General features: G+C 44.8%; 2 protein-coding genes and 1 non-coding gene across 4 annotated transcripts; all 3 read right to left on the bottom strand.

Annotated features, from left to right (window-relative positions):
• Positions 1–58,876: 58,876 nt before the first annotated feature.
• Positions 58,877–185,447, bottom strand: LOC132386030 (E3 ubiquitin-protein ligase TTC3-like). Its single transcript, XM_059958314.1, has 14 exons — positions 185,367–185,447; positions 183,798–183,849; positions 182,645–182,807; positions 83,487–83,574; positions 83,345–83,401; positions 77,945–78,068; positions 71,391–71,473; positions 69,039–69,133; positions 67,870–67,932; positions 67,225–67,279; positions 66,610–66,775; positions 62,951–62,987; positions 62,603–62,774; positions 58,877–59,047 (listed from the first exon to the last, which is right to left on the bottom strand). Exons 1-14 carry the CDS (start codon positions 185,445–185,447, stop codon positions 58,877–58,879), a joined length of 1,407 nt encoding a protein of 468 aa, XP_059814297.1.
• A 34,412-nt stretch (positions 185,448–219,859) lies between these two features.
• On the bottom strand, positions 219,860–224,529 carry LOC132386027 (heat shock cognate 71 kDa protein). Of its 2 annotated transcripts, XM_059958310.1 has the most exons (9): positions 224,400–224,529; positions 223,350–223,559; positions 223,063–223,268; positions 222,827–222,979; positions 222,022–222,577; positions 221,735–221,937; positions 221,382–221,580; positions 220,957–221,189; positions 219,861–220,729 (listed from the first exon to the last, which is right to left on the bottom strand). In XM_059958310.1, the coding sequence occupies exons 2-9, from the start codon at positions 223,552–223,554 to the stop codon at positions 220,553–220,555; spliced, it is 1,932 nt and encodes a 643-aa protein (XP_059814293.1). In that variant the 5' UTR covers positions 223,555–223,559; positions 224,400–224,529; the 3' UTR covers positions 219,861–220,552. The 2 variants fall into 2 exon arrangements, with proteins under 2 accessions (XP_059814292.1, XP_059814293.1); XM_059958309.1 differs by having other exon boundaries at positions 219,860–220,729; positions 223,063–223,559.
• LOC132386031 (small nucleolar RNA SNORD14) lies at positions 221,260–221,347 on the bottom strand. Its single transcript, XR_009509394.1, has one exon. It is a non-coding gene; the product is annotated as a small nucleolar RNA SNORD14 (small nucleolar RNA).
• Positions 224,530–288,358: the final 63,829 nt, after the last annotated feature.

Here is a 288,358-nt window from a genome sequence, read left to right on the forward strand (position 1 = left end):
CTATGTTGTGGCCATTAGAGAGACTTGGATGGTTCAGGAGCAGGAATGGTTACTTAAGTGTGTCAGACTAAAGATGTTTCAGAAAGGACAGGGGGGAGGCAAAAATGGTGGGGTGTAGCACTGTTGATCAGAGACAGTGTCACGCTGCAGAAAAGGAGAAAATCATGGAGGGGTTGTCTACAGAATCTCTGTGGGTGGAAGTTAAAAACAGGAAGGGGTCAATAACTCTACTCGGTGCTGTTTATAAACCACCCAATAGAAACGAGGTTATCGAGGAGCAGATCAGGAAACAGATTCTGGGAAGGTGTAACAATAACAGTGTTGTCATTGTGGGAGATTTCAATTTCCCAAACATTGATGAGCAAGAAATTTAGATTGGGTTGAATTTGTTACATGTGTTCCAGAAGGTTTCCTGACACAATGTGTAGATAAACCTACAAGAGGAGAGGATTCTCTTGATCTGGTATTGATCAGGTGTCAGATCGCTCAGAAGGAGAGCATTTTGGAGATGGTGATCACAGTTCTATCTCCTTTACCATAGTTTTGGAGAGTGAAAGGAACAGACAAGTTAGGAAAGCATTTATTGGAGAAAGAGGAAATATGAAACTCTTGGGCAGGAACTTGGAAGCTTAAATTGGGAGCAGATGTTCACAGAGAAATGCACGGCAGAAATGTGGCAAATGTTCAGGGGATAATTGCATGGGTTCTGCATAGGCATGTTCCAGCGAGATAAGGAAAGGATGGTAGGATACAGGAACCGAGGTGTACAAAGGCTGTTGAAAATCTAGTCAAGAAGAAAAGAAAAGCTCACAAAAGATTCAGTGAGCTAGGTAATGTTAGAGATCTAGAAGATTATGGCTAAAGGAAGGAGTTTAAGAATGAAACTAGGAGAGCCAGAAGGGGCTATGAGAAAGCCTTGGTGGACAGGATTAAGGAAAACCCCAAGGCATTCTACAAGTATGTGAAGAGCCTGATAAGACGTGAGAAATTAAGACCAATCAAGTGTGACAGTTGAAAACTGTGTATGGAACCTCAGGAGATGGCAGAGATACTTAATGAATACTTTGCTTCAGTATTCACTATGGACAAGGGCCTTGGCGATTGTAGGAATGACTTACAGTGGATTGAAAAGCTTGAGCATATATACATTAAGAAAGTGGATGTGCTGGAGCTTTTGGAATGCATCAAGTTGAATAAGTTACCGGGACCAAATGAGATGTACCCCAGGCTACCATGAGAGGCTAGGGAGGAGATTACTGAGCCTCTGGTGATGATCTTTGCATCCCGAGGATTGGAGGGTTGCAGATGTTGTTCCCTTATTTAAGAAAGGGAGAAGTGATAGCCCAGGAAATAACGGTCTAGTGAGTCTCACTTCAGTGCTTGGTAAGTTAATGGAAAAGATCCTGAGAGGCAGGATTTACGAAGATTTAGAGAGGCTTAATATGATTAGGAATTGTCAACATGCCTTTGTCAAAGGCATGTCGTGCCTTATGAGTCTGATTGAATTTTTTGAGGATGTGACTATACACATTGAAGAAGGTAGATCCGTAGATGTAAATTGATTTCAGCAAGGCATTTGATAAGGTACCCCATGCAATGCTTACTGAGAAAGAAAGGAGCACAAGATCCAAGGGGACCTTGCTTTGTGGACTCAGAACTGGCCTGCTCATAGACGGCAAGGAGTGGTTGTAGATAGGTCATATTCTGCATAGAGGGCTGTGGTCAGTGGTTTGCCTCAGGCATCTTGTTCTGGGACTGCTACTCTTTGTGATTTTTATAAATGTCCTGGATGAGGAAATGCAAAGATGGGTTAGTAAATTTGCTGATGACACAAAGATTGGAGGTGTTGTGAATAGTATGAAGAGCTGTCAGGTTTTATAGTGGGACATTGATTAGGATGTAAAACTGGCTTGAGAAGTGGCAGATGGAGTTCAACACAGATAAGTGTGAAGTGGTTCATTTTTGTAGGTCAAATACGATGGCAGAATATAGTATAAGTGTAAGACTCTTGGCAATGTGGAGGATCAGAGGGATCTTGGGGTCCGAGTCCATAGGACGCTCAAAGCAGCTGCACAGGTTGACTCTGTGGTTAAGAATGCATACGGTGCATTGGCCTTCATCAATCGTGGAATTGAATTTAGGAGCTGAGAGGTAACGTTGCAGCTATAAAGGACGCTGGTCAGACCCCACTTGGAGTAGTGTGCTCAGTTCAGGTCGCCTCACTACAGGAAGGATGTGGAAACCATAGAAAGGGTGCAGAGGAGATTTACAAGGATGCTGCCTGGATTGGGAAGCATGCCTTATGAGAATAGGTTGAGTGAACTCGGTCTTTTCTCCTTGGAGTGGCAGAGGATGAGAGGTGACCTGATAGAGGTGTGTAAGATGATGAGAGGCACTGATTGTGTGTAAAGTCAGAGGCTTTTTCCCGGGGCTGAAGGTTTTTTACGCAAAGAGTGGTGAGTGCACGGAATGGGCTACCAGTAATGGTGGTGGAGGTGGATACAATAGGGCCTTTTAAGAGACTCCTTGACACGTACATGGAGCTCAGAAAAATAGAGGGCTACAGGTAACCTTAGGTAATTTCTAAGTAAGTACATGTTTGGCACAGCTTTGTGGGCCAAGGGGCCTGTATTGTGCTGTAGAGAATTTCATGGGAAGAAACAGATCAGATAGCTTCAACCTGTTTTTTTTAACTGCAAAAGATTTCCCTTTCTCTGCAACTATCTTAAGCATGTAACCCACTTAACCCATAGAATTAAAAGATTCCTATGTGTAGTGACAGTCTAGACTGAAAATTCCACTTCATATATAAAATGCTAAACCAGTGGTCCCAAACCACTGGGCCGCGGACCGGTACCGGGCCCTAAAGCATGTGCTACCGGGCCACGAGGGAACAATATGGTTTGGTTTATATGAAACATGTCAGCTTTCCTCATTCCCTGTCTCGCCCACTGTTGAACTTGAATGCATGCGAGGTCATCAGACGGTCATTAACCTACAACTACCCAATGAGTAAAAAACAAACATCACTTGACAGTTTCTTTGGAGGAGGTGGTAGGGACATAAAAGGCCTAATGATGACGATAACACAGAGACAGCTGAGGCCAAGACTGCAAAACAAAATAAAGCTCCCTTCAACAGAAAATATAATGAGTCGTACATAAAATATGGCTTTAATGCGACCAGTGACTCACACGCTCCAAGCACTCTGTGTATGATATCAGGAGACAAGCTGTCTAATGATGCAATGAAGCCCTCAAAAATGCTTCAGCACCTTTAGTCCAAGTACCCTGCACTTAACAACAAACCCACTGAGTTTTCTGAGCAGAAAAGATGTGAGCAAGCGGGACAGAAGCAAGAGCTGAGAGCCACCACCTCCACAAATACAAATACTTTATTGTTACCAATTGGTACTAGAGCGTACAATCATCACAGGGATATTTGTTTTTGCGCTTCGTGCTCCCTGAAGTACAAAAGAAAATGGTGGGCCTAAAGCCCCTCCACTTCAATCTGACCAGCAGCCCAACTCTTTCCCCATGCTTCCTCGGCAATTTGTGCATCTTTCCAGATTTCCATCGATGCAGTGTGTTGTTGGCAGCTCTATGGGTTGGTGGACACGTCCCACGGGGATCAATCGGCGGGTCGCATCATTGGGCGCTCCAGGTCGGGCCGAGTGATGGGGGGAGGTTCTACTGCCATGTCCAACTGTCGAGGGCCCGGGCTGTCGATCGGGTCAGGCCCCAAAGCCGACACTTAATCCCAGAGGGCCGGGCTGCCGGCTGAAACAAGTCTGTGAACTGAGTCACGGTTACGGAGGCCTCCGCTCCAGCCGAGCCCCAGGCTCGATTTCCGAGGTCGGCGACGGAGGCCTCACCTACGGTGGTCACTCCGGGGAAGTGTCTGGGGTATCTTGAGGTCTCCGACATCACTTCTGTGTGCTCGTTTGCTTCGGAGAGGTGCTGGTCGGAATAGGCCACGTCTCCAGGCGCTCTGACACGGTAGCAGGCCGCGGATCTCTGGGAACGCGCTGGACCTCGGACCAGGGCTCGACAATTGGGTCCAGGTACGGTCTGGAGTTGAAGCAATTCTGTGCGAGTCGATGATCTCCAGCTGGGTCAGTAACTTCGCCAGGGTGTTGTTGATCTTGCTAGATGTAGCAGATTGGAGGTTTAGAAAGGTTTCTCGGGTATAGGACAGTGTAGAGGGCAGTTTGCTCAGCAAAGCACGCGCAGAGTTTCCAGTTACCGGCGCCATCTTAAAGTTATTTATTTGTTTTTGCTGCTCTGAGAGCATCGTATTTAGTGGCTAGCCATATTGCTAAGGCTAAAGAACCTTTCACTGTGTGAAGAATTGATTCTGTGTGCTGCCAAGGACATGTGCCATGAACTGTTGGGAGAAACTAACAAGATGGCACAGGTTTCTCTTTCAGCTACCACAGTTTCAAGGACAATCGATGACATAGCGGAGGACACCGAAGCACAGCTGCTGGAACGGCTTAACAAGTCACCATGTGACGTGGAGTGGATAGCAAAACCCACTTATCTGTGTGACATCTTCGACCTGCTCAATGAACTCAATTTGTCACTTCAGGAGTGTTGTGATGGAAAATAACTGGTTCTTTGAGTCTCAACAGTAGAGGCCTGGACACACACAGTTTTAATAATAAGGAATTTATTTACAGGGGGAAGTTGGGTCAACACAAGCAACTACAATACACAGGAAGCGGTGTGGGGACAGGGTACAGAGAGGCAGAGAGGTTCTGGATGATGGCCTTTCCCAGTTATGGTACAGCCCAGCTGTCTCGGGAGGTGATCCAGATGACCAATCTGCTCGAGATTCTGGCCAACGAGATGGCAGTGGCACTGCAACATACGGAGGATGCCCTGACCCGAATGGCAGCAGAACTGACAGCTGTCAGGATGGTCGCCCTGCAGAACCGAAGGGCACTCGACTACCTACTGGCTGCTGATGGTGGAACGTGTGCAGTGGTTGGTAAGGAATGCTGTACCTTTATCCCTGATGAGTCCAGCAACATCACTCACTTGGCCGCTCACATTCGGGACTCGGTGACTAAAATTCAAAAATCAAGGGACCAGCTCCTCCAGCACAACACCTCATGGGGCAATTGGTGGCACTCTGTACTGACTGTTACAGATGATCTTGGAGGGGGGGAAATAACAATTGGCTCCCACTTAGCCGCCCCGACGACAATAGTGGTTCGCACGATGCCGAAGGTGAATTTGCCCGTTTGTTTCAAGTGATTGTCCTTTTAAAACATTGATCCCAAGGATACATTCCGGGGAGGAGGCAATAAGGAACTGTACATGTCTGGGGGAATGGCTGCCTATGGTTAGGCGAAGTGTGACCTCCCTAGCGGGTAAAAGGGAGCCCCCCCCAATCCCTCTGTCTGCATGTCCATACCCCTCCATAAGGCAGGATTGCCTGGGATAATGGTGTGCTGGGCACCTGTGTTGACAAGCGCCATCCACCTCTGTGTGTTTCCCTTTCCCCAATGTACTGTGACGGGTATATGTGGCAGGTCCCCCAGGGGGAAAGGGCAAGAGAGCAAATGCACCGGGGGCCCTGGCCTTCATCCTATGGGAGGGGGGAAGAGGGCTGCCACGCCGGGGGTGAGGCACTTTGCTGGTGGAGGTGGGACATTTCCTGCCTGAGTCCTGCTTTGAGGGCCTTCAAGACAGTTTCGGGCAGGGGAGGCGCGGAGGGTGGCTCAGTGTGGGCATGGTCTGGCCTGGTGGTCTTTTTGTAAGTAGTCTTCCCCCTGCAATGCTCCTTCCACAGGGCATATAGGTTGGGGGTGGTAACGCCATCTATCTGGTTACGATCCACCCTTGCACGCAGCAGGTCCGTGTACAGCTGCCTGCGTGTATATCTGAGAGGGATAGTGTCTAGGGCCCTCATCTCCATCATGCGGACCTGCGTAGATGCCCCCCCTCTGCGTATATTCTAATCCCTCCAGGAGGGTGATGGCATCCCATATGGTCCTACCGCTAGCTGGTGCCATGAGGGGCAGGATTACCGACTTCAGATCGGGGCACGCGGTAGTGACCAAGTATCCCACTAGGGCACCGGTCACGCGTGTGTTTTCAAGGAAGTTACGGTCGCAGGCACCTTGATAGATGCCATTGACCAGTGCCCATTCCCTGATAACCCGGGTGTCCTCACTGACCGTACCCCATTGCGGGCACCCGTGTAGATCCCACTCCAGAAGTGTGGGATAGCGAGCTCGTACCGCGGTCACTACCCGATCCCACAGGGTTGTGCCGTCGCGGATTTCTGCTTGTGGCACCTGCAGCGCATTGTTTATGCTCTGCTGGTCAGAGAGGCTTCCCAGGGCGTTTGCCTCCTGATGGGGGAGGCTGAGGTTGGGCCCCCCTCGTCCCACAGCTGGAGCAGCCAGGTGGCCAGGTGCTCGGTACTGATCCGCCAGTTGGGTCAGCTCCTTGGGGGAGAAGTACCGGGTCTCCGTGGTCTTGGAATGACTAGGGGAAGGTCCAGGGTCTCCCCCTCAGTCCCTTCCTTCCTGCGGTGAACCTGGTGCCACGTGGTGACGGGTCGGGCATGTTGGAGCTCGGGTGAGAAGCGGGGTGGGTGGTTGTGGGACCTTGGTTCCTCGGGCACCCCCTCATCGTCCCCATCCCCCAGCCATGCGTCCAGCTTGTCGCCACACTGGACGAAGGCTCGAATCTTTAATGGGTTTGGCTGCCAGCCAGACCGATGGGCTGCCCTGGCCTGCTGAAGTTTTATGAGGCGACAGGCAAGTTCAGTTCCCCGAACTTCAAGGTCATCGGCTCGGGCCTGGGCAGCCTGTGCTGCTTCCTTCAGCGTGCAACAACGCTGACCGAGGTCTTCAATTTCCCTGTCCTTCTGACCACACAAGTGCTGCAGGTGATCAGTAATTCCAACCTGGCGTCTCAGCAGGGACGCAAACAACCAGAAGGCAGCCCTTTGACTCCCCTTGGCTTTGGGGAACCCTGATTCCTTCAGGAGGGAGACCACATGATGGCCCTGCTTCACTCCACTGGGCTCTAACTGCTCAGACCAGTCCCCTGGTTTTCCATGGTCTGCCAGCATGCTGGCCAGACTCTCAAATCCTTCCCTTTCATCAGCCCGCCCGGGGATCTTATCCTGGGAACCTGCACTGGCTTTCTTTCCCCTTATTCCAGAACATTATCCCCTGTGCTTGTGTCCAGCCAAAACCTATGAGACCCTGCTCGCAGCGCCAAATGTTGTGATGGAAATAACTGGTTCTTTGTCTCAACAGTAGAGGCCTGGACACTCACAGTTTTAATAATAAAGAATTTATTTACAAGGGAAGTCGGGTCAACACAAGCAACTACAATACACAGGAAGCGGTGTGGGGACAGGGTACAGTCACACGAACAAAGAACAAGGGAAAAGCACTACAACAGCTATCCTCCTTTGACCTTGAATAGCTACAGCTCCCTTACCAGGACAAACGATAAACCTTCCCAAACATAAATCAATGCATTTACCTCCAATGTGGTGGTCTGTAAGAGAGGGTGAGCCGGGGACAAGTCTCACCTTTTATAGCATGGGGCTGGGTGAGATAATCCAATTAAGGTGATCTATAATTTAGGTGTGCATTGATTAGTTGGGAGGGACCAAATGTTGATTGGCATGTGGTGTGTCCTCCGACCAGCCAGGTGGTATTGAGAAATATACCTGACATAATCATTATATATACCTGAAATATAATCACTATGTATTAGCTATTTACTATACTATATAATCACTTCTAGGTACTGAATATTAATATGTATTATTTTACTAGACACATTTTGCTATTTGTTGTTTTCACTAGATACTTTGTACTCTCTTAGCTGCATACCATGGCACTTACAGGACACCTTTTTAGTTAGCAGCACTATTAGCTGAAATGTACCCCACGTATTACACTCAGCCTTTGTTTAGTACGAGATAACGGTGGCAGACAGGATGCTGCGAGCAGGAATGTAAGGTGAGGGAGGTTGTCTGGAAAACATAATCTTGGCCACGTATAAGGCCCCAATGTGAACGGGTGAAATATAATGGTGGCGCACCGCGGGCTAGGCAAGAGCAATTGATTAATTCATATATAAATGATATGCAATTAAAACGATTGGGTATGCTGATGAAACCGAAATGTAACTGAGATAAGAAACTACTATAAAGAATGCTGTACACCGGAGCTCGGTGACAAGTTCATTAATTGCCTCAGCCTTTGTTTGCAAATAAAGGTTTTATTTTCTTGAAGAATTGTCTGTGTCTCCTGGTCATCTCAAGTAACCATGACATTGGCAGTGCATCTGTCATGTGGCTGGTATCTCTGGATACAAGGAGAGAATGACAACTGTCTTCAAGTTGGCAGATAAAGTGTCTGCTTTCAAAGCCAAACTGGAACTCAGGGGACAGCGAGTAGACAGGGGCATATTTGACATGTTCCTAACATTAGCTGGGATTTTGGGAGAGACTGAGGCTGCACCATCCTTCTCACAGCTGCTGCGCGATCACCTATCTTCACTATTGACTGAATTCGAGCGTTACTTCCCAACTGCAAACGATCCAGGACATGCGAAGGAATGGGTCCGTGACCCATTTGTGAATGTTCCCGATGAATCATTCATGTTAGCGCGGGAAGAAGATCAACTCCTCGAGCTTGCAAATGACGGTGGGCTGAGAAGTATGTTTGACATAGTATCTCTGCCGGCATTCCGGATCAAAGTCAAGGCTGAAATAGACACGAAAGCTCTGAAAACGTTGCTTCCATTTCCAACATCATACCTCTGTGAAGCAGGGTTTTCTGCAATGAATGCAACAAAAACTAAATTGCGGAATAGACTGGACATAAGGAACCCCCTTCGAGTATTGCTGTCTCCCATCAACCCACAATGTTGCAGGGAAACAAGCCCAGGGCTCCCACTGATTCAGCGATATTGGTGTGTTGCAATGATTTTATATGTTCATACGAGGAAAATATGCGCTGTGTGTTTAATATCCAAATGTTACTTAAAATGTAATGATGTTATTGACTTATAAGTGACGTATAATTGACTGATCACTATATTCATGTGAGCAAAATACGTGCTGTGTGTTTAATATTAAATTCATTAGATAAACCCTTTAGAAACAAAATTGAGTGTATTAGACACTTATAATTGACTTATCACGTATATTCCTGTCGTGATTAACACCCCCCATCAGCCGGTCCGCGGTGCATAAAAGGTTGGGGACCCCTGTGCTAAACCACAAAATAAAACAGCTAATCTCAGCTCTGTAAAATTTTTAAAAAAGCAAATGCCATGGAAGATTGAAATGTAATACCTTTACGCCAAAAATAACATTATTTAAGAGACAATAAAGCTATGTAAAGTTCTGTAAGTGCACACTGGAACCTGTGGCAAGAAAGAAAAAAATATCTTTGGTGCCCACATGAAAGCAATGAAGTTCCAATACAAGGAGGCGTAACTAAAGTGAAGTATAGGGGAAATAAGACCATAAGACATAGGAGCAGAATCAGGCCATCTGGCCCATCCAGTCTGCTCCACCATTCAATAATGGCTGATCCTTTTCCTATCTCCTCCTCAACCTCAGTTCCCGGCCTTCTCCCTGTAATTGATGCCGTCTCCAATCAAGAACCTATTAATCTCTACTTTAAATACACCCAACGACCTGGTCTCTACAGCTGCACGTGGCAACAAATTCCAAAAATTCACCACCCTCTGGCTAAAGAAATTTCTCCACATCCCTTAGAAAGGGTGGCCCTCTATCCTGAGGTTGCACCCTCTTGTCCTAGACTCTCTCACCATGGGAAACATCCTTTCCACATCTACTCTGTCTAGGTCTTTCAATATTTGACAGGTTTTAATGAGATCCCCGCTCATCCTTCTGAATTCCAGCAAGTACAAACCCTGTGCCATCAATTGTTCCTCATATGAGAACCTTTTCATACCCGGAATCAGAACCTCCTCTGGACCCTCTCCAATGCCAGCACATCATTTCTAAGATGAGGGGCCCAAAACTGTTCACAATACTCAAGGTGAGGTCTCACCAGTGTCTTATAAAGTTTCAGCATCACATCCTTGCTCTTGTATTCTAGACCATTTGAAATGAAGGCTAACATTGCATTTGCCTTCCTCACCACCGACTCAGCCTGCAAGTTAATCATCAGGGTGTTCTGCACAAAAACTGCCAAGTCCCTTTGTATCTCAGATTTTTGGATTTTCTCCCCATTTCAAAAATAGTCTGCACATACCAAAGTGCAGTTTCCAACATTGTATTTCATTTTTTTCTTGCCCACTTTCCTAATCTGTCCAAGTCCTTTTGCATCCTCAACACTACATCAATCTTCGTATCATCTGCAACTTGGAAACAAAGCCATCTACTGCATCACCTAAATCATTTACATACAGCATAAAAAGAAGTGGTCCCAACACCGACTCTGCAGACCCCTGCCAGATAATTTTTTTTTTACACAGAGTGGTAAGTGGGTGGAACACTGTGCCAGGGATGGTGGCAGAGACATTTAGGCACATTTAAGAAGCTCTTAGCCAAGCACATGGATGATAGAAAAATCAAGGGCTATGGCAGGGAAAAGGGTTAGATTGATCTTATGATAGATTAAAAAGTTGGCAGGGCTTCGTGAGCTGAAGGGCCTGTACTGCTCTGTGTTCTATAGAACAAAAGTAGAACACATCAAGAGATTTGCTACTTTGTCACACAATATAAAATGTCTTGTTTGCCTTGTTAATCTCTAGAATTCATATTGAGCAACACTGTAGATTTATTCATTGAAAAAGTCACAAAGTAGCTTTTCAGATTTTCTGCAAGTCTTGTTACTTGCCTTGGGTTAGTAAGCTTCACTTACATAAGCAATTTACAGACTGATAGTGAATGATTCCCAATGAAAACACATACATGTGACTCATGAGCTTATCTTTACTCATTTTAAATACATGTTACTAATAGAAAATGTTTTAAGTAATGAACATTTTTTAACCAATGAATAAAATAAAGATTGACCTGAAATAGGGCATCGACTAAATAGTTTAAAATATCATGAGATATCCTTTAATTTTCTGAATTTGAAATTTACCTTTTTTTCTTTTATTAATTTAAGCGCATGCAAATAGTTTTCCTGAGCATTTCTAAAATTAGATGCCATCAATGCCTCAGAAGCTTCTTTCAATTTGCATTTCAGCAAATTCTCTTCCACCTGCAACATAAAGAAACACATCAGTACCGTGGACTGATCTGGCCTAAGAATGAGATTATTACCTACGGTAAGATGGCGATAGTTAAGTAGCTTAAAGCTACCCATTTAATATCCACAGCTCTTTATCTCTTTTTTTTTAATCCAGTCTGTTAAATTTTTTTTGCTCTCTTACCTGCCTGCGAACACGCCTGTCCTATAATGGCCGCAAAGTTTCCTAAATCTGGGAAAAAGTCGTCTCTACGACTGCAGCTGTCTCTGGCTCTTCTGCCGGGATTATCTCCATTCTGAACAGCATCGACAAGACATTATATCTGAATATAAGTCTTCTTTCAGTTCTTTGGAGTCAAAATTGTATCAAATTAACGCCAGAGTGGAGGATCATGCCGAACGTCTATCTCATCTCAAATTAACTTCCGAAGATTTAAAACACAGCGTTCAACAGCTGGAAGCGGTCTGTTCCAATTTGACTGAGCAAAACACCAAGTTAACATCCAAAATAACTGATCATGACGTGCTTCATAAGGTTTTTCACCTGATATCGATGCAAACTGGACGTGGCCACGTCAGAGGGAAAATTGGATTTCAGGGGTCATCCTGTCCATATCGTTGAAGATCGTGTTCCTCAAGTTTTGAAGATCCGCACCGAGTATAAAGAAGTTATGAATGAGTTTTACAATCGTGGATTCAGACCCTCTCTGCATCACCCAGCCCATCTCCAAATAACTCTTAACACCAGGGACAAAAAAATGGCTTAACTCAGTTGCAGAGGCTCAGAAATTTATTGTACGGTCTCCCCGCCATTTTGACTTCATCAGACGCTGCCTGATTATTTTAAATAGCTGATGTACTTTTTTATTTTTCTTCTTTCTTGCTCTTTTTCTGCTTTCTTCTTAAATTGCTGTACTTTTTTTCATAGTTTCTCGCGGGTAGGCTATTCGGGATTATTATTTTGAATTAAATTTAATACTTTTTGATGGAATTGTTTCTCTTTATGTATAACTTTGATTTGTAGTGCATAAGTTCTCTAGTTTTTGTATTATTAGTTAAACAGAGCTTATGATAATGTTACGAAACTGGAAGTTGAGTTTTGGGGTGTCTTTTTTTCCGAACAGCTTGCTGCTTTGTCTTGGTAGCTATCTTGTTTTGAAATTTGAAGAGGTGGCAGGGTTCTCTAGTGCCAACATCATACATTGAATTTTTTTGTTATTCTTTGTTATTCAGGACATTTTTTGGTCCTGATTCTCTTGACTTATACTTTTGCCCCAGAGCTATTATCTGAATGTTTGATCTTGTTTATGCCTATTACCCTTTATGTTTTCTTAAATGACAATGTTTAGTCCGTTGAATTTTATAAGCTGGGATGTAAAGGGATTGAACCATCCTGTTAAAAGAAGAAAGGTGTTTGCAAGAAAATCATATTCCAAGCTTTGATAATACTTATCTTATGTCAAGGTAGGTCGGACAGCACTTCCATTCTTCCTTCCCAGCTAAAGCCAGGAGGGGCTCAATCCTTATTAAACAAAATGTTCCCTTTGAGCTCCACAATAAGGTATTTGATACAAATGGTTGTTTTATTATTGTCTCTGGGAAATTGTATAATACTAGGGTAGTCTTGGCTAACCTGTATGCTTCTAATTTGGATGATGTGAACTTTTTTGAATGTTTTTTCTCTTTATTGCCAGATTTGGATTTATATTCTCTTCATTTCATTTTAAATCTTTATTAATTATTATTGAAGATTAACAAAAAAAGATACATTGGAGACCACCAATGTATGTCGATGGAGTAGCAGTAATTTTGTGCTGCTCTTAGTTTTCTCTCTCTCCCCCAGTTTAAATTTGAATTTAAAATTTTTAATTGCTGATTCTTGAAGGGGAGTAATATGTCTATGTCTACGAGAAGTGGGAAAAATCTACATTAACCTACTGACAAAGGAAATGGAAAAGGAAAGTTGCCAAAGGAAAGATTTGATGAAATGCCATCATGGGCTGAAGATATCGTTTGGACCCTGAACTCAATTCAAGATCAGAACAGGGCAATTAAAGATAAACTGGAAAATAACAATGAAATGATGTTATTTCTGGGAAAACTTAAAGATGTGGAAACTCGTTACTAAACATAAAGAGGAATTGAAGTTAACTAAGCAAAAGCTGTCTGAAACTACAACCTGTTTGGAAAAATATCAAAATAAGAATATAGATCTGGAAACCAGGTCTCGCCGAAACAACATACAAATTGTGGGATTGCCAAGAAGGAGCTGAAAATGGAGACTTAATGGTTTACCTTGGTAAGCTCTTTCAAACTCTATTTCTGACTATTTTATCACAGCAGCCTGCTATTGAAACAGCACATAGGCTGTCTACTTCGAAATTTATAGACTCAACCAGACTAAGATTGATTTTGGTTTGTTTTCATCACTTTAAAATTAAAAATCAAATAATGCGACAGGCAAATAATGCAAGAGAGAGTTTTCAAATTCAACGAGTCTGTTTTTATGAAGATTATCCGAAAGAAGTAATGGAACAAAGATCAAGATTTGTTTTGGTAATGAAACAAGCATATGATAAAAAACCATTTCCCTCTTTGAATTACCCGACAAGAATGAAAGTTTTTCTTCCTAATTCTTCTCCACGTACTTTCTTCGACCCAAAAGCCACACTGGATTTTGTTCAGGCTATACCTGTCACTGCCATTGATGTTACTTCTGAATAAACTATCTGAAAAGCTGTTTGATTATCTGTATATTATTCACATTTCGAAAAGAACATATATGAAGATTTATGAAGGCTATTTGGATATTTCATTGAGAGATTAATAAAAGATAATAAGAAAACCTGCTTGTCATTACATCCTATTGGATTTTTTTTTGTAAAGAAGATCTACGGTTCAAGTTTGACTGTTTAAATGGCTAATTAGATATTTGACTGAGAAAAGAGGATAATATTTGGTTTTATGTTTCTTTTTGTTGTTTCTTAATTTACTAATTGGTAGTTTTTTTCTTACTAATAGGGTTTCTTTTTATATATATATCTGGGAGGGTATAGTTACTTATGATATTACTAATTAATATTTTTGTAAATTTAGTTTGCTTAAATATACTGTTAACCATTTTTGTCTGTTTTATTTTAGCATCTTATAACCAAATTTAAAGTTCTCTTAGAGATTTAAACTAAACTTAAGATGGCGCTGGTTTTTCTCTCTAAGAGATTGTATTATTTTCGTTCTTTTTTTGTTTAATATATGATGGAATGTAAACACTCTCCTTTGATGAAACATTACTATCTTTCTTGCAAGGACATTTTATTTTTTTCTGTACTGGCTGGGGGGAGGTACAGACTAGAGCGACAGAGCAGCCCACAGCTTTGTGTTCTATCTTAGTTCACTTGCCTTTTCTTCGGGCTTTTGGAAGGGTGGGTGGGTTTAGAGTTAGGAGTTTTTTCTCATTGGGTGGTTCCAGAGCATGTGTGTTTTCTATATGGCTGTATTCCTCATCACCGCCATCTTTGATAATCTCGTATTGGTATGTGTTCTGCACATGTGTAAAGTAAATTAGAATAAAATTATAGTATGGCAGTTAAACGGATTAATGTAATAAGATGGAATGTACACGGTTGGAATCATCCTATTAAACGAAAAAATTTGTAAAATTATTAATCAATTTCAACCTGATATAATTTTTGCTCAGGAGACACATATCAGGGTGGGAGATCAAAATAGGTTTTTTGGATGGTGGGATGGCTTACAGTCCCATGCTACTTCTCAGAGTAAAACTAAAGGCGTATTTATCTTTATTAAATGTAATATATTTACAATAGGATATTGAATCAGATTCTAATGGTAGATATTTAATTGTTGAAGAAGTGATTTGTTAAAGAAGTGTTTTGGTCAATTTGTATGTCTAATTTAGATGATCCTTCTTTTTATAAAACGTATTTGCTTTATTGCCAGATTTAAATGAATATATGTTGATAATGGGTGGGGATTTCAACTGTTGTTTAAACCTTATGATTGACAAGAGCTCAACTAATCATCAATTTCCAAATCTTTTCACATCAGTTATTAATGCCTTTTCGACTGATTTTGTGTTGATTGAATTATGGAGGCATTTACACCCTGATAACAGAGAATATTCCATTTTTTTGCGTCCATAAAAAATATTCGAGGATTGATATTATAATTGATCCCTGCCTTTTGTCTAATTTTAAAAACTATGAATATGATGGTATTGCTATATCTGATCATGTGCCATTGAGTTTGTCCTTTGAATTTGATGATGTCATTTTTGCCCGTCCACCATGGCGCATGTCTCAGACTTAACTGCAAAACTCTCAATATCAGTTTTATTGAAAGCCAGATAAAAGAAATTTTTCTTTTTAATGATATAGGAGGTATGTCCAAAGTAATTATATGGGATACATTCAAAGCATTTTTATGTGGTCAGATTATTTCTTATTCAGCTAAACTTAAAAAACAGACTAAAGCAGAATTAGATAAAATTTCAAAACAAATTAAAAGATTTCAAAAATATCTATGCGACTTCCCCTAATACTGATTTATTTTAAAAAAGGCTGGAACTTCAATCATAATATAACCTATTATTAACTCAGCCAATTGAAGGTTACCTGCTTAAATTAAAGAGCCAATTTTATATGTTTGGAGATAAAAATAATAAACTACTTGCATCTCAATTAAAATCAGCTGGAACCAAAAGGCAAATTTTGAAAATTCGTAGGAATGATGATACTCTGGCTCAGGAATATGAAGAAATTAATAAGATTTTTCAAGATTTTTATACTGAATATAAATCTCAATGTCCTGTAGATTCTTCTAAATTGAATGCTTTTTTACGAAAGATTGCTTTTCCTAACATTTCTGTTGAGGACCAAAAAACTCTTGATGCCCAAATTACTGAATCCGAAATTCATGAAGTTACTTTTTCAATGCAATCCGGTAAGGCTCCTGGGACTTGATGGTTATCCTGTAGAATTTTATAAAAAATTCGGGGAATTGCTTTCTCCATATATATTGGAGATGTTTAAAGATTCTTCATGAAAAGCAATTTACCCTCTACTTTTTATGAGGCTTTAATTTCTTTAATTTTTAGTGATATGTTTAATTTTTTATCTTTAAAGGATAAAGATCCTACTGATTGTGCCTCATACAGACCTATTTCATTATTGAATGTTGATTCTAAGATTCTCTCAAAGATAATGGCCAGTACAAACCATGGAAGGAGAGCGCCGTCTGCCATTTTAAGTCAGATTGCGACATCTTCCACCATTTTAAATTGTTGCCATTGACATTGTGTTGAGTGTTTAACATTGTATTTGGTTTAAATTTTTCTTAGTAAGTTTCACTCTGACCCTGCCCCCCCCCACCCTCCCCTTTCTGGTTAGCTGGTGGCGCAGTCAGATCAGCAACAGGCTAGAAAACGGAGGTTCCCGAGTTCAATTTAGGGACAGACTGCTACCATGCCGGGTTGATGTCGATCCAGTGACTCCCGTACCATCCGTGCCGGGTTGATGTCAAGCTCGCAACTCGACCTCGTAAAAAAAACATTGTCACCTCCAGTTTAAATTCCCACATGGAACATTCTGGAGGATTAAATACACAAACCCAGCACAGCCCCCACTTGTCCCATTTAGCCTGTCTCAGTACAGTGGAGTTTCGTACCCAGGGAATTCAGTGCCATTGTTCCATGGACCTCGGGAGCCGGCGCAGCTCGGGACCCACCACACACAATTTTTTTGTTCCATTAATGGGAAGCGATCGCGATTGAAAATAAAGTGGAAATAATAAAGCATTTGGAAAGAAGTGAAACACCACTGGTCACTGGAAAAGCGTTAGGCTACAGCCAGTCAACAATCGTAATAATTTTAAAGGATGAAGTGAGAATAATGGAGCATGTGAAAGGCCCTGCCCCGATGAAAGCTACAATTATTACTAAGCAATGCAGTGGTTTAATTATTGGAATACATATGTTTCTTAAGTGTTTTATATGCATAGAAAGGCAAAATATATACTATATACTAAGACAAACATTTGACTGACGCTAAATAATACCGGATGTACTTGTTCTGACTTACATACAAATCCAACTTAAAGACGGACTCATGAACGGAACTCGTACATAACCCGGGGACTGCCTGTATATATTCACCCTTTTCTAAAACTCCACAATGCATTGTATCTTTGGAAGCTGAAAAAGCATTTGATCGAGTCGAATGGAAATATTATTTAATGTTTTAGAAAAATTTGATTTTGATAGAAATTTTAATAATTGGATTAAAATGATATTTAAAGCTCCTATTGCTACTGTTGTCACTAATAATTATACGTCTCCCTTTTTCCAGCTATCACGGGGGACAAGACAAGGTTGTCCATTAAGTCTTTTGTTACTTAACTTAATATTAGAACCTAGAACCCCTGGCTATTGCTCTTCATGAAGCCAAAAATATTCATGTGATTTTTGTGAATGAGACTATGCAGAAGATCTCTCTTTATGATGGTGATTTATTGGTATATATATCTAACCCTGAAGAATCTAATCCTGCTTTGCTAAAATTATTTGACAAATTTGGAGATTTTTCAGGATATGAAATAAATTTTAGTAAAAGTAAATAACTCCCTTTAAATGAATCTCTCCTTTTTTTGTAATTTATTTTTTTATTGAAGTTCATTATCAAACAAACATTTCCATAAGATGTATTTCAGACATTGTACATATATATCATATAATCATTTATACCACAAATCTCCACAATTTATCTGAGGTATACACTTATAGAAAAATTGGAAAGAGAAAACAAGCAAAAGGAAAGAACTATGTACAAGTAGGGAGTGATCTTTTTTTTAACAACATATTCATTGATTTGTGAGAATAAAATCAGGCCTATGAGGCATTATGTAGTTAAACCATTTTTCCCAGTATGAATCAAATTGTTCCAGCTTATGGTTAACAGATGCTGTTATCTTCTCTATTTTGTAAATGTCCATTATAATTTCCATCCATGTATTTAAAGTTGGGCTCTCCTGTGATAACCATTTCCTAGGAAGAGTCTTTTTACCAGCCGCCAACAGTATATTCATTAAATATTTATCTCTTTTCAACCATTCTTGAGGTATATATCCAAAATATATGGTCTTACTCTCCAAGGGTATTTCACATTTAAAGATGTCTTGTAGTGCATTGTGTAATGGTGTGTAACAGGGCAATCCCAAAAAATATGATAATGATTTGCATTTTGATTTCCACAATTTTCCAGAAAACAGGGAGGTTACTATCATAATGGGATTTCTGAGAGGGTGTAAAAAAATATTTTATCAAGTTTTTCCATCCAAACTCCCTCCATTTCTGTGAACTGGTACACTCCATATTGTTGTCTATTCGTCCTCAGATATAATTATCCCTCCTTCCTTCTCCCATTTTGTTTTAATGTATGGAGTCAAATGTGTTTTAAGATTTGACAACCCCTTATACATGCTTGAAATGATTCTACCACCATTATCTGAATTATATGCTTTTCTAAAGAGCTCTATCAAGCATGTATTTGCCTTGATTACATTTTTAAGCATCTTATTAACATATTGTCGCATCTGTAAATACCAATAAAAATCCTGTTTTTCTGTTTCTCTTTAAGCATTTCAAAACTGAACAGTGTTCCTTCTTTCATTATGTTACAAAGAACTGTTATTCCTTTAGTGGTCCAGTCCTTAAATCTAGCATCCAATTTATTTGGTGTAAAATCAAAGTCATATGCACACCATTTAAGAATTGCAGTATCTCCCTCTAGATTATATTCTTTTATAGTAGTTTTCCATATTTTAAGAGTCAATTTCACAATAGTATTTATGTACCTTTGTAGGTTGTTATCAGCCAAAATTGCTTGTATGGGGATGGGAAGTACCCGCTCCTCAATGTTTTTCCATTGAGCGTCATATGATGGGTTACACCAACATATCACAGCTCTCAACTGTGCTGCAAAATAATAACCTTTAAGAGAAGGCAAGGCCCATCCCCCCTTTTCCTTTGCTGCAAAGTTTTGAGACGAACTCTAGGCCTTTTACCCTGCCAACTATACTTTGATAGCTTCTTGTACCATTCATTGAATTGATTTTGATTAATCTCTACCGGTAAGGTCTGAAAGAGATATAGCAGTCTGGACAGTATATTCATTTTAATAAACTCAGTCCTTGAACTGAGACTGAAAAAAGGAATCAGGAATCATCTTGCCACATCCTCCTAAATTTTTTTATATAAAGGCTGACAATTACATTCTGATAATTTTGCCAAATCTTTTGGCATAATGATGCCCAAATATTTGAAAGTCTTTGTGTGCCATTCCCAGGGGTATCGACTTTCAATTTCTCTTGGTGTGCTATAGTAATCTGAAAATAACTGAGTTTTATCTATGTTGATCTTGTAACCTGATAATTGACCATGTTGTTCAAAGGATTACATCAATTTAGATAATGAGTATGTTGGTTGCCCTAGATAGATCAAAATGTCATCCGCATAACAAGCCAATTTATGCTCTGTCCCTTTAATAGTAATTCCCCTGATATCTTCATTTTGTCTGATATATTGAACTAATGTTTCCAGATATAACGCAAAGAGTAGTGGTGACCATGCACAATCCTGTCTCGTGCACCTTTTTAGGGTAAGACTATTTGATAAATATCCATTGATTTTAATCCTAGCAGTAGGATTGTCATATAGTGTCTGTATAGTTTTAATAATTGTCTTGAAAACCAAATCTATGCAAAACTCTGTAAAGAAAATTCCGATTAACTGAATCAAATGCTTTTTCAGTGTCCACGCTTATCACTATTGCTTCGATTTTATTTATTTCTATATGATCCATAATGTGCAATGTCCTTCGTATATTGTCTTGAATCTGGTGTTGTCGTATAAAACCTGTCTGATCATTACGTATCAGTATAGGAAGAAACTCCTTTAATCGTTTGGCCTTGACGTAGGTAAATAATCTGTAATCTACATTAAGAAAGGATATTGGTCTAAATGACCTACATTCCATTTTATACTTGCCTTCTTTTGGTATTGCTGAGATTATCGCTTCCTTCCAACTGGCATTTGTGCCTTTTTTTAGAGCCCAGTTCGGTGTGGGGAGTAAAACAAGAATCAACTCATTTTTAAATTCTTTGTACCACTCTGCCATATACCCATCTGATCCTGGTGACTTGCTTAATTTAAGCCTACTAATTGCAGTGCAGTTATGTCAGCAGTCATCGTTCTATTTTGTTCTTCGCTTAAAGTGGGCAACTAGAGAATTCAAGAAGCTGTCAATTTGGGTTATACTTCCCCCTGGAACTTTGGAATATAGTTTTGTAAAACGTTTCAAAAGCTTCTTGAATTTCACTTAGCTTATTTTTTATTATTTTTGTTCTTGGGTCCATAATTGTATGAACTGTATTTTCTGCTATCTTTTTTTTCAGCCAGTATTTTCAGATTTTGATCCACTTCCATAATGTATTAAGTTTTTCCTGATTTATTTATTTAATTCCTAATTCTTTTAATTTCCCCTAATGTACCTTGTGCCAAATTCAATTTATGTTTTTTTCTCTAGTTCCTTCAGCCTATTTTGTAATTCCTCTAATGTTTTATTCCTTATTTTTTTCTTATATGAAGATATTGCTATAATTTTCCCTCTTAAGACAGCCTTCAGAGTATCCCATAAAATGGGAGGTGAAACCTCTCCATTATCATTAAATTCTAAGTAGAGACCAACTTCTTTTTTAATTTGTTCCTTAAAGTACGGATCATTGAGTAGACTTGAAGTTAGTTTCCAAATAGTATTCTTTGGTTGTAGGTCAAAATCAACAGATAAATATATAGGTGCATGGTCACTTACATCTATTGTCCCAATTCCACGGGTGTTTATTTTTGTCTTTGTCTTTTCCAAATGTTATGAAATAGTCTATTCTTGTATATACAGAATGTGGAGCAGAATAATGAGTGTAATCCCTTCTGTCAGGGAAAAGTTCCCTCCATATATCAATTAAACCAACATCCTCAAAAAGTGTATTAACTTTCTTATGTAAAGATTTTGTTTCATGGGTTTTTCTATTGGAAGAGTTTAACTTTGGTTGCAATTGTAAATTTAAGTCTCTCCCACATATCAGGAGACCTTCTGTTTCTGTTACCATCATAACCATACAACAATCACAGCACGGAAACAGGCCATCTCGGCCCTCCTAGTCCGTGCCGAACTCTTAATCTCACCTAGTCCCACCTACCCGCACTCCGCCCCTAACCCACCACTCCTTTTCTGTCCATATACCTATCCAATTTTACCTTAAATGACACAACTGAACTGGCCTCTACTACTTCTACAGGAAGCTCAATATCAGTAATTTTCTGAAAGAAACCAATATCACTTCCCGGGGGTGTGTATATATTCAACAGAATAACTGACCTGCTGTCTATATTCCCCCTTACCAGAATATATCTGGCCTATTTATCTCCCATTTCGAATACTTTTTCAAAATTTAGCTTACTTGAGATAAGAATAGCAACTCCTCTCCTATGTCCTGATTTATATGAGAAAAACAAATTAGTGAAGCCCATTCTCTTTAGTTTTTTACGCTCATTATCACTTAAATGAGTTTCCTGTAAATATACTACATGGGCTTGTTCTTTTTTCATATTGGATAAAATTCTTTTACGTTTAATTGGATTTAATAGCCCATTGACATTAAAAGAAATGAATTTTACCTTGTCCTTAGCCATCTGTATTTATCTGTCAATGTATTATTGAAATTAGAATAAAACTTAATCAATCTACTCCCTGAAAAATAAGAACCAAGAAACGCAAATAATAACAAAAATGGCAATGAACGTGTGATTCCAAGGCTGAGGTCTCTAGTAGATGACTCTGCGTTCAGCTACAGCAAATGTTTAGATGTGGGGGATAACCCCTCCTACTTGTGAGTTGAAGGACCCCACTGCAGTATTCATAAAAGTCAGTGAACAAATCCATTACACAGAAAAGATTTCCCTGTGTACTCCTCCTATATATATATATATATATATAGTTATGAATGTACCACAGCTCTGAGGGGCCGAAGGAGTGGGAGCAGCCCCCTCCTTCCGGAGAATCACAAGATCGCTATTGATTCGGGTCTCGGAAGTGAGAGACAATGCAACGGTTTTGGCCATTGTTCTTAGAGGCACCTGTGTGACGTGCATGTCCCGGCTACGTGACAGCTACCATGGATATGGACACCCTCGGGCAATGTGGGGGTGGAGATTGCATCACCCTACTTTGATGGACATCTACAACTCTGCAAGTAAAGATAAAGGAGGGCTGCAGGAGGCAGTACCCCAGCGACGCACCCGAAGGACACCCTCGCTCAGTGCTCCCGTGGCTGGGAGCCACTCAACGCCACGTGCGCTCCGTAACTCCTTTGCCTGGGGAGCGGGTGGCTGATAATACCGAGAAGGACTTCGAACTAACAACGGGGAAACAACGCTCCCCTGATTTAACGGAGTGGCTTCATAAAGACCCGGGCAAGTTTTTCCGTTTCTCCTCACTCTCTCTAAAACACGTGAAACCCAGCGATTCCCCGAAAGGCTAAAGTCTGAGTGACTTTTATATTTCCAACGGACAATATATTATCCCCTAGACAACAGTTGAGATTACTTCTTAATGATGATTATTACTATACCCGCGCTTTAGATTGAGTATTGACGACGTGCATTATCTGAATGTTTGTATTAACCTTACGTTTGTGTCCCTTTATAAATAAAAACGTTTGAAAATAGTGACATCAGACTTCAACGGACCTCACTATCTTTGCTGGTAAGTTATCCAGTTACGGGACACGTAACAACTTGGGATTCTCATCTCGGGATTTGACACCAAATTGGGAGGCCAGTGAATCGGGCTTGTAGTCCAAAACTTGAATCTGGTTACGCGGGTAGCCAGACGGGAAACCAGCAAAGATGGACGTGGGTGAATTTATGAAAAACCCGACTGGAGGGGGGGTGGCGCTAGAGGCGGCCACCAAATCAGACTTGTTAAATTTGGCGAAGGGATTGAACCTCGCAGAAGTGAGGTCGTCCATGAAAAAGCGGGAGGTGCGAAGGGCCATACATAACTCAGTATTACATTGGGAAGAATGTGTTTGAAGATGAGGTATTGGAAGATATCCCTGAAAAGGTACCATCAAGTGGGACGGTTCAGTTAGAGGTGGAGAAATTAAGGTTGGAACGTGAAATTAAGTTAAAAGAGCTGGAAGCGGCTGAGAGAGAAAAAGAAAGGGTTGAGAGAGAGAGAGAGAGAGAAAGGGAGAGGCAAAGACAGCATGAAATTCACCTAAAGGAGCTAGAAGCAGTCGAGAAAGAGAGAGAAAGGGCCGAGAAAGAGAGGGAACGGGCCGAGAAAGAGAAACAGAGGCAACATGACCGGGAAATTAAGAATATGAGGAACGAGCGAAGAGATCAAGGGTTAGACCAAGTGCAGCGGATTAATGTTAGTAGGGAGTTGAGACTGGTGCCCCCGTTCGAGGAGACAGATGTCGATAGTTATTTCTTGCTTTTTGAAAAGGTGGCAGTAAATCAGAAGTGGCCAAAAGAGCAGAGAGTGGCGTTGTTACAAAGTGTGTTAAAGGGGAATGCCCAACAAGCATATGCGGTGTTGTCCCTGGAGGAGGGAGAAGCGGAGAATTATGATGAGGTAAAGGAGGCCATTCTCCGGACTTACGAATTGGTACCTGAGGCCTATAGACAAAAGTTTAGAAATTTAAGGAAAGGGTGGAATCAAACGTATACCGAGCTAGCCCATGAGAAGGGGGTGCTCTTGGACCGTTGGTGCACTGCGGAAAGGCTGGACGAGAATTATGGGCGTCTCAGGGAGTTACTTTTGATTGAGGAATTTAAAAGTTGTGTTCCGGAGGAGATCTGGATGTATTTGAATGAGAAGCCAGATAAGTGAGGCGCGTGAGGAGGCCTGGGAAGGAGGGAAGATATAAGAAGAACACAGCCTTAAGAAGCGGGCAGCGGAGTGCGCCGGGAGCAGACTGTAGGGCTCGGGCTCAGGGGGCTTAGGCGGAAGAGGGCACAGTAGGCTTATCTTTTAGTTCTTGTTATTTTTCAGTTATTCGGGAAGTATGAGTGTGAGGGCAGCTTGTTGTTCTCAGTGTCGGATGTGGGAGGGTCCTGGAGTCTCCGAGCCTCCCGGACGTCCACATCTGCGCCAGGTGCGCCGAACTGCAGCTCCTGAGGGACCGAGTTAGGGAACTGGAGCTGCAGCTTGATGACCTTCGCAGGTGGTCACTCCGGGGCCACGAGAGGCAGAAAGGTGGGTCACGGTCAGGAAGGGGAAGAGGCAGGTACTAGAGAGTACCCCAGTGGCTGTACCCGCTTGACAATAAGTACTCATGTTTGAGTACTGTTGGGGGGGGGGGGGGTGGGGAACAGCCTACCTGGTGGAAGTGACAGTGGCCGGGCCTCCGGCACAAAGGATGCCCCTGTAGCTCAGAAGGGAAGGGATAGAAGAAAGAGGACCATAGTAATAAGGGACTCGATAGTCAGAGGTTCAGACAGGCGGTTCTGTGGAGGTGATCGGGAGTCCCGGATGGTAATTTGCCTCCCTGGTGCCAGGGTTCGAGACGTTTCTGATCACGTCCAAGACATCCTGAAGTCGGAGGGTGAGGAGCCAGAGGTCGGGGTGCATGTAGGTACCAATGACATAGGTAGGAAAGGGGAAGAGGTCCTGAAACGAGAGTACAGGGAGTTAGGAAGGCAGTTAAGAAGAAGGACCGCAAAGGTACTAATCTCGGGATTACTACCTGTGCCACGCGACAGTGACAGTAGGAATAGAATTAGGTGCAGGATGAATGCGTGGCTGTGGGATTGGAGCAGGGGGCAGGGATTCAAGTTTCCGGATCATTGGGACCTCTTCTGGGGCAGGAGTGACCTGTTCAAGAAGGACGGGTTACACTTGAATCCTGGGGGGACCAATATCCTAGCGGGGAGGTTTGCTAGGGCTACAGGGCGGACTTTAAACTAGTAAGATGGGGGGGGGGGGCGGGAGACTATTTGAGGAGACTATGGGAGAGGAGGATAGTTCACCAGTAGAGCAAGTAAATAGACAATGTATGAGGGAGAAAAGGCAGGTGATGGAGAAGGGATGCGCTCAGCCCGAAGATGTAGGGGAGAAGAAAGAAAAGGATAATAAATTTGAATGCATTGTTAGGGATGAAAAGAGAGGAGGAGGTGGAGAGTATCTTAAATGTATCTATTTTAATGCTAGGAGCATTGTAAGAAAGGTGGATGAGCTTAAAGCGTGGATTGATTCCTGGAATTATGACGTTGTAGCTATTAGTGAAACATGGTTGCAGGAAGGGTGTGATTGGCAACTAAATATTCCTGGATTTAGTTGCTTCAGGTGTGATAGAGTAGGAGGGGCCAGAGGAGGAGGTGTTGCATTGCTTGTCCAAGAAAATCTTATGGCGGTGCTTTGGAAGGATAGATTAGAGAGCTCCTCTAGGGAGGCTATTTGGGTGGAATTGAGGAATGGGAAGGGTGTAGTAACTGATAGGAGTGTATTATAGGCCACCTAATGGGGAGCGTGAGTTGGAAGAGCAAATGTATAAGGAGATAGCAGATATTTGTAGTAAACACAAGGTGGTGATTGTGGGAGATTTTAATTTTCCACACATATACTGGGAAGCTCATTCTGTAAAAGGGCTGGATGGTTTAGAGTTTGTGAAATGTGTGCAGGATAGTTTTTTGCAACAATACATAGAAGTACTGACTAGAGATGGGGCAGTGTTGGATCTCCTGTTAGGGAATGCGATAGGTCAGCTGACAGATGTACGTGTTGGGGAGCACTTCCGGTCCAGTGATCACAATAGCATTAGCTTCAATATAGGACAGGACCTAGAGTTGAGATTTTTGATTGGAGAAAGGCTACCTTTGAGGAGATGCGAAGGGATTTAGAGAGAGTGGATTGGGTCAAGTTGTTTTATGGGAAGGATGTAACAGAGAAATGGAGGTCATTTAAGGGTGAAATTATGAGGGTACAGAATCTTTATGTTCCTGTTAGGTTGAAAGAAAAGGTTAAAGGTTTGAAAGCACCATGGTTTTCAAGGGATATTAGAAATTTGGCTCAGAAAAAGAGGGATGTCTACAATAGATATAGGCAGCATGCAGTAAAGGAATTGCTCGAGGAATATAAAGAATGTAAAAGGAATCTTAAGAAAGAGATTAGAAAAGCTAAAAGAAGATACGAGGTTGGTTTGGCAAATAAGGTGAAAGTAAATCCGAAAGGTTTCTACAGTTATATTAAAAGCAAGAGGATAGTGAGGGATAAAATTGGCCCCTTAGAGAATCAGAGTGGTCAGCTATGTGTGGAGCCGAGGGAGATGGGAGAGATTTTGAATGATTTCTTCTCTTCGGTATTCACTAAGGAGAAGGATATTGAATTGTGTAAGGTGTGGGAAACAAATAAGTAAGTTATGGAACCTATGACAATTAAAGAGGTGGAAGTACTGGCGCTCTTAAGAAATTTAAAAGTGGATAAATCTCCGGGTCCTGACAGGATATTCCCCAGGACCTTGAGGGAAGTTTGTGTAGAAATAGCAGGAGCTCTGACGGAGATCTTTAAGATGTCATTAGAAACTGGGATTGTGCCGGAGGATTGGCGTATTGCTCATGTGGTTCCATTGTTTAAAAAGGGTTCTAGAAGTAAGCCTAGCAATTATAGACCTGTCAGTTTGACATCAGTGGTGGGTAAATTAATGGAAAGTATTCTTAGAGATGGTATTAATAATTATCTGGACAGACAGGATCTGATTAGGAGTAGCCAGGATGGATTTGTGCGTGGAAGGTCATGTTTGACAAACCTTATTGAATGTTTTGAAGAAGTTACGAGGAATGTTGACGAGGGTAAGGCAGTGGATGTAGTCTATATGGACCAGCAAAGCCTTTGACAAAGTTCCACATGGAAGGTTAGTTAAGAAGGTTCAGTCGTTAGGTATTAATACTGGAGTAATAAAATGGATTCAACAGTGGATAGATGGGAGATGCCAGAGAGTAGTGGTGGATAATTGTTTATCGGGATGGAACGCTGGCCTTTATAAATCAAAGCATTGAGTACAGAAGTTGGGATGTAATGTTAAAATTGTACAAGGCATTGGTAAGGCCAAATTTGGAATATTGTGTGCAGTTCTGGTCACTGAATTATAGGAAAGATATCAATAAATTAGAGAGAGTGCAGAGATGATTTACTAGGATGTTACCTGGGTTTCAGCACTTAAGTTACAGAGAAAGGTTGAACAAGTTAGGTCTCTATTCATTGGAGCGTAGAAGGTTGAGGGGGGATTTGATCGAGGTATTTAAAATTTTGAGAGGGATAGATAGAGTTGACATTAATAGGCTGTTTCCATTGAGAGTAGGGGAGATTCAAACGAGAGGACATGATTTGAGAGTTAGGGGGCAGAAGTTTAAGGGAAACACGAGGGGGTATTTCTTTACTCAGAGAGTGATAGCTGTGTGGAATGAGCTTCCTGTAGAAGTAGTAGAGGCCAGTTCAGTTGTGTCATTTAAGATAAAATTGGATAGATATATGGACAGGAAAGGAGTGGAGGGTTATGGGCTGAGTGCAGGTAGGTGGGACTAGGTGAGATTAAGAGTTCGGCATGGACTAGAGGGCCAAGATGGCCTGTTTCCATGCTGTGATTGTTATATAGTTAAGTCCATGTCAGAATTTGCCAGGTTTGCGGACAAATATGTCCTAACCCAGAAGACAAAGACTTCCTCGAATAAAGGTCCCCAGAAAGACCGTGAGAATGATCGAGAAAGTCCGATAAGGGAGGCAGAGGTCCCACCAGGAGCTAGCGGTAAGGTTAAGGGGGAAAGGCAAGACGGCCAGAGGTTTCCGGGTTTGACCTGTTTTAATTGTGGAAAGGAGGGGCACATTGCATCTCGATGCTTTGCTCCGAGAAAGGAGATAGGAAGAGGGAAAGCCGCAGTCCCTATCGGGTGTGCCATAGTAATCAGCAAATCAACCAGAGAGCCAAGGGTAGACAGAGTACGAGAGGGCTCTGGGAGTTGTCTGTCACACAGAACCGTGTCTGTGACGGTGGGAGACACACCAGTTCCCGTACGAATCTGGAGAGACACGGGAGCTGAACGGTCTCTGATTAGCAGTAAGGTACTAGAATTTGGCCGGAAAACGGGCATGGTAAAGGTGGAAGGAATAAATAAAAGGATAGAAATGGTGTCCTTATATAAGATCATTCTGGATTGTGAGCTGGTGTATGGATCAGTTGAAATAGAGGTGCTATCAGAATTCCCGAGAGCTGACGTGGACATGCTGCTGGGAAACGACTTAACAGGGGGTAAGGTTTGGTCAGCCATGCGGCCGACCTGCCGACCGAAGAGTGTGGTGGCCCCGTCCCTAGCGCCCAAGGACACTCTCGCCGGCGCGGTCACTCGCAGCCTGTCGAGAGAGAGAGCTGTGAACGAGAGCAGTTTAAATCTGGCCAGTTTTGATTTGGCCGAGACGTCTTTGCTGACCCTATGCCACGAGGGTTTAGAGGGTGGTAAGACGAAGAGTAGTAAAGTGAAAGAGGGTAAGGGAGAGGAGATAGATCTGCCTTTAGCGAAGAGAAAGGTCCTAAAGGTAGGAAATAAAGATGGGAAACAGATGAAACTGTTAAAAGGTCCAGAGTTGGACATGGATGATCTGTCTGGTTTGGCAGAATTGTTTGAAGAACTTGAGAGTTCTAAAGGTGTTCCCGATAATGAGGTGAGGGCAGTCCTAGATGGAAAGGGTACCCTTGCCTCGAAGGAATCTGCTGAAAGGGCCGAGGAGGTTGTTTCAGCTCGCAGGGTTGCGCCTTCCCCGGGTGGGAGCTGCCCAGAGAGTAACTGGGAGGATCAGGGGAAGTTAGAATTAAAAAGGTACGGGTGTTGAAAGCCTGGAAGAGGCCAATGTCCCGTTTGAGTGTGTCCGAGATGGGGATGCACGAGGTGCTGAACCTGGTAACGGAGCTCAGAAGAAGTCTGAGGTATCTGATTCAGTGGAATGGGGCGGCCGTCCTTGTGGGTCAGATAGACTTGGTTCAGTGGGAAAAGGGTTAACCTTGGTAACCGGGGAAGTGTGAGTTCCCCGGTGTTTGTACTCGAAGGAGTGTTCAAAGTTAACGCAGAATTTAAGAATGGGGGGATGAGGAATGTTACTGAAGGAAACGGAAAGTCTGTAGTTTCCAAATCGAAGGAAGAAATCTTAAACCTGGCAGATCGCTCGGGGGATAGCAGTGCCCCCCACTCTATTGTTATGCCAGGATGGGGTGTGAAGAGACCGCCTTCGACGTGCTACTTGAATGAAGAGTTTGAATCAAACACCAATAGCCTGAAGAGGACTGATAAAAGGGCCAGCCACCTGGGTAAAATCAAAGAATTGGGTGGAAATGGTCTAAGTTTGGGGCATGGTGTTGCTAAAATAACCCCGATGAACGAGGCTGGCAGGAGTTCACCACGAAAAATTACTCAAGTTCCCCACTGGGGGGGGGGGGGCTCGCCGAAAAAGAGGCGACAGTTAATGGAGATGCCATTGTTAAACAGTCAAGCAGGTTGAACGGGTTTGCGCCAAAGCCTGTGAATAATAAAGACAGCCCCTTTGGAGACCTGCCGGTTACGTAAAACAGCTGAAACGATCAGTGTTCGCATAAACTTTTGTAAAGGCACCTAAGCTAAGGACACACCTCCTTAGTTTTGTTGCGAAAAAAATAATAAATAGGTGGTTATTGAATTGAAGTCTGATGCTACAAGACTTTAGTACGGTACGTGATGTTAAGATATTAAAGAAAGGGACACTGTAATTGTTAACTATTTAGATACTGACTTGAATGTATAACGGTAGTATTCTGTGAAGAGAAAAAGCTTGGGTATTGTGTTAGATTAAAAATCCTGTAAGACACTGTACAACTCTGTTTTTGACCGCTGGTAAAAAACGCTGTTTTTAAAGGGGAGGTGTTATGAATGTACCACAGCTCTGAGGGGCCGAAGGAGTGGGAGCAGCCCCCTCCTTCCGGAGAATCGCAAGAGCACTATTGATTCGGGTCTCGGAAGTGAGAGACAATGCAACGGTTTTGGCCATTGTTCTTAGAGGCACCTGTGTGACGTGCGTGTCCCGGCTACATGACAGCTACCACGGATATGGACACCCTCGTGCAATGTGGGGGGTGGAGATTGCATCACCCTACTTTGATGGACATCTACAACTCTGCAAGTAAAGATAAAGGAGGGCTGCAGGAGGCAGTACCCCAGCGACGCACCCGAAGGACACCCTCGCTCAGTGCTCCCGTGGCTGGGAGCCACTCAATGCCACGTGTGCTCCGTAACTCCTTTGCCTGGGGAGCGGGTGGCTGATACTACCGAGAAGGACTTCGAACTAACAACGGGGAAACAACGCTCCCCTGATTTAACGGAGTGGCTTCATAAAGACCCGGGCAAGTTTTTCTGTTTCTCACTGATCCCTCTAAAACACGTGAAACCCAGCGATTCCCCGAAAGGCTAAAGTCTGCAGACTTCTGAGTGACTTCTATATTTCCAACGGACAATATATTATCCCCTAGACAACAGTTGAGATTACTTCTTAATGATGAACATTTACTATACCCGCGCTTTAGATTGAGTATTGACGTGCATTATCTGAATGTTTGTATTAACCTTACTTTTGTACCCCTTCATAAATGAAAACATTTGAAAATAGTGACATCAGACTTCAACTGACCTCACTGCTGGTAAGTTATCCAGTTACGGGATACGTAACAATATATGCAGACACACACACACCCCCACCCCCACCCCACACACACACACACACACACACACACACACACACACACACACTCTCACACACACAGACACACACACACCCCCACCCCACACACACACACACACACACACACACACACACCCCCACCCCCACCCCACACACACACACACACACACACACACACACACCCCCACCCCCACCCCACACACACACACACACACACACACACACACACACACACACACACACACACACACCCCCACCCCCACCCCACACACACACACACACACACACACACACACACACACACACAGACACAGACACACACACACACACACACACACACACACACACACACACACAGACACAGACACACACACACACACACACACACACACACACACACACACACACACACACACACACACACACACAGATGGAGAAAAAGGAGTAAGTGAGCGGGTAAAGAATAACAACTAAGTAATATAAAATCCACATTATAATAAGTATTTCTCGAGATAGGTATATCACCGTCTACTTTTGCTTCTGTTTAGCAATTTTTAATGTTAGCCAAACCTTATGGCTCTTCTGAAGGAGGTGAGGACTGTCTTTAGGAAACTCACGGTTTCTTCCTGATATATTTCTCTCAGCCTCATCCTGTCTCCTGCCTTCTCGATTCTCACACTATTTCCCAAGCGGAGCGAGACAATTCCTCAGTCAGGCTTTCCTTCACTTTGGTCAAGCTGACAGGCAACCCTCTGGCCTTCATGTCTGTAGTCGCCTTTTCCACTGTCTGGTACAACCGTGTCCCGTTGTCATAAAACACTCGAAGTTTAGCAGGGTACGGAGTTTGATATTTAATCTTTTTTTGCTTTAGTACTTGCTTTACTTCAGAGTATTCGTTGCGTTTCTGCAGGAGTACGGGGGGGGGGGTAATCTTGGTCTAAGTATATTAATTTATCGTCAAAAAACACTCTCTTCATACCCCAAGCCCTTCGTAGAATCTCCGCCTTGGTGCTATATCAAAGGAATTATAATTGAGCATGGCTTTCTATCCTGGGTAGGTTTTGGGACTAACGCGCGGTGGGCTCTCTCGACTTCCAGCTTCATAGCCAAGGGAATATCCAGCGCGTCCCGCAGTAACTTTCCGCCAAAATTCGTCATAGTTGAGCCCTCCACTCCTTCGGGGATGTTGTAGATTCTGATATTTTTCCGCCGTGATCTTTCCTCCAGATCTAGCAGTTTACCTTCTTGGTGATGTATTATTTTTATTGTCTTACTCAGTATCTGTTCCACATTTTGAACGCGATCTTCCACCTTCTCAATTCGAGGCTCTGCCACCGCTATTTTTTGATTAATGCTGGCGAGCTCTGCCTTAATATCATGGAGCTGCTGCTCTATTTCTTTCCAGAACTCGTTTATCTCTCTCAGGTTTTTGACGATATTCGCCATTTCGCCTGAACGAGGCCCAGTAGCCGCTCATTGCCCTCCTCTCGGACGCAGTGTCACTTTTTTTATTTCCATTTCTTTTCCCCATTCTTGCCCCTCTTTTCAGTTCAAATATTTTTCGAAAATTATTATATTTGACGGGTTAATGGGGCTTAATACGCATTTTTCCAGAGGAGCCAGTGACTTAAGCTGCCATTCTCGACGATGATGTCACCGAATCTATCTCTATATATGATAATATTCCTTTTAAAGTTACAGATTCTTTTAAGTATTTAGGAGTCATAATTACAAAAAAAATTTAAGTATCTTTATAAAGCCAATTTTCCTCCCTTAATGGACTCTATGAAGTATTCATTTAGTAGATGGAGCCCACCTACATTTTCACTAGTTGGTCATATTCATGTAGTTAAAATGATGATTTTACCAAAATTTTTATAATTATTTCAGAATATTCCTGTTTTTTTGACTAAGAAGTTTTTTTTGACCTGATGGATTCTATAATTCTAGCTTTTATTTGGGATAATGAAAGTCCAAGAATTAGTAAATGTCATTTACAAAAGTTGAAAAAGGACGGAGGTCTCGCTTTGCCTAATCTAAGAATGTATTATTGGGCTGTTAATTTGCGGTCTATGTCCTTTTGGTTATATTGGGGTGATAGGAATGATCAGCCATTTTGGGTAGACCTGGAACTGAGAGCTGTGAAACAGTTTTATTTAACTTCGTTATTAGGAGTTGCTCTACCTGTACAATTAGCTAAAGTTGCTAATTTAAACCTATATCCTGTAGTTAAGCAATCTTTGCAAATTTGGCTCCAGTTCCGCAACTTTTTTAATCTTAAAAAATTTAAACTTTGTAGTATAATTTATCGTAATTACTTTTTTAAACTTTCCTGGAGTGATCCAACTGTTTACATTGGAAAAATAAAGGTATAAATTCTTTTCTGGATTTATTTAAAGAAGGCAGATTGATGTCTTTTGAACAATTAGTCGATAAATATTCTCTCTCATATTCACGCTTTTCACAATATCTTCAATAGTTCCCATCATTTTTTACAAAAATATTTAAGTGATTTTCCTTACATATTGGAGGCTGACGTGTTAGATACTATTTTGAATATGAACCCTTCAATAAAAGGTTCTATTGGAAAAATTTATAATTTATTATTACAACAAGATTAGCATCCTTTACTTAAGATTAAACAGGATTGGGAGAAGGAACTCAATTTCTCTTTTATATGGGAGGGCTGAACGCTGATTAACTGGTTAACTCTTCTTCTATCTGCACTAGTCATTGACTGATTCAATTTAAAATTGTACATTGTTACCATTTGATGAAGGAGAGACTTTCTAAAATAGTTCCTATCGTTGACAAGTATTGTGATAGATGTAAAACTGAGATAACTACACTGACACATATCTTCTGGTCATGTTCTAAGTTAAAAGAGTTTTGGAAGTCAGTCTTTTCGACAACTTCTAAAGCACAGAATCAATTTACAACCTAATAAATTGACTGTGCTTTTTGGAATAATTCCTCAAAATATCCAGGGTATTTCTGTGTCTGACCAACATGTTATTGCGTTTGTTACATTGATAGCTAGGAGGGCCATCTTGTTGAAATGGATGGACGTATCACCTCCTACTTTGTCACGCAACACACACAAAATGCTGGTGGAACACAACAGGCCAGGCAGCATCTATAAGGAGAAGCACTGTTAACGTGTTGAGTCCTGACGAAGGGTCTCGGCCCGAAACATCGACAGTGCTTCTCCTTATAGATGCTGCCTGGCCTGCTGCGTTTCACCAGCATTTTGTGTGTGTTGTTTGAATTTCCAGCATCTGCAGATTTCCTCAGGCATGCCTACTTTGTCACAATGGTTCTCTCAAGTGATGCTGTGTCTCAGTTTGGAAACCTTTATCTGATTTTGAGAAGAGATGAGGCTGTGTTGCCCTTAAAGGCATTTGTTTAGCTTTATTACATTTTCGCTGTATGACGCATGGCTCCAGGGTTGAACCCCCAATGGGTTTCTTTTTTTTCTCATTTTTCTCAATTTTCTTTTAAATTCACAAAAATTTTCAATCTTTAAGATAATTTCCTTTTTTTGAGGCATTGTAAGTGTTGTTACTTTGATGTACCTGTGTTATTTTTCAATAATAATAATGAAAAGATTTGGAAAAAATACATTGTCAATATGCCATTATACACAATAAAGAATTAAATTAGCAAATAACTTATTAGTTGAATTTATCGAAATTATTTATTTAAACCTTGATTAAGTGATCCTACTTTTCTTCCTTGGAGGAATAAAGGGGTTTATTCCTTCATAGATCTGTTCCAAGATGGCTGACTGATGTCTTTTAAGAAATTAGCAACTAAATACTATCTCTCATATTCACACTTCCTGCAATATCTTCAGGTCAGACACTTCTCACAAAAATACTTAAGTAAATTTCCATATATAATTATGGTGAAGGATAGGACTGGGCCCAGGGTTGAGATTTTTGATTGGAGAAAGGCTAACTTTGAGGAGATGTGAAAGGATTTAGAAGGAGTGGATTGGGACAATTTGTTTTATGGGAAGGATGTAATAGAGAAATGGCAGTCATTTAAAGGTGATATTTCGAGGGTACAGAATCTTTATGTTCCTTTAGGTTGAAAGGAAAGGTTTAAAGGTTGAGAGAGCCATGGTTTTCAAGGGATATTGGAAACTTGGTTAGGAAAAAGAGAGATATCTACAATAAATATAGGCAGTATGGAGTAAATGAGGTGCTCGAGGAATATAAAGAATGTAAAAGGAATCTTAAGAAAGAAATTAGAAAAGCTAAAAGAAGATAAGAGGTTGCTTTGGCAAGTAAGGTGAAAATAAATTCAAAGGGTTTCTACAGTCATATTAATAGCAAAAAGATAGTGAGGGACAAAATTGGTCCCTTAGAGAATCAGAGTGGACAGCTAAGTGTGGAGCCGAGTGAGATGGGAGAGATTTTGAACAATTTCTTTTCTTTGGTATTCACTAAGGAGAAGGATATTGAATTGTGTAAGGTAGGGGATACGAGTAGGGAAGTTATGGAAACTATGACGATTAAAGAGGAGGAAGTACTGATGCTTTTAAGGAATATAAAAGTGGATAAATCTCCGGATCCTGACAGAATATTGACCTTGAGGGAGGTTAGTGTAGAAATAGCAGGGGCTCTGACAGAAATATTTTAAACGTCATTAGAAAGAGGGATGGTGCCGGAGGATTGGCATATTGCTCATGTGGTTCCACTGTTTAAAAACGGTTCTAAGAGTAAACCTAGCAATTATCAGTTTGACATCAGTGGTGGGTAAATTAATGGAAAGTATTCCTAGAGATGGTATATTTAATTATCTGGATAGACAGGGTCTTATTAGGAACAGTCAACATGGACTTGTGCGTGGAAGGTCATGTTTGACAAATCTTATTGTATTTTTTGAAGTGGTTACTAGGAAAGTTGACAAGGGTAAAGCAGTGGATGTTGTCTATATGGACTTCAGTAAGGCCTTTGACAAGGTTCCACACGGAAGGTTAGTTATGAAGGCTCAATCTTTAGGTGTTAATATTGAAGTAGTAAAATGGATTCAACAGTGGCTGGGTGGGAGATACCAGAGAATAGTGGTGGATAACTGTTTGTCAGATTGGAGGCTGGTGACTGGAGGAGTGCCTCAGGGATCTGTACTGGGTCCAATGTTGTTTGTCATATACATTAATGATCTGGATGATGGGGTGGTAAATTGGATTAGTAAGTATGCAGATGATACTAAGGTAGGTGGCATTGTGGATAATGAAATAGGTTTTCAAAGTTTGTAGAGAGATTTAGGCCAGTCAGAAGAGTGGGCTGAACGATGGCAGATGGAGTTTAATGCTGATAAGTGTGAGGTTCTACATTTTGGCAGGAATAATCCAAATAGAACATACAGGGTAAATGGTAGGGCATTGAAGAATGCAGTAGAACAGAGTGATCTAGGAATAACGGTGCATAGTTCCCTGAAGGTGGAATCTCATGTGGATACGATGGTGAAGAAAGCTTTTGGTATGCTGGCCTTTATAAATCAGAGCACTGAGTATAGGAGTTGGGATGTAATGTTAAAATTGTTCATGACATTGGTGAGGCTGAATTTGGAGTATTGTGTACAGTTCTGGTCACCGAATTATAGGAAAGATATCAACAAAATAGAGAGAGTACAGAGGAGATTTACTAGAATGATACCGGGATTTCAGCACCTAAGTTACAGGGAAAGGTTGAACAAGTTAGGTCTCTATTCTTTGGAGTGTAGAATGTTGAGGGGGGGACTTGATAGAGGTATTTAAAATTGTGAGGGGGATAGAGTTGACATGGATAGGCTTTTTTCATTGAGAGTAGGGGAGATTCAAACAAGAGGACATGAGAGTTAGGGGGCAAAAGCTTAAGGGTAACACGAGGGGTTATTTCTTTTATCAGAGAGTGGTAGCTGCGAGGAACGAGTTTCCAGTAGAAGTGGTAGAGGCAGGTTCGGTATTGTCATTTAAAGTAAAATTGGATAGGTATATGGACAGGAAAGGAATGGAGGGTTATGGGCTGAGTGCAGGTCGGTGGGACTAGGTGAGAGTAAGCGTTCGGCATGGACTAGAACGGCCGAGATGGCCTGTTTCCATACTGTAATTGTTATATGGTTATATGGCTTATATACAAGATTCTGATCTGTTAGATATTATTCTAAAAATGATTATTTAGTGAAGGGCTTTATTGGGAAAACTTATAATTTATTGTTACAACAGCACAATTACCTTTCACGTTAGATTAAGCAAGATTGGGAGAGAGAGCTTAACATGACCCTGATAACAGAAGATTGGTTGAGGATTTTGAAGTTGGTCAAGTCTTCTACAATTTGGCCAATCACTCTTTAATTCAATTTAAAATTGTACTTTGTTACTATCTGACAAAGGAGAGACTGTCAAAAATGTTTCCTAATGTTAATAGTCAGTGTGACAGATGTATAACTGAGACAGCCACATTCACACATACGTTTTGGTCATGTTCTGTATTGAAACATTTTTGGAAGTCTATTTTCTCTACAATTTCTAAAGCTTTAAAAATTAATTTACAACCTTATAAATTGACAAGTTTTATTTGGTAAAATCCCTCAATATATTCATGGTATTTCTCCATCAGACCAACATGTAATTGCAATTGTTACATTATTGGCCAGAAGGGCTATTTTGTTGAAATGGAAAGATGCTTCTGCTGAACAAATACGAGGAAATCTGCAGATGCTGGAAATCCAAGCAACACACACAAAATGCTGGTGGAACACAGCAGGCCAGGCAGCATCTATAGAAGCACTGTTGATGTTTCAGGCCGAGACCCTTTGTCAGGACTGAGGGTCTTGGCCTGAAACGTCAACAGTGCTTGACTGACAAAAGGTCTCAGCCCGAAACGTCGACAGTGTTTCTATAGATGCTGCCTGGCCTGCTGTGTTCCAACAGTATTTTGTGTGAGATGCTTCTGCTCCTACTCTGATACAATGGTTTTCTCAGGTGATGTTGTGTCTTAAGTTTGGAGAAAATCAGAATTCGAACTTTCGATCCTTCATTTGATTTTGAGAAAATGTGGGGTTCATTGGCCCGCTACTATCATCTGATTTGAATTTATTAAAATGGTTTCCTTCGATTTTTCTTTAAGTGGATTTGAATTGACGGATTGATATTTATTTTTGTAAGCTTGTATGACGTATAGCTCCGGGGGTTGTGCTCCCAATGGGATTTTTTGTTTTGTTTTTTTTTAGTTAGTAGGGGTTCTTTTATTCCTTCTTTTTCTTTCAAAGAAAAATTCTTAACATTTTATTTTTTCTTATTATTATTGATATATTGCTTAGCTTTGTTAATTATTTATTTGCTAATTTAGTTCCTTATTGTGTATGACATATTGACTTAATATATCTTTTTTTGTTAATCTTCAATAATAATAAAAAGATTTTAAAATGAAAAAATAATCAATTCTAGTACAAGTATGATGGACATGTGAAAAGAAGGAATAATCTCTCAGTAGGATGGAAAAAACACCTCACATCAGAGATACCATAGTTAGAAAGAAAGAATGAATAGACAAAGCAGATTTACAAGGTAGTCTAGGAACAGAGGACGATCGACCCAAAACTGGATCTAACCACCAATTAAAGTCACCACCCAATATGAGAATATAAATTCTTATATTATTTACAAAAATTTAAAAAAGATGGAGGTCTTGCTTTGCCTAATTTAAGAATGTATTATTGGGCTGTTAATATACATTATGTGTTTTTGGTTATATCAGGCTGATAGAGATGAACAGCGACCTTGAGCTGATTTGGAATAAAATGCTGTGAAACAGTTTCACTTACCCTCATTATTAGGAGCTTCTCTACCTGTACAACTGGCTAAAATTACTAATTTAAATTTATATCCTGTGATTAAGCAGTCATTACAAATTTGGTTCCAGTTTCATAATTTTTTTAATCTTAAAAAATATCTTATATTCACCCTCAGTTGGGACTCCTGAATGCATCATTTCTCTTGATGCAGAGAAAATGTTTGATCATGTGGAGTGGAATTACCTTTCCGCAGTTATAGAAAAATTTGATTCTGGACAAAGTTTATTTCTTGGATTAAATTGTTATACTCATGTCCCACCGCTTCTGTTTTGACTAACTCTCAGCAATCCCAGTTTAAGCAGCCCTTTTAAGTCCTTTACTTTTTGATTTGACTATAGAGCCATTGGCGATTGCGTTTCAAAGTTGTCCTGAATTGATGGGGATTTGGAGGGGAGGTATTGAGCATAAAGTTTCTTTTTATGCTGACGACTTTTTACTTTTTATATCAAATCCATCCATTTCCTTACTCCCAATATTCTTACTTCTTAATCAATTTAGCCAGCTTTTTGGTTACAAACTTAACTTACATAAGAGTGAACTCTTTCCAATTAACAGACAAGCACAAGCATTAGTATTTCATGACTTCAAAGCAGTTAATAATCAAGTTACTTACCTTGGTATTACACTAACAAGGAAGTTTAAGAATCTTTTTCGAGAAAATTTTGCTAATGTTTTAAATTCTACAAAACAGAGTTTGTCACAATGTTCACCCTTATCCATGTCTCTGGTAGGTCAGATTAATGTTATTAAAATGTATAAACTTCCTAAATTTTTATACTTATTTCAGTCTTTACCAATTTTTATTTCTAAAGCCTTTTTTAGCTCGTTAGATTCTATCATTTTGTCCTATCTATGGAAGCTTACCTTCAAAAACCTAAAAATGAAGGTGGCATGGCTTTGCCTAATTCCGTTCATATTATTATTATGTCCTGATGAAGGGTCTCGGCCCGAAACGTCGACAGCGCTTCTACCTATAGATGCTGCCTGGCCTGCTGTGTTCCACCAGCATTTTCTGTGTGTTGTTCCGTTCATATTATTGGGCAGCCAATATTCGCTAACTTTTTGGTCCTTCTTTCATAATCAGTCTGACTGCCCAAAATGGATGGTAATGAACTCTAGTATGGATCTCTCCATTTCTGCACTTCTTGGATCTGCACTTTCCTGTCACTTGCCTTGTTAATCCTCTTATTAGACATACTCTGAGAATATGGGTTCAGTTTAGAAAATTTAATGGCCTTCATGATTTCTCTCTCTCTAGTCCTATTTTACACAATCATCTTTTCCTACCTTCTATGCAAGACTCAACATTTCATGACTGGTATAGAAAGGGCATTCAGTGCTTTGAAGATCTTTTCATAGATAATCATTTTGCAACTTTTCAACAACTGTCTGTGAAGCTTAATCTACTTAATACTAATTTCTTTAGACACCTTCAAATTAGACATTTTATTAACCCTTTATTATCTAGTTTTCCTGAGATGCCCAAGAAAAATGTTGTGGACCAACAGGACAAACTTTGTATTAATCCTCTGGGTAAAGGCTTAACATCTTCTATTCGTGATAAGTTGTGAATTGAGGTGAGCCCCCTTTGATAAAATTAGAACTGTTTGGGAGCATGATTTAAATATTTCTTTATCTGATACAGTTTGGGATTCAATTCTTAACTCAGGTAATTCAACCACTTTATGTGCTCGCCACTGTCTTTTACAGTTCAAGGTTGTACATGGGGCTCACACGTCTAAACCTAAATTGGCGCGGTTTTATCCTGACATTAGTCCTGTTTGTGACAAGTGTAGTGGGGGGGGGGGGGATGCTTCTCTTATTCATATGTACTGGGCTTGACCAAGACTAGAGAAATTCTGGAGAGAAGATAATTTACTGTCTTCATCCCATATTCTTAACTGCCACTTAGAACCTAATCCTCTGATTGCCCTTTTTTGTACCTTCGGTGAGGCAGACATGCATTTGAGTCCGACTAAACGTCGAACACTATCTTTTGCCTCTCTTTTGGCTAGACATTTAGTTCTCCTTAAGGTGGAGGGATGTTGCCCCACCCACTCATGCTCAATGGTTTGATGATATTATGTCCTGTTCAGATTTAGAAAAAATCCATTATTCACTTCTCAATTCAGACATGAAGTTTCAAAAGGTGTGGGGGCCTTTACTTGAATACTTTCATAATTCCTCTTTAGATTAAGTTTATTCCTTTTTTTTGTACCATAATCCCTTATTTACAGCTTTTTTTTCCTGTAAGTTTTATGGCTACTTTTTCATGTTTTGGTAGTAGACATTACACACACACACACACACACACACACACACACACACATACATATATATATATATAGAGATAGGTATATATAATATACATATATATGTGTGTGTGTATGTGTGCGTGTGTGTGTTTGTAAGTGTGTTTGTGTGTGTGTGTATAATATTTTTTTTACAGCTCTGTGGGGTAGAACGCTCTGATTATTTTTTTACATATTGTAATGGTTGGTCTGGAGTTTGTAGTGGGACGGTGGGGAGGTTACTAACTTTGTATTACGTTATTTCCTTATTGTTATGAATTACATATTTGATACATCCACTTTACTCTAATAATCTTCATTTTGATGTTGGATTTTTGTTTGTAGTTGTTTTGTAGAAATGCATAAAAATAATTTTTAAAATGTGATTATTCATAGAACATTTCTGTTTAAGATTATTATTAACGGCACAAAAGGAATGATTCAAATAAGAAAGCTTAATGTCAAATACAAAGTCAGTTTGAAAACTAAAGTATTTTGAAAAATAAACACAAACATAAAAATTTAAATAAGCTTGTGGCAGCTCGCTCAAGTGGCAAGAGAACCGGCTCCAGCAGTCGTGGGCGAGTCATCAGCCAGTGGCAACCGAGAGGACTCCAAGTATGGGGCAGACTTCGGCCGGAAGCCAATGCAAAGAGCAGCGAATGCTGGGAGCAGGCACTTGAACGCATGGGATTGAAACAGTAAACAGTTCAACCAGACCCTGCTTGACTCAGTGTGTTGCTTTCACTCGTTGCGTATCAGCGCAACCACAAGCTTATATTTTATACAAGAAGCATTTTTTACAACTCCCCAATATTACAAAATCTTTTTCTCTCATCACTGCATTATCAAAACTTAACAAAAAGTAGAGTGTCGTATTACATACCGGGGCTAAAAAAGCCAGAGATATGTTGGTAACCTTAAAAAAATGCTATGATGAAAACAATTGAAACTGAAGCAATTTTCTATGCAACACCAGATCAAATTCAAATTTGATTTTATACACAAGGGAATGGCTAACATAAAGAGTCATAATTTTCAGGTGATTAGAGGAAAGTATGGGTGGGGAATGTCAGAGGTTTTTTTTAAAATGCAGAGAATGGTAAAACTGACAAAAATATCGATGAAAGAAAAATGGGGCAATATGTTGGAGGGAAGGGTTAGATTGACCTTAGAGTAGGTTAAAAGATCAGCATGACTTTGTGGGCGAATAGCCTGCACAGTTCTATATTCTGTGAACCATTGCAGGATAATTTGAGGTATTTAAGATAATCTTGTAAGCAATCAAAAACAGAAGTTTGACTGTCCTGTTCAATGAAGATGACAAAAGGGCTTTTGAGGATTTCCTAGACAATCAACTCTAAAAATCATAATCAAAAGCTGCCAGTTGTATTTGAAGAGATTGTAAATTATCAGTAAAACTCTCAAACCCATGATTACTCAGATAATTTAGTCTGCTTTTACATGCAATGACTGGTAAACAACTCTTTCTTGGAAAATAAAAAATATAACCTTTCTGTATTTACTTGTTTAGAAATACAGTTTTGAAATAGGCCCTTCCAGACCTTCAAGGCATGCTACCAGCAACCCTAGCCTAATTAAAAGACAATTTACAATAAGCAGTTAACTGAATAAACAGGGAGGTCAACCAGACACCTTAGAGACGCTGGGATTAAACTTTGATCTCCGATGCCCCCAGCTGTAACAGTGTCCTACTGTCTACTACATTAGTTACTACTGATTTCAGAAAAGACTGAAACAAGAAGTTTTTAGTTAATTACCACCTCTTGGTTTATACCAACACCCCACAGGCATACAAAGCAGCCCCCGCCCCGTCTTGGCCACTCTGACCACATATCTGTCATGTTAACACCAGCATATAAACCACTGCTTAAACATGTGAGAGCAGAGAAAAGGCAGATAAGGGTCTGGCCGAAAGGAGCAGCCTCAGCACTACAAGACTGTTTTCTGCACACAGACTGGGACATATTCAAGACAGCAGCCTCCTACGATTACCATATAGACATTGAGGAGTATGCGGAGGCAGTAATCAACTACACAGCCAAATGCACGGAGGATGTCACTGTGATGAAAACCTTCACCGCACGTGGTTATCAAAAGCCATGGATGACAACAGAGGTGTGTTCACTACTGAAGGCCCGTGACACAGCCTACAGATCAGGGGACAGGAGTGCACTTCGCTCAGCCAGGTCTGCACTTTCACAAGGAAAGCGAAAAGGGCCTATGCGGGCAAAATACATGGACACTTCTGTGACACAGGTGACAGCAGATGGATGTGGCAGGGAATTAAAGCTCTGACAGACTACAGGATCAGACAGAAAACTGATGACAGTGACGCCTCTCTTCCAGACAGGCTCAACAATTACTTTGCACGCTTCGAAGCATCAAACACTGCAGCAAGGGGGAGAGCCAGTCCCTTCTTACCATCTGACCAGCCGGCTCCAATCATTGATTCAGATCACACACGGAGGACCCTTGCCAGGATTAACCCACGAAAAGCAGGAGGTCCCAATAACATCACTGGACGTGTGCTCAAGGAATGTGCTGATGTAGTAGCAGATGTCCTGTCAGACATTTTCAACATCTCCCTTAGTCAAGCCATTGTCCCCAGATGCTTCAAAACCTCCACAATCATCCCTATAGCAAGGAAATCAGTTGTAGCCTGTCTGAATGATTACCGTCCTGTCGGCCTGACCCCCATAGTGATGAAATGTTTTGAACGGCTTGTTCAGCCTCATATCACAGCCAGCCTCCCCTCATCGCTGGATCCTCTACAACTTGCTTATCATCCAAATCGCTCTATGGAGGACGGAATATCCACCACACTGCACACAGTTCTCTCTCACTTGGATAACAAAGACACTTATGACAGAATCCTGTACATTGAATTCAGTTCAACGTTCAATACCATCATCCCACAGAGACTAGTGGAGAAACTGTGTCGCTGGATTCTGGATTCCTTGACAGAGAGACCACAGTCAATCCATGTTGGCAGGAACATCTCTGAGTCCATCACACTGAGCACTGGATCCACACAAGGCTGTGAGCTCAGCCCATTGCTGTTTACACTGCTAACACATGACTGTGCAGCCAGATTCAAGGGGAACCTGATCATTAAATTTGCTGATGATACCAGCAAAAATGATGAAACAATGTACAGGAAGGAGGTCAAACACCTAGACAGCTGGTGCAGTGACAACAACTTGATGCTTAATGTCACCAAAACCAAGGAGATGATCGTCGATTTCAGACGGTCTCAGCCTGAGCACACACCCCTCAGCATCAGCGGCTCCACAATGGAGAGAGTGGAAAACATCAAGTTCCTTGGGCTGCAGATCTCAGACACTGTCACCTGGACCAGGAACACCACTGGGATTGTGAAACGGGCCCAGCAGAGATTGCACTTTCTGAGGAAACTTAAACAAGCATCACTCCCCACTAACATCTTAACTACATTCTACAAAGGAGTGGTTGAGAGTGTGCCGACCTTTTGCATCACAACCTGGTACTCCAGCTGCAGTGCTACTGACAAAAAAGCCTTGCAGAGGGTGGTTAGGGGAGCAGAGAATGTTATTGGGGTCTCCCTACCTTCTGTCCAGACCTCTTTCAGAGTCGATGCCTCCAGAAAACACGGTACATCATTAAAGACCCCTCACACCCTCTCCATGAACTGTTTGTTCTTCTGCCATCAGGAAAACGTTACAGGAGCATCAAAACTAAAACCACAAGGTTACTAAACAGCTTCCTCCCACAAGCAGTCAGACTGCTAAATAGCTTCTCTACCTGACTCTGATTTGGACACTTTTAACTTGGTTTTAATCGACATGTGGCTGTTGAGTTTTACTATTTATTGTTGTGTTTATTATTTAATGTTACATTTGTTATGTTGTGATTGCACTTGCCCCTGCGAAACGCTGTGTCATTCTGCCCTGCAGAGCTGATGTGCGGTTAGAATGACAATAGAGATTTTGAATCTTGAAACTCAAATCTTTTCCAGAATCTGAAATGGAGAAATCAGGTGAAGCACTCATCAAGAACAGATTGTGTGATCTTAGGAACATTGATCTTCTGGTAAATTAGCAAAACAAGGCTGGTTACTATCCATCAAATCCCCAACAGGATGACAGACAAAATTAGTTCCCAACCTGGAACAATCATCACATATTTGAATCCGAGCATGACAAGGAAGAGATGACCTACTCACATCTAAACAGAAGACTAAACAATCCATTGCATTAGAATGTGTCGAACAAAAGTCAAATATCCTGCAATTCTAAACAATTTATCATACCGGAATGTCTGGAATGTTTTCATTTAGGCTGGCCAAATGATAGAATTTAAACTTTTCAGCTTTGCTTTGGTTAAACTATCACTTGCACTTATTTGCCACAAACTGTGGGTAAATAAAAATAATTGAAACTTTGTGGCCATTCTGGAAATGCACTATTTGACTTCTTTATTCACCAAATCGCTGATCCTCATCACAAAATCCCACCATCTAAATACTAAAGCACCGTAGCAGCAATAAATAAAGCATTTATCCATAGACCAGTTAGTCCTCTTCCAAGATCAATGGACCACCCAGATCTGAATGTTTCTAACACCTTATGCTGGATTTCATGCAGGTTGTTGTCTAGTCCTTTCTTTGCTTGGTTTGCTTTCTCGAGATAACACATGATCCAGGGTCAGAATATGATGCACAGTTATGACCATGTAACATAATAGGGTGCTGGAGATCAGGAATAAAATTGCTGGCACACATTTAAATAATGAAGTTACAGCAATCCAATTTCAGCAGATAATTTTGTCCTTTCAATATCATTTGGAGGAAAATTTATTGAGCAAACAATTAAAATTTTGAAATAAACACTGAGATAAAAGCGATAATTAAGGAGGAAAGCTTATTTTTTTGAAAGTTAAAGCCATCAATTGTTCCTTGAAATTTTGACATGAAAACTCAAGAAAATGAAACACGCTCCTAATGAAGGGGCTGGATCCTAGACTTCCTGACTAGGAGACCTCAGTCAGTCCGGATCAGGAACAGCATCTCCATCACACTGAGCACGGGGGCTCCCCAGGGCTGTGTGCTCAATCCACTGCTGTTCACTCTGCTGACCCACGACTGTGCTGCAACACACAGCTCAAACCACATCATCAAGTTCACCGATGACACGACCGTGATGGGTCTCGTCAGCAAGAACAACGAGTCAGATTACAGAGAGGAGGTGCAGCGGCTAACGGACTGGTGCAGAGCCAACAACCTGTCTCTGAATGTGAACAAAACAAAAGAGATGGTTGTTGATTTCAGGAGGGCACGGAGCGGTCACTCCCCGCTGAACATCGACGGCTCCTCGGTAGAGATTGTTAAGAGCACCAAATTTCTTGGTGTTCACCTGATGGAGAATCTCACCTGGTCCCTCAACACCAGCTCCATAGCAAAAAAAGCCCAGCAGCCTCTCTACTTTTTGCAGAGGCTGAGAAAAGTCCATCTCCCACCCCCCCATCCTCATCACGTTCTACAGGGGTTGAATTGAGAGCACCCTGAGCAGCTGCATCACTGCCCGGTTTAGAAATTGTACCATCTCGGATCACAAGACCCTGCAGCAGATAGTGAGGTCAGCTGAGAAGATCATCGCGGTCTCTTCCCGCCATCATGGACATTTACACTACACGCTGCATCTGCAAAGCAAACAGCATTATGAAGGACCCCATGCACCCCTCATACAAACTCTTTTCCCTCCTGCCATCCGGGAAAAGGCTCCAAAGCATTTGGGCTCTCACAACCAGACTATGTAACAGTTTCTTCCCTCAAGCCTCCTCAATACCTGAAGCCTGGACTGACACTTTGCCCTACTGTCCTGTTTATTATTTGTTGTAAATGCCTGCACTGTTTTGTGCACTTTATGCAGACCAGTGTAGGTCTGTAGTCTGGTGTAGCTTTCTCTGTGTTGTTTTTTTATTACATAGTTCAGTCTAATTTTTTGTACTGTAACACCATGTAACATGTAACACCATGGTCCAGAAAAAAGTTGTCTCATTTTTACTATGCACTGTACCAGTGGTTATGGTGGAAATGACAATAAAAGTGATTTGACTTGAAATAATTGGTATCCCTTCAAATTTTGATTAATTTCCTAATGATACATTTTTTATGTTGCCCCAGATAAAGTCAGGGTGTAGGCAGAGTTCCATTATAAATACATCTACAACATTCAAAGAGATATATGGAGAAGATCTTTCTAACACATTGTAAAATTGTCACTCATCAGAGTAACTGCAAGAATAAAATATTTGGATTTACTGCTGTAGTAAATTATTTCCAGCAGCTGGTGGTTCAAAATGCATCTCTGTAATAACTGTCAATTATTTACAATGCTTTTCAATCAACCACCACATTTATGATAGCACAGGAAGCAATGATTTGGCCCACCAAGTCCATGTACTTCTGGGTAATCCCATTTCCAGTGTTCAAAGTGGTGAGGGTTCCTGCCTCCACCTCTCACTCAGGTAAGTTACAAAATCATCCCTAGCCGCCCACAACTTCCACTCAGTAAGCTATGAAGCTTGGGCTTCGATCCTGGCCAGCACAGTGAGTGTGGGTGTCACGTACACAACCCTGTAGACTAGTGATCACCAATCTTGAGCCCAAGATCCCCTACTTCAGCCTTAGTAAAAGGCAAGATCGACCCCAGATCGATTAGTTACACGCATGTGCACCAGGGCAGAAAAGACTGGAAGTAAAACCCCACAACCCGTTAGTAGAAATAATGTATAAACACCAGGGGTGCCCACTCTTTTTTGCACCATAGACCAGTTTAATATTGACAATATTCTTGCAGACTGGCCGACGGGGGTGGGGGATGGTGTTAAAACACGACCGGAATACACCAATACTCGAAGCAGGTCCCTTATGTCCAGTCTATTCCGCAATTTAGTTTTCGTGGCTCTTGGCACTTAGCTTCTGTGCCGCTTGCTCATGTTTCTTCCACTGAAAAAACTCAACGGGTTTTTTAAGTTCAGAGTATTGGACTCAAGGTGCCGAAGCAGTTTTGAGGGCTTCATTGCCTCATTAGGCAGCTCCCAGCCCAAACTCCAGCCTCCCGCCTGCCCGCCCGCCACCAGACACCCTGTCCAGGTGCAGCTGGTCGTGGGTGGGGTGAGAGGATCTATCGGCCGTCAAAAGTTTGTTTCAGTAATCACAACGAGGTAGCTGCTCTGGTACTTATGGGATGCCTTTGGAGGTGGCGGAAGTTACGGAGAATTACACGTTGGACCTGGAGGCTGGTGGGGTGGTAGGTGAGAACAAGGGGAACCCTATCCCGAGTGGCAGGCAGATGGAATGAGGGCAGATGTGCGGGAAATGGCAGAGATGCGTCAACAGTATTCATATATTTATTTTACATTTTTTTCAGGATCTACTAGGAAAGTCTTAAACATCGACAAGTTGGCGACCACTACTGTAAAGTATCAGTAGCAATAGAACACACCTGGTCTGGTTTTGATGGTAAAACCACTATTTATTAGTGACTATGTCATATAGTAACTTAAAACAGGTAAACCAAGAGTTAACGGTGTTATGCATATACTGGCGTGTAAATAAAGTTTCTAAAGTCATTCAAGCTCAGGTGGCAAGAGTTACAGTCTTACAATGGTATGTAAGAAAGTTCAGTTCAATCCTCAGATTAATTAACGTGACATGTTTGTAATCCAAAGGCGTGTTGTGAGTAGTCAATTATGTTGATATTCTACAGATTTTATGACAGTAATACAAAATAACAATAGCAGTAGGTTTTATCCCCAAAGTTGTTCCACTCCACACACAAAATATCACCAACAGTGATCTTCAATGAATATCCTTTCAACACAAGTGGTACCACACCCGGATTCAGCTACGGGTCATCCCAAAGTGGTGGCCATAGGATACTCAAACAGAATCAATGTATTGATCATCACAAACAGTAGCTAATCACAAAGGGGACCATCTTCAAGGGAACCACCACCCAGGCAAGGGTCAATATACCAGTAGATTCCACAAGGTTACCCCAAACACACAACATGATTGACACTCATCCAGTTCCACAACATACGAAATAACAACAGTGATTTGCCACAGGGGTGCCTTTCTTCAGTGAACTACCCCACCCAGACAAAGGGTAAACACACATGTGGTGTTCATAGAGGTTTTCCCCTCACCAGAGAACCCACTGCTGTGGATTAACTGTTTTCTCCTTGCTAGGCTGCCTGGATGTCTGCAGTCCAGAGCTTTCACTGTGGTAGCAAGCTCAAAAGCCAGCAATCCTACTGAGTTTGCCACCACAGAGAAATCAAAAGATTGGTATTTCAATTTGTTACAGTGTCTGTTTCCTTACCTTTTTATATTTTGTACCATTTGGCAGAAATTCAGGTACTTGTGAGAATATAGACACCATAGGTTGTGTACAGACAGTCAAAAGTAATGGCTCACATTCATTTCAAAGCCAGTTAGGGATGGGTAACTAATGGCGAGAGTCTAACTGAATACAAGTTCAATAGTTATATTAATAATTAATTCTATAATAATTCAATACTAATTACTTCTAAGATAAAATGCAGCTTGGCTTTCACAATTACCAACAGGCATTCTAGTTTTTGGGAACACAGTCAACAATAATTTAAAATACTTTAAATTCTGATACCCACAACATGTCTGCTAATAATGTCAATTTTTAGAGTTTATTAAAAGGAAATTCTGCCTCCGAGATTATTCCAACTGGCTTTAATTTATGACAGTGGAGTTTAAAATGAGCTACTCTTTCAACTCTTCTCAGTTCCTCAAAATCAAAACCCCAGGAACTTGCAATGTCCTTCACTGTGTGATGCGTCTTTTCAGGCCCTCTCTGGCAAGTGTTTCAGTGTTGGTCATTGCCACAGAGCTCGAGCAAACTGGGCTCAATCTAATCGGCAGTGTGAAGTTCTTCCTGAGAACGTGTGGTTCTCCCACACTGTAATGGCAATCAGCTTAATTACCCACTGTAAAATGGGTGTAGGTGGGTGGCAGAACGGATGGGAATGTGGGATGATAGCTGGAAGAATGCCATGGCTCTGTGAGCTGGCATAAGGGTGGAACAATGTTAGTAGAATTAGAAGTGATGCCAATTCATCTTCTTCATTAAAGGGAAGTTTTATATTCTTACATATCAAAATTTAAAGTAATAATCGCATGGGATTAACTTTCCAGAAACTATACTCTCCATCTTTTAGCTTAATGTTCACTTTTTTTTATGTTGGTTGGTGTCAATGGTTTATTTTTCCAATGATATTGCAAGGACAAGATGATATCTGATCACATTCTCATAGGGAGAAACAGAGGGAGCAGAGATACTTGCTCTTCAATAAAGTACAGTACGGTTAAAAACTGTGAGTTTGTTGGAATGAAGAAATGAAAACCAATTCACTCTGGTCTTGCATTTATATGATCCACGTCTGCCTCCTCTCTTTCTAGATTTCCGTCTCAGTATTGGGAGATGGTTATCTGTACAGTCCCACAGATCAGGGATTCCCAACTTTTCTTTATACCATGGACCCCTACAATTAAGCGAGGGGGTCTGTGGACCCCAGGTTGGGAACCCTTGCACAGATATCTGATCATATCTCTTCCCACTCTGGTAGCATTTTGGACTCCATTCCCTTGCATTGTCTCAGGTTCTCTGTCTCCACTGTGCCTGCTCTAATGAAAAGACTTTCTATGCTTCCTCTTTTATCATGTTGATTATGTCAACAATGCTTCATTTATTTCTTGCACCTCTGCCCTCAGCTCCTCTCCTTCTGGCCAATCAAATCTTCCTCATGACAGGTCTCAACATTCAAGGAATCCATACTTCACAACTTCACGTTCAACAACATTCTACAATCTAACACATCATCCCATCCTTCCCTTCCATTTTCATCATCCCCAAAGAGCCATTATTTTTAATGACTTCTTAGGTCACTCTTCTATCTCCTCATGCCACCAGGTGGCAACAATTGCTCTTTTACCTTGCCAATTCCCACCTTCCAGAGTTCTGGATCATCTTCCAGTTGAAAGCAATTCACTGACACTCCTCTCAATTTAGTGTGCTTCGCTTGGTCTTCACAATATGGTCCCCTTTACCTTGAAAAAATCAAATACAGATTGTGGAGTGCCTTTGTTCAGTCCACAGGTATGACACTGAGTTCCCTTACCCTGGTCACTTTAATTCTCCATCAATTACTGTTCTGATCCACTTGCCTGTACTACTCCAACAGGCCTAATGCAGCCTTTAGGAACAGCGTACTCATTTCAGTTTCAGGTTCAACAATAGCTCTAACACATAGCGTTCCTTTATTTCCTCTTTTATCTTTCCCTTTAATCTACTTTGATAGATTTATAGAGCATGGAAACAGGTTCTTCAGCAAATTTTGCCCAGTGAGCTAGTCCCATCTGCCCATGATTGGCCCACAGTTCTCTAAACCTTCCTGTACTTATCCAAACTGCTTTCAAATGTTGTAAACCACTGTATTCATTAAAATTTCATTCCAGATGTCCCTTTGAAAACTCTCGCCTCTGATTTTAACCTTCTGCATTCAGCACTCCCGGTTCACACTACCCCTACATCAATCACAGGAAGCGGTCTTTCCAGTTCCCCACCAATCACTTTCCCAATGCTGATAATGGGTCATCAACCTGAGATGTTAATTTGGTTTTACTTACCACACATGCAACCTGATATCCTGAGCGTTTCCAGCACTTTATTCCAATTTCCAGCATCTACAATATTTTGACTTGCAGCACATTAGGTGAGACTGTCATTCTCTGCCACACTAATTGGCACACTGCAGTATCTGGACAGAGACCCATGCGGAGAGCCAACGCTCATGGCTGTGTCCTGCATTTGTAGGCATCCGTTCATTCTGCTGCATGCAGGGATATTTGAGCCTTTATTATAGTGGATTCTGAAAACTTATACTCTGGTTTTTACTGTACTATTTACTATTTATTGGTGTTCTAGACATACCTGTTAACTGAAGTAAGATTTAAACGTAATTGAAAATACATTCAGATTCTTGATCTTTCCATTCTACTGAGTGCTTTCTCATATTAAGCTTTAATCTAGATTCATAACACAAAGTACCCAAGACATCTTCAAGGAGCAGTGCCTCAGAAAGGCAGCATCCATTATTAAGGACCTCCAGCACCCAGGACATGCACTTTTCTCACTGTTACCATCAGGAAGGAGGTACAGAAGTCTGAAGGCATACACACAATGATTCAGGAACAGCTTCTTCCCCTCTGCCATCCAATTCCTGAATGGACATTGAACTCTTGGCCTCTACCTCACTTATTTAATGTATTGTATTTCCGTTTTTTGCACAATTTTTAAACTATTCAATATACTGTAATTGACTTATTTATTTATTATCACTATATTTTGAGTTTTTTTCTGTCATGTATATTGCATTGCATTGCAGCTAAGTTAACAAATTTCACATCACATGCCAGTGATAATAAACCTGATTTTGATCTGATCTGATCTCAACAAGAATTTAATGCACTGCATTCTACTCTGTTGTACAATTCTACCCTTTATGGGCCAATTCAATCCATTGGCTGAAGGAAGCTTGCGATAATGTCTGATAACAGAAGGAGATTGGAGATAGAATGTTTTTACAATTTGAGAATCACAATTTTTATGGAGTTTGAAATTATTGGTTTAATTTGTTTTTGCAGGGTATGCATGTAGCTGTCATGACTGACATTATTAATTGCTTATTCCCAATTTGCCACTGACAAAACTGGAATTGCGCAAGACAAGGCAGGGATGACAGATTTACTTCACGTAAGCACATTATGTAACTAGATAATAACAATCTCTTTCTTTTCTGAGGTTGCATTAGAATCTTTTTTTTAACCTTTAGATATATTTGATCACTTGACTCAGATATCACGGTGACATTCAAACTCAACTCTCAGGAAATAGACTAAGCTCTGAACATTTGTCCGTGTCTTGCCAAGTATAAAACATAAGTACTTAGGAAAAATTTTGCAGATATTTGTGCTAAGTATTACATCTTTAAACTGTTCCTACCTTTGAACTCATCTCTGATTTTTGTTCTTCCTCCTGTTCTGCGTTGTTGTAAGATACACGTTGTTTACACTCACTGCTTACTTGCTCAATCTCCCTGGCCATTACACTGTAATAAAATTTAAATGTGTCACTTTTGTTGCAAATCAAGCACACCATGACCAACAAGAGAAAATCTGCAGATGCTGGAGGAACTCAGCAGGCCGGGCAGCAACTACGGAAAAAAGTACAGTCAACAGTTTGGGCTGAGACCCTTCAGCAAGACTGGAGTGAAAAGCTGAGGAGTCGATTTAAAAGGTGTTGGGGGGGGGGGTGGGGGAGAGAGAGAGAAACACCAGCTGAGTGGTGAAACCTGAAGGGGGAAGGATGAAGTAAAGAGCTTAGAAGTTGAAAGAGACAGAAGGCCATGGAAGAAAGAGAAAGGGAGGAGCACCAGAGGGAGGCGATGGGTGGGCAAGGTGAGGGAGGGAAAAAGGGATGGGAAATAGTGAAAGAGGAGGGATGCAGGGCATTACCATAAGTTTGAGAAAACAATGTTCATGCCAACAGGTTGCAGGCCATCCAGACAGAATATAAGGTGTTGTTCCTCCAACATGAGGAGAACATATCGGAATGGGGATGGGACGTGGAATTAAAATGGATGGCCACTGGGAGATCCCACTTGTTCTGTCCTACGGAGCATGAAGCGGTCAGTGAAGATGATGCTCAGTGAAGCGGTCTTCCAATCTATATCAGACTATTAATATGATAAATATACTCAAAATTAAAGTGTTACAATGTAAGTCAGGGCATATTTCAACCAGAACAGAATGCAACACACACAGTTTTTCTACCACTTACATAAAATACAAACTTCAGTTCAAGTCGTTCAACTATATATGAATACAGCCAAATGAGACAGCGTTACTCCAGGGCCAAGATGCTAAAGCACAGTACCAACAGTCACACACGAGAACACACTCATAGAGTAGGAGTCCTGACCCCCCCCCCCCCCACGCAACTTGAGGCACAGTCCTCACACATACAAGCCAACAAGTCCATATAAAATGAGTAAACAACAATGCAGAATGGGCAAACCTCGCAACATCACTGTCGACCCACCCCAATGCCTGACAGGCAACACCACAGCTTTGAGGTGCAGTCCTCATGATATAGTTTAAGGGAACTTGGAGGTTCTCAGATTCCTGTAAACTATGGGTTGATTACTATGTCAATGGTACCAACTGTAAAGAATTTAAAGTCTTTGAATGGTTATTATATATAATTTTATTTTGGAATAATGTATATTTTGTTTATAAAAAAAATTTGTGAGTGACTGCATTGTGTTTGAATAATGTCTCAAAGCTGCTTCTTTGAAGAAAAGGGTTAAAGTTCATCCAGATCCACATATGATGTCTCCTGGCTTTTCACACCTTTTGGTCTTGACAAAAGGCAGTACCTGATGCAAATTAGACAGGGCATTCCTTTCTTAATTAAAACTTGATGGATGTGGGTTCAACTCAGCTGGAGTGTCTATCAAACTGATTGTTCTTTTGTATAGGTGGCCTTATAAACTATTACAATTCAAACATCAGGCAGTGAACTTGTTGAATCACCGGAGAGATGAGATCGTTTCTCCCCTGATGTCGGGACCAAATTCAGTCACCGGCTGAGCTCGAAGAAATAAACGAATGAAAGAGATAAGTAACAATCTTTTCACGCAGTCATTATTTGATCCTGCAAATTTGCATTAACACTCACATATACAAGTACACATAGAACACTGGTAAATATTATTGGTTCAAATTAGTTAGAGAAATAGGGGATTAAGCATTTGGGGATATGGTGAGCGAGCAGGTAAGTGGACATGAGGCTAGGTTTAGATCAGACATGTGATCTCCTGGACCAGTTTTCGATAGCCTGGATGGGTCAGAGAGGAATTTTCCAGATTTTTTCTTTTCAATTGGCAAATCATTTTTTTCTCCCCAGGGTGATCACATGGGTTTGGGCAGGATGAATAATAAAATAAAATGGGCGGCATGGTGCCCTGTTGGTTGGCACTGTGCCTTGAGGGATCCGGTGATAACTAGAGTTAAGATTGGATCAGCCATGATCTTGTTGAATGGCGGAGCAGGCTTGAGGGGCCGATTGGCCTACTCCTGCTCCTATCTCTTATGTTATATATTATGTTATATTAAACAAATTGAATGAAAGGGCATTGATGTAAAACAAAGGCTTTGTTTCACTCTCCATCAGTGGCTGACCTGCTGAGTATTTCCAGCAGTTTCTTCTTTTATATCTTCACAGCATCTCTTGTATTTTACTTCTAGAGAATGTTGCAACCAAATTTCACATTCCTGCAACTTATCCTCACTCGTTCACAACCCTATTCAATACGACAGGATCAGTGTTACCACGCGCGACCCTGGTTTAGGCCTGAGCATAAAAGAGCACGGGCAGTGAGGGGAGTGTGAAGATCCACCAGCGTTGCTACCTTTGAATAAGGTGTTGAACCAAGGTGCCTGTGCTCACAACTGGTTGTTATCCAAGGGAGTTATTTAAAACCATAAGACACAGGAGCAGAATTAGGCCACTTGGCTCATCAAGTCAATCCCATTCTCTTGCCTTCTCCTGTAACTCTTGATACCCTGACTAATCAAGAACCAGTCGACTTCCACTTAAAATACACTTAATGACTTGGCCTCCACAACTGTCTGCAGCAAAAAATTCCACAGATTCACCACCCTCTGGTTAAAAGCAGGAGTTAGCCCCCACTCTGGGTATTAATGAAAAACATTAGGTTGTGGCGACCCACTTCCTAGCGCTCTTGAACCGGCTCACAAATAGCCAGCGCGCTGGCATAAAGTCCAATCCCAAAAGAGCGCCAAGTCTGCTTCACCAGCAAGGGGAAAAGCCCGCGCGCAGGACGGGACTGTGAATACGTGCACCCTACAGCTTCTGTGATTACGTGCCCCCTACAACACCCGTGCCCGGGGAGGGGGGGATCAGGAAGGCTTTAAAGTGAGGCCGCAAAGTTCGAATAAAATCTTTTTGTAACTGCAGTTCATTGACTCCGTGTCATTATTTCAGCGCTGCGTGTAGCACGTTAGCTTGGTGTGTGACAGCTGACTGTTTCATGTACTAACTCAGCAGTCAGTTTACTTTGGGGACATGAAAAGCTCTGTACAAATTCATCCTTGGGTTGAAACCCAACCACTCAAGGCAGGAAAGACACATTTCACATCCCGGCTCCAGGTTCAGCCACCACATTACCAGACTGCTGTAATACAACTCCATGTCACTGACGAGCCACACTCGAGGATTCAAAACCAGTTTCTGACCCTCTGAATGGTCCATGAACACTACTTTGTCATTCCTTTTTCTCCTGCTCTACTTCTGTAATTTACAGTAATGTTTATGGTTATATATGGTTATAAGAAAACCAGAAACGTTGGCTGCATCCATCGGAAGAGAAACACTGTCCGAGTTCTCCCTAGCTGTGTCATCAGCGAACTTGATGATGTGGTTCGAGCTGTGTGTTGCAGCACAGTCATGGATCAGCAGAGTGAACAGCAGCAGACTGAGCACACAGCCCTGGGGAGCCCCCGTGCTCAGTGTGATGGTGTTGGAGATGTTGCTCCCAATCCGGACTGACTGAGGTCTCCCAGTCAGGAAGTCTAGGATCCAGTTGCAAAATGAGGTGTTTACACCCAGTAGGCTCAGCTTTCCAATTAGTTTCTGAGGGATGATTGTGTTGAATGCTGAACTGAAGTCTATGAACAGCATCTGAACATATGTGTCTTGATATGCCTCACGACGAGCCTCTCGAAGCACTTCAAGATGATGGATCAAAGTGCAACAGGAAGGTAGTCATTTAGGCACAAGACCAATTTAAGACTTCTTCGGCACTGGAGCAATGGTGGTGGACTTGAAGCACGTAGCAATCCCCTTTGAAAGAACTAATAATCATTCAACAAAACCTGCTGCAACAAGGTGATGGGTAAAGTGCAAAGGGTTAGCGAAGAAAATGAAAAACTGTGTGTGGGTAACATTGATTTCTTTGATAGTCAGTGGCATAAGCTGACATCACTACATCAGAATCACAGCACAGGCCCTTATGTTCAAAATACAAGTCTATGCCAACTAAAATGCCAATCTAAATTAGTCCTATTTACCTGTGAATCCACCATCTAAACCCTTCCCATTCAAAGTACGTTTATTTATCCAAGTGTTTATGCAGCATACACTTGGATGAAATCAGTCTTCCCCACAGACAGTCATGCATCAAAGAACCATGCAAACAACGCATCAAAGAAAAGCATATCACTACCCCTTTCCCCATACGGAAACAGCAACAAACACAGAGTATAAACACAAAATCCTATCCAAGTTGTTGGTGCACTTCCTCTGGCAACATATCATATGCAGACTACTCTCAGGGTGGAAAAAGCTGCCTCTCAATTCCCCATTAAATCTCTCCCCTCTCCCCTTACCTAAGCCCTCTAATCCTCTAATTAAACCCTGAAGAAAACTTTGTCATTTCCCCAGCCTGAGGAAAAAGCTTCTGCCACTGAAGTATCACAGGAGTCCCTACATGGAATGCTTTTGTGTTGGTCACAGCACTTTAATGATCTAGACAGCAACACCTTGTAAATACTATACATAGATTGTTTACCCAATCTCAAACCAAATTGCAGAATTAATTTTGAGACAAGAGACTGCAGATGGGGAAATGAGCACAGAAGGACACATTGCTGAGGAACTCCAGGAGTTTATTTTTTTGGTATGAATTTAGATGGAGCTTTTAAGCTCATGGTCTGTCACCCTCAAGGAACCATTGTGGGCTACTAAAGACTCTGATTTTGGAAACAGCAGAATTCAGGTGGCAGAGTGGGGCTGCTGCTAAGTGTCTTACAGAGACCTGGGTCCTTCACTGCCTCTGAATGGAGTGATCGTGGGCTTCCTTCCACATCCCAAAGACATGCAGTTCATTAGGTCTCTGAATTTCCCCAGTGTGCAGGTTTTTAAAAAAAAAGGATAAAAATAAGATTATAGTGTAAATATGTGGGCGATGACTGACATGGCTCGAATCCACAGGGTCTGTTTAAGTGCTCTCCTTCTCTGTGAGAACTGAATCTGCAGATTTCAGAACCAGAAGTTGACAAAGTGGTGTAATTTTGGTGCTCACCTGAATTATCAAGCAGAATGAATTTTATTCTGCAACTTTCTCCATTCAGTTGCAAGTTCAATGGAAGCTAGTTAGGCAGCTAAAAAGTCTAAGCTGATGTCTGAGGGACATGTATTAAAAAATGGAGGTTATCAATCGGAGCAATCGAAAAGTTATCACTGTCTCTCCAAACGAATAACCCTAAGAACCAGAGAATTGTTAAAACACATGAAACGTAAATGCCCTACCTTTGATAAGGTGATTGGTGTTCTTCAGAAGATACCGAGAGGGAGTTCAGATCCTTGCTAGAACCTGTGGGAGATGATGATGATGCAATTGTTCCAGGAGCAGAAACCTCTTTTCCAGAGTATGTAAATGGGTTGGGTGGAGCTTTTGTTCCAATGGCAGGGAAATCTTTCTCCTGACTGTCAGATTCCACAGAATTATGTGGAACTGTAAAATCCCTCTGGTCCTCTTTCAAGCTGGAGCCAGACTGAATCAGAAGTATGTCCACTGGATAACATCTTTGACCCATGACCTTGGTTCAATCCATCAAAACTAACATGTTCAGAGTCAGAGCTGCTAGCTTTGAAGTTCAACGATAAGAAAGGAATCTGCAAAATTATATCAAAAGTTATATGAAGCACATTTATCTTTAATTTGAAACCATTCATTATGGAATTGTTACGAATGATGAACAACTCTGATGGGCAGAAGGGTACAGAATCACCAATGCCCCCCGCCCCCTTTTGGAGAATCGCAAATCACTACTATTTCGATGCTGTTATCAAGGGAGATGAGACAGACACAGGAAAGCTGCCAAGACAGTTGTTATTGATAACAGCTCATACAAATTAATGAGAGAGAGGCACAGCTAAGGTGGAATGTCTCCAGCTAACAAAAGAGAACGGAACCATTGATTACTGCTATTGTCTTTTGAAGAAAGTTTGTGTACTTGGTACTGTTCTATTCACTGAAACCCTTCAGGGGGCACCCAGAGTGGGCTGGTTTGATGGGTTGCATCATCTCAACCTGATTGACCCTGTGAGTGGGGATAAAAGTAAGGTCTGGGGAACACCCCTCAGATGCACCAGGAGAGACGCTATGAGACCGGTGGTGGCTTGTGTGTGTGTCCACCCTTGCCTGGGTGACGAGTCAACCACGGAAGAACGGTCTAGCTAAAGGACGGAGGGATCATACGTGAATGGCCACAACAACAAGATCGTAAAGGAAAGTTGGCAAGTCAGTAGCTGTTACTGTTCTCTCTCTCTCTCCAACAATTGCAACACAGCGACCGACAACTACTGCAGCCTGCATGAACTGAACTGAACTTTATATTTCCATCAGACAATTCATTATCCCCTAGACAATGATAGAGCTTATTTCTTATTGATTATTATTATACCCACACTTTTAGGTTTAGTATTAATTATGTATATTATCTGTATATTTACATTGATGTTATTTTTGTATATTTTTGCTAATAAATACTGTTGAAAATAGTATCACCAGACTCCAACGGATACTTCTATCTTTGCTGGTAAGACACCCAGTTACGGGGTTCGTAACACAATTCTCATATGAAAACATATAACACACAGCAGCAACATTTGGCAACTTTGCTCAGCGAGTATATTCCACCATTCAATCATGCAGATTTATTTTCCTTCTCAACCATTCTCTTGCTTTCCCCGTGACCTTTGACACCCTTACTAATCGAGAACCTATCAATCTCTGCTTTAAACATAACCCAGTGACTTGGCCTCCACAGCAGTATGTGGAAATGTATTCCACAGATCCACCATTCTCTGGCCGAAGAAACTTTTCATCATCTCCATTCTAAAGGAATTTCCTTGTATTCTAAGGCCGTGTCCTCTGGTTCTAGACTTCCCCCACCATTGGAAACATCCTCTCCATTTCTCTCTATCTGGGTATCTAGGCCTGACGAAGGGTCTCAGCCCAAAACGTCGACAGTGCTTCTCCTTATAGATCCTGCCTGGCTTGCTGTGTTCCACCAGCATTTTGTGTGTGTTTTGTTTAATTAGGGGAAGGATGGTGTAAGGGGGAGAGAGGGGTAGAAGGTTCGAACTGTGACTGTATCCAAGCTGGCCTTGGCAGAAATAATAATAACTAACCAATAATGATTTTACATCTAATTGTATCTTAGTATGTGATCCAAACTATTCTAAAACTGTATTAACTCACATAATTATAATATTTCCTGTAATGATCAATGTTAAAAATTGTGTGGAACTATGTTCCATGGGTGGGCAGTGTCCGGACTGTCTCTTTAGGAGATCAGTCCGTAACTTCCCCCATAGCATGCTATGAATAAAAAGTGAACTTTGACGAAGTATCACCTTGTCTTATGTTTTTATTGAATTTGTGATACTTTGCATTATTGCATCACGTCGATCTGCCTTTGACATACTGGCCGGAACTATCAAATGTCTGAAGCGATTTGGAATAAAGACATTGCAAAACATTGTATTCTAAAATTATAATAGTTTCAGATCAGATTGGGACCACTTTACTCCAGCTAAAGATCTAGTTAAAATGTCTCAATTTAACCTAAACCTTGATTTGCTTGCATTTCCTTTTCCACCTAATCCAATGCTGAGGAACTTGATAGAGTTCCAGAGGTAGTGACCTACTGCAAACACAAGAGATTGTCCAGAAGCTGGGCATCCAGAGTGACACACACAAAATGCTGGAGGAACCCAGCAAGTCAGGCAGCATCTATGGAGATGTTTGGCTGTTTATCCTTTTCCATTGATGCTGTCTGACCTGCTGACCCGCATTTTGATGTGCTACTCTACAAACATTCATTAACTATCAATCCCTGGATGCAGACTTTGAAAAGGCAGCAAATTTCACACCTTTTCCTCAGTGAGACTTTGTTCATTTCCTCCCCCAGCATGAACATGCCATGAGGTACAGAGCTACAGGAATTTTACGTAACACTTTACTTACCTAACAATTCTTAGACATACATCAGAATGGTGAGTGCCCCAAAGGAAGTAGTTGGCTTGAAAATATTTGCAGCATCTGCAGTTCCTCACTCCCACCACCCCACCCCCCCCCCCCCCAAATTCTGCAGTTTTGCACTTTAAGCTGACCCTCACCAGGAAATTAGGCTTGCAATACAGGTAGTCTGAAACTACAGCCCTTCCCAAACACACAAGTTTAAATCCATCTGTGAACTGGAACAAGTTTTTAATATCAGTTTGCAGCTTTTCTAAGGTCAGTAGTCAGTGACCAAAGGTAAGTACAATAAGTCACAGCTGGCAATTCATTCACTGTTATAATTCAGTTGGTCACATTTTTCTTTAAAACCCACACTTTCTCATTGAACTACAAACTGACATGTCATTTGTATGACAAATACACTTATCTCAGGGAGTACCTGTAATGAATTGCTCAACTCAGGGTATTCATGTTTTAAATGGATGCCTCTCTATCCTGATGCAGTGTTCTCTTTTCCCAGAGACCCCCACCATGGGAACATCGTTTCCACATAACTTTCTATGCCGTTCAACATTTGAAAAGTTTCACTGATATTCCCCATCCTTCTAAATTCCAGCATACAGGCCCAGAGCCATCAAACATTCCTCGTATGTTAACCCTTTCATTCCCAGAATCATCCTTGTGAACCTCTTCTGGACCCTTCTGCAAGCACACTTTTCTTAGGTGAGGAGCCCAGATCTGTTCACATTACTCAAGGTGAGGCCTCATCAGTGCCTTATAAATCCTCAGATTCATATCCCAGCTCTTGTGTTCTGGACCTCTTCAAACAAATGCTAACATTGCATTTGCCTTCCTCACCACCGACTGTACCTGCAAGTTAACCTTTATCTATGCTACTTGTAATCTCCTTAAAGAATGCCAACAGGTTCGTCAGGCAAGATTTTCCCTTAAGGAAACCATGCTGACTCCGCCCTGTGTTACCAAGTACTCCATAACCTTATCCTTAATAATTGACTCCCAACAGCTTCCCAAGCACTGAGGTAAGGTTAACTGGTCTTTTGCTGCCTCCCTTCTTTCTTAAAGAGTGGAGTAGCATCACACATGGACTAGTAACCTAATTAAAAAGAATAGAATAAAACTTTATGACGAAGAACGGCTTTGATCGATCTAAATAGGACATTAAGAACACACTGTGAACTTACATCAAAATGGAGAGATTGATCATTCTGCTCCTGTTCTGCCTGTACATCATTATCTTTAGTGACATCCAACCAAATATCCACAACCTCTGCTTCATCTTCTCTGGATTCATCATTGCCTTCCTCGTCATCCTCCTCAACTGGAGAACTCTCAGAACCACTGCTTTCCTTCAAACTGTACATGAACACAGTAATCCCAACATTAGATTGAGAATCACTTTGATAAATTCTTGCCAACATTTCACCAAACAGAGAAACATCACTTTTTAACGTATACGTTTTTAAAGCTTTGGACATTAATGTTTGATTCCCTAAAATCAGAAACAACATTTAATTTTAAAAATATTTTACCTGGTGTTGTCACTCTTCTGATTCTCAATTTCTTTCTCTGAACAGAAATGAAAAATGCTGGGAGTTAGTACATACTTAATGCATTTAAATTTGTACTAAAACTTCAGATCTCAGAAATAGTACAATGACTTTGTTAGGGCATTTTTGGGGTTTGCACACATAGCAAGTGACTTCAGCCACAGATCAGTCTACATTATGCCTGCCGTGTCTCACTTGTCAAATAAAAAGACTGCCTCATACCTACCAGTACTCCTCTCCAGTGACTTTGTTCACCTAACAACATCTTTGCCCGATGTAATGCATTTTATAATCTCAACCAGTTTGTGTGTGACTGGAGATAACAATACACACCTAATCACAATAAAAACTTGTAAAAATTGTTTCTTAATTTTTCCTAAATAAACTGAAGCATTTCAGGGCTCACGGACCAAAATTGTTTCAGCAATAATATAAATTAAACATCAAAAATTAGGTTATGGAAAATAATAATGGGCAACAATGGAGGTAGAGAGGATCAGTAACTTTAAGTTCCTGGGTGTTATCATATCAGAAAATTTCTCCTAGGACTAGATGCAAGTGGCATTTCAAAAAAGGCATGGCAGCGCCTCTACTTTCTTTGAAGTTGCATCGATCTGGCCTGTCATCTAAAAGTTTGACAGACCTCTGCAGATGCACAGTAGAGTATCCTGACTGGTTGCATCGCGACCTGGTATGGAAACACCAATGCCCAGTTACAGAAAACCCTACAAAGAATGCTGGATACAACCCAGTCCACCACAGGAAAAGTCCTCTGCACTATTGAGCACATCTACAAAAAAAGCACTGCCACAAGAAACCAGCATCCAAGGCCATGCTCTCTTTCTACTGTTGCCGGTGTAGAGCAGAGGTACTGGAACCTGACGTCCCATAACTCCAGGTTCAGGAAGTTATTCCCTTCAACTATCAGACACCTGAACCAGCATGGATAACTTCACTCACAACACTGAACTGATCACAACCTATGGACTCATTTTCAAGGAATCGACAACTCATGTTCTGAGTTTTACTTAATTATTTGCTTGACATTATTATTAGTTTTTCTGAATTTGCACGGTTTATCTTTTGTACATGGTTAATTTTTCATTGTACTTTGTTCTACTATGAATGCCCACAAGAAAATGAATTTCAGAGTAGCGTGTGTACTTTGAAAACGAATTACTTTGAACTTTAGTTTTGTTGTTGAGTGGATGAAACTGAAACAGCAACCTTATTTAGATTTGGTGCAGACTATTACATTGGTGAGGACAACTTTGGTTTCATGTGCGGCTGAGGAGGGGAGAAAAGGATCAGCCATGATTAAATGGAGCAGCAGATTTGATGGGCCAAATGGCCTAATTCTGTTCCTGTGTCTTATGGTCATATGATTCTGATAAACATAGGAAGAAAAAATGAACTTCCAATATGTGAATAAGTTATTTATCTGAAATGTAGTCACTAATGTAATGTCGGAAATGCAGCTGGCAATGCCCCCGCAGCAAGTGCATACAAACAGTAAAGTAGTAATATCCCATTAATCTGCTGATCAAGGGAGAAAACACTTCCAGGACAGTACTCCCGTTCTTCTTTGAAGGGTCACAGAATTGTTTACATCAATCAGAGAGCAGAAAGTCCTATTTCATTTCACCCAAATGACACCTGTTCCTATCTTCATCTTAGTGTAGAACTTGATTACACTCAGTAGCACTTTATTGGGTATACCTGTACAGCTGCTCATTAATGTTGTTACGCCTGCAGCCCCTTCCTTTGTGAGAATCACAAGATCACTATTGATTTGGGTCAGGAGACCCAGGAAATGAGAGAGAGACGTGCAGAATGTCTCGTTCCCCAGCGATATAAAGCTACGGGACACGGCCATTGTCTCTTGAAGACGAACTTGTGTATTGCAATACTGTGCTACGTGGAAGCCCTCAGGCAAAGTGCGCTGGTTGAGGGAGGGATTGCATCACCCCAACCTGATTGACATCTGAGACCCTGTGAGTCAGGATAAAAGAGGGTCTGTGGGAACTGCCCCTCAGACGCACCAGAAGAAACGCTAGCGATCCCGTGATAGCAGAAGCCAGTGGGAGGAGGCCACGTGCGTTCAGTTCCATTTTTCCCCGGAAACCGGTGCCCTTACCATAGAAAAACGGCTTTTAGCTAACAACGGGGAAACCAATTCCCAAAAGACTCGGAGGATTGGCATCATCCAAGAACTGAGCAAGTTTAACCTGTCTCTCTCTCAAACCCAAAACGCTGCAGCTTGAATGAACTAACAGTGACTTTTATATTTCCATCGGACACTACATTATCCCCTAGACAACGATAGAGCTATTTCTTATTGATTATTATTATACCCGCACTTTTAGATTTAATATTGACAACGTATATTATCTGTATGTTTGCACTGATCTTATTTTGTGCCCCTTTATCAATAAGTACTGTTAAAAATAATACCATCAGACTTCAACGGACCTCTCTATCTTTGCTGGTAAGTGACCCAGTTACGGGGTTCGTAACAATGTAAATACCTAATCAGCCAAACATGTGGCAGCATCTCAACACATAAAAACATGCAGACCTGGTCAAGAGGTTCAGTTGCTGTCGAGACCAAACATCAGAATGGGGAACAAATGTGACTTTGACCATGGAATGATTGTTGGTGGCAGGTGAGGTGGTTTGAGTATCTCAGAAACTACTGATCTCCTGGGATTTTCATGCACAACAGTCTCTAGAGTTTACAGAGAATGGTGTAAAACTAAAAAACATCCAGTGAGCAGCAGTTCTGTGGTGAAAGCACCTTGTTAATGAGAGGTCAGAGGAGAATGGCCAGACTGGTTCAAGCTGACAGGAAGGTGACAAGTGACTCAAATAACCACCAGTTACAACAGTGGTGTGCAGAAGAGCATCTCTGAACGCACAACATGCTGAACCTTAATCTGATGGGCTACAGCAACAGAAGACCACAAACATGGCCTCGGGTACTTGCTATTTCAAATAAAGTTGCCACTGAGTATTTCAACATTTCAACCAGCAAAAACAGACCAAATCAAAGTTTATGATTCAGGTAAGAGATCTGCCAATCGTGCCCTATCAGACAATTTAAACCAAGGGCTCACACAACATCATATGCATTAGAAGGAACATCCTTACATCCTTAGTTGTACAATGAAAATTTTAGATATTTAATTATTTTAATAATGACACAATTTGACCAAATCCAATGAATTTTTAACATGAAAGAATATTACAATGAGTAAATTATATTAACACAAGATATTCTGTAGATGCTGAAAATGTTGAGTAACACATACAAAATGCTGGAAGAACCCAGGAGGTCAGGCAGCATCTATGCAGAGGAATAAGCAAATAATATTTAGAATTGAGACCCTTCATCGGGGCAAGTCAATATTAAACCTTTTCATCACAAAATCAATTCCTAATTCGAACATTAAAAATTCCTTCCCTGTAGTGATCAATACTCATTGCAGTGTAACCTTTGTTCTGAAAAAAAGTATCACCACTTCTCAGCTTCTCTGCAAATACATCGAGAAGATCAGGGGTTCCCAGCCTTTCTTATACCATGGGACTAGTACCATTAGGAATGAAGCCCATGAACCCCTGGTACAGGATTAGGGACTAACCTTTCGATGAAAGTACTTGCTCAGTTTGAATGAGTTCTCGCTGCTCTGTCAAACCTTTGACATTCATTCGTTTCCTCTGACATGCCTGAAGAGCCAGGGAATTGGCCTTCAGAGCACGTGTATACCATCCTTTACCACACAGAGCTGCCGCAAATAGATAATGCCCCTAAAGGGGAGGAGAAACATTTAGAATCAGAATCAGGTTTAATATCACTGGCATAATAAAATAATATCACTGGCATAATACATAATAAAATAAATGCAATACATAATAAACTACAGTAAGTATATATTAAAAAGTTAAATTAAATACGCAAGAAGAGCAGGAATAAAGTGAGGTAGTTTTCACAGGTTCTTTGCCCATTCAGAAATCTGATCATGGACGGGAAGCTGTTCCTGAAATATGTGTCTTCAGGCTCCTGTACCTTCTTCTCGATGGTAGCATTGTGAAGGCATTCCTGAGTGATGGATATCCTTAATGATGGAAGCCACCTTTTTGAGGCACCATCACTTGGAGACGTTCTCAATCTTGGGGAGGCTAGTACTCGTACTGGCACAGTTTACAACTTTCTGCAGCTTTTCCTCAGTAAGATTTAACTATCAAGTCTTACTCACCTCTATGGAATGAGGTTTCAGGACAGTGCATCGTTTTGCATCACTCCAGGCTTTTCTGCAAAACAGAAAGCAGCCCAATGTGAACTACATGCACAACACTGTATTAGTAATAATAAAAAATACTGAGATTAACTTTAATGATCTACATTTTGAGCCAGGATACCATGTTGTTACTCAACAAAATTAATCATCCAGCATTTTTGAATTCTCTGAACAAGAAAACTCCACAAAATAATTAGCGCTGGAATGTTTGGCGACACTTGCAGGCACATCCTTGGGTGTGTTATTTGTTAACGCAATCTGAATCGATCCCTTTCATGTACGTGGGAATAGTTCATTTCTTAATAAAGAGCAATTTAACAGCAGTTCAGTGTAAAGTCAGCCAAAGACTCACAAGATGAACCAAATGTTCTCAAAGAATATGATTAAATGCTTATTTCTGAACTTACTCTAGTCTATATGTTAAATCACATTGCTTACTCCTTTATTTTCAACCTACTATACAAAAACAACTTGACTTTGGAGATGCCCCCAATACAACTTCACAGCTTTCACACTTCAAAGAACAGTTTTTTCCAAAAGTTGTATCCAATCTGGAACTACATTTTAGTAAAGAAAGAATACTGACAAAGAGCACAGGCTTACTTGTATTGACACAGTTGCAAATAACAGTAAGATCTTTTCTCATATAGCAAATGGTTGAAGGCACTAGAAAGAAAGGTATGCTGATTAGTTTTAAGCACAACAATATTACACAAGCTTACAAAAATCTTAAATCATACCAGAATTTCCATACATTCAGTTAATACAATATTATAATGATGGATGCAAGGTAACAAATTTTAAATTAACTCTCTAGTAATATTCTAATAATAATCCAAAAGTTTACTTACAAAATAGTTTTAAGGATTTCAAATAAATAAACTATCACAGAATACTGTACACAAAAAGTTCTAACATAAGGAAATCTGCAGATGCTGGAAATTCAAACAACACACACAAAATGCTGGTGGAACACAGCTGGTGGAAGGGTCTCGGCCCGAAACGTCGACAGTGCTTCTCTTTACAGATGCTGCCTGGCCTGTTGTGTTCCAACAGCATTTTGTATGTGTTGTCACAAAAAGTTCATGCAGGATTGGGGGAAAAAATTAAACAAGACAAAGAGCTCAATAATTTGTGATATCTCATTTATTTTTGATAAGTTAGATGAATGTAAAAGGTTGAAACGCACTATGATCAACTCTTCCATGAACATTCAACATTCTACTTGATGAAATCACAACCCAGCAGTTCCTTCAGCGTGTGCACATTTGCAGAATTACCAATACTGAACCCAAAGGCTGGGAGACGAGAGATTCCTTTCTGCTGCATTTAAATTAGGAGGCAAAAGAGAGGCTCGGCTTTTACTTGCTGGAATCTAAGAGACTGAGGGACTTGCATGAGTGACAAGTAAATGAGTGGGTGAATCTTGAGGGAAAATCTACTACTTAAAGTCACCGTTTAAGTACAAGGCCTCATGTAAGAGAAAAATGAGATGATATTTATTTTCAGGTTATGTGTACTTGGATCTCTCCTTTTCAAAGGGAGCTGAAGGCAGCTTTGAATATTTATTATTTATGACAGGCAAATATCTTTTGTAAGCAGGGGATATTGCTCGTAGGTGATAATAGGTCACAACCATCATCAATTTGGTGGCAGAGGAGGATTGAAGGGTCTAGTGTGCTTTTCCTGCTGATACCACAACCGCTGAAATTATGTCGTCTCATTCACGAGTGCACCAAAACTTTCCACAGTCTCAGCATTGAAATTCTTACCATACACCAATGGCTTCATTCAAAGATTTTACTGCTGATTCATAATGCTGCTTTTTCAAATCTGCTCCCCAAAGTTCATGAAATACTTTTGCTTGCTGATTGTAAAAAGAAAATTAAAAATTAAAGGAACTTCAATTTGACAATTAATTTTCAAGCCCACATAGAAATTCACCACAGATGCTAAGCATCCACCCCACTTTATAGGATTCTGTGCAAATTTGGTCAGCTATCTCTACAACCACAACAGATACAGCCAGCATTACACTGCAACAAATCCAAATGTTTCTAGGAGTGAACATCACCAATAGCCTGTCCTTGGCCGGAGCACAGCCAAGAAAGCTCACCAGCACCTCTTCTTCCGCAGGAGGCCAAATAAATCTGGCATGTCCCCTTCAACCGTCACCAATTTTTACTCAATCACTAGAGTTTGAAAATCTGGCTGAGTGGTGCTACAACAACAATATCTCACTCAATGTCAGCAAGACCAAAGAGCTGATTATTGATTTCAGGGAAATCAGAAATCCATGAGCCAGTTGGTCCACTTCACGAGATCAGAAGTGGAGAGGATCAGCAACCAAGTTCCTCAGTGTTATAATTTCAATGGATCTGTCCTGGGCCCAGACCGCGTGCAATTATGAAGAAAGCACAAGAGCGCTTCTATTTCTTTAGAAGTTGCAAAGTTCCAGCATGAAGTCTAAAACACCCTCCTCACCAATGAGCACATCTACAGGAGCAATGTTGCAGGAAAGCAGCTTCCATCATCAGGGACTTCTACCACACAGCCCGTGCTCACTGCTGCCATCAGGAAGAAGGTAAAGGAGTCTCAGGACCCACACCACCAGGTTCAGGGACAGTTATTACCCCTCAACCATCAGGAAGGAGGTACAGGAGCCTCAGGACCCACACCACCAAGTTCAGGAACAGTTATTACCCCTCAGCCATCAGGATGGAGGTACAGGAGCCTCAGAACCCACACCACCAGGTTCAGGAACAGTTATTGCCCCTCAACCATCAGGAAGGAGGTACAGGAGCCTCGGGTCCCACACCACCAGGTTCAGGAAGTTATTGCCCCTCAACCATCAGGAAGGAGGTACAGGAGCCTCGGGTCCCACACCACCAGGTTCAGGAACAGTTATTACCCCTCAACCATCAGGAAGGAGGTACAGGAGCCTCATGCCCCACACCACCAGGTTCAAGAACTGTTATTACCCCTCAATTAGTGTGGATAACTTCTACTGTGTTTCTTGTATTTATTGTGACTACCCACAAGAAAATACATGTACTTTGACAATAAGTTTACTTTAAACTTTGACAGCATCCTCTCTGCTCGTGACAAGAAACTGCAGAGTTGTGGACACAGTTCAGCACGTCACAAAAACCAGCCTCCTCTCTGCCTACACTTCTCACTCCCTCAGTAAAGCAGCCAGCATAATCAAAATCCCCACTCATCACTTTCTTCCCCCTCCCACCAGGAAGAGGATACAAAAACATGAAAGCATATAGCAGCAGGCTCACAGACAGCTCCTAGTCACTGCTACAAACTACTGAATGCCCCCTAGTACCTGAGCTCACAGCCCACCTCATTTATGGCCTTGCACTTCACTGTCTACCTGCACTGCACTTTCTCTGTAACTATAACAGTTTTTAAACTACACTGTTTTCCCTTGTATTACCTCAATTCATTGCTGCAATACTTCACTGTACCTCAATAGATGTAACAATAATAAACCAATTTACCAAAGCATTTGTTCAAAATGGATACAGTGCTCCAAATACTGCCAAGAATATGTTGTGTAACTTTGTAGGTTTTTGATTTTCCTTCAAGCATGAAATAGGTTTAATTCCCATTTAGATAAGATAGAACTTGCAAGGGGAGAATCTTAACGTGAACTTGAGCCAAAACTGATTGAATTTGAAGCAATCAGTTCTGTCAAAATACATTCTGCACTTTCTTGAGCAAGTTCTTTTACGGATGGAATATATCTACTCACAAAATTGATCTTTACATTACAGATTATAACAGTAAAAATGTAATTAATATATCATATATTTTGATAATTACATCTCAAAAATAGGCCTGAATAATTAGCAAACAAGAGGAAATCTGCAAATATTGGAAATTCAAACAACACACACAAAATGCTGGTGGAACACAGCAGGCCAGGCAGCATCTGTAAGAAGCACTGTCGAAGTTTCAGGCCAAGACCCTTCGTTAGTCCTGACTAAGGGTCTCCGCCTGAAACATCAACACTGCTTCTCCTTATAGATACTGCCTGGCCTACTGTGTTCCACCAACATTTTATGTGTGTTGCCTGAATAATTACAATTGTTTAGACCAGCTGAATCTCATACCTGTTCTTCCTGAAGACACTGATCTTCAAATTGCTCAAACAAATCATTCTGGTCGATAGAATATTGTTTAATAAGGTTGAAATCTACAACAAAAAAAAAATAAAATAATTTTTCACATCAAGAACAAAAGAGGAAAAGGGCCTGAAGCAAAAGTTTGGGCACCCTGCATGGTCAGTACTTAGTAACACCGTATTTGGCAAGTATCACAGTTCGTAAATTCTTTCTGTAGCCAGCTAAGAGTCTTTCAATTCTTGTTTGGGGGATTTTCGCCCATTCTTCCTTGCAAAAGGTTTCTAATTCTGTGAGATTCTTGGGCCATCTTGCATGCACTGCTCTTGAGGTCTATCCACAGATTTTCGATGATGTTTAGGTCGGGGGTCTGTGAGGGCAATGGCAAAACCTTCAACTTGCGTCTCTTGAGGTCGTCCATTGTGGATTTTGAGGTGTGTTTAGGATAATTATCCTGTTGTAAAGGCCATCCTTTTATCCTCAGTTTTTTTATAGATGGTGTGATGTTTGCTTCCAGAATTCTACCAATGAAATGTTCCCTGTGCCACTGGCTGCAACACAAGCCCAAAGCATGATCGATCCACCCCCCATGCTTAACATTTGGAGAGGTGTTCTTTTCATGAAATTCTGCAACCTTTTTTCTCCAAACATACCTTTGTTCATTGCAGCCAAAAAGTTCTATTTTAACTTCATCAGTCCACAGGACTTGTTCCCAAAACGCATCAGGCTTGTTTAGATGTCACCTTGCAAAATGCTGATGCTGAATTTTGTGATAAGGACCCAGGAAAGGTTTTCTTCTGACGACTCTTCCATGAAGGTCATATTTGTGCAAGTGTCCCTGCACAGTAGAACAGTGCACCACCACTCCAGAGTCTGCTAAATCTTCCTGAAGGTCTTTTTCAGTCAAACGGGGGTTTTGATTTGCCTTTCTAGCAATCCTACAAGCAGTTCTCTCGGAAAGTTTTCTTGGTCTTCCAGCCCTCAACTTGACTTTCACCATTCCTGTCAACTGTCATTTCTTAATTACACAACAAACTGAGGAAATGGCTACCTGAAAATACCTTGCTATCTTCTTATAGCCTTCCTGTGGGCATCATTTATTTCAATTCTCAGAGAGCTAGGCAGCTGCTTAGAGGAGCCCATGGCTGCTGATTGTTGGGACAAGGTTTGAGGAGTTAGGGTATTTATAAAGCTTTGAAATTTGCATCACCTGGCCTTTCCTAACAATGATTGTGAACAAGCCATAGCCCTAGTAGTAAGCTAATTAAGGTCGGAGACCCTGGTAAAAGTTATCTGAGAGCTCAAATCTCTTGGGGTGCCCAAACTTTTACATGGTGCTCCTTTCCTATTTTTCACTCTAAAATTGTACAAACAAAAATAATACATTAATTTTGCTTAAAATATTGAAAAGAATGATTCATCTTTAACTTTATGACCTTTGGCGATCAGTTCATCTTCTACTCACTTAACTATTCACAGTAACAGAAATTTTGACAGGGGTGCCCAAACTTTTGCATGCCACTGTACCTGTCAAAATGGACCACTCATTCCAAACTTTGCTCAAGAAAAGTCTCAGCTTATCCACTTTCTCCTTAAATCAAGCCTTCCAGCCCCAGCAATATCCTTACAAATCCTTTCCACAGCCTCTCCCACTTTGTCCAGAACTGTACCGCACCCAATCTACAAGTTTATGATCAATGAGCAAGTAGCCTTGTACCAATGTTATTTTCATTACATTACATTACATTACAGTACAATGCAGGCCTTACAGCTAACAACGTTTTGCCAACCTTATAACCTAACCCTTCCCTTCTACATAGTCCTCCATTTTTCTATCATCCATGTACCTAAACTTCTGAAATGCCCCCAACATATATGACCACACACACCCACCACTCTCCATGTTCAAAAAAAACCTACCCAACATTCTTCCATTTGCCTAAAACTATGCAGGGAAAATGTCTCCGGCTGTCCACTTGTCCATTCTCAACCCCTTATCATCATGTATACAGTGCTGTACAAAAGTCCTAGGCACCCTAGATTTTTTGTATCAATTTTATTTTAGATGATTTTTAAACTTCTGCATTAGTGTGTTGAAAAGAACCAATTTTATATTCTCAAACATTGTTTTTTTTTAAAAATAGAAGTTTCAAGATGTGCTGTCCAAGTTCTTCTGAAGAAGCACATAGAAATGGGCAAGGTTGAGGAGTAGAAATGCATGGAAAGCCATGGAAGCTGCATACAGCGGATGAGTGATACATCAAACTGATGTCCCTTCTAAATCGGAAGAAATCGAGGGTAGCTATCAGCTCAGAACTCACAGAGGCCCAGTACACCCCTTTGAAGTCAAGACAAGTCTTGTCAGAAGTGGTCTTCATAGAAGAATTGCTGCCAAAAAGCCATTACTCCAAAGTGGAAACAAAGCCAAGAGACTCACCTACACACAAAACACAAGGACTGGGGTGTTGAACACCAAGTGCTCTGGACGGATGAGTCAAAATTTGCAATTTTTGGCTCAAACAGGAAGCAGTCCGCCAGTAGAAGAGCTGGAGAGCGCCTTTACTTCCTGAGAAAGCTGAAGAAGTTTGGTTTGTCCCCTAAAATACTCACTAATTTTTATAGATGCACCGTAGAAAGCATTCTTCTAGGGTGCATCACAACCTGGTATGGGTTGTCCTGTCCAAGGCCGGAAGAAGCTGCAGAAGATCGTGAACATAGTCCAGCACATCACACAAACCAATCTTCCATCCTTAGATTCACTTTACACCACACTCTGTCCGAGCAGTGCTGCCAGGATAATCAAGGACACGACCCACACAGCCAACACATTTTTGTCCCACTTTCCTCCAGGAGAAGGTTCAGGAGCTTGAAGGTTCGTACGGCCAGATTTGGGAACAGCTTCTTTCCAACCGTGATAAGACTGCTGAACGGATCCTGACCCGGATCTGGGCCGTACCTTCCAAATATCCGGACCTGACTTGCATTACCTTACTTCCCCTTTTCTATTTTCTAATTATGATTTATAATTTAAATCTTTATAATATTTACTTCGATTTGTACTTCAGGGAGCGCGGACTGCAGAAACAAATATAACTGTGATGATTGTACGCTCTAGTACCAATTGTTTGGTGACAATAAAGTATTTGTATTTGTATTGTTTAAATGGATGAGTTTCTGCAGCCAACAATGAAGCATAGCAGAGATTCCCTGCAGGTTTGGGCTGCATTTCTGCAAATGTGTTGATAATCTGGTCAGAATTAATGCTGAGTACAAGCTGAGTCTCATCCATCATGCAGTGCCATCAGGGAGGTGTCTGAATCTTCCCAACTCCCTCCATTCTGCAACAGAAAATAACCCCAAACACACAGCCAAGGTCAAGGTCTTCTGCAAAAAGAAGAAAAAGGAGTTCTGCAACAGATGGTATGGCCTCCACAGAGCCCTGACTACATGGCCTCTGTCACTTCAGCCCATTAAGGTTGTCTGGGATTACCTGGAGAGACAGAGCAAACAAGACAGCCAAGAACTGTGGCAACTTCTCCAAGATTCTTGGAACAACCTGCCAGCTACTCTTACAAAACTGCACAAGAGTACCGACAAGAATTGATTTCAGTTTTAAAGGCAAAAGCTGGTCACACGAAATACAGATTTGATTTAGATTTTTTACTGTTTACTGCTCTTTATAGTATTTTTTGCTATTTAGAAACTTTTCATTTCATTATCTTTGAAAGTATCTTTGCTTTACGTGTACCTAAGACATCTTCTTGATACTGTACCTCTTATCCAAACAGAAAAGCCCTAGCTCACTCAACCTATCCTCATAAGACCTGCTCTCTAGACCAGGCAGCATCTGGACACATCTCTACATACTTCATATAATGAGGCGACAAGTGAACACAATATTCCAACGCAGTCCAATCAGTACAACATGCTGGAGGAACTCAGCATGTCGGGCAGCATCCATGAAAACGAACAGTCAATGTTTCAGGCCGAGACCCTTTCCTCTCGACTGAAGAGGGGAGGGGGGAAGAGAAATAATAAAGAAGGTGGGGGGAGGGTGGAAAACCAATCAGAGGAAAAATCGTGGGGGAGGGGAGCAGGGAGGGGATAGGCAGGAGAGGTGAAGGAATGTAAGGGGAAAGCACTATGGGTAGTAGAAGGAGGTGGGTCCATGAGAGAGATGATAGGCAGCTGGAGGAGGAGGTAAGTGAAACTGCGATGGGGGAAGGGAGAGGGAGGGAATTACCTGTTGGAGAATTCAATGTCGAAGGGGCTGGAGTCTACCCCGAAGGTATATGAGGTGTTGTTCCTCCAACCTGAGTTTGGCCTCATCACGGCAGTAGAGGAAGCCATGTATGGACATATCTGAATGGGAATGTCCAGGAGAGTTGAAGTGGGTGGCAACCAGGAGATCCTGTCTGTTGTGGCAGACAGAGAGGAGGTGCTCGATGAAGCAGAGCCCCAATCTGCGTCAGGTCTCGCCGATGTACAGAAGGCTGCACCAGGAGTTCCAGATGCAATAGATTACCCCAACAAGTGAAGTGTTGCCTCACCTGGAAGGACTGTTTGGGGCCCTGAATGGAGGTAAGAGAGGAAGCGTAGGGACAGATGTAACACTTACACTTGCAGGAATAAGTGCCAGGTGGGAGATCTGTAGGGAGGGACGTGTGGACCAGGCAGTCGCAGAGGGAACAATCCCTGCAAAGAGGGGTAGAGAGGGAAAGATGTCCTTAATGGTGGGATCCTGTTGAAGGTGGCGGAAGTTGCAGAGGATAATATGTTGGATCTGGAGGCTGGTGGGGTGATAGGTGAGGACATTGGGAACACGATCCCTGTTGTGGTGACGGGAGGATGGGGTGAGGGCCGAAGTGCAGGAAATGGAGGAGATGTGGGTGAGGACATCATTGATGATGGCAGAAGAGAAACCATGATTCTTAAAGAAAGAGGAAATTTGGGATGTCCTGGAATGGGAAGCCTCATCCTTGGAGCAGATGCAGCTGAGACAGAGGAACTGGGAATAGTTCAATCAGGACTGCACTTTCCTGACAACTAACAGTTAATTCTGTTACAAATGCAGCAACAATGAATATCAAATGAGTCAGGGTTTATAAACAAACAACAATATTTATTAACCTCTACTCAAAACTTATAAAAGTAAACAAATAACTTAACTAGAAATTAACTGCTATACGGCAACTTAACAAACCACTGACCTTAGGAACAGTTCTTAAAGAGGTAATTTCGAACACAGTCTTAAAGTGATCATTTCAAAAGTCCAAGTAATTTACAATGTAAGTGAGAAGAGAGAAAGGCTTCCTGAAGTGAACATTTAAGCAGTTTTTTTGAAGAAATGACGTATCTGCCGATGTATAGTACAGCCAGGAAATACCTTCTCTGAGGTGATCACAAAGAAATAAATTTCTTAAAATAACTGACCTTTCGATGGAGTAGTCATCACACAAACCTCCCAACCTCTCAGGGATTAATTCAAACGTGTGTGCCACTATTCACGAATAAATCCTACATGTCAGTTATTGTGAAGATGAACAATATGTCATTTACTTTGCCCAAATCCTTTGGTTTCTGTGATGTTGTTGATGTCTTCACTCCCTCTCTCTCTCGACAGTAAAACTGAGTAATCAAAAACCTGCGGCAACTCTCTAACCACCTGGCAGCAAACTCAACGCAGCGAAATAAAAATATAACTACCCCATGCCATGGCGGGCTTTGTTTTAAGTACAGTTTGGAACATGCCATCACGTGACATAACATCACTCCACAACCACGAGACTATTACATCATCTAACTGTCCTGTGATCAAACTGTGGGAATGTAACAATTCAAATTATTAGCAATCCAAATGAAATATTTTTCAGCACAATTAATAATTTAATTAGTTCAGCACAATATTGTTGTGTTGCATTACTCTATGTTCTAACAATTCTAAGCACTGCAAAAATCCTCCTGGGTTTTAAAAAAAATCATCCCGTCTAGCAATGATTCCAAAAAGAAGCTTCGAATAGCGTTCAGTGAGACCCCCATCACTGCTCCCCTTCTTCTCTACGACTCTTCGATCATGCACTCCTCACTTGCTCTTCTTCCCCTCATCCCCACCTCTTCACCCTTCCTTTTCTGTCCTGATGGAGGGTCCTGGTCAGAAACATGGACTGTCCATTTGATGATGCCACCACCTGACATGCTCAGATCCTCCAGCTTTTTGTGTGTGTTGCCTGGAATTGTCGTATCTTCCTTGTAGTTTAACTTTCCTAAGTTTGCGAGTATTCATAATTGTTCAGTGAATTTTCCAGTAATTACTGTAAAGCTGCCTCAGTTCTTTTCCTGGGAACTTCTTTTTTCCCGTGGAAGGTGCCATATTACACAGATCTGATTAACTTATTGGTTAACTGTTACCAATCCAATTTTCTGTTTATCTCTAGAGTTTGCTCACGTAACAATAAAATGGCAGCAAGGAACAAGTTTTATGCCTTGTTTGCGCCTTTAGAAAAAGCATCAGAATCCAACCTTATGCAGCAACAAGCAATACTCACAGTGAAGCCCAGTTAATACGAGGACTGCAGCCACTTGTGTTTTATTTCCTACTGTCATCTTCCAGGCATCCCGAAAAATCGTTTGCTGCTTTATGACGTTCATTGCCTCTTCCAAAGTGGAACACTGAAAAGAAACCAACCTTAACTTTCAGAGCCATGTTCAGAGCCTCTACATGAACAAAAGAAACATTTTAGAAATGGTAAGCACACAAGTCATAAAAAAACAATTTTTTGTAAAGTTAGTGTAACCCCCTGGGTCGCCTCAGGCTGGCTCAGCTCGTTTCGTCTGGGGGAGCAGCCTTCGGCCCCGCCAAACTGGGTAATCAGCTGGTGTGGATGCTGTGTGATGTCCCCGCCTCGCCCAAAAACAGACAGTACACCATATGCGATTAAATGAGTACAATTTATAAAGGTTACTATAACTAAGTGATTAATAACGATACAGTATATATGAAGAGAAAATTAAAGAAAAGGCGCCAAACTTATCAAAGTCCAAACCACTTCGTGCACAACCTTTGGAGCTCAATTACTGAGGTCTTCTGGCCACCATTCGATCCCCTCCGAACTCCTCGACTCGCAGCTCAGGATCCTCCGAACTCCTCGACTCTCCAAACAGCTCAGGACCCTCCGAGTGGTCAACCAAGCACATCTAGCTTCATCCCCCCCCCTCCCCTCCTCGGAGAATCTCCCGGCCTCAGACCCCCCTTTGGGGTCCGATCCTCGCCCAACTTACAGTATTGCGTCCTCTCTCTCGACCCCCTCGCGCCGATCTGCCCAAAAGCCCATCAACAAAAGCTTACAGACTCAGAAGAAAGAACATTAATCCCCATTTGGTTTACAAAGGAATACCATTCTCGTTATCAGTAAATTAGCATTCCTGCTAGTTAACAAAAAGAAGAAACCCTCTTTACACTCTCCCTCCACCAAATAAAAGTCATGTCCTCATGACTACTAAATAACTCTCCACCTTTCCTGCCAACACACCATAACCCAAGCACAAACAGTGACATCTCCTCCCCACACAGTAACCCTCACGCCCTGTTCCTCAGGCGCTACTTAGGCCAACTATCTGGGAGTTCCCTAACCCTTCTGAGACCTCCGTACCCCCTCACCTAAACCCTTCAGGCTCGGACACAACTGGGGATACCTTGGGCCCACTACCAACTCCTCTCTCAACCTCTCACTCAGGCCCCACACTGCACACAGCTAACCCTCCTCGCTACACCTGACTCAATGGGAGAAGGGCCAAAAGTCTCTTCCTCAATCGAGGGAAAGTCAGCAAAAGGCAGCATGTACCACACATCCAGCACATCATCCATCGAATCTGTATTCTTCCTCATTCCGGTGATCGGTAGCTGCTGTTTGATCTTCTCCAAACGGAAACACGTGGCCTGCACTGCTCCCGCAGTCTCTTCAGCCTCCTGTTCAGTATTCACTGCACTTCTCTCCAGCTTTTTCTTCCTCATGACTTCTTCCAGATCAACTTTCAGGTTTTGCACTTCATTTGAACTGTCGATGGTCATCTTCAGGTTCCCTTCAAGCTTCCGCTTCTCTCTTCTGAGATTCGTCTGTAATTTCTTCACCTCTCTGGGTTCTCAGTTTGCTATTACCCTCAGTCAGACAACTTTCTTCATTCTCTCCAACTTGTAAGTCTTCCGAATGGTTCCAGATCACTTTCTCCAGTCTCTCCATCTTCATTTCAAACTTGGTTCCGTAGAGACAGTCACTCACGAGCTGCGACCTTCGCCAGCCCTGGCACGTGTCCCGAAAACACTTTAACTCTGTAGTTCTCAACTGCTCCTGCAACGACCTCACTTCATATTCTCCTGAGGCAAATCCAAATACCAAGAGATCATCCACATACACCAAAACTCCAAACGCCTCCACATCCCCTATGGTCTTCCACCTGCCCCGCAGGAAGGTTGCAAGGGCTCCAGATATGCCCTGTGGCATCTTTTCGGACCCGAAGACTCCTAGGGAATTTATAACGGCCGTCTTCTCCTTGTTGGCCCCACTCATCGGGATCTGGCAACATCCATTCCTCAGATCCAGCACCTTAAACCACTTCACACCACTCAGACAGGCCATCGCCTCTCTGGCCCTCAGGGCCATATTCTGGTCACTGACAGTGCGCCTCTTCAATGCAATATAATCCACACACACGCTGCCTACATCTCCCATGGCTGTAGGGGCCAGTCGCCGCAACCTCTCTCTCTCCGAGGTGTCTTCAGCAGTCAACTCCGCTCCCTTGTGGTATTTCGCAGCGTCCACTAAGAGGGTCTCACCCTCAGATACTTCCCCCAGGCCGTACCACCACTGGCTCTTGTTTGAATTCAGTATCAGCCCAATGCTGCTACACACGTCCGCACAAGCAGCTCGAAACCCTGGGTGCATCGACAATGCCTCCAAACAGCGCTCACCCGCCTCCTCCGGGCAGGCCCCCAAGCGCACCAGCAGGATATTGGTTCTCTCTAGAACAGAAACGCTGCCTGTCTCAACAGGGTCCGGACACATCAGCATTAACGATTCCTGAACCTCAGTCTCCTCCACATTTGCCTCCAAGAACTCCATTTTCACTGACCAACAACCGTCGTCTGGATAATCACCGGCACTGGTACCCCGAATCTCCAGTGTCCTCAATGTTGTCAAGGGTAAATGCTTCCAATAACGGTTATGAAACAAACTGTACAGCAACTTCACCGGCGCCCCGGTGCCGAGGATGGCTTTAACTTGACTTCCATCCATCTGTAACAACACCTGTGCGCTTGGTCCCTCTAAGCCTTCAGGAATAGAGTCTGTTCCTTTCGGGAGTTCCTTGGTACATTGCTGGGAACGTGCTCCCCCAGAGACCCCAAGCCGTTCCCCCACTGGGCCTCCTCTAAGTTTCCCGACACCTCTTGAATCAACGGAACAACTGATCCCCTTGGCACCACAGGCAATTTATCTGCCCCCCTAGGCAAAAAGGGATACCCTAACAACTTCCCACCAATCTCCTGCCACGGGTATGAAGCCCCCCAGCTGCGGCATTTGACTTCCAGTCGAATCACACGCATTTTCCCACACTTTCCCAGAACTGGCAGCTGTCACTTCACGGTAATTGCGCCTGACAGTTCTAACAAAGTCACCAGCCCGCCTACTCAAACTTTCAACCCGTCCCTGTCGCTTTTCCTCAGCCAAGTACTGCCACTCACCCAACAACTGAGGGGTCCGCTCCGCCCATGCTTCCGCCCCTTTAGGGCTGGACATTATTCCAATAACTAGGCGGAGCTCACCACTGCTGAAACATCCCAACCTGTCACTCCTCAATCTCCAAACAGTACGGACAACCCATGGTCCCACCACCATTTCGTCAGCACTAGTTGGAACTCGAAAGACCTCCAGGCTACCAAAAGCAGCCACCCCACCCAACACACACACAGCGATAACCAGCAATCGCACACCCACAAAGGCACACAAGCTCTTCGCCGCAGACATAATTTAAATAGGGTGATCACACAGCCTCCACAGAAATCAATCCCGGACGATGTAACCCACAATGTAACCCCCTGGGTCGCCTCAGGCTCGCTCAGCTCGTTTCGTCTAGGGGAGCAGCCTTCGGCCCCGCCAAACTGGGTAATCAGCTGGTGTGGATGCTGTGTGATGTCCCCGCCTCGCCCAAAAACAGACAGTACACCATATGCGATTAAATGAGTACAATTTATAAAGGTTACTATAACTAAGTGATTAATAACGATACAGTATATATGAAGAGAAAATTAAAGAAAAGGCGCCAAACTTATCAAAGTCCAAACCACTTCGTGCACAGCCGTTGGAGCTCAATTTCTGAAGTCTTCTGGCCACCATTCGATCCCCTCCGAACTCCTCGACTCGCAGCTCGGGACCACCCGAACTCTTCGGACTCTCCAAACCGCTCAGGACCCTCCGAGTGGTCAACCAAGCACATCTAGCTTCATTCCCCCCCCCCCCCCGGAGAATCTCCCGGCCTCGGATCCCCCTTTGGGGTCCGATCCTCGCCCAACTTACAGCATTGCGTCCTCTCTCTCGACCCCCTCGCGCCGATCTGCCCAAAAGCCCGTCAACAAAAGCTTACAGACTCAGAAGAAAGAACATTAATCCCCATTTGGTTTACAAAGGAATACCATTCTCGTTATCAGTAAATTAGCATTCCTGCTAGTTAACAAAAAGAAGAAACCCTCTTTACATTAGCCTCTGAATCAAAGAGCGTTCTCTATTCCACAGCACCCACGTTTTCCATTTTACAGGAAGAAATACCCACTCTAAATTGGAAGGCCATTTCATTGAGCACCTCTGCTTCATTTATCAAAAATCAGAATTTCCCAGTGACCAAACATTTTAATTCCAATTCCCAGTCCCATTCTGAAATGTCAGTCCATGGCCCCCTCATGTGCCATAATGATGCCATCCTCTCCTTACAGTAAAAAATTTTCCTTCCCCTCCCTACTCTAGTTTCTTGCCTCTTATCACCACCTATCACCTCCCACTGTGACCCGCCCCCTTCCCTTTCTTCCATGGTCCACTCTCCTCTCCTGTCAGATTCCTTCCTCTCCAGCCCTTTTCCTTTCCCACCCATCACCTCCCCCTGGTGTCCCTCCTCCTTCCCTTTCTCCCACGGTCCACTCTCCTCTCCTGTCAGATTCCTTCCTCTCCAGCCCTTTACCTTTCCCACCCATCACCTCCCCCTGGTGTCCCTCCTCCTTCCCTTTCTCCCACGGTCCACTCTCCTCTCCGATCAGATTCCTTCCTCTCCAGCCCTTTACCTCTCCCACCCATCACCTCCCCCTGGTGTCCCTCCTCCTTCCCTTTCTCCCACAGTCCACTCTTCTCTCCTGTCAGATTCCTTCCTCTCCAGCCCTTTACCTCTCCCACCATCACCTCCCGCTGGTGTCCCTCCTCCTTCCCTTTCTCCCACTGTCCACTCTCGTCTCCTATCAGATTCCTTCCTCTCCAGCCCTTTACCTTTCCCAACTATCACTTCCCCCTGGTGTCCCTCCTCCTTCCCTTTCTCCCACAGTCCACTCTCCTCTCCTATCAGATTCCTTCCTCTCCAGCCCTTTACCTCTCCCACCCATCACTTCCCCCTGGTGTCCCTCCTCCTTCCCTTTCTCCCACAGTCCACTCTCCTCTCCTATCAGATTCCTTCCTCTCCAGCCCTTTACCTTTCCCAACTATCACTTCCCCCTGGTGTCCCTCCTTCTTCCCTTTCTGCTCCATGCCTCCTGGAAAATGGGTTGAAAATAATAATTGATGTAAAGCGACATCTGGAGATTGTGGCCAGCCTGAAGGAGGGTATTAACCTGCCAACCAAATTTACTTGGGAGCCTTATTAAATAAGTAGGAGAACTCATGCTTAGAACAAGTTTAGACAAAGTTTGATTTTACCTGGACAAGGTTTTCATTAACAACACGAACAAACTGGATTAGCAGTGGTCGTTTCATCTGGAAAACGATTTGAAAATAAAGGATAAAACACCAATCAGAGCAGGAACAGGAAAAGAAATTTCGCCAGGCTTTAGATACTTACAACATAAAAAAGCAGGGCTCTATGTGCATTTTCCAAACGATTGATGATCTTCAGCGTTTTCAGATCAAGGCCCTGCAGCACACCATGACTGCAAGAAACAGAAGAAAATTATAACAATGTGCTACACACTTGCTGAACAGTTTATAACACAGTGACAAACACTGAGTAAACAATTTATAACACAGTGACAAACACTGAGTAAACAATTTATAACACAGTGACAAACACTGAGTAAACAATTTATAACACAGTGACAAGCACTCAGTAAATAAATCATAACACTGAAACAAACACTCGGCGAACAATTCATAACACGTTGACGTACACTCAGTGAACAATTTATTTACACGGTGACATACACCCAGTGAAAAATCTATAACACACAGACATACACTCAGTGAACAATCTATTACACAGTGACGTACACCCAGTGAACAATCTATAACACGGGGACGTACACTCGGTAAATAATTTATAAGACTGTGACGTACACTCGGTGAACAATCCATGACACATTGACGTACACTCGGTGAACAATCCATGACACGTTGACTTACACTCGGTGAACAATCCATGACAGGGGGACGTACACTCGGTGAACAATCCATGACACGGTGACGTACACTCAGTGAACAATCCATGACAGGGGGACGTACACTCGGTGAACAATCCATGACACGGTGACGTACACTCGGTGAACAATCCATGACAGGGGGACGTACACTCGGTGAACAATCCATGACACGGTGACGTACACTCGGTGAACAATCCATGACACGTTGACGTACACTCGGTGAACAATCCATGACACGGTGACGTACACTCGGTGAACAATCCATGACACGGTGACGTACACTCAATGAACAATCCATGACACGGTGACGTACACTCGGTGAACAATCCATGACACGGTGACGTACACTCGGTGAACAATCCATGACAGGGGGACGTACACTCGGTAAATAATTTATAAGATGGTGACGTACACTCAGTGAACAATCCATGACACGGTGACGCACACCCTGTAAACAATCTATAACACGGTGACGTACACCTGGTGAAAAGATTATAACACGGTGACGAACACTCAGTGAACAATTCATAACACAGGGACGTACACTCAGAGAACAATCTATAACACGGTGACATACACCCAGTGAAAAATCTATAACACAGACGTACACTCAGTGAACAATCTATAACACAGTGACGTACACCTGGTGAAAAGATTATAACACGGTGACGAACACCCAGTGAACAATCTATAACACGGGGACGTACACTCGGTAAATAATTTATAAGACTGTGACGTACACTCGGTGAACAATTCATGACACGGTGACGTACACTCGGTGAACAATCCATGACACGGTGACGTACACTCAGTGAACAATCCATGACAGGGGGACGTACACTCGGTAAATAATTTATAAGATGGTGACGTACACTCAGTGAACAATCCATGACACGGTGACGTACACCCTGTAAACAATCTATAACACGGTGACGTACACCTGGTGAAAAGATTATAACACGGTGACGAACACTCAGTGAACAATTCATAACACAGGGACGTACACTCAGAGAACAATCTATAACACGGTGACATACACCCAGTGAAAAATCTATACCACAGACGTACACTCAGTGAACAATTCATGACACGGTGACATACACTCAGTGAACAATTCATGACACGTTGACTTACACTCAATGAACAATTCATGACACGTTGACGTACACTCAGTGAACAATCCATGACACGTTGACTTACACTCGGTGAACAATGCATGACACGTTGACGTACACTCGGTGAACAATCCATGACACGGTGACGTACACTCAATGAACAATCCATGACACGGTGACGTACACTCGGTGAACAATGCATGACACGTTGACGTACACTCGGTGAACAATCCATGACACGGTGACGTACACTCAATGAACAATCCATGACACGGTGACGTACACCCAGTGAAAAATCCATGACACGGTGAGGTACACTCAATGAACAATCCATGACACGTTGACGTACACTCAGTGAACAATCCATGACACGGTGACGTACACTCAGTGAACAATCCATGACACGTTGACGTACATTCGGTGAACAATTCATGACACGTTGACGTACACTCAGTGAACAATCCATGACACGTTGACTTACACTCGGTGAACAATCCATGACACGGTGACGTACACTCGGTGAACAATCCATGACACGGTGACGTACACTCAGTGAACAATTCATGACACGTTGACTTACACTCAATGAACAATTCATGACACGGTGACGTACACTCGGTGAACAATCCATGACACGTTGACGTACACTCGGTGAACAATCCATGACACGGTGATGTACTCTCAGTAAACAATCTATAACACGGTGACGTACACTCAGTGAACAATTCATGACACAGTGACGTACACTCAATGAACAATTCATCACACGGTGATGTACACAGAGTAAACAATCTATAACACGGTGACGTACACTCGGTGAACAATCCATGACACGGTGACGTACACTCGGTGAACAATCCATGACACGTTGACGTACACTCGGTGAACAATCCATGACACGGTGATGTACTCTCAGTAAACAATCTATAACACGGTGACGTACACTCAGTGAACAATTCATGACACAGTGACGTACACTCAATGAACAATTCATCACACGGTGATGTACACAGAGTGAACAATCTATAACACGGTGACGTACACTCGGTGAACAATCCATGACACGGTGACGTACACTCGGTGAACAATCCATGACACGTTGACGTACACTCGGTGAACAATCCATGACACGTTGACGTACACTCGGTGAACAATCCATGACACGGTGACGTACACTCAGTGAACAATCCATGACACGGTGACGTACACTCGGTGAACAATCCATGACACGTTGACGTACACTCGGTGAACAATCCATGACACGGTGACGTACACTCAATGAACAATCCATGACACGGTGACGTACACTCAGTGAACAATTCATCACACGGTGATGTACACAGAGTGAACAATCTATAACACGCAGATGTACACTCGGTGAACAATCCATGACACGGTGACGTACACTCGGTGCACCATCCATGACACGGGGACGAACACTTGGTAAATAATTTATAAGACGGTGACGTACATTCAGCGAACAATTCATAACACGGGGACATACACTCAGGAAACAATTTATTTACACGTTGACGTACACTCGGTGAACAATTCATAACACGGGGACATACACTCAGAGAACAATTTATTTACACGTTGACGTACACTCGGTGAACAATTCATGACACGGTGACGTACACTCAGTGAACAATTCATGACACGTTGACTTACACTCAATGAACAATTCATGACACGTTGACGTACACTCAGTGAACAATCCATGACACGTTGACTTACACTCGGTGAACAATGCATGACACGTTGACGTACACTCGGTGAACAATCCATGACACGGTGACGTACACTCAATGAACAATCCATGACACGGTGACGTACACTCGGTGAACAATGCATGACACGTTGACGTACACTCGGTGAACAATCCATGACACGGTGACGTACACTCAATGAACAATCCATGACACGGTGACGTACACCCAGTGAAAAATCCATGACACGGTGAGGTACACTCAATGAACAATCCATGACACGTTGACGTACACTCAGTGAACAATCCATGACACGGTGACGTACACTCAGTGAACAATCCATGACACGTTGACGTACACTCGGTGAACAATTCATGACACGTTGACGTACACTCAGTGAACAATCCATGACACGTTGACTTACACTCGGTGAACAATCCATGACACGGTGACGTACACTCGGTGAACAATCCATGACACGGTGACGTACACTCAGTGAACAATTCATGACACGTTGACTTACACTCAATGAACAATTCATGACACGGTGACGTACACTCGGTGAACAATCCATGACACGTTGACGTACACTCGGTGAACAATCCATGACACGGTGATGTACTCTCAGTAAACAATCTATAACACGGTGACGTACACTCAGTGAACAATTCATGACACAGTGACGTACACTCAATGAACAATTCATCACACGGTGATGTACACAGAGTGAACAATCTATAACACGGTGACGTACACTCGGTGAACAATCCATGACACGGTGACGTACACTCGGTGAACAATCCATGACACATTGACGTACACTCGGTGAACAATCCATGACACGGTGATGTACTCTCAGTAAACAATCTATAACACGGTGACGTACACTCAGTGAACAATTCATGACACAGTGACGTACACTCAATGAACAATTCATCACACGGTGATGTACACAGAGTGAACAATCTATAACACGGTGACGTACACTCGGTGAACAATCCATGACACGGTGACGTACACTCGGTGAACAATCCATGACACGTTGACGTACACTCGGTGAACAATCCTTGACACGTTGACGTACACTCGGTGAACAATCCATGACACGGTGACGTACACTCAGTGAACAATCCATGACACGGTGACGTACACTCGGTGAACAATTCATGACACGTTGACTTACACTCAATGAACAATTCATGACACGGTGACGTACACTCGGTGAACAATCCATGACACGTTGACGTAAACTCGGTGAACAATCCATGACACGGTGATGTACTCTCAGTAAACAATCTATAACACGGTGACGTACACTCAGTGAACAATTCATGACACAGTGACGTACACTCAATGAACAATTCATCACACGGTGATGTACACAGAGTGAACAATCTATAACACGGTGACGTACACTCGGTGAACAATCCATGACACGGTGACGTACACTCGGTGAACAATCCATGACACGTTGACGTACACTCGGTGAACAATCCATGACACGGTGATGTACTCTCAGTAAACAATCTATAACACGGTGACGTACACTCAGTGAACAATTCATGACACAGTGACGTACACTCAATGAACAATTCATCACACGGTGATGTACACAGAGTGAACAATCTATAACACGGTGACGTACACTCGGTGAACAATCCATGACACGGTGACGTACACTCGGTGAACAATCCATGACACGTTGACGTACACTCGGTGAACAATCCTTGACACGTTGACGTACACTCGGTGAACAATCCATGACACGGTGACGTACACTCAGTGAACAATCCATGACACGGTGACGTACACTCGGTGAACAATTCATGACACAGTGACGTACACTCAATGAACAATTCATCACACGGTGATGTACACAGAGTGAACAATCTATAACACGGTGACGTACACTCAGTGAACAATCCATGACACGGTGACGTACACTCGGTGAACAATCCATGACACGTTGACGTACACTCGGTGAACAATCCATGACACGGTGATGTACTCTCAGTAAACAATCTATAACACGGTGACGTACACTCAGTGAACAATTCATGACACAGTGACGTACACTCAATGAACAATTCATCACACGGTGATGTACACAGAGTGAACAATCTATAACACGGTGACGTACACTCGGTGAACAATCCATGACACGGTGACGTACACTCGGTGAACAATCCATGACACGTTGACGTACACTCGGTGAACAATCCATGACACGTTGACGTACACTCGGTGAACAATCCATGACACGGTGACGTACACTCAGTGAACAATCCATGACACGGTGACGTACACTCGGTGAACAATCCATGACACGTTGACGTACACTCGGTGAACAATCCATGACACGGTGACGTACACTCAATGAACAATCCATGACACGGTGACGTACACTCAGTGAACAATTCATCACACGGTGATGTACACAGAGTGAACAATCTATAACACGCAGATGTACACTCGGTGAACAATCCATGACACGGTGACGTACACTCGGTGCACCATCCATGACACGGGGACGAACACTTGGTAAATAATTTATAAGACGGTGACGTACATTCAGCGAACAATTCATAACATGGGGACATACACTCAGGAAACAATTTATTTACACTTTGACGTACACTCGGTGAACAATTCATAACACGGGGACATACACTCAGAGAACAATTTATTTACACGTTGACGTACACTCGGTGAACAATTCATGACACGGTGACGTACACTCAGTGAACAATTCATGACACGTTGACTTACACTCAGTGAACAATTCATGACACGTTGACGTACACTCAGTGAACAATCCATGACACGTTGACTTACACTCGGTGAACAATGCATGACACGTTGACGTACACTCGGTGAACAATCCATGACACGGTGACGTACACTCAATGAACAATCCATGACACGGTGACGTACACTCGGTGAACAATGCATGACACGTTGACGTACACTCGGTGAACAATCCATGACACGGTGACGTACACTCAATGAACAATCCATGACACGGTGACGTACACCCAGTGAAAAATCCATGACACGGTGAGGTACACTCAATGAACAATCCATGACACGTTGACGTACACTCAGTGAACAATCCATGACACGGTGACGTACACTCAGTGAACAATCCATGACACGTTGACGTACACTCGGTGAACAATTCATGACACGTTGACGTAAACTCAGTGAACAATCCATGACACGTTGACTTACACTCGGTGAACAATCCATGACACGGTGACGTACACTCGGTGAACAATCCATGACACGGTGACGTACACTCAGTGAACAATTCATGACACGTTGACTTACACTCAATGAACAATTCATGACACGGTGACGTACACTCGGTGAACAATCCATGACACGTTGACGTACACTCGGTGAACAATCCATGACACGGTGATGTACTCTCAGTAAACAATCTATAACACGGTGACGTACACTCAGTGAACAATTCATGACACAGTGACGTACACTCAATGAACAATTCATCACACGGTGATGTACACAGAGTGAACAATCTATAACACGGTGACGTAAACTCGGTGAACAATCCATGACACGGTGACGTACACTCGGTGAACAATCCATGACACGTTGACGTACACTCGGTGAACAATCCATGACACGGTGATGTACTCTCAGTAAACAATCTATAACACGGTGACGTACACTCAGTGAACAATTCATGACACAGTGACGTACACTCAATGAACAATTCATCACACGGTGATGTACACAGAGTGAACAATCTATAACACGGTGACGTACACTCGGTGAACAATCCATGACACGGTGACGAACACTCGATTAACAATCCATGACACGTTGACGTACACTCGGTGAACAATCCTTGACACGTTGACGTACACTCGGTGAACAATCCATGACACGGTGACGTACACTCAGTGAACAATCCATGACACGGTGACGTACACTCGGTGAACAATCCATGACACGTTGACGTACACTCGGTGAACAATCCATGACACGGTGACGTACACTCAATGAACAATCCATGACACGGTGACGTACACTCAGTGAACAATTCATCACACGGTGATGTACACAGAGTGAACAATCTATAACACGCAGATGTACACTCGGTGAACAATCCATGACACGGTGACGTACACTCGGTGCACCATCCATGACACGGGGACGAACACTTGGTAAATAATTTATAAGACGGTGACGTACATTCAGCGAACAATTCATAACACGGGGACATACACTCAGGAAACAATTTATTTACACGTTGACGTACACTCGGTGAACAATTCATAACACGGGGACATACACTCAGAGAACAATTTATTTACACGTTGACGTACACTCGGTGAACAATTCATGACACGGTGACGTACACTCGGTGTACCATCCATGACAGGGGGACGTACACTCGGTAAATAATTTATAAGACTGTGACGTACACTCAGTGAACAATTCATCACACGGTGATGTACACAGAGTGAACAATCTATAACACGCAGATGTACACTCGGTGAACAATCCATGACACGGTGACGTACACTCGGTGCACCATCCATGACACGGGGACGAACACTTGGTAAATAATTTATAAGACGGTGACGTACATTCAGCGAACAATTCATAACACGGGGACATACACTCAGGAAACAATTTATTTACACTTTGACGTACACTCGGTGAACAATTCATAACACGGGGACATACACTCAGAGAACAATTTATTTACACGTTGACGTACACTCGGTGAACAATTCATGACACGGTGACGTACACTCAGTGAACAATTCATGACACGTTGACTTACACTCAGTGAACAATTCATGACACGTTGACGTACACTCAGTGAACAATCCATGACACGTTGACTTACACTCGGTGAACAATGCATGACACGTTGACGTACACTCGGTGAACAATCCATGACACGGTGACGTACACTCAATGAACAATCCATGACACGGTGACGTACACTCGGTGAACAATGCATGACACGTTGACGTACACTCGGTGAACAATCCATGACACGGTGACGTACACTCAATGAACAATCCATGACACGGTGACGTACACCCAGTGAAAAATCCATGACACGGTGAGGTACACTCAATGAACAATCCATGACACGTTGACGTACACTCAGTGAACAATCCATGACACGGTGACGTACACTCAGTGAACAATCCATGACACGTTGACGTACACTCGGTGAACAATTCATGACACGTTGACGTAAACTCAGTGAACAATCCATGACACGTTGACTTACACTCGGTGAACAATCCATGACACGGTGACGTACACTCGGTGAACAATCCATGACACGGTGACGTACACTCAGTGAACAATTCATGACACGTTGACTTACACTCAATGAACAATTCATGACACGGTGACGTACACTCGGTGAACAATCCATGACACGTTGACGTACACTCGGTGAACAATCCATGACACGGTGATGTACTCTCAGTAAACAATCTATAACACGGTGACGTACACTCAGTGAACAATTCATGACACAGTGACGTACACTCAATGAACAATTCATCACACGGTGATGTACACAGAGTGAACAATCTATAACACGGTGACGTAAACTCGGTGAACAATCCATGACACGGTGACGTACACTCGGTGAACAATCCATGACACGTTGACGTACACTCGGTGAACAATCCATGACACGGTGATGTACTCTCAGTAAACAATCTATAACACGGTGACGTACACTCAGTGAACAATTCATGACACAGTGACGTACACTCAATGAACAATTCATCACACGGTGATGTACACAGAGTGAACAATCTATAACACGGTGACGTACACTCGGTGAACAATCCATGACACGGTGACGAACACTCGATTAACAATCCATGACACGTTGACGTACACTCGGTGAACAATCCTTGACACGTTGACGTACACTCGGTGAACAATCCATGACACGGTGACGTACACTCAGTGAACAATCCATGACACGGTGACGTACACTCGGTGAACAATCCATGACACGTTGACGTACACTCGGTGAACAATCCATGACACGGTGACGTACACTCAATGAACAATCCATGACACAGTGACGTACACTCAGTGAACAATTCATCACACGGTGATGTACAGAGAGTGAACAATCTATAACACGCAGATGTACACTCGGTGAACAATCCATGACACGGTGACGTACACTCGGTGCACCATCCATGACACGGGGACGAACACTTGGTAAATAATTTATAAGACGGTGACGTACATTCAGCGAACAATTCATAACACGGGGACATACACTCAGGAAACAATTTATTTACACGTTGACGTACACTCGGTGAACAATTCATAACACGGGGACATACACTCAGAGAACAATTTATTTACACGTTGACGTACACTCGGTGAACAATTCATGACACGGTGACGTACACTCGGTGTACCATCCATGACAGGGGGACGTACACTCGGTAAATAATTTATAAGACTGTGACGTACACTCAGTGAACAATTCATGACACGTTGACGTACACTCGGTGAACAATTCATGACACGGTGACGTACACTCAGTGAACAATTCATGACACGTTGACGTACACTCAGTGAACAATCCATGACACGTTGACGTACACTCAATGAACAATCCATGACACGGTGACGTACACTCAGTGAACAATCCATGACACGGTGAGGTACAGTCAGTGAACAATCCATGACACGGTGAGGTACACTCAATGAACAATCCATGACACGTTGACGTACACTCAATGAACAATCCATGACACGGTGACGTACACTCGGTGAACAATGCATGACACGTTGACGTACACTCGGTGAACAATCCATGACACGTTGACGTACACTCGGTGAACAATCCATGACACGGTGACGTACACTCGGTGAACAATCCATGACACGGTGACGTACACTCGGTGAACAATCCATGACACGGTGACGTACACTCAATGAACAATCCATGACACGGTGACCTACACTCAGTGAACAATCCATGACACGGTGAGGTACACTCAATGAACAATCCATGACACGGTGAGGTACACTCGGTGAACAATCCATGACACGGTGAGGTACACTCGGTGAACAATCCATGACACGTTGACGTACACTCGGTGAACAATCCATGACACGGTGAGGTACACTCAATGAACAATCCATGACACGTTGACGTACACTCAGTGAACAATCCATGACACGGTGAGGTACACTCAATGAACAATCCATGACACGGTGAGGTACACTCGGTGAACAATCCATGACACGGTGAGGTACACTCGGTGAACAATCCATGACACGTTGACGTACACTCGGTGAACAATCCATGACACGGTGACGTACACTCAGTGAACAATCCATGACACGGTGACGTACACCCGGTGAACAATCCATGACACGGTGACGTACACTCAGTGAACAATTCATGACACGGTGACGTACACTCAGTGAACAATTCATGACACGTTGACTTACACTCAGTGAACAATCCATGACACAGTGACGTACACTCGGTGAACAATCCATGACAGGGGGACGTACACTCGGTGAACAATCCATGACACGGTGACGTACACTCAGTGAACAATTCATGCCACGTTGACTTACACTCAATGAACAATTCATGACACGTTGACGTACACTCGGTGAACAATCCATGACACGGTGATGTACTCTCAGTAAACAATCTATAACACGGTGACGTACACTCGGTGAACAATCCATGACACGGTGACGTACACTCAGTGAACAATTCATGCCACGTTGACTTACACTCAATGAACAATTCATGACACGGTGACGTACACTCGGTGAACAATCCATGACACGGTGATGTACTCTCAGTAAACAATCTATAACACGGTGACGTACACTCAGTGAACAATTCATGACACAGTGACGTACACTCAATGAACAATTCATCACACGGTGATGTACACAGAGTGAACAATCTATAACACGCAGATGTACACTCGGTGAACCATCCATGACACGGGGACGAACACTTGGTAAATAATTTATAAGACGGTGACGTACATTCAGCGAACAATTCATAACACGGGGACATACACTCAGAGAACAATTTATTTACACGTTGACGTACACTCGGTGAACAATTCATGACACGGTGACGTACACTCGGAGTACCATCCATGACAGGGGGACGTACACTCGGTAAATAATTTATAAGACTGTGACGTACACTCAGTGAACAATTCATGACACGTTGACGTACACTCGGTGAACAATTCATGACACGGTGACGTAGACTCAGTGAACAATTCATGACACGTTGACGTACACTCAGTGAACAATCCATGACACGGTGACGTACACTCGGTGAACAATCCATGACACGTTGACATACACTCAATGAACAATCCATGACACGGTGACGTACACTCAGTGAACAATTCATGACACGTTGACGTACACTCGGTGAACAATCCATGACACGGTGACGTACACTCAGTGAACAATCCATGACACGGTGACGTACACACAGTGAACAATGCATGACATGTTGACGTACACTCAATGAACAATCCATGACACGGTGACGTACACTCAGTGAACAATCCATGACACGGTGAGGTACACTCAATGAACAATCCATGACACGGTGACGTACACTCGGTGAACAATCCATGACACGTTGACGTACACTCGGTGAACAATCCATGACACGGTGACGTACACTCGGTGAACAATCCATGACACGTTGACGTACACTCGGTGAACAATCCATGACACGTTGACGTACACTCGGTGAACAATGCATGACACGTTGACGTACACTCAATGAACAATCCATGACACGGTGACGTACACTCAGTGAACAATCCATGACACGGTGAGGTACACTCAATGAACAATCCATGACACGGTGACGTACACTCGGTGAACAATCCATGACACGTTGACGTACACTCGGTGAACAATCCATGACACGGTGACGTACACTCGGTGAACAATCCATGACACGTTGACGTACACTCGGTGAACAATCCATGACACGTTGACGTACACTCGGTGAACAATCCATGACACGGTGACGTACACTCGGTGAACAATCCATGACACGTTGACGTACACTCGGTGAACAATTCATGACACGGTGACGTACACTCGGTGTACCATCCATGACAGGGGGACGTACACTCGGTAAATAATTTATAAGACTGTGAAGTACACTCAGTGAACAATTCATGACACGTTGACGTACACTCGGTGAACAATTCATGACACGGTGACGTACACTCAGTGAACAATCCATGACACGGTAACGTACACTCGGTGAAAAATCCATGACACGTTGACGTACACTCAATGAACAATTCATGACACAGTGACGTACACTCAATGAACAATTCATCACACGGTGATGTACACAGAGTGAACAATCTATAACACGGTGACGTACACTCGGTGAACAATCCATGACACGGTGACGAACACTCGATTAACAATCCATGACACGTTGACGTACACTCGGTGAACAATCCTTGACACGTTGACGTACACTCGGTGAACAATCCATGACACGGTGACGTACACTCAGTGAACAATCCATGACACGGTGACGTACACTCGGTGAACAATCCATGACACGTTGACGTACACTCGGTGAACAATCCATGACACGGTGACGTACACTCAATGAACAATCCATGACACGGTGACGTACACTCAGTGAACAATTCATCACACGGTGATGTACACAGAGTGAACAATCTATAACACGCAGATGTACACTCGGTGAACAATCCATGACACGGTGACGTACACTCGGTGCACCATCCATGACACGGGGACGAACACTTGGTAAATAATTTATAAGACGGTGACGTACATTCAGCGAACAATTCATAACACGGGGACATACACTCAGGAAACAATTTATTTACACGTTGACGTACACTCGGTGAACAATTCATAACACGGGGACATACACTCAGAGAACAATTTATTTACACGTTGACGTACACTCGGTGAACAATTCATGACACGGTGACGTACACTCGGTGTACCATCCATGACAGGGGGACGTACACTCGGTAAATAATTTATAAGACTGTGACGTACACTCAGTGAACAATTCATGACACGTTGACGTACACTCGGTGAACAATTCATGACACGGTGACGTACACTCAGTGAACAATTCATGACACGTTGACGTACACTCAGTGAACAATCCATGACACGTTGACGTACACTCAATGAACAATCCATGACACGGTGACGTACACTCAGTGAACAATCCATGACACGGTGAGGTACAGTCAGTGAACAATCCATGACACGGTGAGGTACACTCAATGAACAATCCATGACACGTTGACGTACACTCAATGAACAATCCATGACACGGTGACGTACACTCGGTGAACAATGCATGACACGTTGACGTACACTCGGTGAACAATCCATGACACGTTGACGTACACTCGGTGAACAATCCATGACACGGTGACGTACACTCGGTGAACAATCCATGACACGGTAACGTACACTCGGTGAACAATCCATGACACGGTGACGTACACTCAATGAACAATCCATGACACGGTGACCTACACTCAGTGAACAATCCATGACACGGTGAGGTACACTCAATGAACAATCCATGACACGGTGAGGTACACTCGGTGAACAATCCATGACACGGTGAGGTACACTCGGTGAACAATCCATGACACGTTGACGTACACTCGGTGAACAATCCATGACACGGTGAGGTACACTCAATGAACAATCCATGACACGTTGACGTACACTCAGTGAACAATCCATGACACGGTGAGGTACACTCAATGAACAATCCATGACACGGTGAGGTACACTCGGTGAACAATCCATGACACGGTGAGGTACACTCGGTGAACAATCCATGACACGTTGACGTACACTCGGTGAACAATCCATGACACGGTGACGTACACTCAGTGAACAATCCATGACACGGTGACGTACACCCGGTGAACAATCCATGACACGGTGACGTACACTCAGTGAACAATTCATGACACGGTGACGTACACTCAGTGAACAATTCATGACACGTTGACTTACACTCAGTGAACAATCCATGACACAGTGACGTACACTCGGTGAACAATCCATGACAGGGGGACGTACACTCGGTGAACAATCCATGACACGGTGACGTACACTCAGTGAACAATTCATGCCACGTTGACTTACACTCAATGAACAATTCATGACACGTTGACGTACACTCGGTGAACAATCCATGACACGGTGATGTACTCTCAGTAAACAATCTATAACACGGTGACGTACACTCGGTGAACAATCCATGACACGGTGACGTACACTCAGTGAACAATTCATGCCACGTTGACTTACACTCAATGAACAATTCATGACACGGTGACGTACACTCGGTGAACAATCCATGACACGGTGATGTACTCTCAGTAAACAATCTATAACACGGTGACGTACACTCAGTGAACAATTCATGACACAGTGACGTACACTCAATGAACAATTCATCACAGGGTGATGTACACAGAGTGAACAATCTATAACACGCAGATGTACACTCGGTGAACCATCCATGACACGGGAACGAACACTTGGTAAATAATTTATAAGACGGTGACGTACATTCAGCGAACAATTCATAACACGGGGACATACACTCAGAGAACAATTTATTTACACGTTGACGTACACTCGGTGAACAATTCATGACACGGTGACGTACACTCGGAGTACCATCCATGACAGGGGGACGTACACTCGGTAAATAATTTATAAGACTGTGACGTACACTCAGTGAACAATTCATGACACGTTGACGTACACTCGGTGAACAATTCATGACACGGTGACGTAGACTCAGTGAACAATTCATGACACGTTGACGTACACTCAGTGAACAATCCATGACACGGTGACGTACACTCGGTGAACAATCCATGACACGTTGACATACACTCAATGAACAATCCATGACACGGTGACGTACACTCAGTGAACAATTCATGACACGTTGACGTACACTCGGTGAACAATCCATGACACGGTGACGTACACTCAGTGAACAATCCATGACACGGTGACGTACACACAGTGAACAATGCATGACATGTTGACGTACACTCAATGAACAATCCATGACACGGTGACGTACACTCAGTGAACAATCCATGACACGGTGACGTACACTCAGTGAACAATTCATGACACGGTGACGTACACTCGGTGAACAATCCATGACACGTTGACGTACACTCGGTGAACAATCCATGACACGGTGACGTACACTCGGTGAACAATCCATGACACGTTGACGTACACTCGGTGAACAATTCATGACACGGTGACGTACACTCGGTGTACCATCCATGACAGGGGGACGTACACTCGGTAAATAATTTATAAGACTGTGAAGTACACTCAGTGAACAATTCATGACACGTTGACGTACACTCGGTGAACAATTCATGACACGGTGACGTACACTCAGTGAACAATCCATGACACGGTAACGTACACTCGGTGAAAAATCCATGACACGTTGACGTACACTCAATGAACAATCCATGACACGGTGACGTACACTCAGTGAACAATCCATGACACGGTGACGTACACTCAGTGAACAATCCATGACACGGTGACGTACACTCAGTGAACAATGCATGACACGTTGACGTACACTCAATGAACAATCCATGACACGGTGACGTACAATTGGTGAACAATCCATGACACGGTGAGGTACACTCGGTGAACAATCCATGACACGGTGAGGTACACTCAGTGAACAATGCATGACACGTTGACGTACACTCGGTGAACAATCCATGACACGTTGACATACACTCGGTGAACAATCCATGATACGGTGAGGTACACTCAGTGAACAATTCATGACACGGTGACGTACACTCAGTGAACAATTCATGACACGGTGACGTACACTCAGTGAACAATTCATGACACGGTGACGTACACTCAGTGAACAATTCATGACACGGTGACGTACACTCGGTGAACAATCCATGACACGGTGACGTACACTCGGTGAACAATCTATGACACGGTGACGTACACTCGGTGAACAATCGATAACACGGTGACATACACTCGGTGAACAATCTATAACACAGTGACGTACACTCGGTGAACAATGCATGACACGTTGACTTACACTCAGTGAACAATCCATGACACGGTGACGTACACTCGGTGAACAATCCATGACACGGTGACGTACACTCGGTGAACAATCCATGACACGGTGACGTACACTCGGTGAACAATCCATGACACGGTGACGTACACTCGGTGAACAATCCATGACACGGTGACGTACACTCGGTGAACAATCCATGACACGTTGACGTACACTCGGTGAACAATCCATGACACGGTGACGTACACTCGGTGTACCATCCATGACAGGGGGACGTACACTCGGTAAATAATTTATAAGACTGTGACGTACACTCAGTGAACAATTCATGACACGTTGACGTACACTCGGTGAACAATTCATGACACGGTGACGTACACTCAGTCAACAATTCATGACACGTTGACGTACACTCAGTGAACAATCCATGACACGGTGACGTACACTCGGTGAACAATCCATGACACGTTGACATACACTCAATGAACAATCCATGACACGGTGACGTACACTCAGTGAACAATTCATGACACGTTGACGTACACTCGGTGAACAATCCATGACACGGTGACGTACACTCAGTGAACAATCCATGACACGGTGACGTACACACAGTGAACAATGCATGACATGTTGACGTACACTCAATGAACAATCCATGACACGGTGACGTACACTCAGTGAACAATCCATGACACGGTGAGGTACACTCAATGAACAATCCATGACACGGTGACGTACACTCGGTGAACAATCCATGACACGTTGACGTACACTCGGTGAACAATCCATGACACGGTGACGTACACTCGGTGAACAATCCATGACACGTTGACGTACACTCGGTGAACAATCCATGACACGTTGACGTACACTCGGTGAACAATGCATGACACGTTGACGTACACTCAATGAACAATCCATGACACGGTGACGTACACTCAGTGAACAATCCATGACACGGTGAGGTACACTCAATGAACAATCCATGACACGGTGACGTACACTCGGTGAACAATCCATGACACGTTGACGTACACTCGGTGAACAATCCATGACACGGTGACGTACACTCGGTGAACAATCCATGACACGTTGACGTACACTCGGTGAACAATCCATGACACGTTGACGTACACTCGGTGAACAATCCATGACACGGTGACGTGCACTCGGTGAACAATCCATGACACGTTGACGTACACTCGGTGAACAATTCATGACACGGTGACGTACACTCGGTGTACCATCCATGACAGGGGGACGTACACTCGGTAAATAATTTATAAGACTGTGACGTACACTCAGTGAACAATTCATGACACGTTGACGTACACTCGGTGAACAATTCATGACACGGTGACGTACACTCAGTGAACAATCCATGACACGGTAACGTACACTCGGTGAACAATCCATGACACGTTGACGTACACTCAGTGAACAATCCATGACACGGTGACGTACACTCAGTGAACAATGCATGACACGTTGACGTACACTCAATGAACAATCCATGACACGGTGACGTACAATCGGTGAACAATCCATGACACGGTGAGGTACACTCGGTGAACAATCCATGACACGGTGAGGTACACTCAGTGAACAATGCATGACACGTTGACGTACACTCGGTGAACAATCCATGACACGTTGACGTACACTCGGTGAACAATCCATGATACGGTGAGGTACACTCGGTGAACAATTCATGACACGGTGACGTACACTCAGTGAACAATTCATGACACGGTGACGTACACTCAGTGAACAATTCATGACACGGTGACGTACACTCAGTGAACAATTCATGACACGGTGACGTACACTCAGTGAACAATTCATGACACGGTGACGTACACTCGGTGAACAATCCATGACACGGTGACGTACACTCAGTGAACAATCTATGACACGGTGACGTACATTCGGTGAACAATCGATAACACGGTGACATACACTCGGTGAACAATCTATAACACAGTGACGTACACTCGGTGAACAATGCATGACACGTTGACTTACACTCAGTGAACAATCCATGACACGGTGACGTACACTCGGTGAACAATCCATGACACGGTGACGTACACTCGGTGAACAATCCATGACACGGTGACGTACACTCGGTGAACAATCCATGACACGGTGACGTACACTCGGTGAACAATCCATGAAACGTTGACGTACACTCGGTGAACAATCCATGACACGGTGACGTACACTCGGTGAACAATCCATGACACGTTGACGTACACTCGGTGAACAATCCATGACACGGTGACGTACAGTCGGTGAACAATCCATGACAAGTTGGCGTACACTCGGTGAACAATCCATGACACGGTGACGTACACTCGGTGAACAATCCATGACACGGTGACGTACACTCGGTGAACAATCCATGACACGTTGACGTACACTCGGTGAACAATCCATGACACGGTGACGTACACTCGGTGAACAATCCATGACATGTTGACGTACACTCGGTGAACAATCCATGACACGGTGACGTACACTCGGTGAACAATTAATGACACGGTGACGTACACTCGGTGAACAATCCATGACACATTGACGTACACTCGGTGAACAATCCATGACACGGTGACGTACACTCGGTGAAAAATCCATGACACGTTGACGTACACTCGGTGAACAATCCAAGACACGGTGACGTACACTCGGTGAACAATCCATGACACGGTGACGTACACTCGGTGAACAATCCATGACACGGTGACGTACACTCGGTGAACAATTCATGACACGTTGACGTACACTCGGTGAACAATGCATGACACGTTGACGTACACTCGGTGAACAATTTATTTACACGTTGACGTACATTCAGTGAACAATTCATGACACGGTGACGTACACTCGGTGTACCATCCATGACAGGGGGACGTAAACTCGGTAAATAATTTATAAGACTGTGACGTACACTCAGGGAACAATTCATGACACGTTGACGTACACTCGGTGAACAATTCATGACACGGTGACGTACACTCAGTGAACAATTCATGACACGTTGACGTACACTCAGTGAACAATCCATGACACGGTGACGTACTCTCGGTGAACAATCCATGACACGTTGACGTACACTCAATGAACAATCCATGACACGGTGACGTACACTCAGTGAACAATCCATGACACGGTGACGTACACTCAGTGAACAATCCATGACACGGTGACGTACACTCAGTGAACAATCCATGACACGGTGAGCTACACTCGGTGAACAATCCATGACACGGTGACGTACACTCGGTGAACAATCCATGACACGGTGACGTACACTCGGTGAACAATCCATGACACGGTGACGTACACTCGGTGAACAATCCATGACACGGTGACGTACACTCGGTGAACAATCCATGACAGGGGGACGTACACCCGGTGAACAATCAATAACACGGGGACGTACACCCGGTGAACAATCTATAACACAGTGACGTACACCCGGTGAACAATCTATAACACAGTGACGTACACTCAATGAACAATCCATGACACGGTGAAGTACACTCGGTGAACAATGCATGACACGTTGACGTACACTCGGTGAACAATCCATGACACGTTGACGTACACTCGGTGAACAATCCATGACACGGTGACGTACACTCGGTGAACAATCCATGACACGGTGACATACACTCGGTGAACAATCCATGACACGGTGACGTACACTCGGTGAACAATCCATGACACGGTGACGTACACTCGGTGAACAATCCATGACACGTTGACGTACACTCGGTGAACAATCCATGACACGGTGACGTACACTCGGTGAACAATCCATGACACGGTGACGTACACTCGGTGAACAATCCATGACACCTTGACGTACACTCGGTGAACAATCCATGACACGGTGACGTACACTCGGTGAACAATCCATGACACGGTGACGTACACTCGGTGAACAATCCATGACACGGTGACGTACACTCGGTGAACAATTCATGACACGTTGACGTACACTCGGTGAACAATGCATGACACGTTGACGTACACTCGGTGAACAATGCATGACACGTTGACGTACACTCGGTGAACAATCCATGACACGGTGACGTACACTCGGTGAACAATCCATGGCACGGTGACGTACACTCGGTGAACAATCCATGACACGGTGACGTACACTCGGTGAACAATCCATGACACGGTGACGTACACTCGGTGAACAATCCATGACACGGTGACGTACACTCGGTGAACAATCCATGACACGTTGACGTACACTCGGTGAACAATCCATGACACGGTGACGTACACTCGGTGAACAATCCATGACACGGTGACGTACACTCGGTGAACAATGCATGACACGGTGAGGTACACTCGGTGAACAATGCATGACACGGTGAGGTACACTCAATGAACAATGCATGACACGGTGACGTACACTCGGTGAACAATGCATGACACGTTGACGTACACTCGGTGAACAATCCATGACACGTTGACGTACACTCGGTGAACAATCCATGACACGTTGACGTACACTCGGTGAACAATCCATGACACGGTGATGTACTCTCAGTAAACAATCTATAACACGGTGACGTACACTCAGTGAACAATTCATGACACAGTGACGTACACTCAATGAACAATTCATCACACGGTGATGTACACAGAGTGAACAATCTATAACACGGTGACGTACACTCGGTGAACAATCCATGACACGGTGACGTACACTCGGTGAACAATCCATGACACGTTGACGTACACTCGGTGAACAATCCATGACACGGTGATGTACTCTCAGTAAACAATCTATAACACGGTGACGTACACTCAGTGAACAATTCATGACACAGTGACGTACACTCAATGAACAATTCATCACACGGTGATGTACACAGAGTGAACAATCTATAACACGGTGACGTACACTCGGTGAACAATCCATGACACGGTGACGTACACTCGGTGAACAATCCATGACACGTTGACGTACACTCGGTGAACAATCCTTGACACGTTGACGTACACTCGGTGAACAATCCATGACACGGTGACGTACACTCAGTGAACAATCCATGACACGTTGACGTACACTCGGTGAACAATTCATGACACAGTGACGTACACTCAATGAACAATTCATCACACGGTGATGTACACAGAGTGAACAATCTATAACACGGTGACGTACACTCGGTGAACAATCCATGACACGGTGACGTACACTCGGTGAACAATCCATGACACGTTGACGTACACTCGGTGAACAATCCATGACACGGTGATGTACTCTCAGTAAACAATCTATAACACGGTGACGTACACTCAGTGAACAATTCATGACACAGTGACGTACACTCAATGAACAATTCATCACACGGTGATGTACACAGAGTGAACAATCTATAACACGGTGACGTACACTCGGTGAACAATCCATGACACGGTGACGTACACTCGGTGAACAATCCATGACACGTTGACGTACACTCGGTGAACAATCCATGACACGTTGACGTACACTCGGTGAACAATCCATGACACGGTGACGTACACTCAGTGAACAATCCATGACACGGTGACGTACACTCGGTGAACAATCCATGACACGTTGACGTACACTCGGTGAACAATCCATGACACGGTGACGTACACTCAATGAACAATCCATGACACGGTGACGTACACTCAGTGAACAATTCATCACACGGTGATGTACACAGAGTGAACAATCTATAACACGCAGATGTACACTCGGTGAACAATCCATGACACGGTGACGTACACTCGGTGCACCATCCATGACACGGGGACGAACACTTGGTAAATAATTTATAAGACGGTGACGTACATTCAGCGAACAATTCATAACACGGGGACATACACTCAGGAAACAATTTATTTACACTTTGACGTACACTCGGTGAACAATTCATAACACGGGGACATACACTCAGAGAACAATTTATTTACACGTTGACGTACACTCGGTGAACAATTCATGACACGGTGACGTACACTCAGTGAACAATTCATGACACGTTGACTTACACTCAGTGAACAATTCATGACACGTTGACGTACACTCAGTGAACAATCCATGACACGTTGACTTACACTCGGTGAACAATGCATGACACGTTGACGTACACTCGGTGAACAATCCATGACACGGTGACGTACACTCAATGAACAATCCATGACACGGTGACGTACACTCGGTGAACAATGCATGACACGTTGACGTACACTCGGTGAACAATCCATGACACGGTGACGTACACTCAATGAACAATCCATGACACGGTGACGTACACCCAGTGAAAAATCCATGACACGGTGAGGTACACTCAATGAACAATCCATGACACGTTGACGTACACTCAGTGAACAATCCATGACACGGTGACGTACACTCAGTGAACAATCCATGACACGTTGACGTACACTCGGTGAACAATTCATGACACGTTGACGTACACTCAGTGAACAATCCATGACACGTTGACTTACACTCGGTGAACAATCCATGACACGGTGACGTACACTCGGTGAACAATCCATGACACGGTGACGTACACTCAGTGAACAATTCATGACACGTTGACTTACACTCAATGAACAATTCATGACACGGTGACGTACACTCGGTGAACAATCCATGACACGTTGACGTACACTCGGTGAACAATCCATGACACGGTGATGTACTCTCAGTAAACAATCTATAACACGGTGACGTACACTCAGTGAACAATTCATGACACAGTGACGTACACTCAATGAACAATTCATCACACGGTGATGTACACAGAGTGAACAATCTATAACAGGGTGACGTAAACTCGGTGAACAATCCATGACACGGTGACGTACACTCGGTGAACAATCCATGACACGTTGACGTACACTCGGTGAACAATCCATGACACGGTGATGTACTCTCAGTAAACAATCTATAACACGGTGACGTACACTCAGTGAACAATTCATGACACAGTGACGTACACTCAATGAACAATTCATCACACGGTGATGTACACAGAGTGAACAATCTATAACACGGTGACGTACACTCGGTGAACAATCCATGACACGGTGACGAACACTCGATTAACAATCCATGACACGTTGACGTACACTCGGTGAACAATCCTTGACACGTTGACGTACACTCGGTGAACAATCCATGACACGGTGACGTACACTCAGTGAACAATCCATGACACGGTGACGTACACTCGGTGAACAATCCATGACACGTTGACGTACACTCGGTGAACAATCCATGACACGGTGACGTACACTCAATGAACAATCCATGACACGGTGACGTACACTCGGAGTACCATCCATGACAGGGGGACGTACACTCGGTAAATAATTTATAAGACTGTAACGTACACTCAGTGAACAATTCATGACACGTTGACGTACACTCGGTGAACAATTCATGACACGGTGACGTAGACTCAGTGAACAATTCATGACACGTTGACGTACACTCAGTGAACAATCCATGACACGGTGACGTACACTCGGTGAACAATCCATGACACGTTGACATACACTCAATGAACAATCCATGACACGGTGACGTACACTCAGTGAACAATTCATGACACGTTGACGTACACTCGGTGAACAATCCATGACACGGTGACGTACACTCAGTGAACAATCCATGACACGGTGACGTACACACAGTGAACAATGCATGACATGTTGACGTACACTCAATGAACAATCCATGACACGGTGACGTACACTCAGTGAACAATCCATGACACGGTGAGGTACACTCAATGAACAATCCATGACACGGTGACGTACACTCGGTGAACAATCCATGACACGTTGACGTACACTCGGTGAACAATCCATGACACGGTGACGTACACTCGGTGAACAATCCATGACACGTTGACGTACACTCGGTGAACAATCCATGACACGTTGACGTACACTCGGTGAACAATGCATGACACGTTGACGTACACTCAATGAACAATCCATGACACGGTGACGTACACTCAGTGAACAATCCATGACACGGTGAGGTACACTCAATGAACAATCCATGACACGGTGACGTACACTCGGTGAACAATCCATGACACGTTGACGTACACTCGGTGAACAATCCATGACACGGTGACGTACACTCGGTGAACAATCCATGACACGTTGACGTACACTCGGTGAACAATCCATGACACGTTGACGTACACTCGGTGAACAATCCATGACACGGTGACGTACACTCGGTGAACAATCCATGACACGTTGACGTACACTCGGTGAACAATTCATGACACGGTGACGTACACTCGGTGTACCATCCATGACAGGGGGACGTACACTCGGTAAATAATTTATAAGACTGTGAAGTACACTCAGTGAACAATTCATGACACGTTGACGTACACTCGGTGAACAATTCATGACACGGTGACGTACACTCAGTGAACAATCCATGACACGGTAACGTACACTCGGTGAAAAATCCATGACACGTTGACGTACACTCAATGAACAATTCATGACACAGTGACGTACACTCAATGAACAATTCATCACACGGTGATGTACACAGAGTGAACAATCTATAACACGGTGACGTACACTCGGTGAACAATCCATGACACGGTGACGAACACTCGATTAACAATCCATGACACGTTGACGTACACTCGGTGAACAATCCTTGACACGTTGACGTACACTCGGTGAACAATCCATGACACGGTGACGTACACTCAGTGAACAATCCATGACACGGTGACGTACACTCGGTGAACAATCCATGACACGTTGACGTACACTCGGTGAACAATCCATGACACGGTGACGTACACTCAATGAACAATCCATGACACGGTGACGTACACTCAGTGAACAATTCATCACACGGTGATGTACACAGAGTGAACAATCTATAACACGCAGATGTACACTCGGTGAACAATCCATGACACGGTGACGTACACTCGGTGCACCATCCATGACACGGGGACGAACACTTGGTAAATAATTTATAAGACGGTGACGTACATTCAGCGAACAATTCATAACACGGGGACATACACTCAGGAAACAATTTATTTACACGTTGACGTACACTCGGTGAACAATTCATAACACGGGGACATACACTCAGAGAACAATTTATTTACACGTTGACGTACACTCGGTGAACAATTCATGACACGGTGACGTACACTCGGTGTACCATCCATGACAGGGGGACGTACACTCGGTAAATAATTTATAAGACTGTGACGTACACTCAGTGAACAATTCATGACACGTTGACGTACACTCGGTGAACAATTCATGACACGGTGACGTACACTCAGTGAACAATTCATGACACGTTGACGTACACTCAGTGAACAATCCATGACACGTTGACGTACACTCAATGAACAATCCATGACACGGTGACGTACACTCAGTGAACAATCCATGACACGGTGAGGTACAGTCAGTGAACAATCCATGACACGGTGAGGTACACTCAATGAACAATCCATGACACGTTGACGTACACTCAATGAACAATCCATGACACGGTGACGTACACTCGGTGAACAATGCATGACACGTTGACGTACACTCGGTGAACAATCCATGACACGTTGACGTACACTCGGTGAACAATCCATGACACGGTGACGTACACTCGGTGAACAATCCATGACACGGTGACGTACACTCGGTGAACAATCCATGACACGGTGACGTACACTCAATGAACAATCCATGACACGGTGACCTACACTCAGTGAACAATCCATGACACGGTGAGGTACACTCAATGAACAATCCATGACACGGTGAGGTACACTCGGTGAACAATCCATGACACGGTGAGGTACACTCGGTGAACAATCCATGACACGTTGACGTACACTCGGTGAACAATCCATGACACGGTGAGGTACACTCAATGAACAATCCATGACACGTTGACGTACACTCAGTGAACAATCCATGACACGGTGAGGTACACTCAATGAACAATCCATGACACGGTGAGGTACACTCGGTGAACAATCCATGACACGGTGAGGTACACTCGGTGAACAATCCATGACACGTTGACGTACACTCGGTGAACAATCCATGACACGGTGACGTACACTCAGTGAACAATCCATGACACGGTGACGTACACCCGGTGAACAATCCATGACACGGTGACGTACACTCAGTGAACAATTCATGACACGTTGACGTACACTCAGTGAACAATTCATGACACGTTGACTTACACTCAGTGAACAATCCATGACACAGTGACGTACACTCGGTGAACAATCCATGACAGGGGGACGTACACTCGGTGAACAATCCATGACACGGTGACGTACACTCAGTGAACAATTCATGCCACGTTGACTTACACTCAATGAACAATTCATGACACGTTGACGTACACTCGGTGAACAATCCATGACACGGTGATGTACTCTCAGTAAACAATCTATAACACGGTGACGTACACTCGGTGAACAATCCATGACACGGTGACGTACACTCAGTGAACAATTCATGCCACGTTGACTTACACTCAATGAACAATTCATGACACGGTGACGTACACTCGGTGAACAATCCATGACACGGTGATGTACTCTCAGTAAACAATCTATAACACGGTGACGTACACTCAGTGAACAATTCATGACACAGTGACGTACACTCAATGAACAATTCATCACACGGTGATGTACACAGAGTGAACAATCTATAACACGCAGATGTACACTCGGTGAACCATCCATGACACGGGGACGAACACTTGGTAAATAATTTATAAGACGGTGACGTACATTCAGCGAACAATTCATAACACGGGGACATACACTCAGAGAACAATTTATTTACACGTTGACGTACACTCGGTGAACAATTCATGACACGGTGACGTACACTCGGAGTACCATCCATGACAGGGGGACGTACACTCGGTAAATAATTTATAAGACTGTGACGTACACTCAGTGAACAATTCATGACACGTTGACGTACACTCGGTGAACAATTCATGACACGGTGACGTAGACTCAGTGAACAATTCATGACACGTTGACGTACACTCAGTGAACAATCCATGACACGGTGACGTACACTCGGTGAACAATCCATGACACGTTGACATACACTCAATGAACAATCCATGACACGGTGACGTACACTCAGTGAACAATTCATGACACGTTGACGTACACTCGGTGAACAATCCATGACACGGTGACGTACACTCAGTGAACAATCCATGACACGGTGACGTACACACAGTGAACAATGCATGACATGTTGACGTACACTCAATGAACAATCCATGACACGGTGACGTACACTCAGTGAACAATCCATGACACGGTGAGGTACACTCAATGAACAATCCATGACACGGTGACGTACACTCGGTGAACAATCCATGACACGTTGACGTACACTCGGTGAACAATCCATGACACGGTGACGTACACTCGGTGAACAATCCATGACACGTTGACGTACACTCGGTGAACAATCCATGACACGTTGACGTACACTCGGTGAACAATGCATGACACGTTGACGTACACTCAATGAACAATCCATGACACGGTGACGTACACTCAGTGAACAATCCATGACACGGTGAGGTACACTCAATGAACAATCCATGACACGGTGACGTACACTCGGTGAACAATCCATGACACGTTGACGTACACTCGGTGAACAATCCATGACACGGTGACGTACACTCGGTGAACAATCCATGACACGTTGACGTACACTCGGTGAACAATCCATGACACGTTGACGTACACTCGGTGAACAATCCATGACACGGTGACGTACACTCGGTGAACAATCCATGACACGTTGACGTACACTCGGTGAACAATTCATGACACGGTGACGTACACTCGGTGTACCATCCATGACAGGGGGACGTACACTCGGTAAATAATTTATAAGACTGTGAAGTACACTCAGTGAACAATTCATGACACGTTGACGTACACTCGGTGAACAATTCATGACACGGTGACGTACACTCAGTGAACAATCCATGACACGGTAACGTACACTCGGTGAAAAATCCATGACACGTTGACGTACACTCAATGAACAATCCATGACACGGTGACGTACACTCAGTGAACAATCCATGACACGGTGACGTACACTCAGTGAACAATCCATGACACGGTGACGTACACTCAGTGAACAATGCATGACACGTTGACGTACACTCAATGAACAATCCATGACACGGTGACGTACAATCGGTGAACAATCCATGACACGGTGAGGTACACTCGGTGAACAATCCATGACACGGTGAGGTACACTCAGTGAACAATGCATGACACGTTGACGTACACTCGGTGAACAATCCATGACACGTTGACATACACTCGGTGAACAATCCATGATACGGTGAGGTACACTCAGTGAACAATTCATGACACGGTGACGTACACTCAGTGAACAATTCATGACACGGTGACGTACACTCAGTGAACAATTCATGACACGGTGACGTACACTCAGTGAACAATTCATGACACGGTGACGTACACTCGGTGAACAATCCATGACACGGTGACGTACACTCAGTGAACAATCTATGACACGGTGACGTACACTCGGTGAACAATCGATAACACGGTGACATACACTCGGTGAACAATCTATAACACAGTGACGTACACTCGGTGAACAATGCATGACACGTTGACTTACACTCAGTGAACAATCCATGACACGGTGACGTACACTCGGTGAACAATCCATGACACGGTGACGTACACTCGGTGAACAATCCATGACACGGTGACGTACACTCGGTGAACAATCCATGACACGGTGAGGTACACTCGGTGAACAATCCATGACACGGTGACGTACACTCGGTGAACAATCCATGACACGTTGACGTACACTCGGTGAACAATCCATGACACGGTGACGTACACTCGGTGTACCATCCATGACAGGGGGACGTACACTCGGTAAATAATTTATAAGACTGTGACGTACACTCAGTGAACAATTCATGACACGTTGACGTACACTCGGTGAACAATTCATGACACGGTGACGTACACTCAGTCAACAATTCATGACACGTTGACGTACACTCAGTGAACAATCCATGACACGGTGACGTACACTCGGTGAACAATCCATGACACGTTGACATACACTCAATGAACAATCCATGACACGGTGACGTACACTCAGTGAACAATTCATGACACGTTGACGTACACTCGGTGAACAATCCATGACACGGTGACGTACACTCAGTGAACAATCCATGACACGGTGACGTACACACAGTGAACAATGCATGACATGTTGACGTACACTCAATGAACAATCCATGAAACGGTGACGTACACTCAGTGAACAATCCATGACACGGTGAGGTACACTCAATGAACAATCCATGACACGGTGACGTACACTCGGTGAACAATCCATGACACGTTGACGTACACTCGGTGAACAATCCATGACACGGTGACGTACACTCGGTGAACAATCCATGACACGTTGACGTACACTCGGTGAACAATCCATGACACGTTGACGTACACTCGGTGAACAATGCATGACACGTTGACGTACACTCAATGAACAATCCATGACACGGTGACGTACACTCAGTGAACAATCCATGACACGGTGAGGTACACTCAATGAACAATCCATGACACGGTGACGTACACTCGGTGAACAATCCATGACACGTTGACGTACACTCGGTGAACAATCCATGACACGGTGACGTACACTCGGTGAACAATCCATGACACGTTGACGTACACTCGGTGAACAATCCATGACACGTTGACGTACACTCGGTGAACAATCCATGACACGGTGACGTGCACTCGGTGAACAATCCATGACACGTTGACGTACACTCGGTGAACAATTCATGACACGGTGACGTACACTCGGTGTACCATCCATGACAGGGGGACGTACACTCGGTAAATAATTTATAAGACTGTGACGTACACTCAGTGAACAATTCATGACACGTTGACGTACACTCGGTGAACAATTCATGACACGGTGACGTACACTCAGTGAACAATCCATGACACGGTAACGTACACTCGGTGAACAATCCATGACACGTTGACGTACACTCAGTGAACAATCCATGACACGGTGACGTACACTCAGTGAACAATGCATGACACGTTGACGTACACTCAATGAACAATCCATGACACGGTGACGTACAATCGGTGAACAATCCATGACACGGTGAGGTACACTCGGTGAACAATCCATGACACGGTGAGGTACACTCAGTGAACAATGCATGACACGTTGACGTACACTCGGTGAACAATCCATGACACGTTGACATACACTCGGTGAACAATCCATGATACGGTGAGGTACACTCAGTGAACAATTCATGACACGGTGACGTACACTCAGTGAACAATTCATGACACGGTGACGTACACTCAGTGAACAATTCATGACACGGTGACGTACACTCAGTGAACAATTCATGACACGGTGACGTACACTCGGTGAACAATCCATGACACGGTGACGTACACTCAGTGAACAATCTATGACACGGTGACGTACATTCGGTGAACAATCGATAGCACGGTGACATACACTCGGTGAACAATCTATAACACAGTGACGTACACTCGGTGAACAATGCATGACACGTTGACTTACACTCAGTGAACAATCCATGACACGGTGACGTACACTCGGTGAACAATCCATGACACGGTGACGTACACTCGGTGAACAATCCATGACACGGTGACGTACACTCGGTGAACAATCCATGACACGGTGACGTACACTCGGTGAACAATCCATGAAACGTTGACGTACACTCGGTGAACAATCCATGACACGGTGACGTACACTCGGTGAACAATCCATGACACGTTGACGTACACTCGGTGAACAATCCATGACACGGTGACGTACACTCGGTGAACAATCCATGACAAGTTGGCGTACACTCGGTGAACAATCCATGACACGGTGGCGTACACTCGGTGAACAATCCATGACACGGTGACGTACACTCGGTGAACAATCCATGACACGTTGACGTACACTCGGTGAACAATCCATGACACGGTGACGTACACTCGGTGAACAATCCATGACATGTTGACGTACACTCGGTGAACAATCCATGACACGGTGACGTACACTCGGTGAACAATTAATGACACGGTGACGTACACTCGGTGAACAATCCATGACACATTGACGTACACTCGGTGAACAATCCATGACACGGTGACGTACACTCGGTGAAAAATCCATGACACGTTGACGTACACTCGGTGAACAATCCAAGACACGGTGACGTACACTCGGTGAACAATCCATGACACGGTGACGTACACTCGGTGAACAATCCATGACACGGTGACGTACACTCGGTGAACAATTCATGACACGTTGACGTACACTCGGTGAACAATGCATGACACGTTGACGTACACTCGGTGAACAATTTATTTACACGTTGACGTACATTCAGTGAACAATTCATGACACGGTGACGTACACTCGGTGTACCATCCATGACAGGGGGACGTAAACTCGGTAAATAATTTATAAGACTGTGACGTACACTCAGGGAACAATTCATGACACGTTGACGTACACTCGGTGAACAATTCATGACACGGTGACGTACACTCAGTGAACAATTCATGACACGTTGACGTACACTCAGTGAACAATCCATGACACGGTGACGTACACTCGGTGAACAATCCATGACACGTTGACGTACACTCAATGAACAATCCATGACACGGTGACGTACACTCAGTGAACAATCCATGACACGGTGACGTACACTCAGTGAACAATCCATGACACGGTGACGTACACTCAGTGAACAATCCATGACACGGTGAGCTACACTCGGTGAACAATCCATGACACGGTGACGTACACTCGGTGAACAATCCATGACACGGTGACGTACACTCGGTGAACAATCCATGACACGGTGACGTACACTCGGTGAACAATCCATGACACGGTGACGTACACTCGGTGAACAATCCATGACAGGGGGACGTACACCCGGTGAACAATCAATAACACGGGGACGTACACCCGGTGAACAATCTATAACACAGTGACGTACACCCGGTGAACAATCTATAACACAGTGACGTACACTCAATGAACAATCCATGACACGGTGAAGTACACTCGGTGAACAATGCATGACACGTTGACGTACACTCGGTGAACAATCCATGACACATTGACGTACACTCGGTGAACAATCCATGACACGGTGACGTACACTCGGTGAACAATCCATGACACGGTGACGTACACTCGGTGAACAATCCATGACACCTTGACGTACACTCGGTGAACAATCCATGACACGGTGACGTACACTCGGTGAACAATCCATGACACGGTGACGTACACTCGGTGAACAATCCATGACACGGTGACGTACACTCGGTGAACAATTCATGACACGTTGACGTACACTCGGTGAACAATGCATGACACGTTGACGTACACTCGGTGAACAATGCATGACACGTTGACGTACACTCGGTGAACAATCCATGACACGGTGACGTACACTCGGTGAACAATCCATGGCACGGTGACGTACACTCGGTGAACAATCCATGACACGGTGACGTACACTCGGTGAACAATCCATGACACGGTGACGTACACTCGGTGAACAATCCATGACACGGTGACGTACACTCGGTGAACAATCCATGACACGTTGACGTACACTCGGTGAACAATCCATGACACGGTGACGTACACTCGGTGAACAATCCATGACACGGTGACGTACACTCGGTGAACAATGCATGACACGGTGAGGTACACTCGGTGAACAATGCATGACACGGTGAGGTACACTCAATGAACAATGCATGACACGGTGACGTACACTCGGTGAACAATGCATGACACGTTGACGTACACTCGGTGAACAATCCATGACACGTTGACGTACACTCGGTGAACAATCCATGACACGTTGACGTACACTCGGTGAACAATCCATGACACGGTGATGTACTCTCAGTAAACAATCTATAACACGGTGACGTACACTCAGTGAACAATTCATGACACAGTGACGTACACTCAATGAACAATTCATCACACGGTGATGTACACAGAGTGAACAATCTATAACACGGTGACGTACACTCGGTGAACAATCCATGACACGGTGACGTACACTCGGTGAACAATCCATGACACGTTGACGTACACTCGGTGAACAATCCATGACACGGTGATGTACTCTCAGTAAACAATCTATAACACGGTGACGTACACTCAGTGAACAATTCATGACACAGTGACGTACACTCAATGAACAATTCATCACACGGTGATGTACACAGAGTGAACAATCTATAACACGGTGACGTACACTCGGTGAACAATCCATGACACGGTGACGTACACTCGGTGAACAGTCCATGACACGTTGACGTACACTCGGTGAACAATCCTTGACACGTTGACGTACACTCGGTGAACAATCCATGACACGGTGACGTACACTCAGTGAACAATCCATGACACGGTGACGTACACTCGGTGAACAATTCATGACACAGTGACGTACACTCAATGAACAATTCATCACACGGTGATGTACACAGAGTGAACAATCTATAACACGGTGACGTACACTCGGTGAACAATCCATGACACGGTGACGTACACTCGGTGAACAATCCATGACACGTTGACGTACACTCGGTGAACAATCCATGACACGTTGACGTACACTCGGTGAACAATCCATGACACGGTGACGTACACTCGGTGAACAATCCATGACACGGTGACGTACACTCGGTGAACAATCCATGACACCTTGACGTACACTCGGTGAACAATCCATGACACGGTGACGTACACTCGGTGAACAATCCATGACACGGTGACGTACACTCGGTGAACAATCCATGACACGGTGACGTACACTCGGTGAACAATTCATGACACGTTGACGTACACTCGGTGAACAATGCATGACACGTTGACGTACACTCGGTGAACAATGCATGACACGTTGACGTACACTCGGTGAACAATCCATGACACGGTGACGTACACTCGGTGAACAATCCATGGCACGGTGACGTACACTCGGTGAACAATCCATGACACGGTGACGTACACTCGGTGAACAATCCATGACACGGTGACGTACACTCGGTGAACAATCCATGACACGGTGACGTACACTCGGTGAACAATCCATGACACGTTGACGTACACTCGGTGAACAATCCATGACACGTTGACGTACACTCGGTGAACAATCCATGACACGGTGATGTACTCTCAGTAAACAATCTACAACACGGTGACGTACACTCAGTGAACAATTCATGACACAGTGACGTACACTCAATGAACAATTCATCACACGGTGATGTACACAGAGTGAACAATCTATAACACGGTGACGTACACTCGGTGAACAATCCATGACACGGTGACGTACACTCGGTGAACAATCCATGACACGTTGACGTACACTCGGTGAACAATCCATGACACGTTGACGTACACTCGGTGAACAATCCATGACACGGTGACGTACACTCAGTGAACAATCCATGACACGGTGACGTACACTCGGTGAACAATCCATGACACGTTGACGTACACTCGGTGAACAATCCATGACACGGTGACGTACACTCAATGAACAATCCATGACACGGTGACGTACACTCAGTGAACAATTCATCACACGGTGATGTACACAGAGTGAACAATCTATAACACGCAGATGTACACTCGGTGAACAATCCATGACACGGTGACGTACACTCGGTGCACCATCCATGACACGGGGACGAACACTTGGTAAATAATTTATAAGACGGTGACGTACATTCAGCGAACAATTCATAACACGGGGACATACACTCAGGAAACAATTTATTTACACTTTGACGTACACTCGGTGAACAATTCATAACACGGGGACATACACTCAGAGAACAATTTATTTACACGTTGACGTACACTCGGTGAACAATTCATGACACGGTGACGTACACTCAGTGAACAATTCATGACACGTTGACTTACACTCAGTGAACAATTCATGACACGTTGACGTACACTCAGTGAACAATCCATGACACGTTGACTTACACTCGGTGAACAATGCATGACACGTTGACGTACACTCGGTGAACAATCCATGACACGGTGACGTACACTCAATGAACAATCCATGACACGGTGACGTACACTCGGTGAACAATGCATGACACGTTGACGTACACTCGGTGAACAATCCATGACACGGTGACGTACACTCAATGAACAATCCATGACACGGTGACGTACACCCAGTGAAAAATCCATGACACGGTGAGGTACACTCAATGAACAATCCATGACACGTTGACGTACACTCAGTGAACAATCCATGACACGGTGACGTACACTCAGTGAACAATCCATGACACGTTGACGTACACTCGGTGAACAATTCATGACACGTTGACGTACACTCAGTGAACAATCCATGACACGTTGACTTACACTCGGTGAACAATCCATGACACGGTGACGTACACTCGGTGAACAATCCATGACACGGTGACGTACACTCAGTGAACAATTCATGACACGTTGACTTACACTCAATGAACAATTCATGACACGGTGACGTACACTCGGTGAACAATCCATGACACGTTGACGTACACTCGGTGAACAATCCATGACACGGTGATGTACTCTCAGTAAACAATCTATAACACGGTGACGTACACTCAGTGAACAATTCATGACACAGTGACGTACACTCAATGAACAATTCATCACACGGTGATGTACACAGAGTGAACAATCTATAACACGGTGACGTAAACTCGGTGAACAATCCATGACACGGTGACGTACACTCGGTGAACAATCCATGACACGTTGACGTACACTCGGTGAACAATCCATGACACGGTGATGTACTCTCAGTAAACAATCTATAACACGGTGACGTACACTCAGTGAACAATTCATGACACAGTGACGTACACTCAATGAACAATTCATCACACGGTGATGTACACAGAGTGAACAATCTATAACACGGTGACGTACACTCGGTGAACAATCCATGACACGGTGACGAACACTCGATTAACAATCCATGACACGTTGACGTACACTCGGTGAACAATCCTTGACACGTTGACGTACACTCGGTGAACAATCCATGACACGGTGACGTACACTCAGTGAACAATCCATGACACGGTGACGTACACTCGGTGAACAATCCATGACACGTTGACGTACACTCGGTGAACAATCCATGACACGGTGACGTACACTCAATGAACAATCCATGACACGGTGACGTACACTCAGTGAACAATTCATCACACGGTGATGTACACAGAGTGAACAATCTATAACACGCAGATGTACACTCGGTGAACAATCCATGACACGGTGACGTACACTCGGTGCACCATCCATGACACGGGGACGAACACTTGGTAAATAATTTATAAGACGGTGACGTACATTCAGCGAACAATTCATAACACGGGGACATACACTCAGGAAACAATTTATTTACACGTTGACGTACACTCGGTGAACAATTCATAACACGGGGACATACACTCAGAGAACAATTTATTTACACGTTGACGTACACTCGGTGAACAATTCATGACACGGTGACGTACACTCGGTGTACCATCCATGACAGGGGGACGTACACTCGGTAAATAATTTATAAGACTGTGACGTACACTCAGTGAACAATTCATGACACGTTGACGTACACTCAGTGAACAATCCATGACACGTTGACTTACACTCGGTGAACAATCCATGACACGGTGACGTACACTCGGTGAACAATCCATGACACGGTGACGTACACTCAGTGAACAATTCATGACACGTTGACTTACACTCAATGAACAATTCATGACACGGTGACGTACACTCGGTGAACAATCCATGACACGTTGACGTACACTCGGTGAACAATCCATGACACGGTGATGTACTCTCAGTAAACAATCTATAACACGGTGACGTACACTCAGTGAACAATTCATGACACAGTGACGTACACTCAATGAACAATTCATCACACGGTGATGTACACAGAGTGAACAATCTATAACACGGTGACGTAAACTCGGTGAACAATCCATGACACGGTGACGTACACTCGGTGAACAATCCATGACACGTTGACGTACACTCGGTGAACAATCCATGACACGGTGATGTACTCTCAGTAAACAATCTATAACACGGTGACGTACACTCAGTGAACAATTCATGACACAGTGACGTACACTCAATGAACAATTCATCACACGGTGATGTACACAGAGTGAACAATCTATAACACGGTGACGTACACTCGGTGAACAATCCATGACACGGTGACGAACACTCGATTAACAATCCATGACACGTTGACGTACACTCGGTGAACAATCCTTGACACGTTGACGTACACTCGGTGAACAATCCATGACACGGTGACGTACACTCAGTGAACAATCCATGACACGGTGACGTACACTCGGTGAACAATCCATGACACGTTGACGTACACTCGGTGAACAATCCATGACACGGTGACGTACACTCAATGAACAATCCATGACACGGTGACGTACACTCAGTGAACAATTCATCACACGGTGATGTACACAGAGTGAACAATCTATAACACGCAGATGTACACTCGGTGAACAATCCATGACACGGTGACGTACACTCGGTGCACCATCCATGACACGGGGACGAACACTTGGTAAATAATTTATAAGACGGTGACGTACATTCAGCGAACAATTCATAACACGGGGACATACACTCAGGAAACAATTTATTTACACGTTGACGTACACTCGGTGAACAATTCATAACACGGGGACATACACTCAGAGAACAATTTATTTACACGTTGACGTACACTCGGTGAACAATTCATGACACGGTGACGTACACTCGGTGTACCATCCATGACAGGGGGACGTACACTCGGTAAATAATTTATAAGACTGTGACGTACACTCAGTGAACAATTCATGACACGTTGACGTACACTCGGTGAACAATTCATGACACGGTGACGTACACTCAGTGAACAATTCATGACACGTTGACGTACACTCAGTGAACAATCCATGACACGTTGACGTACACTCAATGAACAATCCATGACACGGTGACGTACACTCAGTGAACAATCCATGACACGGTGAGGTACAGTCAGTGAACAATCCATGACACGGTGAGGTACACTCAATGAACAATCCATGACACGTTGACGTACACTCAATGAACAATCCATGACACGGTGACGTACACTCGGTGAACAATGCATGACACGTTGACGTACACTCGGTGAACAATCCATGACACGTTGACGTACACTCGGTGAACAATCCATGACACGGTGACGTACACTCGGTGAACAATCCATGACACGGTGACGTACACTCGGTGAACAATCCATGACACGGTGACGTACACTCAATGAACAATCCATGACACGGTGACCTACACTCAGTGAACAATCCATGACACGGTGAGGTACACTCAATGAACAATCCATGACACGGTGAGGTACACTCGGTGAACAATCCATGACACGGTGAGGTACACTCGGTGAACAATCCATGACACGTTGACGTACACTCGGTGAACAATCCATGACACGGTGAGGTACACTCAATGAACAATCCATGACACGTTGACGTACACTCAGTGAACAATCCATGACACGGTGAGGTACACTCAATGAACAATCCATGACACGGTGAGGTACACTCGGTGAACAATCCATGACACGGTGAGGTACACTCGGTGAACAATCCATGACACGTTGACGTACACTCGGTGAACAATCCATGACACGGTGACGTACACTCAGTGAACAATCCATGACACGGTGACGTACACCCGGTGAACAATCCATGACACGGTGACGTACACTCAGTGAACAATTCATGACACGGTGACGTACACTCAGTGAACAATTCATGACACGTTGACTTACACTCAGTGAACAATCCATGACACAGTGACGTACACTCGGTGAACAATCCATGACAGGGGGACGTACACTCGGTGAACAATCCATGACACGGTGACGTACACTCAGTGAACAATTCATGCCACGTTGACTTACACTCAATGAACAATTCATGACACGTTGACGTACACTCGGTGAACAATCCATGACACGGTGATGTACTCTCAGTAAACAATCTATAACACGGTGACGTACACTCGGTGAACAATCCATGACACGGTGACGTACACTCAGTGAACAATTCATGCCACGTTGACTTACACTCAATGAACAATTCATGACACGGTGACGTACACTCGGTGAACAATCCATGACACGGTGATGTACTCTCAGTAAACAATCTATAACACGGTGACGTACACTCAGTGAACAATTCATGACACAGTGACGTACACTCAATGAACAATTCATCACACGGTGATGTACACAGAGTGAACAATCTATAACACGCAGATGTACACTCGGTGAACCATCCATGACACGGGGACGAACACTTGGTAAATAATTTATAAGACGGTGACGTACATTCAGCGAACAATTCATAACACGGGGACATACACTCAGAGAACAATTTATTTACACGTTGACGTACACTCGGTGAACAATTCATGACACGGTGACGTACACTCGGAGTACCATCCATGACAGGGGGACGTACACTCGGTAAATAATTTATAAGACTGTGACGTACACTCAGTGAACAATTCATGACACGTTGACGTACACTCGGTGAACAATTCATGACACGGTGACGTAGACTCAGTGAACAATTCATGACACGTTGACGTACACTCAGTGAACAATCCATGACACGGTGACGTACACTCGGTGAACAATCCATGACACGTTGACATACACTCAATGAACAATCCATGACACGGTGACGTACACTCAGTGAACAATTCATGACATTTTGACGTACACTCTGTGAACAATCCATGACACGGTGACGTACACTCAGTGAACAATCCATGACACGGTGACGTACACACAGTGAACAATGCATGACATGTTGACGTACACTCAATGAACAATCCATGACACGGTGACGTACACTCAGTGAACAATCCATGACACGGTGAGGTACACTCAATGAACAATCCATGACACGGTGACGTACACTCGGTGAACAATCCATGACACGTTGACGTACACTCGGTGAACAATCCATGACACGGTGACGTACACTCGGTGAACAATCCATGACACGTTGACGTACACTCGGTGAACAATCCATGACACGTTGACGTACACTCGGTGAACAATGCATGACACGTTGACGTACACTCGGTGAACAATCCATGACACGGTGACGTACACTCGGTGAACAATTCATGACACGTTGACGTACACCCGGTGAACAATCCATGACACGTTGACGTACACTCAATGAACAATCCATGACACGGTGACGTACACTCGGTGAACAATTCATGACACGGTGACGTACACTCGGTGAACAATTCATGACACGTTGACGTACACCCGGTGAACAATCCATGACACGTTGACGTACACTCAATGAACAATCCATGACACGGTGACGTACACTCAGTGAACAATCCATGACACGGTGAGGTACACTCAATGAACAATCCATGACACGGTGACGTACACTCGGTGAACAATCCATGACACGTTGACGTACACTCGGTGAACAATCCATGACACGGTGACGTACACTCGGTGAACAATCCATGACACGTTGACGTACACTCGGTGAACAATCCATGACACGTTGACGTACACTCGGTGAACAATCCATGACACGGTGACGTACACTCGGTGAACAATCCATGACACGTTGACGTACACTCGGTGAACAATTCATGACACGGTGACGTACACTCGGTGTACCATCCATGACAGGGGGACGTACACTCGGTAAATAATTTATAAGACTGTGAAGTACACTCAGTGAACAATTCATGACACGTTGACGTACACTCGGTGAACAATTCATGACACGGTGACGTACACTCAGTGAACAATCCATGACACGGTAACGTACACTCGGTGAAAAATCCATGACACGTTGACGTACACTCAATGAACAATCCATGACACGGTGACGTACACTCAGTGAACAATCCATGACACGGTGACGTACACTCAGTGAACAATCCATGACACGGTGACGTACACTCAGTGAACAATGCATGACACGTTGACGTACACTCAATGAACAATCCATGACACGGTGACGTACAATCGGTGAACAATCCATGACACGGTGAGGTACACTCGGTGAACAATCCATGACACGGTGAGGTACACTCAGTGAACAATGCATGACACGTTGACGTACACTCGGTGAACAATCCATGACACGTTGACATACACTCGGTGAACAATCCATGATACGGTGAGGTACACTCAGTGAACAATTCATGACACGGTGACGTACACTCAGTGAACAATTCATGACACGGTGACGTACACTCAGTGAACAATTCATGACACGGTGACGTACACTCAGTGAACAATTCATGACACGGTGACGTACACTCGGTGAACAATCCATGACACGGTGACGTACACTCAGTGAACAATCTATGACACGGTGACGTACACTCGGTGAACAATCGATAACACGGTGACATACACTCGGTGAACAATCTATAACACAGTGACGTACACTCGGTGAACAATGCATGACACGTTGACTTACACTCAGTGAACAATCCATGACACGGTGACGTACACTCGGTGAACAATCCATGACACGGTGACGTACACTCGGTGAACAATCCATGACACGGTGACGTACACTCGGTGAACAATCCATGACACGGTGACGTACACTCGGTGAACAATCCATGACACGGTGACGTACACTCGGTGAACAATCCATGACACGTTGACGTACACTCGGTGAACAATCCATGACACGGTGACGTACACTCGGTGTACCATCCATGACAGGGGGACGTACACTCGGTAAATAATTTATAAGATTGTGACGTACACTCAGTGAACAATTCATGACACGTTGACGTACACTCGGTGAACAATTCATGACACGGTGACGTACACTCAGTCAACAATTCATGACACGTTGACGTACACTCAGTGAACAATCCATGACACGGTGACGTACACTCGGTGAACAATCCATGACACGTTGACATACACTCAATGAACAATCCATGACACGGTGACGTACACTCAGTGAACAATTCATGACACGTTGACGTACACTCGGTGAACAATCCATGACACGGTGACGTACACTCAGTGAACAATCCATGACACGGTGACGTACACACAGTGAACAATGCATGACATGTTGACGTACACTCAATGAACAATCCATGACACGGTGACGTACACTCAGTGAACAATCCATGACACGGTGAGGTACACTCAATGAACAATCCATGACACGGTGACGTACACTCGGTGAACAATCCATGACACGTTGACGTACACTCGGTGAACAATCCATGACACGGTGACGTACACTCGGTGAACAATCCATGACACGTTGACGTACACTCGGTGAACAATCCATGACACGTTGACGTACACTCGGTGAACAATGCATGACACGTTGACGTACACTCAATGAACAATCCATGACACGGTGACGTACACTCAGTGAACAATCCATGACACGGTGAGGTACACTCAATGAACAATCCATGACACGGTGACGTACACTCGGTGAACAATCCATGACACGTTGACGTACACTCGGTGAACAATCCATGACACGGTGACGTACACTCGGTGAACAATCCATGACACGTTGACGTACACTCGGTGAACAATCCATGACACGTTGACGTACACTCGGTGAACAATCCATGACACGGTGACGTGCACTCGGTGAACAATCCATGACACGTTGACGTACACTCGGTGAACAATTCATGACACGGTGACGTACACTCGGTGTACCATCCATGACAGGGGGACGTACACTCGGTAAATAATTTATAAGACTGTGACGTACACTCAGTGAACAATTCATGACACGTTGACGTACACTCGGTGAACAATTCATGACACGGTGACGTACACTCAGTGAACAATCCATGACACGGTAACGTACACTCGGTGAACAATCCATGACACGTTGACGTACACTCAATGAACAATCCATGACACGGTGACGTACACTCAGTGAACAATCCATGACACGGTGACGTACACTCAGTGAACAATCCATGACACGGTGACGTACACTCAGTGAACAATGCATGACACGTTGACGTACACTCAATGAACAATCCATGACACGGTGACGTACAATCGGTGAACAATCCATGACACGGTGAGGTACACTCGGTGAACAATCCATGACACGGTGAGGTACACTCAGTGAACAATGCATGACACGTTGACGTACACTCGGTGAACAATCCATGACACGTTGACATACACTCGGTGAACAATCCATGATACGGTGAGGTACACTCAGTGAACAATTCATGACACGGTGACGTACACTCAGTGAACAATTCATGACACGGTGACGTACACTCAGTGAACAATTCATGACACGGTGACGTACACTCAGTGAACAATTCATGACACGGTGACGTACACTCGGTGAACAATCCATGACACGGTGACGTACACTCAGTGAACAATCTATGACACGGTGACGTACATTCGGTGAACAATCGATAACACGGTGACATACACTCGGTGAACAATCTATAACACAGTGACGTACACTCGGTGAACAATGCATGACACGTTGACTTACACTCAGTGAACAATCCATGACACGGTGACGTACACTCGGTGAACAATCCATGACACGGTGACGTACACTCGGTGAACAATCCATGACACGGTGACGTACACTCGGTGAACAATCCATGACACGGTGACGTACACTCGGTGAACAATCCATGACACGTTGACGTACACTCGGTGAACAATCCATGACACGGTGACGTACACTCGGTGTACAATCCATGACACGTTGACGTACACTCGGTGAACAATCCATGACACGGTGACGTACACTCGGTGAACAATCCATGACAAGTTGGCGTACACTCGGTGAACAATCCATGACACGGTGACGTACACTCGGTGAACAATCCATGACACGGTGACGTACACTCGGTGAACAATCCATGACACGTTGACGTACACTCGGTGAACAATCCATGACACGGTGACGTACACTCGGTGAACAATCCATGACATGTTGACGTACACTCGGTGAACAATCCATGACACGGTGACGTACACTCGGTGAACAATTAATGACACGGTGACGTACACTCGGTGAACAATCCATGACACATTGACGTACACTCGGTGAACAATCCATGACACGGTGACGTACACTCGGTGAAAAATCCATGACACGTTGACGTACACTCGGTGAACAATCCAAGACACGGTGACGTACACTCGGTGAACAATCCATGACACGGTGACGTACACTCGGTGAACAATCCATGACACGGTGACGTACACTCGGTGAACAATTCATGACACGTTGACGTACACTCGGTGAACAATGCATGACACGTTGACGTACACTCGGTGAACAATTTATTTACACGTTGACGTACATTCAGTGAACAATTCATGACACGGTGACGTACACTCGGTGTACCATCCATGACAGGGGGACGTAAACTCGGTAAATAATTTATAAGACTGTGACGTACACTCAGGGAACAATTCATGACACGTTGACGTACACTCGGTGAACAATTCATGACACGGTGACGTACACTCAGTGAACAATTCATGACACGTTGACGTACACTCAGTGAACAATCCATGACACGGTGACGTACACTCGGTGAACAATCCATGACACGTTGACGTACACTCAATGAACAATCCATGACACGGTGACGTACACTCAGTGAACAATCCATGACACGGTGACGTACACTCAGTGAACAATCCATGACACGGTGACGTACACTCAGTGAACAATCCATGACACGGTGAGCTACACTCGGTGAACAATCCATGACACGGTGACGTACACTCGGTGAACAATCCATGACACGGTGACGTACACTCGGTGAACAATCCATGACACGGTGACGTACACTCGGTGAACAATCCATGACACGGTGACGTACACTCGGTGAACAATCCATGACAGGGGGACGTACACCCGGTGAACAATCAATAACACGGGGACGTACACCCGGTGAACAATCTATAACACAGTGACGTACACCCGGTGAACAATCTATAACACAGTGACGTACACTCAATGAACAATCCATGACACGGTGAAGTACACTCGGTGAACAATGCATGACACGTTGACGTACACTCGGTGAACAATCCATGACACGGTGACGTACACTCGGTGAACAATCCATGACACGGTGACGTACACTCGGTGAACAATCCATGACACGGTGACATACACTCGGTGAACAATCCATGACACGGTGACGTACACTCGGTGAACAATCCATGACACGGTGACGTACACTCGGTGAACAATCCATGACACGTTGACGTACACTCGGTGAACAATCCATGACACGGTGACGTACACTCGGTGAACAATCCATGACACGGTGACGTACACTCGGTGAACAATCCATGACACCTTGACGTACACTCGGTGAACAATCCATGACACGGTGACGTACACTCGGTGAACAATCCATGACACGGTGACGTACACTCGGTGAACAATCCATGACACGGTGACGTACACTCGGTGAACAATTCATGACACGTTGACGTACACTCGGTGAACAATGCATGACACGTTGACGTACACTCGGTGAACAATGCATGACACGTTGACGTACACTCGGTGAACAATCCATGACACGGTGACGTACACTCGGTGAACAATCCATGGCACGGTGACGTACACTCGGTGAACAATCCATGACACGGTGACGTACACTCGGTGAACAATCCATGACACGGTGACGTACACTCGGTGAACAATCCATGACACGGTGACGTACACTCGGTGAACAATCCATGACACGTTGACGTACACTCGGTGAACAATCCATGACACGGTGACGTACACTCGGTGAACAATCCATGACACGGTGACGTACACTCGGTGAACAATGCATGACACGGTGAGGTACACTCGGTGAACAATGCATGACACGGTGAGGTACACTCAATGAACAATGCATGACACGGTGACGTACACTCGGTGAACAATGCATGACACGTTGACGTACACTCGGTGAACAATCCATGACACGTTGACGTACACTCGGTGAACAATCCATGACACGTTGACGTACACTCGGTGAACAATCCATGACACGGTGACGTACACTCGGTGAACAATCCATGACACGGTGACGTACACTCGGTGAACAATCCATGACACGTTGACGTACACTCGGTGAACAATCCATGACACGTTGACGTACACTCGGTGAACAATCCATGACACGGTGACGTACACTCGGTGAACAATCCATGACACCGTGACGTACACTCGGTGAACAATCCATGACACGGTGACGTTCACTCGGTGAACAATCCATGACACGGTGACGTACACTCGGTGAACAATCCATGACACGGTGACGTACACTCGGTGAACAATCCATGACACATTGACGTACACTCGATGAACAATCCATGACACATTGACGTACACTCGGTGAACAATCCATGACACATTGACGTACACTCGGTGAACAATCGATAACACGGTGACATACACTCAGTGAACAATCCATGACACGGTGACGTACACTCAGTGAACAATCCATGACACGGTGACGTACACTCAGTGAACAATCCATGACACGGTGACGTACACTCGGTGAACAATCCATGACACGGTGACGTACACTCGGTGAACAATCCATGACACGGTGACGTAAACTCGGTGAACCATCCATGACACGTTGACGTACACTCGGTGAACAATCCATGACACGTTGACGTACACTCAGTGAACAATCTATAACACGGTGACATACACCCAGTGAAAAATCTATAACACAGTGACGAACACTCAGTGAACAATCTATAACACAGTGACGTACACCCAGTGAACAATCTATAACACGGGGACGTACACTCGGTAATTAATTTATAAGACTGTGACGTACACTGAGTGAACAATCCATGACACGTTGACGTACACTCGGTGAACAATCCATGACACGTTGACGTACACCCGGTGAACAATTCATGACACGGTGACGTACATCCGGTGAACAATTCATGACACATTGACGTACACCCGGTGAACAATCCATGACACGGTGACGTACACTCGGTGAACAATCCATGACACGCTGACGTACACTCGGTGAACAATCCATGACACGTTGACGTACACTCGGTGAACAATCCATGACACGGTGACGTACACTCGGTGAACAATCCATGACACGTTGACGTACACTCGGTGAACAATCCATGACACGTTGACGTACACTCGGTGAACAATCCATGACACGGTGACGTACACTCGATGAACAATCCATGAGACGGTGACGTACACTCAGTGAACAATCCATGACACGTTGACGTACACTCGGTGAACAATCCATGACACGGTGACGTACACTCGGTGAACAATCCATGACACGGTGACGTACACTCGGTGAACAATCCATGACACGTTGACGTACACTCGGTGAACAATCCATGACACGGTGACGTACACTCGGTGAACAATCCATGACACGGTGACGTACACTCGGTGAACAATCCATGACACGTTGACGTACACTCGGTGAACAATCCATGACACGTTGACGTACACTCGGTGAACAATCCATGACACGTTGACGTACACTCGGTGAACAATCCAGGACACGGTGACGTACACTCGGTGAACAATCCACGACACGTTGACGTACACTCGGTGAACAATCCACGACACGGTGACGTACACTCGGTGAACAATCCACGACACGGTGCCGTACACTCGGTGAACAATCCACGACACGGTGCCGTACACTCGGTGAACAATCCATGACACGGTGACGTACACTCGGTGAACAATCCATGACACGGTGACGTACACTCGGTGAACAATCCATGACACGGTGACGTACACTCAGTGAACAATCTATAACACGGTGACGTACACTCAGTGAACAATCTATAACACAGTGACGAACACCCAGTGAACAATCTATAACACGGGGACGTACACTCGGTGAACAATTCATGACACGTTGACGTACACTCAGTGAACAATTCATGACACGTTGACGTACACTCAGTGAACAATCTATAACACGGTGACATACACCCAGTGAAAAATCTATAACACACAGACGTACACTCAGTGAACAATCTATAACACAGTGACGTACACCCAGTGAACAATCTATAACACGGGGACGTACACCCAGTGAACAATCTATAACACGGGGACGTACACTCGGTAATTAATTTATAAGACTGTGACGTACACTCAGTGAACAATTCATGACACGGTGACGTACACTCGGTGAACAATCCATGACACGGTGACGTACACTCGGTGAACAATCCATGACACGTTGACGTACACTCGGTGAACAATCCATGACACGGTGAGGTACACTCGGTGAACAATCCATGACACGTTGACGTACACTCGGTGAACAATCCATGACACGGTGACGTACACTCGGTGAACAATCCATGACACGTTGACGTACACTCGGTGAACAATCCATGACACGTTGACGTACACTCGGTGAACAATCCATGACACGGTGACGTACACTCGGTGAACAATCCATGACACGTTGACGTACACTCGGTGAACAATCCATGACACGGTGACGTACACTCGGTGAACAATCCATGACACTGTGACGTACACTCGGTGAACAATCCATGACACGGTGACGTACACTCGGTGAACAATCCATGACACGGTGACGTACACTCGGTGAACAATCCAAGACACGGTGACGTACACCCGGTGAACAATCTATAACACGGGGACGTACACCCGGTGAACAATCTATAACACAGAGACGTACACCCGGTGAACAATCTATAACACAGTGACGTACACTCGGTGAACAATCCATGACACGGGGACGTACACTCGGTGAACAATCCATGACACGTTGACGTACACTCAGTGAACAATCCATGACACGGTGACGTACACTCGGTGAACAATCCATGACACGGTGACGTACACTCGGTGAACAATCCATGACACGGTGACGTACACTCGGTGAACAATCCATGACACGTTGACGTACACTCGGTGAACAATCCATGACACGGTGACGTACACTCGGTGAACAATCCATGACACGGTGACGTACACTCGGTGAACAATCCATGACACGGTGACGTACACTCGGTGAACAATCCATGACACGGTGACGTACACTCGGTGAACAATCCATGACACGGTGACGTACACTCGGTGAACAATCCATGACACGGTGAGGTACACTCGGTGAAAAATCCATGACACGGTGACGTACACTCGGTGAACAATCCATGACACGGTGACGTACACTCGGTGAACAATCCATGACACGGTGACGTACACCCGGTGAACAATCCATGACACGGTGACGTACACCCGGTGAACAATCCATGACACGGTGACGTACACTCGGTGAACAATCCATGACACGGTGACGTACACTCGGTGAACAATCCATGACACGTTGACGTACACTCGGTGAACAATCCATGACACGGTGACGTACACTCGGTGAACAATCCATGACACGTTGACGTACACTCGGTGAACAATCCATGACACGGTGACGTACACTCGGTGAACAATCCATGACACGTTGACGTACACTCGGTGAACAATCCATGACACGTTGACGTACACTCGGTGAACAATCCATGACACGGTGACGTACACTCGGTGAACAATCCATGACACGGTGACGTACACTCGGTGAACAATCCATGACACGTTGCCGTACACTCGGTGAACAATCCATGACACGTTGACGTACACTCGGTGAACAATCCATGACACGTTGACGTACACTCGGTGAACAATCCATGACACGGTGACGTACACTCGGTGAACAATCCATGACACGGTGACGTACACTCGGTGAACAATCCATGACACGGTGACGTACACTCGGTGAACAATCCATGACACTGTGACGTACACTCGGTGAACAATCCATGACACGGTGACGTACACCCGGTGAACAAACTATACCACAGGGACGTACACCCGGTGAACAATCTATAACACAGTGACGTACACCCGGTGAACAATCTATAACACAGTGACGTACACTCGGTGAACAATCCATGACACGGGGACGTACACTCGGTGAACAATCCATGACACGTTGACGTACACTCCGTGAACAATCCATGACACGGTGACGTACACTCGGTGAACAATCCATGACACGGTGACGTACACTCGGTGAACAATCCATGACACGGTGACGTACACTCGGTGAACAATCCATGACACGGTGACGTACACTCGGTGAATAATCCATGACACGGTGACGTACACTCGGTGAACAATCCATGACACGGTGACGTACACTCGGTGAACAATCCATGACACGGTGACGTACTCTCGGTGAACAATCCATGACACGGTGACGTACACTCGGTGAACAATCCATGACACGGTGAGGTACACTCGGTGAAAAATCCATGACACGGTGACGTACACTCGGTGAACAATCCATGACACGTTGACGTACACTCGGTGAACAATCCATGACACGGTGACGTACACCCGGTGAACAATCCATGACACGGTGACGTACACCCGAACAATCCATGACACGGTGACGTACACCCGCTGAACAATTCATGACACGGTGACGTACACCCGGTGAACAATTCATGACACATTGACGTACACCCGGTGAACAATCCGTGACACGTTGACGTACACTCGGTGAACAATCCATGACACGTTGACGTACACTCGGTGAACAATCCATGACACGGTGACGTACACTCGGTGAACAATCCATGACACGTTGACGTACACTCGGTGAACAATCCATGACACGGTGACGTACACTCGGTGAACAATCCATGACACGTTGACTTACACTCGGTGAACAATCCATGACACGGTGACGTACACTCGGTGAGCAATCCATGACACGTTGACGTACACTCGGTGAACAATCCATGACACGTTGACGTACACTCGGTGAACAATCCATGACACGGTGACGTACACTCGGTGAACAATCCATGACACGGTGACGTACACTCGGTGAACAATCCATGACACGTTGACGTACACTCGGTGAACAATCCATGACACGTTGACGTACACTCGGTGAACAATCGATAAAACGGTGACGTACACTCAGTGAACAATCCATGACACGGTGACGTACACTCAGTGATCAATCCATGACACGTTGACGTACACTCGGTGAACAATCCATGACACGTTGAGGTACACTCGGTGAACAATCCATGACACGGTGACGTACACTCGGTGAACAATCCATGACACGGTGACGTACACTCGGTGAACAATCCATGACACGTTGACGTACACTCGGTGAACAATCCATGACACGGTGACGTACACTCGGTGAACAATCCATGACACGGTGACGTACACTCGGTGAACAATCCATGACACGGTGACGTACACTCGGTGAACAATCCATGACACGTTGACGTACACTCGGTGAACAATCCATGACACGGTGACGTACACTCGGTGAACAATCCATGACACGGTGACGTACACTCCGTGAACAATCCATGACACGGTGACGTACACTCAGTGAACAATTCATGACACGGTGACGTACACTCAGTGAACAATACATGACACGTTGACGTACACTCGGTGAACAATCTATGACACGGTGACGTACACTCGGTGAACAATCTATGACACGGTGACGTACACCCGGTGAACAATCCATGACACGTTGACGTACACTCGGTGAACAATCCATGACACGGTGACTTACACTCGGTGAACAATCCATGACACGATGACGTACACTCGGTGAACAATCCATGACACGGTGACGTACACTCAGTGAACAATCCATGACACGGTGACGTACACTCGTGAACAATCCATGACACGGTGACGTACACTCGGTGAACAATCCATGACACGTTGACGTACACTCGGTGAACAATCCATGACACGGTGACGTACGCTCGGTGAACAATCCATGACACGGTGACGTACACTCGGTGAACAATCCATGACACGGTGACGTACACTCGGTCAACAATCCATGACACGGTGAGGTACACTCGGTGAAAAATCCATGACACGGTGACGTACACTCGGTGAACAATCCATGACACGGTGACGTACACTCGGTGAACAATCCATGACACGGTGACGTACAGCCGGTGAACAATCCATGACACGGTGACGTACACCCGCTGAACAATCCATGACACGGTGACGTACACTCGGTGAACAATCCATGACACGGTGACGTACACTCGGTGAACAATCCATGACACGTTGACGTACACTCGGTGAACAATCCATGACACGGTGACGTACACTCGGTGAACAATCCATGACACGTTGACGTACACTCGGTGAACAATCCATGACACGGTGACGTACACTCGGTGAACAATCCATGACACGTTGACGTACACTCGGTGAACAATCCATGACACGTTGACGTACACTCGGTGAACAATCCATGACACGGTGACGTACACTCGGTGAACAATCCATGACACGGTGACGTACACTCGGTGAACAATCCATGACACGTTGACGTACACTCGGTGAACAATCCATGACACGTTGACGTACACTCGGTGAACAATCCATGACACGTTGACGTACACTCGGTGAACAATCCATGACACGGTGACGTACACTCGGTGAACAATCCATGACACGGTGACGTACACTCGGTGAACAATCCATGACACGGTGACGTACACTCGGTGAACAATCCATGACACTGTGACGTACACCCGGTGAACAATCCATGACACGGTGACGTACACCCGGTGAACAAACTATACCACGGGGACGTACACCCGGTGAACAATCTATAACACAGTGACGTACACCCGGTGAACAATCTATAACACAGTGACGTACACTCGGTGAACAATCCATGACACGGGGACGTACACTCGGTGAACAATCCATGACACGTTGACGTACACTCCGTGAACAATCCATGACACGGTGACGTACACTCGGTGAACAATCCATGACACGGTGACGTACACTCGGTGAACAATCCATGACACGGTGACGTACACTCGGTGAACAATCCATGACACGGTGACGTACACTCGGTGAACAATCCATGACACGTTGACGTACACTCGGTGAACAATCCATGACACGGTGACGTACACTCGGTGAACAATCCATGACACGGTGACGTACACTCGGTGAACAATCCATGACACGGTGACGTACACTCGGTGAACAATCCATGACACGGTGACGTACACTCGGTGAACAATCCATGACACGGTGACGTACACTCGGTGAACAATCCATGACACGGTGACGTACACTCGGTGAACAATCCATGACACGGTGAGGTACACTCGGTGAAAAATCCATGACACGGTGACGTACACTCGGTGAACAATCCATGACACGGTGACGTACACCCGGTGAACAATCCATGACACGGTGACGTACACCCGAACAATCCATGACACGGTGACGTACACCCGCTGAACAATTCATGACACGGTGACGTACACCCGGTGAACAATTCATGACACATTGACGTACACCCGGTGAACAATCCGTGACACGTTGACGTACACTCGGTGAACAATCCATGACACGTTGACGTACACTCGGTGAACAATCCATGACACGGTGACGTACACTCGGTGAACAATCCATGACACGTTGACGTACACTCGGTGAACAATCCATGACACGGTGACGTACACTCGGTGAACAATCCATGACACGTTGACTTACACTCGGTGAACAATCCATGACACGGTGACGTACACTCGGTGAGCAATCCATGACACGTTGACGTACACTCGGTGAACAATCCATGACACGTTGACGTACACTCGTGAACAATCCATGACACGGTGACGTACACTCGGTGAACAATCCATGACACGGTGACGTACACTCGGTGAACAATCCATGACACGTTGACGTACACTCGGTGAACAATCCATGACACGTTGACGTACACTCGGTGAACAATCGATAAAACGGTGACGTACACTCAGTGAACAATCCATGACACGGTGACGTACACTCAGTGAACAATCCATGACACGTTGACGTACACTCTGTGAACAATCCATGACACGTTGACGTACACTCGGTTGAACAATGCATGACACGTTGACGTACACTCAATGAACAATCCATGACACGGTGACGTACACTCAGTGAACAATCCATGACACGGTGAGGTACACTCAATGAACAATCCATGACACGGTGACGTACACTCGGTGAACAATCCATGACACGTTGACGTACACTCGGTGAACAATCCATGACACGGTGACGTACACTCGGTGAACAATCCATGACACGTTGACGTACACTCGGTGAACAATCCATGACACGTTGACGTACACTCGGTGAACAATCCATGACACGGTGACGTACACTCGGTGAACAATCCATGACACGTTGACGTACACTCGGTGAACAATTCATGACACGGTGACGTACACTCGGTGTACCATCCATGACAGGGGGACGTACACTCGGTAAATAATTTATAAGACTGTGAAGTACACTCAGTGAACAATTCATGACACGTTGACGTACACTCGGTGAACAATTCATGACACGGTGACGTACACTCAGTGAACAATCCATGACACGGTAACGTACACTCGGTGAAAAATCCATGACACGTTGACGTACACTCAATGAACAATCCATGACACGGTGACGTACACTCAGTGAACAATCCATGACACGGTGACGTACACTCAGTGAACAATCCATGACACGGTGACGTACACTCAGTGAACAATGCATGACACGTTGACGTACACTCAATGAACAATCCATGACACGGTGACGTACAATCGGTGAACAATCCATGACACGGTGAGGTACACTCAGTAAACAATGCATGACACGTTGACGTACACTCGGTGAACAATCATGACACGTTGACATACACTCGGTGAACAATCATGATACGGTGAGGTACACTCAGTGAACAATTCATGACACGGTGACGTACACTCAGTGAACAATTCATGACACGGTGACGTACACTCAGTGAACAATTCATGACACGGTGACGTACACTCAGTGAACAATTCATGACACGGTGACGTACACTCGGTGAACAATCCATGACACGGTGACGTACACTCAGTGAACAATCTATGACACGGTGACGTACACTCGGTGAACAATCGATAACACGGTGACATACACTCGGTGAACAATCTATAACACAGTGACGTACACTCGGTGAACAATGCATGACACGTTGACTTACACTCAGTGAACAATCCATGACACGGTGACGTACACTCGGTGAACAATCCATGACACGGTGACGTACACTCGGTGAACAATCCATGACACGGTGACGTACACTCGGTGAACAATCCATGACACGGTGACGTACACTCGGTGAACAATCCATGGACACGGTGACGTACACTCGGTGACAATCCATGACACGTTGACGTACACTCGGTGAACAATTCATGACACGGTGACGTACACTCGGTGTACCATCCATGACAGGGGGACGTACACTCGGTAAATAATTTATAAGACTGTGAAGTACACTCAGTGAACAATTCATGACACGTTGACGTACACTCGGTGAACAATTCATGACACGGTGACGTACACTCAGTGAACAATCCATGACACGGTAACGTACACTCGGTGAAAAATCCATGACACGTTGACGTACACTCAATGAACAATCCATGACACGGTGACGTACACTCAGTGAACAATCCATGACACGGTGACGTACACTCAGTGAACAATCCATGACACGGTGACGTACACTCAGTGAACAATGCATGACACGTTGACGTACACTCAATGAACAATCCATGACACGGTGACGTACACTCGGTGAACAATCCATGACACGGTGAGGTACACTCAGTAAACAATGCATGACACGTTGACGTACACTCGGTGAACAATCCATGACACGTTGACATACACTCGGTGAACAATCCATGATACGGTGAGGTACACTCAGTGAACAATTCATGACACGGTGACGTACACTCAGTGAACAATTCATGACACGGTGACGTACACTCAGTGAACAATTCATGACACGGTGACGTACACTCAGTGAACAATTCATGACACGGTGACGTACACTCGGTGAACAATCCATGACACGGTGACGTACACTCAGTGAACAATCTATGACACGGTGACGTACACTCGGTGAACAATCGATAACACGGTGACATACACTCGGTGAACAATCTATAACACAGTGACGTACACTCGGTGAACAATGCATGACACGTTGACTTACACTCAGTGAACAATCCATGACACGGTGACGTACACTCGGTGAACAATCCATGACACGGTGACGTACACTCGGTGAACAATCCATGACACGGTGACGTACACTCGGTGAACAATCCATGACACGGTGACGTACACTCGGTGAACAATCCATGACACGGTGACGTACACTCGGTGAACAATCCATGACACGTTGACGTACACTCAATGAACAATCCATGACACGGTGACGTACACTCAGTGAACAATCCATGACACGGTGAGGTACACTCAATGAACAATCCATGACACGGTGACGTACACTCGGTGAACAATCCATGACACGTTGACGTACACTCGGTGAACAATCCATGACACGGTGACGTACACTCGGTGAACAATCCATGACACGTTGACGTACACTCGGTGAACAATCCATGACACGTTGACGTACACTCGGTGAACAATCCATGACACGGTGACGTACACTCGGTGAACAATCCATGACACGTTGACGTACACTCGGTGAACAATTCATGACACGGTGACGTACACTCGGTGTACCATCCATGACAGGGGGACGTACACTCGGTAAATAATTTATAAGACTGTGAAGTACACTCAGTGAACAATTCATGACACGTTGACGTACACTCGGTGAACAATTCATGACACGGTGACGTACACTCAGTGAACAATCCATGACACGGTAACGTACACTCGGTGAAAAATCCATGACACGTTGACGTACACTCAATGAACAATCCATGACACGGTGACGTACACTCAGTGAACAATCCATGACACGGTGACGTACACTCAGTGAACAATCCATGACACGGTGACGTACACTCAGTGAACAATGCATGACACGTTGACGTACACTCAATGAACAATCCATGACACGGTGACGTACACTCGGTGAACAATCCATGACACGGTGAGGTACACTCAGTAAACAATGCATGACACGTTGACGTACACTCGGTGAACAATCCATGACACGTTGACATACACTCGGTGAACAATCCATGATACGGTGAGGTACACTCAGTGAACAATTCATGACACGGTGACGTACACTCAGTGAACAATTCATGACACGGTGACGTACACTCAGTGAACAATTCATGACACGGTGACATACACTCAGTGAACAATTCATGACACGGTGACGTACACTCGGTGAACAATCCATGACACGGTGACGTACACTCAGTGAACAATCTATGACACGGTGACGTACACTCGGTGAACAATCGATAACACGGTGACATACACTCGGTGAACAATCTATAACACAGTGACGTACACTCGGTGAACAATGCATGACACGTTGACTTACACTCAGTGAACAATCCATGACACGGTGACGTACACTCGGTGAACAATCCATGACACGGTGACGTACACTCGGTGAACAATCCATGACACGGTGACGTACACTCGGTGAACAATCCATGACACGGTGACGTACACTCGGTGAACAATCCATGACACGGTGACGTACACTCGGTGAACAATCCATGACACGTTGACGTACACTCGGTGAACAATTCATGACACGGTGACGTACACTCGGTGTACCATCCATGACAGGGGGACGTACACTCGGTAAATAATTTATAAGACTGTGAAGTACACTCAGTGAACAATTCATGACACGTTGACGTACACTCGGTGAACAATTCATGACACGGTGACGTACACTCAGTGAACAATCCATGACACGGTAACGTACACTCGGTGAAAAATCCATGACACGTTGACGTACACTCAATGAACAATCCATGACACGGTGACGTACACTCAGTGAACAATCCATGACACGGTGACGTACACTCAGTGAACAATCCATGACACGGTGACGTACACTCGGTGAACAATCCATGACACGGTGACGTACACTCGGTGAACAATCCATGACACGGTGACGTACACTCGGTGAACAATCCATGACACGTTGACGTACACTCAATGAACAATCCATGACACGGTGACGTACACTCAGTGAACAATCCATGACACGGTGAGGTACACTCAATGAACAATCCATGACACGGTGACGTACACTCGGTGAACAATCCATGACACGTTGACGTACACTCGGTGAACAATCCATGACACGGTGACGTACACTCGGTGAACAATCCATGACACGTTGACGTACACTCGGTGAACAATCCATGACACGTTGACGTACACTCGGTGAACAATCCATGACACGGTGACGTACACTCGGTGAACAATCCATGACACGTTGACGTACACTCGGTGAACAATTCATGACACGGTGACGTACACTCGGTGTACCATCCATGACAGGGGGACGTACACTCGGTAAATAATTTATAAGACTGTGAAGTACACTCAGTGAACAATTCATGACACGTTGACGTACACTCGGTGAACAATTCATGACACGGTGACGTACACTCAGTGAACAATCCATGACACGGTAACGTACACTCGGTGAAAAATCCATGACACGTTGACGTACACTCAATGAACAATCCATGACACGGTGACGTACACTCAGTGAACAATCCATGACACGGTGACGTACACTCAGTGAACAATCCATGACACGGTGACGTACACTCAGTGAACAATGCATGACACGTTGACGTACACTCAATGAACAATCCATGACACGGTGACGTACACTCGGTGAACAATCCATGACACGGTGAGGTACACTCAGTAAACAATGCATGACACGTTGACGTACACTCGGTGAACAATCCATGACACGTTGACATACACTCGGTGAACAATCCATGATACGGTGAGGTACACTCAGTGAACAATTCATGACACGGTGACGTACACTCAGTGAACAATTCATGACACGGTGACGTACACTCAGTGAACAATTCATGACACGGTGACGTACACTCAGTGAACAATTCATGACACGGTGACGTACACTCGGTGAACAATCCATGACACGGTGACGTACACTCAGTGAACAATCTATGACACGGTGACGTACACTCGGTGAACAATCGATAACACGGTGACATACACTCGGTGAACAATCTATAACACAGTGACGTACACTCGGTGAACAATGCATGACACGTTGACTTACACTCAGTGAACAATCCATGACACGGTGACGTACACTCGGTGAACAATCCATGACACGGTGACGTACACTCGGTGAACAATCCATGACACGGTGACGTACACTCGGTGAACAATCCATGACACGGTGACGTACACTCGGTGAACAATCCATGACACGGTGACGTACACTCGGTGAACAATCCATGACACGTTGACGTACACTCGGTGAACAATTCATGACACGGTGACGTACACTCGGTGTACCATCCATGACAGGGGGACGTACACTCGGTAAATAATTTATAAGACTGTGAAGTACACTCAGTGAACAATTCATGACACGTTGACGTACACTCGGTGAACAATTCATGACACGGTGACGTACACTCAGTGAACAATCCATGACACGGTAACGTACACTCGGTGAAAAATCCATGACACGTTGACGTACACTCAATGAACAATCCATGACACGGTGACGTACACTCAGTGAACAATCCATGACACGGTGACGTACACTCAGTGAACAATCCATGACACGGTGACGTACACTCAGTGAACAATGCATGACACGTTGACGTACACTCAATGAACAATCCATGACACGGTGACGTACACTCGGTGAACAATCCATGACACGGTGAGGTACACTCAGTAAACAATGCATGACACGTTGACGTACACTCGGTGAACAATCCATGACACGTTGACATACACTCGGTGAACAATCCATGATACGGTGAGGTACACTCAGTGAACAATTCATGACACGGTGACGTACACTCAGTGAACAATTCATGACACGGTGACGTACACTCAGTGAACAATTCATGACACGGTGACGTACACTCAGTGAACAATTCATGACACGGTGACGTACACTCGGTGAACAATCCATGACACGGTGACGTACACTCAGTGAACAATCTATGACACGGTGACGTACACTCGGTGAACAATCGATAACACGGTGACATACACTCGGTGAACAATCTATAACACAGTGACGTACACTCGGTGAACAATGCATGACACGTTGACTTACACTCAGTGAACAATCCATGACACGGTGACGTACACTCGGTGAACAATCCATGACACGGTGACGTACACTCGGTGAACAATCCATGACACGGTGACGTACACTCGGTGAACAATCCATGACACGGTGACGTACACTCGGTGAACAATCCATGACACGGTGACGTACACTCGGTGAACAATCCATGACACGTTGACGTACACTCGGTGAACAATCCATGACACGGTGACGTACACTCGGTGTACCATCCATGACAGGGGGACGTACACTCGGTAAATAATTTATAAGACTGTGACGTACACTCAGTGAACAATTCATGACACGTTGACGTACACTCGGTGAACAATTCATGACACGGTGACGTACACTCAGTCAACAATTCATGACACGTTGACGTACACTCAGTGAACAATCCATGACACGGTGACGTACACTCGGTGAACAATCCATGACACGTTGACATACACTCAATGAACAATCCATGACACGGTGACGTACACTCAGTGAACAATTCATGACACGTTGACGTACACTCGGTGAACAATCCATGACACGGTGACGTACACTCAGTGAACAATCCATGACACGGTGACGTACACACAGTGAACAATGCATGACATGTTGACGTACACTCAATGAACAATCCATGACACGGTGACGTACACTCAGTGAACAATCCATGACACGGTGAGGTACACTCAATGAACAATCCATGACACGGTGACGTACACTCGGTGAACAATCCATGACACGTTGACGTACACTCGGTGAACAATCCATGACACGGTGACGTACACTCGGTGAACAATCCATGACACGTTGACGTACACTCGGTGAACAATCCATGACACGTTGACGTACACTCGGTGAACAATGCATGACACGTTGACGTACACTCAATGAACAATCCATGACACGGTGACGTACACTCAGTGAACAATCCATGACACGGTGAGGTACACTCAATGAACAATCCATGACACGGTGACGTACACTCGGTGAACAATCCATGACACGTTGACGTACACTCGGTGAACAATCCATGACACGGTGACGTACACTCGGTGAACAATCCATGACACGTTGACGTACACTCGGTGAACAATCCATGACACGTTGACGTACACTCGGTGAACAATCCATGACACGGTGACGTGCACTCGGTGAACAATCCATGACACGTTGACGTACACTCGGTGAACAATTCATGACACGGTGACGTACACTCGGTGTACCATCCATGACAGGGGGACGTACACTCGGTAAATAATTTATAAGACTGTGACGTACACTCAGTGAACAATTCATGACACGTTGACGTACACTCGGTGAACAATTCATGACACGGTGACGTACACTCAGTGAACAATCCATGACACGGTAACGTACACTCGGTGAACAATCCATGACACGTTGACGTACACTCAATGAACAATCCATGACACGGTGACGTACACTCAGTGAACAATCCATGACACGGTGACGTACACTCAGTGAACAATCCATGACACGGTGACGTACACTCAGTGAACAATGCATGACACGTTGACGTACACTCAATGAACAATCCATGACACGGTGACGTACAATCGGTGAACAATCCATGACACGGTGAGGTACACTCGGTGAACAATCCATGACACGGTGAGGTACACTCAGTGAACAATGCATGACACGTTGACGTACACTCGGTGAACAATCCATGACACGTTGACATACACTCGGTGAACAATCCATGATACGGTGAGGTACACTCAGTGAACAATTCATGACACGGTGACGTACACTCAGTGAACAATTCATGACACGGTGACGTACACTCAGTGAACAATTCATGACACGGTGACGTACACTCAGTGAACAATTCATGACACGGTGACGTACACTCGGTGAACAATCCATGACACGGTGACGTACACTCAGTGAACAATCTATGACACGGTGACGTACATTCGGTGAACAATCGATAACACGGTGACATACACTCGGTGAACAATCTATAACACAGTGACGTACACTCGGTGAACAATGCATGACACGTTGACTTACACTCAGTGAACAATCCATGACACGGTGACGTACACTCGGTGAACAATCCATGACACGGTGACGTACACTCGGTGAACAATCCATGACACGGTGACGTACACTCGGTGAACAATCCATGACACGGTGACGTACACTCGGTGAACAATCCATGACACGTTGACGTACACTCGGTGAACAATCCATGACACGGTGACGTACACTCGGTGAACAATCCATGACACGTTGACGTACACTCGGTGAACAATCCATGACACGGTGACGTACACTCGGTGAACAATCCATGACATGTTGGCGTACACTCGGTGAACAATCCATGACACGGTGACGTACACTCGGTGAACAATCCATGACACGGTGATGTACACTCGGTGAACAATCCATGACACGTTGACGTACACTCGGTGAACAATCCATGACACGGTGACGTACACTCGGTGAACAATCCATGACATGTTGACGTACACTCGGTGAACAATCCATGACACGGTGACGTACACTCGGTGAACAATTAATGACACGGTGACGTACACTCGGTGAACAATCCATGACACATTGACGTACACTCGGTGAACAATCCATGACACGGTGACGCACACTCGGTGAAAAATCCATGACACGTTGACGTACACTCGGTGAACAATCCAAGACACGGTGACGTACACTCGGTGAACAATCCATGACACGGTGACGTACACTCGGTGAACAATCCATGACACGGTGACGTACACTCGCTGAACAATTCATGACACGTTGACGTACACTCGGTGAACAATGCATGACACGTTGACGTACACTCGGTGAACAATTTATTTACACGTTGACGTACATTCAGTGAACAATTCATGACACGGTGACGTACACTCGGTGTACCATCCATGACAGGGGGACGTAAACTCGGTAAATAATTTATAAGACTGTGACGTACACTCAGGGAACAATTCATGACACGTTGACGTACACTCGGTGAACAATTCATGACACGGTGACGTACACTCAGTGAACAATTCATGACACGTTGACGTACACTCAGTGAACAATCCATGACACGGTGACGTACACTCGGTGAACAATCCATGACACGTTGACGTACACTCAATGAACAATCCATGACACGGTGACGTACACTCAGTGAACAATCCATGACACGGTGACGTACACTCAGTGAACAATCCATGACACGGTGACGTACACTCAGTGAACAATCCATGACACGGTGAGCTACACTCGGTGAACAATCCATGACACGGTGACGTACACTCGGTGAACAATCCATGACACGGTGACGTACACTCGGTGAACAATCCATGACACGGTGACGTACACTCGGTGAACAATCCATGACACGGTGACGTACACTCGGTGAACAATCCATGACAGGGGTACGTACACCCGGTGAACAATCAATAACACGGGGACGTACACCCGGTGAACAATCTATAACACAGTGACGTACACCCGGTGAACAATCTATAACACAGTGACGTACACTCAATGAACAATCCATGACACGGTGAAGTACACTCGGTGAACAATGCATGACACGTTGACGTACACTCGGTGAACAATCCATGACACGTTGACGTACACTCGGTGAACAATCCATGACACGGTGACGTACACTCGGTGAACAATCCATGACACGGTGACATACACTCGGTGAACAATCCATGACACGGTGACGTACACTCGGTGAACAATCCATGACACGGTGACGTACACTCGGTGAACAATCCATGACACGTTGACGTACACTCGGTGAACAATCCATGACACGGTGACGTACACTCGGTGAACAATCCATGACACGGTGACGTACACTCGGTGAACAATCCATGACACCTTGACGTACACTCGGTGAACAATCCATGACACGGTGACGTACACTCGGTGAACAATCCATGACACGGTGACGTACACTCGGTGAACAATCCATGACACGGTGACGTACACTCGGTGAACAATTCATGACACGTTGACGTACACTCGGTGAACAATGCATGACACGTTGACGTACACTCGGTGAACAATGCATGACACGTTGACGTACACTCGGTGAACAATCCATGACACGGTGACGTACACTCGGTGAACAATCCATGGCACGGTGACGTACACTCGGTGAACAATCCATGACACGGTGACGTACACTCGGTGAACAATCCATGACACGGTGACGTACACTCGGTGAACAATCCATGACACGGTGACGTACACTCGGTGAACAATCCATGACACGTTGACGTACACTCGGTGAACAATCCATGACACGGTGACGTACACTCGGTGAACAATCCATGACACGGTGACGTACACTCGGTGAACAATGCATGACACGGTGAGGTACACTCGGTGAACAATGCATGACACGGTGAGGTACACTCAATGAACAATGCATGACACGGTGACGTACACTCGGTGAACAATGCATGACACGTTGACGTACACTCGGTGAACAATCCATGACACGTTGACGTACACTCGGTGAACAATCCATGACACGTTGACGTACACTCGGTGAACAATCCATGACACGGTGACGTACACTCGGTGAACAATCCATGACACGGTGACGTACACTCGGTGAACAATCCATGACACGTTGACGTACACTCGGTGAACAATCCATGACACGTTGACGTACACTCGGTGAACAATCCATGACACGGTGACGTACACTCGGTGAACAATCCATGACACCGTGAAGTACACTCGGTGAACAATCCATGACACGGTGACGTTCACTCGGTGAACAATCCATGACACGGTGACGTACACTCGGTGAACAATCCATGACACGGTGACGTACACTCGGTGAACAATCCATGACACATTGACGTACACTCGATGAACAATCCATGACACATTGACGTACACTCGGTGAACAATCCATGACACATTGACGTACACTCGGTGAACAATCGATAACACGGTGACATACACTCAGTGAACAATCCATGACACGGTGACGTACACTCAGTGAACAATCCATGACACGGTGACGTACACTCAGTGAACAATCCATGACACGGTGACGTACACTCGGTGAACAATCCATGACACGGTGACGTACACTCGGTGAACAATCCATGACACGGTGACGTAAACTCGGTGAACCATCCATGACACGTTGACGTACACTCGGTGAACAATCCATGACACGTTGACGTACACTCAGTGAACAATCTATAACACGGTGACATACACCCAGTGAAAAATCTATAACACAGTGACGAACACTCAGTGAACAATCTATAACACAGTGACGTACACCCAGTGAACAATCTATAACACGGGGACGTACACTCGGTAATTAATTTATAAGACTGTGACGTACACTGAGTGAACAATCCATGACACGTTGACGTACACTCGGTGAACAATCCATGACACGTTGACGTACACCCGGTGAACAATTCATGACACGGTGACGTACATCCGGTGAACAATTCATGACACATTGACGTACACCCGGTGAACAATCCATGATACGGTGACGTACACTCGGTGAACAATCCATGACACGCTGACGTACACTCGGTGAACAATCCATGACACGTTGACGTACACTCGGTGAACAATCCATGACACGGTGACGTACACTCGGTGAACAATCCATGACACGTTGACGTACACTCGGTGAACAATCCATGACACGTTGACGTACACTCGGTGAACAATCCATGACACGGTGACGTACACTCGATGAACAATCCATGAGACGGTGACGTACACTCGGTGAACAATCCATGACACGTTGACGTACACTCGGTGAACAATCCATGACACTGTGACGTACACTCGGTGAACAATCCATGACACGGTGACGTACACTCGGTGAACAATCCATGACACGTTGACGTACACTCGGTGAACAATCCATGACACGGTGACGTACACTCGGTGAACAATCCATGACACGGTGACGTACACTCGGTGAACAATCCATGACACGTTGACGTACACTCGGTGAACAATCCATGACACGTTGACGTACACTCGGTGAACAATCCATGACACGTTGACGTACACTCGGTGAACAATCCAGGACACGGTGACGTACACTCGGTGAACAATCCACGACACGTTGACGTACACTCGGTGAACAATCCACGACACGGTGACGTACACTCGGTGAACAATCCACGACACGGTGCCGTACACTTGGTGAACAATCCACGACACGGTGCCGTACACTCGGTGAACAATCCATGACACGGTGACGTACACTCGGTGAACAATCCATGACACGGTGACGTACACTCGGTGAACAATCCATGACACGGTGACGTACACTCGGTGAACAATCTATAACACGGTGACGTACACTCAGTGAACAATCTATAACACAGTGACGAACACCCAGTGAACAATCTATAACACGGGGACGTACACTCGGTGCACAATTCATGACACGTTGACGTACACTCAGTGAACAATTCATGACACGTTGACGTACACTCAGTGAACAATCTATAACACGGTGACATACACCCAGTGAAAAATCTATAACACACAGACGTACACTCAGTGAACAATCTATAACACAGTGACGTACACCCAGTGAACAATCTATAACACGGGGACGTACACCCAGTGAACAATCTATAACACGGGGACGTACACTCGGTAATTAATTTATAAGACTGTGACGTACACTCAGTGAACAATTCATGACACGGTGACGTACACTCGGTGAACAATCCATGACACGGTGACGTACACTCGGTGAACAATCCATGACACGTTGACGTACACTCGGTGAACAATCCATGACACGGTGAGGTACACTCGGTGAACAATCCATGACACGTTGACGTACACTCGGTGAACAATCCATGACACGGTGACGTACACTCGGTGAACAATCCATAACACGTTGACGTACACTCGGTGAACAATCCATGACACGTTGACGTACACTCGGTGAACAATCCATGACACGGTGACGTACACTCGGTGAACAATCCATGACACGTTGACGTACACTCGGTGAACAATCCATGACACGGTGACGTACACTCGGTGAACAATCCATGACACTGTGACGTACACTCGGTGAACAATCCATGACACGGTGACGTACACTCGGTGAACAATCCATGACACGGTGACGTACACTCGGTGAACAATCCAAGACACGGTGACGTACACCCGGTGAACAATCTATAACACGGGGACGTACACCCGGTGAACAATCTATAACACAGTGACGTACACCCGGTGAACAATCTATAACACAGTGACGTACACTCGGTGAACAATCCATGACACGGGGACGTACACTCGGTGAACAATCCATGACACGTTGACGTACACTCAGTGAACAATCCATGACACGGTGACGTACACTCGGTGAACAATCCATGACACGGTGACGTACACTCGGTGAACAATCCATGACACGGTGACGTACACTCGGTGAACAATCCATGACACGGTGACGTACACTCGGTGAACAATCCATGACACGTTGACGTACACTCGGTGAACAATCCATGACACGGTGACGTACACTCGGTGAACAATCCATGACACGGTGACGTACACTCGGTGAACAATCCATGACACGGTGACGTACACTCGGTGAACAATCCATGACACGGTGACGTACACTCGGTGAACAATCCATGACACGGTGACGTACACTCGGTAAACAATCCATGACACGGTGAGGTACACTCGGTGAAAAATCCATGACACGGTGACGTACACTCGGTGAACAATCCATGACACGGTGACGTACACCCGGTGAACAATCCATGACACGGTGACGTACACCCGGTGAACAATCCATGACACGGTGACGTACACCCGGTGAACAATCCATGACACGGTGACGTACACTCGGTGAACAATCCATGACACGGTGACGTACACTCGGTGAACAATCCATGACACGTTGACGTACACTCGGTGAACAATCCATGACACGGTGACGTACACTCGGTGAACAATCCATTACACGTTGACGTACACTCGGTGAACAATCCATGACACGGTGACGTACACTCGGTGAACAATCCATGACACGTTGACGTACACTCGGTGAACAATCCATGACACGTTGACGTACACTCGGTGAACAATCCATGACACGGTGACGTACACTCGGTGAACAATCCATGACACGGTGACGTACACTCGGTGAACAATCCATGACACGTTGCCGTACACTCGGTGAACAATCCATGACACGTTGACGTACACTCGGTGAACAATCCATGACACGTTGACGTACACTCGGTGAACAATCCATGACACGGTGACGTACACTCGGTGAACAATCCATGACACGGTGACGTACACTCGGTGAACAATCCATGACACGGTGACGTACACTCGGTGAACAATCCATGACACTGTGACGTACACTCGGTGAACAATCCATGACACGGTGACGTACACCCGGTGAACAAACTATACCACAGGGACGAACACCCGGTGAACAATCTATAACACAGTGACGTACACCCGGTGAACAATCTATAACACAGTGACGTACACTCGGTGAACAATCCATTACACGGGGACGTACACTCGGTGAACAATCCATGACACGTTGACGTACACTCCGTGAACAATCCATGACACGGTGACGTACACTCGGTGAACAATCCATGACACGGTGACGTACACTCGGTGAACAATCCATGACACGGTGACGTACACTCGGTGAACAATCCATGACACGGTGACGTACACTCGGTGAACAATCCATGACACGGTGACGTACACTCGGTGAACAATCCATGACACGGTGACGTACACTCGGTGAACAATCCATGACACGGTGACGTACTCTCGGTGAACAATCCATGACACGGTGACGTACACTCGGTGAACAATCCATGACACGGTGAGGTACACTCGGTGAAAAATCCATGACACGGTGACGTACACTCGGTGAACAATCCATGACACGTTGACGTACACTCGGTGAACAATCCATGACACGGTGACGTACACCCGGTGAACAATCCATGACACGGTGACGTACACCCGAACAATCCATGACACGGTGACGTACACCCGCTGAACAATTCATGACACGGTGACGTACACCCGGTGAACAATTCATGACACATTGACGTACACCCGGTGAACAATCCGTGACACGTTGACGTACACTCGGTGAACAATCCATGACACGTTGACGTACACTCGGTGAACAATCCATGACACGGTGACGTACACTCGGTGAACAATCCATGACACGTTGACGTACACTCGGTGAACAATCCATGACACGGTGACGTACACTCGGTGAACAATCCATGACACGTTGACTTACACTCGGTGAACAATCCATGACACGGTGACGTACACTCGGTGAGCAATCCATGACACGTTGACGTACACTCGGTGAACAATCCATGACACGTTGACGTACACTCGGTGAACAATCCATGACACGGTGACGTACACTCGGTGAACAATCCATGACACGGTGACGTACACTCGGTGAACAATCCATGACACGTTGACGTACACTCGGTGAACAATCCATGACACGTTGACGTACACTCGGTGAACAATCGATAAAACGGTGACGTACACTCAGTGAACAATCCATGACACGGTGACGTACACTCAGTGAACAATCCATGACACGTTGACGTACACTCGGTGAACAATCCATGACACGTTGAGGTACACTCGGTGAACAATCCATGACACGGTGACGTACACTCGGTGAACAATCCATGACACGGTGACGTACACTCGGTGAACAATCCATGACACGTTGACGTACACTCGGTGAACAATCCATGACACGGTGACGTACACTCGGTGAACAATCCATGACACGGTGACGTACACTCGGTGAACAATCCATGACACGGTGACGTACACTCGGTGAACAATCCATGACACGTTGACGTACACTCGGTGAACAATCCATGACACGGTGACGTACACTCGGTGAACAATCCATGACACGGTGACGTACACTCCGTGAACAATCCATGACACGGTGACGTACACTCAGTGAACAATTCATGACACGGTGACGTACACTCAGTGAACAATACATGACACGTTGACGTACACTCGGTGAACAATCTATGACACGGTGACGTACACTCGGTGAACAATCTATGACACGGTGACGTACACCCGGTGAACAATCCATGACACGTTGACGTACACTCGGTGAACAATCCATGACACGGTGACTTACACTCGGTGAACAATCCATGACACGATGACGTACACTCGGTGAACAATCCATGACACGGTGACGTACACTCAGTGAACAATCCATGACACGGTGACGTACACTCGTGAACAATCCATGACACGGTGACGTACACTCGGTGAACAATCCATGACACGTTGACGTACACTCGGTGAACAATCCATGACACGGTGACGTACGCTCGGTGAACAATCCATGACACGGTGACGTACACTCGGTGAACAATCCATGACACGGTGACGTACACTCGGTCAACAATCCATGACACGGTGAGGTACACTCGGTGAAAAATCCATGACACGGTGACGTACACTCGGTGAACAATCCATGACACGGTGACGTACACTCGGTGAACAATCCATGACACGGTGACGTACACTCGGTGAACAATCCATGACACGGTGACGTACACTCGGTGAACAATCCATGACACGGTGACGTACACTCGGTGAACAATCCATGACACTGTGACGTACACTCGGTGAACAATCCATGACACGGTGACGTACACCCGGTGAACAAACTATACCACGGGGACGTACACCCGGTGAACAATCTATAACACGGTGACGTACACCCGGTGAACAATCTATAACACAGTGACGTACACTCGGTGAACAATCCATGACACGGGGACGTACACTCGGTGAACAATCCATGACACGTTGACGTACACTCCGTGAACAATCCATGACACGGTGACGTACACTCGGTGAACAATCCATGACACGGTGACGTACACTCGGTGAACAATCCATGACACGGTGACGTACACTCGGTGAACAATCCATGACACGGTGACGTACACTCGGTGAACAATCCATGACACGTTGACGTACACTCGGTGAACAATCCATGACACGGTGACGTACACTCGGTGAACAATCCATGACACGGTGACGTACACTCGGTGAACAATCCATGACACGGTGACGTACACTCGGTGAACAATCCATGACACGGTGACGTACACTCGGTGAACAATCCATGACACGGTGACGTACACTCGGTGAACAATCCATGACACGGTGACGTACACTCGGTGAACAATCCATGACACGGTGACGTACACTCGGTGAACAATCCATGACACGGTGACGTACACTCGGTGAACAATCCATGACACGGTGACGTACACTCGGTGAACAATCCATGACACGGTGACGTACACTCGGTGAACAATCCATGACACGGTGACGTACACTCGGTGAACAATCCATGACACGGTGACGTACACTCAGTGAACAATCCATGACACGGTGACGTACACTCAGTGAACAATTCATGACACGGTGACGTACACTCAGTGAACAATACATGACACGTTGACGTACACTCGGTGAACAATCTATGACACGGTGACGTACACTCGGTGAACAATCTATGACACGGTGACGTACACCCGGTGAACAATCCATGACACGTTGACGTACACTCGGTGAACAATCCATGACACGGTGACTTACACTCGGTGAACAATCCATGTCACGATGACGTACACTCGGTGAACAATCCATGACACGGTGACGTAAACTCAGTGAACAATCCATGACACGGTGACGTACACTCGTGAACAATCCATGACACGGTGACGTACACTCGGTGAACAATCCATGACACGTTGACGTACACTCGGTGAACAATCCATGACACGGTGACGTACGCTCGGTGAACAATCCATGACACGGTGACGTACACTCGGTGAACAATCCATGACACGGTGACGTACACTCAGTGAACAATTCATGACACGGTGACGTACACTCAGTGAACTATACATGACACGTTGACGTACACTCGGTGAACAATCCATGACACGTTGACGTACACTCAGTGAACAATTCATGACACGGTGACGTACACTCAGTGAACAATACATGACACGTTGACGTACACTCGGTGAACAATCCATGACACGTTGACGTACACTAGGTGAACAATTCATGACACGGTGACGTACACTCGGTGAACAATCCATGACACGGTGACGTACACTCGGTGAACAATCCATGACACGGTGACCTACACTCGGTGAACAATCCATGACACGGTGACGTACACTCGGTGAACAATCCATGACACGGTGACGTACACTCGGTGAACAATCCATGACACGGTGACGTACACTCGGTGAACAATCCATGACACGGTGACGTACACTCGGTGAACAATCCATGACACGGTGACGTACACTCGGTGAACAATCCATGACACGGTGACGTACACTCAGTGAACAATCCATGACACGGTGACGTACACTCAGTGAACAATCCATGACACGGTGACTTACACTCGGTGAACAATCCATGTCACGATGACGTACACTCGGTGAACAATCCATGACACGGTGACGTACACTCAGTGAACAATCCATGACACGGTGACGTACACTCGTGAACAATCCATGACACGGTGACGTACACTCGGTGAACAATCCATGACACGTTGACGTACACTCGGTGAACAATCCATGACACGGTGACGTACGCTCGGTGAACAATCCATGACACGGTGACGTACACTCGGTGAACAATCCATGACACGGTGACGTACACTCAGTGAACAATTCATGACACGGTGACGTACACTCAGTGAACTATACATGACACGTTGACGTACACTCGGTGAACAATCCATTACACGTTGACGTACACTCAGTGAACAATTCATGACACGGTGACGTACACTCAGTGAACAATACATGACACGTTGACGTACACTCGGTGAACAATCCATGACACGTTGACGTACACTAGGTGAACAATTCATGACACGGTGACGTACACTCGGTGAACAATGCATGACACGTTGACGTACACTCGGTGAACAATCCATGACACGTTGACGTACACTCGGTGAACAATCCATGACACCGTGACGTACACTCGGTGAACAATCCATGACACGGTGACGTACACTCGGTGAATAATCCATGACACGTTGACGTACACTCGGTGAACAATCCATGACACGGTGACGTACACTCAGTGAACAATTCATGACACGGTGACGTACACTCAGTGAACAATTCATGACACGTTGACTTACACTCAGTGAACAATCCATGACACGGTGACGTACACTCAGTGAACAATTCATGACACGTTGACTTACACTCAATGAACAATTCATGACACGGTGACGTACACTCGGTGAACAATCCATGACACGGTGATGTACTCTCAGTAAACAATCTATAACACGGTGACGTACACTCAGTGAACAATTCATGACACAGTGACGTACACTCAATGAACAATTCATCACACGGTGATGTACACAGAGTGAACAATCTATAACACACAGATGTACACTCGGTGAACCATCCATGACACGGGGACGTACACTTGGTAAATAATTTATAAGACGGTGACGTACATTCAGCGAACAATTCATAACACGGGGACATACACTCAGAGAACAATTTATTTACACGTTGACGTACACTCGGTGAACAATTCATGACACGTTGACGTACACTCGGTGAACAATTCATGACACGGTGACGTACACTCAGTGAACAATTCATGACACGTTGACGTACACTCAGTGAACAATCCATGACACGTTGACGTACACTCGGTGAACAATCCATGACACGTTGACGTACACTCGGTGAACAATCCATGACACGGTGACGTACACCCGGTGAACAATCTATAACACGGGGACGTACACCCGGTGAACAATCTATAACACAGTGACGTACACCCGGTGAACAATCTATAACACAGTGACGTACACTCGGTGAACAATCCATGACACGGGGACGTACACTCGGTGAACAATCCATGACACGTTGACGTACACTCAGTGAACAATCCATGACACGGTGACGTACACCCGGTGAACAATCCATGACACGGTGACGTACACCCGGTGAACAATCCATGACACGGTGACGTACACCCGGTGAACAATCCATGACACGGTGACGTACACCCGGTGAACAATCCATGACACGGTGACGTACACCCGGTGAACAATCCATGACACGGTGACGTACACCCGGTGAACAATCCATGACACGTTGACGTACACCCGGTGAACAATCCATGACACGGTGACGTACACCCGGTGAACAATCCATGACACGTTGACGTACACCCGGTGAACAATCCATGACACGTTGACGTACACTCTGTGAACATTCCATGACACGGTGACGTACACTCGGTGAACAATCCATGACACGGTGACGTACACTCGGTGAACAATCCATGACACGGTGACGTACACTCGGTGAACAATCCATGACACGGTGACGTACACTCGGTGAACAATCCATGACACGGTGAGGGACACTCGGTGAAAAATCCATGACACGGTGACGTACACTCGGTGAACAATCCATGACACGTTGACGTACACTCGGTGAACAATCCATGACACAGTGACGTACACCCGGTGAACAATCCATGACACGGTGACGTACACCCGGAGAACAATCCATGACACGGTGACGTACACCCGGTGAACAATTCATGACACGGTGACGTACACCCGGTGAACAATTCATGACACATTGACGTACACCCGGTGAACAATCCATGACACGTTGACGTACACTCGGTGAACAATCCATGACACGTTGACGTACACTCGGTGAACAATCCATGACACGGTGACGTACACTCGGTGAACAATCCATGACACGTTGACGTACACTCGGTGAACAATCCATGACACGGTGACGTACACTCGGTGAACAATCCATGACACGTTGACTTACACTCGGTGAACAATCCATGACACGGTGACGTACACTCGGTGAACAATCCATGACACGTTGACGTACACTCGGTGAACAATCCATGACACGTTGACGTACACTCGGTGAACAATCCATGACACGGTGACGTACACTCAGTGAACAATCCATGACACGGTGACGTACACTCGGTGAACAATCCATGACACGGTGACGTACACTCGGTGAACAATCCATGACACGGTGAAGTACACTCGGTGAACAATCCATGACACGTTGACGTACACTCGGTGAACAATCCATGACACGTTGACGTACACTCGGTGAACAATCCATGACACGGTGACGTACACTCGGTGAACAATCCATGACACGTTGACGTACACTCGGTGAACAATCCATGACACGTTGACGTACACTCGGTGAACAATCGATAACACGGTGACATACACTCAGTGAACAATCCATGACACGGTGACGTACACTCAGTGAACAATCCATGACACGTTGACGTACACTCGGTGAACAATCCATGACACGTTGAGGTACACTCGGTGAACAATCCATGACACGGTGACGTACACTCGGTGAACAATCCATGACACGGTGACGTACACTCGGTGAACAATCCATGACACGTTGACGTACACTCGGTGAACAATCCATGACACGGTGACGTACACTCGGTGAACAATCCATGACACGGTGACGTACACTCGGTGAACAATCCATGACACGGTGACGTACACTCGGTGAACAATCCATGACACGGTGACGTACACTCGGTGAACAATCCATGACACGGTGACGTACACTCGGTGAACAATCCATGACACGGTGACGTACACTCGGTGAACAATCCATGACACGTTGACGTACACTCGGTGAACAATCCATGACACGGTGACGTACACTCGGTGAACAATCCATGACACGGTGACGTACACTCGGTGAACAATCCATGACACGGTGACGTACACTCGGTGAACAATTCATGACACGGTGACGTACACTCAGTGAACAATACATGACACGTTGACGTACACTCGGTGAACAATCTATGACACGGTGACGTACACTCGGTGAACAATCCATGACACGGTGACGTACACCCGGTGAACAATCCATGACACGTTGACGTACACTCGGTGAACAATCCATGACACGGTGACGTACACTCGGTGAACAATCCATGACACGGTGACGTACACTCGGTGAACAATCCATGACACGGTGACGTACACTCGGTGAACAATCCATGACACGGTGACGTACACTCGGTGAACAATCCATGACACGGTGACGTACACTCGGTGAACAATCCATGACACGTTGACGTACACTCGGTGAACAATCCATGACACGGTGACGTACACTCGGTGAACAATCCATGACACGGTGACGTACACTCGGTGAACAATCCATGACACGGTGACGTACACTCGGTGAACAATTCATGACACGGTGACGTACACTCAGTGAACAATACATGACACTTTGACGTACACTCGGTGAACAATCCATGACACGTTGACGTACACTCAGTGAACAATTCATGACACGGTGACGTACACTCAGTGAACAATACATGACACGTTGACGTACACTCGGTGAACAATCCATGACACGTTGACGTACACTCGGTGAACAATTCATGACACGGTGACGTACACTCGGTGAACAATGCATGACACGTTGACGTACACTCGGTGAACAATCCATGACACGTTGACGTACACTCGGTGAACAATCCATGACACCGTGACGTACACTCGGTGAACAATCCATGAGACGGTGACGTACACTCGGTGAACTATCCATGACACGTTGACTTACACTCGGTGAACAATCCATGACACGGTGAGGTACACTCAATGAACAATCCATGACACGGTGACGTACACTCAGTGAACAATCCATGACACGTTGACGTACACTCGGTGAACAATCCATGACACGGTGACGTACACTCAGTGAACAATCCATGACACGTTGACGTACACTCGGTGAACAATCCATGACACCGTGACGTACACTCGGTGAACAATCCATGACACGTTGACGTACACTCGGTGAACAATCCATGACACGGTGACGTACACTCAGTGAACAATCCATGACACGGTGACGTACACTCAGTGAACAATTCATGACACGGTGACGTACACTCAGAGAACAATTCATGACACGTTGACTTACACTCAGTGAACAATCCATGACACGGTGACGTACACTCAGTGAACAATTCATGACACGTTGACTTACACTCAATGATCAATTCATGACACGGTGACGTACACTCGGTGAACAATCCATGACACGGTGATGTACTCTCAGTAAACAATCTAAAACACGGTGACGTACACTCAGTGAACAATTCATGACACAGTGACGTACACTCAATGAACAATTCATGACACGGTGACGTACACTCGGTGTACCATCCATGACAGGGTGACGTACACTCGGTAAATAATTTATAAGACTGTGACGTACACTCAGTGAACAATTCATGACACGTTGACGTACACTCGGTGAACAATTCATGACACGGTGACGTACACTCAGTGAACAATTCATGACACGTTGACGTACACTCAGTGAACAATCCATGACACGGTGACGTACACTCGGTGAACAATCCATGACACGTTGACGTACACTCAATGAACAATCCATGACACGGTGACGTACACTCAGTGAACAATCCATGACACGGTGACGTACACTCAGTGAACAATTCATGACACGTTGACTTACACTCAATGAACAATTCATGACACGTTGACGTACACTCGGTGAACAATCCATGACACGGTGATGTACTCTCAGTAAACAATCTATAACACGGTGACGTACACTCAGTGAACAATTCATGACACAGTGACGTACACTCAATGAACAATTCATCACACGGTGATGTACACAGAGTGAACAATCTATAACACGGTGACATACACCCAGTGAACAATTCATGACACAGTGACGTACACTAAATGAACAATTCATCACACGGTGATGTACACAGAGTGAACAATCTATAACACGCAGATGTACACTCGGTGAACCATCCATGACACGGGGACGTACACTTGGTAAATAATTTATAAGACGGTGACGTACATTCAGCGAACAATTCATAACACGGGGACATACACTCAGAGAACAATTTATTTACACGTTGACGTACACTCGGTGAACAATTCATGACACGGTGACGTACACTCGGTGTACCATCCATGACAGGGGGACGTACACTCGGTAAATAATTTATAAGACTGTGACGTACACTCAGTGAACAATTCATGACACGTTGACGTACACTCGGTGAACAATTCATGACACGGTGACGTACACTCAGTGAACAATCCATGACACGGTGACGTACACTTGGTGAACAATACATGACACGGTGACGTACACTCGGTGAACAATCCATGACACGGTGACGTACACTCAGTGAACAATCTATAACACGGTGACGTACACCCAGTGAAAAATCTATAACATACAGACGTACACTCAGTGAACAATCTATAACACAGTGACGTACTCCCAGTGAACAATCTATAACACGGGGACGTACACCCAGTGAACAATCTATAACACGGGGACGTACACTCGGTAATTAATTTATAAGACTGTGACGTACACTCAGTGAACAATCCATGACACGTTGACGTACACTCGGTGAACAATCCATGACACGGTGACGTACACTCGGTGAACAATCCATGACGCGGTGACGTACACTCGGTGAACAATCCATGACACGGTGACGTACACCCAGTGAACAATCCATGACACGGTGACGTACACCCGGTGAACAATTCATGACACGGTGACGTACACTCAGTGAACAATCTATAACACAGTGACGTACACTCAATGAACAATCTATAACACAGTGACGTACACCCGGTGAACAATCTATAACACATTGACGTACACTCGGTGAACAATCCATGACACGTTGACGTACACTCGGTGAACAATCTATAACACAGTGACGTACACTCAATGAACAATCCATGACACGGGGACGTACACTCGGTGAACAATCTATAACACAGTGACGTACACTCGGTGAACAATCCATGACACGGTGACGTACACTCGGTGAACAATCCATGACACGGTGACGTACACTCGGTGAACAAACCATGACACGGTGACGTACACTCGGTGAACAATCCATGACACGGTGACGTACACTCAGTGAACAATCTATAACACAGTGACGTACACTCAATGAACAATCTATAACACAGTGACGTACACTCGGTGAACAATCCATGACACGGTGACGTACACTCGGTGAACAATCCATGACACGTTGACGTACACTCGGTGAACAATCCATGACACGGTGACGTACACCCGGTGAACAATCCATGACACGGTGACGTACACCCGGTGAACAATCCATGACACGGTGACGTACACCCGGTGAACAATTCATAACACGGTGACGTACACCCGGTGAACAATTCATGACACATTGAGGTACACCCGGTGAACAATCCATGACACGGTGACGTACACTCGGTGAACAATCCATGACACGGTGACGTACACTCGGTGAACAATCCATGACACGGTGAGGTACACTCTATGAACAATCCATGACACTGTGACGTACACTCAGTGAACAATCCATGACACGTTGACTTACACTCGGTGAACAATCCATGACACGGTGACGTACACTCAGTGAACAATCCATGACACGTTGACGTACACTCGGTGACAATCCATGACACCGTGACGTACACTCGGTGAACAATCCATGACACGTTGACGTACACTCGGTGAACAATCCATGACACGGTGACGTACACTCAGTGAACAATCCATGACACGGTGACGTACACTCAGTGAACAATTCATGACACGGTGACGTACACTCGGTGAACAATCCATGACACGTTGACGTACACTCGGTGAACAATCCATGACACGTTGACGTACACTCGGTGAACAATCGATAACACGGTGACGTACACTCAGTGAACAATCCATGACACGTTGACGTACACTCGGTGAACAATCCATGACACGTTGAGGTACACTCGGTGAACAATCCATGACACGGTGACGTACACTCGGTGAACAATCCATGACACGGTGACGTACACTCGGTGAACAATCCATGACACGTTGACGTACACTCGGTGAACAATCCATGACACGGTGACGTACACTCGGTGAACAATCCATGACTCGGTGACGTACACTCGGTGAACAATCCATGACACGGTGACGTACACTCGGTGAACAATCCATGACACGGTGACGTACACTCGATGAACAATCCATGACACGGTGACGTACACTCGGTGAACAATCCATGACACGTTGACGTACACTCGGTGAACAATCCATGACACGGTGACGTACACTCGGTGAACAATCCATGACACGGTGACGTACACTCCGTGAACAATCCATGACACGGTGACGTACACTCAGTGAACAATTCATGACACGGTGACGTACACTCAGTAAACAATACATGACACGTTGACGTACACTCGGTGAACAATCTATGACACGGTGACGTACACTCGGTGAACAATCTATGACACGGTGACGTACACCCGGTGAACAATCCATGACACGTTGACGTACACTCGGTGAACAATCCATGACACGGTGACGTACACTCGGTGAACAATCCATGACACGGTGACGTACACTCAGTGAACAATCCATGACACGGTGACGTACACTCGTGAACAATCCATGACACGGTGACGTACACTCGGTGAACAATCCATGACACGTTGACGTACACTCGGTGAACAATCCATGACACGGTGACGTACACTCGGTGAACAATCCATGACACGGTGACGTACACTCGCTGAACAATCCATGACACGGTGACGTACACTCGGTGAACAATTCATGACACGGTGACGTACACTCAGTGAACAATACATGACACGTTGACGTACACTCGGTGAACAATCCATGACACGTTGACGTACACTCAGTGAACAATTCATGACACGGTGACGTACACTCAGTGAACAATACATGACACGTTGACGTACACTCGGTGAACAATCCATGACAGGTTGACGTACACTCGGTGAACAATGCATGACACGTTGACGTACACTCGGTGAACAATCCATGACACGTTGACGCACACTCGGTGAACAATCCATGACACCGTGACGTACACTCGGTGAACAATCCATGACACGGTGACGTACACTCGGTGAACAATCCATGACACGTTGACGTACACTCGGTGAACAATCCATGACACGGTGAGGTACACTCTATGAACAATCCATGACACTGTGACGTACACTCAGTGAACAATCCATGACACGTTGACGTACACTCGGTGAACAATCCATGACACGCTGACGTACACTCAGTGAACAATCCATGACACGTTGACGTACACTCGGTGACAATCCATGACACCGTGACGTACACTCGGTGAACAATCCATGACACGTTGACGTACACTCGGTGAACAATCCATGACACGGTGACGTACACTCAGTGAACAATCCATGACACGGTGACGTACACTCAGTGAACAATTCATGACACGGTGACGTACACTCAGTGAACAATTCATGACACGTTGACTTACACTCAGTGAACAATCCATGACACGGTGACGTACACTCAGTGAACAATTCATGACACGTTGACTTACACTCAATGAACAATTCATGACACGGTGACGTACACTCGGTGAACAATGAATGACACGGTGACGTACACTCGGTGAACAATCCATGACACGGTCATGTACTCTCAGTAAACAATCTATAACACGGTGACGTACACTCAGTGAACAATTCATGACACAGTGACGTACACTCAATGAACAATTCATCACACGGTGATGTACACAGAGTGAACAATCTATAACACGCAGATGTACACTCGGTGAACCATCCATGACACGGGGACGTACACTTGGTAAATAATTTATAAGACGGTGACGTACATTCAGCGAACAATTCATAACACGGGGGCATACACTCAGAGAACAATTTATTTACACGTTGACGTACACTCGGTGAACAATTCATGACACGGTGAAGTACACTCGGTGTACCATCCATGACAGGGGGATGTACACTCGGTAAATAATTTATAAGACTGTGACGTACACTCAGTGAACAATTCATGACACGTTGACGTACACTCGGTGAACAATTCATGACACGGTGACGTACACTCAGTGAACAATTCATGACACGTTGACGTACACTCAGTGAACAATCCATGACACGTTGACGTACACTCGGTGAATAATCCATGACACGTTGACGTACACTCGGTGAACAATCCATGACTCGGTGACGTACACTCGGTGAACAATCCATGACACGGTGACGTACACTCGGTGAACAATCCATGACACGGTGACGTACACTCGGTGAACAATCCATGACACGGTGACGTACACCCGGTGAACAATCCATGACACGGTGACGTACACCCGGTGAACAATCCATGACACGGTGACGTACACCCGGTGAACAATCCATGACACGGTGACGTACACCCGGTGAACAATCCATGACACGGTGACGTACACCCGGTGAACAATCCATGACACGGTGACGTACACCCGGTGAACAATCCATGACACGGTGACGTACACCCGGTGAACAATCCATGAAACGGTGACGTACACCCGGTGAACAATCCATGACACGGTGACGTACACCCGGTGAACAATCCATGACACGTTGACGTACACCCGGTGAACAATCCATGACACGTTGACGTACACCCGGTGAACAATCCATGACACGTTGACGTACACTCGGTGAACAATCCATGACACGGTGACGTACACTCGGTGAACAATCCATGACACGGTGACGTACACTCGGTGAACAATCCATGACACGGTGACGTACACTCGGTGAACAATCCATGACACGGTGAGGTACACTCGGTGAAAAATCCATGACACGGTGACGTACACTCGGTGAACAATCCATGACACGTTGACGTACACCCGGTGAACAATCCATGACACGGTGACGTACACCCGGTGAAAAATCCATGACACGGTGACGTACACCCGGTGAACAATCCATGACACGGTGACGTACACCCGGTGAACAATTCATGACACGGTGACGTACACCCGGTGATCAATTCATGACACATTGACGTACACCCGGTGAACAATCCATGACACGTTGACGTACACTCGGTGAACAATCCATGACACGTTGACGTACACTCGGTGAACAATCCATGACACGGTGACGTACACTCGGTGAACAATCCATGACACGTTGACGTACACTCGGTGAACAATCCATGACACGGTGACGTACACTCGGTGAACAATCCATGACACATTGACTTACACTCGGTGAACAATCCATGACACGGTGACGTACACTCGGTGAACAATCCATGACACGTTGACGTACACTCGGTGAACAATCCATGACACGTTGACGTACACTCGGTGAACAATCCATGACACGGTGACGTACACTCGGTGAACAATCCATGACACGGTGACGTACACTCGGTGAACAATCCATGACACGTTGACGTACACAGTGAACAATCCATGACACGTTGACGTACACTCGGTGAACAATCGATAACACGGTGACATACACTCAGTGAACAATCCATGACACGGTGACGTACACTCAGTGAACAATCCATGACACGTTGACGTACACTCGGTGAACAATCCATGACACGTTGAGGTACACTCGGTGAACAATCCATGACACGGTGACGTACACTCGGTGAACAATCCATGACACGGTGAAGTACACTCGGTGAACAATCCATGACACGTTGACGTACACTCGGTGAACAATCCATGACGCGGTGACGTACACTCGGTGAAAAATCCATGACACGTTGACGTACACTCGGTGAACAATCCATGACACGTTGACGTACACTCGGTGAACAATCCATGACACGGTGACGTACACTCGGTGAAAAATCCATGACACGTTGACGTACACTCGGTGAACAATCCATGACACGGTGACGTACACCCGGTGATCAATTCATGACACATTGACGTACACTCGGTGAACAATCCATGACACGTTGACGTACACTCGGTGAACAATCCATGACACGTTGACGTACACTCGGTGAACAATCCATGACACGGTGACGTACACTCGGTGAACAATCCATGACACGTTGACGTACACTCGGTGAACAATCCATGACACGGTGACGTACACTCGGTGAACAATCCATGACACATTGACTTACACTCGGTGAACAATCCATGACACGGTGACGTACACTCGGTGAACAATCCATGACACGTTGACGTACACTCGGTGAACAATCCATGACACGTTGACGTACACTCGGTGAACAATCCATGACACGGTGACGTACACTCGGTGAACAATCCATGACACGGTGACGTACACTCGGTGAACAATCCATGACACGTTGACGTACACTCGGTGAACAATCCATGACACGTTGACGTACACTCGGTGAACAATCGATAACACGGTGACATACACTCAGTGAACAATCCATGACACGGTGACGTACACTCAGTGAACAATCCATGACACGTTGACGTACACTCGGTGAACAATCCATGACACGTTGAGGTACACTCGGTGAACAATCCATGACACGGTGACGTACACTCGGTGAACAATCCATGACACGGTGACGTACACTCGGTGAACAATCCATGACACGTTGACGTACACTCGGTGAACAATCCATGACACGGTGACGTACACTCGGTAAACAATCCATGACACTTTGACGTACACTCGGTGAACAATCCATGACACGGTGACGTACACTCGGTGAACAATCCATGACACGGTGACGTACACTCGGTGAACAATCCATGACACGGTGACGTACACTCGGTGAACAATCCATGACACGGTGACGTACACTCGGTGAACAATCCATGACACGGTGACGTACACTCGGTGAACAATCCATGACACGTTGACGTACACTCGGTGAACAATCCATGACACGGTGACGTACACTCGGTGAACAATCCATGACACGGTGACGTACACTCGGTGAACAATCCATGACACGGTGACGTACACTCGGTGAACAATTCATGACACGGTGACGTACACTCAGTGAACAATACATGACACGTTGACGTACACTCGGTGAACAATCTATGACACGGTGACGTACACTCGGTGAACAATCTATGACACGGTGACGTACACCCGGTGAACAATCCATGACACGGTGACGTACACTCGGTGAACAATCCATGACACGTTGACGTACACTCGGTGAACAATCCATGACACGGTGACGTACACTCGGTGAACAATCCATGACACGGTGACGTACACTCAGTGAACAATCCATGACACGGTGACGTACACTCGGTGAACAATCCATGACACGGTGACGTACACTCGGTGAACAATCCATGACACGTTGACGTACACTCGGTGAACAATCCATGACACGGTGACGTACACTCGGTGAACAATCCATGACACGGTGACGTACACTCGGTGAACAATCCATGACACGGTGACGTACACTCGGTGTACAATCCATGACACGGTGACGTACACTCAGTGAACAATACATGACACGTTGACGTACACTAGGTGAACAATCCATGACACGTTGACGTACACTCAGTGAACAATTCATGACACGGTGACGTACACTCAGTGAACAATACATGACACGTTGACGTACACTCGGTGAACAATCCATGACACGTTGACGTACACTCGGTGAACAATTCATGACACGGTGACGTACACTCGGTGAACAATGCATGACACGTTGACGTACACTCGGTGAACAATCCATGACACGTTGACGTACACTCGGTGAACAATCCATGACACGGTGACGTACACTCGGTGAACAATCCATGAGACGGTGACGTACACTCGGTGAACAATCCATGACACGTTGACTTACACTCGGTGAACAATCCATGACACGGTGAGGTACACTCAATGAACAATCCATGACACGGTGACGTACACTCAGTGAACAATCCATGACACGTTGACGTACACTCGGTGAACAATCCATGACACGGTGACGTACACTCAGTGAACAATCCATGACACGTTGACGTACACTCGGTGAACAATCCATGACACCGTGACGTACACTCGGTGAACAATCCATGACACGTTGACGTACACTCGGTGAACAATCCATGACACGGTGACGTACACTCAGAGAACAATCCATGACACGGTGACGTACACTCAGTGAACAATTCATGACACGGTGACGTACACTCAGTGAACAATTCATGACACGTTGACTTACACTCAGTGAACAATCCATGACATGGTGACGTACACTCAGTGAACAATTCATGACACGTTGACTTACACTCAATGAACAATTCATGACACGGTGACGTACACTCGGTGAACAATCCATGACACGGTGATGTACTCTCAGTAAACTATCTATAACACGGTGACGTACACTCAGTGAACAATCCATGACACGTTGACGTACACTCGGTGAACAATCCATGACACGGTGACGTACACTCGGTGAACAATCCATGACACGTTGACGTACACTCGGTGAACAATCCATGGTGACGTACACTCGGTGAACAATCCATGACACGTTGACTTACACTCGGTGAACAATCCATGACACGGTGACGTACACTCGGTGAACAATCCATGACACGTTGACGTACACTCGGTGAACAATCCATGACACGTTGACGTACACTCGGTGAACAATCCATGACACGGTGACGTACACTCGGTGAACAATCCATGACACGGTGACGTACACTCGGTGAACAATCCATGACACGTTGACGTACACTCGGTGAACAATCCATGACACGTTGACGTACACTCGGTGAACAATCGATAACACGGTGACATACACTCAGTGAACAATCCATGACACGGTGACGTACACTCAGTGAACAATCCATGACACGTTGACGTACACTCGGTGAACAATCCATGACACGTTGAGGTACACTCGGTGAACAATCCATGACACGGTGACGTACACTCGGTGAACAATCCATGACACGGTGACGTACACTCGGTGAACAATCCATGACACGTTGACGTACACTCGGTGAACAATCCATGACACGGTGACGTACACTCGGTGAACAATCCATGACACGTTGACGTACACTCGGTGAACAATCCATGACACGGTGACGTACACTCGGTGAACAATCCATGACACGGTGACGTACACTCGGTGAACAATCCATGACACGGTGACGTACACTCGGTGAACAATCCATGACACGGTGACGTACACTCGGTGAACAATCCATGACACGGTGACGTACACTCGGTGAACAATCCATGACACGTTGACGTACACTCGGTGAACAATCCATGACACGTTGACGTACACTCGGTGAACAATCCATGACACGGTGACGTACACTCGGTGAACAATCCATGACACGGTGACGTACACTCGGTGAACAATTCATGACACGGTGACGTACACTCAGTGAACAATACATAACACGTTGACGTACACTCGGTGAACAATCTATGACACGGTGACGTACACTCGGTGAACAATCTATGACACGGTGACGTACACCCGGTGAACAATCCATGACACGTTGACGTACACTCGGTGAACAATCCATGACACGGTGACGTACACTCGGTGAACAATCCATGACACGGTGACGTACACTAGGTGAACAATCCATGACACATTGACGTACACCCGGTGAACAATCCATGACATGTTGACGTACACTCGGTGAACAATCCATGACACGTTGACGTACACTCGCTGAACAATCCATGACACGGTGACGTACACTCGGTGAACAATCCATGACACGTTGACGTACACTCGGTGAACAATCCATGACACGGTGACGTACACTCGGTGAACAATCCATGACACGTTGACTTACACTCGGTGAACAATCCATGACACGGTGACGTACACTCGGTGAACAATCCATGACACGTTGACGTACACTCGGTGAACAATCCATGACACGTTGACGTACACTCGGTGAACAATCCATGACACGGTGACGTACACTCGGTGAACAATCCATGACACGTTGACGTACACTCGGTGAACAATCCATGACACGTTGACGTACACTCGGTGAACAATCGATAACACGGTGACATACACTCAGTGAACAATCCATGACACGGTGACGTACACTCAGTGAACAATCCATGACACGTTGACGTACACTCGGTGAACAATCCATGACACGTTGAGGTACACTCGGTGAACAATCCATGACACGGTGACGTACACTCGGTGAACAATCCATGACACGGTGACGTACACTCGGTGAACAATTCATGACACGTTGACGTACACTCGGTGAACAATCCATGACAAGGTGACGTACACTCGGTGAACAATCCATGACACGTTGACGTACACTCGGTGAACAATCCATGACACGGTGACGTACACTCGGTGAACAATCCATGACACGTTGACGTACACTCGGTGAACAATCCATGACACGGTGACGTACACTCGGTGAACAATCCATGACACGGTGACGTACACTCGGTGAACAATCCATGACACGGTGACGTACACTCGGTGAACAATCCATGACACGGTGACGTACACTCGGTGAACAATCCATGACACGGTGACGTACACTCGGTGAACAATCCATGACACGGTGACGTACACTCGGTGAACAATCCATGACACGGTGACGTACACTCGGTGAACAATCCATGACACGGTGACGTACACTCGGTGAACAATTCATGACACGGTGACGTACACTCAGTGAACAATACATGACACGGTGACGTACACTCAGTGAACAATCCATGACACGGTGACGTACACTCGGTGAACAATCCATGACACGGTGACGTACACTCGGTGAACAATCTATGACACGGTGACGTACACTCGGTGAACAATCTATGACACGGTGACGTACACTCGGTGAACAATCCGTGAAACGGTGACGTACACTCGGTGAACAATCCATGACACGGTGAGGTACACTCGGTGAACAATCCATGACACGTTGACGTACACTCGGTGAACAATCCATGACACGTTGACGTACACTCAGTGAACAATTCATGATACGGTGACGTACACTCAGTGAACAATACATGACACGCTGACGTACACTCGGTGAACAATCCATGACACGTTGACGTACACTTGGTGAACAATTCATGACACGGTGACATACACTCAGTGAACAATCCATGACACGGTGACGTACACTCAGTGAACAATTCATGACACGTTGACGTACACTCGGTGAACAATTCATGACACGGTGACATACACTCAGTGAACAATCCATGACACGGTGACGTACACTCAGTGAACAATTCATGACACGGTGACGTACACTCAGTGAACAATACATGACACGTTGACGTACACTCGGTGAACAATCCATGACACGTTGACGTACACTCGGTGAACAATCCATGACACGTTGACGTACACTCGGTGAACAATCCATGACACCGTGACGTACACTCAGTGAACAATCCATGTCACGTTGACGTACACTCGGTGAACAATCCATGACACGGTGACGTACACTCAGTGAACAATCCATGACACGTTGACGTACACTCGGTGAACAATCCATGACACCGTGACGTACACTCGGTGAACAATCCATGACACGTTGACGTACACTCGGTGAACAATCCATGACACGGTGACGTACACTCAGTGAACAATCCATGACACGGTGACGTACACTCAGTGAACAATTCATGACACGGTGACGTACACTCAGTGAACAATTCATGACACGTTGACTTACACTCAGTGAACAATCCATGACACGGTGACGTACACTCAGTGAACAATTCATGACACGTTGACTTACACTCAATGAACAATTCATGACACGGTGACGTACACTCGGTGAACAATCCATGACACGGTGATGTACTCTCAGTAAACAATCTATAACACGGTGACGTACACTCAGTGAACAATTCATGACACGTTGACGTACACTCGGTGAACAATCCATGACACGTTGAGGTACACTCGGTGAACAATCCATGACACGGTGACGTACACTCGGTGAACAATCCATGACACGGTGACGTACACTCGGTGAACAATTCATGACACGTTGACGTACACTCGGTGAACAATCCATGACAAGGTGACGTACACTCGGTGAACAATCCATGACACGTTGACGTACACTCGGTGAACAATCCATGACACGGTGACGTACACTCGGTGAACAATCCATGACACGTTGACGTACACTCGGTGAACAATCCATGACACGGTGACGTACACTCGGTGAACAATCCATGACACGGTGACGTACACTCGGTGAACAATCCATGACACGGTGACGTACACTCGGTGAACAATCCATGACACGGTGACGTACACTCGGTGAACAATCCATGACACGGTGACGTACACTCGGTGAACAATCCATGACACGGTGACGTACACTCGGTGAACAATCCATGACACGGTGACGTACACTCGGTGAACAATCCATGACACGGTGACGTACACTCGGTGAACAATCCATGACACGGTGACGTACACTCGGTGAACAATCCATGACACGGTGACGTACACTCGGTGAACAATACATGACACGGTGACGTACACTCAGTGAACAATCCATGACACGGTGACGTACACTCGGTGAACAATCCATGACACGGTGACGTACACTCGGTGAACAATCTATGACACGGTGACGTACACTCGGTGAACAATCTATGACACGGTGACGTACACTCGGTGAACAATCCGTGAAACGGTGACGTACACTCGGTGAACAATCCATGACACGGTGAGGTACACTCGGTGAACAATCCATGACACGTTGACGTACACTCGGTGAACAATCCATGACACGTTGACGTACACTCAGTGAACAATTCATGATACGGTGACGTACACTCAGTGAACAATCCATGACACGTTGACGTACACTTGGTGAACAATTCATGACACGGTGACATACACTCAGTGAACAATCCATGACACGGTGACGTACACTCAGTGAACAATTCATGACACGTTGACGTACACTCGGTGAACAATTCATGACACGGTGACATACACTCAGTGAACAATCCATGACACGGTGACGTACACTCAGTGAACAATTCATGACACGGTGACGTACACTCAGTGAACAATACATGACACGTTGACGTACACTCGGTGAACAATCCATGACACGTTGACGTACACTCGGTGAACAATCCATGACACGTTGACGTACACTCGGTGAACAATCCATGACACCGTGACGTACACTCAGTGAACAATCCATGTCACGTTGACGTACACTCGGTGAACAATCCATGACACGGTGACGTACACTCAGTTAACAATCCATGACACGTTGACGTACACTCGGTGAACAATCCATGACACCGTGACGTACACTCGGTGAACAATCCATGACACGTTGACGTACACTCGGTGAACAATCCATGACACGGTGACGTACACTCAGTGAACAATCCATGACACGGTGACGTACACTCAGTGAACAATTCATGACACGGTGACGTACACTCAGTGAACAATTCATGACACGTTGACTTACACTCAGTGAACAATCCATGACACGGTGACGTACACTCAGTGAACAATTCATGACACGTTGACTTACACTCAATGAACAATTCATGACACGGTGACGTACACTCGGTGAACAATCCATGACACGGTGATGTACTCTCAGTAAACAATCTATAACACGGTGACGTACACTCAGTGAACAATTCATGACACAGTGACGTACACTCAATGAACAATTCATCACACGGTGATGTACACAGAGTGAACAATCTATAACACGCAGATGTACACTCGGTGAACCATCCATGACACGGGGACGTACACTTGGTAAATAATTTATAAGACGGTGACGTACATTCAGCGAACAATTCATAACACGGGGACATACACTCAGAGAACAATTTATTTACACGTTGACGTACACTCGGTGAACAATTCATGACACGGTGACGTACACTCGGTGTACCATCCATGACAGGGGGACGTACACTCGGTAAATAATTTATAAGACTGTGACGTACACTCAGTGAACAATTCATGACACGTTGACGTACACTCGGTGAACAATTCATGACACGGTGACGTACACTCAGTGAACAATTCATGACACGTTGACGTACACTCAGTGAACAATCCATGACACGGTGACGTACACTCGGTGAACAATCCATGACACGTTGACTTACACTCAATGAACAATCCATGACACGGTGACGTACACTCAGTGAACAATCCATGACACAGTGACGTACACTCAGTGAACAATCCATGACACGGTGACTTACACTCAGTGAACAATCCATGACACGGTGACGTACACTCAGTGAACAATTCATGACACGTTGACTTACACTCAATGAACAATTCATGACACGTTGACGTACACTCGGTGAACAATCCATGACACGGTGATGTACTCTCAGTAAACAATCTTTAACACGGTGACGTACACTCAGTGAACAATTCATGACACAGTGACGTACACTCAATGAACAATTCATCACACGGTGATGTACACAGAGTGAACAATCTATAACACGGTGACATACACCCAGTGAACAATTCATGACACAGTGACGTACACTAAATGAACAATTCATCACACGGTGATGTACACAGAGTGAACAATCCATAACACGCAGATGTACACTCGGTGAACCATCCATGACACGGGGACGTACACTTGGTAAATAATTTATAAGACGGTGACGTACATTCAGCGAACAATTCATAACACGGGGACATACACTCAGAGAACAATTTATTTACACGTTGACGTACACTCGGTGAACAATTCATGACACGGTGACGTACACTCGGTGTACCATCCATGACAGGGGGACGTACACTCGGTAAATAATTTATAAGACTGTGACGTACACTCAGTGAACAATTCATGACACGTTGACGTACACTCGGTGAACAATTCATGACACGGTGACGTACACTCAGTGAACAATCCATGACACGGTGACGTACACTTGTTGAACAATCAATGACACGGTGACGTACACTCGGTGAACAATCCATGACACGGTGACGTACACTCGGTGAACAATCCATGACACGGTGACGTACACTCGGTGAACAATTCATGACACGTTGACGTACACTCAGTGAACAATTCATGACACGTTGACGTACACTCAGTGAACAATCTATAACACGGTGACGTACACCCAGTGAAAAATCTATAACATACAGACGTACACTCAGTGAACAATCTATAACACAGTGACGTACTCCCAGTGAACAATCTATAACACGGGGACGTACACCCAGTGAACAATCTATAACACGGGGACGTACACTCGGTAATTAATTTATAAGACTGTGACGTACACTCAGTGAACAATCCATGACACGTTGACGTACACTCGGTGAACAATCCATGACACGGTGACGTACACTCGGTGAACAATCCATGACACGGTGACGTACACTCGGTGAACAATCCATGACACGGTGACGTACACCCAGTGAACAATCCATGACACGGTGACGTACACCCGGTGAACAATTCATGACACGGTGACGTACACTCAGTGAACAATCTATAACACAGTGACGTACACTCAATGAACAATCTATAACACAGTGACGTACACCCGGTGAACAATCTATAACACGTTGACGTACACTCGGTGAACAATCCATGACACGTTGACGTACACTCGGTGAACAATCTATAACACAGTGACGTACACTCAATGAACAATCCATGACACGGGGACGTACACTCGGTGAACAATCTATAACACAGTGACGTACACTCGGTGAACAATCCATGACACGGTGACGTACACTCGGTGAACAATCCATGACACGGTGACGTACACTCGGTGAACAATCCATGACACGGTGACGTACACTCAGTGAACAATCTATAACACAGTGACGTACACTCAATGAACAATCTATAACACAGTGACGTACACTCGGTGAACAATCCATGACACGGTGACGTACACCCGGTGAACAATCTATAACACGTTGACGTACACTCGGTGAACAATCCATGACACGTTGACGTACACTCGGTGAACAATCTATAACACAGTGACGTACACTCAATGAACAATCCATGACACGGGGACGTACACGGTGAACAATCTATAACACAGTGACGTACACTCGGTGAACAATCCATGACACGGTGACGTACACTCGGTGAACAATCCATGACACGGTGACGTACACTCAGTGAACAATCTATAACACAGTGACGTACACTCAATGAACAATCTATAACACAGTGACGTACACTCGGTGAACAATCCATGACACGGTGACGTACACTCAGTGAACAATCCATGACACGGTGACGTACACTCGGTGAACAATCCATAACACGTTGACGTACACCCGGTGAACAATCTATAACACGGGGACGTACACTCGGTGAACAATTCATGACACGGTGACGTACACTCAGTGAACAATCCATGACACGTTGACGTACACTCAGTGAACAATCCATGACACGGTGACGTACACTCGGTGAACAATCCATGACACGTTGACGTACACTCGGTGAACAATCCATGACACGGTGACGTACACTCGGTGAACAATCCATGACACGGTGACGTACACTCGGTGAACAATTCATGACACGGTGACGTACACTCAGTGAACAATACATGACACGTTGACGTACACTCGGTGAATAATCCATGACACGTTGACGTACACTCGGTGAACAATCCATGACACCGTGACGTACACTCGGTGAACAATCCATGACACGGTGACGTACACTCAGTGAACAATCCATGACACGGTGACGTACACTCGGTGAACAATTCATGACACGGTGACGTACACCCGGTGAACAATCCATGACACGGTGACGTACACTCGGTGAACAATTCATGACACGTTGACTTACACTCAGTGAACAATCTATAACACGGTGACATACACTCTGTGAACAATCCATGACACGGTGATGTACACTCAGTGAACAATTCATGACACGGTGACGTACACTCGGTGAACAATCCATGACACGGTGACGTACACTCGGTGAACAATCCATGACACGGTGACGTACACTCAGTGAACAATCCATGACACGGTGACGTACACTCGGTGAACAATTCATGACACAGTGACGTACACTCAGTGAACAATTCATGACACAGTGACGTACACTCAATGAACAATTCATCACACGGTGATGTACACAGAGTGAACAATCTATAACACGCAGATGTACACTCGGTGAACCATCCATGACACGGGGACGTACACTTGGTAAATAACTTATAAGACGGTGACGTACATTCAGCGAACAATTCATAACACGGGGACATACACTCAGAGAACAATTTATTTACACGTTGACGTACACTCGGTGAACAATTCATGACACGGTGACGTACACTCGGTGTACCATCCATGACAGGGGGACGTACACTCGGTAAATAATTTATAAGACTGTGACGTACACTCAGTGAACAATTCATGACACGTTGACGTACACTCGGTGAACAATTCATGACACGGTGACGTACACTCAGTGAACAATCCATGACACGGTGACGTACACTTGTTGAACAATCCATGACACGGTGACGTACACTCGGTGAACAATCCATGACACGGTGACGTACACTCGGTGAACAATCCATGACACGGTGACGTACACTCGGTGAACAATTCATGACACGTTGACGTACACTCAGTGAACAATTCATGACACGTTGACGTACACTCAGTGAACAATCTATAACACGGTGACGTACACCCAGTGAAAAATCTATAACATACAGACGTACACTCAGTGAACAATCTATAACACAGTGACGTACTCCCAGTGAACAATCTATAACACGGGGACGTACACCCAGTGAACAATCTATAACACGGGGACGTACACTCGGTAATTAATTTATAAGACTGTGACGTACACTCAGTGAACAATCCATGACACGTTGACGTACACTCGGTGAACAATCCATGACACGGTGACATACACTCGGTGAACAATCCATGACACGGTGACGTACACTCGGTGAACAATCCATGACACGGTGACGTACACCCAGTGAACAATCCATGACACGGTGACGTACACCCGGTGAACAATTCATGACACGGTGATGTACACTCAATGAACAATCTATAACACAGTGACGTACACTCGGTGAACAATCTATAACACAGTGACGTACACTCAATGAACAATCCATGACACGGGGACGTACACTCGGTGAACAATCTATAACACAGTGACGTACACTCGGTGAACAATCCATGACACGGTGACGTACACTCGGTGAACAATCCATGACACGGTGACGTACACTCGGTGAACAATCCATGACACGGTGACGTACACTCAGTGAACAATCTATAACACAGTGACGTACACTCAATGAACAATCTATAACACAGTGACGTACACTCGGTGAACAATCCATGACACGGTGACGTACACTCAGTGAACAATCCATGACACGGTGACGTACACTCGGTGAACAATCCATAACACGTTGACGTACACCCGGTGAACAATCTATAACACGGGTACGTACACTCGGTGAACAATTCATGACACGGTGACGTACACTCAGTGAACAATCCATGACACGTTGACGTACACTCAGTGAACAATCCATGACACGGTGACGTACACTCGGTGAACAATCCATGACACGTTGACGTACACTCGGTGAACAATCCATGACACGGTGACGTACACTCGGTGAACAATCCATGACACGGTGACGTACACTCGGTGAACAATTCATGACACGTTGACGTACACTCAGTGAACAATACATGACACGTTGACGTACACTCGGTAAATAATCCATGACACGTTGACGTACACTCGGTGAACAATCCATGACACGGTGACGTACACTCGGTGAACAATCCATGACACGGTGACGTACACTCAGTGAACAATCCATGACACGGTGACGTACACTCGGTGAACAATTCATGACACGGTGACGTACACCCGGTGAACAATCCATGACACGGTGACGTACACTCGGTGAACAATTCATGACACGTTGACTTACACTCAGTGAACAATCTATAACACGGTGACATACACTCAGTGAACAATCCATGACACGGTGATGTACACTCAGTGAACAATTCATGACACGGTGACGTACACTCGGTGAACAATCCATGACACGGTGACGTACACTCAGTGAACAATCCATGACACGTTGACGTACACTCGGTGAACAATCCATGACACGGTGACGTACACTCGGTGAACCATCCATGACACGGTGACGTACACTTGGTAAATAATTTATAAGACGGTGACGTACATTCAGCGAACAATTCATAACACGGTGACATACACTCAGAGAACAATTTATTTACACGTTGACGTACACTCGGTGAACAATTCATAACACGGGGACATACGCTCAGAGAACAATTTATTTACACGGTGACATACACTCGGTGAACAATTTATAACAGTCCCACAGACATACAGACATGAAACCCAGAACATGCCCTCGGACATCTGTTTTACTCCGTGTTTTTGCATCATTATTTTCTGGTTTGGAATGTTATTTTTTTCGAATCTCTCACTGTAATTGGAATGTGTTATAATTCAAATGTGAAAATGTCTAGTAGTGTGCTACCTGTGAGATTGACTTTTATGGATGTTTGATTTGTTTGATTAGCTACCAAGCTCCTAAAATTACTCTGACAGGGAATGACATGGCAGTGCAGCAGTTAGTGTAATGTCCTGCAGTGCCAGTGACCCCAGTTCATTTCTCACTGCTGTCTGTAAGAAGGTTGTACATTCTCCCCAGGAATGGGTGGATTTCCTCCAGTTCCCTCCCACATTACAAAGATGGTCCAGTTAGACTGTTAACTGGTTGGGCCGGAAGGGTCTTCTAACCATGCTGTTTCTGTTCCTAATATTGAACTTACTCCTCATGCTGGATGAGCTCTGCTTGAACAGCCCAGTTCCTGTATAGTTCGTCCGTGTAAGGCCGACCAAAGAGAATAGGGCTCAGGAGCTGGACCTTTACAATGTGACAATACCTCTTCAAAACCGATGTCCTCAGGTAACACCATCGCTTGGGGATCAGAACTGCAAGCAAGGACATGCATCGTTAGAAAGAAAACTGCAACTGGATACCCTTCTATCAAAACCACTTGCATGTAAATATGCGATTTTCTTTAATTAAGCCATACCGCATGCATTGTAAATATCTGCTTTGCGCAGACTGGAGTAGCACCACAATCTCGTTGTCCTGAGCAAGTTCTATTCTATTCTGATCTATAGCAAAAGCTCAATGGAATCAAGCCAATAGAAATAAATATAATTAGTTAATGTGAAAAGCCATCACCTTCCCCTCGCTGCCCTATAACAGCCCATGGTTGGTTTCACACAAATGTCACACTAATGTAGAAGCATGTATTTAACTCGATACTTGAATGATCTGGTCACAAATGTTAATCTTTACAGTACCACACTTGAAGTCAGAAGAGCATTACATCATGTGGAAAGTAGCTGAACTCACAGCTTTCCTTCTGCATTCTCAATCATCACTGTGTCTTAGGAAAGTACAACCATATATCCATATAACAATCACAGCACAGAAACAGGCCATCTCGGCCCTCCTAGTCCATGCCGAACTCTTAATCTCACCTAGTCCCACCTACCCGCACTCCGCCCATAACCCTCCACTCCTTTCCTGTCCATATACCTATCCAATTTTACCTTAAATGACACAACTGAACTGGCCTCTACTGCTTCTACAGGAAGCTCATTCCACACAGCTATCACTATCTGAGTAAAGAAATACCCCCTCGTGTTTCCCTAAGTAGCAAGCTTAGTTCAGGCAAAGCAACACACTCACACACACTCATTCACACACACACTCACACACGCACACTCACACGCACGCACGCGCACACACACACATGCACGCGCACGCGCACACACACACACACACACACACACTCACACGCACACAAACACACACAGAGAAAAGCAGAGCAGGGTAAAGGGGCTAACTTTAAAATTAGCAGCTTTGTCTTTGCTGGTATTCGGGCACCACTCCCAGAGTTGTCTTACCTTCATAGCTTAACTGTGGAAGTTTAAATGGAGGGAACCATGGTTTCAATTCCTGCAATCACAATGGAATGGTTTAAGCAAATCTACACATTCCGTGTCAAAGAATGATCAATCCATGCAGCACAATAAGGCTAAAGCTAGAAACCACTTTTGCAATCAGGAATTCTTAAGAAAGCAAATGGTTGGACGAACCAGCAAATAGTTAAGATGAAGGTGCACATCCATTTCATGACTGAGCATTGTGAAATTTTCAAATTCTCTTCTCAGTCAACAGATAAACCTAAGTGAATGACTTGAAAATTTAATAGTATTAAATTGGCTGCTTAGCAAATGTTTGTTTACTAAAATAAAGAGCAAGGAACTCGTCTTTCAAACACTATGACAATCAGCAACTTTTAACAGTCTTTTTGATCAGGTTAATGGGAAGAATCCAATAAATGAAGGTTTTACAATAAAAAAAAATTATTGAGCACCTTTGAGTTCAAAAAAAGCGCTCCTCTGGACCAGTGGACTCACAACAGACAATGTTTCGGGCCGAAATGCTTTGGCAGGACTGGAGAAAAAATGTCTGATGAGTAGATTTAAAAGGTAGCAGGAGGGGAGAGAGAAACACCAGGTGGTAGGTGAAACTGGGAGAGAGAAGAGTGAAGCAAGAGCTGGGAAATTCATTGGTGAAAGAGATACAGGGCTGGAGAAGGGGGAATCTGATACGAGATGACAGAAGGCAATGGAAGAAAGAAAAAGGGGAGGAGCAACAAAGGTGAAAGGGGGAAAGGGGATGGGGAATGGTGAAGGTGGGGTGGGGTAGGCATTACTAGAAGTTAAGAGAAATCAATGTTCATGCCATCAGGTTGGAGGCTACCCAGCTGGTATATAAGGTATTGTTCCTCCAACCTGAGTGTGGCTTCACCTTGACAGTAGAAGAGGCCATGGATAGACATATCAGAATGGGAATGGGACGTGGAATTAAAATGTGTGGACACTGGGAGATCCTGCTTGTTCTAGCAGACAGAGCGTAATGCTCGGTCTCACCAATATACCGCAGGGCACACCAGGAGCACTGGACACAGAATACAACCCCAAATTACTCACAAGTGAAGTGTCACCTTTCCTGGAAGGATTGTTTGGGGTCCTGAATGAGGGAGCAAGTGAGGGAGCAGGTGTGGGGGCAGGTGTAGCACTTGTTCCAATTGCAAGGCTAAGTGTCAATAAAGTTGTGCAATTTTATTTATTTTCTTGGCCTGGCTTTTTAAAACAAAACACTACTCAGTCATATTTCAAAAATAGATACACTGCACATTTCCAACACTATATGAGATTATCATAACAACAAACAGCAGAAGACAGTATATAGATGGTGTAATTCTACCAATACAGTAATCTATTGTTTAAAGATCCACACTTAAGAGATTTTGGGGATCTCCATAGCAGGAACCTTGTCATTATTCACTAATACATAAACAAACAAGTTAAAAAGTCATGATTGTGATAGTAGTTACATTGAAACCAAAAATGAAATGCACTTTTATCAGGAAAACGAATGCATTTAGTCTTTTCATCATTACTTACCTCATCAGAGGAAACTATATTGGGTAAATCACTTGACTCTGAAGTAGAACCACCATCACTATCCCAAATCTCTGGGTTCATGATTGCAACTAAGCAACTGGAGTATTAAAATTAGACATTTAATATTTTTTCCAACACCTTCTGGCAGCCAACTTCTGACAAAACAAAAGTAGTTAATCACCAATTTCAGATGTTGTTACAAACCTCCCACATATTTTACCAGTCTGGGCATGCACTTGTTTAAAAATTAACACATAGTTCAAAGAGTAACACAATACAAGTAGCAGCGTGAAACAAAATACCACCCCTCTCAAAATAAACTTAACACTGATGTGGATACACATGCACTTGCACACACTAAAAATGGCTGTACGTAAATGGTACTTGTAAAAACACCACGAAAAAAACTTGTGAGTCATGAAACACTGGTGCAAGCAGATGGATAAAACTATCAACCTCACCCCTGCTGAAAAATAACTTGGGTCTTTTACCCCCACTCAACCTTCTCATTTCCAATTGATAACTGATGTTAACTGCTTAACTTCCCCATTCCTCTCACTGATTCCAAACTCACTGCCTCTGGATAAACACGGGAGATTCTGACAGTCGATTTCAAGCCAAGACCCTTCTTCAGGCAACCCATTCAGAAAGGGTAGCCTGGGTGACTAAGAAAGGGCCAGAACTTGTACAGTAGCTGCACCTCTCCAACCAACCCACAACTATCAAGTACAACCACTTCCTGCAAAACAAGCTCCCACAAACTATATGTAATGAACAACACGTAAACTTGGTTATTGGTGCTGACTGAGGACCGAGGAGCTAAGCATGAAACCAAACAGTACTGCTTTTGTTCACACAGTGCCATGACACCTTTTACATTCACACAGTAAATGGGTCTTAGCTTAACATACCATATGACAGTGCCACATCCTCCCTTTAATACATCACTGATAGTACTGATTGCTGATGATGCTGGGCTCCCTCGTATACCCACCACTACCAACACAGGGCTCCCGCAATCCAGCACCCACTCTCTACAATAAGGGCTCCGTCGATCCACAGTGGGTGGTGTTCAGACGGACCCGAATTGGGGGGGAGTTCACACGGATCGAGGGTGTTAGTATGGACCGGGAGGGGGGTGATACTGAGCCACCAGCCAAAGCCGGGCTGCTGCGGCCGAACTGCACTCATTTGCAACCTGAACATTAGCCCCATCCAGCTGAGCAAAGCAGTAAACACCACTCGGAAATACAGAAATCCCGCTCCCTACTCACCCACCGCCACCCAACTCACCGTACGTCGACAAAATGGCTTTCCTCCCGCAAGTCTCGCGAGAGTAGGTAGTCCAGATGCGGGGGACGCTGGGAATAGTTTTCGTTCTCTGCCACCAGACTAGGTTTAATTAGTTGCTGCTTTTTTCTGTATTTGGTCTGTCCCCCTCCACACCTTTCCTACCACATACATTGGGGGCAGGCTTGGATAGGCACATGGATGAAAGGAAACCGAAATGCTATGCTGCACAGAAGGGTTACTGTGCTATCTTTACGACAGTTATTTAGTTTATAATATTTTCGCTTAGTAATTCATTCGATAGTATTTTCTAGTTAGAATTAGAAGTGTTTAAAGTATATTCATTGCATGTAAAATATATCGGCATGCGATGACGTCACATCCGGTTTCGCCGAGTCTTGTGGGAAAACACCGGTTTGAGATCAACGCGAGGGTGGGGGCTTTTCACGAGGCTCACCTGAGCAGAAGTTGTTTGCAGGCATGAGAAATCACAGTGAGAGCAATGCTGTAAGTTAATAGATAATCGATATATTGAACTAAGATGTTAATGCCGATCCTGTTAGAAGTAACAACGGTAGATAATGTTTATGCTTTCGTTAGTTAAAGAGTTGCGGATAGTTTGCATGGAAGTGTATTTAAAGTAGTCAATGGAGCAGGTAAACTCTCCCTGTATACTGCACCTTAGTGTAATGTAGTTATAGTCACCTTTGCAAGTATTTACACTTGAAATGTGATATTAAGGAAGGAACAAATACTGTATCAATCTTGTATTGTTTTATCAACAGTTTTCACCATATGTTAATGTGAAGAGTGAACAGTAAATGGTTATTCTTACTGCGATCCGGTCTCATTGACTGTGGTTTATCTCGACGTTGAATTCGGCATTATTAGTATATGCAAAGGAGAACATTACAGTGAAAAAGCGGCATTATCATGTGTTTCAAGTGCTGCAATGTCAGCTCGATCCGGGATCAAGTCGATGGCGCCCAGCGACAAGGGCGGTAAACCGACATCAAGTAAGTCCACCCAGGCAAGAGCCAAGGCAGAAGCCGCCAAGGTGCGACTGCGTTACGCCAGACAAGAAGCAGTTTTGAAAATGGAACAGGCCACCAGAGAAGCCAAAATCCAGAAGGAAAGGGCCGCCAGAGAAGCCGAAATCCAGAAGGAAAGGGCCGCCAGAGAAGCCGAAATCCAGAAGGAAAGGGCCGCCAGACAAAGTGAAGCGGCCGCCAGAGAAGCCGAAACCCAGTTGGAAATGGCAAAAATATCGACAGAGTTGCAAGTGCTGCAGCGAGAAAGAGAAGAAGAAGCTGCCATGGCGGAAGCAAAGTACATAGAAGAAACTGAAGGGTCGCGTGATCTGACCGAAGTAAGATCTACTTTAGAAAAGACCAGACTGGAACGCACAAGCGACTATGTACAAAATCAAATAGACAGGCAGACTCGTCTCCCCTCTCCATACCTATTCGATAACTTCCCCAGCTATGAGGAACCTCAGAGAGTCACGATTGCATCACATCCATACGAGGAAGAAAATTTACCCTCGCGGCTCCGTGATGAAGTCAAGAATGAAAGAGCTGACAACCGATACTTCTCGACACCAAACTTACAAAGTTTGATGCGAAGAGATGCAGAGGTCGAATCCAGGACGGCAAATTCCATGAGAAACGTGCGCTTTCAGTCATATAGGCGCCAACGTACTTCTCCAGCCCGCATGCCGCTTACAGCCGATCCCACGATGCAGTATTTAGCACGACAGGATCTCGTCACTTCGGGACTGTACCAGTTTGACGATAAACCTGAAAATCACCGTGCATGGTACTCCACATTCACCAACGCGATCGACGGAGTCCAGCTCAGTGCAACCCAGAGGTTGGATCTTATGGCGAAATGGCTGGGGAAAGAATCACGCGACCAGGTGAGACACATACGTTCAGTGTACATCAACAAACCCGAACTAGCCTTAAGCAAAGCGTGGGAGAGAATTCGGGAGGACTATGGGTCCCCCGAAGCTATTGAAGCGGCACTATATCGACGTCAGGGAAACTTTCCTGAGGTGTCAGCCAAAGATCACATTAAGTTAAGAGAATTCGGAGATTTACTCATGGAGATCCAAGGCGCCAAAGAAGATGGCTACTCAGCTGGTCTAGTATACCTAGATACTCCATTCGGGATTAGACAAGTCGTGGACAAACTTCCTTTTGGGCTGCAGGACAGGTGGCTGTCCATTGCTTTAGATTACAAGGAAGAGCACGATGATCAACCACCTCCCTTTGAGCTGCTCGCTAGGTTTGTGTGCAGGGAGGCGAAGAAGCGAAACGACCCTAGCCTTGTGGGTCCAAGAAGCAGTACGATTTACACCAAGCCAAGTAGATCCTCTTCGAATGTTTTCAACATCGATAAACCCGTCTCAGTGCTCAAGACTGAAGCCCTTACAACTAGCAACGACCCTAGCAAGTATTGTCCATTGCATAACAAACCTCACCCCCTCAAAGGATGCAGAATGTTTAGGGAAAAACCCCTTGAAGAGAGGACGGCCCTTCTCAAGGAGAAAAGAATATGTTTTAAATGCTGTTCCTCAACCTCTCACCTCGCCAGAGAGTGTACGATCGCCGTGAAGTGTCTGGAATGTGATAGCATGGATCACGTCGGGGCCATGCATTCCGGCCTGTCACCGCAAACCGACAACGCTCCTTCACCCCCACAACAGGACGGCGGGGAGGGAGAGGCTCACTCTAGGTCAACAGTTGTCAGCACGAACTGTACAGAAGTTTGCGGTCAAGCTCGTTAAGCCGTTCTTGTTCCAAGATCTGCCTCACTAAGGTGTACCCTAAAGGAGCCAAAGACAAGGCCATCAAAGCCTATGTGATTCTGGACGATCAGAGCAATCGCTCACCAGTCAGTCCGGAGTTCTTTAGATTGTTCAACATTGAGAGTGAGCAGTTCCCATACTGCCTCAAAACTTGCTCAGGCAACATGGAAACCCAAGGAAGGAAGGCAGAAGGCATCCAGATTGAGTCCCTGGATGGTAAAGTCGTCATCTGTCTCCCTCTGCTCTTAGAGTGCAATGAAATCATGAATAACCGCACTGAGATCCCGACACCAAGTGCGGTGCTACACCAGCCACATCTCCACCACATCGCCAAACACATCCCAGAACTGGATCCTAAAGCAGAAATACTCCTGCTATTAGGAAGAGATGTTATCCAGGTACACAAGGTTAGGCAGCAAGTCAATGGACCACTCGACGCCCCCTTCGCGCAACTTCTGGATCTGGGCTGGGTGTTGATAGGAGGGGTGTGCCCTGAAGATGTACACAAACCGATGGTTAACACACTCAAGACCAATGTGCTAGAGAGTGGCCGCCATTCAATCTTTCAACCCTGCCCGAGTGTCCCATGCGTTAAGGAAGCACAACAAGACGTTACCAAGCGTAAAGTAACCGACGAGACGCTAGGTCAGTCAGTTTTCGTTCAAACTGAGCACGGAAACAAACTTGCACAATCAGCTCAAGATACCATTTCTTTAAAAACCAAAGACAGCAAGGTCTTCAGAGATGAAGCAAATAATGGGGTTGCCCCATTGCCTTTCAGAGAACCACGCCAGCGCTCACCAGGTAACAAAGAGCAGGCTCACGTCCTTACGGAAAACCCAGAAAAGGAAACCTGAAATGCAGCAACGCACCCGATTGGCCCACGAGTTACTGTGCACCCTAATGGCAGAGGTCACAGCCATTATAAACGCACAATCATTCCTACCTGTGTCTTCTGACCCAGAAAACCCCTTCATACTTTCGCCATCAATGCTCCTTACACAGAAGGCAGGAGCACCTCCTCCACCAGGAGACTTCTCAGACAAGGATTTGTACACAAAGCAATGGAGACAAGTCCAGGCTCTGGCAAATCAGTTCTGGTCTCGCTGGAGACAAAAATATCTACCTTTGTTGCAACAGAGACAAAAGTGTGAAGAACCCCGCAGGAATCTTCAAGTTGGAGACTTAGTCCTGCTCAAGTACAAGCAAATCGCCCGCAACAGCTGGCCAACGGCCAGAATCACTGCTACATTCTCTAGCGGGGATGGACATGTCAGGAAGATCGAATTGAAGACTACCGACCAAAGCGATGTGAAAATTTACCAAGGGCCAGTTACAGAAGTTATTCTACTTCTACCCAATGACTGATTAAGAGACTAAGTTTGTACTCTGCTCATTGTGACCTTACGAAGGTCAAGCGGGGAGTGTGCTGTCTTTACGACAGTTATTTAGTTTATAATATTTTCGCTTAGTAATTCATTCCATAGTATTTTCTAGTTAGAATTAGAAGTGTTTAAAGTATATTCATTGCATGTAAAATATATCGGCATGCGATGACGTCACATCCGGTTTCGCCGCGTCCTGTGGGAAAGTACCGGTTTGAAATTAACGCGAGGGTGGGGGCTCACCACGAGGCAAACCTGAGCAGAAGTTGTTTTGCAGGCATGAGAAATCACAGTGAGAGCAACGCTGTAAGTTAATAGATAATCGATATATGAAACTAAGATGTTAACGCCGATCCTGTTAGAAGTAACAACGGTCGATAATGTTTATGCTTTCGTTAGTTAAAGAGTTGCGGATAGTTTGCATTGAAGTGCATTTAAAGTAGTCAATGGAGCAGGTAAACTCTCCCTGTATACTGCACCTTAGTGTAATGTAGTTATAGTCACCTTTGCAAGTATTTACAATTGAAATGTGACATTAAGGAAGGAACAAATACTGTATCAATCTTGTATTGTTTTATCAACAGTTTTCACCATATGTTAATGTGAAGAGTGAACAGTAAATGGTTAATCTTACTGCGATCTGGGTTCATTGACTGGTTTATCTCGACGTTGAATTCGGCGTTATTAGTACACGCGAAGGAGAACGTTACAGTTACATTGCGTAGATTCAGCGCACAGTATGGTGGACCAAAGGGCTCGTACTGTTCTATATTCTGCACGTGCGGCTGTTCAAATGCCTTTTAAATGTTATTGAGAAATACATCTGACAATACCTGAAATATAATCACTATGTATTAGCTATTTACTACACTAGACAATAGACAATAGGTGCAGAAGTAGACCATTCGGCCCCTCCAGTTTGCACCGCCATTCTGAGATCATGGCTGATCATTCACTATCAATACCCAGTCCCTGCCTTGTCCCCATATCCCTTGATTCCCCTATCCATCAGATATCTACCTAGCTCCTCCTTGAAAGCATCCAGAGAATTGGCCTCCACCGTCTTCCGAGGCAGTGCATTCCACACCTCCACAGCTCTCTGGGAGTAGAAGCTCTTCCTCAACTCTGTTTTAAATAACTGACCTCTTATTCTCAATCCATGCCCTCTGGTACTGGACTCTCCCAACATCTGGAACATATTTCCTGCCTCAATCCTATCAAATCCTTTAATTATCTTAAACTTCAATCAGATCCCCTCTCAATCTCCTCAATTCCAGCGTGTACAAGCTCAATCTCTCCAATCTCTCTGCGTAAGACAGCCCTGCCATCCCAGGAATCAACCTAGTGAATCTACGCTACACTTCCTCAATTGCCAGAATGTCCTTCCTTAAACCTGGAGACCAAAACTGTACACAATATTCCAGGTGTGGTCTCACCAGGGCCCTGTACAAATGCAAAAGAACATCCTTGCTCTTGTATTCAATTCCCCTTGTAACAAAGGCCAACATTCCATTTGCCCTCTTCACTGCCTGTTGCACTTGCTCATTCACCTTCATTGACTGGTGAACTAGGACTCCTAGGTCTCTTTGCATTTCTCCCTTACCTAACTCGACACCGTTCAGACAATACTCTGCCCTCTTGTTCCTGCTTCCAAAGTGGATAACTTCACATTTATTCACATTGAATGACATCTGCCCACTCACTCAGCCTTTCCAAGTCTCCCTGTATTCTCCTAATGTCCTCTTCACATGTCACACTGCCACCCAGTTTAGTATTGTCAGCAAACTTGCTGATATAGTTTTCAATGCCCTCATCTAAATCATTGACATAAATCGTAAAGAGCTGTGGTCCTAATACAGAGCCCTGTGGTACCCCACTAGTCACCTCCAGCCAGTCTGAGAAACACCCATTCACTGCTACCCTTTGCTTTCTATCTGCCAACCAGTTTTCTATCCATGTTGAAACCCTGCCCCCAATGCCATGAGCTCTGATTTTACTCACCAATCTCCTATGTGGCACCTTATCGAATGCCTTCTGAAAATCTAGGTACACAACATCTACTGGCTTACCCTCGTCTAACATCCTTGTTACACCCTCAAAAAACTCCAAAAGATAAGTCAAGCATGATTTGCCCTTGGTAAATCCATGCTGGCTCGGCCTAATCCTATTTCTGCCATCTAGATGTGCCACTATTTCGTCCTTAATAATGGACTCAAGCATCTTCCCCACGACTGACGTTAGGCTAACAGGGCGATAGTTCTCCGTTTTCTCCTTCCCTCCATTCTTGAAAAGTGGGACAACATTAGCCACTCTCCAATCTTCAGGAACTGATCCTGAATCTAAGGAACATTGGAAAATGATTACCAATGCATCCGCAATTTCCTGAGCCCCCTCTTTTAGAACCCTCGGATGCAAACCATCTGGACCCGGGGATTTATTAGCCTTCAGTCCTACCAGTCTACTCATCACAGTTTCTTTCCTAATGTCAATCTGTCTCAATTCCTCTGATATCTTATGACCCTGGCCCATCCATACATCTGGGAGATTGCTTGTGTCCTCCCTGGTGAAGACAGATCTAAAGTATGCATTAAATTCTGTTGCCATTTCCCTGTTTCCCATAACAATTTCTCCCAATTCATTCTTCAAGGGGCCAACATTGTTCTTAACTATTTTCTTTCTCTTCACATAGCTAAAAAAGCTTTTGCTATCCCCTTTTATATTCCTGGCTAGACTGAGCTCATACCTGATTTTTTCTCTCCGTATTGCTTTTTTAGTTAAGATCTGCTGTTCCTTAAAACTTTCCCAATCATCTGTATTCCCACTCATCTTAGCCCTGTCATACTTCTTTTTCTTTAATGCTATACAATCTCTGACTTCCTTTGTCAACCACTGTGGCCCCTTCCCCCTCTTTGAATCCTTCCTTCTCATTGGAATGAACTGCATTTGCATCTTTTGTATTATGCCCAGGAATATCTGCCACTGCTGATCCACTGTCTTTCCTGCCAGGGCATCCACCCATTTAACTTTGGCCAGCTCATCCCTCATGGCTCCGTAGTCTCCTTTATTTAATTGCAACACTGACACCTCTGATCTGCCCTTATCCCTCTCAAATTGTAGATAAAAACTTATCATGTTATGATCACTACTTCCTAATGGCTCCTTTACTTCAAGATCACTGATCAATTCCTGTTCATTACACATCACCAAGTCCAAAATAGCCTCGTTCCTGGTTGGCTCAAGCACAAGCTGTTCCAAAAATACATCCCTTAGACACTCCACAAACTCCCTATCCTGGGGTCCAGCACCTACCTGATTCTCCCAGTCCACTGCATGTTGAAATCTCCCATAACGACTGCATTACCTTTAGCACATGCCAATGTTAACTCCCTAATCAACTTGTACCCAATATCCACGCTACTGTTTGGGGGCCTATACACAACACCCATTAGGGTCTTTTTACCCTTACTGTTCCTCAGCTCAATCCACACAGACTCTACTTCTCATTCCTCACCAACAGGGCCACCCCACCCCCTCTTCCCATATTTCTGTTTCTACGATAGCATGTATACCCTGGTACACTCAATTCCCAGGCCTGATCCCCTTGCAGCCATGTCTCCATTATCCCAACAATATCGTAGTTCCCCATTTTCATCTGAGCTTCAAGCTCATCTGTCTTATTTCTGACACTACGCGCATTCAAGTATAGAATTCTTAGCCCATTCCTCCTCTCTTTGCTTAAAACACTGTCTACTGTACCTAACCCAGCTCCTTGAACTTCCATCGGGCAAATTGCACCCTGAATTTTGATGACCTTCTCAAGATCACCCAAACCTTGTACACATTTAACCCCATGCACCTTCTGACCAACCCTCTGGATCTGGATCCCTGCCCCCTGCACATCTAGTTTAAACCCCCCCCGAGCAGCACTGGCAAGTACTCCTGCAAGAATGTTAGTACCCCTCCGGTTCAGATGTAGACCGTCCCTTCGAAACAGATCCCAATGTCCCTGGAACAAAAACCAATTATCTAAAAACCTGAACCCTTCCTTCCTGCACCATGCTCTCAGCCTCGTATTAATGTGCATAATCATTCTATTCTTCACCTCACTCGCACGTGGCACAGGTAGCAATCCCGAGATTGTCACCCTGGAGGTCCTGCCTTTCAGCTTCACTCCTAACTCCCTGAACTCTCTAAGCAGGACCCCCTCACTCACCTTACCTACATCGTTGGCCCCTACATGGACCACTACATCTGGGTTCATGCCCTCAATCTCAAGAATAGCCTGCACCCAATATGAGATGTCCCGGACCCTGGCACCAGGGAGGCAACATACCATCCGAGACTCCTGATCTGCCCCACAAAATCTCCTATCTGCCCCCCTAACTATAGAGTCCCCTAAAACTATCGCTCTCTTCTCTTCCCTCCTCCCCTTTCTAGTTGAGGGTTCAACCTCTGTGCCAGAGGCAGGACCACTACAACTCATTCCTGGTAGGTCATCCCTATCAACAGTATCCAGTACGGTATACTTATTGTTAATGGGAATGGCCGCAGGGGTGCTCTGCTCTCTCTGCCTGCTCCCCCTGCCTCTCTGGACCGTCACCCATCTGCCTACTTCTTGGTTTTTTGGTGTGACTACCTCCTGATAACTCCTATCTATCTCTGCCTCCACCTCCCGAGTGATCCGTAGTTCATCCAGCTCCTGCTCCAACTCCCTAACTCGGTCTGATAGGAGCTGCAGCTGGACGCACCTTTTGCAGGTGTGGTCATCAGGGACAACTGTGTTGACCCTGACCTCCCACATACTGCATTTGTAGCACACCACTGCTCTGACTGACTCCCCCATACCTGAACTGGATTAATAGAATAAGTCTAAAAAGCACCACAGACTCCAATTAGCCAAAGCCCAGGACTCTGCTTCCACAGACTCCACTTAGCAAAGCCCAGGACTCTGCTTCCACGGACTCCACTTAGCCAAAGCCCAGGACTCTGCTTCCACGGACTCCCACTTAGCCAAAGCCCAGGACTCTGCTCCCACGGACTCCGCTTAGCCAAAGCCCAGGACTCTGCTTCCACAGACTCCACTTAGCCAAAGCCCAGGACTGCTTCCACGGACTCCACTAAGCCAAAGCCCAGGACTCTGCTTCCACAGACTCCACTTAGCCAAAGCCCAGGACTCTGCTTCCACGGACTCCACTTAGCCAAAGCCCAGGACTGCTTCCACGGACTCCACTTAGCCAAAGCCCAGGACTCTGCTTCCACAGACTCCACTTAGCCAAAGCCCAGGACTCTGCTTCCACAGACTCCACTTAGCCAAAGCCCAGGACTCTGCTTCCACGGTCTCGAAGCCCACTTAGCCAAAGCCCAGGACTCTGCTTCCACAGACTCCACTTAGCCAAAGCCCAGGACTCTGCTTCCACGGACTCCACTTAGCCAAAGCCCAGGACTCTGCTTCCACGGACTCCACTTAGCCAAAGCCCAGGACTCTGCTTCCACGGACTCCACTTAGCCAAAGCCCAGGACTCTGCTTCCACGGACTCCCACTTAGCCAAAACCCAGGACTCTGCTTCCACGGACTCCACTTAGCCAAAGCCCAGGACTCTGCTTCCACGGACTCCGCTTAGCCAAAGCCCAGGACTCTGCTTCCACGGACTCCACTTAGCCAAAGCCCAGGACTCTGCTTCCACGGACTCTGCTTAGCCAAAGCCCAGGACTCTGCTTCCACAGACTCCACTTAGCCAAAGCCCAGGACTCTGCTTCCACAGACTCCACTTAGCCAAAGCCCAGGACTCTGCTTCCACGGACTCGAAGCCCACTTAGCCAAAGCCCAGGACTCTGCTTCCACAGACTCCACTTAGCCAAAGCCCAGGACTCTGCTTCCACGGACTCGAAGCCCACTTAGCCAAAGCCCAGGACTCTGCTTCCACGGACTCCACTTAGCCAAAGCCCAGGACTCTGCTTCCACGGACTCCAGTTAGCCAAAGCCCAGGACTCTGCTTCCACGGACTCCACTTAGCCAAAGCCCAGGACTCTGCTTCCACGGACCACTTAGCCAAAGCCCAGGACTCTGCTTCCACGGACTCCACTTAGCCAAAGCCCAGGACTCTGCTTCCACGGACTTGAAGCCCACTTAGCCAAAGCCCAGGACTCTGCTTCCACAGACTCCACTTAGCCAAAGCACAGGACTCTGCTTCCACGGACTCCGCTTAGCCAAAGCCCAGGACTCTGCTTCCACGGACTCCACTTAGCCAAAGCCCAGGACTCTGCTTCCATGGACTCCGCTTAGCCAAAGCCCAGGACTCTGCTTCCACGGACTCCACTTAGCCAAAGCCCAGGACTCTGCTTCCACGGACTCGAAGCCCACTTAGCCAAAGCCCAGGACTCTGCTTCCAGAGACTCCACTTAGCCAAAGCCCAGGACTCTGCTTCCATGGACTCGAAGCCCACTTAGCCAAAGCCCAGGACTCTGCTTCCACGGACTCCACTTAGCCAAAGCCCAGGACTCTGCTTCCACGGACTCCACTTAGCCAAAGCCCAGGACTCTGCTTCCACGGACTCCACTTAGCCAAAGCCCAGGACTCTGCTTCCACAGACTCCACTTAGCCAAAGCCCAGGACTCTGCTTCCACGGACTCCACTTAGCCAAAGCCCAGGACTCTGCTTCCACAGACTCCACTTAGCCAAAGCCCAGGACTCTGCTTCCACGGACTCGAAGCCCACTTAGCCAAAGCCCAGGACTCTGCTTCCACGGACTCCACTTAGCCAAAGCCCAGGACTCTGCTTCCACAGACTCCACTTAGCCAAAGCCCAGGACTCTGCTTCCACGGACTCCACTTAGCCAAAGCCCAGGACTCTGCTTCCACGGACTCCACTTAGCCAAAGCCCAGGACTCTGCTTCCACGGACTCCACTTAGCCAAAGCCCAGGACTCTGCTTCCACGGACTCCACTTAGCCAAAGCCCAGGACTCTGCTTCCACAGACTCCACTTAGCCAAAGCCCAGGACTCTGCTTCCACGGACCCACTTAGCCAAAGCCCAGGACTCTGCTTCCACGGACTCGAAGCCCACTTAGCCAAAGCCCAGGACTCTGCTTCCACGGACTCCACTTAGCCAAAGCCCAGGACTCTGCTTCCACGGACTCCACTTAGCCAAAGCCCAGGACTCTGCTTCCACAGACTCCACTTAGCCAAAGCCCAGGACTCTGCTTCCACGGACTCGAAGCCCACTTAGCCAAAGCCCAGGACTCTGCTTCCACGGACTCCACTTAGCCAAAGCCCAGGACTCTGCTTCCACAGACTCCACTTAGCCAAAGCCCAGGACTCTGCTTCCACGGACTCCACTTAGCCAAAGCCCAGGACTCTGCTTCCACGGACTCCACTTAGCCAAAGCCCAGGACTCTGCTTCCACAGACTCCACTTAGCCAAAGCCCAGGACTCTGCTTCCACGGACTCCACTTAGCCAAAGCCCAGGACTCTGCTTCCACAGACTCCACTTAGCCAAAGCCCAGGACTCTGCTTCCACGGACCCACTTAGCCAAAGCCCAGGACTCTGCTTCCACGGACTCGAAGCCCACTTAGCCAAAGCCCAGGACTCTGCTTCCACGGACTCGAAGCCCACTTAGCCAAAGCCCAGGACTCTGCTTCCACGGACTCCACTTAGCCAAAGCCCAGGACTCTGCTTCCACAGACTCCACTTAGCCAAAGCCCAGGACTCTGCTTCCACAGACTCCACTTAGTCAAAGCCCAGGACTCTGCTTCCACGGACTCCGCTTAGCCAAAGCCCAGGACTCTGCTTCCACGGACTCCACTTAGCCAAAGCCCAGGACTCTGCTTCCACGGACTTGAAGCCCACTTAGCCAAAGCCCAGGACTGCTTCCACGGACTCCGCTTAGCCAAAGCCCAGGACTCTGCTTCCACGGACTCGAAGCCCACTTAGCCAAAGCCCAGGACTCTGCTTCCACGGACACCACTTAGCCAAAGCCCAGGACTCTGCTTCCACAGACTCCACTTAGCCAAAGCCCAGGACTCTGCTTCCACGGACTCCACTTAGCCAAAGCCCAGGACTCTGCTTCCACGGACTCCACTTAGCCAAAGCCCAGGACTCTGCTTCCACAGACTCCACTTAGCCAAAGCCCAGGACTCTGCTTCCACGGACTCCCCCTTAGCCAAAGCCCAGGACTCTGCTTCCACGGACTCCACTTAGCCAAAGCCCAGGACTCTGCTTCCACAGACTCCACTTAGCCAAAGCCCAGGACTCTGCTTCCACGGACTCCACTTAGCCAAAGCCCAGGACTCTGCTTCCACGGACTCCACTTAGCCAAAGCCCAGGACTCTGCTTCCACAGACTCCACTTAGCCAAAGCCCAGGACTCTGCTTCCACGGACTCCACTTAGCCAAAGCCCAGGACTCTGCTTCCACGGACTCCCACTTAGCCAACCCCAGGACTCTGCTTCCACGGACCCACTTAGCCAAAGCCCAGGACTCTGCTTCCAGAGACTCCACTTAGCCAAAGCCCAGGACTCTGCTTCCATGGACTCGAAGCCCACTTAGCCAAAGCCCAGCACTCTGCTTCCACGGACTCCACTTAGCCAAAGCCCAGGACTCTGCTTCCACGGACTCCACTTAGCCAAAGCCCAGGACTCTGCTTCCACGGACTCCACTTAGCCAAAGCCCAGGACTCTGCTTCCACAGACTCCACTTAGCCAAAGCCCAGGACTCTGCTTCCACGGACTCCACTTAGCCAAAGCCCAGGACTCTGCTTCCACGGACTCCACTTAGCCAATGCCCAGGACTCTGCTTCCACGGACTCGAAGCCCACTTAGCCAAAGCCCAGGACTCTGCTTCCACGGACTCCACTTAGCCAAAGCCCAGGACTCTGCTTCCACGGACTCCACTTAGCCAAAGCCCAGGACTCTGCTTCCACAGACTCCACTTAGCCAAAGCCCAGGACTCTGCTTCCACGGACTCCACTTAGCCAAAGCCCAGGACTCTGCTTCCACGGACTCCCACTTAGCCAAAGCCCAGGACTCTGCTTCCACGGACCCACTTAGCCAAAGCCCAGGACTCTGCTTCCACGGACTCCCACTTAGCCAAAGCCCAGGACTCTGCTTCCACGGACCCACTTAGCCAAAGCCCAGGACTCTGCTTCCAGAGACTCCACTTAGCCAAAGCCCAGGACTCTGCTTCCATGGACTCGAAGCCCACTTAGCCAAAGCCCAGCACTCTGCTTCCACGGACTCCACTTAGCCAAAGCCCAGGACTCTGCTTCCACGGACTCCACTTAGCCAAAGCCCAGGACTCTGCTTCCACGGACTCCACTTAGCCAAAGCCCAGGACTCTGCTTCCACAGACTCCACTTAGCCAAAGCCCAGGACTCTGCTTCCACGGACTCCACTTAGCCAAAGCCCAGGACTCTGCTTCCACGGACTCCACTTAGCCAATGCCCAGGACTCTGCTTCCACGGACTCGAAGCCCACTTAGCCAAAGCCCAGGACTCTGCTTCCACGGACTCCACTTAGCCAAAGCCCAGGACTCTGCTTCCACGGACTCCACTTAGCCAAAGCCCAGGACTCTGCTTCCACAGACTCCACTTAGCCAAAGCCCAGGACTCTGCTTCCACGGACTCCACTTAGCCAAAGCCCAGGACTCTGCTTCCACGGACTCCCACTTAGCCAAAGCCCAGGACTCTGCTTCCACGGACCCACTTAGCCAAAGCCCAGGACTCTGCTTCCAGAGACTCCACTTAGCCAAAGCCCAGGACTCTGCTTCCATGGACTCGAAGCCCACTTAGCCAAAGCCCAGCACTCTGCTTCCACGGACTCCACTTAGCCAAAGCCCAGGACTCTGCTTCCACAGACTCCACTTAGCCAAAGCCCAGGACTCTGCTTCCACGGACTCCACTTAGCCAAAGCCCAGGACTCTGCTTCCACGGACTCCACTTAGCCAATGCCCAGGACTCTGCTTCCACGGACTCGAAGCCCACTTAGCCAAAGCCCAGGACTCTGCTTCCACGGACTCCACTTAGCCAAAGCCCAGGACTCTGCTTCCACGGACTCCACTTAGCCAAAGCCCAGGACTCTGCTTCCACGGACTCCACTTAGCCAAAGCCCAGGACTCTGCTTCCACGGACTCGAAGCCCACTTAGCCAAAGCCCAGGACTCTGCTTCCACGGACTCCACTTAGCCAAAGCCCAGGACTCTGCTTCCACAGACTCCACTTAGCCAAAGCCTAGGACTCTGCTTCCACGGACTCCACTTAGCCAAAGCCCAGGACTCTGCTTCCACAGACTCCACTTAGCCAAAGCCCAGGACTCTGCTTCCACGGACTCGAAGCCCACTTAGCCAAAGCCCAGGACTCTGCTTCCACGGACTCCCCCTTAGCCAAAGCCCAGGACTCTGCTTCCACGGACTCCACTTAGCCAAAGCCCAGGACTCTGCTTCCACAGACTCCACTTAGCCAAAGCCCAGGACTCTGCTTCCACGGACTCCACTTAGCCAAAGCCCAGGACTCTGCTTCCACGGACTCCACTTAGCCAAAGCCCAGGACTCTGCTTCCACAGACTCCACTTAGCCAAAGCCCAGGACTCTGCTTCCACGGACTCCACTTAGCCAAAGCCCAGGACTCTGCTTCCACGGACTCCCACTTAGCCAAAGCCCAGGACTCTGCTTTCACGGACCCACTTAGCCAAAGCCCAGGACTCTGCTTCCAGAGACTCCACTTAGCCAAAGCCCAGGACTCTGCTTCCATGGACTCGAAGCCCACTTAGCCAAAGCCCAGGACTCTGCTTCCACGGACTCCACTTAGCCAAAGCCCAGGACTCTGCTTCCACGGACTCCACTTAGCCAAAGCCCAGGACTCTGCTTCCACGGACTCCACTTAGCCAAAGCCCAGGACTCTGCTTCCACAGACTCCACTTAGCCAAAGCCCAGGACTCTGCTTCCACGGACTCCACTTACCCAAAGCCCAGGACTCTGCTTCCACGGACTCCACTTAGCCAAAGCCCAGGACTCTGCTTCCACGGACTCCACTTAGCCAAAGCCCAGGACTCTGCTTCCACAGACTCCACTTAGCCAAAGCCCAGGACTCTGCTTCCACGGACTCCACTTAGCCAAAGCCCAGGACTCTGCTTCCACGGACTCCACTTAGCCAAAGCCCAGGACTCTGCTTCCACGGACTCGAAGCCCACTTAGCCAAAGCCCAGGACTCTGCTTCCACGGACTCCACTTAGCCAAAGCCCAGGACTCTGCTTCCACGGACTCCACTTAGCCAAAGCCCAGGACTCTGCTTCCACGGACTCCGCTGCCCGCTCTGAAAAGAAGTCCTGCCTTTTAAAGTGCGCGCTCGACGCTGACGTCACTCGCGCCTGTGCAGTTCCCCCTCCTCCACAGGTATTGACCAGGTAGGCTTAAATCCTACCTACACGGTCGAATTCTCTGAGCTCCCAGCTGAATCACAAGCTGTAACTTGCTCCCGATACTATGTAATCACTTCTAGGTACTGAATATTAGTATGTATTATTTAACTAGATGCGTTTTGTTTATGTGTTGTTTTCACTAGATACTTTGTACTCTCTTAGCTGCATTTTATGGCACTTACAGAACACCTGTTTGTTTAGCAGCACTATTAGCTGAAATGTACCCCACGTATTACACTCAGCCTTTGTTTAGTACGAGATAACGGTGGCAGACAGGATGCTGCGAGCAGGAATGTAAGGTGAGGGAGGTTGTCTGGAAAACATAATCTTGGCCACGAATAAGGTCCCAATGTGAACAGGTGAAAAATAATGGTGACGCACTGCGGGCTAGGCAACAGCGATTGATTAGTTAATATATAGATGATATGCAATTATAAATTGATTGGGTATGCTGATGAAACCGAAATGTAACTGAGATAAGAAATTACTATAAAGAATGCTGTACACCGGAGCTCGGTGGGCTTTCGGTGACAAGTTCATTGATTGCCTCAGCTTTTGTTTGCAAATAAAGGTTTAAACTTCTCGAAGAATTGTCTGCGTCTCCTGGTCATTTCAAGTAACCACGACAATGTCAGATGTCTGTATCCCTTTCTCTGTGTGAAACACAGTTCTGTGGCGACCCATTTCCTGGCGTATCCGAACCGACTCACAATTAGATAGCCTACGGGGGTTTGCGAGCACAGAGCTTTGGAGCCTCTGCGCCATGGGGGGCAGGTTGAGGGAGGCTTAAAAGTGAGGCTGAGGATTTCGAATAAAGTTTTTTCCTTCTACTGCAGTTACCGACTCCGTGTCGTAATTTTAGCGCTGCGTGTAGCACACCGCTACAATGGGTGACCCCGACGGTCCAAACGATTTTTGGACCAGAAATGACCGACGCCGCCTCTGTTCATGCGGTTTCGTTGAAACTGCCGGGTTTCTGGACACAGCGCCCGGACCTATGGTTCCAGCAAGCCGAAGCCCAATTCCACGTTCGCCGGATCACCTCAGAAGACACCCGCTATTACTACGTGGTGAGCTCCCTCGACCAGGACACAGCGGCCCAGGTCGCGGAGTTCGTACAGTCGCCCCCGGCAGACGGCAAGTACACGGAATTCAAAGCCCTGCTCCTCAGGACTTTCGGACTCTCTCGGTGCGAGCGGGCTGCCCGTTTACTGCACCTGGATGGCTTGGGCGACAGACCTCCATCGGCTTTAATGAATGAGATGTTGTCTCTGGCCGACGGACACACGCCCTGCCTCATGTTTGAGCAGGCATTCCTGGAGCAGCTGCCCGAGGACATACGCCTGCTGCTGTCCGACGCGGATTTCAGTGACCCCCGGAAGGTGGCAGCCCGGGCGGACTTGCTGTGGAACGCCAAAAAGGTGAGCAGGGCATCCATCGCACGGATCTCCCAGCCCCGCTCCCAGCAGCAAACCAGTCCAGGCCCGGCCGCAGAGCCCGCCAACCCCCGGCCCAATGAACACTGGTGCTTCTACCACCAGCGGTGGGGTGCAGAAGCCCGCCGTTGTCGCCCGCCCTGCAAGTTCCCGGGAAACGCCAGGGCCAGCCGCCGCTGATGGCTACGGCGGCTGGCCATCGGGATAGCCTCCTGTATGTGTGGGATAGAAGGTCGGGACGCCGGTTTTTGGTCGACACTGGGGCTGAGATCAGCGTTTTACCTCTGACGAGTTACGACACCCGCAGCAGGGCACCGGGTCCCCCCTTGAGGGCCGTGAATGGCAGCACCGTAAGGACCTATGGCACCCGTCAGGTTCAGCTACAGTTGGGCTCCAGCCAGTTCACGTGGGACTTCACACTGGCCGCCGTAGCCCAACTGCTTCTGGGTGCGGATTTTTTGCGGGCTCACAGCCTACTTGTCGACCTGCCCAGGAAGAGACTGGTACACGCCGAGACCTTTCAGACGTTCTCCCTGGGTGCAGCCCAGTTGCTAGCCCCTCACCTCGGCTCCATCACGCTGTCCGACAACGACTTCACCAGGGTCCTGGCGGATTTCCCATCGGTTCTGGCACTGCAGTTCACGGCAGCCATGTCCCGACACGGCGTACAGCACCACATCCTGACCCAGGGACCACCCCACCACGCCCGCGCTCGGCGGCTTTCCCCGGACAAGCTCCGACTGGCGAAGGAGGAGTTCCAGAGGATGGAGGAATTGGGGATCATCCGGCGGTCCGACAGCCCATGGGCCTCCCCCCTGCACATGGTGCCCAAAGCGACGGGGGGCTGGAGACCGTGCGGCGACTACCGCAGGCTGAACGAGGCTACCACACCGGACCGCTACCCTGTGCCGCACATTCAGGACTTTGCAGCAAACCTGCACGGCGCACGGATCTTCTCCAAGATAGACCTCGTCCGAGGGTACCATCAAATCCCGATGCATCCTGACGACGTCCCCAAAACGGCTCTCATCACCCCGTTTGGCCTTTTCGAGTTCCTCCGCATGCCGTTCGGCCTGAAGAATGCCGCACAGACGTTCCAGCGGTTAATGGACGCGGTGGGACGGGACCTGGACTTTGCACTCATCTATTTGGATGACATCCTCATAGCCAGCAGCAGTCGTCAGGAGCATCTGTCCCACCTCCGTCAACTCTGCACCCGACTGAGTGAGTACGGTCTTACAATCAACCCCGCCAAATGCCAGTTCGGACTCGATACCATTGACTTCCCGGGCCACATGATTACTAAAGACGGGGCAACCCCTCTGCCCGCTAAGGTAGATGCGGTCCGCCACTTGCCCTGACCCGCCACGATCAAAGGCCTTCAGGAATTCGTAGGTATGGTCAATTTCTACCGCCGCTTCCTCCCTTCAGCTGCCCGGATCATGCGCCCCCTGTTCGCCCTGATGTCGGGTCCGAGCAAGGACATTACCTGGGACGAGGAGTCCGCCGCCGCTTTCGTTCAAACGAAGGAAGCTTTGGCGAACGCCGCAATGCTAGTACATCCCAGAATGGACGCCCCTACCGCCCTCACAGTGGACGCATCAAACACGGCAGTCGGTGGGGTGCTGGAGCAACTCATCGCAGGTCGCTGGCAACCCCTGGCGTTTTTCAGCAAACAACTGCGACCACCCGAGCTCAAGTACAGTGCTTTCGACCGGGAACTGTTGGCGCTCTACCTGGCAATCCGGCATTTCAGGTATTTCCTAGAAGGCCGGCCCTTCACCACGTTCACGGACCACAAACCGCTTACCTTTGTGTTTACGAAAGCATCCGACCCCTGGTCGTCCCGCCAGCAACGCCACCTGTCCTACATCTCTGAATACACGACGGATGTCCGGCACGTCTCGGGTAAGGACAATGTCGTGGCGGATGCGCTCTCTCGCCCTACCGTTCATGCCCTTTCCCAAGGGGTAGACTTTGAGGCACTGGCAGAGGCACAGCAGGCGGATGAGGAGATTTCGAGTTACAGAACCGCAGTCTCAGGTTTGCAGCTCCAGGACCTCCCCGTAGGCCCGGGTGAGCGGACCCTACTCTGTGACGTCGCCACCTGCCAGCCCCGTCCGGTCGTCCCGACAGCCTGGCGGCGCCGTGTTTTCGACTCCATTCATAACTTGGCGCATCCCTCCATCCGGACAACTGTCCGGATGGTTTCCAGCAGGTTCATTTGGCACGGACTCCGCAAACAGGTCAGTGAATGGGCCAAAACGTGCATGCACTGCCAGACGGCCAAGGTTCAGCGGCACACCAAAGCCCCACCGCAGCAGTTCCATCCCGCCCACCGGCGTTTCGACCACATTCATGTGGATATCATGGGCCCCCTGCCAGTGTCGCGCAGAGCGCAGCACCTCCTGACTATCGTGGACCGGTTCACAAGATGGCCAGAGGCGGTCCCGCTCACCGACACCACCTCCGAATCTTGCGCCCGAGCCCTGATCGCCACCTGGATATCTCGCTTTGGTGTACTGGCCCACATTACCTCCGACAGAGGCGCCCAGTTCACCTCCAGCCTGTGGTCAGCTATGGCCAGCCTTTTGGGGACTCAGCTGCACCACACCACTGCCTACCACCCACAGTCGAACGGGCTAGTGGAGCGTTTCCACCGTCACCTGAAGTCGGCCCTCATGGCCCGCCTGCGAGGAGCCAACTGGGCGGACGAGCTTCCCTGGGTCCTACTCGGCATCCGCACAGCGCCCAAGGACGACCTGCACGCCTCGTCGGCCGAGTTGGTGTATGGCGCGCCCCTGGTCGTCCCCGGGGAGTTCCTACCAGCCCCAAGGGGGCAAGAGGAAGATCCCGCAGCAGTCCTGGGCAGACTACGCGAGAGGCTCGGTGACCTGGCCCCCATACCCACTTCACAGCACGGGCGGCATCCGACCTGCGTACCCAAAGACCTACAGAACTGTAAGTTTCTGTTTGTACGAAGGGGCGGGCATCGGCCACCTGCAGCGGCCATACGAGGGGCCGTTTATGGTGCTCCGGAACAACGGGTCCACGTTCGTGCTGGACGTTGGGGGGAAAGAGGAGGTTTTCACGGTGGACCGCCTCAAACCGGCCCATGTGGACCTGGCGCAACCGGCCGAGTTTCCAGCGCCTCGGCGCAGAGGCCGACCTCCCAAGCAGGTTCTGGCCCAGACTGTGGACATTGGGGGGTGTATCGCCGGTTCTGGGGGGGGGGGGGGTTATGTGGCGACTTATTTCCTGGCACATCCGAACCGGCTCACAATTAGATAGCCTACGGGGGTTTGCGAGCACAGAGCTCTGGAGCCTCTGCGCCATGGGGGGCCGGTTGAGGGAGGCTTAAAAGTGAGGCTGAAGATTTGGAATAAAGTTTTTTCCTTCGACTGCAGTTACCGACTCCGTGTCGTAATTTTAGCGCTGCTGCGTGTAGCACACCGCTACAGTTCCTTTTAAATCCTTCCCCTCTTCATTTAAACTTTACCCTCGAGCTTGGGCTTCTATCCTGGCGATCGGAGTGAGAGTTTGAATCATGTTACCAGAAAATACTTCTTCACAACTGACCATCAATGTTACAGGGCATATGCATGACCAACCAATATTGCTACTTAAAAAACGCACACAATGCTGGAGGAACTCAGCAGTTCAGACAGATTGTATGGAAAACGGTAAACGGACACATTGAGAAGGGGGAAGATGCCAGAATAAAAAAGGTAGGGGAGTGGGGGGGGACAGGCTAGCTGGAAGGTAACAGATTAAATCAGGTGGTAGGGAAAGGTCAAGGGCTGGAGAAGAAGGAATCTGATAGGAGAGGAGAGTGGACAATAGAGAAAATAAGAAGGAGGTGGGGACTACGGTGTAATAGGCGGGTGAGATGTGAAAGTTCAGTGATGAATGTTGGGGGGGGGGGTGGTGCAGAATTACAGAATTCTGTTCACCAGAATGAGAAATCAATGTTCATGTCATCAGGTTGGAGGCTACCCAGCCAGTATATAAGGTGTTGTTCCTCCAACCTGAGTGTGGCTTCATCTTGACAGTAGAGGAGGCCGTGGATAGACATATCGGAATTCAAGTGTCACGGAGACAAAATGCTGGTGGAACGCAGCAGGCGAGGCAGCATCTATAGGAAGCACAGTTGACGTTTCAGGCTGAGACCCTTCGTCAGGACTAACTGAAAGAAAAGGTAGTAAGAAATTTGAAAGTGGAAGGTGATCCAAAATGATAGAAGACAGGAGGGGGAGGGATGAACCTAAAGATGGAAAGGTGGTTGGCAAAATGGATACAGAGCTGGAAAAGGGGAAGGATCATGGGACGGGAGGCCTAGGGAGAAAGAAAGAGGGAGGGGAGCACCAGAGGGAGATGGAGAACAGGCAAAAAGTGATTGTGAGAGGGGAAGAGAGAGAGAGAAGGGGGTAGGAGAATAATAAATAGATAAATAGATAGAGATTGATCGATAAATAAATAGGGGATGGGGAGGAGGGGCATTAATAGAAGTTAGAGAAATCAATGCTCATGCCATCACATTGGAAGCTACCCAGACAGAATATAAGGTGTTGCTCCCACCAATATATAAAAGGCTGGCCGCACCAAGAGTTGATAGTGGAGGAAGGGAAGCCCCTTTGTTTAAAAAAGGAAAACATCTCCGTCGTCCTGGAATGAAAAGCCTCATCCTGAGAGCAGATGCAACTCTGCTCTCAAATGCATCTCTCCAATTCCCCGCACATCTGCCCTCACCCTATCCACCTGCTATTCCACTCGGGATAGGGTTCCCCTTGTCCTTACCTACTACTCCACCAGCTTCCGGGTCCAAAATATAATTCTCTGTGACTTCTGCCACCTTCAACGGGATCCCACTACCAAACACATTTTTCCCTCCCCCCCCCCTTCTGCTTTTCACAGGGATCGCTCCCTACGCAACTCCCTTGTCCACTTGTCCGCCCCATCCCTTCCCACCGATCTCCCTCCTGGCACTTATCCTTGTAAGCGGAACAAGTGCTACACCTGCCCTTACACTTCCTCCCCCACCACCATTCAGTCCTTCCAGGTGAGGCGACACTTCATCTGTGAGTCGGCTGGTGTGGTATACTGCGTCCGGTGCTCATGGTGTGGCCTTTTATATATTGGTGAGACCCGACGCAGACTGGGAGACCGTTTCGCTGAACACCTACGCTCAGTCCACCAGAGAAAGCAGGATCTCCCAGTGGCCGCACATTTTAATTACACGTCCCATTCCCATTCTGAAATGTCTATCGATGGCCTCCTCTACTGTCAAGATGAAGCCACACTCAGGTTGGAGGAACACACCTTATATACCGGCTGGGTAGCCTCCAACCTGATGGCATGAACATTGATTTCTCTAACTTCCATTAATGCCCCTCCTCCTCTTCTTACCCCATCTCTGATTTATTCATTTATTCCCCTTTTTTTTTTCTCTCTGCCCCTCTCACAATCACTCTTTGCCTGTTATCCATCTCCCCCTGGTGCTCCCCTCTCCCTTTCTTTCTCCCGAGGCCTCCCGTCCCATGATCCTTTCCCTTCTCCAGCTCTGTATCACTTTTGCCAATCACCTTTCCAGCTCTTAACTTCATCCCAACCCCTCTGGGAGTCTTCTCCTATCATTTCACATTTTCCCTCCCCCTCCTTCTTTCAAATCTCTTACTATCATTCCTTTTGGTTAGTCCTGACGAAGGGTCTCGGCCCGAAACGTCGACAGCGCTTCTCCCTATAGATGCTGCCTGGCCTGCTGTGTTCCACCAGTATTTTGTGTGTGTTGTTGTTTGAATTTCCAGCATCTGCAGATTTCCTCGTGTTTGTGATGTCAGAATGGGAATGGGAATTGGAATTAAAATGTTTGGCCACCAGGAAGCCCCGCTTGTGGCAAATGGTGTGGAGGTGCTCGACAAAGTGGTCCCCCAACTTACGGTTGTCATTACCAACGTAGAGGAGACCGCACCAGGAGCCCTGGACACAATAATGACCCCAGCAGATTGCCTCACCTTGAAGGACTGATTGGAGGTGGGAAGGAGGAGCTGAATGGGCAGGTGTAGCTCTTGGGCTTGCAGGAATAAGTGCCGGGAGGGAGATTAGTGGGGAGGGATGAATGGACTAAAGGAGCTATCTCCACTGAAGGCAACTATGTTTAGTGTTGGGGTCCCTTTAGAGATGGTAGAAGTTGTGGAGGACAATGCGTTGAGTGTGGAGGCTGATAGGGTGGTAGGTAAGGACAAGATGAATATCACTGTTACGATGGGAAGATGGGCTGAGCACAGATGTTCGGGTAATGGAAGAGACGCAGATGAAGGCAGTATCCATGGTGGAGGAAGGGAAACCCCATTCTTTAAAGAAGGAGTACATCTCTGATTTCCGGAAAGGAAAGCCTCATCCTCGGAACAGAGGAGGCAGAGACAAAGAGAAAAGGGAAGAGTATTTTTACAGGAGACAGGGTGGAAGAGGTACAGTCGAGATAACCATGGGGATCAGCAAGTTTATAAAAGACAACAGTCAACAGTTTATCTCCAGAGATGGAAAGAGAAAGATCAAGAAAGGGGAGGGAGATGTCAGAGATGGTCCAAGTGTATTTAAGGGCAGGGTGGTAGTTAGAGACGAAGTTGGTGAAACTGATAAGCTGATAGCACCAATGCAGTTGTCAATGTAGGGGAGGAAAAGCTGGGGAGCATTAGCAGGGAAGGCATAGCTGGGGCCTGTGGCTACCCCTCAGATGTGGAGAAAGTGGGAGGAGCTGTAGGAAGAATTGTTCAGGGTGAGGAACAGAGAAAGGAGGTGGTGGAGGGGGAATGATAAAAATCCAGAGAAGCACACACAAAATGTTGGAGCAACTCAGCAGGTCAGGCAGCCTCCATGGAGAGAAGGACAGAGAACGTTTTGAGCTGAAACCCTTCAACATCCATGGTCCAAATCGTGGACTATTTATTTCCTTCCCTTGGTCCCAGCCTGACCTGCTGAGGTCTCAAGCATTTTGTGTCTGTTGCTTTTTGAAAGCCTTTTTTTTTAACCTTTAGGAATGTTAACCACATGCGTTTGCACAGTTAGTCAGGCATGTATTATGCAATTGGTGATTGCTGGTCGAGATAATAGATGCAAATATATATCTAACTGTGCTGGAGAACAGTTCCGAGCTGATAGTTTCTCGCTACCAAGGTCAAGGGTACATTTGAGTCAAATTTAGCAACATCTGTATTCAATGGAGCAATATATAATTTCAAAGTACCGACTCGTTGTGCTTAATATAAAATAGCCTTATATCAGCAATTCTATGTGTGAAGGATGGACCATACAGACTCTCTTGTACCAAGTGTCACTTTATGGACATACAATCAATCTATACGTACAAGTTATCTTGTGTGTTTGTATTTATTGTGATTTTTTTTTACTATTGTGTTCTTATTGTGTGATCTTGTTTTGTGGGGCATCAGATCCGGAGTAACAATTATTTTGTTCTCCTTTTATTGGAAATTTTGAATGGTGAATACATGATAATGTTTTAATACCATGAATCTATCAATCAATCCATGTTGCTATATTAGATAAATACAAGTTTAGATACACAAGGATTGAATTTTTGCATTACTATCCCTCCTTCCTGTCTATGCAATTCAACAAACATATCCAAGGGCAGTTAAAGACCATAAGACATAGGAACAGAATTACGCCATTCAGCCCATTGAATCTGCTCTACACTCGATTAAGATACTCAGCAGAGGTATCAAATACTGCAATCATAGGAAATAATAAATGTTATCATAATATAATAGTGATTTTGTCATGGCCAAGTCATCCAAATAAGCCATCCGGTGGTGTGGTGGCATCAGCACCGGACTTCGAGGCAAATGGTCCTGGGTTCAAATCCAGCTAGCTCCTTACACGCTTTCCATCCGTGCTGGGTTGGGCGTTGAGTTAGTGACGCTACCTCATTTTAAAAAAAGATAAATGCTAAGGTTTCCACCCAAGGAACAACAAGTAATAAAAACTTCAAATGATTGAGAGAAACAAGATTCACAGATTCACTGCATTAAAAATTCAATGTCAGAAAAGCTGACAAAGAAACTATCAGGTTCAATTGCTGCAGACTTTTAAAATACATTAACTTTTAACAGCATATTGCAAGGGCCATTTAATGATGGAAAATACATGCTGCCTTTGTAAGTTAATGCACTCATTAATCAGTGACCACTTTATCAGATACACCTGTACATTCCTGCCAATATCTAATCAACCAATCATGTGGCAGCAGCTCATTCCTTAAAAGCGTACAGACATGGTCAAGAGGTTTAGTTGTTGTTCAGACCAAACATCAGAATGGGGATGAAATGTGATCTAAGTGACTTTGACCGTGGAATGATTATCAGTTCCAAGCATGGTGGTTGAGCATCTCAGAAACTGCTGAAATCATTGGAATTTCACACTCAACAGTCTCTAGAGTTTTCAGAGTATGGTGCAAAAACAGAAAAAAAAAATCAGCAAACGGCGGTTCTGTTGTGAAAGTGTCGCCAGTGAGACTGATACAAACCAAAAGGAGGGTGGCAGTAACTCAAATAACCGTGCATTACAACAGTGATGTGCAGAAGAGCATCTCTGAATGCACAACGCGTCGGACCTTCAAGCAACAGAAGACCATGAACAAACACTCAGGTACTGAATAAACTGGCCACAGAGTGTCTAAGAAACACACATTGTCACATAACTTAAAAATGCACTTTGTTAGATCATGATGACCTGCTCACTCTCCAAAATAATTAAAGGACAGATATTATTTACTGTATGTTGTGTGAATGGGAAACACTTTTGGGATTTGTTGCATACAAGGGTGAACAGTGTAATGTTGCCTTAAAAAAGGCCACCCTAATACAAGCTAAAACCTTTACATTTGCCATACAACTTCTATGAAGTTAAAATGAGAGCTCCATTTCAAGTTCATGTAAACTTTGTGAAAACATTTCTTGCTAGACACTGTGAAAAGTACATGGATTCACAGCTGGTGTCCAAGTCAGCACTATTTCCAGGTGGAATTTCACTGATTTTATTGTCACAATAGTCAAAACATTGGAATAGTAATTGTTCCAATTATGATAGCTGACATTTGGACACAGGATAGAGCACACTAGTGAGCTATCCAAAGCAGATAGATATCTGTGGAAGTTGGAGGCACTAGGGGCCATGTTTGGTCAGATGGCATGAGGGGAACATGGTTGGACATGTTGCATGAGGTGATATGGTTGGTAAGTTTGCATGATGGACATTGTTGGTCAGATTGCATGAGGGGCCATGTTTGGTCAGATGGCATGAGGGGAACATGGTTGGACATATTGCATGAGGTGATATGGTTGGTAAGTTTGCATGATGGACATTGTTGGTCAGATTGCATGAGGGGACATGGTTGGTCAGATTGCACAAGTGGAACATAGTTAGTCAGATTTCATGAGGGGATGTTGTTGATAAAATGGCATGAGAGGACATGGTTGGTAAAATGGCTTAAGAGGACATGGTAAGATTGCATGATGGAAATTGTTGGTAAGATGGCACAAGGGGACATGCTTGGTAAGATTGCATGAGGAGACATTGTGTTGCTTTGTAGCGTTAGGCTTTTTATATTTAGCAAAATATTTTTTCCTTTGCAGGGCTTTTCTATTTTAGGGCTGTATCTTGTCTTTTTTTGTAACTAGGGGAGTAATTAAGGAAAGCTTTTTAAAACCATTATTATAAAAATGGCAGCTCGCAGTCTCCCTCTTATTTTACTCTATGGGGAGTCATTTTGGCTTTTTTTTTGCCGAATTTCGGGCTTTTTGGGGTGGTGAAAGGATTGTGGTTAGTTTTGATTTACAGGATTAAATGTATGTGGTGCATAGTTCCCTGAAGGAGAAATCTCATGTGGATAGGGTGGTGAAGAAAGCTTTTGGTATGCTGGCCTTTATAAATCAGAGCATTGAGTATAGGAGTTGGGATGTAATGTTAAAATTGTACAAGTTATTGGTAAGGCCGAATTTGGAGTATTGTGTACAGTTCTGGTCACAGAATTATAGGAAAGATGTCAACAAAATAGAGAGAGTACAGAGGAGATTTACTAAAATGTTACCTGGGTTTCAGCACCTGTTACAGAGAAAGGTTGAACAAGTTAGGTCTTTATTCTTTGAAGCGTAGAAGGTTGAAGGGGGACTAGATAAAGGTATTTAAAATTATGAGGGGGATAGATAGGGTTGACGTGGATAGGCTTTTTCCATTGAGAGTAAGGGAGATTAAAACAAGAGGACATGAGTTGAGAGTTAGGGGGCAAAAGTTTAAGGGTAACACGAGAGGGAATTTCTTTACTCAGAGAGTGGTAGCTGCGTGGAACGAGCTTCCAGTAGAAGTGGTAGAGGCAGGTTCAATATTATCATATAACGTAAAATTGGATAGGTATATGGACAGGAAAGGAATGGAGAGTTATGGGCTGAGTGTGGGTCAGTGGGACTAGGTGACAGGCCGTCTTGGCCCTTCTAGTCCATGCCGTAATTGTTATATGGTTATATGGTAAGATTAATTACCATATTTAATTACCATGATTAAGATAATGGTGCTGGTAAGCGTCCATTTATGTGCTAAATAAAATTTTAAAAATTTATGACAATCAAACAGATAGGTTGGAACGTACATGGTTGGAATCATCCTATTAAGCGAAAGAAGACTATTAAGATCATTAATCGATTCCAACCCAAAATAATTTTTGTTTAAGAAACGCATATCAAAATGGGTGATCAAAATAGATTTTTTAAAATGTGGAAGGGCCTTTAATTTCACCCTACTTGTCAAAATAAAACAAAAGGAGTATCTAGTTTTATTAAATCTAATATTTTATTTATCCAAGAAGATACTGTGTCAGATATTAATGGTAGATTTTAATTGTTAAAGGAACAATTTGTAATAGAAAAATTGTTCTGGTTATCCTATATGGAACTAATGTAGATGGTCCTTTTTAAAAAATTTACGAAAGTGACATATTCGAGAATTGATTACTTTATAGTTGATCCCCGATTTTTGTTAAATTGTTAATAAGTGATGCAGAACAACTTGGAAGCCGCTGATTAGTTGAACTCTTGTCAATCGAAGGGTTTAAACAACTGTTAAAACCACCACCCAGTAACAACATATATTCATTTAAGTCCGACAATAAAGCAAATACATTTTGATGATTCCAACCACATACGTTCCAACTTAAACATTTATCTGTCTGTCATAAAAAAAATTTATTTTATTTAACACATACCAGTGCAGGCTAATCAAACCTGGCTGTGATAAGTACAACCATACACAAAATATGCATGTCCGGAATTCTGAAAAATTATATTGGGTTAGAATGGGGAAAAAATACCAAAAATTAAAATTAGAATTGTTTCTTAATTTTTCTTTTGTCATGCGCCTTTAAGTTTAGCTTTTGAATTGAAATGTATTTGCTTTATTGTTGGACTTAAATGAATATATGTTGTTAATGGGTGGTGATTTTAATCTTTTATCTTAAGAAAGACAGACTCTACTGACTGTGCTTCATATTTTATTATTAAATGTGGATGCTAAAATTCTCTCAAAAATAATGGCTAATCGGCTGGAAAATATTTTAGCTAAAATTATTTCTCAAGATCAAACAGGTTTGGAAAATATTTTAGCTAAAATTATTTCTCAAGATCAAACAGGATTTGTAAAGGGCTGTTATTCCTTTTCTAATGTTTGGAGATTGTTAAATGTTATATATTCATCCTTCCCTAAGGCTCCCCAGTGTGTACTTCTTCCTATAAATGCTGCCTGGTCTGCTGTGTTCCACCAGTGTTTTGTATGTTGATAGGGATATAGATTTGAGTTGGCGGATTGATGTTTTTTAATGGTAGCTTTTATTGGGTTGAGCTCCCAATGTGGAGACATTTTTGCCCACCTTGTATGAAAAGGGGTTACCGGAGGAGAAGGAAAAGGATAGTGGGGTTTAGGTGAGTAAAGGAGAGGAGGTAGATCTACCATTAGCAAGGAGCGACTTTATAAAGGAACAGAGTCATGATGAGGAGCTTGTAGTGTTGAAAGAATCAGCTCTTTCTGAAGTAGAGATTGATAAGGAACCAGGGGGATACTATCTGAAGGAGGGAGTGTTAATGAGGAAGTGGAGGCTGACCACGGTGCCAGTCAATGAGGACTGGGCGGTGGTACACCAGGTAGTGGTTCCGAAGGTTTATCAGAATGAGATTTTGAACTTGGCTCACAAGGGACCTCTAAGTGGACACTTGGGAGTAAGGAAGACAGTAGGTATGTGTTATGGAAGATTTTTATTGGCCAAATCTGAGTAAGGATATTGTTGACTATTGTAAAAGATGCCATACTTGTCAGGTGGTAGGAAAGCCAAATCAGGTTATTCCTAAGGCACCTGTCAGACCGATACCCACCTTTGGGGAGCCTTTTTCCTGAATCATTGTGGATTTTGAGAGTCCTTTGCCTAGAACTGCGAGCGGGCGGCAGTACGTCATGACCATCGTGCTGCTACACGATTTCCAGAGGCTGTGCCCCTGGGGAACATTAGGACTCCTGCGGTAGTAAATTTTTCACCATGGTAGGGTTACCTAGAGAGATAGTCAGATCAGGGGAGTACCTTTATGTCCTGTGCATTTCAGTAAATGTTGACACAGGTGGGAGTTAAACAAATTCTAGTCTTTGCATACCACTTGGAATCTCAGGGAGCGTTGGAAAGATTCCACGCGACTTTAAAGACCATGATTAAAACTTACTGTCAGGAAAACACTCGAGACTGGGATGATGCATTACCACTTCTGTTATTTGCAGTGAGGGACACGGTTCAGGAATCTCTGGGGTTCAGTCCATTCAAGCTCGTTTTTGGTCACAGGCCCAGAGGACCTTTATCCTTACTCAAAGAAAAATGGTCTAGTCCGAATGTGCAAGTCAATGTGATTGACTATGTTTTGAGGTTCCATGAAAGGCTACATAAAGTTTGCGAGTTTGCGAAGCAAAATCTTAAAGACTCCCAGACTAAACTGAAACAGTGGTATGATAAACGAGCCCGAGAGTAAGAATTTCAAGTGGGTGATAAGGTTTTGGTCCTGTTCCCTGTAGTTACCAACCCCCTACAGGCAACGTTTCAAGGGCCATACAAAGCGATTAAAATAGACTCGCGGAATTATGTGATCGAAACACCTGATAGACGAAAGCCAGGCCAGTTGGTTCATGTTAACATGCTCAAAGGTTAACATGACACGACCTCCACTGTGGTTGGTGCTGTCACGAAGACTGATGAGGCAGAAAGGATTGATAAGGAGGGGTCCGAGTGTTTTGAAAAGATAAGCTTAGTACCCACCCGACTAAAGAACTCTTGTTATTTTGGCCAACGTTGCTGATAAAGTCAGTCACTTGGAGCCTGAACAAAGAGAGCAGCTGACACAGCTAATTAACCGGCATGCAGATTTATGCCCAGATGTTCCCAGAAGGTGCAAAGTAACAGAGCATGATGTTATTGTTACCTCAACCCAGCCTATTAAACAATCCACTTATTGGATGAATTTGGAAAAGAGCAAGCTAGTGGAGAAAGAAATTGAGCATATGCTAGCTGCTGGTATTACTCCTGAATCTTCCTCTGCATGGGCATCTCCATGCATGGTTGTACAGAAGCCGGATGGTAGTATAAGATTCTGTACAGATTACAGAAACGTGAATGCCATCACACAAACAGATGCTAACCCTATCCCTAGGGTGGATGATTGTAAGTGGGTAAAGCGAGATACATCACTAAGATTGACCTGCAGAAGGGATACTGGTGTGTTCCTTTGACTGACAGGGCCCGAGAAATTTCAGCCTTTGTCACACCATCAGGGTTTTATGAATATGTGTTGCCATTTGGAATGAAAAATGCTCCAGGGACATTTCAGAGAATGATTGATGCTGTAATTAAAGGGTTAACAAACAGAAAGGCTTACATTGATGATGTAGTTTGGAGTGATACATGGGACAAACACCTTGAGGCTGTGGAGAAACTGTTTAAACTATTGTCTGCAGCTCACCTCACAGTGAATCTCGCAGAGTGAGTTTGGCCACGCCACGATCACATACCTGGGGTATGTGGTAGGACGGGGCAATTGGCTCCTGTGCAGGCTATTTCCGAGGTTCCTGTCCCAACAAATAAGAGGGCATTGAGGAGGTTTTTGGGCATGGTGGTGTACTATCAAAAAAATTGTGAGAACTTTGCGGACATTGCCTTCCCGCCTACAAAGCTCCTACAGAAGGAGCAGTCCTTGTCAGGAAGCTTTTGAGAAGTTGAAAACCATATTGTGCCACCACCCTGTGTTAAAAGCACCTGATCTCTGGAAACCTTTCTCCCTGGTGACTGATGCAAGTGATGAGGCTGCAGGGGCAGTCCTATTGCAGAAAGCAGGGGATGGAGTGGAACACCCAGTGGCGTATTTCTCTCGAAAGTTCAATGTGCATCAGAGAAATTACTCCACTGTGGAGAAAGAATTGTTGGCACTTATCTTGGCAATTCAGCATTTTGAGGTCTACATCTAATTGTTTATACTTTTCACAACCCTTTGGTATTCTTGGCTAACATGAAAACTAAAAATAGGTTAAGATGGAGTCTGTTGTTACAGGAATTTGTTATTAAAATACAACATGTAAAGACAATGCAATTGCTGATTGTTTATCTAGATGTTAATTTGCAAGTGTATCTGTATTATTCTTGTAGTTAAAGACTACTTTTGTATTTTGTTAACTCTAATTCAGTAATATGCTTTAATTTTCACCCTCCTGAATTTCCAAAAGGACGGGGGAGTTACAAGTGATGGACAGTGGGGTGCTGAGTTAACTATTCCCAACCTCCTGAGAACTATTAACTATTGCTGCTGTTATTGAAAGAGATAAAGCCCAGGCAAGAGCATTTGCTACAGATAAGAGGGGGAGAGACTGTTGATTTACTGTATTATGACTTCCTGGATTATTTACCTTCCTCTACAAGGACTTTACCTTGCTCGTTAGCATTCCTCTGGAGACAGCAGGAGTGGCCTGATTTGATGGACAAGGTCATTCAAAGTTGATGGGATAGAATGGGACTTGTGTGTGTGCACTCATGCCAGAGTGACGAGTCCACCACAGAATAGTCTGGCTTAAGATCAGAGGGGTCATAACTGAATAGCCATGACGACACGACAGATTAAGCCATAAAAAGTTTGCCTGCCGCACAAGTTGCTGTTACATCGCGCTTGCACTCTCTCTCCAATGATTTCAATACAACCATAATCACCTCAGCATTTATGAAAACTCTATACTATGACATTTCATTTAGCCCTAGACATTGACACTCACACTTTTAGGTTTATTACTGCTAACTTGTTTTATATGTATATTGTGTAGTTTACTGATTTGGTACCACCAGACTCCAATGGGATTCTTCTTTCTCTGCTGGTCAGACACCCAGTTACCGGGCATGTAACAACATTTCAGGCTGAGACCCTTCGTCAGCACTGAGATAGTAAGAGATTTCAGAGGAGGGGGAAAATCCAAAATGATAAAGACCGGAGGGTGTGGGGTGAAGCCCAGAGCCAGAAAGGTGATAAGACAACACAGATACAGAACTGGAGAAGGGAAAGTAACAAGGGACAGGAGGCCTAAGGGAGAAAGAAACGGGAAGGGGTACACCAGAGGGAGATGGAAAACAGGCAGAGAGAAAAAATACTATATCAGGGATGAGGTAAGAAGGGGAGGAGAGGCATTAACAGAAGTTAGAGAAGTCAATGTTCATGCCATCAGGTTGGAGGCTATCCAGTTGAATCCCTACTGTCTCTTGACACTTCCATTAATGAAGTCAAAATCTCCCCTATGCACATTACAGGCCACTTGGACCAAGTCCCTCAGCTCTTCTTTGAGCAAGTGAACATCCCAATTGCAAATTCACTCTTAACATCTTTATTCTAATAACTACTATATTGCATAAATGGTTCTCAATGGTTCTGCAAGGTGAACTTCACCACTCAAAATAGTAGTCTGCATGGTTTTCCTTTAATATGCTACTCATTCTATTCTCTTCCCTTGACAATTGATACAAACACTGGTACACTTCATACAAGCACCCGGGTCATCAATGAAGCTATAATGCCGGCTGCTGGAAATAAAAAAATCACAAGTTATAATGTTCCAATCACAGCTTTTATTCAGATCACTGTACAAGTGCATTGTTCAAAACAGTACCTTGAAAAAGTATTCAGCCCCACAACTATTTTCACATTTGACTTGTTTCCCTTTTTAAAATTAAAATACAATAGGGTTTTAGAGCCAAACTACAACATTGTGTATGTCAATTCAAAAGGGAAATTCCAGCCCCAGTCAACAATTGAGGCTGACAAAGTATTCATCTCCTTTTCAGTTACTATGGCTACTTAACCAGGAGATGCAGTATAGATTACATCATGTAGAGAACTGGAGCATCTGTTTTTAATGGAAGCACAATACCCCCTCTCTCTGCAAGACCAAAAGATCTTGATCACATCATCCTGCAAAGCTAACAAACTTATCTGAAAAGACTACTGGCTTTAACAGCTGGAAAGGTTAGTTCAACCAAGTACTGAACAAAGAGGATAATCAGCTGTTTCAGCTGTTGAAATTTCAATCTGATTTTTTATGAAGTGTTCCATTTCCCTGTTTTGGGCTCCACTGTGAGCGGGGGGGGGGGGGGGGGGGGGGAGAGGAGCACATGTAAATTCAAATTAAAATTGGGATCTGAATTTTTTTTACACAAGGCACCAAGTTGGAAAGCCAATCTTTTTGTTCTTATGTTTGAAGTGCACTCAAAGACCTGTAGACATGCTATGCACTCTAATCAACCTCTTCAATTGTTGGGCCAGATGACGCACCTGCACCAGGAGGAGGACCACCAGCACCAGGGAAACCCCCTGGTGGCCCACCAGCTCCCTGGTACAACTTAGTGATGATTGGATTGCAGATTTTCTCCAGTTCCTTCTGCTGATGTTCATATTCATCCTTTTCAGCAGTCTGGAAGGAATTTTAAAAAGCACATTAGCTGTATTGCACCAAGCTGAACTGAATGCATGCTAACATAGATAAAATGCTCAGACATCCAAGGAAGATTGCCATCATAACCCCACAGGGCTCAAGTGGAAACTACGAATGGTAATGGTTTTTACTTCATCACAGCGATTTAACTAAAATTTTATTTTATCAATTATTTTTTAAACTTGTAATCTTGACATGTAGTTTACCTGGTTCTTATCTAGCCAGCTGATAACTTCATTACATTTGTCCAGAACCTTCTGCTTATCATCATCTCCAACTTTACCCTTCAGCTTCTCATCCTCAATTGTGGACTTCATGTTGAAAGCATAAGATTCAAGTGCATTCTTTGCTGCTATTTTTTCACGCTGTTGATCATCTTCAGATTTGTACTTCTCAGCTTCTTGAACCATACGCTCTATCTCTTCTTTGCTCAAGCGACCTACAAACAAAATTTTAAAAAACTGTAGTATTGCTCCCTGGTTAACCAACTAACAACTTGTTTATGTCAACCGCTCAGACATCCAAGGAAGGTTCTTTGCCAACATCTCTATTTCTGGTGGAAACTACGAATGACTTTGGAATTCATCATCATAGCAGAAACCATATTCATCTGATTTCTAAAGCTTCTTACCTTTGTCATTTGTGATGGTGATCTTGTTTTCTTTTCCGGTGCTCTTGTCCACTGCAGACACATTCAAGATACCATTGGCATCAATATCGAAAGTCACCTCAATTTGAGGCACACCCCTTGGAGCAGGTGGAATTCCAGTCAGCTCAAACTTGCCCAGCAAGTTGTTATCTTTCGTCATTGCTCTCTCACCCTCGAACACCTAAATTCAAAACAATATTTGGCGTCGTCAGGAAAACAAACTAATTAGGCAAGCCAGCGAATAAAGAAATACAGGAAATGCTAGACAATAAATTTAACACAAACGGCATCAGAGAAACAAGCAGCTAATTTAGAGATACAACATTGGCATTTACCTGGATCAGTACACCAGGCTGGTTATCAGAATAGGTAGTAAAGGTTTGTGTTTGTTTTGTTGGAATGGTGGTGTTACGCTTAATTAATGTTGTCATGACACCGCCAGCTGTCTCGATGCCCAGGGACAGAGGAGTAACATCCAACAGCAGCAGATCTTGCACAGCCTCAGACTTGTCACCAGCCAAGATAGCCGCCTGGACAGCTAAGAGAACATTAAAAGAGTTTAGTTACAAGTTAAACAAGTTATTAAGATTGTACTACAGAACAATGTCAATTTGGTGATTACCTGCACCATATGCAACAGCCTCATCAGGATTGATGCTCTTGTTCAATTCCTTGCCATTGAAGAAATCTTGCAACAACTTCTGGATTTTGGGAATGCGGGTGGATCCACCAACCAGCACAATATCATGGATTTGAGCCTTGTCAAGCTTGGCATCTCGCAAGGATTTCTCTACAGGGTCAAGAGTGCCGCGGAAGAGGTCAGCATTGAGCTCTTCAAATCGTGCTCTAGTGATTGAGGTATAAAAATCAACACCCTCATACAGAGAGTCAATTTCAATGCTAGCCTGTGTACTGGATGACAGTGTACGCTTTGCACGTTCACAGGCAGTGCGGAGACGGCGAACAGCTCTCTTGTTGTCGGTAATGTCTTTCTTGTTTTTACGTTTGAATTCAGCAATAAAATGGTTGACCATGCGATTGTCAAAGTCTTCGCCACCAAGGTGGGTGTCACCAGCCGTAGATTTGACTTCAAAGATTCCATCTTCAATGGTCAAGATGGAGACATCGAAAGTACCACCACCCAGATCAAAAATCAGGACATTCCTTTCAGCACCAACCTGCAGATCAAAAACAATTAACGATGTTTGCATAAGCATATAAAAGAATGAGGGAAGATTGGACCAAGGAAACAATACATTATAGAATCAGATCAACAAAAATATGGGAAAGCAGCTCCAGGAGTGCCCAAGATGTAAAATTAGTGTGACATTACCCACCAATCCTTAATCCCACTCATTGCAACCAAGAGTCATCTTCCAAATGATGAATTTAGTAGTGATCAATGCAGTAATATTGATACTACATACCTTCTTATCCAAGCCATAAGCAATAGCAGCTGCAGTTGGTTCATTGATGATACGCAGCACATTGAGACCTGAAATTGTACCAGCATCTTTTGTAGCTTGTCGCTGAGAATCATTGAAATAAGCTGGTACCGTAATCACTGCATTAGAAATAGTCTAAATGGTAAGAAAAAAATCTATGTTAGAAAAGAAACACATTTCCAATTCTATCTACTTGAATTAACAAGACTGTACTATACCTTTCCTAGATAGGCCTCTGCAATCTCCTTCATTTTGGTCAACACCATGGATGATACTTCCTCAGGGTAAAAAGTCTTCTTCTCGGCCTTATATTCAACTTCCACCTTGGGGCGACCACCATCATTGATGACTTGGAAAGGCCAGTGCTTCATGTCAGACTGAACCACTGCATCATCAAACCTACGGCCAATCAGACGCTTGGCATCTGCAACATGAATATAGTCAGTAAATCTCATGAACGTGCACAGCCAACCATCTATTAAATTTAATTCTCTGTGCAACTCACCAAAGACAGTGTTGGTTGGGTTCATAGCCACCTGATTCTTGGCTGCATCACCGATCAGTCTCTCTGTATCAGTAAAGGCAACATAACTTGGAGTGGTGCGGTTGCCTTGGTCATTGGCAATAATTTCAACTTTGCCATGTTGGAAGACACCTACACATGAGTAGGTTGTGCCAAGATCAATTCCAATTGCTGGTCCCTTAGACATGTTGCCTGAAAGACAAATTAATATTTCCAATAGTAGACTCCAACCACAATGCAACAATGACTCACCAAAACGAGTTTTACTACAGGAACACAATCGCATGACTAATCATATCCTCATCCCCCGCAAGCCAGCGTTTTGTAGTTAGGAAAAACAAAACGAACATTATAGTCTGGTTGCTTACACCAGACTTAGTTGCTACCAAACACCCTCTCCTACATCCCTTTCCCGAGTTCAGACAGGTTGTTTCAACAGTAGCGTCGCCGACATCGAACTACACAAACTGCATACGACACCGTCCCACTGTCCCAATCGCGCCCTTCTTACACAATGGAAATCAAAATGGACGCTAGTGCTGCAAAGGTAGCGGAGCAGACTCGATGGGCCAAGTAGTCTCACTGTCTGTCTCGGCAACAGACAATGGAGGAACTTAATGGGGGTCAGACGTCTATGACGGAAAAAAACCACCCCACCCCCACCCCAGCAGCTCAATCCCACCACCCCCTTCCGTGTTATCCATGGGAAGGGTCTCCGACACCCCCAGTATCGGGAATTCCCGCGGGGCTGACGTCATCCGCGCGTGGGGGAGGGGGTGATCCCGAGCACATGACTCGACAGGGTCCCAGCGGGCGCTGGCTCGTCCTCTCCCGGCCTAGGGAGCGGCCGATACTCGGAGACTTCTCGAGAAGGGAGGGCGGAGCAAAGCGACACTCTACCTCGGGGCGGGAGACCGGGAAAGAGCAGCTAACCTCAACAGGGAGCTTAGCAATTGTCAATGGCGACCGAGGGGGAGAGAGAGAGAGAGAGACATAGAGGAGCTGCGTTCGGCCGGCGCAGAGTGACGGTACCTGGTACTGTGGAGCTGAAGAAGACAGTCGTCTGCAATATCTAACGCCGCAATGAGACCGCGCCGCTCCCGCGGGCCCCTTTTAATGGCTCACCCGAAGGTTCTAGAAAGCCGCGCGCGTCACACCACGCACCGCCAATCGGCTCTCGCCTGCCGGGCGGGCAGGAAGGCGGGCATGGCGCTGATTGGTCGGCTGGCCCGCGAGGGGCGGGGACTGGGACTGGTGGTGTTTGTAGTGCAGAAAGATGGAGGCGGCCTGGGACCGGGGCCTGGCCCCTATCTTTCTGCTGATCTCCGACCCGTCTGCCCAGAATTAGACAAGGTAGTCCAGTCGAGGCCGCAATCCCCAGCCCGTAACCTGAACGTATCGCTTTAAATATCCCCGATGGCAATCAATTCAGATTTACCGGCTCATCCAGACCTTTCAATATTCAGTGAGATCCGATCCCAGCTCAGCCCAGCCCAGCCCACATTCTGCTAAACTCCATTACAGGGACGATTCTCGTAAACCACACTGACTTCCCAGAAAGAAGGAAACAAACTCAGTGACACAGCAACTTCCCTAAGTCAGTCTTATCCACCGGACCTCGGTTAAAAACCTGGTTTCCAAAAAACTACCCGATTGTAGATAGGAACCCATTGATCATGCTAACACGTTGATAAGTAATTGTGAGCTTTAAATTTCTGCCTGTTTTAACAACCGTGCCTTCTCACTTTGCAGTCAGGTCGTGGTTTCGGGCGCTGTAGAAACTCTGCACGGCCATTCCCGGTGAAGCATGAGGAAGAGGCCCGGTCTTTCTAGAAGCTTTAATTTGCTTGCGAGTCTATTTCAAAGGACAGCTTTGAGCAGCCATTATTAATGGATTGGCTCAGACGGTTAAAGGCATTTGTATTACAACATGTTGTCCTTATGATTACCAAGTTTATGTTTCAGATACTGTATGGTAAATTAATTCTCAATTTGTTGCAATAAAGCTTTTAATTATTGTTCCTTGGATTATTTGAACATACAACAGAGCACAGGAACAGGACATTTGGCCCACAGAGTTGTGCTAAACCATGTGCCTGTCCAAACAACTGTTAAAAGCCTCTAATTGCTTTGCCTCTATCACCACACCAGACAGCAAATTACAGAAATCCCAACACTGAGTAAAAAAAACTATAGCTCACATCCCTGTTGAACCTACTTCCCCACCCCCCCCCCCCCACCTTCAGTGCATGCCCTTTAGTGTTAGACATTTCAACCCTGGGGAAAACATGCTCTCTGAGACATGATGAGGGGGAAGAGAAGGAGGATAAAGTGAGATACTGTGAGGTGATAGATGAGGGGAAAGGTGGGTAGAGGAGGATAGAGTGAGTCAGAAATTGTATTAATAGTATTTTAAAAGTTCCCCCATATGGCCATTCTCCCTGAGACCAGCCGTAGAGATCACTGATAAAATTGTTACTGCATATTGCTCATCCAGGTTTCCTGGATCACCGTATCGACAGGTCATCCTGGGGGCAACAGGGGGTCTTCTTCACAGTTCTCATTCACTTCTCCGTTTTCCTACTTACTTGCAAGGCACCTTTCAATCTTGTTCATCGGGATGAGGTTGCAGGAGCAGCAGAAGCCGCTCGACTGCTAGAATTTCCTATTGTCTGCTAAAGAGCACAGTTATGCTGTGTGTTTTTGTTGTGGTTTCTCATGCCCCACAAACGACCAGGATACACAGAAGATTCTTCAAGAAGTATTAAACTTTAATTTGCAAATCAAAGCTGAGACAGGCATTGAGCTAGTAGCTGATTGCCCACCGATCCTTGTACATAGCATGTTTTATAGCAATCTCCTGGTTTAGTTGCATCAGCATATCCAATTGGTCTACAGTTGCATATCACAAGTACATCTACCGCTATTGTTTCTACCTTTTGACTTAGCTACCGCTCATTAACACACCATTGTCTTCTACATTCTTAAGATTTCATTCACCTACTAAATTGGATACATGCATAGCAAATAGCAAACTCAAAGCTGACTACATAGTTTTGGTTACACAGCAAACAGTGCAACTTTTATACTCCAATATATCCCCCCTTTGAGACCCAGAGGGTTTTACACAGAGAAAGAAGACTAAGAGTCTGCGCACAAAAGCCCCAATAAAGTCCAGCACTTATTCCCAAATCTCGGGTTAAACTATAATTTTCTGCGCCAAGACCTAAAAGTATTCTCTCCCTGTTACCCTGGGCCACCGAGCTAAAAACCTGTCCCTTTGTATCTGAGACAGGGAAAAAGACTCATAAGCCCTTACAATCTACTCCCACACTGTCGTTTTGCTCTTGTTCATCCTGCAGGTGTTGTAGGCTGTAACGATATATTTTTGGTGTTTCTTTCTCCACTAAGCTTGCTTCAGTAATTGCCACGAGCTTCGGAAATTGGTTGCAGCATGCACTACAAGAGACTTGAGACAAGGAAGAAAACAGCACAGCACAAGCGCACAGCTCAACAATACAATACTGACAGTTATTGCTATTTTAGTCAGCCATGATCCCCATCCTCCAAGTCTACTTTCTAACCAGTCAAATAACTGATGTCCGAACCCTGCATTCTGTTTAACTTCCTTTCTTAGACTTTTCAACTTATACATTGCCTTACTAAATGATCCTACTGGACTAGTGTTATTTGGTATAAAAGTACAACACTTCTCTCCAAACATCACACAAACTGTGAGGAAGCCTGATATAACATACACTAATATGGGCACATTGGTGTGTTCCTCATACAGCTTTGATAGCAGGGATCTGTTATAACAAAAAGCTTCAGGAAGCAAGCCTTAATCGGACCCGGACACTGTCGTTCACATCGCTCCCCTGAGCACTCTTTGCCACCGCGTGCAAGTGGAGGAGTTATAAGCATGGGAACTACATGCTGAGTGGGGCTTTCCCTTGAGCACAGGTAACAATTCTGTCTCTTCATCATTCCTGCCGTGTAAGTTGCCCATTGATACCACTGATTAGTACGTGTCTGTAACCATGGTGAGGAGGTAAGTGTTGTGCTCCTCTTACTTCTTTTCTGTAGGTTACCAGTCCCATTCCATATCTGCCACACTAGTGGTTTCCAAGTCTGCACTGGAGTATGTGGGTGCTTTGTCCCCAGGGGCACGACTCGTCGTTCCCAGCTCATCCCCATTATCTGAAGAAGCCCTTCTATCCACCACCATATCCTGGGGGTCTTCAGGCCCGTCCTCAGGATCAAAAGTTTCCCTTACTAATTGATCAAACTCCTGTGGTGCAGTGTCAGCTTCATTCCCCCGTCTGTCTCTTGCTAACTGCTCTTCCGCATCACTTACCTCGGAAACTTCACCTGATTGCCCTTGCGGGACTGCCCTCGTGCAATGGTTCAGATGGTACCAGGTGGAGCGTCCTTCTACCTGAACTGCGGTGGGTGATGCCTTGGTCACCGTAAAGGGTCCTTCCCTTCTTGGCTCGTTCCACTTTCTCCGAAAAGTTTGCAGGTAAACCTGTATCCTGGTTTGATCGGTCCTTCCCCTTGTATGGTCTCCGGCTCTTTCTGTTTTTCCTGGGCATAAATAGACCTATGTATCATAGTTAGCTGCTGCATGTTAGCTGCTGCATTCAATTCTATTTCCAATTGTTCCAAACTAGGTCCCTTATACGGCCCTCTCCACTGGGGCACTGGCATAGGCCTCCCAGTTAGCATCTCATGTGGTGTCAGGCATGTCATTCGATTAGTTTGCATGAGGTAACTCATCAATGCTAACGGTAAAGCATCAACCCAATTAAGTTTAGTGTCTGCACAAATTTTGTTTAGTTTGGCTTTCAGGGTTCCATTAATTCTCTCTACCATGCCCTGCGACTGAGGGTGGTATACACATCCAAATCTTTGCTTTATCCTCAGCGCCTGTAGTACCAGTTTGACCACTTTCTGGATAAAAGCTGAACCATTGTCTGAGCTAACTTCTGTAGGTATTCCAAACCTTGGGATCACTTCACTTGTCAGAAATTTTACCACTGTCTTTGCCCCTTGATCTCTTGAAGGTATCTCCTCCATCCATCTGCTAAATCACTCAATTACTACCAGCATGTATCTTTTCCCTCTCACTGTCTTTATCATGTCTATGTAATCGATCACTAGATATTTAAATGGTCCTTCAGGTACAGGAATGTGACCTGTTGGGGTTGTAATTCCCTTTTGAACATTATTCTGTGCGCATACCTGGCACTGTGACAAGACAAAGTCCACTGAAGCCTGTAAATAAGGTGACCAAAAACATCCTTCTTTATTTTCTTTATCACTCCCCCCCTTGTACAATGGTCAATCCCATGCACTTCTGAAATCAGAATCGTCAGTAGAGGGGTGGGTGCTATCAGCAAACCGTCTTCCATGCTCCACAAGCCTTCCGGGTTCTGCTTGGCCCCCCTTCCTCTCCACATTGTCTGTTCTACCAAAGTTGCCTTACCTTGTATTTCAATTAGGTCCTCTACCTCAGGTTCTGGAGTTAGGCTTACCTGGGGGGGCAATGACAGCTGACGTACACCCAGACGCTTTTCTGGCTGCCTCGTCCGCAGCTTGATTTCCCTTTGTTATTACATCATTTCCCTTTTTATGTGCCTGGCATTTTACTATAGCCAATGCTTTAGGTTTCACCATCGCTCTTATTAAGTCTAGAATTTGCTGACAATGTTGTATGGGACCTCCACTGCTTTTTTTAGAAAACCTTTCTGTTTCCACACTGCCCTAAACAAATGGCATACCCCATGAGCATATGCCGAATCAGTATAGATGTCTACTGTCTCACCTTCCATCATTTCACACGCAGCTGTTAGGGTTTTGATTTCCGCTAGTTGGGCGGAACACGGTTGGGGACAGGATTCCATCCTAATAATCTTATAGCTCAACTGATCCTGTTGCACGACTGAGAACCCTGCATGATTTCCATCATAGTCCCTATAACAGGAGCCATCTACGAACAGAAAAACAGATGCTTTTTATCTGCATCCTCTAGTGGTTCTGACTGTAAATCTGCTCTCAATTTGGCAAATGCCATCGATTTCCCTACAATCATGGGGCTCTCCTTCATAGCCCAAAGGGACAAAATCGGCTATATTACTGGTAGTTCATCTCTGTACGGTTATGTCTGGAAATGTCAATAGCATCTGATACGCTGCTATCCTGGCTGGTGTCTGCACAAATTTCCCACTTTCCAGCAATTCTGCTGCTTTGTGGTGTGTGTACAGAGTCACAGGATAGCCTAGGGTTATGGATGATGCCTTTTCATATGCATAGTACAGCACCACCAATACCTGATAACAGGGTGGATACCCCTGATCCACCTCATCTAGTCTCGTACTGTAGTTTGCTATCGGCTGCTTTGCTTTTCCTGTGCCTGTCTCTTGTGTTAGAACCGCTGTGACATAACCCTCCTGTCGGTTGGATACACACAAATGAAAAACCTTCTCGTAGTCAGGCAAAGCTAATGCTGGTGCTGACTGCAATTCCTGCTTAATAGTATTGAAAGCTATCTCCGCCTCTTCATTCCACCGTAAGCCGTTCTTCAAATTTGTATGTCCTGCTTCTTTCATTATCTTTCTCAAAGGTGCCACAATCTCAGCATGTTCTCCTATCCAATCTGAGCTGTACCCTGCCATTCCCAAAAACGTCATCATCTGCCTTACTGTCTGGGGTTTTGGGACCTTAGTTATTGCCTCAATCTGATCTGGTGCTATCGCCTTCACTCCCTTGGATATTACCCTGCCTAAGTATTCCACTTGCTGCGTGCAAAATTGCAGTTTCTTTTTGGATACTTTATGTCCTCCGTGCGTCAGCTTCTCTAACAGAGTTATAGTGTCCTGCTCACACTGTTCCTCGCTGTGGGAGCAAATCAACAGGTCATCCACATACTGAAACACTGTACTTTCCAATGGTATGCCCTTTAGGTCTGTCTTTAACATGTGGTGAATGTTTAAATCCTTGCGGCATTCTGGTATAGGTATACTGAGCACCTCTGTAAGTAAATGCAAACAAATACTGACACTGGTGGGCTAGAGGAATAGTGAAGAAAGCCGAACACAAATCAATCACTGAAAAGTAACTTGCTTCTGGTGGAACATTAGACAAAAGCGTGTGTGGGTTGGGGACTACCGCTGGCCAGTCCTCTACCACATCATTTACCGCCCGCAAATCATGCACCAATCTCCACTTAGATTTATCTGCTTTTAAGACCGGCAGCAACGGGGTATTACATGGACTGTTTGTTCTTTTAAGCTCTCCTGCTTCAAGCAACCCCTGCACTGTTGATGCTATTCCCTCTTCTGCTTCTGGTCTTAGAGGGTATTGTGGTCTCCTGGGTGGAATTGCTCCCCTTTTCAGCCTTATTTCCACCAGACTAGCTGTTTTTATTTTCCCTACGTCCGTGTCATGCTGTGACCACGGAATAGACGGCAACTCATCTAACCTTTTATCTTTCTGCTGGACTCTTTCCTTTCCCAGCAAGGCTTGTGTGGTTGGGGAGTTATTTCGACCTCTCTCACTGTCCCTAACGTATCTACACTTACCATTATTTTAATGCAATTGTTGTCTTCTGATATCCACACCTCCAGTGTGATTTTCCTCCACACTGTTATGGTTTCAGCACTCTTAACTAAGGGTCCTAAGTCTTTAGACTGATAGCCCTTGTTTACCAACAACGTTACGTGGGGTGCAGCCTCCGGTGTCCTGTACCATTTTTCTAAAAAGGTGTTCCACTTAACTTGTAAAGCTGCCCCTTGCTTTCCAATTATCACAGCCTCCCCTTCCAGGTTCTTTTGGGTACATACCTCCAGGTGCCATTTCTCCTCTAACTCCCTGTTCTGAGTCTCGTCAAAAATTACTGTACAATGTAGCTCAGACTTGGGCATTACAGCCCTGGGTAATATAGCCTGCACGCCCTTTTTCCATTTTTCCCAGGTTTCCTGAATCCAATCTGCGATGTCTCCTATCCAAAAGACATTGGCTTTCTTAGCCTCCTGCACTACCAGCTGAGCATCTGTACTTTCCACACTCAACCCGTTCCTAGTACATTCTAATTTTAATTCCAGCTTCAATAAGGCATCTCTGCCTAACAAATTAATCAGAGTTCCTTTAAATACTAGCACCGGCAAAACAATTCCTTTATTTCCCATTCTCAACTGCACTGGAGCCGTGCACTGTGTCAACTGTGTTTTCCACGAGAACCCTACCGTCTTAATAAACTTTCCTGACATGGGAAGGTGAAGGGCATACTGTGGCTGTACGCAAGTGTACGTGGCTCCAGTATCTATCATCATTGGTGTCAGTTGCCCTTCTAACATAACCTGAACACTGGGTTCCTCGACTGCCTCCCTTGTTATCATTGGGTAATGTCCCTTCCCACTCGAGTTCTCTGGGCACCCCTAATACCTCGCATATGGGTTCACAGGTCCGCTTGGGCCTCTAGGGGCTGGTCCTTGGCTAAACTTTAGTTCCCTTCTTATCGGTTCCTGCTGGTCTATGTCAGGCCATGGTGTAAACAGACAATCTCTTTTCATGTGACCTGGCTGTTTACATCCCCAGCACAATCTCTCTACCTCTCTTTCCCCCTGTTTCCTCACTGGTCCCCTTTGCCCATAGCTTCTCTGTCCCCCTCCTTGGGACTTCCAGTCCAGTCTGGGCTGTTTGAATTTAGTCTGTTCCTGATAGGGCATTTGTGGGAATGCTTCCCCAAAGACAATTATTGGCATGGGGTTTTCCAGCCCTTGTCTTACAGTATGATCGGTTCCTCCATATAGCAGTACTTTGTCCAGTTTGATGGCTGTGCTCGGACCAGTGGTTGCTGGCAGCATCTTTTTGCTTTTCTCTTTTTCCTTCTTTTTGAGTTCTTCGAGCTGCATTTGTATTAACTTTCTTTACACCTCTTCCTGCTGCTCAGCCAACCTTCGTTTGTCTTTCTGGTATTTCTCAACTGCATGGACTACGTGGTCTCTAAATTCTTGTGGGGTCATTGACGTCAGCCCAACCAGTTCCTCCAGTTTGGATTTTACTTGTGGAGTCATTGCATCCAAAATGCTATGTCGGACAGTGAGGTCATAAACAAGCTATTCTCCACCTCTTGCTCAGTCTCCAGTCTCCAGTCTCCACCTTTCCAACTGATTTTCTACATAGGCTGCTGGGTTTTCAGTGTCTCCCAGTGGACCCCCTTTTAAGGCTTTGGGGTCCACTTTGGGTGGATAAAGCCTCCTGAAGGCCTGCCATACCCTCTGCCTCACTCTGTCAAATCCGTCTCCATCAGTTCTCGGGTTGTTTGAGTTTACTATGCCAGCCATTTCCATTAGTTCGTTAAATTTGGAGGTTCCTATCAACCTTATCAATAGTGCCTTCAAATCTCCCACAGCCAATAATCGTCCCGCCGTTTCTTCTTCAAAGGCTCTAATCCATTTCCCTGCTCCTTCATGTAGATTGGGCAGAGTGTTTTTCAGCCCTTCTAGGTCCTGGGATCCCCAAGGAAAATACTGCACTTGTCCTGATCTAACTAACAATGGCATAATTCTTCCTCCTTCTTCCCACCTGCCCTGGCTCTCCTCCAGTGTTCAGGTTATGTTAGAAAGGCAACTGACACCAATGATGATAGATACTGGAGCCACGTACACTTGCGTACAGCCACAGTATGCCCTTCACCTTCCCATGTCAGGAAAGTTTATTAAGACGGTAGGGTTCTCGGGGAAAACACAGTTGACACAGTGCACGGCTCCAGTGCAGTTGAGAATGGGAAATAAAGGAATTGTTTTGCCGGTGCTAGTATTTAAAGGAACTCTGATTAATTTGTTAGGCAGAGATGCCTTATTGAAACTGGAATTAAAATTAGAATGCACCAGAAATGGGCTGAGTGTGGAAAGAGCAGGGGCTCAATTGATAGTGCAAGAAGACAAGAAGGCTAATGTCTTTTGGATAGGAGACATCGCAGATTGGATTCAGGAAACCTGGGAAAAATGGAAAAAGGGTGTGCAGGCTATATTACCCAGGGCTGTAATACCCAAGTCTGAGCTACATTGTACAGTGATTTTTGACGAGACTCAGAACAGGGAGTTAGAGGAGAAATGGCACCTGGAGGTATGTACCCAACAGCACCTGGAAGGGGAGGCTGTGATAATTGGAAAGCAAGGGGCAGCTTTACAAGTTAAGTGGAACACCTTTTTAGAAAAATGGTACAGGATACCGGAGGCTGCGCCCCATGTAACGTTGTTGGTAAACAAGGGATATCAGTCTAAAGACTTAGGCCCCTTAGATAAGAGTGCTGAAACCATAACAGTGTGGAGGAAAATCACGCCAGAGGTGTGGATATCAGAAGTCAACAATTGCATTAAAATAATGGTAAGTGTAGATATGGTAGGGACAGTGAGAGAGGTCGAAATAACTCCCCAACCACACCTGCCCTTGCTGGGAAAGGAAAGAGGCCAGCAGAAAGATAGAAGGTTAGATGAGTTGCCATCTATTCCGTGGTCACAGCATGACACGGACGTAGGGAAAATAAAAACAGCTAGTCCGGTGGAAATAAGGCTGAAAAGGGGAGCAATTCCACCCAGGAGACCACAATACCCTCTAAGACCAGAAGCAGAAGAGGGAATAGCATCAACAGTGCAGGGGTTGCTTGAAGCAGGAGAGCTTAAAAGAACAAACAGTCCATGTAATACCCCGTTGCTGCCGGTCTTAAAAGCAGATAAATCTAAGTGGAGATTGGTGCATGACTTGCGAGCGGTAAATGATGTGGTAGAGGACTGGCCAGCAGTAGTCCCCAACCCACACACGCTTTTGACTAATGTTCCACCAGAAGCAAGTTACTTTTCAGTGATTGATTTGTGTTCGGCTTTCTTCACTATTCCTCTAGCCCACCAGTGTCAGTATTTGTTTGCATTTACTTACAGAGGTGCTCAGTATACCTATACCAGAATGCCGCAAGGATTTAAACATTCACCACATGTTAAAGACAGACCTAAAGGGCATACCATTGGAAAGTACAGTGTTACAGTATGTGGATGACCTGTTGATTTGCTCCCACAGCGAGGAACAGTGTGAGCAGGACACTATAACTCTGTTAGAGAAGCTGGCGCATGGAGGACATAAAGTATCCAAAAAGAAACTGCAATTTTGCATGCAGCAAGTGGAATACTTAGGCAGGGTAATATCCAAGGGAGTGAAGGCGATAGCACCAGATCAGATTGAGGCAATAACTAAGGCCCCAAAACCCCAGACAGTAGGGCAGATGATGAAGTTTTTGGGAATGGCAGGGTACAGCTCAGATTGGATAGGAGAACATGCTGAGATTGTGGCACCTTTGAGAAAGATAATGAAAGAAGCAGGACATACAGATTTGAAGAACGGCTTACGGTGGAATGAAGAGGCGGAGATAGCTTTCAATACTATTAAGCAGGAACTGCAGTCAGCACCAGCATTAGCTTTGCCTGACTATGAGAAGGTTTTTTTATTTGTATGTATCCAATCGACAGGACGGTTATGTTACAGCGGTTCTAACACAAGAGACAGGCGCAGGAAAAGCAAAGCAGCCGATAGCAAACTACAGTACGAGACTAGACAAGGTGGCTCAGGGGTATCCACCCTGATATCAGGGATTGGCGGCGCTGTACTATGCACATGAAAAGGCATCATCTGTAACCCTGGGCTATCCTGTGACTCTGTACACACACTACAAAGTAGCAGAATTGCTGGAAAGAGGGAAATTTGTATTGACGCCAGCCAGGATAGCAGCATATCAGATGCTACTGACATTTCCAGACATAACCGTACAGAGATGAACTACCAGTAATATAGCCAATTGTGTCCCTTTAAACTGTGAAGGAGAACCCCATGATTGTAGGGAAATCGATGGCATTTGCCAAATTGAGAGCAGATTTACGGTCAGAACCACTAGAGGATGCAGATAAAAAGGTTCTGTTCGTAGATGGCTCTTGTTATAGGGACTATGATGGAAATCATGCAGGGTTCTCAGTCGTGCAGCGGGATCAGTCGAGCTATAAGATTATTAGGATGGAATCCTGTCCCCAACCATGTTCTGCCCAACTAGCGGAAATCAAAGCCCTGACAGCTGTGTGTGAAATGATGGAAGGTGAGACAGTAGACATCTATACTGATTCAGCATATGCTCATGGGGTATGTCATTTGTTCGGGGCAAGGTGGAAGCAGAGAGGTTTTAAAAAAAAATGGAGATCCCATACAACATTGTCAGCAAATTCTAGACTTAATAAGAGCGATGGTGAAACCTAAAGCATTGGCTATAGTAAAATGCCAGGCACATACATAGGGAAATGATGTAATAACAAAGGGAAATCAAGCTGCGGACGAGGCAGCCAGAAAAGCGTCTGGATGTACGTCAGCTGTCATTGCCCCCCCAGGTAAGCCTAACTCCAGAACCTGAGGTAGAGGACCTAATTGAAATACAAGGTAAGGCAACTTTGGTAGAACAGACAATGTGGAGAGGAAGGGGGGCCAAGCAGAACCCGGAAGGCTTGTGGAGCATGGAAGACGGTTTGCTGATAGCACCCACCCCTCTACTGACGATTCTGATTTCAGAAGTGCATGTGATGGACCATTGTGCAAGGGGGGAAGTGATAAAGAAAATAAAGAAGGATGGTTTTTGGTCACCTTATTTACAGGCTTCAGTGGACTTTGTCTTGTCACAGAGCCAGGTATGCGAACAGAATGCAGGGTTCGGACATCAGTTATTTGACTGGTTAGAAAGTAGACTCGGAGGATGGGGATCATGGCTGACTGAAATGGCAATAACTGTCAGTATTGTATTGTTGAGCTGTGCGCTTGTTCTGTGCTGTTTTCTTCCTTGTCTCAAATCTCTTGTAGTGCGTATTGTAACCAAACAATTTCCGAAGCTCGTGGCAATTACTGAACCAAGGTTAGTGGAGAAAGAGACACCGAAAATCGTTACATCCTACAACACCTGCAGGATGAACAAGAGCAAAACGACAGTGTGGGAGTAGATTGTAAGTAGATTATGAGTCTTTTTCCCTGTCTCAGGTACAGAGGGACAGGTTTTTGGCTCAGCGGCCCAGGGTAACTGGGAGAAAATACTTTGAGGTCTTGGTGCAGAAAATTATAGTTTAACCCGAGATTTGGGAATCAGTGCTTGAGTTTATTGGGGCTTTTATGCGTGGACTCTTAGTCTTCTTTCTCTGTGTGAGCCCCTCTGGGTCTCAAAGGGGGATATATTGGAGTATAAAAGTTGCATTATTTTCTGTGTAACCAGAACTATGTAGTCAGCTTGCTATGCATGTACCCAAAATAAAATCCTAGGAATGTAGGAGACAATGGTGTGTTAATGAAAGGTAGCTAAAGAGATGTAGATTAGAACATTGGTCAGTTCTGAGTTTGCTATTTGCTATGCATGTATCCAAAATAAAATCCTAGGAATGTAGAAGACAATGGTGTGTTAATGAGAGGTAGCTAAGAGATGTAGATTAGAACATGTTTAAATCAATGGGTAAAAACAATAGTGGCAAGATGTAGGTGTGATACAAAACTATAGACCGATTTACATATGCTAATGCAACTGGACCAGGAGATTGCTATAAAACATGATATGTCCAAGGATCGGTGGGCAATCAGCAACTAGCTCAATGACTGTCTCAGCTTTGATTTGCAAATTAAAGTTTAACCCTTCTTGAAGAACCTTCTGCGTCTCCTAATCATTTGTGAGACACGAGAAACCATGACACTGCCCATTCAGACCTTCGTTTTATACAGGGATTTTTCAACACCGTGGAATTTTTCTTAACTTAACTTCTTATTAGCTTATTTGTACTTACCCTCACAGCAGTGTTCTCGATTAATCCTCTGAGCCTCCTGTTAACCCCCAATTCTGCCAGATTCTTTGGACCGGAGAGACCCTTCGGCAGTGGTTCCACACTTCTGAGACTCCAAGACCTCCCCAAAGCCAACAGAATTCTTAGTCCAAATTGTCGCAAAAAGCGCTTACCTTTTGTTTGGGTGCACCCTTAATTCTGTCAGCCTTGTGGGGGTCCCTAGAGGACTGGGAAGCGTCCCCAATCTGCCGTTTCCTTTCCACGAGTCTCTTTCCAGTCCTGCCGCAGTCGCCAATTTTGTCGTGGTTTCTCGTGCCCCACAAATGATTAGGAGACGCAGAAGATTCTTCAAGAAGTGTTAAACTTTAATTTGCAAATCAAAGCTGAGACAGTCATTGAGCTAGTCGCTGGTTGCCCACAGATCCTTGGACATATCATGTTTTATAGCAATCTCCTGGTCCAGTTGCATTAGCATATGTAATCGGTCTATAGTTGCATATCACACGTACCACACGTACATCTTGCCACTATTGTTTTTACCCATTGACTTAATCATGTTCTAATCTACATCTATTAGCTACCTCTCATTAACACACCATTGTCTTCTACATTCTTAAGATTTCATTCAATAGCAAGTTCAAAGCTGACTACATAGTTTTGGTTACACAGCAAACAATGCAACTTTTATACAACATTTTCTGGTAATCTATTTACATCGCTCACCGGTGTCAGCGGTCCCTTCATTCCTAGTGAACTATTACACATTTATCTGGGTTGAACTCTATCTGCCACTTCTCAGCCCAGTTTTGCATCCTATGAATGACCCACTGTAACCTCTGACAGCCCACAACACCTACAACCTTTGTCATCAGCAAATTTACTAACCCATCCCCCCACTTCCTTGTCCAGGTCAGTTTTAAAAATCATGAAGAGTAAGGGTCCCGGAACAGATCCCTGAGGTACTCCATTGGTGACCGATCTCCATGCAGAATATGACCTGTCTGCAACCACTCTGTGCCTTCTGTGGGCAAGCCAGTTCTGGATCCACAAAGCAATGTTCCTTGGATCCCATGCCTCCTTACTTTCTCAATAAGCCTTGCATGGGGTATCTTGTCAAATGCCTTGCTGAAATCCATATACACTACATCTACTGCTCTTCCTTCATCAATGTGTTTAGTTACATCCTCAAAAAATTCAATCAGGCTCATGATTTCACAAAGCCTTTCACAAAGCCATGCCTAATCATATTATACCACCACAAATGTACATAAATCCTGCCTCTCAGGATCTTCTCCATCAACTTACCAACCACTGAGGTATGACTCACTGCTCTATAATTTCCTGAGCTATCTCTACTCCCTTTCTTGAATAAAGGAACCTTATTTGAACCCAATTCTCTAGAACCTCTCCCGTCCCAGTTGACGATGCAAAGATCATTACCAGAAGTTCAGCAATCTCATCCCTCGCCTCCCACAGTAGCCTGGGGTACATCTTATTCAATCCCGGGAACTTATTCAACTTGATGCTTCCAAAAGCTCCAGCACATCCTCTTTCTTAATATCTACATGTTCAAGCTTTTCAGTCTGCTGCAAGTCATCACTACAATCACCAAGATCCTTTTTCATAGTGAATACCGAAGTAAAGTATTCATTAAGTACCTCTGCTATTTCCTCTGGTTCCATAAACACTTACCCACCGTCATACTTGATTGGTCCTATTCTTTCACATCTTATCCTCTTGCTCTTCACATACCTGTAGAATGCCTTGGGGTTTAAATACTGCATGCCAAGGTCTTCTCATGGCTCCTTCTGACTCTCCTAATTTCCTTCTTAAGCTCCTTCCTAGTAGCCTTATAACTTTCTACATCTCTCACATTACCCGGCTCTTTGAACCTTTTTTAAGCTTTTTTTTCTTCTTGATTAGATTTATTACAGCCTTTGTACACCATGGTTCCTGCACCCTACCATAACTTCCCTGTCTCATTGGAACATACCTATACAGAACTCCACACAAATATCCCCTGAACATTTCTTCCATACTTTTCCCTGAGAATATCTGTATCCAATTTAAGCCAATTTCCTGCCTGATAGCCCCATTATTCCAATTAAACGCTTTTCTAACTTGTCTGTTCCTATCCCTCTCCAATGCTATTGTATAGAATTGTGATCACTATCTCCAAAATGCTCTCCCACTGAGAGATCTGACACCTGACCAGGTTCATTTCCCAATAATAAATCAAGCACAGCCTCTCCTCTTGTAGGCTTATCTACATATTGTGTCAAGAAACCTTCCTGAACACACCTAACAAACTCCACCCCATCTAAACCCCTTGCTCTAGGGAGATGCCAATCGATATTTCGGAAATTATGGCTGTCCGGGAGGCTGTGAGACTCCAGAACTCCCCATATCTGATACTGAGCACAGAAAGGATATATATGTGTGTGTGTGTGTGTGTGTGTGTGTGTGTGTGTGTGTGTGTGTGTGTGTGTGTGTGTGTGTGTGTGTGTGTGTGTGTGTGTGTGTGTGTGTGTGTGTGTGTGTGTGTGTGGGTGTGTGTTTGTGTGTGTGTGTGTGTGTGTGTGTGTGGGTGTGTGTGTGTGTGTGTGTGTGTGTGTGTGTGTCTGTGTGTCTGTGGGTGTGTGTGTGTGTGTGTGTGTGTGTGTGTGGGTGTGTGTGTGTGTGTGTGTGTGTGTGTGTGGGTGTGTGTGTGTGTGTGTGTGTGTGTGTGTGTGTGTGTGTGTACACTGTCTATTTGTCTAATGTTGGTTATCAACCCGTGTAGATGTGTGAGGAAATATATGTACTATACATGTTTGTTTCTGGAAATCACCCTATGAGGATGTGTGAACATATTTATGTACTGTATATGCTTGCCTAACATTGGAAATCAAATTGTGTAGATATGTATATGTGTGAGGATATATATGTATATGTGTGAGGATATATATGTACTGTATATGTTTGCCTCCGGAAATCAATCTATGTGGATGTGTGAGGATAATTATGTACTGTCTATATATATCTATGGAAAATATTTGAAACCAACCTGTGTAGATGATGAGAATACAAGAATGCAGACTTCTCACCTCTCCCAGAAGTTCTGGGAGTCTCCTGCATATTGATAGTCGTTCTCTGTCACCTGCAAATTATATAGCAAATCCCAGAAAGAGTTTTTGAGAGAGCGAGAGAGAAAGAGAGAGAGAAACCCCATGCTACAGTGTTCAAAAAAAAAAGGAAACATAAAACGTACTTCACCCCAGAGTACAAATGTACCCCTGCCTAATAGGGGTCAAAAATAATGACAGTGTTACTCGTTGCACTGTTTGCAACAGTGACTTTTCTATTGCCCTTGGTGGGGTAAATGATTGTTGAAATGAGTTTAACAGGTGTCGGTCATTTATTAGCATAGCTAACATTATTTAAACTACCGGTGGAACACAGCAGGCCAAGCAGCATCTATAAGAAGGAGCACTGTTGATGTTTCGGGCCAAGACCTGACGAAGGGTCTCGGCCCGAAACGTCAACAGTGCTTCTCCCTATAGATGCTGCTTGGCCTGCTGTGTTCTATCAGCATTTTTTGTGTGTGTTGTTTGAATTTCCAGCTTCTGCAGATTTGCTCTTGTTTGTTATTTAAACTAGCTGCTAAGGAGCTATTCTACTGCAGACGTCCCACCTCTCCCAGAAAGAGTCTCCTGCAGACTGATGGTGCTACCTCCCCGAAATAAATTTTTGCAGGAAGGGTTGTATATATTTTACATTACTCCCATTCATTTTAAATCATGTATTTTATATTTGTTTATTAAATAATTTTACATAATTTTTTTAACTTGTTAAGTGTAGTGCATGTCTTTAAATTCTTAGTACAACTGTTGCAAAGAAACACCTCTCTGACTGAAATACAATGAATTTTGCATTTGTTCTTATACTTTGTTTTTGAAATATATATATATTCCTCTTAAATCATGTTGTCTTTCTCTCATTTTAAACAACCTTTGGGAAGATGGCTGCACGTTAGTGGAGTTCTGACAACCCACCATGAAATTCTATTAATTAGAGCATATTTACCCTGCCTTATCCAGCTGCCCTGCAGTTAAAAACTGTTTTTTTCACTAAAAAATAACAACTTTGTGAGATAATTCTGTACGATTCCAAAACCACCTAAGAGCGCTACAGTGAGCTATGTGGCTACAAGACAGGGTCCACAATCCAAAACACACAGATGGAACAAGGCTCCAACATGACGAATTTACTGGCTGAGGTTAGTCGTATGAGTTCCATTCTGCTTGGGGTGGCTGCTGATGTATCTACAATTAAGGAAACGACAGTTTCCTTGAAGAACTCCATCAATGCCATTCAGGAGAGGCTGACGGAAGCCGAGAGTCGCCTCTCCAGTGTGGAGGTCACCACTGTGCAACTGGTGGGTGCCAGCGAGCAGAATAATAAACGCTTGGACCTGCTTTGGAACCGTGTTGAGGAGCTTGAGAACAGGAGCAGATGCAAGAACGTTAGGCTGGTCGGTCTAAACGAGGGTGTGAAAACAGGCGGTCTGATTAAGTGTATGCAAAGAACCATGTCCAAGGGATTTGGCATCGAATGGAACACAGAGTTTGAGATTGAGAGGCTGGTCTTAATACGATTCTTGCACTCTCTGGCAGAAGAAAGGAAAGACCAAGTTCTTTACTGCTGCTGCAGAAGCAGTGAAATTCATTCAGGAAAAGTATGGCGCTGGCATTGACTGAGAGACAGTAATAAGTGGAGATAACTTTTAGGTACAGCAGGGTGGGTGGGGAGCTGGATAAAGCGGTCTGATTAGTGCGAGGCTTACTAGCTGGCCCAGTACTTCATGGACCATATCATGTGTTCTTTTCTGTTTCTTTGTAGAGTTTATCCTGCCTATTTGTTTTTATTTGTTAGTTAATTTGGCAGCGATGTACAATTGCTATGTTTTTGGGTTATGTTGGTTGTTTAATTGTTTGAAAGTGTTTGTTGGTAATAATTGAGCATGGGGATAGAATACAGTAGGTTTTTTTCTGGATTTTTTTTGGAGTTATTGCATTCCAGACTCAGTCATCTGGGAAAATGTGTATTTTTGCACATGTGTATAGTAATATATTGTAATAACGTTCCACACAGATACACTAGTGAAATTTAAGAGACCACTAGACAGGTATATGGAGGAATTTAAGGTAGAGGGTTATATGTGAAGCAGGGTTTAAGGGTCGGCACAACATTGTGGGCTGAAGGGCCTGTTTTGTGCTGAATTGTTAAAAAATGTTTAGGACATGAAAATGGTTGATTTCATATCATGGAATATTAATGACTGTAGACCTACACTGGAGTGCATAAAGTGCACAAAACAGTGCAGGCCTTACAATAAATAATAAACAGGACAATAGGGCAGTAAGGTGTCAGTCCAGGCTCTGGCTATTGAGGAGTCTGATAGCTTGGGGGAAGAAACTGTTACATAGTCTTGTCGTGAGAGCCCAAATGCTTCGGTGCCTTTTCCCAGACGGCAGGAGGGAGAAGAGTTTGTATGAGGGGTGTGTGGGGTCCTTCATAATGCCGTTTCCTTTACAGATGCAGCCTGTAGTGTAAATGTCTGTGATGGTGGTTGAGGAAATTGAGGGAGGTTATTTGCCAGACCAAATATTTAATGCAGTTGAGACTGGCTTATGCCTGAAAGTATCTAGATTTCGAAAGCAGAAAAAAGTGCACCAGGGCATAAGGCATTGAAGGATAGGCTAACCTGTTCTGACTCAAGTATCATTCCAACTTAAAGAGAGATTTAGGAATGGATCTCATTCGTAACGCACGGACTACCTATAGATGTGTGAGGATATATATATGTATATATAATGTGTGTGTGTGTGTGTGTGTGTGTGTGTGTGTGTGTGTGTGTGTGTGTGTGTGTGTGTGTGTGTGTGTGTGTGTGTGTGTGTGTGTGTATATATATACACACATATATATAGATAATGTATATGTTTGTCTCTGAAAATCAAACTATATGGATGTGTGAGATATATGTACTATATATATTTGTCCCTGGAAAACAAACATGTGTGAATGAATGTTGATATATAAACCTGCGTAGATTTGCAAGAATATGTATGTACTGTATATGTCTGCCTTTGGAAATTATGTGGATGTGTGAGGATACATATGGACTGTATATGTTTGTCAAATCTTAGAAATCAACATATTTAGATGTGTGAGGATATATATGTACTGTTTATGTTTGCCTCTGCAAGTCAACCTCTTTGGATGTGTGAGGATATATAAGACCATAAGACAAAGGAGCAGAAGTCGGCCATTCGGCCCATCGAGTCTGCTCCGCCATTTCATTATGAGTTGATCCAATCTCCCCTTTAGTCCCATTCCCCTGCCTTCTTACCATAACCGTTAATGCCCTGACTACTCAAAAACCTATCAATCTCTGCATTAAATACACCCAATGACTTGGCCTCCACTGCCGCCCGTGGCAACAAATTCTATAGATTCACCACCCTCTGGCTAAAAAAATTTTTCGCATCTCCATTCTGAATGTGCGCCCTGCAATCCTGAAATCATATCCTCTTGTACTAAACTCCACACCATGGGAAACAACTTTGCCACATCCACTCTGTCCGTGCCTTTCAACATTCAAAATGTTTCTATGAGGTCCCCCCTCATTCTTCCAAACTCCAAGGAGTACAGTCCAAGAGCAGTCAAACATTCCTCATGTGTTAACCCTCTCATTCCCAGAATCATTCTAGTGAATCTTCTCTGAACCCTCTCCAATGTCAGCACATCCTTTCTTAAAAAAGGAGCCCAAAACTGCACACAGTACTCCAAGTGAGGTCTTACCAGTGCCTTATAGAGCCTCAACATCACATCCCTGCTCCTATTCTCTATTCCTCTAGAAATGAATGCCAACATTGCATTCGCCTTCTTCACCACCAACTCAACCTGGAGGTTAACCTTGGTATCCTGCACGAGGTCTCCCAAGTCCCATTGCATCTCAGAACTTTGAATTCTCTCTCCATTTAAATAGTCTGCCCGTTTATTTCTTCTACCAAAGTGCATGACCGTACACTTTCCGACATTGTAATTCATTTGCCAGTTCTTTGCCCATTCCCCCAATCTAACCAAGTCCCTCTGCAGACTCTCTGTTTCCTCAGGACTACCAGCCCCTCCACCTATCTTTGTAGTGTCAGCAAACTTAGCCACAAAGCCATGTATTCCATAATCCAAATCATTGATATACAATGTGGAAAGAAGCAGCCCCAACATGGACCCCTGTGGAACACCACTGGTAACTGGCAGCCAACCAGAATGGGATCCCTTTATTCCCACTCTCTGTTTCCTGCCAATCAGCCAACACTCTATCCATATATGTAACTTGCCCGTAATTCCATGGGCTCTTACCTTGTTTAGCAGCCTCATGTGCGGCAACTTGTCAAAGGCCTTCTGAAAATCCAAATACACAACATCCACTGCATCTCCCTTGTCTAGCCTACTTGTAATTTCCTCAAAAAAATGCACTAGGTTTGTCAGGCAGGATTTTCCTTTAAGGAAACCATGCTGAGTTCTGCCTATCTTGTCATATGCATCCAGATACACCGTAACGTCATCCTTGACAATCAACTCCAACGACTTCCCAACCACTGATGTCAAGCTAATAGGTCAATAATTTCCTTTTTGTTTCCTTGCCCCCTTCTTAAATAGCAAAGTGACATTTGCAATCTTCCAGTCCTCCAGAACCAGGCCAGAATCTATCGACTTTTGAAAGATAATTGCTAATGCTTCCGCAATCTCCACAGCTACTTCCTTCAGAACATGAGTGTGCATTCCATCAGGTCCAGGAGATTTATCTACCCTTAGACTATTCAGCTTCCTGAGTACTTTCTCTGTCGTAATTGTGACTGCGCATATTTCTCTTCTCTGACACCCTTGAATGTCTGGTATATTGTTGATGTCTTCTTCAGTGAAGACTGATGCAAAATACTCGTTCAGTTCCTCTGCCATCTCCTTACCTCCCATTTCAAATTCTCCAGTATCATTTTCTATCTGTCCTATATCTACTCTCACCTGTCTTTTACTCTTTAAAAAGCTTTTAGTATCCTCTTTAATATTATTTGCTAGCTTCCATTCATAGTTCATCTTTTCCCTCTTAACGACCTTCTTATTTTCCTTTTGTAAGCTTTTAAAAACTTCCCAATCCTCTGTCTTCCCACTAATTTTTGCTTCCTTGTATGCCCTCTGCTTTGCTTTTACTTTGGCTTTGACTTCTCTTGTTAGCCACGGTTGTATCCTTTACCCATTCGAAAATTTCTTCTTTTCTGGAATATATCTGTCTTGCACCTTCCTCATTTCTCACAGAAACTCCATCCTCTGCTACTCTGCCGTCCTTCCTGCTAGTGTCCCTTTCCAGTCAACCTTGGCCAGTTCCTCTCTCATGCCACTGTAATTTCCTTTACTCCACTGAAATACCAACACATCGGATTTCTGCTTCTCTTTCTCAAATTTCACAGTGAACTCAATCATGTTGTGATCATTGCCTCCTAAGGGTTCCTTCACCTCAATCTCTCTAATCACCTCTGGTTCATTACACAATACCCAGTCCAGAACAGCCGATCCCCTAGTGGGCTCAACAACAAGCTGTTCTAAAAACCCATCTCGTAGACATTCTACAAATTCTCTCTCTTGAGATCCAGTGCCGACCTGATTTTTCCAATCCACTCGCATGTTAAAATCCCCTACAATTATCATAACACTGCCCTTCTGGCAAGCCTTTTCTATTTCCTGTTGTAATTTGTAGTCCACACAACTGCAGCTGCTAGGAGGCCTGTAGAAAACCCATAAAGATTCTGCACCTTCTGATTCTATGTCACCTCTTTCTAATGATTCAATATAATTTCTTACCAATAAAGCCACGCCACCCCCTCTACCTACCTGCCTATCCTTCTGATACACCGTGTATCCTTGGACGTTCAGCTCTCACAGACGTGCATCCTTCAGCCACTTCTCAGTGATGGCCACAATATCATACCTGCCAATCTGTAACTGTACAACAGGATCATCCACCTTATTCCTTATGCTGTGTGCATTTAAGTATAACACCTTAAGTCCAGTATTTGTACTTTTTGCTTTGATTGCACTGCAACTCATCCCAATGGCTGCAAATTTGCTCCATCACCTGCCTGTCCTTCCTGACATCCTTATTGCTCACTACCTTAGATCTATTTCTGTTTTCTCTCTCCTCTGCTCCATCATTCCGGTTCCCATCCCCCTGCCAAATTAGTTTAAACCCTCCCTAACAACTCTATTAAACCTTCTCACCAGGATATTGGTCCCCTTTGGATCCAGGTGTAACCCGTCCTTTTTGAACAGGTCATACTTCCCCCTGAAGAGATCCCAATGATCCAAGAATTTGAAGCCCTGCCCCCTGCACCAGTCTCTCAGCCACACAGTCTTCTGCCTGATCCTACTATTCTTGCCCTCGCTAGCACGTGGCACAGGTAGCGATCCTGAGATTGCTACACTGGAGCTCCTGATTCTCAGCTTCCTTCCTAACTCCCAGAAATCTCTCTTCAGGACCTCCTCCCTTTTCCTATCTATGTCGTTGGTACCAACATCTACCAAGACAGCTGGCTGCTCACCCTCTCCCTTCAGAATATTCTGGACCTGATCCGAGACATCCTGTACTCTGGCATCTAGAAGGCAACATACCATGCAGGTATCTCTACCAGGCTCACAGAATCTCCTGTCTATTCCCCTGACTATGGGAATCCCCTATGACTACCGCATTCCTCTTCTCCCTCCTTCCCAACAGCGCCAGGCTCAGTGCCAGAGACCCGGTCACAGTGGCTGTCCCCTGACAGGACATCCCCCTCAACAGCATCCAAAACGATATACTTGTTGCTGAGGGGGGCAGCCACAGGGGTGCTCTCCACTCTCCAGGCATTTCCCTTCCCTCTCCTGACAGTCACCCAGTTTTCTGACCCCTGTAGCCTAGGGATGACTACCTCCCTGTAGCTCCTGTCTATCACCTCTTCACTTTCCCTAACAAGCAGTAGGTCATCAAGCTGCAGCTCCAGATCCCTAACACAGTCTGTCAGGAGCTGCATCTCGGTTCACCTGATGCAGATGTGGCCATCAGGGAAGCTGCAGGTCTCCCAGGATTCCCACATCTGACACCCTGAACAAAGCACTAACCCTTCAGACATGCTACTTAATTCTACAGGAATGAAACAAGTACCTCACCAAACACACAAACTTTTTAAACCATTAGCTGTGTGAGCCCTGCTGTTCCTCTGTCTGAGCTGATTTGCCAAGGGGAAAAAAGAGTTGGTGCCTTGCTCTCACCTCTTCCCATTACTGCCTAGGCCCATTGAGCCAATAGACAATAGACAGTAGGTATAGGAGTAGGCTATTCAGCCCTTCTAGCCAGCACCGCCATTCACTGTGATCATGGATGATCATACACAATTAGTACCCCGTTCCTGCCCTCTCCCCATATCCCTTGACCCCGCTATCTATAAGAGTTCTATCTAAATCTCTCTTGAATACATCCAGAGACTTGGCCTCCACTGCCTTCTGGAGCAGAGCATTCCACATATCCACCTCTCTCTGAGTGAAAAAGTTTTTCCGCATCTCTGTTCTAAATGGCCTACCCCTTATTCTTAAACTGTGGCCTCTAGTTTTGGACTCACCCATCAGCAGGAACATGCTTCCTGCCTCCAGTGTGTCCAATCCCTTAATAATCTTATATGTCTCAATCAGATCCCCTCTCATCCTTCTAAATTCCAGTGTATACAAGCCCAGTTACTCCAATCTTTCAACATATGACAGTCCCGCCATTCTGGGAATTAACCTTGTGAACCTACGCTGCACTCCCTCAATAGCAAGAATGTCCTTCCTCAAATTTGGAGACCAAAACTGCACACAATACTCCAAGTGGGGTCTCACCAGGGCCCTGTACAGCTGCAGAAGGACCTCTTTACCCCTCTTGTCAATTCCTCTCGTTATAAAAGTCAGCATGCCATTAGCTTTCTTCACTGCCTGCTGTACCTGCATGCTTGCTTTCATTGACTGATGTACAAGAACACCTAGATCTCGTTGTACTTCCCCTTTTCCTAACTTGACTCCATTTAGATAGTAATCTGTCTTCCTGTTCTTGCCACCAAAGTGGATAACCTCACATTTATCCACATTAAACTGCATCTGCCATTTATCTGCCCACTCACCCAACCTGTCCAAGTCATCCTGCATTCTCATAACATCCTCCTGACATTTCACATTGCCTCCCAGCTTTGTGTCATCAGCAAATTTGCTAATGTTACTTTTAATCCCTTCATCTAAATCATTAATGTATACTGTAAACAGCTGCGGTCCCAGCACCGAACCTTGCGGTACCCCACTGGTCACAGCCTGCCATTCTGAAAGGGGCACATTAATCACTACTCTGTTTCCTGTCAGCCAGCCAATTTTCAATCCATGTCAGTACTTTGCCCCCAATACCATGTGCCCTAATTTTGCCCACTAATCTCCTATGTGGGACTTTATCAAAAGCTTTCTGGAAGTCCAGGTACACTACATCCACTGGCTCTCCCTTGTCCATTTTCATAGTTACATCCTCAAAATACTCCAGTAGATTAGTCAAACATGATTTTCCCTTCATGAATCCATGCTGACTCAGACTGATCCTTCTACTGCTATCCAAATGTGTCATAATTTCTTCTTTTAAAATTGACTCCAGCACCTTCCCCACCACTGATGTCAGGCTAACCGGTCTATAATTCCCTGTTTTCTCTCTCCCTCCTTTCTTGAAAAGAGGGACAACATTAGCCACCCTCTAATCAGCAGGAACTGTTCCTGAATCTATAGAACATTGGAAAATGATTACCAATGCGTCCACGGTTTCTAGAGCCACCTTTTTAAGTACCCTGGGATGCAGACCATCAGGTCCCAGGACTTATCAGCCTTCAGACTCAACAGTCTATCCGACACCGTTTCTTGCCTAACATAAATTTCCTTCAGTTCATCCTTTACCCTAGTTCCTTTGGCCACTATTACATCTGGGAGATTGTTTGTGTCTTCCCTAGTGAAGACAGATCCAAAGTACCTGTTCAACTCATCTGCCATTCCCTTGTTCCCCATAATAACTTCTGTCTTCAATGGCCCAATTTTGGTCTTAACTATTTTTTTGCTATTCACATACCTAAAGAAGCTTTTACTATCCTCCTTTATATTCTTGGCTAGTTTACCTTCGTACCTCATTTTTTCTTGGCATATTGCCTTTTTTGTTATCTTCTGTTGCTCTTTAAAAGCTTCCTAGTCCTCCAGTTTCCCGCTCATCTTTGCTATGTTATACTTCTTCTCTTTTATTTTTATACTGCCCTTTACTCCCCTTAGGATCTTTCTTCCTCTTTGGAATGAACCAATCCTGCACTTTCCGCATTATTCCCAGAAATACCTGCCATTTTTGTTCCACTGTCTTCCCTGCTAAGGTTTTGTTCAATTGAACTTTGGCCAGCTACTCCTTCATAGCTCCATAGTTCTCTTTGTTCAACTGTAATACTGACACATCCAATTTTCCCTTCTTCTTCTCAAATTCTCCTTCTGAAAGCCCTACACTTTGCTGCCACTACCTGCTGTATAGGGTGGTCTTCTTTTTAAACTCTCTATGCTGTCCTGTCTATGTCACACACATGTGCCGTCTTGCTCTTCTTGTACTCAAAGAAGTTTTTAAGAAAACAGTCATCCTTCAGAATTTAGTTCTCACGCCCCCTTTCTTGTCCCGATCCCAAAAAAAACATTCCAACTCTTATACTCAATACTTTGATTTATAAAGGCCAATGTACCAAAAGCTCTCTTTACGACCCTATCTACCTGTGATGCCACTTTTAAGGAATTTTGTATCTGTATTCCCAGATCCCTCTGTTCTACTGCACTCCTCAGTGTCCTACCAATTACCTTGTATGTTCTACCTTGGTTTTTCCTTCCAAAGTGCAATACCTCACACTTGTCTGTATTAAACTCCACCTGCCATTTTTCAGCCCATTTTTCCAGCTGGTCCAAATCCCTCTGCAAGCTCTGAAAAACTTCCTCACTGTCCACTACACCTCCAATCTTTGTATCATCAACAAATTTGCTGATCCAATTTACCACATGATCATCCAGATCATTGATATAGATGACAAATAACAATGGACCACCCCACTAGTCACAGGCCTCCACTCAGAGAAGCAATCCTCCACTACCACTCTCTGTCTTCTCCCATTGATCCAATGTCTAATCCAATTTACTACCTCTCCATGTATACCTAGCGGGACCTTGTCAAAGGCCTTACTGAAGTCCACGTATACAACATCCACTGTCTTCCTTTCATCCACTTTCCTTGTAACTTCCTTGAAAAATTCCTTTTTTTTGTGATTTATTTTTTTATTGAAGTTCACCATCAAACAAACATTTCCATAAGATGTAGTTCAGACATTGTACATATATATCATATAGTCAAATATATCACAAATCTCCACAAAGTATATATCTGGGGTATACACTTATAGAAGTGAGCAGAAAGAAAAAACAAGCAAAAGGAAAGAACTATGTACAAGTAGGGAGTGATCTTTTTTTTACTACATATTCATTGATCTGTGAGAATAAAATCAGGCCTATGAGGCATTATGTAGTTAAACCATTTTTCCCAGTATGAATCAAATTGTTCCAAATTGGATAAAATTCTGTTACATTTGATTGGATTTAATAGCCCATTGACATTACAAGAAATGAATTTAACTTTGTCCTTAGCCATCTGTATTTATCTGTCAATGTATTATTGAAATTAGAATAAAACTTAATCGATCTACTCCCTGAACAAATAAGAACCAAGAAATGCAAATAATAACAAAAATGGCAACGAACATGTGATTCCAAGGCTGAGGTCTCTGGTAGATGACCCTGTGTCGAGATAGAGGAAATGTCTAGCTGTGGGGGATAACCCCTCCTACTTGTGAGTTGAGGGCCCCCATTGCAGTATTCATAAAAGTCAGTGAACAAATCCATTACACAGAAAAGATTTCCCTGTGTACTCCTCCTATATATTTTTGGTGGGGAAAAAGGAGTAAGTGAGCGAATAAAGAATAACAACTAAGTAATATAAAATCCACGTTATAATAAGTATTTCTCGAGATAGGTATATCACCGTGTACTTTTGCTTCTGTTTAGCTTCTCAACATTTTTAAAGTTAGCCAAACCTTATGGCTCTTCTGAAGGGGGTGGGGACTGTCTTTGGGAAACTCCCAGTTTCTTCCTGATATATTTCTCTCGGCCTCCTTCCGTCTCCTGCCTTCTCGATTCTCGTACTATTTCCCAAGTGGAGCGGGATAATTCCTCTGCCAGACTTTCCCTCATTTTGGTCACACTGACAGACAACTCTCTGGCCTTCAGGTCTGTAGTCGCCTCTTCCACTGTCTGGTACAACTGCGTCCCGTTGTCATAAAACACTCGAAGTTTAGCAGGGTACGGAGTTTGAAATCTAATCTTGTTTTGCTTTAGTACTCGCTTTACTTCAGAGTATTCTTTGCATTTCTGCAGGACCATGGGGAAGTAATCTTGGTCGAAATATATTAATTTATTATCATAAAAGACACTCTTCTTACCCCAGGCCCTTTGTACAATTTGCACCTTGCTGCTGTACCGAAGGAATTTAATTATTATTGAGAGTGGCTTTCTATCCTGGGTAGGTTTTGGGACTAATGCATGTTGGGCTCTTTCAACTTCCAGCTTCATAGCCGGGGGAAGATCCAACGCGTCCCGCAGTAACTTTCTGATGAACTCCGTCATAGACGGGCCATCCGTTCCTTTGGGAACGTTGTAGATTCTGATATTTTTCCGCTGTGATCTTCCCTCCAGGTCAAGCAGTTTACCTTCTTGGTGATGTATTATTTTTATTGTCTTACTCAGTATCTGTTCCACATTTTGAACGCGATCTTCCACCTTCTCAATGTGAGTCTCTGCCACCGCTATTTTTTGATTAATGCTGGCGAGCTCTGCCTTAATATCACAGAGCTGCTGCTTTATATCTTTCTGGACCTCCATTATTTCTTTCAGGATTTCGAAGATATTTGCCGCTTCGTCTGAACGAGGCCCAGTAGCTGCCTCATTAGCACAAGGTCTGCACTCCTCTCGGACGCAGGCTCCGGAGTGTCGCTTTTTTTATTTCCATTTCTTCTCCCCATTCTTGCCCCTCTTTTCAGTTCAAATATTTTTTGAAAAATATTATATTTGACGGGTTAACGGGGCTTAATACTCATTTTTCCAGAGGAGGTAGTGACTTAAGCTGCCATTCTCGATGATGACGTCACTGGAACCGAAAAATTCGAATAGGTTGGTTAAATGTGATTTACCACGCAAAAAGCCATGTTGACTCTCCCTAATAAGTCCCTGTCTATCCAGATACTTGTAGATCCTATTCAATAATTTATCTGCTACTGCTGTCAAATTTACTGGCATACAATTTCCCAGATTACTTTTAGAGCTATTTTTAAATAATGGAACAACATGAACTACCCTCCAATCCTCTGGTACCTGACCCGTGGATATTGACATTTTAAATATTTCTGCCAGGGCCCCTGCAATTTCAACACTAGTCTCCTTCAAGCTCTGAGGGAATACCCTGTCAGGTCCTGGGGATTTATCTACTCTGATTTGCCTCAAGATAGCAAGCACCTCCTCCTCTTTAATCTGTATAAGTTCCATGACCTCCCTACTTGTATGCCTCATTTCCATGCCAGTTTCCTTAGTAAATACAGAGGCAAAAAACCATTTAATATCTCCCCCATTACTTTTGATTCCATGCATAGCTGACCACTCTGATCTTCAAGAGGACCAATTTTATCCCTTACTATCCTTTGCTCTTAAATACCTGTAGAAGCTCTTAGGATTATCCTTCACCCTGACTGTCAAAGCAACCTCATGTCTTCTTTTAGCCCTCCTAATTTCTTTCTTAAGTATTTTATTGCACTTTTTATACTCCTCAAAAGCACCTTACTTGCTCCCTGTTGCCTATATATGTCATACCAGATTTACCAGATTTCTAATATCTCTTGAAACAAAGGTTCCTTATTCTTATTCACTTTGCCTTTAATCCTGACAGGAACATACAAACTCTGCACTCTCAAAATTTCTCCTTTGAAGGCCTCCCACTTACCAACGACATCCTTGCCAGAGAACAATCTGTCCCAATCTACGCTTTTTAGATCCTTTCTCATTTCTTCAAATTTGACCTTTAACTGGTTTACTACCTCGAGCTATCTTTATCCATGACCAAGTTGAAACTAATGGCATTATGATTATAGCACTGTATATGTTTGTCTCTGGCAATCAACCTATGTGGATGTGTGAGGATCTATATGTATTATATATTTTTGTCTAATGTTGGAAATCAAACTATGTAGATGAGTCAGTTTATACATCTACTGTTTTGTTTGCCCCTGAAAATCAACCTATGTGGATGTGTGAGGATATATATTTACTGGATATTTTTGTCTCTGAACCTCAAGCTATGTAGATATGTGAGGATATCTATCCCATGACTTATGAGGCAACTTTCAGGGATCTGTGGACATGTACTCCTAGATCCCTCTGCTCCTCCACATTACCAAGTATCCTCAAATTTACTTTGTACTCTGCCTTGGAGTTTGTCTTTCCAAAGTGTACAACCTCACACTTCTCCGGGCTGAACTCCATCTGCCACTTCTCAGCCTATCAATGTCTCTCTGCAATCTTTGACAATCCTCTACACTATCCACAACATCACCAACCTTTGTGTCATCTGCAAACTTGCCAATCCACCCTTCTACCCCCACATCCAGGTTAATAAAAATCACAAAAAGGAGAGGTCCCAGAACAGATCCTTGTGGGACACCACTAGTCCCAACCCTCCAGTCTGAATGTACTCCCTCCACCACGACCCTATGCCTTCTGCGGGCAAGCCAATTCTGAATCCACCTCGCCAAACTTCCCTGGATCCCATGCCTTCTGACTTTCTGAATAAGCCTACTGTGTGGAACCTTGTCAAATGCCTTACTAAAATCCATGTTGATCACATCCACTGCACTACCCTCATCTATATGCCTGGTCACCTCCTCAAAGAACTCTATCAGGTTTGTTAGACACGATCTGCCCTTCACAAAGCCATGCTGACTGCCCCGATCAGACCATGATTCTCTAAATGCCCATAGATCCTATCTCTAAGAATCTTTTCCAACAGCTTTCCCACCACAGATGTAAGGCTCACTGGTCTATAACTTCCTGGACTATCCCTACTACCTTTTTTGAACAAGGGGAGAACATTCTCCTCCCTCCAATCCTCCGGTACCATTCCCGTGGACAACGAGGACATAAAGATCCTAGCCAGAGGTTCAGCAATCTCTTCCCTCGACTCGTCAGGGGAATATTCCGTCAGGCCCTGGGGACTTATCTGTTCTAATGTATTTTAACAACTCCAACATCTCCTGCACCTTAATATCAACATGCTCCAGAACATCAACCTCACTCATATTGTCCTCACCGTCATCAAGTTCCCTCTCATTGGTGAATACTGAAGAGAAGTATTCATTGAGGACCTCGCTCACTTCCACAGCCTCCAGGCACATCTTCCCACTTTTATCTCTAATCAATCTTACCTTCACTCCTGTCATCCTTTTGTTCTTCACATAATTGAAGAATGCCTTGGGGTTTTCCTTTACCCTGTTCACCAAGGCCTTCTCATGCCCCCTTCTTGCTCTTCTCAGCCCCTTAAGCTCCTTTCTTGCTACCCTATATTCCTCAACAGACCCATCTGATCCTTGCTTCCTAAATCTCATGTATGCTGCCTTCTTCCATCTGATTAGATTTTCCACCTCACTTGTCACCCATGTTTCCTTCACCCTACCATTCTTTATCTTCCTCACCGGGACAAATTTATCCCTAACATCCTGCAAGAGATCCCTAAACATCGATCACATGTCCATAGTACATTTCCCTGAAAAAACATCATCCCAATTCACACCCGCAAGTTCTAGCCTTATAGCCTCATAATTTGCCCTTCCCCAATTAAAAATTTTCCTGTCCTCTCTGATTCTGTCCTTTTCCATGATAATGCTAAAGGCCAGGGAGTGGTGATCACTGTCCCCCAGATGCTCACCGACTGAGAGATCTGTGACCTGACCCGGTTCGTTACCTAATACTAGATCTAGTATGGCATTCCCCCAGTCGGCCTGTCAACATACTGTGATAGGAATCCATCCTGGACATGCTTAACAAACTCTGCCCCATCTACACTATTGGAACTAATCAAGTGCCAATCAATATTAGGGAAGTTAAAGTCACCCATGATAACAACCTTGTTATTTTTACACTTTTCCAAAATCTGCCTCCCAATCTGCTCCTCGGTATCTCTGCTGCTACCAGGGGGCCTATAGAATACTCCCAATAGAGTAACTGCTCCCTTCCTGTTCCTGACTTCCACCCATACTGACTCAAAAGAGGATCCTGCTACATTACCCACCCTGTCTATCCCTGACCAGTAATGCCACACCTCCTCCCCTTTTCTCCCCTCTCTTAAAGCACTGAAATCCAGGAATATTGAGAATCCATTCCTGCCCTGGTGCCAGCCAAGTCTCTGTAATGGCTACTACATCATAATTCCATGTATGTATCCAAGCTCTCAGTTCATCACCTTTGTTCCTGATGCTTCTTGCATTGAAGTACACACACTTTAGCCCTTCTGCCTTACTACCTTTACACCCTTTATTCTGCTTCTGTTTCCTCAAAGCCTCTCTGTATGTTAGATCTGGCTTTACTCCATGCACTTCTTTCACTGCTCTATCGCTCCAGGTCCCATCCCCCTTGCAAATTAGTTTAAACCCTCCCGAACAATGCTAGCAAACCTACCTGCATGATATTACTCCCCCTTGAGTTCAGGTGCAACCCATCCAATCTGAACAGGTCCCAGAAGAGATCCCAATGATCCAAAAATCTAAAACCCTGCCCCCTGCACCAACTCTTCAGCCACGCATTCAACTGCCATCTCCTCCAATTCTTACCATCACTATCACGTAGCACTGGCAGCAATCCTGAGAACGCCACCCTCGAGGTCCTGTTCTTCAGCCTTCTGTCTAGTTCCTGAAACTCACACTTCAGGACCTCATCCTCCTTCCTGCCAATGTTGTTGGTCCCAACATGTATCATGACTTCTGGTTGCTTTCCCTCTCATACCAGGATGTTGTACACCCAGTCAGAGACATCCCAGACCCTGGCACCCGGGAGGCAACAAACCATACGGGTTTCCTTCACACGTCCACAAAATCTCCTATCTGCTCCCCTGACTATAGAGTCCCCAATGACAACAGCTCTCCTCTTCTCCATCCCATCCTGCTGCACCACAGGGTCAGACTCAGTGCCAGAGGCCCTGTCACCATGGCTCACACCTGGTCGGTCGTCCTCACCAACAGCATCCAGGACGGTAAACATATTATTCTGGGGAATGGCTACGGGGTGCTCTGCACTACCTGTCTACTCACCTTCACTTTCCCCCCTCGGACTGTCACCCAACGACCTACTTCCGGCAGCCTGGGTCTGACTACCTCCCTGTAGCTCTCATCTGTGACTGCCTCATTTTTCCTTATGAGTCGAAGGTCATCCGGCTGTTGCTCCAGATTCTTCACACAGTCTTCCAGATCGCCCAGCCTCAAGCACTTCTGGCAGATGTGACTCTGCAGGAGAGGGGAGCTCCCCCAAGACAGCCACATCTCACAGGAGAGGCACATCACCATCTCAGGAGGCACTGCAAAGACTAACTAGATTCAATATGTTTGTATCAGGAAATCAACCTATGTGGATGTGTGATGATATATGTACGGTATATGTTTCTCTCTGGATATCAATATATGTGGATTTGCAAGGATATATGTGTACAGCTTATGTTTGTCTCTGAAAATTAACCTATGTAGATGTGTGAGGATATATATGGATATTTGCATATATTGGAAATCAACATATGAAGCTGGGTGATGATATATATGTACTGTATAGGTTTATCTCTGGAAATCAACCTATGTAGATGTGTGTGAATATATATGTATTGTATATATTTGTCTATTGAAATCAATCTGTGTGGATAAACATAGAAACATAGAAAACCTACAGCACAATACAGGCTCTTCGGCCAATAAAGTTTTGCTGAACATGTCCCTACCTTAGAAATTACTAGGCTTACCTGTAGCCCTCTATTTTTCTAAGCACCATGTACCTATCTAAAAGTCTCTTAAAAGACCCTATCGTATCCACCTCCATCACCATTGCCAGCAGCCCAGCACCACTCTCTGTGTAAAAACACTCTCTGTGTACACTCTCTGTACCTACTCCCTAAAACCTTAAACCTGTGTCCTCTTGTGGAAACCATTTCAGCCCAGCGAAAAAGCCTCTGACTATCCACACGATCAATGCCCCTCATCATCTTGTACACCTCTATCAGGTCACCCCTCATCCTCCGTCGCTCTGAGGAGAAAAGGCCGAGTTCACTCAACCTATTCTCATAAGGCATGCTCCCCAATCCAGGCAACATCCTTGGAAATCTCCTCTGCACCATTTCTATGGTTTCCACATCCTTCCTGTAGTGAGGCGACCAGAACTGAGCACAGTACTCCAAGTGGAGTCTGACCAGGGTTCTATATAGCTGCAACATTACCTCTCGGCTCTTAAACTCCATCCCACGATTGATGAAGGCCAATGCACCATACGCCTTCTTAACCACAGAGTCAACCTGCACAGCAGCTTTGAGTGTCCTATGGACTTGGACCCCAAGATCCCTCTGATCCTCCACACTGCCAAGAGTCTTACCATTAATACTATATTCTGCCATCATATTTGACCTACCAGAATGAACCACCTCACATTCATCTGGGTTGAGCTCCATTTGCCACTTTTCAGCCCAGTTTTGCATCCTATCAATGTCCTGCTGTAGCCTCTGACAGCCCTCCACAACACCTCCAACCTTTGTGTCATCAGCAAACTTACTAACCCATCCCTCCATTTCCTCATCCAGGTCATTTATAAAAATCACGAAGAGTAAGGGTCCCAGAACAGATCCCTGAGGCACACTACTGGTCACCGACCTCCATGCAGAACATGACCTGTCAATAACTACTCTCTGCCTTCTGTGGGCAAGCCAGTTCTGGATCCACACAGCAATGTCCCTTGGATCCCATGCCTCTTTACTTTCTCAACAAGCCCTGCATGGGGTACCTTATCAAATACCTTGCTGAAATCCATATACACTACATCTACTGCTCTTCCTTCATCAGTGTGTTTAGTCATATCCTCACCAAATTCAATCGGCTCGTAAGGCACGACCTGCCTTTGACAAAGCCCTGCTGACTACTCCTAATCATATTATACCACTCCAAATGTTCATAAATCCTGCCTTTCAGGATCTTCTCCATCAACTACCAACCACTGAGGTAAGTCTCACTGGTCTATAATTTCCTGGGCTATATCTACTCCCTTTCTTGAATCAAGGAAGCTCATTCACAACCCTCCAATCCTTCAGAACCTCTCCCATCCCCATTGATGATGCAAAGATCATCGCCAGAGGCTCAGCAATCTCCTCCCTTGCCTCCCACAGTAGCCTGGGCTACATCCCGCCCAGTCCCGGTGACTTATCCAACTTGATTCCTTCCAAAAGCTCCAGCTCAAGCTTTTCACTCTTCTGCAAGTTATCACTACAATCACTAAGATTCTTTTCCATAGTGAGTATTGAAGTAAAGTATTCATTAAGTACCTCTGCTATTTCCTTTAGTTCCATACACACTTTCCCACATTCACACTTGATAGGTTCTATTCTTTCACATCTTATCCTCTTGCTCTTCACGTACTTGTAGAATGCCTTGGGGTTTTCCTTAATCCTGTTCACCAAGGCCTAAGATGAGTGGGAATACAGATGATTGGGAAAGTTTTAAGGAACAGCAGATCTTAACTAAAAAAGCAATACGGAGAGAAAAAATCAGGTATGAGCACAAGAATATAAAAGGGGATAGCAAAAGCTTTTTTAGTTATGTGAAGTGTCTTCACCAGGGATGACACAAGCAATCTCCCAGATGTATGGATGGGCCAGGGTCAGAAGATATCAGAGGAATTGGAACAGATTGACAATAGGAAAGAAACTGTGATGAGTAGACTGATGGGACTGAAGGCTAATAAATCCCCAGGTGCAGATGGTCTGCATCCGAGGGTTCTAAAAGAGGTGGCTCAGGAAATTGCGGATGCGTTGGTAATCATTTTCCAATGTTCCTTGGATTCAGGATCAGTACCTGAAGATTGGAGAGTGGCTAATGTTGTCCCACTTTTCAAGAAGAGAGGGAAGGAGAAAACAGAGTCCATTATTAAGGACGAAATAGTGGCATATCTTGATGGCAGTAATAGGATTAGGCTGAGCCAGCATGGATTTACCAAGGGCAAATCATGCTTGACTAATCTGTTGTTTTTTGAGGGTGTAACAAGGATGTTAGACGAGGGTAAGCCAGTGGATGTTGTATACCTAGATTTTCAGAAGGCATTCGATAAGGTGCCACATAGGAGATTGGTGAGTAAAATCAGAGCTCATGGCATTGGGGGCAGGGTTTCAATGTGGATAGAAAACTGGTTGGCAGAGAGAAAGCCAGCAGAGAATGGGTAGCAGTGAATGGGTGTTTCTCGGACTGGCTAACGGTGACTAGTGGGGTACCACAGGCTCTGTATTGGGACCATAGCTCTTTACAATTTATGTCGACGATTTAGATGAGGGCATTGAAAACTATATCAGCAAGTTTGCTGACAATACTAAACTGGGTGGCAGTGTGACATGCGAAGAGGACATTAGGAGAATACAGGGAGACTTGGATAGGCTGGGTGAGTGGGCAGATACTTGGCAGATGTCATTCAATGTGAATAAATGTGAAGTTATCCACTTTGGAAGCAGGAACAAGAGGGCAGAGTATTGTCTGAACGGTGTAGAGTTAGGTAAGGGAGAAATGCAAAGAGACCTAGGAGTCCTAGTTCATCAGTCAATGAAGGTGAATGAGCAAGTGCAACAGACACTGAAGAGGGCAAATGGAATGTTGGCCTTTATTACAAGGGGAATTGAGTACAAGAGCAAGGACGTCCTTTTGCATTTGTACAGGGCCCTGGTGAGACCACACCTGGAATATTGTGTACAGTTTTGGTCTCCAGGTTTAAGGAAGGACATTCTGGCAATTGAGGAAGTGCAGCGTAGATTCACTAGGTTGATTCCTGGGATGGCAGGGCAGAGAGATTGGAGAGATTGGGCTTGTACACGCTGGAATTGAGGAGATTGAGAGGGGATCTGATTGAAACGTTTAAGATAATTAAAGGATTTGATAGGATTGAGGCAGGAAATATGTTCCAGATGTTGGGAGAGTCCAGTACCAGAGGGCATGGATTGAGAATAAGAGGTCAGTTATTTAAAACAGAGTTGAGGAAGAGCTTCTACTCCCAGAGAGCTGTGGAGGTGTGGAATGCACTGCCTCGGAAGACGGTGGAGGCCAATTCTCTGGATGCTTTCAAGGAGGAGCTAGGTAGATATCTGATGGATAGGGGAATCAAGGGATATGGGGACAAGGCAGGGACTGGGTATTGATAATGAATGATCAGCCATGATCTCAGAATGGTGGTGCAGACTCGAGGGGCTAAATGGTCTACTTCTGCACCTATTGTCTATTGTCTATTGCCTCCTCATGGACCCTTCTGGCTCTCCTAATTTCTTTCTTAAGCTCCTTCCTAGTAGACATAATTTTCTACATCTCTCACATTACCTAGCTCTCTGAACCTTTTGTAAGCTTTTCTTTCCTTCTTGACTAGATTTATTACAGCCTTTGTACACCATGGTTCCTGTACCCTACCATAACTTCCCTGTCTCATTGGAATGTACCTATGCAGAACTCCACACAAATATCCAATGAACATTTGCCACATTTCTTCCTTACTTTTACCTGAGAACATCTGTTTCCAATTTAAGCTCCAATTTCCTGCCTGATAGCCTCATAATTCCCTTTACTCCAATTAAACACTTTTCTAACTTGTCTGTTCCTATCTCTCTCCATTGCTATTATAAAGGAGATAGAATTGTGATCACTATCTCCGAAATGCTCTCCCACTGAGAGATCTGACACCTGACCAGGTTCTTTTCCCAATACCAGATCAAGTACAGCATCTCCTCTTGTAGGCTTATCTACATATTGTGTCAAGAAACCTTCCTGAACACACCTAACAAACTCCACCCCATCTTTAGGGAGATGCCAATCAATATTTGGGAAATTAAAGTCTCCCAACATAACAACTTTGTTATTATTACACCTTTCCAGGATCTGTTTCCCTATCTACACCCGTTACTATTGGGTGGCCTATAAAAAACAACCAGTAAAGTTATTGGCCCTCCTAACCTCCACCCACAGAGACTCTGTAGACAATCCCTCATTGACGTCCACCTTTTCTGCAGCTGTGACACTATCTCTGATCAACAGTGCCATGCCCCCACCTCTTTTGCCTCCCTCCCTGTCCTTTCTGAAACATCTAAAACCCGGCACTTGAAGTAACCATTTCTGTCCCTGAGCCATCCAAGTCTCTGTATTGGTCACCACATCATAGCTCCAAGTACTGATCCACACTCTAAGCTCATCTGCTTTGTTCACAACACTCCTTGCGTTAAAATAGACACATCTCTAAACGTCAGTCTGAGCATGTCCCTTCTCTATCACCTGCCTATTCTCCCCCTCGCACTGTCTACAAGCTTTCTCTATTTGTGAGCCAACCTCCTCTTCCCCAGTCTCTTTAGTTTGATTCCCACCCCCCAACAATTCTAGTTTAAACCCTCCCCAGTAGCCTAATCAAACATCCCCACCAAGATATTCGTCCGCCTGGGATTCAAATTCAACCCGTCCTTTTTGTACAGGTCACACCTGCCTCAAAAGAGGTCCCAATGATCCAGAAATCTGAATCCCTGCCCCCTGCTCCAATCCCTCAGCCACACATTTATCCTCCACCTCATTCTAATTCCTATTCTCTAGTACTTGACTTTTCCCCTGTCCCCTCCTGACTGTTACCCACTTATCTGTCTCTCATGGCCCTGGTGTGACCACCTGCCTGTAATTCCTTTCTATCACCTTCTCAGTCTCCCTGAGAGAGCAAAGGTCATCAATCTGTATCTCCATTTCCCTAACTTGGTTCCTCAGGAACTGCAGCTCGACACACCTGGTGCACCTGGCCATCTGGGAGGCTGGGAGACTCCAGAACCCCCCACATCTGATACTGAGCACAGAAAGGATATATATTGGCTGTCTATGTTTGTCTAATGTTGGTTATCAACCTATGTGGATATGTGATGATATATATGTACTGCATATGTTTGCCTCTGGAAATAAACCTATATGGATGTGTGAATATATATATGTACTGTATATGTTTACCTCTGGATATCAAGCTGTGTGGATGTGTGAGGGTATATATGTAGTGAATATGTTTGCCTCTGGAAATAAACCTGTGTGAATGTATGAGTATACATGTGTACTATATATTTCTTTCTAATGTTGGAAATCAATCTATGTAATGTGTCAGGATATATAGATTTGCTGTATTTGTTTGTCTAATGTTGGAAATCAACCTATGTATATGTGTGAGGATATATATGTACTGTTTTTCTCCCATCTGGAAATTACCCTATGTGGATGTTTGAGTATATATATGTACTGTTTATGTTTGTCTCTGGAAATCAACCCATGTAGATGGGTATATATATGCATGTGCGTGCGCACACACATGCACACACACATGCACACACACACACACACACACACACACACACACATATATGTGTGTGTGTGTCAATATGTTTGTCTCGTGGATATGTGAGCATATAATGTACTATATATGTTCCTCTAATATTGGAAATCAACCTTTGTAGTTGTGAGAGGATAGATAAAGTCTGTCTGTCTGTGGATGTGTGAGAATATATATGCATGGCTAATATTTGTTTCCAGAAACCAAACTGTGTGAATGCATGAAGATATATATCTACTGTATTTGAAATGAATGAATTTAATTTATATCTGTCAGTACAAACATAACAAACAGTGATGACTTCATAGGACAGAATTACAATAAAAAACATAGATACCTGCTATTAGGAAGAGATGTTCTCCAGGTGCACAAGGTCAGGCAGCAGGTCAATGGACCACACGACACCCCCTTTGCCCAACGCCTGGATCTGGGCTGGGTGGTGATAGGAGAGGTGTGCCTTGGCAATGTACACAAACCGACGGTTAACACATTCAGGACCAATGTGCTAGAGAGTGGCCGCCATTCAATTTTTCAACCCCGCACAAGTGTCATGTGTATTAAGGAAGCACAACAAGGCTTTAACAAACGTAAAGTAACTGACGAGACGCTGGGTCAGTCAGTCTTCGCTCAAACTGAGCATGATAATAAACTTGCTCAATCAGATCAAGACGCCATTTTCTTAAAAATAATGGACACCGAGGTCTTCAGAGATGAAGCAAATAATGGGGTCGCCCCATTGCCTTTCAGAGAACCATGCCAGTGCTTGCCAAACAACAAACAGCAGGCAGTCAAGCGGTTCACGCCCTTGCAAAAAACCCTGAAAAGGAAACCTGAGATGCAGCAACGCACCCGATTGACCCACGAGGTACTGTGCACCCTAATGGCAGAGGTCACAGCCATTATAAATGCACGACCACTCCTACCTGTGTCTTCTGACCCAGAAAACCCCTTCATACTCTCACCATCAGTGCTCCTTATGCAGAAGGCAGGAGCTCCCCCTCCACCAGGGGACTTCTCTGATAAGGATTTGTACTTAAAGCAATGGAGACAGGTCCAGGCTCTGGCAAATTGGTTCTGGTCTCGTTGGAGACATGAATATCTACCTTTGTTGCAACACAGACAAAAGTGGACAGAACCTTGAAGGAATCTTCAAGTTGGAGATTTAGTCCTGCTCAGGGACAAGCAAATCGCCCGCAACTGCTGGCCAATGGCCAGAATCACTGCCACATTCCCTAGTGGGGATGGACATGTCAGGAAGGTCGAGTTGAAAACTACCGACCAAGGTGATGTGAAAATTTACCAAAGACCAGTTGCAGAAGTCATTCTACTTCTACCTAAGGACTGATTAGAGACTGAAGTTTTGTATTATGTTCATTGTGACCTTACGAAGGTCAGGCGGGGAGTGTGTTGCCCTTAAGGCATTCATTTAGTTTATAATATTTTTGCTTAGTAATTCATTTGTCAGCATTTTCTAGTTAAAGTTAGGATTGTTTAAAGTAAATTCACTGTCTGTGATATATCGCGGCATGCGATGACGTCACATCCGGTTTCGCCGCGTCCTGTGGGAAAATACCAGTTTGGAGAAACAGGAAGGTGGGGGCTCACATGTGCAAATCCAGCAGAAGAAAAGTTGTCTGCTACGCATTAGAATCATAGTGAAGTAACGCCGTAAGTTCATGAGATAATCGATATGTTGAATTAAAATGTTAACGCCGATTCTGTTAAAAGTAATGATGGTCGATAAAGTTTATGTTTTCGTTAGTTAAAGTGTTGCGGATAGTTTGTGTTGAAGTGTATTTAAAGCAGTCAATGGCATAAGTAGACTCTGACTGTATGCTGCACTTTAATGCAATGTAGTTGTTGTAGTTTTACTTTTGCAAGTATTTACGATGTAAATGCAATATCAAGAAGGAAACAAATGCTGTACAAATCTTGTATTGTTTTGTCAACAGTTTTCACCATACCTTAATGTGGAAGAGTGAACAGTAAACGGTTAATCTTACTGTAATCCTGTCTTCACTGACAACGGTTTACCTCGGTGTTTAGTTCAGCGTTCCATTACACCTGAGCGAGAACACTACAGATATTCTTTAAATCAGACCGAAAGGATGTAGGCTGAAATTACAGCTTATTACACCTACCCTTGTTACTTATACAACAGCATATTTGGCATCAATCATCATATCAAAAACAAAAATATGCATTAATCTTTTAACACAAAATCCAATTCCAAGTATCATTTATTTACATTACTCCCTTTCATTTTAAACATGTATTTTATATTTGTTCATTAAATAATTTTTAAAATTTGATATGCGTAGTGCATGTCTTTAAGATCTTACTGCAGGTGTTCCATAGATTCACCCCCCAACTATGATGAATTTTACATCTGTTTTTATATTTAGTTTTTGAAATATACATTTTCCTCTCAATTCATGTTGACTTTCTCTCATTTTAAACAACCTTTGAATACTTTGCAGTAGCTATCCATTTTTTACTCTATACATAATTTGTATTATTTAAAAATCTACAAAATCTGTGCATTTTAAAGTGTTAAGTTCAATAAATAGTGGATTGGTTGGCTCATAATAAGTTATCTTAATACAATTCGTGTAACTTCCTTTTGGAGTAGAAAAATTGAAAATATGTTTGTCTAATGTTCAAATTCACCTGTGTAGATGCATGAGGATATATATGTACTGTATAAGTTTGCCTCTGGAAATCAATCTGTGTGGATGTGTGATAATATCTATGTACTGTATCTTTATGGCTAATGTTAGAAATCAGCTTATGATGATGTCTGAGCACATACATACTTTATATGTTTCTCTTTATATATTGTATATGCTTCTACTGTAGATGTGTAAGAATATAAGAATATAGATTTACTGTATTTGTTTGAATTTACTGTATATTTTTGGAAATCAGCCTTTGTGGCTACGTGAAGATATTTATGTACTGTCTACGTAATGTCTCTTGAAATCAACCTGTGTGGATGCATGAGGATATATATGTACTGTATATGTCTGTCTAGTGTTAAAATCAACCTATGTGCATGTGTGAGGATATACTGTATGTTGCCTCTGGAAATCGTCCTATGTGGATGTTTGAGTGTGTATGTATGCATGTATATATGCGTATACAAAATTTCTGTTACTGTGAATAGTTAAGTGAGTAGAAAACCAAGAAAACTTTCCAAGAGAACAGCTCGTAGGATTGCTAGAAAGGCAAATTAAAACCCCCGTTTGACTGAAAAAGACCTTCAGGAAGATTTAGCAGACTCTGGAATGGTGATGCACTGTTCTACTGTGCAGTGACACCTGCACAAATATGACCTTCATGGAAGAGTCATCAGAAGAAAACCTTTCCTGCATTCTCACAAAATACTGCACAAAATTCAACGTTAGAAATTTGCAAAGGAACATCTAAACAAGGGATGGATTGATCATGCTTTGGGCTTGTGTTGCAGCCGATGGCACAGGGAACATTTCACTGGTAGAGGGAAGAATAAATTCAATTAAATACCAGCATATTCTGTAGGCAAACATCGCACCGTCTGTAAAAAAGCCGAAGATGAAAAGAGGATGGCTTCTACAACAGGATAATGATCCTAAACACACCTCAAAATCCACAATGGACCACCTCAAGAGGCACTAGCTGAAGGTTTTGCCATTGCCCTCACAGACCCCCGACCTAAACATCATCGAGAATCTGGGGATAGACCTCAAAAGAGCTGTACATGCAAGATGGCCCCAGAATCTCACAGAACTAGAAGCCTTTTTGCAAGGAAGAATGGCCTAAAATTCCCAAGCAAGAATTGAAAGACTCTTAGCTGGCTACAGAAAGCATTTATAAATTATGATACTTGCCAAAGGGGGTGTTACTAAGTACTGACCATGCAGGGAGTCCAAACTTTTGCTTTGGGCCCTTTTCCTTTTTTTTGTTGTTTTGAAACTGTAACAGATGGAAATAAAAAGTAATCTTGCTTAAAATATTAAAGAAATGTGTCAACTTTAATTTTATGCCTTTTAGAAATCAGGTAATCTTTTACTCGATGAGCTATTGACAGTAACAGAAATTTTGACCAGGGGTGCCCAAACTTTTGCATGCGACTGTATGTATTGTATATGTTTCTTGAATGCTGGAAATCAACCTATGTGGATGTATGAGGATATATATGTATTTATGGAAACCAGGCTGTGTAGATGTGCGAGGATGTGTTCATTCTGCCTTTGGAAATGAACCTTTGTGTATGTCTGGGGATATATATGCACTGTATATGTTTGTCTCTGGATAACAACCTATTTGGTTGTGTGAGGATATATAATTACTGCATGTTTTGCCTCTGGAAATCAATCTATGTTGAGAATATATGTATTAGAACCTCATATGTATATGTATGAGAATACATATGTGTTAGAACCTCAGAACATTACAGCACAGAAACAGGCCTTTTGGCCCTTCTTGGCTGTACTGAACCATTTTTCTATCTAGTCCCACTGACCTGCACCTGGACCATATGCCTCCATACACCTCTCATCCATGTACCTGCCCAAGTTTTTCTTAAATGTTACAAGTGAGCCCGCATTTACAACTTCATCTGGCAGCTCATTCCACACTCCCCCCACTCTCTGCATGAAGAAGCCCCCCCCATGTTCCCTTTAAACTTCCCCCCCTACACCCTTAACCTATGACCTCTGTTTTTTTCTCCCCTAGCCTCAGTGGAAAAAGCCTGCTTGCATTCACTCTATCTATACCCATCATAATTTTATACACCTCTATCAAATCTCCTTTTCCATATGTGGGTCTCGATGTATTTGGTCCCTGGACTATCACTACGAGACGCACAAGAGGAGGACAAGCAAAGAGTGAACGGTGGGCCGTCATGTTTAGCTGCATCTCCCCTCATTCTTCTACACTCCAGGGAATAAAGTTCTAACCTATTCAACCTTTCTCTGTAACTCAGTTTCTCAAGTCCTGGCAACATCCTTGTAAACCTTCTCTGTACTCTTTCAACCTTATTAATATCCTTCCTGTAATTCGGTGACCAAAACTTCACACAATACTCCAAATTCAGTCTCACCAATGTCTCATAAAACCTCACCATAACATTCCAACTCTTATACTCAATACTTTGATTTATAAAGGCCAATGTACCAAAAGCTCTCTTTACGACCCTAACCACCTGCGATGCCACTTTTAGGGAATTTTGTATCTGTATTCCCAGATCCCTCTGTTCTACTGCACTCCTCAGTGTCCTACCATTTACCTTGTATGTTCTACCTTAGTTTGTCCTACCATTTACCTTGTATGTTCTACCTTAGTAATACCTCACACTTGTCCGCATTAAACTCCATCTGCCATTTTCAGCCCATTTTTCCAGCTGGTCCAGATCCCTCTGCAAGCTTTGAAAACCTTCCTCATTGTCCACTACACCTTCATCTTAGTGACATCAGCAAATTTGCTGATCCAATTTACCACATCATCATCCAGATCATTGATATTGTTGACAAATAACAATGGACCCAGCACTGATCCCTGTGACACACCACTAGTCACAGGCCTCCATTCAGAGTAGCAATCCTCCACTACCACTCTCTGGCTTCTTTCATTGAGCCAATGTCCAATCTAATTTACTACCTCTCCATGTATACCTAGCAACTGAATCTTCCTAACTAACCTCCCATGCGGGACCTTGTCAAAGGTCTTACTGAAGTCCATATATACATCCACTGCCTTCCCTTCATCCACTTTCCTGGTAACTTCCTTGAAAAACTCCAAAAGGTTTGTTAAACATGACCTACCATGCACAAAGCCATGTTGACTCTCCCTAATTAGTCCCTGTCTATCTAAATACTTGTAGATCCTATCTCTTAATACTCCCTCTATTAATTTACCTACTACCAATGCCAAACTTACAGGCCTATAATTTCCCGGCTTACCTTTTGAGCCTTTTTTAAACAACGGAACTACATGAGCTATCCTCCAATCCTCTGGCACCTGACCCCTGGATATCGACATTTTAAATATTTCTGCCAGTGTCCCTGCAATTTCGACACTAGTTTCCTTCAAGGTCCGATGGAATACCCTGTCAGGTCCTGGGGATTTATCTACTCTGATTTGCCTCAAGATAGCAAGCACCTCCTCCTCTTTAATCTGTATTGGTTCCATGACCACATTACTTGTTTCCCTTATTTCCATTGACTTCATGCCAGTTTCCTCAGTAAATACAGATACAAAAACCCATTTAAGATCTCCCCCATTTCTTTTAGTAGTGTTCTCGCACATGTGTAAAAACTCTGAGCTAAACATGAAGTATAAACCAGAGTCAATGAGGCGCGATCCCAGTAAGATTAACCGTTTACTGTTCACTCTTCCACATTAACGTATGGTGAAAACTGTTGATAAAACAATACAATACAGTGGCAACACGAGTGAATCTTCAGATGCTGGAAATAAATAAAAACACAAAATGCTGGCAGAACTCAGCAGGCCAGACAGCATCTATGGGAGGAGGTAGTGACGACGTTTCGGGCCAAAACCCTTCATCAGGACTGAAGTAACGTGGGATGGATGGGGGGGGGAGTAAAAAGTAGGGGGAGGGATAAAGTAGAGAGCTGGAGGGAAATGGGCTGGGGGGGGAAGGTGGAGAATTATGGGAAATAAAAGAGAAAGAAAGATAGGGCTGGGGGAGATTATAGTGAGGGGGGGGAAAGAGAGGGAGAAAGAGAACCAGACTAAAATAATAGATAGGGATGGGGGTAAGGGGGGGCAGGAGTATCAACGGAGGTCAGTGAGTTGGATGTTCATGCCAGCAGGTAGGAGGCTATCTCGGCGGGAGATAAGGTATTGCTCCATCGACCTGCGTGTGGCCTCATCTTGACGGTAGAGGAGGCCGTGGACAGACATGTCGGAGTGAGAGTGGTCTGTGGAATTGGAAGTGTGTGGCCACAGGGAGATCCCGCCACTGCTGGAGGACCGAGCGTCGGTGTTCGGCGAAACGGTCTCCCAGTCTGCGGCGGGTCTCCCCAACGTATAAATGGCCACATCGGGAGCACCGGATACAGTATATCACCCCAGCTGGCTCGCAGGTGAAGTGGTGCCTCACCTGAAAGGACTGTCGGGGGCCTGGGATGGTGGTGAGGGAAGAAGAGCGGGGGCAGGTGTAGCACTTCTTCCGTTTGCAGGGATAAGTGCCTGGAGGGATGGGGGGCATGAATGGACAAGGGAGTCACGTATACATGAGAATATAGGGAGGCTACCTAGGCGGGAGATAAGGTATTGCTCCATCAACCTGCGTGTGGCCTCCTACTCTTTCTCTCTCTTTTTTCCCCCCTCACTATTATCTCCCCCCAGCCCTATCTTTCTTTCTCTTTTATTTCCCATAATTCTCCACCTTCTCCCTAGTCCATTTCCCTCCAGCCTATCACTTCCCAGCTCTCTACTTCATCCCTCCCCCCACTTCTTATTCCCCCTCAACCATCCCACGTTACTTCACTCCCAATGAAGGGTTTCGGCTCGAAATGTCATCACTACCTCCTCCCATAGATGCTGCCTGGCCTGCTGAGTTCTGCCAGCATTTTGTGTTTTTACAAAATATATACAATATTTGTTTCCTTCTTGGCATCACATTTATATCATAAATACTTGGAAAAATAAAACTATCACAAACTATGCAGTCAGAATCTACCTACACCATCAACTGCTTTAAATACACTTCAACACAAACTATCCTCAACTTTTTAAATAACAAAGAACATAAACTTTATCAACCGTCATTACTTTTAACAGAATCAGTGTTAACATTTTTAGTTCAACATATCGATTATCTTATGAACTTACGGTGTTGCTTCTGTTACGTATTCAGGCGACAATAAATATATGAGTTAGGCAAGGGTTTATATAACAAATAACACGTTTATTAAACACTGAAAACAACCCCCCCAAAAGTAAACAAACACTAACGTAACCGGAAACAACAGCTGTGCGGCAGCTTGAACAGTTCTTAAAGTGATGTTGCAAAAACAGTTCTTTAAAGTAGTATTGCCAAAAGTTCAAAAATGCTCACAGTCCATTTAAAAGGAGAGACTTTATAAGACGATTTAAATTCTCTTTCACGTCATTTTGCTTCGATTCCCGGCGTCGAACTTCCCATGAAGAATTTACGAAATGAAACGGCTTAAAGGCACTGAGCTTTCCTTTATCACACTGTCCTCAATCTTCTGCTATCCTGCAGAGATTAACACGAGAACAGTCAACGAATTCCTTTCCAAATAAGGATTAAATAAGGTCCAACCCGTTTCACCGTCGTAAATCGATTCTCCTCGATCTTTAACTCCCAAACTCCAATCTTCACTCTCCACTGATTCTCAAACTAGCAGTATTGTAAAGAACCTGCTGGCAATGACCTTTTAAACTTTAGGCATTAGATAAAACTTCATCCTTCAACTAAACTGCGTCATCACATTAAATCACGCAGTGGCATGAAGTCAACTTGGCAAATCCAGCCACGAACTGCCCCTCCTCACAGGGTGGGGTCTTCCTTTTATAACCTGAAAAAAAAACCCGTCACATGATCTCTACTGGCGGGAAAATGACATCACTCCACCATCACAAGACCATCACCTCAAGACCAGTACAGCTTCAAACCCAGTCACGTGACAAGGGCACCACTGTCATGTGTCACGAGTATGTAACACTTCTATGATGTTTGTAGTGCGTAGAAAGAAAACTTTTCTCACACTGATCCTGCACATGCTAGCCCCCTCCTTCCCCTTTCTCCAAACTGGTATTTTCCCACAGGACGCAGCGAAACCGGGTGTGACGTCATCGCATGCCGCGATATATCACAGACAGTGAATTTACTTTCAACAACCTTAACTTTAACTAGAAAACGAACACAGACGAATTACTAAAGTGAAAATATAATAAACTAAATGAATGCCTTAAGGGCAACACACTTCCCGCCTGACCTTTGTAAGGTCACTATGAACATTATACAAACTTCAGTCTCTAGATCAGTCCTTAGGGAGAAGTAGAATGACTTCTGCAACTGGCCTTTGGTAAGTTTTCATATCACCTTGGTCGGTAGTTTTCAACTCAACCTTCCTGACATGTCCATCCCTACCAGGGAATGTGGCAGTGATTCTGGCCATTGGCCAGCAGTTGCGGGTGATCTGCTTGTCCCTGAGCAGGACTAAATCTCCAACTTGAAGATTCCTGCAAGGTTCTGTCCACTTTTGTCTGTGTTGCAACAAAGGTAGATATTCATGTCTCTGAGGCCAGAACTGATTTGCGAGAGCCTGAACCTGTCTCCATTGCTTTGTGTACAAATCCTTATCGGAGAAGTCCCCAGGTGGAGGGGGAGCTCCTGTCTTCTGCATAAGGAGCTTGATTTTGAGAGTATGAAGGGGTTTTCCGGGTCAGAAGACACAGGTAGGAGTGGTTGTGCATTTAAAATGGCTGTGACCTCTCCCATTAGTGTGCACAGTACTTCGTGGGTCAGTCGGGTGCAGAAACATTGAATCAAGAATTCTTCTGGCGATACCAATCATTCGCTCCCATGAGCCTCCCATGTGAGAGGTGTGTGGTGTGTTGAACTCCCAGTTGCATCCCTGCTCACTGAGGTACCTTTGCACCGTCTTGTCCATCCCCAGCTCCTTGGACGCTCCAACAAAGTTCATGCCGCAATCAGACCTTAATTGTTTTGCAGGGCCTCTTAGCGCAAAGAAGTGCCTGAGAGCATTAATGCAGCTGGATGTATCCAAAGATTTGATGACCTCAACGTGTACCGCTCTCGAACTCATGCAGCTAAACATGATGGCCCACCGTTCACTCTTTGCTTGTCCTCCTCTTGTGCGTCTCGTAGTGATAGTCCAGGGACCAAATACATTGAGCCCCACATATGTAAAAGGAGGGCAGGCTTCGAGGCGTTCTGGTGGGAGGTCCGCCATACGTTGAGCTTCCAACTTCCCTCGCAGTTTCCTGCAGGTTACACATCTGTGAAGTACTGAATTGATCAGTGTTTTACCTCCCAAGATCCACAGTCCCACTGCCCTTATTGCTCCTTCTGTCAGGTGACGGCCCCGATTCCTTACCTGTTCATGGTGATGGTGAGTGAGCAGTAAGGACACATGGCTGTCTTTGGGTAGGATTACTGGGCTCTTTTCTGCAGCTGAAAGGTGAGAGTGTATTAACCGGCCTCCAATGCAAATGATATCATTCTTCAGGATCGGGTTGAATTTCCTCAAAGGGCTGTCCTTTGGTATTGGTTTATTGGCTTGGAGAGCTGAAAACTCCCTTGCAAAAGCTGCTCTTTGAGTTGCTTTAAGGATGACATCCTTTGCCTGGGCCAATTCATCCGCAGTGTACCCACGTGGGATATGAAGCTGTTTTAGATCTTGAAGTGAATCTCTCCAAGCCTCCCATCTGTTTAGCTTGTCTTCTGGTAGAGGAGTATCCCAGTGGTATCCCAGCTCAGAGGTAAGTTCTCTGAGAAGGACTCTTCCCTGGATCGTAACTGGCGCCAGTAGACCCAAGGGATCGAAAACACTGTTGACAGTGGAGAGAACTCCACAGCGGGTAAATGGTTTGATCACGGTCAGCACGGAGAACGTGAATGTGTCAGTCATATTCTCCCAAAGGAGACCCAGACTCCTTTGTGTGGGAATGGTTTCTCCATCTAGATCTAGGTTTTTGATTGCCGGAGCACATTCATCGTGTGGAAAGGCCTCCATTACTGCCTGACAGTTTGATGCGAACTTGTGCAAGCGGAGGTTTGACTCTGCGAGTGAGGCTTGTGTACGTTGGAGCAGATCGATTGCTTTGTCTTCTTTCTGTAGCGATATCAAGCCGTCATCGACATAGAAGTGCCTTTCTACAAACTCAATGGTGTCATCGCGGTGCTCCTGTGTGAAAATACTCTGAAGGCTCTTCACAGCCCATAGATGGCCACGGCAGGTGACGGACTATTGCCGAAAACGTGGACTTTCATCCGGTACTCAATGACTTCCTTGTTAATGTCGTTGTCCTTGTGCCGTAAGAAACGGAGGAAATTGTGATGGTCCTCCTGTACTAAGAAGCAAAGGAACATCTGCTGGATGTCCGCTAGGATTGCGAACTTCTCCTTCCGGAAGCATAGCAGGACCCCGAGAAGGGTATTGTTGAGTTCGGGGCCTGTGAGGAGCACGTAATTAAGGGAGATACCAGTGTACTGAGCACTGGAGTCAAAGACCACCCTGATGTGATTGGGCTTTTGTGGGTGGTAAACCCCAAACGTTGGGAGGCACCAGCACTCCTCGCCTTCCCTCAGTGGCGGTGATCTTCTCCATGAATGCTACGTATTGTTGCTGCATCTCAGGTTTCCTTTTCAGGGTTTTTTGCAAAGACGTGAACCGCTTGACTGCCTGCTCTTTGTTGTTTGGCAAGCACTGGCGTGGTTCTCTGAAATGTAGTGGGGCGACCCAATTATTTGCTTCGTCTCTGATGACCTTGGTGTCCATTATTTTTAAGAAGATGGCATCTTGTGCTGATGGAGCAAGTTTATTATCATGCTCAGTTTAAGCAAAGACTTTCTGTCCCAGAATCTTGACACTAACTTTAGTACACTTGTTAAAGCCCTGTCGTGCTTCCTTGATACTCGTAGCTTGTGCAGGGTTGAAAAATTGAATGTTGGCCACTCTCTAGCACATTAGTCTTGAGTGTGTTAACTGTTGGTTTGTGTACATTGCCAAGGCACACCTCTCCTATCACCACCCAGCCCAGATCCAGGCATTGCACAAAGGGGGCATCGTGTGGTCCATTGACCTGCTGCCTAACCTTGTGCACCCGGAGAACATCTCTTCCTAATAGCAGGAGTATTTCTGCTTTTGGATCCAGTTCTGGGATGTGTTTGGCAATGTGGTGGAGATGTGGCTGGTGTAGCACCGCACTTGGCGTCGGGATCTCAGTGCGGTTATTCAAAATTTCATTGCACTCTAAGAGTGGAGGGAGACAGATAACAACTTTACCATCCAGAGACTCGATCTGGACGCCTTCTGCCTTCCTTCCTTGAGTTTCCACGCTGCCTGAGCAAGTTCTAAGGTAGTATGGGAACTGATTACTCTCAATGTTGAACAAATCAAAGAACTCTGGTCTGACTAGTGAGCGATTGCTCTGGTCATCCAGAATTACATAGGCTTTGATGGTCTTGTCTTTGGCTCCCTTAGTGAGGCAGATCTTTAAACAAGAACGGCTTGACTGACCTTGACCGCAAACTTCTGTGCAGCTCGAGCTGACAACAGTTGTCTTGGAGTGAGCCTCTCCCTCCCCGCCGTCCTGTTGTGAGCGTGAAGGAGCTTTGTCAGTTTGCGGTAATGGGCCGGAGTGCATGGACCCATCTTGATTAGTGCTATTACATTCTGAGCACCTCACAGGGATCATACACTCTCTAGTGAGGTGAGGAACAACATTTAAAACATATTTTTTTCTCCTTGAGAAGGGCCATTCTCTCTTCAAGGGGTTTTTTCCTAAACGTTCTGCATTTTTTGAGGGGGTGGGGTTTGTTATGCAATGGACAATTCTTGCTAGGGTCATTGTTAGTTGTAGAGACTTCAGTTTTACGCACTGAGACAGGTTTATTGATGTTGAAATTATTTGAAGTGGATTTGACTGGCTTGGTGTGAGTTGTACTGCTACCATGACTCATGAAGGTAGGGTCGTTTCGATTCTTCGCCTCCTTGCACACAAACCTAGTGAAATACTCAAAGGGAGGAAGGAGGAAATCGACCATCGTTCTTTTCCTTGTACTCTGAGCCAACAGACACCCACCTGTCCTGCAGCCCAAATGGAAGTTTGTCCACGATTTGTCTAATCCCGTATGAAGTATCTAGGTGTAATAGACCAGTTAAATAGCCATCTTTTTTGGCGCCTTGAATCTCCATGAGTAAATCTCCGAGCTCTCTTAACTTAGTGTGGTCCTTGGCGGACACCTTGGGAAAATTTTCCAGACATTGAAAAAGTGCCGTTTCAATAATTTCAGGGGCCGCATAGCACCCCTGAAGTCTCTCCCATGCTTTGTGTAAGGCTAGCTTGGGGTTGTTAATGTACACTGAACGTATGTGTCTCACTTGTTCGCATGATTCTTTTCCCAACCATTTTGTCATAAGATCCAACTCTTGGGTTGCTCCAAGCTGGACTCCGTGGATAGCGTTGGCGAATGAGTCCTGAAGTGACGAGATCTCATCGTGTTAAATACAGTGCCATGGGTTCAACTGCAAGTGGCATGCTGGCTGGGGGAATATGTCGGCGGGTATATGACTGAAGGTGTACATTTGTTATGGGATTTGCTGTTCTGAATTCAGCCTTTGCCTCTCCACTCGCCAAATCTGGTAAGTTTGGTGTTGAGAAGTATTTGTCATCGGCCCTTTCATTCTTGAATTCGTCGCGGAGTTGCAAGGGTAAATTGTCTTCCTTGGATGGATGTGATGCAATTGGACTTCTCTTTGACTCCTCATGAAATGGGACGTTAACAAATAAGTATGGAGAGGAAGAACGAATCTTCAAGTCCATTTGAGATCAGACAGAGTCGCTTGTGCATTCCAATCTGGTCCTTTCTGAAGTAGATTTTACATCATCCAGAACATGCATTTCAGCATTTTCTAATATCTCTGCTTCCACCCTGGCAGCTTCAGCTTCTCGGTGTAGTGTCAGCACTTCTAACTCTGCTTCTATCCTTACCCTTTCCAACTGGTTTTCGGTTTCACTGGCAGCCTTTTCCATTTTCAATTTTGCCTCCTGCTTAGCGTATGACGCTCGCACCTTAGCGGTTTCTGCTTTAGCTCTTGCGTGGGCAGTCTTATTTGTTGATGCCCTACTGCTCCTGGCACTGGATGGCAATGATTTGACGCTGGATTGTGATGCCATCGTAGCACTTGAAACACCTGGTAATGCCGCCTTTTCACTGCAGTGTTCTCGCACAGATGTAAAAACTCTGAACTAAACACTGAGTATAAACCAGTCAATGAGGTGCAGTCCCAGTAAGATTAACCATTTACTTTTCACTCTTGCACATTAACGTATGGTGAAAACTGTTGATAAAACAGTACAAAATATATACAGTATTTGTTTCCTTCTTGGCATCACATTTACATCATAAATTCTTGCAAAAATGAAACTACAATGAATTATATTACATTAAAGTACAACATACAACATATGTCATACAATATACAGTCATACAACATACGCCATCGACTGGCTTTAAATACACTTCAACACAAACTATCTGCAACTCTTTAAATAACAAAGAACATAAACTTTATCAACCATCATTACTTTTAACAGAATCAGCGTTAACATTTTACTTCAACATATCGATTATCTAATGAACTTATGGCGTAACTTCTATGATGTTTCTAGTGCGTAGAAAGAAAACTTCTCTCACAATGATCCTGCACCACAAGCCCCGTTTCTCCAAACTGGTATTTTCCCACAACATGCAGTGAAACTGGGTGTGAAGTCATCGCATGCTACGATATAACACAGACAACAAATTTACTTTCAACAACCTTAACTTTAACTAGAAAATGATTACAAATGAATTACTAAAGGGAAGATATAATAAACTAAACGAATGCCTAAAGGGCAACACAGACTCCTTGCCAGCTTCCTTAGTAAATACAGATGCAAAAAAAACCATTTACTATCTCCCCCATTTCTTTTGGTTCCATACATAGCCGACCACACTGATCTTCAGGAGGGCCAAGTTTATCCCTTACTATCCTTTTGCCCTTAAGATACCTGTAGAAGCTCTTAGGATTATCCTTCACCCTGACTGCCAAAGCAACCTCATGTCTTCTTTTAGCCCCCCTGATTTCTTTCTTAAGTATTGATTTGCACTTTTTATACTCCTCAAGTACCTTATTTGCTCCCTGTTTCCAATACATGTCATACATCTCTCTCTTCTTTATCAGATTTCCAATATCCCTCGAGAACCAAGGTTCCTTATTCTTACTCACTTTGCCTTTAATCCTGACAGGAACGTACAAACGCTGCACTCTCAAAATTTCTCCTTTGAAGACCTCCCACTTACCAATCACCTCCTTGCCAGAGAACAACCTGTCCCAATCCATACTTTTTAGATCCTTTTTCATTTCTTCAAATTTGATCTTTTTCCAGTTTAGATCTTCAACCCGAGGACCAGATCTATCTTTATCCATGATCAAGTTGAACCTAATGGTGTTATGATCACTGGAACCAAAGTGTTCCCCAACACACACTTCCGTCACCTGTCCTAACTCGTTTTCTAATAGATCTAATATTGCATCCTCCCTAGTAGGTACATCTATATATTGATTTAACCATATGACATATAACCATATAACAATTACAGCACAGAAACAGGCCATCTCGGCCCTTCTAGTCTGTGCTGAATGCTTACTCTCACCTAGTCCCATTGGCCCGTACTCAGCCCCTAACCCTCCATTTCTTTCCTATCCATGTACCTATACAATTTTTTTTAAATGACAAAATTGAACCTGCCTCTACCACTTCTACTGGAAGTTCGTTCCACACAGCTACCACTCTCTGAGTAAAGAAATTCCCCCTCGTGTTACCCTTAAACTTTTGCCCCCTAACTTTCAACTCACGTCCTCTTGTTTGAATCTCCCCTACTCTCAATGGAAAAAGCCTATCCACGTCAACTCTATGTATCCCCCTCATAATTTTAAATACCTCTATCAAGTCCCCCCTCAACCTTCTATGCTCCAAAGAATAAAGACCTAACTTGTTCAACTTTTCCCTGTAACTTAGGTGCTGAAACCCAGGTAACATCCTAGTAGATCTTCTCTGTACTCTCTCTATTTTGTTGACATCTTTCCTATAATTCAGTGACCAGAACTGTACACAATACTCCAAATTCAGCCTTACCAATGCCTTGTACAATTTTAACATTACATCCCAACTCCTATACTCAATGCTCTGATTTATAAAGGCCAGCATACCAAAAGCTTTCTTCACCACCCTATCCACATGAGATTCCACCTTCAGGGAACTGTGCACCATTATTCCTAGATGACTCTGTTCTACTACATTCCTCAATGCCCTACCATTTACCATGTATGTCCTATTTGGATTATTCCTACCAAAATATAGCACCTCACACTTATCAGCATTAAACTCCATCTGCCATCTTTCAGTTCAATCTTCTAACTGGCCTAAATCTCTCTGCAAGCTTTGAAAACCTATTTCATTATCCACAAATTTAGAAATCCACAGATTTAGAAAACTTTCCTGAACACATTTTACAAACTCTAATCCATTTAGACCTTTAACAGTATGGGAGTTATGTGGAAAATTAAAATCTCCTTCTATCACAACTTTATGTTTCCTGCAGTTGTCTGCTATCTCTCTGTGGATTTGCTCCTCCAATTCTCGCTGACTATAGGGTGGTCTATAATACAACCCCATTAATGTGGTCACACCTTTCCTGTTTCTCAGTTCCACCCATATGGCCTCGGTAGACAAGCACTCTGATCTGTCCTGCTGAAGTACAGCTGTAACATTTCCCCTGACTAGCAATGCCACCACCCCCCACCCTTCATCCCTCTGTCTCTATCACGTCTGAAACGTCAGAACCCTGGAACATTGAGCTGCCAGTCCGGCCCCTCCTGTAGCCAAGTTTCAGTGATGGCTATGATGTCATAATTCCATGTGTCAATCCACACCCTCAGCTCGTCTGCCTTTTCCTCGCATTGAAATATACACACCTCAGAAGATTATTACCACCACACACAACCTTACTATTTGTGATTTTCATGAACTACTAACATCATTTATTTTCACCCCCACTCCACTATATGCTCTGTTCCCATCACCCTGCAAATCTAGTTTAAACCCACCCCAACAGCACCAACAAACTTCCCATCAAGGATATTGGTGCCTTTGTAGTTCAGGTGTAACTCGTCTCTGTTGTACAGGTCCCACCTGCCCCAGAAGAGGTCCCAATGATCTAGAAATCTGAAACCCTGCCCCCCCAAACCATTCCTCAGCCATGTGTTCATCTGCCAGAGCATCCTATACTTACCCTCACTGACACGTGGCACAGGTAGCAATTCTGAGATTACCCCCCATCGAGATCCTGCTTTTTAACTTCCTACCAAGCTCTCTATACTCACTCTTCAGGACCTCCTCTTTCTTCCTATGTTATTGGTACCGATGTGTACCATGACATCTGGCTGATCGTCCTCCCATTTCAGAATGCTGTGCAAACGATCAGAGACATCCCTGACCCTGGCACCCAGAAGGCAACAAACCATCCGGGAGTCTCTGTGACGACCACAGAATCTCCTGTCTGTACCCCTGACCATGGAGTCCCCTATCACTACTGTTCTCCTCTTCTTCCCCCCTCCCTTCTGCACTGCAGAACCAGACTCAGTGCCAGAGATCCAGCTGCCACAGCTTGTCCCAGGTAAGTCATTCCCCACCCCAACAGTGTCCAAATCGGTATACCTGTTGTTGAGGTGCTTGACCACAGGGGAGCCCTGCTCTACCTGCCCTTTCCCCTTCTCTCACTTGATGGTAACCCAATTACCTGTGCCCTGTTCTTTAGGTGTAACTATCTCCTGGAAGCTACTATCTATAAACTGCTCAGTCTCCCGAATGATCTGGAGATCATCCAGCTCCTGCTCCAGTTCCCTAACGCGGTTTGTTAGGAGCATCAGCTGGATACACTTTTTGCAGGTATTGTTGCAAAACCATGTCCTGCAACATCCTGCCTGGCATTCTCTCTACTCTAAACAAACAAAGCAAAACTTACCGGAACCTACCCTCGCCTCTGCTTGTTCACGCCGAAGCCTGTTGAGCCAAAGCCGTCCCATTCTGACTCAGTCCACTCCGATGATGGTTGCTTTGACGATGGCCACTGTATATAGTGGGTTTTTTTTAAACCTTTGGCGCACTACGTCACGCACCTGTGCAGTCTAGCTTCTTTTCCCTGATCAGTTAAAAAAAAACAACGGCTTCTCTCTGAGATGTCTTTAATCCTTCACTCTCCGCCCCTTATTTCAAATTTACTCTATATGTTTGTCTAATGTTGGAAATCAACCTATGTGGATGTGTTAATATATATGTACTAAATATGACTGACTATGGAAATCTCTCTATGTGAATATGTGAGCGTGTATGTATGTATGTATGTGTGTGTATATATATATTTTTTTTGGTGTGTGTGCATGTGTGTACTGTATATGCTTGTCGCTGGAAATCAACCTATGTGGATGCATGAGCATATAATCTAATCTATATATGTTCATCTAATGCTGGAAATCAAGCTATGTAGATGTGTGAGGATATATATGCACTGTATATATTTGTCTCTGGAAACCAACCTATGTGGATGCATGAGGATATATATCTTCTGTATATGTTTGTCTAATGTTCAAATTCACCTATGTAGATGTGTGAGTATATATATGTACTGTATATGCTTGTCTCTGGAAATCAATCTGTGTGGATGCCTGAGCATATATTTGTACTGTATATGTTTACCTAAAGTTAGAAATCAACCTATATATATATGCCTCTGTCTGGAAATCATCCTCTGTGGATCTGCGAGGATATATATGTACTGTATATGTTAATCTCTGGAACTCATCCTATGTGATGAATGAGCATACATATGTACTGTATATGTTTCTCCAAAGATGGAAATCAACCTAATTAAATATGTGACTATATATACGTAATCTAAATGTTTTTCTTTGGAAATCAACCTATGTGGATGTGTAAGGATAATTATGTACTGTATATGGAGACATAGAAACATAGAAAACCTATAGCACAATACAGGCTTTTTGGCCCACAAAGTTGTGCTGAACATGTCCCTACCTTAGAAATTACTAGGCTTATCTATAGACCTCTACTCCACGCACTCACCACTCCCTTGAGTAAAAAAACTTACCCCAGACATCTCCTCTGTACCTATTCCCCAGCACCTTAAACCCGTGTCCTCTCGTGACAACCATTTCAGCCCTGGGAAAAAGCCTCTGACTATCCACATGATCAATGCCTCTCATCATCTTGTACACTCTCTTGGGTTACCTCTCATTTTCCTAGGAGGAAAGGCTGAGTTCACTCAACCTATTCTCATAAGGCATGCTCCCCAATCCAGACAACATCCTTGTAAATCTCCTCTGCACCCTTTCTATGGTTTCCACATCCTTCCTGTAGTGAGGCGACCAGAACTGAGCACAGTACTCCAAGTGGGGTCTGACCAGGGTCCTATATAGCTGCAACATTACCTCTCTGCTCTTAAACTTAATCCCACAATTGATGAAGACCAACACACCGTACACCTTCTTAACCAAAGGCTCAACCTGCGCAGCTGCTTTGAGTGTCCTTTGGACTCAGACCCCAAGATCTCCCTGATACTTCATACTTCCAAGAGTCTTACCATTAATACTATATTCTGCCATCATATTTGACCAACGAAAATGAAGTACTTCACACTTATCTTTGTTGAACTCCATCTGCCACTTCTCAGCCCAGTTTTGCATCCTGTCAATGTCTCGCTGTAACTTCTGACAGCCCTCCACACTATCCACAACACCTCCAACCTTTGTGTCATCAGCAAACTTACTAACCCATCCCTCAACTTCCTCATCCACAATTTTTATCAGTTATAAAAATCATGATGAGTAAGGGTCTCGGAACAGATCTCTGAGGCACTCCACTGGTGACCGACCTCCATGCAGAACATGACCAGTCCACAAACACTCTTTGCCTTCTGTGGGCAAGACAGTTCTGGATCCACACAGCAATGTCCCCTTGGATCCCATGTCTCTTTACTTTCTCAATAAGCCTTGTATGGGGTACCTTATCAAATACCTTCCTAAAATCCATATACACTACATCTACTGCTCCACCTTCATCAATGTGTTTTGTCTCATCCTCAAAACATTCTATCAGGCTCATAAGGCACAACATGCTCTTTACAAAGCCATGCTGACTACTTCTAATCATATACTATGCCTCTTCAAATTTTCATAAATGAACCTCTGGCCAATTGGGCCAAGATGTTAGTCTAATTTTAGATATCAATCTATGTGGAGGATATAATTGTACTTTACATATTTGTCTCCAGAAGCCAACATATGTGGATGAATGAGGATATATATCTAAACACAAAGTACACTGCAGATGCTGTGTCAAATGTTTGTTCGTGAAGATATGTATCTACAGTATATCTTCGTCTAATGTTGAAATCAACCTGTGTACAGTATATGTTCGTTAAGTCATCCTGTGTGGATGAGTGAGTATATATATGAACTGTGTATGTTTGCCTCTGCAAACCATATATGGATGCCTGAGAATATATATATATATATATATATATACACACACACACACACACACACACACACACACACACACACACACACACACACACACACACACACACACACACACACACTCACACACACACACACACACACACACACACACACACTGTATATGTTTGTCTTGGAAATCATCTTATGTAGATATATATATATATACTGACTACTCCTATGATACTTCTCCAAATGTACATAAATCCTGCCTCTCAGGATCTTCTCCATCAACTTACGAACAATCACTGAGGTATGACTCACTGGTCTATAATTTCCTGAGCTACTTCTACTCACTTTCTTGAATAAGGGAACAATACTCACAACTCTCCAATCCTCCAGAAGCTCTCACATCCCAATTGTTGATTCAAAGATCATCACCAGAGGCTCAGCAATCTCTTCTCTTGCTGCCCACAGTAGCCTGAGGTACATCTTATTCAGTCCCGGCAACTTATCCAACTTGATGCTTTCCAAAAGCTCCAGCACATCCTCTTTCTTAATATCTACATGCTCAAGCCTTTCAGTCTTCTGCAAGTCATCACTGCAATCACCAAGATCCTTTTTCATAGTGAATACTGAAGTAAATATTCATTATGTACCCCTGCTATTTCCTTCAGTTCCATACACACTTCCCCACTGTCATATTTGATAGGTCCTATTCTTTCACGTCTTATCCTCTTGTTCTTCACATACTTGTAGAATGCCTTGGGGTTTTCCTTAATCCTGATCGCCAAGGCCTTCTCATGGCCCCTTCTGACTCTCCTATTTTCTTCTTAAGCTCCTTTCTATTAGCCTTATAATCTTCTAGATCTCTAACCTTTCCCGGCTCTCTGAACCTTTTGTAAGCTTTCCTATTCTTCTTGACTAGATTTACAACAGCCTTTGTAAACCATGGTTCCTGTACCCTACCATAACTTCCCTGTCTCATTGGAACGTACCTATACAGAACTCTACACAAATATCCAATGAATATTTGCCACATTTCTTCCATCTTTTCCCTGAGAACATCTGTGTCCAATTGAAGCCTTCAATTTTCATAAGTCCCCTTACTCTAATTAAATACTTTTCTAACTTGTCTGTTCCTATCTCTCTCCAAAGCCATTGTAAAGAAGATAGAATTGTGATGACTATCTCCAAAATGCTCTCCCACTGAGAGATCTGACTCTTGACCAGATTCATTTCGCAATACCAGATTAAGTACAGCCTCTCCTCTTGTAGGCTTATCTACATATTGTGTCAAGAAACCTTTCTGAACACACCTAACAAACTCCACCCCATCTTTAGGGAGATGCCAATCGACATTTGGGAAATTAAAGTCTCCCAACATAACAACTCTATTATTATTACACCTTTCCAAGATCTGTTTCCCTATCTGCTCCTCGATATCCCTGTTACTATTAGGCGGCCTATAAAAAATACTCAGTAAAGTTATTGTCCCCCTCCTGTTCCTAACCTCCACCCACAGCCTACGGGATTGACTCCATAGACAATCCCTCCAAGACTTCCTGCTTTTCTACAGTGCCACGTCCCCACCTCTTTTGCCTCCCTCCCTGTCCCTTCTGAAACATCTAAAGCCTGGCACTTACAGTAACCATTCCTGTCCCTGAGCCATCCAAGTCTCTGTAATGGCCACCACATCATATCTCCAAGTACTGATCCACGCTCTAAGCTCATCCGCTTTGTTCACAACACTCCTTGCATTAAAATAGACTCATCTCAAGCCTTCGGTCTGAGCACATCCCTTCTGTATCACCTGCCTATCCTCCCTCTCGCACTGTCTACAAACTTTCTCTATTTGTGAGCCAACCTCCTCTTCCCCAGTTCGGTTCCCGCCCCCCAACAATTCTAGTTTAAACTCTCCCCATATAGCCTTAGCAAACCTCCCCACCAGGATATTGGTCCCCCGGGATTCAAGTGCAACCCGTCCTTTTTGTACAGGTCACACCTGCCACAAAAGAGGTCCCAATGATCCAGAAATCTGAATCCCTGCCCCCTGCTCCAATCCCGCAGCCACGCATTTAAACTCCACCTCTTTCCATTCCTATTCTCACTGTTGCGTGGCACAGGCAGTAATCCCAAGGTTACTACCTTTGAGGTCCTGCTTCTCAACTTCCTTCATATCTCCCTGTAGTCTGTTTTCAGGACCTCCTCCCTTTTCCTAACCATGTCATTGGTACCAATATGCACCATGACCTCTGGCTGTCCTCCCTCCCACCACAGGATATTTTGGATGCGATCCAAAACATCCTGGCCCCTGGCACCTGGCAGGTAAACTACTATCCATGTTTCGTTCCTGAGTCCACAGATCACCTGTCTGACCCCCTAACTATAGAGACCCCTATCATTACTGTTATATACCTGTGGGTATGTTGTACGTGAGGTGACAGTGGTGTTGAAGCTATACTGGACTTGAGGTGATGGTCTTGTGGTGGTGGAGTGACGTCATTTTCCCGCCAGTAGAGATCATGTGACAGGTTTTTTTTACAGGTTATAAAAGGAAGACCCCACCCTGTGAGGAGGGGCAGTTCGTGGCTGGATTTGCCATGTTGACTTCATGCCACTGCGTGGTCCAATATTATGATGCAGTTTGGTTGAAAGGTGGAGTTTTATTTAATGCCTAAAGTTTAAAAGGTCATTGCCAGCAGTTTCTTTATAATACTGACAGTTAAAAATCAGTGGAGAGTGAAGATTGGCGATTGGGAGCGAAAAGATCGAGGAAAGTCAATTTCGACGGTGAAACAGGTTCAACCTTGTTTGATCCTCATTCGGAAAGAATTCGTTGATTGTTCTCGTGTTAATCCCTGTGAAATAGCAGAAAGGGTTGGGTACAGTTTTGTAAAGAAAAGGTCAGTGCCTTTAAGCCGTTTCATTTTCATCTTCGTAAATTCTCCGTGAGAAAAGTATAGTTCGACTGGGAACCGCAGCAACACATCTTGAAAGAGAATTTAAATCATTTAAAAAGTCTCTCCTTTAATGGACAGTGGGCATTTTGAACTTTTGGCAATACTATGAAGAACTGTCTTTGCAATGTCGCCTTAAGAACTGTTTAAGCTGCCGCACAGCAGCTGATTTCCGGTTACGTTAGTGTTTGTTTACTTTTGGGGGGGTTTGTTTTTCAGTGTTTAATAAATGTTTTATTTGTTATAAAAACCCCTGCCTCACTCATATATTTATTGTTGCTGAGTCCGTAACACTACTGCCTTCTGTCCCCTCCAACAGTACTCTAACAGGAGTATTTATTGGCTTTAGTTTACTGGACTTTCAATATCTGATGATAGTAATAGTTTCCTGAGCATCATTTTCTTTTCAATTATGTTCAATATTTGTCCCCTGATTATCTCTGCTAAAGCAAATCTGTACTTGCCATTCATACTGACCAGCATTCTAATAATTTTAAAGATCTCAAAAACCTATATTCCATGAAATGATCCTAGCCTAGCTTGAATTCAAGGGAGGATACATAGCTATGAAAATTTACTTTTTACTGCAGGAACAGTGTACTACAAATTAGACAAATATAAGATAGTATAAACAAGTCAACACAGATTTTTCATGCCTGATCACTTTCAGAATCACTGATGTTGATATATCTGACATAAACGGACTGATTCATTATTTTCATTGGCATTAGGTCAAGGAACTGGAAGTAACAATCTAGCCCTTAATGAACAATTTGAGTACTGGCCATTGACTGTGCTGAAATTTAGATACAGATTGGATTAGATGAACCCATATAACATCAGTTTACATCCCAAAAGATGGGGTAAGATTTCCAGCACTTTGAAGCCAGTAAGAACTATTTATATTTCTATAATGCCTTTACAAGTAAGTGAGATAATGCAGGATTCACGAAGTATTAAATGATAAAAGAGTGGATGAGAATTAGGTTAAGACCGTAATGGAAGAGACTCATGTACATAAAGGGTTAAGGAAGGAATTGTACAGTTTAGCACTAGTTGATGGATTGATGAGCCTTTTGATGACTCACCCATGAGTCAGCAGAATGAAATAAATCAGGGCCATGCAGGAGCCCAGAAATCAGCTGTCAGCTTCTATCTTACCCCCACTTTCTTATTCCTGCTTCCATCCCCTTCTTTTTAGTCAAGACATCTCAGTCAAAGACCTCTGCCCAAAACATCTCAATTTTTTTTTTGCTCTCCGTAGATGATATCTAACTTGCAGATTTCCTCCAGCATTTTGATTCTGTTTACAGAGCAGTATAATATTCTTGGACAGCCAAAGGAGATTGTGATTGATCAAAGGAGAGGATTGGGTAGGAGTCAGAGAACTGTATGGGGGAAGTAGGTTACTATTGCAGGACGATTACCTCTCTGTATCAGTTAAAGGTTCAAAACTGAATGAAGATACTTGCCAGATGTCCTTGGCAAAATGCTGAAAGAGTGGCAATCTTGGTAATTATTTTTATCCTTACCTAGTAGATGACATGAAGAAATATACAGCAGCCCTCTCCCAACAGATGCAGTGTGACCTTCTCTCTATTTGCAACATTTTTAGACGGTAATTTTTCTTTTTCTACAAGGTAAATCTTTCTTTGATTTTTCTATAACTTGACATTTAAAAACTCTTAGAGTAAGTATCTGATGTCAGAAGAAAACAATATAGTTCAAGTTTATTGTCATTCAACTGTACACATGTATACTGCTAAACAACACATCGTTCCTCTGGGAATTATGAAGAGACTATAAAGCTGTGCCTTGTTGTAAAAGCCACTAATATTTCTCAATAAATGGAACAAAGGCTGACATATAGCATATCAAGTCTGCACCATTAATTTGTTCCTTAGTTACCTTGGGAGTATTTTAAGACAGAAACAGAACTGGCCTACATACAGTGCCCTCTGCCACATGTATGACTAATAATTGGATACTATATCATTAAGGTTTGAGCTTATGCACTCATCAGC

The sequence above is a fragment of the Hypanus sabinus genome (assembly GCF_030144855.1).
Source record: "Hypanus sabinus isolate sHypSab1 chromosome Y unlocalized genomic scaffold, sHypSab1.hap1 SUPER_Y_unloc_5, whole genome shotgun sequence".
Classification (NCBI taxonomy): Eukaryota; Metazoa; Chordata; class Chondrichthyes; order Myliobatiformes; family Dasyatidae; genus Hypanus; species Hypanus sabinus.

Bases quoted from the DNA above. Each gene is read 5' to 3' on its own strand.
- LOC132386027 (XM_059958309.1), bottom strand. From the start codon at position 223,554: ATGTCTAAGGGACCAGCAATTGGAATTGATCTTGGCACAACCTACTCA. The intron at 221,938-222,021 runs GTAATCACCAAA...ATGTTCTCTTAG, and splicing joins GGCTGTTGCATATGGTGCAG to CTGTCCAGGCGGCTATCTTG. The intron at 221,581-221,734 runs GTAAATGCCAAT...TTTTGAATTTAG, and splicing joins AGCCTGGTGTACTGATCCAG to GTGTTCGAGGGTGAGAGAGC.
- LOC132386030 (XM_059958314.1), bottom strand. From the start codon at position 185,447: ATGAACCCAGAGATTTGGGATAGTGATGGTGGTTCTACTTCAGAGTCA. The intron at 83,575-182,644 runs GTAAGTTCAATA...TGTTTCTTGCAG, and splicing joins GAGCTCATCCAGCATGAGGA to TCATGGTGTGCTGCAGGGCC. The intron at 62,775-62,950 runs GTAAAATATTTT...GTTCATGTACAG, and splicing joins CAGAAGAGTGACAACACCAG to TTTGAAGGAAAGCAGTGGTT.